General features: G+C 42.8%; 1 long non-coding RNA gene across 1 annotated transcript; it reads left to right on the top strand.

The window, feature by feature from the left end:
• Positions 1 to 76,067: 76,067 nt before the first annotated feature.
• LOC144761538 (uncharacterized) lies at positions 76,068 to 244,881 on the top strand. Its single transcript, XR_013595772.1, has 3 exons — positions 76,068 to 76,181; positions 76,793 to 76,879; positions 243,018 to 244,881. It is a non-coding gene; the product is annotated as an uncharacterized LOC144761538 (long non-coding RNA).
• The last annotated feature ends 43,477 nt before the right edge of the window (positions 244,882 to 288,358 follow it).

Genomic DNA, 288,358 nt, shown 5'->3' with positions numbered 1-288,358 from the left:
GTCCTTTTGGTATTTCTGTTCTCTGGAGGACTATATTAGCATTATATTGACATGGTAGGCTTTCATATCATTCTAGCATATTTCGATCTTACAGCATGTATGATTGTAATCAAAGTAGGATTACTTATAAGTGCATTCAAACATGCAACCTACTCGTTTCCTAGCAGGGGTTCTGGATTGCACCATATTTCAGTCACTTTTGCATCTGTTTATTATTTTTCCATTTTTTTATTGTTTTTCTGTATTGTGCAAGTTAACAGGAGTTTATCTGGAGTTCTACTCTCCGCATGGTTGCAGAGCTTGAGTAAGATATGCACTCTCAAAGTATCTTTGAGATCCCTTTATTAGATCACCAAAAAAGCCTTCTTCAGTCCACTGAATTGGTAAATCTTAAGGTTCAATTTGTTGGCAGCAATTAACTAGTGGAAGGACCTTGATGCATGTTTTCTAAAATGCATATGCAGAGATTGTGGGAGATGATCAGATCTCCCCTGTCTTGTCTGTGGAGTGATTAGATGTTTATTAAACCAACAGAGCTATATGTTTTCAGTTGGGCTTATAGCTTCCCTTATCCTGATGCTATCTATTTGCTAGCTGAACTTTCCTTATGTGAGGATGCTATTGACCATTGCTTTGAATGTGATCAACAGACTAATGAATTCCTCAAGGAAGAAAGAAGTGCAGTCTGGAATTGATTGCTCAATTGTTCAGAAGTACTTAGCTTATATAGCACGTTCTCTGCTTTCACAGCCTTACAAAATTTTTTTCAGGTTGATCAGTTGAAAGAAGGGATTCACCTACATTTCCAGGAAAACAATACTCAAACTAATTTGAGTAATTATAAAAGTTGATGGTACACTCTAGTTTGATGTGGGGTACTTCTAAAGTAAAGTGGCACCATTCTTCAGAAGTTACTTTTCTGACCAATAAATACCAGAATTTGTGTTTTCTTTAGTAATTTTTAGAGATGGATATTCTTGGAAATAACTGTCTTGTGGCATCATCGTGTTTTGTCAAGAAGTCTACTGTAGCAGTCAGAGATGCAGCAGCTTCCTAAACACAAGGTGAAATGTTAGATAAGAACTTTGGTGGCACAAGATCACTGCTTTACTGAAGTTTTGTTTAACCTCTTCGGTGCTCAGGATGGCCCCCGGCCGTCCGATGTCATGGTAGGCGTGTGCTAGGGACAGCCCCCGGCCGTCCGAATCCCGCCCATCTATTAATTCTCCTGCACAGTGGGAGAATTTGTGAAGCATCGAAGTGGCTAGGTCAGTGAAATTATTTTTCTGCTTCAGTGTCCCACAAAGCATTTAGCACTTTTGTAACAAATGAATGTTGGACTTATGGTTTGGGAAAAGCAGAATATTTGTGCATCCTTTTTCAAGTTTGGATATGACCAAAAGATCATTTTTTTTGCTTTTTAGTATAATTAGGATTTTTGAGTGAGTGAGGACAAACTCAGCAACTGGTGTCAAAAACATTATGTTCAAGTTTAGCTCAAGAGCTTTTTTCCTGAGATGTCCTAAAATGTAGTAGCATGGCTAGTGACTGACTGGACATTGGATTTGTGTTTATTCGAGACACCAGAAAAAGGTGCAGTAAACAGCACAAAATACCCAACATAGGCAGTCTTCTTGGGTATTTGAAAACATGGTTTCATTGCATTGTTTAAGTTGTATAATTAATACATCTTTGAAGGTACAACAGTCCTTGATACACTACTCATAAGACAAAACAATGATTTATTCAAGCAAGTCATTGTCAGGGCTGTGTTAATGAACCAAGGAGTTCCCAACATAATCATTTCCACATGGTTTCTGGCACAACTAATGTATAACTATATTTTGTGTTTGGATCAGCCCAGATATCAGCTTCTTAGCAACCATTGATTGCACAGCTTCAGATTGTTCCTTTTTCACAGTAGGTAACCCCAAATCCTAGTCATCCCTAATATAAAACAAATATCCGTAGTTTATTAATCTTTTATGGCAGGACAATCCACTTCTTTTTCTGCTATCATTCCTTTTCATATGCCTGTTTAAACAAGTGGTCATGATGGCTGAGGTTGCAGTAAACACAGCATTCATAACTTTTTCATGTTTCTACATCAGATGCTACATGAAAGTCAGGAAATGGACCATATGGAGAAAATAGAAAACAGGGCAGTAGAGACTACAATCATGGAGGACAATAGCTTCAAGGGATGGTTCTCATTTACTCAGCTACCTGAGGACCGGGACCTAACTTTGAAGACAGAGGGAGCAGAGCCCATATCAATTGTTAGTCGATTCTACCATTTGGTCCTGCATCTATATTTTTCTCACCTTCATTGTTTTTATTTGTTCTTCTGTTTACCTTCTCCCTACTTACTATATAGATCTTTGCTTTGTCTTGGGGTGAACTTGAGTTTCAGCTCAGCTAAAGCTTTTGCACTGACTTCTGACTTTTCCTGCGATCAAGATTTGACAACTTCACTGCTGCTTTGTGCCTGGCTACGAATTGCCCTTTTTTTATTTGGTGACTACTATGATCCTACCTCCTGGTTCGTGGGCAAGTTTCCTAGGTTGCCAGGAAGCTAGTTACAAGAACACCACCTCTCACACCAGGCAAGCTGCTTTTGATTTTGTACTTACCTAGTGTAGAATACAAACTCAATTTTTCACTATTACCTGTCTTCTGTTTTTCCTCTACAGTGTGCTGCAGTGTGTCTATGCCATGCTGTGACGTCCTGTACCTCACAGGCAGTCTACATTTCCTAATCATTGACCTGCTGGAGATGAGTGTCTTGCTATCTGTGCCTCTCATACCTCACCTCCTCTTCTTTTTGAACCAAATGCTTCCTACTCTAATGAAAACAGATACAGGGAGTAGGACAACTATAAAGGGAGAATGTGGGATTAAACTAATTATCCTTTGAGACACATTAAGGCCGTGACAGACAACAATAACTGTTAAATGCTGAAGTTTTCAGAAAGTTATCTTGAAACAATGGGTGTAGCACAAGTGAAATCTCACACATTTTGAAGTTAATGACATCACAGAAAGTGACATCATATGATCCTTAACCCTGAATCTTTACAGGAAGTCATGTCAAATGAGATTAAGCCTGGTAAAATCACAAAAATTAAGATTGCAGAAGTTCCATGAGAACTGTACGATTAATATAACAACACATACAAATGTCTGTTTTAAATACCACCTCTAGTAAGGAGCCGGCATGATCTTTAAAAGTGCTAGGGTAAAATACTTGCTCTTAACTGCAGCGAGTCTGTGAACCAAACATCTGCCCGCTTGACTCTCCCAAGAGACATAAATTGGAGTCAAATAGTGCATTTTAATGCACAATTGTCACATACATTTGGGGCTCCAGAGAACAGCTCTTGTCTGGCTGTCCTCGGTCTTCCAGGACTTCTCGGGCAGCACCTCCTCCAAGAGTAATGCATTGCTCTCTGCGGTTCCTCAAGGATCAGCTCGATGCCCGGCACGTTTTAACACCTATGTTCGTCTCCTGGCCGACTTGGTGGTACACTATGGTCTCATGTTATTCTCCTCTGTGGAAGATACTTGATTCACCTTCTCTCCATCATTCGCTCAGGACGACAATTCTGTGTCATTGAATTACTGTCTGGCTCAGGTAGCCTCATGGATAAATAACAATTTGTTTAAACTAAACAGATTAAAAACGGAGGTGCTGGTACTTGGAAAGAACCCATCCCTTTGGGGACTACAGCACTGGCCAGACGCTTGGACAATATTTTTGTGCCTGCCCTCAAAGTCAGGAATCTTGGCTTTTTATTGGAAACTCAGCTCTCGATAAAGCCTTGGGTGGCAGAGGTATCTGCGTTCTGTTTTGTGACTCTCAAATGGCTGCAAAATATTCTTTGGATGCTCCCCATACCTGCCCAAATAATTGTCATCCAGGCACTTAGATTGTCCTGACTAGATTATGGTAACACCATCTACTGGGGGTTGATAAAGCCTCCATGAGATGTATGCAGGTGGTGCAGAATGCGGCCGCCAGGCTTATTTACAGACTGCCAAAACACACATTGCCATGCCTTATCTGATCAGATGCCTGTTACAATCCTTCACTTTCCACCACCTTATTCAATCTTTACATGGAACCCCTAACCAAAATCCTCAAGCTCTCTCATCACCTACCACATGTAAGCTGATATGTAACTTTACATGGAGATTGCCTCTCTGGATGACATCAACACCCTCAATAACATCCTGACCAAAACTCAACCCTGTTGATCACATCGACAATTTGATGCCCGCCAAAAAATCCTACTACTCTCTCACCCCAATTCCACCTCTACCATCAAAGGTTGGCTCGCACTTCTCACTGCCTTAAACTGTACTCCATATATATCGTGGACTCAGCAAAATGCCCAGGAATAACACTGGACACTAACCTCTCCATGCTGAATCACATCAGCCAAACTCAGATCTCAAAATAGTGGTTCAAGCACTCATGTTCTCCAATCTTGATTATTGGAATGCTACCCTCACGGGCCTACCGTAAGTATAATTAGCACCTTTGAGGGCTATCCTCAACGAGGCTGCATGGCTCATCACAGGTACCAAAAAAATCATCATATCACCCGTGCCCTCTCTTTCCTGAATAGGCTCCCTTATGAATCGAGGAGCCTCAAAATAGCCTGCATGACGTACAAAGCCATCCACCACAAAACTCCTGCCTCCATGGCTCAGAAACTGGTTCTGTTGAGAGAGAACAGATCATCTCGTAGTGCCCGCTCCCTTCTACTGAAACCCCAAAAGTTTTACAAAAAGATAACTTACAAAAGAACTTTCCTCTGGAATTGCCCCAAAAATGTGGAACTCTCTTCCTCCAGAGACCAGGACCACCCCTCATGTAATCTTTTAGAAAAAGAAGTTAAAATGAGATTACTGAATAGTCTCCTTCCTATTTGATGCAATAATCTGCACCACTTTGATTCCACTAATTTGCTGCACTCCCTTACATTGTCTGTTATGGTTGTTATATATACTACTTGTGTTATTATCTGATGACTCTTTGTACTTGTTATTGTTATGCTGTACAGCACTCTTACACCAAGATTCGTTTTGGTAAAACCTCATAAATAAAAAATATATAAAATCTCTCTGAGGGTGGAGAAATGCACCCAATTTGAGTCTCTATACTATGCCTTCAAAGCAAGGACCAAGGCGGCCCTCACCATATCACTGGCCTGATAAAATTGTATAACCCGGCTTACTATCTGCTCTCCAGCAACCTCTTCCTGTGCAATATTGCCACGATCAAACTAAGGGGGTCACTTTTTTGCATTCCTCTGCCCTAAGCTCTAGAAATCCTCACCGTAACATCTGAGATTCTGTTCTTCGTTGACCACCTTCCACAGACAACTAAAGCCTTGACTGCTGTGAACTAGCCGGGCCTGAGGAATCTTAACTGTTGGTAAAAGAGCTGGGTAACCCTGAGTATTTCAATGGTGTCCCATGCCAATGACATCTAATGCTCCCTAGAAGTTGACCCCATTTTTTTCAAACTGGGCTATGGGTGCTCCAGATATGTCAAACATTACCTCCATTGTGCAATGGCCACCATGTTGTCACTGGTGCCCCCATGTGCCATAGTAGCTCGATTATGTCCAAAACCGTCCATGTAACAATAGGTGACCCTTATAATGAAAATTGTCAATGCATTTCAGGACAAGATTTTGATCTTGGTTGTCCCATTCTATATGGAAGAATTGTACTCCTTATAAAAAGATTTAGTTCCAATGTGCCAGCACCATATACTTTGGCATGGGTGCTCCTTTTACGAAGAATTTCCTGAAGTATAGTACATTTTTCTAAGGGTGCCTCACGTGCCAAGAATTATCTCCAGCATGCCAGTACCAGAGCTTTTCCATGGTTGTCCCATATGCTAAGAATTATCTCTAGAATGGCAGTACCAGACTTTTACTATGGGTGGCCATTATGCAATAATTACCTCTAGTATGCCAGTGCCAGTATTTTGTCACAGGGTCCTGTCATGCTACGAATACCCTTCAGAATGCCAGTGTCAATTTTTTTTTTTTGCCATTGGTGCTTCAGTAAGACAAAAATATCCTTCAGTATACCAGGGCCAAGGGCAGGCTTGCAAACATAACACCAAATTCTCACTCATGCTCACTTACATGAATTCACTCACACTCTAACTTACATTCTCTCGTATATACTCACCTATTTGCTATCATTCATTCTTACTCTGACTCACTAAAACGTTATCACTCGCAATAAATGCACTCACTGTTACAACCACTCACTCACTTTCATTTATTCTCAATCACTTGCTTTAGTAATACATTCAGTCATTCACACTCAATCATTCTCACACTCACTCTTACTTGTACTTCCTCAATCACTCTGATTTACTCATTATCATTCACAGTTGCTCACTCACTATCACTCACCCTCACTCATTCTCACTCATTCATGCCCACTTTTGCTCAGTCTCTTTACACTTCTTCACAGTCATTCTTACACATTCATTCTCACTCACTCAAAGTCATTCAGACTTTCACTTATGCATTCTCAATCGCCATGAGTCACTCATACTCACGTAATGACAATACCTGTATTCTCACCAGAGCCTGTTACTGACTCTCACTTACTTTCACTCACAAACACATGCTTGAACATACACACTCTCACACATACACTATCTCTGATATAAAAACACACTCACCCACAAGCACTCCCACAATGTAGATTTTACACCACCTATACCATTCCAGGTCACATATTCTGAAACTTTGTTCCTCACCCCAGAAGAGTGGGAAGAACTGGTAGCCTCGTACCCCACATCCCCCATGGGGAATTACCAGGAGGGATTAACATCACAACTAACACAAACTCCGGGAAGGAAACACTACAAGTAAAAGAAGATATTTGGTCATCACTTCTGCGCCCAATGCAACTGTCTGTAAATGCCATCCAGTATCAGTCGGACAAGATGGATCTCCAACTATCCGTCCTTAACTCCCAGTCAAATTTTGTTGCCAGTATTGACGACAAGTTAGCATATCTTAACAATTTGATTAGAAGGGCACAAGCACACTCATCTCATACAATCCAACTGCTCCTGCATAACAAATGTGGACATATGAGGGAGTCCGTAAAAAACAAGCCTTTAGACAGTCCTGCTCAGATGAGAAGCAAACTGATAGCAGGAACCCAGGTATCAACTCAGGAGAGCCCAAAGCAGACTCAAGAATCACAGCAGTATTGGGAAACCGTGGATATCATAAAGGCGGGTCCTAATATCAGCCAAAGAAACAAAGGAATCCAACCACCACCAATTATGAACACAATGTTACTGAACGAAACCTCGGAAAACGAAATTTCGCCGGATCACCTCCCATCTGGAAAACTGGGGAGTAAGCAGAAAAGGAAGGGGTGTAACCAAAAAAGAAACCCCCCGCAATAATTTGGGACAAGAATAACATTATTGGGAAAACGATACTGGACCCAACAGAAGATAGGCCTGTCCAGACGAGCAATGAAATAGATATGGAGTTGATCCAATAGAAACTGGAAACCAGGAAGGGAGGAAAAAACCCAAAAGAAAAACACGTCAAAATAGAAAGTTTGCCACTAGTGCCACCCAAAAAAAGGAAGACGGATGCCCTTGAGGTGACCCACAAGGGGCCATAATTGCAGCGAATCCCACCGACTCAGAATCAAAGTATGTGAATGAAATGAGCGCTAAGAGGCAGGGAGAATTAACTGCGGAATGCCAGGGTTCAGGGGATGACCTTAGTATTGCACAGAATAGCTAAACACGACAGAAGGGGCAAGCAGGCAGCCCGACAATAGTGTTTTACCCGGAGTACAAATCAAAGGCCGCAATAGACATTTTAAACAGGGGGAATATATTATGCCTACTGAAATCCATCGACAGCCTAAAAATTATATCCACCAGCGACCCAGAGTCAGTAGAATTTACAGAACTGCTGGAGTACTCAGGGGTAGAAGTAACAAAAACAGTATGGGCTACAGCAGAATTAGTTGAGAGACTGCTAAAAGAACAAGCAAAGTTTAACTCCTGGGGAATAAAGATTCAAACATTCTTAAAACCAAGATACCCAGATTCTCTGATTCTTGAGAGTCTGCAATGGAAAGAGAATGGACAGACAGACCTGAATCCTTGCTCTCTCTCACTACTACGAGGGGCTTGGAGCAATACCCCTGAGATCTTAGATTACAGAGAGCAGTGTAACAAGAGACCACTTGCCCCAAAAAGCCCAACCTTACAAAACTGGAGTTGGCTCTCCAGGACCATTATTGTTAAAACCAAAAATCAATGACAAAGCAAAGCCGATGCCGGGAACATGTTCAACATCTTTAACCTGTGCTCCTGGAACATCAATGGCTTAGGTGACAAGCTTATAGACTCGGAATTAAACACCTATCTGCAAAGATTTGACATCATCACACTGCAAGAAACATAGGCCCTTGGCTTACAAGCTAGCCCCTCCAAACATAATGCAAGCTCAGCAATTTTCTATTTGTGAGCGGGTAAAAAAGGAGGATATAGTCCTGATAAACCTCTACACCCCCGGGGAAAAACCTAGGGAGCCCAGCAGGAAGAACTTATAAAATTATTAAAGGCCGAGAAAACAAACAGCTTGATCATTTGCGGGGACTTTCATCTAAATATGCTCAGCAATTTAACCACAGATATTACTGACCAGGAGGACCCATTTGTATGGGAACCAAGTTATTAAGACAATACCTTGGGAGGTAATAGCTCGAAAACAGCTAGGAGATACCTGGCAACATTAGAAGAGTTGGGCTTCCGAGCACTCAATGACAGATTCTCAGGGGATCGGCCCCAAGCAGCTACATTTCATAGTACTATGGCTAGCTCCACAATCGACTTTACATTCCTCACACGCAGCTTGTACTAAAGGGCAAGAGATTTCCACACTGGTTCAATAGACCACAGTGACCACCTACCCCAGGAAGTCATGATTGAGGCTCCCATAATATTATGTCCTCCCAATGCTAACATACACGGCTCAGACTACTCTACCAATGAGAGGTGGATAAAGTGCAGAACGAACAACCCACAAAGTCTCCTATACCATGCTAAGCAGGCTAAGCAGGCTTTAGGATAACACAAATAGCAACATCAGACTTAATTGAGAGTTGGGAACTGTTTACAAAATCATTACAGGTCAACAAAAAGGGAGGTAGGGAGAATGTGGAAACACTATTAGTCCCCGGTTATATTTATTTCAACAAAGTAAGAGTGTCCAAGGTCAGTCAAAAGTAACAAAAGCAGCAACTGTATAGAGTAAATACACGACCCCACTCAGGTGTGTATGAAAAGCCCTCACTCACCTACCTGGTAGGTGACATGCTTCATCATTGGGCCCCACTGGAGAGGCCGAGTGCCTCCCCAGTGTGCTACAACACCAGAACTACTGCGGAGCAGGTTTTTAGTGAGTAGACGTGAAAGTGAGTGATTTAAGGTGATAGTGATGTTAAAAATGTCTATAGTGTATCAAAAAAGAAGATTAAATGAAATGTTTGATCACTTGGACATATTAAAAGTTAAGGTGTGGAAAATTCGACCAAATAAATTGATTGGTTATTTCCACTATAAATAGTCAGTCAACATGTTTCTGCCTTGAAACGGTGTCAATTTACCAGGCATTCATCAGGACAAAATTGGACTAAACCCCGGTGGTGTGGACGCGCTAAGGACCACCGTACCGAAGGGACGTGAAAGTAAAAAGATGTAAAAAAGTGCAAGTGGAAGGAGGACCAGCCTCCTAAAGTACTCCCCGTTTGGGAGACTCAAATATAATGCACCTGTAGAAGAAAAAAGACAAAGACATACATGTACGAGACAAAACAGACAATTAAGATCTTATTATGCGCAGGAGTATGTCCACAGTGCTCCAGTTGTTGTGAAAGGACGATGAGTGGCGAAACTAGCAATATTGTTAACACCACACTAGGTCCAGGAGAATGTATCATATCGCCAATAGATGGTGGGCTATAGGTGGAAATGCAGTGAAAACTACATACTAAATCGCCCTTATATGAATATCGGTGCCTGTGGTACGAAGGATCAATGGACCAGACTGGTCAGTGACCCCGCCTAAAGATAATACAGACATCATGAATAAAATATTTCACTTGTATGGTGAGGAGTAAGCACATCATGGATCACGAGAGGGGGTGGTGGCGTAATTGGCACGCCCTTAAGGGAGAAAAAACATATTCAGACACAATTATTATGCTGTACTTAGCTTTTTAGTGGTCGGTCTGCGTAGCGTGGTTGGAGCTGGTAGTGAACTTACGCCCTCGACGCCAAGCACCCACTTGGAACCTGCCTCTACCCTCGTAAACCGGATCCCGTAGATGGAGACGGTATCAGGAACTGCCGGTTAAGAGGGCGACTGATTTGCGCCTTCCTTCCGGGTTGGGCGTGGTCAGTGGGCGTGGTTCAATCGGCCGAGGTCAGGAGGGCTGAGGGGGCCAATCGTGTGGTTCCAACAGCGGGAGCGTAGAGAATGAGAAACTAGACCGTGAAAATGCGAGCTGCGGGAGCGCGGGTCTGCGCATGTCTACCGCGTCTTGAGAAATGTTCGAAAAGCTTTATTAACAAGATGCAAGTTGTTGCATAAAAAAGGGAGAAACTACACCCTGGGCCACCAGATTGTGGGTTATAGCAGAAATAGTTAGTTGAGATCGGGACATTTGGCAGAAGTTTGCAGACAATATTGTTCAATGTTTTACAGAATGTCACAAACTACATGATGTCATATAGCTGGGTGACATGGTTAAAAAGCACCGGGCAAAAGGTAGCGCACTCTAAATTGCTTGATCTGTGATTTAGCATAAAAAGTATCCTGTAAGGTAGTTAAAAAAAAGGTAGGCCTACAGATTCGTTTCTTTTAATTGCTTATATCAAGAAATTGGATCCTCTTGTTACTTAGATAAGCGGACTAGTTGAGGTAGATCTCACAGAGAACACAGATAGACGGTGGGTCAGGAAATATTAACATTACGTTTAAAGAGAGGTTACATATATTTAACGCTTTTGGAATCAATGTCGGTGATCAGTTCCCCGTTTGCTACAAAGAAGAGGCTGCGTGATGGGAGTAGGAATACTGGGCAAACAAGCTATTTTAGAGTTCATTGTGATAACACTGAGCCCCAGGGGATATCATCATTTAAACCGCCAACATGAGTACCTAGACGGTATACCCATCTCTGTTCTTTTTCGAAAAGTCTCTTGGTGATATTACTACCATTAACCTGTTCAACTATGGTCCATCGCAAATCATTGGTGGTGTGATTTGACTGGGACTCCGCGCTGGAGGTGGAGAGAGGCCGCGTATGAGCGGAGGCGCCCAGATTTCGCTTCCCTGCTGCTCCGGTTCACCAAAGGAAGGGTCAGCACCAATTTGGAGGCTTGTCCAGGCAGCAGGTTCAAGTGGTTCTCCGAGGACGGTGTCCAGGTAGGGTGGCTTCAGTCTTTGCGACTAGCTCCTGCTGAAGATCTTAAGGACACCAGTCCTTCTGTAAATGACTTGCTGGCTGGGAAGTTGGTTTTGGGGACCTTGACCGGCAGAGATAGGACTCTGAGTGATAATTTTTTCGGCACTTTCTCAGAGGGGTGTGCCTTTGGTGGAATTATGGAAGTCTCTTTTTTGTATGGCGAGTGGTGTTGGGACTCAAGAGGGTACTTCCCCCCCAAAACTAAATAGCAGAACATTGAACTTTGGCGTTTCTCTCTCTCCACGGCGCTGTTCTAAACCCTCTGCTGTTTCCCTGTCACGGTCGCTGGGAGCCTGTGAGCTTGTGGACTTTCCTGAAAACGAGGAGTTCCCTGACTATGAGGATCCAGAGCGGGAGCCCGGGACTGCGAGGACCAGCATTCCTCCTACCATCCACAGCTGGTGCCTCTTCCCGGGCGTGCCCCGCCTTCTCTCACCACCTCCGCGGGTGCCGCTCGCAGCAGAACATTGAACTTTGGCGTTTCTCTCCCTCCCCGGCGCTGGTCTAAACCCTCTGCTGTTTCCCTGTCACGGTCGCTGGGAGCCTGTGAGCTTGTGGACTTTCCTGAAAACGAGGAGTTCCCTGACTATGAGGATCCAGAGCGGGAGCACGGGACTGCGAGGACCAGCATTCCTCCATTCCTCCTACCATCCACAGCTGGTGCCTCTTACCGGGCGTGCCCCGCCTTCTCTCACCGCCTCATTACTGCTCGCGGCCCCCGCTCTGCGGGCGCCACTCGCAGCAGAACATTCAATTTTGGCGTTTCTCTCCCTCCCCGGCGCTGGTCTAAACCCTCTGCTGTTTCCCTGTCACGGTCGCTGGGAGCCTGTGAGCTTGTGGACTTTCCTGAAAACGAGGAGTTCCCTGACTACGAGGATCCAGAGCGGGAGCCCGGGACTGCGAGGACCAGCATTCCTCCTACCATCCACAGCTGGTGCCTCTTCCCGGGCGTGCCCCGCCTTCTCTCACCGCCTCCGCGGGTGCTGCTCGCAGCAGAACATTGAACTTTGGCGTTTCTCTCCCTCCCCTGTGCTGTTCTAAACCCTCTGCTATTTCCCTGTCACGGTCGCTGGGAGCCTGTGAGCTTGTGGACTTTCCTGAAAACGAGGAGTTCCCTGACTACGAGGATCCAGAGCGGGAGCCCGGGACGGCGAGGACCAGCATTCCTCCTACCATCCACAGCTGGTGCCTCTTCCCGGGCGTGCCCGCCTGCTTTTTTGTACTTAAACGAGTTCCCATCGCGCATCGCGGGACTCAGCCCGGGGCTAAGCCCGGGCAAAGGGCGGGCCATTTGAGGCCGTTCGAGAACGGTCTAGACCAGGACCGGGCCACCCCCTTTGCTCCTGTTATTAACTCTAATTTTTACGATCGCGCTTTAAAACACGAAATATGTCGACCAGAGAAACCAGGAGCAAGAGCACGCTGACTGCTGGGGCAACAAAAGGTACTTTGGATACTTATTTTGCCAAAGCTGGGTCTCTCCTGATTGATGAGATAACGATACTGGAAAGGCGCATATCCCAAGAAATAGATTGGGTTAGAAGATCTTCTATAGGGCCTATAGCGCACGCAAAGACTCCGGAAAGTAGACTGAATTGTATTGTTTCAGATAACGGGGAAAATGCGGCTGGTGGGGCGCTAGTCTTATCTAACTCAACTAATTCTATCTTGTATAATATTGATAATGATATAAGTGTCGCTGACGAGTTAAGTCTTCTACCCCTACCCCAGATTCAAGTGCAACAGACCCTCTCCTCTCCCATCGCCACCATGGCTAACTCGGATGATAACATGGATAGTGCAGGCTGCCTCACGCAGGGGGAAATGGAAGGTGCCATACCAAAAAGGAAAAGAGGGGCGCAAAACACTAGTGGGCGAAAAGCAAATATTCCTAAGCACAACGGCATAGTGGAGGGTAGCAGACAAGGACCAAGCAAAAAAGGACCCACTTTACCAGATATAACCACGCCTCCAGCCACTGTCTTACCGCCATCACAGACACCAAGTTTGATAATTTCACCTCCTTGTGTAAATACAGATGCCAATGACCTCACTTTACCCAGGATTGAAGCACTTTTTAAAACATTAAGAAATCCTTTAGAAAGACGCCTATCAAAGATTGAAGCCAGGCTATTGATGATAGAAAACACAACTGTTCAGCTTGCTGATATGCTTAAAATAAATAATAGTGTAGTGAAAGGTGGGGTAGAGCATAGGAGCAAGAAGGCCACATCCAAGCCTTCACATAAAGATGGTGGGCTAGTTCCTGGGACACTACAAACACAACCTCCTACAGCACACACCGCTACCCCTCTGGTGACTGATTGTATCTTACAAACACAACCCCTGTCAGCACCTACTGCTACCCCACAGGTGACGGATCGTGATTTAAGATCTAACCGCTCAGAAAAGGAAGTTGCAGGCACGTCAGGAGTACATGCAATCACCAAAAAACCTGGGCCAATGAACCTGCCGCCAGAGGCGAGCCTGTACACAGTCATCTTGGCCGGTGTACCAGAGCTGAAGCCTGATTCTAAAGAATCCGTCTTCGCTTTGAAAAACAAGGTCGCCAATTGGCTTACCATAAATAGACCCTTACGTCATGGAATCACGAGCGGGGTTCTTATGGTCAGGAGAGTCCCATGGCTGGGCAACACAGAGAAATCAATTAATGGAGATTGCGTTATAATTAATTTTAGGGATCCTAGGACTGTTTCCCATATCTGCAGTTGGTCGTACTCCGAACAGGGGACATCCATCCAGTCATTACCCTTATCCTTTTTTTACCCACCATTGTATAACTCATGCGAGGAGGAGGGTTGGCATACAATTCCCAGGAGGGGGAGAGGCTGGATTGATAGAGCTAGAGGTGACTTCCACTACCCCAGATCACAGCACCCAGTCTTTTTTCCAACATTTAATAGATATAGTTGTCTGGACATGGTGGACTGACATACCGGGGTAGGAGGCCGGGGATGGGTGACTCTTACAGGGCCTGCGACGAAGGAAACATTAGCTCCCACACTGTAAGCCTTCCTATCATCTTGGAGAAGATCACTGTCAGGAAGATAACAATAATAACAAGGTGGTTCATTTAAACAATATAGGTCCCCTAACTGACTATGTGGTACCCATAGCTGAAACATGGGAACGAGCCCCCCGTGTTATACCACAGTCGAGTATAATGGATATAGTTACTTCTATTGCTCCTGCCGCGAATCGAGGGAAAAGATATATGCCTGTTCCAGGAAACCTGGGCCAGAGAGGCTGTCCCTTGCACAGGCTTCGCGGCATTCTCGATTCCAGCGAAGTGGGGAGGTAAGGGGCGTCCCTTAGGAGGCCTCGCAACCTGGGTGGCTGTTGACCTGGGCTGTAAGGCTACACTCCTCCCTTCAGCTTCAAATGATATCCTTGGGGTCTTGCTGGAGTGGCCGAACTCGAACAGGCTGGCAGTGGTAAACGTTTACTCCAGACCAGCAAACATTACACAAGAGTCAGATACCATTGAGGAACTCTCGGTTTTCCTTAGTGATATCCCCCAGGGTATACCACTCGTGGTGGAAGGTGATCTTAACTGTCATTTTGAGCCCCTTCCAGGCTTACTGGATGGACTATCCCAGGAGGAGGACTCTGTGTGGCTGGTGCCTCCTTCGGTAGCTCCTCCCCCCAGAGCCTGGACTCCTCTAGCTCTTCAAATTACTGCCCTAACTCTGAAGTGTGGTATGCAGGCTTGTAATGGACGTATAAGCTCAGACATTCCGCCCAAATGCACATTCCATAGAGAGGGCAGGGAGTCCAGACTGGACTATATTCTGGTTCAACTCTACTTGTGGTCGCACATTACTGACTTCCAGGTGATACCCAGGGAAGACAGCGACCACAATGCACTGGAATTGGAATACGCCATCCCCGATCTAGAAGACAGAAGGGCTGTGCCAGATGATGCCGTCCCAGGGTTGGCGCTCACAAATAACAGACGGCGAGTGAGGTGGGAGAAGCTGGCCTCTAACCCAGAGAAGGTCTGTGGACTTTACTCCCGGCTTATACCGACCTTTGAAAAGATCTGTACAATAATGGAGCTCCCCACCTCTCAGGACATACAAAAGGAACTATGGATGGCACATGAGAATCTCATTGAGTCCGTGGCAGAAGTCCTTTTCACCATAGGAAAGAGGCGGCGTTTCGACCGCCCCAGCTGGTATAATCAGGCTTGCCGTAAGGCTAAATCAGATCTTCTGACATCGATTAAGGATGGTGCAGATAGGTCCGTAATCCAGACAAGGAGAAGGGATTATAAGCGCCTGATCACCCATGCCAAAAGTGAATGGGAACACGAAAAATTGGAAAATCCCACTATACTACTGGCCATCAGGGACTCCCGCAAGTTCTGGCGCATTGTTAACACGGGGTCCGAGGAGCTAGCCTCGGCAATTGAACCTAACATCTCAGCAAAGACCTGGCAGGATCACTTCCAGTCCCTTTATAAGGTCCCTGATGACGTCACCTATGACATTTCTCCTAATACTAACGTAACAGTGGAGGGAGATCTCTTCACAGAGATGGAAGTGCGAGCAGCCATCGCAGGGCTGGCACCAGGCAAAGTGCCAGGATTGGATGGCCTGCCAGGTGACATTCAAGCAGGAGCCTGATGTATGGGCTCCCTACTTGGTCTTGATATTTAATGCTGTTTTAAGGGGTATGGAGGTCCCCTGTACTTGGCTGGGCGCAGAGATTGTTCCCATATTTAAGAAGGGATCACCTCTGCTCCCAGCCAACTACAGGCCCATTAGCCTCATAGATGTACCCCAGAAGTTATTTGGCAGGTTGATATTAGACCGCCTCCAAAACTGGTTAGAGGAATTTACCATTCTTAGCCCCTATAAGGCGGGATTTAGAAGAGGGGTCTCCACAACGGACCAGATCTTCCGCCTGAATCTCCTGTTCTGGAAGACTGCGGTAATCGAGGGCGGTAGCTTGTACATGGTATTCGTGGACTTGCGAGCCGCCTTCGACTTAGTACCCAGAGATAGACTCTGGATTGTACTGTCGGAGTTGAGTATTCCGGCTGACATCCTGACCATTCTGATAAGATTACACCAGGGAAATTTTGCATGTGTTAGGTGCGGAAGAAATGGGGCACTTACAGGTAGGTTCCCCGTTGACAGGGGGTGAGATAGAGTTGTGTGCTCTCGCCGACCCTGTTCTGCCTCTTTGTCAACGGGGTAATAGCCCACCTGACCAGGATGGGTGACATTGATGCTCCTAAGTTAAACGGCAGCAGGGTGCCCGCTATAATTTTTGCGGACGACACCCTGCTGCTGTCCAAGTCCCCCATGGGAATACAAAGGGTTCTGGACGGGTTTTCAGCTTTTTGTGTGTAGCGGGGGCTTGAGATCAATGCTTTAAAAACCAAATTCATGATTCTCAACCCCCCGCCCTCAACATGCACCAACCCCACTATAGGTCCACTAAGACTCGAGAGGGTTCTTACTTTTGAATACCTGGGCGTAACTATTAATCAGGATATGTCGTGGGACACGCACAGGACCAAGGCTAATATGAAATTGGTCCAGTTAACGGGTGGCATTTGTAGGGTGGCAAGTAGGTCGAGCTATAAACCTTTCGGTGCCGCCCTCGAACTTTACAAAATGCAGGCTAGAGGGGCAGTTTTATACGGAGGGGAATTGTGGGGCCATACTCCTGCTCAAAATCTGCAGTCTACTGAAAATAAATTTATCAGGCAGTTGGCGGCATTACCGGCAAGCACCCCGCTTCTCCCACTGAGACTTGATTTAGGTCTTAGACCTATTTCGGAGGAGCTGGGACTAAGACAAATAACCTTCTGGCGCCGCATTTGGAGTACACCTGAACTTATGAACTTCAGGAACGAGCTCCAAGAGATTCTTCGTCTACCTAAATAAAGACAAATCCCATGGCTAAGGTACATCAAACAAACATGTGAGATATTAGGTAGACCAGAATTATGGCTAGACCCATGCAATGCATGCAGTAAAACCCCACGTAAACTCCTTTTGAGGGATTTCCACGAGCAGAAGCTATCAGCAACAAAGGGGAATATACGGGAGGGGTCTCTGACAGACCTGTTTATTAACTCCAAAGACTCGTACCATCTTGAGTGTGTGCTAGACGGTATTACTCCTGTCCTTACTAGAAAATTATTTATGCAATGGCGTTATGGCACACTTCCTATTAGGGCATTCACAAATCGCTGGGCCCAGCCAGCATCTAGAGAACAGTGCCCGTCATGCTTACACCGTCTGAAAGATGAACTGCACATTATATTTTTCCGTAAGGCTTATCAAAGACCTAGGAAATACTGGCTTGTTCCCCTTCTCAAAAACTTAGGCTTTAACCGATACCTCCCTGCTTACAGGATTTTAAAGACGGATCTCTCATCCACGACTGTGTTTGCAGTAGCAACATTTAACTGCGATGTGGCACATTCGCTCCCGCCTTATGAAACATGAGGTAGATTCGGGATAAATGAATTTAATTGATGAATTGTAATTGTAATATATAGCAATTGATTTTAACACGCTCATTTTAATGCTTTTTAATGATGTTTGTTGGATGTCATCTGTATCTTGGCTGAAATTTGTTTGTATTTCTTTTATGATCTAAATCGGTCAAAATAAAGATTGAAAAGTAAAAGATTTGACTGTATATAGTGACTGCTCATTTTGGTGGTCATTTTGCGGCATCTGATGTTGCTCCTATGCTCACATATTCTCTGCTTAATCTTCCGGGTGGTCATTCCGATATAGCGCAATCTACAGGGACAAGTTATCAGATATATAACATTAGTCGAGTTGCAATTGGTATGGACTCTTTGGGTCCAAGTTTTTTCTTCCTCTAGAGATAACTGTTTGGATGCGGTTGTCTGGTGACAGACACTGCAATCTGAGAAGGGAAAATGACCTACAATTTTAGGCAAGCCCCAAGTGTCGGTGACTGAGTGTGGTCCTTGAGGTCTGGTTTCTTTTGGACGTGTGTGGACTAGAGAGTCCTTCAAGCTTCGTCCCTTCTTAAAGGAGAAGAGTGGTTTCTCCCATGTCTTGTTGATGCTGGATATGATGTTCCAATTTTTATTGATTGATTTTTTCAACAGATTCGAAAGACTGCTATAGGTGGTGACACAAGTTAAAGGGACCACTTGAGATTGATTCGGCTTGTCTTCCAGAAGAACTTCACGGGGTTGATTTTGTGCCCGTTTGTATCCCTTATCCAGAGTTGTTGTGGGGTAACCTCTTGCTTGTAGCATTTTAGTGAGACCAGCTGATTGTTCCTTAAAGTCCCTTACGTCGCTACAATTTCTTCTGATTCTTAGGTACTGACCATACGGTAAGTTCTCTTTAAGGGGACGTGGATGGAAGGTGGTAAATTCTAATAAGTTGTTTTTCGCCGTCGGTTTATAATGGGTTATTTTGGCCAGACGTGTGCCTACGATGGAGATGGTCACATCGAGGAATACAACCTCAGTTTTGCTCATGGTGTGGGTGAATTTCAAATTCAGATCCAAGGTATTGTTCCATTTGAAAAAATCTTCAAGGAGATGGTCATTACCGCTCCAGATTAAGAGAACATCATCGATGTATCTCCTCCATAGGTGGATAGAGGAGGAGAAAGGCCCGTTTGATGGTAGGATGTATTTGGCCTCGAAATCTGAGACGTACAAACCCGCCACAGTAGGGGCAAAAGTACTGCCCATAGAAGTCCCAGTACTTCATTACGACATAACACCGGAATAAAAAAAGGAAACATCCGGCCTGAAGGAATGGTCATAGTCTCGAAACTTAAAAACCATCATAATTTTAGAAATAACTCTCAGCTAAAAATGTAAAGACCGTGATTAACCAAACTCTTCAAAGACTGAGGACAGACACCGCCGCGTATCAAGAGTTGAGACAGTTAAAAGACATTTGCAGGAAGCTGATCTGGCGACTTAAAAAAGAAGCCAATGAGGCCTTTTGGGTAAAACTTTTACAATACGCTAAAACAAATAATAGTGCCACTGAAGAGGCTTGGACAACTTTCCTTGGCATACATTTTAATGAAGCTCAAGAATTCAGGAAAGGGCAACATATTCTCACAAACGCTCTCATAGCCCGGCCATCTCAATTAAAAGAAGCTCTAGTACAAAGCCAGGAATTCCCTATCACGAACGCACAGATCTGTAAAAAAATCAAAAAGGGGAGACGCGAGGGCGCACCAGGTCCAAACGATATCCCCCCAATATTGTTCAAACAAGAGTCGGAATATTGGGCTGTCATTTTCAGACTAATTCTGTAATATCAACAATCCCATAATCTTGGAGGGGAGCAATTCTCACCTCAATCTGCAAAAAAGGAGCAAGGAACGACCCAAGAAATTATCGGCTTATAGCCCTATTTGATAACGAGGCCTCTTACTCCAGGAGCTAACATTGTGGGTGGCAGATATCACAGCAATTCCATGCAATCAAACTGGCTTCTGCAAAAACATGGGGATGACCACTAATATACTAGCCCTTTCTCTTTTGATTGACACCGCACTTGCAGCCAAACAACCTCTATATCTGTGCTATATTGATTATAGCTCCACTTTTGAACACATCAATAGAAATCTCCTGTGGCAAAAATTAGAAAAGTTGAACATCCCTCCGCTGCTGTTAAACCAATTAATTATCTTGCATAGTGACACCTGGGTCCAGGTCAAACGAGGTGCAGGAGAATTTCTGTCCAGGAAGCACAAGGGTAACACAAGGATGCGTGCTTGCACCAACAATTTTTACTCTTTTCATGGCTGAGCTGTCACCCTTGCTGAACGAAAGCAATTCACACGCACCCAAGTGTGGGGGCACCCAGCTGTCCAATTTATTCTATGTGGATGATCTGGTGCTCATCAGCCAGACCCCGATAGGCCAGCAGCGGCTGCTGGATATCACATCACGATAATCTATAACAAACAAGCTTAGTATCAACCAAGAAAAATCCAAAAATATGTGTATCAGCACTCGTAAAACAAGAATAACAAATAATTGGTTCTTGGAATCAAGCAAGCTGGATGTTGTAAGCGAATATAGATACTTGGGGGGCATTTTAGACTCCAAGGGCAATTTCAAGCAACAATGTGAGGCCATACAAAATAGAGTAATAATGACCCCGGTATCTCTAAGAAACCAAAAAAACAAGATCACTGGTTTAAGCCTCCTCCCCGTAATAAAGGTGATTCAGGCAAAATTGATTCCATCTATCACTTATGGCAGTGAAGCGATGATAGGGAGGGATGCTGACATGGTAGATGGTAAGATAGCAAGAGCATTGTGCATGATCTTTGGCTTGCCGGGATACACATCACTTGCACAGATGAGGCTTGAACTTGGGCTCCCAAAGAAAGAGCTGGCACGCAAAGGAGTATATCTAAAAAGCTGGCATAAATTAAGCAGGGGAGAAGCGAAAACACTCGATGCTCTCCTGCTGAAGAAATTGCAAGCTAAAGAAACTTGCCCCACAAGGCTTTACCTGCAGGACACAATCAAACGGTTGGGGCTGCATCAACTATGGGATCGCCCAGGGACTTTGGTGGGCTTTAAAAAAGCAGTAAATACCATTGTCAGGAAAGAATCACTCTTGCAGGATAAAGCCTCTCTGGCTGAGCATGCACATGGCTGGTTTACTATACAATGTTACACCAAACTCGGGCCTCAAACATATCTTCAGACCAGCTTCTCAAAAAAGACAAAGGAGAAGTTTTTTAAATTTCGCCTAGGGCCGTTGCCCTCTTCAAATCATCTGCCCCCTTGGTTGCATTCTCTAACACCAGCAATGTGCCGCCTCTGTGGCAACAAAACACACAAGATGATGGACGGAATGTTGCACAATGGCAAAACATTCACCCCCAGTCACAGATCTGGGTTTAATTCATCGTTATTTTGCTCACCAAGCCACCCTAGTTCAGACATGGCCATATGCAAATCAGTCTTCACCCTGTACCTCATGGGAACAGTTCAGACCGAACTACCAAGCCATGTCTTCCCTGGACCGGAATCAAGCATCCTAGGACCGGTTACTGGCTATCAGCCTTCATCAGCCAGGATAGCTTGATTCTAGTGGTGTAGTGAACACGGGACCCACATCTGACCATACCCTTGCCACATAAGGTGAACAGCAAAATACATAAGATGATGGACGGAATGTTGCACAATGGCAAAACATTCACCCCCAGTCACAGATCTGGGTTTAATCTATTGTTATTTTGCTCACCAAGCCACCCCAGTTCAGACATGGCCATATGCAAATCAGTCTTGACCCTGTACCTCATGGGAACAGTTCAGACCGAACTACCAAGCCATGTCTTCCCTGGACCGGAATCAAGCATCCTAGGACCGGTTTCTGGCTATCAGCCTTCATCAGCCTCTGTGGCAACGGCAAAGAAAATATTTTACACCTTATCACCATATGTAGGGAACTATTACAAGAACGCCAGAAACTTCTGAGAACGCTTTCTAATAAAAACGGGATAAGGTCATGCAGGCAAGCCGTCGTGGCATGCTTCTCCGGCGATTAAGTCCAACTGAGTTGCCGGTTGGTAAAATACCTTGAAGTTGCAGAAGCTCTCCTTAATAATAAAGTGAAAGAATGAACAAAAAGTCAAATTGTTCTGGTTGTAGAGTGGAATCTAGCACTATAATCCTCATTGAGTAGGCTTCACCTTACACAAGCGGAGAAGCAGGAGGGACAGTGTCGGTATCCAGCGCAATCTTTGTACTCTAGGAGCCAAATTAACCTGGGGGTGACAAGGAACTACTTGGAAACTTGGTCCTCATTGAGCTTTACTGTTATAAACTTTAAACTTGAAGAGTTAACCATATGGAGTTTAAGAACTAAACCATTGTGGCTTAGATGACTCCCTGAAACTCTTGTTCTTTAAGCAACTAATTCTATGTACTGTTTCAAGGGTAATAATGGTAATTTTTTTCTACTCCATTGTTTGCTTTCTTTGTAGCACACATGGTAATCTTCTCTTGGGCTGAATAAAGTAGTATACGTTTATGCGGTGGATCATCTCTTGTGGTCCCGGTACACTATGGGCTTCAATAAATAATTGGATTGAATGGGAGTGTAAGCTAGCCCAATCTATGCAGAGGGGCAACCACGCAAAGCTTTTATTGGCAGAAGAGAATTGAGCCCGTTTTTAGGCCAATCTTATACTCTATCCACATTTTAATCATTTTAGCTTTAATATTTTAATAGCAGTTTGTACTTTTTGTTTACAACAGCATTATCGCAATTTGTTATGTCTGTTTTTAAATAAGAAACTGTTTATATTGATGATGGTTTGTAACGGTTTTAATTAACTGTACAATAAAGTATTACCTTACCATACCAATGTAGTATTTTTTTATTTATCTCAGAAGGAGTATCATTAACTATATGTGTAATAAGAAATGGGCAGAAAAGAAAGCGGTCTGAATCCTGATAGCCATAAGGGTAAGCCACCTATATATTATTGGCATGTGTTTACCACCTCACCAAGGTTGATAAAGGCAGTGCCCGGGGTCACAAGAGGTAACCCATGGGTAATAGCTGTGACTCCTGGCCATCTCTAAATGAAGTCTACGATAGAGGATACTTTTACCATAATAAAGAGTCTTTTGTGTGCACTTCAACTTTCTTTTCCTATGTTAAAAGGGACCCACATAGGTCTGTGACACGCTTTGTTGGGAGTATTTCCAGGCTTTGGGAAGCGGTATCACACTCTGAATCATTGTGATATTGGAAAGTGCCTTCCACCCAGGACTATAGGCAGCCTGGGATCAAGTTTGATCACTAAATCTATCAACTCGAAGCACCTTTCATTTGGATCAACGACCAGAGCCAAATAGTCTGCCAAGTCATACATTAGACAATGACAGAAAAGGGTATCTCTCTTTTCGTCTGATCTATATCCCTTTATCACTAAATGATTAAAGGGTCAAAAATGCATCAATAAATTCTGATTTCGTAGCTTCACACCTAATAAATCCTTGTTAAAAGTATGTTCGGGGAATCATTTTGCTTGATTGATTTCTGGATGCAGGTCCCATGGCACCGACCATCTTTCCATGTCATACCATCCTCTGAGGAGAGGAAAGATACAGAGGACTATAATGGAAGACAGACTAGCAAATGGAAAAGGAAGAGAAAGGATGAAAGGTCTAATGCTCCCCTACCCTGCACACCTTCAAGAAAAGCCTTAAGACCTGACTCTTCTGCTAACTTGGAGCTACACCTCCCCCCCCACCCAGGGCCTTGAGACCCTCACAGGTGAGCAGCGCACTTTAAAATTCTCTGATTGATTGCTCGATTGATAGGAACAGACAGAGAAGACAGTTTAAAAAAACCTTACAGAGCAACTCTCTTGGCGCACACAAGAAGAGAGCCTAGGAGATGACAAGGACAATGCTCTAGGACACCAAAAGCCTTTGAACAAGAGCAACCAACGGGGGATGCTGACCAACTCTGATGACCAAGGCATGCCAGAGAAAGGAAACCCAAAAATATAGAAGTGCAAAACTGAGAAAAGGAAGGAGCTGCGGGCCCACATCTCCATTTCCCAGTCCCGATGCAAATGGTTCTATACAGGCTTTCTTTTTTCATTTATTGTAAGAACCTGTTGTGAATTTTTGTCAGAGTGAGGAGGTATTCTCAAATTTATATAGATTTTACAAATTAGTTGTTTTTATTACCCGACAGAACCAATTTTTCTTTAATCATAATTTACCCAGGTTCTGAGGGACACAGGGTCAACCCCAGTTTCTCAAGGAGGTTCACAGCTAGCCATGTTTGTACCAGCTTTGGGCTCACAAATAAGAGGGGGTAGGAAACAAACCTGGGGTAACAAATTCACTTAACTGAAGGGCTGGTAGAAAGCCCTACTATAGACCTGGATTCACTAGGAGATAAGGGGAAAGACAGCAGATAACTAACCTATACACTTCTCATGTAAATGAAAATGTCCATTATTTGTAAAGCGCGAACAATTACCCGCTGGGGGCCCTCGGGAAGAAACGTAGTTAAGAGAGAAAAAGGGGACAACTTACAAGAGACAAGAAAACACTGGCAAAACTTCATGCCTAAACAAGAGAAACAAAGTGCAAAAAGTGGAAATCGAGGAGCCAAATGTAAAAATACAGAATGAACGTTATCCTATTATTTCATTCCAGTTTTTATTTTATTTTATTTTGTTACTTACACTTATTTTATCCTTTTTGCGAGGGCCTTGTAAGTGAACTTTGACACCCATAGGGAAGAGGCAACATGCACCCACAGAAACCTTAGAAGAAGAAAAAGAGGGAACCTAACAAAGACATTAGAAACTTTTTTGTTGCTATTTTGGTCTAAGCAGCGGAAATGAAAAAAAAAAAATATTTGTTTCAAAAGGTTCCTAGAGCCACCCTGCTAATTTCCTAAATCCCTGCCCGTAATATATATATTTTTTTAAAATCTGAATTTAGAGCATCACTAAAGAAATGCTGATGTATTGCTAAGGGGACTGGCATACACATCACCATCTTTACCATTTGAAAGGCTGCCTGCAAGGGCTGTGACGTTGGATGTCTGGGGTGCAGCACTATGGACTGGTGAACCAGAATGTTGTAGATTTTAGACAAGGGTTTTTTAAAAAGGCCTACACGTTTGGGAAGAGCCTATCTACGAGCTGGTCCTCATTGCATAAACCAAAACTTGTTTTGCAGAGAATCAACATAGAAGTGAGACTCTCATGACCCCAGTTGTGCCTCTTGCTTCCTAATGCCAATTTGAGTTTGAAGGCTCTAAGGGTCCTATTTATACATAACTAGGTATTTACTAAAATATTCACTTAAGCAAGAATTGTTTCCTACCCAAACTAGAAAGAAATTTAGCAATTTAAGGGAGTTACCTGCACAAAACCATATGATTGTGACGTGGACTCCCTCTTCCTCCTTCTAGCTCTCTCCAATAATCAGCCTCACCACAACTAATCAGTTGCAAGCTAGAAGACCAAAAGGGCAATGTGACTGCTATACTCTCTTTCTTGCCTAGAGGCACTATGGGGCATATTTACAAGCCCTCATTGCCAGAGGAACATGTTTTCATTGACTTTCCTGTGGCAATAGGGGCTTTGCCTTTTTTACAAGGCAGCGTAAAGCCACTTAGCGCGGCAAATGCAGCCTTGTGAATTAGGCACCCTTTCATGCTATACTTAGCACGAAAGGGGTGGCCAATAGGTGTTGCGGTGGGTGTTCCTCCACAACACCCATTGATTTTTACGCTGCCCCCTATTTACAGGGGTGGCGCAAATAGGAAACGGGGCCAAAAATAAGACCAGGGAAAACCTGCTCTTAACATGACGAAATAGGGAGAAATGCTTTGTTGCTCCTCATTTTTGCTGTTTCTATGAAAGCTGCATTGTGCCACACACATTCATAAAGCAAAGCACCATGAATGGTTGTTTATGCACAGGAAGGTCACGTCAACAATCATTCCTTTAACGCAAGCACTCTGCTCTATGGTGCAAGGGTGCCTGCATTGACGCTAGGCAGCTGAGTTCAGCACCAGAGCTAGGGAAAATGCAGGGATGCACCGTGTTGTTGTAAATACAGTGCATCCCTGCATTTTCAGGATGACAGAGCACGGCTTTAGCTGTTTTAGCTTAAGGCCGTGCTCCACCATTCTTTTGCAAATATGCCCCTTTGTGATTTGGAAAGTGAAGCAATCTCAAATCTAAATGAGCGAGAGAGTGACAGTGACAATACCATTAACCCACTTTCATGGAACAATGCATGTTTTATAGTTCCTTATATAAGCATGTTCTACAAAATACATTAGTGTTATGCATTGTACCTGAACCATCGAACCGGTGTAAAGACAAATGTACAGCAGGGCATCAATATTCTATAAAATAAACAACAACTCTGTACTCAAAAACTATTCAATGCATTATTTGTATCTGAATTTTAAACTGTGAAGCACAGTATTATAATGAAATAGTAAATTGTCGTTAATAGGTAGTGTTGTCAGAATACAGGATTTCATTTAGAGTTTAGCAGTGGGAGAGCTGATGGTTATGCGTTGGTGAAGCCATTACCCTAGATTGGGTCAACAGGCGAAAGTAGTGATCACTGTGGAGTGACAACTATCACTGATTTTCTCTTATGGGACTGCCATTCAAGCATGGTCCCGGAAAGGAAATTCTCAAATACCACTGACATAGAGGGGAAAGCCTCCAAACACATCCGGGACATTTTCCTTGCTTTTACAAGTCTGGGTTTTGTTGCTGTAATTCAAAAAGGAATGCCAAGCGAGCTGCTTCAACATGGACGCTCACCAAGCACTCAGTGCCAATGAAAGTGTATTCACTAAAGCACTGGATGCACTTTGAATACAGATAACGCCACCAAGTAGAATACAATCACTAAATATTGCAGGCTGCCCTTAAAAAGGGGAGCATAGGTCACTGCAGCCACGAATATGGTTGGCTGAGCAAAGGCGCCATATAACCTAAATGCTCTCCCTCCCAAGATTCTTCTTCTCTTGGAAATAGTAGCTATTCAGTGTCAGTGTTTGTTGATGGGTATATTTTCATAGCATGCACATTGTCCTATACGCTCTGAAAACTCAACAGCGACTGCAAATGAAAATATACTTGCACGCGACAATAAGGTGACTGTTAGTGAAAATAAGTGTACACCATTAGTTTAACAGCTACAACATGTGCACCAGATTGGCCTTTTGGAAGCGTTTGCAATAGTGTCTGGGAACCCATCCAGTCACAAAGTAGGTTATTCATCTGAGCAGACCCTCCCAACTGCACAACACGGCCTGGTTAGGTCTCAATGCAAGTCTCAGTGAAACTCCGGTCAACCGTGTTAACAGTGCCACTAGCATCAGTCAATTTCCCAGATAAATAAATGTTAAGTTCAGGCAGTACCACCAATTTTAAAGTCAACAAAGCAACACAATAAAATTCTCCATCTCATGTAGAAAAGAAGAAAAATATTAATCAGCAAAAAGACACCAAAACAATGAAAATTTGATAAGGTCCACTGGCTTGACTGGCGACAACAGACTGATTATAGTCTGACCTTGATGGAGCACAAAGCTGGTTGTCTCAGTCAAGGTTTTACCATCAGGCTTAGTATTTATTTTGGAGGGTAAAGTCTTCTAATGTGGGAAGGTCAAAAACCGAAGCAAACAGGGGTCCTTGAGTCAGTCAGATATTTTGTCATCGGGTTTCCACTGAAGCCTTATGTTTTAGTGTGAAAAACTAAAAACTGGACGAAGCTGAATTTTGTAGCTGCAGAGATCGATTCACCAATGGGATGAATTTGGCATTTTCATCTCACTTCAAAGTTTTATGGCCAGACTCAGTTACTTTTATGGATGTCAAAACCCCCCTAGGGCAGGCAAGGCTGGAATTTGTAGCTGGTCAGAGCTCCACAAAGCTGGATACCTTTTCTGCAAAGTTCCACTGGACCAATTTTATTTGTGCCACAAAACAGGAGCAATCCTTGTTTTCTTGCCTGCTAAAGTGGCATCAAGTAAAGGCGTCCTACTTTATGAGCCCTTGTAGGAAATAGAGCATATGTGCATGCATGATGTCTCTTAGCATGATCGTTTTTCCACAGTGATATCCTTGATACGACTTATTCTATTATGAAGTACCGAGTTAGCAACTATTCACATTTGATATATTTTCAACATGTCTAATTAGTTGCCTTGAAGAAGTCCCCAGATTCTGGGATTAAACGTGTTGGCTGTAGTTTCTGATGTCTTATATGTGGGGAAAAAAATAAGCAATAAACAAGAAAATACAGAAAGAACATACAGGGCACATTGTTGTTTTATCATTATCTAAATGTTCGGCATTCATAACATGGTTATTTGAATCTTAAGTTTCCTCATTTACAGAGGTGGGACTAGAGGGACATAAGTGACTGGTGTCTTTTGAAACAACTAGGCAAGTTAACAGTCCTCCTCCACTTTGAATTATCAGTTCTTTCTTACCAGCAGGACTTTCTTCACAAGCAATTTTCCTAGTTCCAGGATATTGTGAGGAGAAGGTGGCGAGCTAACAATCTACCCAATCTTTTTTATTTTCTCACCCTAACTGACCTTCCTTTGCAGCACTTAATCTTTGCATTACTGTAAAACATTCTAGAAGCCCTATATCCACATTGGCTAACCTCTTCTTCAACCAGTAGATCCCACGCTCTATCTAAATCACTCTTCTATTTAGAATAGGTAACCTAAAATATGTTAGAATCTAATCTGGTTCTGCCACCTGCTGGGGTTGAAGCCTGAATTTGTTTGATAGCCTTGGGACTGAATGCAAGCAGACCCCGTCAGTCCAACATTGCATCTTGAAATCAAATAAGTAATTTCAAGGCCGTCCTTTGACAACTGTCCTTTTCCCCTCCTAGATGCCTGATCCTTGCTAAGTGGCCAGTTGTTGACAACACTCCTGCCTTCCTGGGTATAGAAGCAATGCCTTTTATAGATCAAAGTTTTTAAGTCCAGGTAGAAATGTGAATTGCGCCTTTGGTGGTGGGTTGAGTAGTAAGGCTGGTTCTCAGCCAGTTTTGGCTCTGACAGCGCAAATATATTTAAATAAAGTTAATTTTCCATAATGTTACTAAAATCTAGGACTAAGGATTGAACGCAAACAGTGAAAACAGATTTTGCTCATTCAGTCAGTGTGAGGCACCAAATTGCAAATATGCAGTGTGCCCCCTTTTACAAGTTGGGCCCCCTGCTTTGTGAGCTTACATGGCACACTTTAGGAGTAATTTTGAATTATATATAAAAATATGATTTTCTGCATGTTAAAGGTACTTTAGCTTTCCATGTGTGGCTACAGTGCTTTGAATTGCAGGCCAACCATAGGATGGTGGTGCTCCTGAGGCCTGGCAACCTTCTATTGTTTTTATATATATGTGGGTGAAGGATATGGACAATGCAGCCAACATATGACATTGGACTCCAATGCCATTGGTGCATTTTGTGTACTATCTATAATGACCTTATGCAAAAGTCAAATACACTAATTGTCTGAAACATATTTTACTAAAATGATTTACGGCCAAATAACACTCTCTGTGGTACTGAATAGCAGAGTCAAAGGAGGTGGAGTTTTAATCTCAGCTAAAATTGGATCCAGAAAAGGGGAAAAATCTAGGGTGACTAGGTAGAAAAGGTAAATTTGCTGCAAGCCTCATTGAAGAACAGCCAGAAGAGGTTGCTATTAGGTTGAAAAATAACATTTGTCTGTTTTATAATATAACAATTTCCAAATTACTCTCTACCAACACTGAATCGTGATATAATTAGGAAACCAGACAAGTATCAGGATACTGATATATGTTCCTTTCATTCCTTTCAGAGTTCATCAAAAAGCTCGGAGAGGCAAGGACGGTCAAAACAAAAAACTGAAGATCGACCAAAGATTTAATTATCAAACAGGAAGAGCAACCTAAAGCAAAGAATCAATTCAAAAAGAAGAAAGTAGCTTGCTTAAAAATGAAAAATGCCCAGGTTACTGAGGACTCAGCATCTGAATGGGGAATGTGTTCTGATGATGCTAGACAGCACGGCAGAAGTAACAATAGCTTGCCAGAAAATGAAGGAATTTCTGGAGGCAGCAGTATTGAATGAATACAGCAAAATGGAAACACCTGATACAAGAGTGAGTGTCCCCCACCATCTACACGAAATTGATCTCCAAATAGAGGGGGACATCTCAAGAAAAATTAAAGTCTCTTTTGGCAAAAGTTGACATTTGGATATGACATCCTGTTAGCAGAAAAAGATTGGCTGTCTGAATTTATAATGGATTGCCCAAAAGTTGAAAGCATCATTTTGCTTGCTTTTTCCGACCTCGTACCTGTTTCCTTAAAACTCTCATACACGCAGGTGTGGGCGGAAGCACTAGCTCCGGCATTATACCGCAACCATGTAGGATGGGACACTGAGTCCACACTCCACCTAATCCCATTAAAAACTACTCCAACTCCACAGAGCCAGTACACTATTAAAAATGAAGCAACGCAACAGGTCAAAGAAGTCCTAGATCAACTAGAATACCAAGGTGTGATTGAAACTTGCACCTCACCAATGAATAACCCTTTGTTTCCAGTAATGAAACCCGACAACACATATCGTTTGGTTTTAGATTATAGGCATTTGAAGACATGCACAAACACATTTGCAGTTCAGAACTCACATAGTGCCACATTAATGAATAATATTGTGCTTAAGAAATACAAAACAACACTAGATATTTTGAATGGATTCTTCTGCCAAAATATAGCTCCTGAAGGCGATATTTGACTGGATTTTCTGCCCTCTGCACTCAGCATCAGTGTTGTTGCCTTCCCCAAGGCTACAAGAACAACCCCGAGTTATACTCGGCAAGAGTGTCAAGGCTATTACAAACTTGCAATGAAGAAGCAGTGTTCTACGTGAGGGATATTTATCTGACGGATGATGAATTACTTGAACACTTGTGCAGTGTGAACAACATAATTGTTGGTTTTGCCAATTTGGGCTACAAACTTTACTTAAAAAATCAACAATAGCCCATCTAAGCGTCCTATTTTTGGGATATGAGCTGACAAGTGAAGGAAAAAGCCTTGCCGCACATTTTCTAGAAAAGTGCACGCTGATCCAGCTTCCTAAAACTCTGAAAAGTTTGCAATCCATATTAGGATTTCTAAATTTTGGCAGAACATACTTTAAAGACTATGCAGAAAAAGTAAAACCTTTCAATGATCTAATCAGACCAGACTTCACAGCAAACAAGTGGACTCAAAAACATACAGACACTCTACGTTCAGTTCAAGCTGACATGATAGCTTCAAAACACTTGCAGACATGCGTAAACGTCCGCAACCTGGTAATACTGGTCGTCCCCGGGTTAGCAGGGTATACCTACATCATGTTCAAAGAAGGTGAGACAGTTCCAATCGCATGCAAATCTCATTTGTACATTAGTGCTGAGAATAGATTTGCAGCAATACTGACGGCAGTACAGACTGCTGTAGGAAGAGAAAGAGCATTAGCACAGAGGAAACACATTGTTGTGGTAACCCTGATGCTGACTTTAGAGGCGATAATGAAAGCCAGCATTCCGAAAAGCAAAGGCCCTGCATCCACGATGGATGCAATGGGCTAATTCTCTCACTGCAACAGATGTAGAATACAGATACGATCTAAGACTTAGAACACAAGCATTCCGGCAATACAAACATGAATACCCTCTAATTAATTAAATCTTGCCTCTAGATCATTACGAAGCGGTACAAAAGGGGATGGTGAGTGTTTGATTGGTTCAGATGCTTCGTCCATCACCACCCCCCTTTTGTACCGCTTTGTTCGCCATAAGTTGGCAGGGTATGCTCAGACGTGAGTCCCTTGCTCACTTTGCCACTAAATTCAAGCAAGCCTGGCTGAAGACGACTATAATGCCAGAAACCGGTCCTAGGAAGCTTGTTTCCGGTCCAGGTAAGGCATGGCTTGACATTTCGGGCTGGACTGTTCCCATGTTCCCACTGATTTGCATATGGCCATGTCTGAACTGGGGTGGCAGAGTGGGCTAAAGAACGGTGATGGATTAAACCCAGATCTGTTGACTGGGTGTGAGTGTTTGATTGGTTCAGATGCTCCGTCCATCACCACCCCCTTTTGTACCGTCTAGATCATTACGAACACATAATTTATACTGATTGTTCTGCACAACCTGCCATAGAAAGTAAACAGTAGTGTAGCACGGCATGTGCAATAGTGAAAGGTTGGATGCGGGAAGGTAAGTTCCCCCCAGCAATGCGACTACAAAATGTCTAGAAGATTGTACCGCACAGCAGGTAGGACTATAAGCCCTGATACTAGCACTACAGTTTGCAGATCGGAAAATCCCCACACTGATTGTGTTCAATCCGTTTTACTGTGTGCAATCTTACAATGAATATCTTCACTACTGGGGCCAGAATGTGTTTAAAGACGCCAAAGTTGGAACGATAAAACATCAATTGATATGGGAAGACGTGTCAAAACTAAAAGCATGCCTGCCACGGGCTCAAGTTATTCACACCTTGAGTCATCAGCGTTTTGGCATACACGTTGAAGGGAATTCCCTGGCTGATGAAGCCGCCAAGGCGACAGTGTGAACAGCTGCCGTTGACACAATGACTCGTTCACACACGAGAATAGTCGGAGATATACTAGTAGCTATCAATGCCTCAAAGAAAGGCTCACCCGTCCTGCCAAAAAGCTTTCCACTTAAGTACTTCTACAAGTTAGGTGCGCGTAACACACTGTATGCTCAAAAGAGTGGGGGATACAGTAATACCAACCAAAGATCACAGATTAGGTTTAATACTAGCTGTACACGAGGGTCTAAGCTCAGCATACGCAGGAGTCACTGCAACAATTTTGTTACTGGTGGCTAATATAACAAACAAAGGACTATGTCCTGAAGTGCGATATTTGCCAGCAGATGAAGGGTTCCACCATTAACAGGCCTCCACAGACATCATTACTGATTTCAGACAGACCACTCGCATCGGTCTATTTGGACCACTGCGGCCCCTTAAATTCAGACGGGGCTTACAAGTAGGGGTGGGCGGAATTTGTGAAATTCACTTTCGCAAACTATCGCGAAAATGTTAAAAATCTCCGAGAACACGCGGAAATATCGAGAAGACGCAGAAGTTTTTTTCCCGCCCGTTCGCGATATTTTCTGCGTGATCGTGTTGAAAATGTCTCGCCAACTTACCCATGTGGTCGCTCATGTGCTCGGCCATCTTGTTTTCACTTTTCCTGCCCGCTCGCGATGCTTAATTCCTGTTCCGGGTCGCGCAATGCATGCTCGCACCGGTGCGCGGTACGTATTTCCTGTTCGGGAACACTTTTACGTGTTCGCAACGCTTTTTGCGTGCTCGGGGAGAAAATATCGCGCGAACTTGCGTACGTGGTCGCAATGGGCGCGGACATCTTATTTTCACTCTATTGATATGGTTCTGGGGCCTGCTTTAAATCCTCCCTCTATCTTTATAAACCTTTGTTTCAAGACACCTTTTCAAAATCTTTTTTATTTATTATCTCTCTGACTATTTTCCTGCTTCTTTATTTTTGTTTTTTGTCTACGTTTTGTGTGTGTTCTTAGCTACTTTTTCACTCTTTTTCTATTGCCTGCTCTTTTCATATCTTCTACTTACTTTTTTAATTTTATTATCTGTTCTTTCCCGCCCGTCTCATTCTCTACCCCAGAACCATGTCCAAGGGTAGGGCTCGCCGCAGGAGCCAGAGCCGCGACCGCCTTCCTTGCGGAAGGCGGCGCCCACAAGGGGTGCAGGCATGGACCTTATTTGGGGAGGTAGATTTGACTGCATTAGTTTTCTTTGTGCAGCGCCACCTCCCCTTAACCCTGGCAGCAGGTGGCAGTCCTGGGTCCTGGTCCGGGCTCCGGGAGCGTCGGCAGTGGTGGGGGAACGTGCGCCGGGCAGTGTTTCGCTGCTCTGGAGTCCGGCGCACCCAGAACCAGTTGACACACCAGTGGTCCAATATCCTGGACCGGGAGCAGGACCTCCTGGACCTGCTAGAGGTGGAGGTCCCGGGTCTTGGTGAGTAACTATTTAATTATCACTACTTTGTGTCTGTTATTCTGCTCTGTGTTATATATTGTGAATATCTTTTTTTCCAACCAGCTAGAATGCTGCTGCTTACATTACAGGTAAATTCCGTTTAAAAGTCTTCTGTGATTGTTATGACACAGGTGCTCTTCTGCGCTACTAATCTTACTTGTTTGCAACTTTGCATTTGCGCTCGCTTAGCGTGATTACGTAAGAGTTTATTTTAGAGAAATTAAGTTACGTAATGCTATAATGACTCTAGTCCTTACTTTGTCCTGTCACTAAGAGATAGGGGTGGATTGATACTTAGGCTTAGTTACTTTGTATGAGTTTGTAAATTTTTTAGTGGTATGCGTGATGCCCCCTCTGTTACGTCATGTGCTGCTAGTACCCCAGTCTTTATTAGAAACATTTCTAGTTTGTTCAATGAGTGGTAATGGGCTTAGCATTTGCAGAACATCAGCATCAATCAATCAACCACAAAGTTGGTGTATACAAATAATGTAGTCATGTGTCCTCCATTTGACCATATGCATTGTTGAGGACTAAAAGAAGTGGAAATGCATACTTAATGTACAATTGGCACGCCTGGAATAGGTTGGCTAAGTCAGGTGGTACGTCGTACTTAGGCTTAGTTAGTATTCTGGAGTCAGAATGGAAGACTGGATTAGTGTTGATAAATAGTAAGTAGTCGATCCGCTAATCCCCCGATACTACTTGTTGACCAGATGAGATCGGTCAATTTAGTTATTGCAATTGTTGTTAACATAAGTATTTTTTGACCGTTCTTTAAAAATATTTTATTTGTTTGACACCATTCATCAATGTTTCTCTCTTTCTTATATCTTTCCTGTTCAGCACCCAGGGGCAGGCAGACAGGGGCGCAGTCGGCGGGAGAACACCAGCAACAGGAGGACACCAACGCGGGCTCTTCTGCTGGCCCTAGTAAGTCTTCTTGTTTTTAATAATAATTCTTATTCCATAACTTTTACTGCACCATATTTTTCCGGAATTATTGTTTCTGTTTCCTAATGCTATATTCTACCAACAATTATCCTTCGATCTGTACTTTTTCGAACATCTTGTTATCCCTGCCTCTGCTATGATGACTCTCTGTACTACTACTTTTAGTCTGTCTGTACTGTAGTAGCTAAGTTTGCCCAGTTGGCCACTCTTTATTTAACCAGTAGCTCTAGCCATTGAGTCCAGTCATTTGGGTCGTCCTCTTGTACTACTTCTAGTCTTATTGATCTTGAGTCTTTGTTAATCTTGAGGCTTTTCGACAATTCCCACCAACAAATGCCCAACCATATTTATTACTATCTTGATAGGATAGGACATACTACTACTGTTGTAGGGATTTTGAACATACAGAACTTTGCACAAGAAAATAGGATGTTGGTAATGGGAGGTTGGACCTTCCTCACACACCTCAATCAGAAGTTCACAACCCACTACAATCCCCTGCCCGACTAGTTATAGTAGTGTCTTGTCATAACTATTAGCTCTCCGAACCCTCCCCCCTAGATACCCAACAAGTAGACAACCCAGAACATAACACACCCAACCTCTCAGTCGTGGAAGCAATGCACATGCACACCAAATCCTTTCTCTCGCTCACTCATGTAAGTCCCCACCAAATACCACCAAGTCTATGTAAGTTCAAAATTTTTATTTTGAATTGACAAGCTCTGTACGTTGTTCTATAATGCAGCACCAACAGGAAAATCAATAACATTAAAACAATAAACATTGTTAGACTTACTTACAGTTGGGAAATAAATCATGATAAGTGAACAGTGGTGGAAGCACCACCATCCCCTAGGTAGGAATATAGTTTATATACATTTATAAATGAAGATCTCTGAGTGAATTCTGGGGACCTCTCACCTTAGAAGAACCTAGTACTGGTAGTTGTTGCATCATAAGCGCTGCAAAGCTCTGGGTCTTAGATGGGAATCTTCCATCTGTAATGAGAAAAATGGTGCGCGTTAGTATATTGCAAGAATTTCTCAGCTGTGCCAAAAAGTGTAGCATTTATGGATAAGAAATATGGACTAACAGTACACCAGAACTTCATAAAAAAGTGGCTTGTTAATGTTTTGGTTGACCTTGTACGCAGCGCATAGACAGTAGCAGTATGAGGTCATGTGGGCTCAAAGGTGTCTTATACAACAAGCTGCAAGGTAACGTCACATGTGGAAAAATAAAAGACACAAAGGTAAAATGGTTGCATGGCTCGGACTAACTAAGCAAAGGCTAGAATGACCCTAGGGACCAAATATAACTACAAGTGTCTACTACTACCTGATTTGTACTAGTGATGTATGTTGTATACTATTAACTAATTTTTCAATCTTTCTACTGACCAATAGGGGGAGGTGTATATGACGCCTAAAAAGTGTGTAATGTTTTCTAGGCGCACTACCGACCACCATTGCCAGGGCCAGCGGTGAAGGCGACGTGGATGGAGAGGATGCAGCAGTTGCCGATGGAGCGGTAGGGGGCGAGCCAGCACCAGTGGCGGGCGGTGGTAAGTTAGATTCATAGTCCTTAACTATTGACATTACACTCACTGCAAAGGTGTACTGTATGTATACTGTACTGTTGGGAGTTGGGGCCCCATTAGAATGGCGGGTGGATTGCCCCCGCCGGGCCGGCGGTAGTCAACGCCGGCCCAGTAGGGGCAAACCTCCCACCATCCCTGTAGAAAAGACCCCCGCCATATTACAATGACTGGGGGGTCTGCGGCGGATGGAAAGGCTGTCCGCCGATTTTCCACACGGTCGACATGTCGCCCGGGAGGAAAAGGGTTCAATATGGTGGTGGTGTCTGAAACACACCGCCAGCCGTAGGCACAACGTGACAGGGACTGGGCGGTGCCTGTCACGTTGTGCTTGGAAAAGCACAACATGTATTTTTAGCATTGCGGCGGGCAGTGCTTTTAGCACCGCCCACCACAATGTTAAAAATACGGGATGCGCCCGCCACTGTGGTGGGCGCATCATAATTGCCCCCACGGGACCCCCGCCCTTATGGCGGGCAGTCCCTTTTATCGGCCATCTTAATGATGCGCTAAGTAAGTAAGAGTTGTTGTGAACGTTTGAAGAGTGAAGACACCCTTTAATTGGCATTAGTAAAGGCATTACGGGTGGAAGTATTGAGTAACTAATGGCCTCATCTATCTGTGATTTCAACTCCGCTTTGAAAGTTTTATGGAGAAGACTAAAAGTCAGATCAGATCACCTTGTGTTGAACTAAAAAGTGAAAGACGAGTGGAAGGAAGAAGGACGGGCCAGATTTAATATTTATGACTGACAGAGAGAAGGATACTTGTGATGCAAGTGTGCAAATTGCAAAGGTGGCTGATAGTAAAGAATCTGATGCATGGTTAGTTGAATGCCTGAAAAAATCCTGCAAATGTTAAAGCCCAAGCAAGTGGGAGGATAGAAACATACCACAAATGTTATGTACTGTGCTTTATAGTGCTACCATGCCACTATGTGTAAAATTAACTTCTCTTACTGTTTTTATAAGAGTATATTTTACAATTGTCTTGTTTTTTCTTTTTGATATACAGCTACTCCTTCCAAACCAGATCGGAAGTAGGTGGCCGCCAAGGCATTGCGCCACAAGCCGAAGGCAATACTAGTAGAATATCATTGGCTGGTGGTCTTAGAAGAGGAGGAGGAGGAGGCGGCAGCAGCTGAAGCCTCCTCCAGTGCCCCGGGCCCCAACCACTGCCCTCCAGCGGTACTGCGCCAACGTCTGGTGGCTGGCCTAAGCCGTAATTCCATCTCTAGTGCCCGCCCACTGTGGCTGCAACTGCCGTGCTCTAAAGTGCCGCGTCGCCCTACTAGAGGAGGCAGTAGACAATCCAGCCAGACATAGGAGACCCTGTCTATTGCCCCTTTTTTAATTCTTGTTTTGGTGGGCATGAAATGGGCGTTGGGGTTTTGTACATTAGTTTGGACTTTCTCGTTACAGACATTGGTTGGGGTTAGGGAGAGGGGTGGTCAGTTTTTGTGTTTTTTTTTACATAGTTTATTTTTGTTAGGGTTATATTAAATCTATATTTCTACTTTACATACAATGTTGCTAATGTTTTGTATGTGGGGTTACTGTTTTACATCACACTGTTTCCTAGCTGGTGCAGGTCCGCCCATAGCCATTGTTTGCTTTAAATAATTGGCTGACTGTGTATGACACAAACAGATAGATGCGAAAACCGTCACTGATTGAGTTGTCCTACTAGTACTGTCAGTCTCTCCCTTCTAGTCTATGCATTCTTTAGCATGTCCATTATTAATTATGCCTCCCCCAAACTTCTATTACCTTTGCTTGATGTTTAACTTAGGCACAGTGATGGATGCATGGTGATGATGGTTTCCTTTCATAACATGCCATGAATGTGGTTTTGGTGGTAATAGTAGTAGTAGTAGACACTGGCAGGGCAGCAGCATTTGCAAAACAAAGAAAATGAGACAGTCAGTCGCCTTTGAGAGACTGTTCGAGGAGTAGTAGAATGAAGTACAGTACAGGACGTACCGGGGCAATATTAAAATGTAAAAATATTTTACAACAAAATATAATGGTGGTGGGGATAGCCTAGTAGACAGAGTTACAAACTATAGTTGTGTCGAGTCACTTGACTAGGCCTACAGCGTAACAGTTAGTGCTGTGTACGAGGATGACAACAAATCCAATCAATGCCGGCAATTAATGCGGAGGTATATGTTCCTTTGTTAAATAAAAATCACCTCTAAAATATACTGCTCATGGGTGGGCAAGCAGAAGAAGATAATCGTTCTGCCTTGAAATTGACGTACTGTTGCTTTCACCACATCCGCCCGAGAAAGCGTGTGATTAATTATTGGTGTACATTTAATTTAGTCACACCTCAATAAGTCACACAGCCCGGGGGCAGAGGGTTAGGGTTTGTTAAATGGATGGGAAGGGGGGCTTGGGGAAAGGTTTCAAAATGAAAAACAGACAGTACGCATGGACAAACACCAAACAACAAACTCTGTAGACTACCATATCATATCAATATGTAAAGGGAGAAAAAGGAAATACATGCATGATGATGATGGATAAGGAGACCCGGATTACAAACAGATCTTGTTCAGTTGTTCCTGGCTTAATACCTTCACAGATAGCAAATACATTTTTAAAATATTGGTAGGGATGAATCATAAACAGAGAGCAAACCTAATGATAATAACAACAACAAGAAGAACACACTGTTGTAAAGATTTTTGACAAAAAAATTAATCAAATTATTTAAAAAATGATGAAAGTTGATACTGTTACTGTGTTATCCTGGTCAAAAATGTGGCCTGGATTTGCATCTCGGCATTCCTCTTGGTCGTCTCGTCCATCAATCTTGGGTGTCGCCAGTCGCCACTACCTGCCTGGAAAATAAAGATTTATTGGTAAGGTAAGTGTTCATTGTAATGTTTTCCCAAGTATAGGGCAAGGCCCAGCCTGTAATTGTAGATGGAAAAACAAAAGGGATATTGAGAAACAAAGTTGAACGAAATGCACAAGTTATGGTGCAGTGGAACAAGAACACTTTCCGAGGCGGCATGTATGCATCATCTCTACTCTAGTCTGTTTCCAGCATTAACCTTCAACAACAACTGGACAGAGCAGGCCCACAGTGATGGCACGCCGCTTAGCACATCCTCTGTTTTACAGTACTTTTTTTAAAGAGTTGGACAAAGCACATATCCAGCAACATAGCATTTTACAATTTAAGTGAGTAAATCAATGCACCGCCTTCATCCCACCGCTACACTCGACTCTACTTCTACACAGATATTTAGGTCTGCTGTGGTTGTTGTTGACATGTTTACCTTTTATGCAACTCATGAAACGTCCTCCTGACTTGTTAATATTCCATCAATCATCTCTGATGCTTGAACTGACTGACTGTGAAGATTGGCCTGCAGTAGAAGTACAATTTTGTTATTACACAACAAGAGTAGAAATATTGTTGACTTCAGTCACTCTTTAATGTGTACAGTAAGACTACTAGTACACTTTGACTTCACTTCATGCACAACAAACAAACAACAAAAACACAAACACCAATCGCTCAGAGTCATGGGTCCAATGCATGATATTCATTTTTATTACCTGTTCCTTCTCATCTTAAGTTAACAGGCCGTCTTTTTCGCCATCATCAGCATGGACAGTGCTGCTGTCATACTCAGTGTGCAGATTGAGTCCCCTTCCTGTATTCAATCAAAAGCAATGTATCAATCTGCAGTAGAAGTACACATTTCTTATTAAAAATAGTTGCAAGAAGAGGAAAATTGTCTTGAGTTATGTTTTGTGTGTTCTGTAGAAAGATGATTAGTGCACAATGAAATAACTTCATGCACAACAAACAATAACAAAATCACTCAGTCTGCGTCCAATGCATGACATCAATCATTCAATACCTGTTCCATCTCATTTTCAGTTAATGGGCAGTCTCTCTCGGCTCTGAAAGGAGGATAGCTATAGTAGTCATCATGTTCCACTTCTTTTGGCGGGACTAGGAAAGATTTTATTTTTTTCTTCTATTTTGCATCATCCGATCATCATCTGTCTTGAGGGCAATGGATTTAGGGGGATTCAGGAGGATAGAGTGGGGGAGATGAATTCGAAGAACTGTACTGTGAAATGCAGACACCTGAAACTTGTATATTGAATAAGAAGAGTAGAAGACGGTGGTGATGGATTTGCTGTGATTCAAAGTTTGTAACCGGAAAGACAGACACACAAATAAAGGAAAATAAGGGTGGAAGGCAGTAAGTGCAAGCCTAATTGTCAGGGAAGTATACCTCGTCCTCAAATTCTGGGGGTTCAGCCAGTAGTAGGTAATCATGTGACACACTACTTCCGTCACCTGAGCCGCTGTCCTCAACTCTCTCCCTTGCTTCATGTATTGTGTAATTCGGTGGTATGAAGTGCTGATTAATTCCGATCATTGTTAACCTTTCCACGTTTTTGGGGAGAGAGACTGGTCCTTCTCACTGTTACAATGGAACCAGCAGCACTGAAAACATGTTCGGAAGAGACACTTGCGAGAGGGCAAGCCAGATAGCTTATCGCCAGCCTGCTGAGCAGTGGCCATTCAGCCCTTTTCCTATACCAATACTGCAATGGGTTTTAATCAATGTACACCTCTATTGGGTCTTACAGATAGGCCTGGACCATCCGCTTAAAGTTCAGGGGTGCTGCTGTTAACCTTTGTTCGGGCTCTTTTCTCTGTGAATCAGCACTGTGCTTAATACCAATGCCTAACTGTAAATACCAATCGTGTAACGATTCTACTGGGCCTAATGATCCAGTTGTTGTTGCTGTTGTCGATAGTGATGGTGAGTGTTGTGAGCCAAACGCACTGCCCTTAGCCTCCGAAGTTGCACTTGGTGCTGCATGCCCTGCTGCAGTACTCCTTGTGGGTTGATCTAGCGGACTTTTTATTAGCAACCGTTCATATTCCAACGTACTCGCTGCCTCAGCTATCCAAGTTTTGTAGCGGGCAACATCCATCTCTGAAAAAGGAATTAATGTCTTTAGTGCCAATTATGCCCATGGATCCAGATTTGTGGCAGAAATGTAATGTTCTTGTGACAAAATCTTATTTTGCACCCTTGTATTTTCAGCTAAATGACGGGCTAAGCTCTCCACCAAGTCATAGGCCTCTTTTTTTCCTCTACACCTTTGTATGATTCAGACACCTTCTTCAGCTGATGATCTAGCATTTGCAATAATGGGATAGCTTGGCCCATTGTACAGTCCTCCTTGCTGACTTCACGTGTGAAGACCTCAAAAGGACGAAGCATGTCAGTCAGGCATTTAACTAGGCACCATTGGTCCATCTGAAGGGTCATGCCTTTCACAGTAGCATCCAGTCTTTGCATGACATATTGATTGAGTGGCCTGTACTGCTCAAACAGATGATCAAGCATGTAATACGTTGACTTCCAACGTGTTGCCACCTCCTGGATGACTGTTTGACTGGCATGTTATATTCACGTTGAATGATCCTCAGCTGCTTCCGAGCTTTAAAAGAATGGCTGAAATTAGTGCATATTCTTCGGCAGATGGTCAGTAAGTTGCTGACTATGGGTTGTTTTTTCATAATGTCTTGAACTATGATATTTATGCAGTGCGCCAAACACGAAACCCTGAAATAGGAACCAAGCTCCATGGCCTTAAGTACATTACTGCCATTATCTGTGGCAACAAAACCAATACTAAGCCCTCTTGTGCTCAGCCATTCAAAAACCTTGCTGCGAAAGTCTTCCAAAATTTTAACAGCAGTATGAGATTTTTCCATGGCGAACATGGATACAGTTGCATGTTTCTGAGTAGCTTTAGAAATCTCAGATGTGTCAACAGCATCTCGTTCAGATAGCTTATCTCTAACCCCCACAAAAGAGACCCAGTGTGCAGTGATGCACATGTAATCTGTGGCTTGGCAACTGGTCCACATGTCTGTTGTCAGGTGGATATTGTGAACAGCACTCTGCTGCAAAGCTTGTCCAACCAATTACAGCACATCATGATGTAGTGCCGGAACAGCAATTCTTGCGAAATAGGACCGGCTGGGAAGCTTCCATTTAGGGCAGATGGATGACACAAATTCAAGGAAACCCACCCCTTCCACAAATGAACAAGGGAGAAGGTCCAGTGCTAACATTTTAGCCAACGTTGGAACTGCCCCTCCAACCTAAGCATGCTCTCAATGGTAGGCTGCATTACTTTCCTTAGGCTCAACAACGCAGTTTGTCTCATTACAGTACTCGGTCGCCTTGGTGTCTCAGCCTGACTCTGAGTATGGCTCTTACTGCGGTACCACTCAGATGTTACTGAGGAGGATGTGGGCTGTATGACTACACTACTGGGGACAGGGCTAGAAATGCCTCCCTCTTCTTCACCTTCCACCACAATAATATCGTCCCCTGATTCTTCATGCCCAACTTCAATGGGTTGAGTTTTTTTACTTTGTTTTAAGTGAAGTAGGTGATTCTCCCACAAGATTGTGTGGTGTATTCTGAGATGACTAGCTTGGCCTCCGGTACCATAGATTGTACCAAGCTTACCGTGGAAACACCTGCGCGACAAATTGAGCATAGAGCAACGTTCTCCTCCTTGGTGCTAACAGAAAAGAAGTCCCAAACTGGGGAGGAGAACTTTCTGGCACTGCTGGGTGTGCCACTTTCAATACCAGATGAACTGGAGGGTGTGCTTGGAATGTGACTCCGTGCAGCTACAGTGTGACTTTTACTACCACTAACTACTAAGATGGTTGAGCTGGATGTAGGTCCCTGCCGGGCCTTTGAAAATATGGCAGGTGGAGGTTGTGGTGGTATAACCTGTGTTGGTGGTATCCGTGCTACATCCCGCTCAGTAGCAGCATTTCTGGATAGGGTGAGAATGTTGTTCTCCATCCCCTTTGGGGCGGGAGTGATGTGCGTGATGACTGGCTCGTCTTCATCAACATCATCCCCCTCTTCTACATCTACCTTCATAACTCTAAGTTTTTCTGGAACCTTCCTTTTCAGAAGCATTGTCTTGTGGCGTGCATCACTCTCAGACTGAGCTGGTGGCTGCCAAGTGGCATCACGATCATCAGAAGCGGGTCTTGAAGAAGAAGCTAATGGACTAAGCCTCCTTTCATAGCTGGTGGTCTGGAAGACAATAGATCTTCCGAAGCAGTGGTTTGCTCCACTTTGTCTGCAGGAAGCTCCTTTTCCTGAAATGCCCCTACTACATGAGCAACAACTACTATTGTGGGCTGTTCTTGCGGCTGCTGCTGTTGTTGCGGCTGCTGCTGTTGTTGCGGCTGCTACTGTTGTTATTGCAGCTGCTGCTGTTGTTGCTGAGTTTCCGCCTGCGTTGATTGTGTACTACTTTGCAATAATTAAATTTCAACCTCGCTGCTCATTAGTAGACTAGCTACCTCTGCGACACTGAAGGGCTTGGGGCTAGGTTGGTGGGGTTGGACCACTGGTGCGGAGGTGCTGCTCCCAGCTTGGTTCCTGGACAACGCTGCTGCAGGCGTAACTTTTTTTTGACCCAAAAAAAACATTGGCCGGCAGACCAGTCGTGGTTAATGGCACTTCCTTTTTCTGTTCCTTCTTCTCACCGGCAACTTTCTTGGTACTGGACCTGGTACCTTTCTTTGGGGCCATCTTCTTCAGATGTCAGGCAGGACGCAGATGCACAACAAGTTGTGGTCACACGTGAATGTGATGCGCAGCAGGACTTCTGTCTGGCTGGCCGTACAACGGGTGATGATGAGGACACCTCCTCCTCTGGCTTTTTCTGCACCTAAAAGCAAATAAGCCAGGAGAAGAACATCAGTGAAATGTTGCATTTGTTGTTGTGGTTCAGCTACTACTGATCTAGTGCAAACAAAAGATATAGTCTAGACATTTCTGAGACTTTGTCAACAAGGGCTATGTTATACTACTTTGTACACACACTACACTCTCAGGAAGGATAAGAAAGAGAAGAAAAACCACCAAAATAAAAATGTAATGTAAGTGGGGTGGACCCTATTTGCCGTTAAATTATTTGAGCATCACATCATTCATGGAGCTGCTGCTGGCAAAGCGGGTGGATGGATTGAAGCAGTAAGCCAATAGGAAAACCATGCAGGCATATATGGCAAAAGCAGGACACTAATAACTCCCACCACAAAAAAGGCCACCAGACACATGGACACTCACAAATCACAGGCAACAAGCAGGGGGCCTGGGAAACACTAGGAGCTGACAAAAGGCCTATAAAAGCCAGGCAAAGGATGCAAGCTAAAGCACACTGCTCTGCCTTTTTAATGCAACAAAATGCTAATACGAAAATTCACAGGCCCCAAAAAGGTCTGCAGGGTGCATGCATCGCACACCAACACACACCAGATGCACACAACAAAGGCATGTCTTTAAGAGGCCCAACATCAGAAAGCCCACCCAATAAAAACACATTTCCCAACTCAATCCAATGCCATCCATGCCCTAAATGATGCCTAAATTCAACAGACCACACAGAAACACTTGAATAATAAAGCTGTGGCTACCTGCTCTGAGCCTACTGGATGAAAGCAGGCCTGTTGGCAGACAACGCCAGACAAGCTTGCAGGCCTAGGCTTCTAAATGGCTACCAGTCACAAGGCCAGGCCCAACAAAAGAAAGCCCACCCTGAAAAAACACATTTCCCAACTCAATCCAATGCCATCCAGGCCCTAAATGATGCTTGAAAATTAAATACATTCAAAAAACACCAAAGGAACAGTTGCTTCATCATGCACACACTCATGAGGCCATGACTAGCTCTGGGCCTACTACTGACTACTACTACCCACAACATTTAAAAAAAAAAGGAATGATAGTTACCAAAATTAAATTGTAGTTGCAACTACTGCAATGTCCCCAATCAAACAGACACACCAACCACTTACTTGTAAAATATCCAATTAAAAAATCTTCAAATCCAATTGCAATGATGCAGCAGATAAAAAGAGTGATCTTTCCAGCTCAAAATCCAAAGGCAGAATGAGCAGGAGATGGACAAAGCACTGGGAGGAGCATGCTGGACAGGAACAGGAAGTTGGAGATTCTGGGGCACCTACTCCCTCTCCCCCATTTTAAAAAAGGACTCGTTGCACAGAAAAGGACAGCCAAATGTCAATCTGAGGAGTTTTTATCATCCAAATCATCATTTGCAGAAAGTTTTATGCTGCAAGAGCTGATATTCTTCTCAAAATTGAAAATTGTACATATTCAGGTTCTCGAGCTTCACATTACTTCCGCTGGATGTTGTTGGAGCGTCCAAAATGACTTGTTTGCGCTCTCTCGTTCCCTGTCGCGTTGGATATGACGTGTTCGTGTCCTCACGGTCGCAGTGGAGAATGACGTGTTCGGGTTCTCTCACTCCTTGTCGCATTCGATTTGACGTGCTCGCGTCCTCACGTTCTCGCTCATGGAGGAGAATGACGTGTTCGAGATCTCATTCTCTCGCGGTGCATGATCGCGAGATGAATGACATGATCGCGGGCGCGAACTCTTGCGAGTTAGCACAAACGGCTACCGACATCTCGTGGAGCACGCGACCGGATCGGGAAAACTTGTCGGCGGGGATCCAGGCGATCGCGGGGATCCAGGCGATCGCGCACGAGAAAGTATTTTTGCAGCGCGAGCATGACAAAAATTTCTGGTACGCTGCGGATCGCGGAAATTTGAGAATTTTCGCGCTCTCTGCGGAACGCTGGAATTTCAAATGATCACATTTTCCGCGAGCGGAATGGATTTAACGCCCATCCCTACTTACAAGTACATATTGGTGGCAGTGAATTCATGCTCTAGATTCCTATGGGTTTGGCCACAGTGCTCGGCTGATGCTCAAACTGTTATAAAGGATTTGCGAGTCTGCAACGGGCCATGCACAATTGGCACGTTACATTCTGACCGTGGCCCTGCATTTAGCTCAAGGGCCTACAAGGAAACCATGGGAGGTATGGGCGTGGCCTTGTGGTTCTCTTCCCCCGACCATCTAGAGGGAAATTTGGTGGTGTAAGGAAAAACCGGGACCTAAAGCAATCCTTAGCAGCAAGGGTATTAGGCGCGGGTGGTACATGGGTCAATCACGTATATGGGGTCCAAAGGGCACTCAAAAACATGCCAAGAAAATCCTTGGGAGGCCGTACCCCTTATGAAATGCTGTTTGGGACAAGAATGTGGGTACCTGATCTCAATTGTGCCAGCAAAGTGGTGGATGAACCATTTGAATTAAATGACCGTTTAGTTGTTTTACAGGAACTCAATTAATTCTGAGCATTACAAAGCAATGTGTAAGTCAAACGCACTGCCACTGGGGAAGTGAAACCAGTTCCGGCAAGACCTGCCTGGGTCCTGCAGATTGGGGACCTGCCGAGGGAAAAGACCATGGACAGAAGACAGTTTAGGCCATCTTACAGAACAGCTGTACCTGTCCTGGCGGAAGTGGGAACAAAAATAGTACTACTTGTGCCTCTTGCCGGCCCAAAAAAAAAGGATTTGTCTCCATTGATCTGATCAAACCGCATCATGTGGAAGATTCTCAACAGTGGGCCACATAGATTTGTCTCCATTGATCTGATCAAACCGCATCATGTGGAAGATTCTCAACAGTGGTCCACGTAGGGTCCTGAGTAGTCGCAGATCTCGCTACTATACAGGAGGTTCAGATGGAAAGACTGATAACCTTTCAAGAGTCCACAACACAGAGTGTTGGAGCAACGAATAATGGAATACAAATCACACCAGTAGAAATTGAAAAACATCAACAAAAAACAACACTGCAAGTTGCAATTCGACCCAACAATGATGTCCACATTAATCTGCCTTCAAACAACACATCTGCCAGTTCCACAAAACCTGCTGAGCTACCAAAGATAGATCGAACTGCGTCTGGCTACTTCGTCAACTTTGATAATTTCTCTTCAGATCCCAGTGAACCTGATCAAACGCCACCCATTTCAAAGAAAGCTAAATTTCACCAATTCTATCTTTTGCTCGAAAAGACTTACTTAGTGCCTCCCTGGCTGTATATTTGGTTCGTAATAGGAGTAGTGTATCTGTTAATTTGGACTGGGTCAGTGACTGTCTTTTTTCTGCTTCTGAACGGACATTATTTTCCCAGAACACTCTGCAGTACAATATGTGAACTTATTGCTGGTAAACATTACAGCAACATTATCTGATGCTATTGTTTGGGATAAAATGTCATATGATATATGATGTATATGGCCCCACTGTACATTTGAAAATTCACAATTTATTTAAAATTTCTTTAAATGGTTTTATTACCCCGTTACACTCTCTGATGATTGGGACATTGAGACTGTAAATACTATGCTTACAGATTTAGAACAGTCTGCTGCATTTTCTTACAGAGAATTGTATGAGGATAAAACCGACTACAATACCATGATTTGTTACCAGCACTATGGTCATCATTTTTTGCATAGAGCAAGTGTACCATGCGCTGCTAATGTGTACCATCAATGGGAACATTGCCCGACACCACCAAAGGGTAATTCTGCCACATTCACACAGAAATGTGCATACTTTTAGGGTTCAATACATCAGACCCAGATAGTTTTTCTACAAACTTGAACAGACAAATGCAACTGTGAAGATGATTATGCAGACTAATACTAAACTGATATACTCAGCACCTTTTATCTCCCAACTGTCTATACAAGTTTCGACTACTGGAGAGACATTATAGACACAAAATCAATCTGGGGACAAGAGAGTGACAGGTTCAGGAAACTGAGGCATAATTTGGAGCTTGCCAAATACCATTAGAAATGATTTTCCTGAACAGAATAGTGCAACAGACCATTTGCTGCAGGTTTGCAAAAATCAAAGACCTGAAAACACAGAGCATCCTCTCACTTGCACCAATTAAGGGTATGGCAAATAACACACTAACAAGTAAAGAGACACATGGTACAAGTACATACAATTCTTCATCTCCCGATTGGAAGGGTTGGTTGGTTTAGCTTATAGACCCAAATATATGTAACTCAAGTTTCAAGGGTACCACTGAACGGTTCAGTATACATAGGTCCGACCCACGCTATGTACACATAGACAACCTAGGTGTATTTATTTATTTATTTATTTTGATTTATATAGCGCGTAATCACCCCGGGGTCTCTAAGCGCTTTATCAGGTACATACCAAACAAATTCTACAGCCGATCATCAAGTTACAGCACACCCCATGCTTGCTGAAAAAGCACTGTTTTTAATTTTTTCCGAAAAGGCAGCAAGTTGGATTCTTTGCGCAGTTCGGTTGGTAAGCTATTCCAGACAGCTGGAAAGACGTTAGAGAATGCACGACCACCTAAGGTGGATAACCTGATTCGTGGTTGGGTTAGGAGGGTGGCATCTGAGGAGCGCAGCAGTCTACCAGGCGTGTATGGAGTCAAGCGGGCTTTAATATAGCTTGGCGCCTTTCCATACAGGACTTTATGCGTAATGCAAAGCCCTTTGACCAAAACCCTCTGTTTAACAGGCAACCAGTGGAGTTCACGCAGTAGAGGGGAGGCATGTGTTCTCCTCGGTTTTTTTAAAATCAATCTTGCAGCGTCATTCATGACAATTTGCAGTCGGTTCAGATGTTTTTGAGGGAGCCCTGCATATAGTGAGTTGCCATAGTCCATCCTCGCTAGGATCATGGCAGATACAGCGCGCCTCAGGGTGGCAAAGGACAAGAGTGAGGAGATTTTCCTTAGTTGTCGAAGGAGGCCAACACAAGTGCCCACCACCCCCGAGACTTGCTTTTGCATCGTCAAACTCCCATCCAAGGAGATGCCCAGGCTTTTCACTACTGCTGCAGGTTCTGGGGGCGCCCCTAGTTCTATTGGCCAGAACCGATCATTCCAGGGGTTGCCCATGATGGTAATTGGCAACACCTTGGTCTTATCTGGATTGATTTTCAGGGAGTTCACAGACATCCAATTAGCTGTATATCTTAGGATATTCTGCATTCTTGGATGTGCACCCGGACAATCTTCCATTTGGATGATAATTTGGGTGTCGTCGGCTAGTTGTAAATTTGACAGTCCATCTGGTTAAGGGCCGAAATCAAGGGTTGTAAATAAATATTAAATAAAAGAGGGGAGAGGGCAGAGCCCTGTGGCACACCACAAGTAATTGGCACTGTGGTTGAGACTAAGTCTGCCAGTTGAACTCTCTGAGTTCTCCCTTGGAGAAAGGAGGAGAGCCAGACATATGCTGTGCCCTGGATGCCTAAGTCCCTCAACCGCAACAACAATTGACTATGACAAGCGGTGTCAAATGCCGCGGAGAGGTCTAAAAGCATCAGGGCCCCAGGGAGTTTCTTGTCAGCTCTACGCCTTAACTCATCCAAGATGGATAGCATCACTAGCTCCGTGGTAGTGTAGTGACTTCCTATAGTGTCGGGAAGTTGTGCCTAGATTGGCTAAAGACCTTGAGACTATCACAGGTGAAACAACACTTGTCCCTTTTATCAGACAACTTAGATCTTAGGGATTTCTTGTTGGGTCCCAAGAAATCACATAGGAAACACTTCTTGTATACCATCTACAATGAACTGTGGAAAATCTCCCAACAGGAAGCTGCTGAGAGACTTCGTGAAATCTATAGATTAAACATAGAAAAGTTCTTAACTGTGGTAGACAATGGCATGCCCACACTCTTGTCTCGTATTTATTCCTTGAGCAACATTCTGTCATCATCTATTGATATAATGGAACAAGATTTGTCTATTTTACAACATGGACAATCACTGCTACGCACTGTTATGCTTCTAAGCTTGATGCTTCAATCATTGCATTCTGGCCACGTTCCATGGCGATACATTAAAGAGACAAAACCGTTTTCGGCTTCCGATCTGACGACAGACAATTGACCATGGCTCACAGAGATGCGAAATACACCATGCTGCTCATTGAAAAACTAGAGAGGTTACCTTGTACTGTAGCAGAGTCAACATCTATGGAATGGTTAATCCATGGCTATATCACACTGCCAATGACGACATTCTAGTTCCAATACTGCCTGCACTATTACCAGTAGGCAGTTATGAAGCGTTGGGTGAAGGGTACATACAAGAAACCTGGGGGTTACTGTACAAATATAGGTGCAGGAAGTAGGAGAAGGAGGTTTTCTTGAGTGGTTCAAACTGCAAAAAGGCCTTAAGCGGGTCTTTAGTGTGCAAAGAAATATCGCTGCAAGGCGCATTTAATGCATCAATAGTGAACTTGTTCTGCTACCTGAAGGGTTCTCCAGCTGCCGTAATTCATCCAGTTTTCAAGTTACTTTCTAATGGGAGTTACTTGATGCTGAATGACCAAGGCTGCTGTGGTATGACACCCAGCATTGCTTATCTAGTGACCGCTGGAGCAATGTTGTCATGAGCGATTGGTGTTCTTAATGGGGTTACCTCGGCTTCAAGAACTGAGTGAGCATTGGTTCCTGTCTTTCAGACAGGCCTGACCTGGCTTGACTGTATCCTGCCAGTGTTACGCTGTCTCTTTTGCAGATTCAGACGCGTGTTGGACCTTTGTCTAACACTTCCATCGGTTTCTCCACCAGACATATATATGCTCCTGGTGCCTTTACGGGCCCATGTGCACAGTTGTCCACAGCGTATTCCCATGTTGTTGATGGTGTTTCTAGAGGCTTCTTGGAATGGAATGGAATAGAGAACGTGTGTTTCTAGAGCCTCCATGGAATGGAATGGAATAGAGAACGGCTCTGCAACGGATGTGCAAATATCAGTCTCAGGTACACAGGCATCTACTTTTTTCCCAATGGCTGCTGTGGGAATAAGCGATGACCACCTCTGCTCACTTGATATCATACTGAAGGAACTGGAGGGACTGCAGATGCCATGTACCTTGATGTGGAGTCTTCAGCGCAGGATTTTTAGACAATCTGGCCTTTCCTGTGCTGTGCTTGGAACCGTGCAATTTTTACACTCTATCTGAACAATAGTGGCTTTCAAGGTACTCAGAAAAATAATGACAATATTTTCAAATATATAGAGAACCTTTTATGAATGCTTGGGAAGAATGCTTTCGATATTGACCTTGCTGTTATGGGCAGTTTTGAAGAGTTTTTAGGATCTTTTTCGTATATTTTTGTTTACACGCTTATTAGGCCTTTTTTGGCTTCACTATCTTTTTCAAAGCTGACCTTGTTGACCTTTTGATGAGGAGTTGGTGTCATGTTCTTTAGGGTAGTCCTGTCATGTACATACCGATTACATACATTGTGTCCCATCCAAACGACATAATGGTCTTACACATGTGACCTTTTACTTAGGAGCTTACTTCTGTCTCTCCAACATCAGGCTCTTAGTACCATATCTTAATCCCTGTACCTGACGTACATAAACATGTCCCCAGCACAGTAGATTTATTCTGTATTAGGTCACCACTTTTTTCATCAATGGCCAGCAGCCAGCTGTGCATGATCATTTCTGTTTAGAAAATGACTAGCACGGGATTAGCAAATGTTTTCACATGTCTCCTCGTGAGCAACATGCCCCACACCACTTCCTGCCTGCCACACTCTCCACGCAGGTTAGCGTGCTAGTTATTCCCTCCCTAGGTGTATTTAAGATGGGGACATGGCGGAAGCCCAGCGGGCGCGCCGAAGTTGTGCCTAAGTTAAGCCCGTCTGCGCCCGTCCGCGGCCCGTTGTGGCCAGTGGCCAGTCATAATGCCCAGCTGATTACCTACTCTCCCGCGGATCTCCATGCGCTCCAACACTCTGGGCCTCTACATTCACGTGCTGTAAGCGCTGCTCAGGATTGTGGTATTTTGATCTCCCAGGGTTTCCCGTTAGGTACACCTGCACCGAGTATCCTGACACATTGCAGTGAACCCTCTACATCTTTACCCGGCGCAGGGTCCCCTGGACTACATCCCCTGGTGGTAGCCTACCTTAACACTCGCTCGTTGGTGAAACACCAGCTTGAGATATTTCAGCTGCTGTATGATAATAAAGTGGACATTTGTCTTCTCTCTGAGACCTGATTGACAGAAGACTCTGTCCCGGATATCCTTGCTGCTATCCCCCCGGCTATTACATTTTACAGTCTAATAGGGCCGCTGGGAAAGCAGGTGGGGGGTTGCAGCTATCATTCGCTCCCAGCATAAGTTTATTACTCTTGAAACTTCCACTCTCCCTAAAACTGATAGTCTTATTCTTAAATTTTCCTCTCTTAGGTTTTCCTTTATTTGTGTCCTTGTTTACAGACCCCCTGATTATATGCCTATTTTTCCCCAACAGTTCGGTGACTTAGTCTCCCAGCTAATTATTAATCATGCCAAAATTCTCATTATTGGTGATTTTAATTATTGGCCATCAGATCCTCGGGAAAGTCACCTCTCTGAGGAATTTACTGATCTCCTGCTTGGCCTGAATTGCAGTCAGCATATAAAAGTAGCTACCCACAGTAAAGGCCATGTTCTAGACCAGGTCTGGACGACCAATCATGACATTTCCCCTCCTTTAGTTTATCCTTGCTCTTGGTCTGATCATTGCTTTATTTCTTTTTCCCTCAACTTCATTCCGTTTATTCCCCCCCACTCCTATTACCAATTTCACCGCCCGTAACTGGAAAAGAGCCAATCTTGCAAAATTTCATTCCATTCTAGCTACCACAGCCCCTAGGGGCCAGGCTTCGGTGGCTGGCCAGGCCTCTCATCTCGAGCAGTGGCTGGTGTCTGCCAGCAATAAAGTGGCCCCGCTAAAAATCATAAAAACTAAACGTCCTCATGACACTCAGCGGTGGTTCACAGACCAACTGAAACCGGATAAATTGGCCCTCCGACAAGCTGAGCACCGTTGGAGGCGCAATTACGACCTAGAATCCAAAATCGTGTATGTAGACCTGCTGAAACGGTATAAAAAATCCATTCTATTGGCCAAAACCACTTATTTTTCCCAGAAAATAATGGACTCGGCCTCTAAGGCTAAGGACATTTTTTCTATCGTCGAGGAGCTTGCCTCGCCGGACCGTGTCACTGTCCAACCACAACCTACACAAGCTCTTTGTGATTCCCTTAACTCATATTTCATTGATAAAATTGTCACCATAAAGAATAATATTCCCCCTCCCTTTTCCTCTACTCCTCCATCTTTACCCCCTATGAACCCCTGTCGCCTGGATGTTTTTCCTCCTATTTCCCCGATTGAGTTTATTTCTTTGTTACATAAGGTGAGCTCGGGCTCTCCTAACGACTGTTGCCCCCCTCAAATTCTCAAAGAAGCTTTCTTGGCCTGCCCTGATCCCCTGTTGGCACTGCTTAACAACTCTCTTGCTACAGGCACGGTACCGGATTCTTTTAAACAGGCGGTTGTAGTTCCCATATTAAAGAAGCCTGGTGCCGACCCTTCGGTCCGGAGTAATTTTCGGCCGATCTCCCTTCTCCCTATCTTGGGAAAATTTTGGAGACCTACGTCACTCGCTGTCTCAGTGCGTTCATTGAGGGTTCCTCCTTTCTGGATAACCAGCAAGCTGGCTTCAGGCCAGTTCATTCTACTGAAGCTGTTATTGTGGCCGTGATGGACATACTGAGGAAAGGCGCCGACAAGAATATCGCCCAGGCACTTGTACTGCTGGACTTGTCGGCCGCCTTTGACACGGTCGATCATGCCATCTTGATCGACCGTGTCAATAACGCGGGCATTCAGGGCATGGCCTTAACGTGGATTGGATCTTTTCTGCACCAGCGGTCTCAGGCAGTACATCTGTCTACTTACTCCGCCTCTTATTCTCCCCTTTCCTGTGGAGTCCCACAGGGCTCTGCCCTGTCGCCACTCTTATTTAACCTTTATATGCAACCTCTCATAGCTTCCCTCCGTCACATCCCGGTCACTATCTTCAATTACGCTGATGATTTACAGTTGATTTTACCTGTTGATTCTACCCCTTCCTCCTGCGCCAACTTCCAATCCACCATGCTTGCCATCTCTGAGTGGATGTACTACAGCCAGTTGAAACTCAATCCCAACAAGACGGAGTTAGTGTTGATGGGTGGGTTGGCTAACCCTTGGAACCCTAGCTGTTGGCCCTCTTCCCTTGGGTGTTCGCCCAGCCCTGTCAATTCGGTTAAGAGCCTAGGCGTAATCCTATGTAGTGACCTGTCTATGAGGCCTCAAATTAATGCAGTTACATCATCCTGTTTCTTTCATCTGCGCAGGATTCGCATAATTTGTAGATTCCTTACTACCGAGGCACTCATTCTCGTCATTATGGCTCTCGTCACCTTCCGTATTGACTACGCTAACACCCTCTATGTTGGGATACCTCTTTACCATCTTCACCGGCTGCAGCTGGTGCAAAACCAGGCAGCGAGACTGGTCTTTCATCAGCCTAAACACCAACATGTCTCGCCCCTGATGAGGAGACTGCATTGGCTCCCAGTGGCTTATCGCTGTATGTTTAAACTTGGCTGTACTGTCTTTAAGGCCCTATCCGATCAAGCTCCTGCATTTATTACGTCTAGCCTCCAGCGTTATGTTCCCTCGAGAGATCTTCGGTCCACTTCACACAACTTGCTGATTGTCCCTAGGTATAAACGGAAAAAGCATGGTGGCCTGTGTTTTTCCCTCCTGGCTCCCACACTGTGGAACTCCCTCCCGATCTCCCTTAGACTTTGCCCCAGCTATGCTTGCTTTCGTAAATCACTCAAAACTCACTTCTTGCAATAGCCTATGAGTAACTTCGGTGCACCGTCCTCCCGCATTTGTTTTGAGCGCCATGAAACCGTTTGGTGATTGAGCGCGGTATAAATGTTTTTAACATAACATAACATAACATTGATTCTAGAAAAACCCCGGAGTTACCACTTTATTATAAAATACCCTCACTCCCTCTTACAGAGGCAGAGAAGAATTCCTTCCAGGCTGGACTGAGGTTTTGCAGGCTGATCCTTCGACAGGCAGAAATCTGATATTCCTTACGGGGTGCCATCCTTGGCACAGAGGTGGGGGTTGGGTACTTCATTCAGAACCATCAGGTGAGTGGTTAGCACTTCCCTGGTGAATTATTGGCTCCATTAAGTTCCATTAGGACATATCCCAAGTCTTACACATACATACTTCATCTACACCTCTAGGCTAGGCACAGTTAGGTAGGCTATGCATCGTAGGACCACGTCAATGCTATTGTTTTAAATAATATGGTTTTATTAATCTTACTAGCAGTATGGTAGAAATGTATATACTTTTCTTGATATTGGTACTAGCGATTACATTTGTCTGCTCCTGTCTTTTGATTGTCGCAGCTAACATGTTTCATGCTAGACTGACGCTTGACCAATAAATAATTATTGAAACTGTTCCAATCATCATTCTATGTATTCTGGGAAAAGCAAGCACGAGTGACTGAGTGAAAGGTACCATATTGTTTCCATGATACCGCGGTTGCCGGAAACTACATACACCACTGTAGAATACAGGGGGGTGGTAGTGGCACCGTATAGCTAGTTAGACTAACGGCTGACTCATCCTGTGGGGGGTGTCCAGAGTCTGTCTGCGCACCAAGACCTCAGTTTAGGTCATCCAAAACGCACAGGTCCTGGGAGGTCCTAGGAACTACACGACACCTTAGTTGAGGATTACATATCAGACAGTAAATTGCAATTTGAATAAAAAAAACCTAACAGCATTGTGCTTTGTTCCACCGACAGTGTTGATGAATACTACATGTCAATTACTGAATCAGAGTATTTTACTACAAATGAAGGCACCCTACTAAATTACTTTGAGGACACATGGATTGGCCATCTAAGCAGGTCGGTCGCAGAAGGAATACGAGGATTCCCATCAAGTGGTTGAACTGTTACACAACCTGCTTAGAGCGAGGAGCAAAGACCAATAATGCCATAGAGGGATGGCACAACTCCTTCAATAAATCAATTGGCAAACCTCACCCTAACCTTTATCATTTTTGGGAAATGTTTTAGAAGAAGTAAAGTTTCCAAGAAATGACAATAGCGCAATCATTGACAAGTAGTCTGCAAAAAGAACTAAAGAAATGTCAGAGAGACGATTGTAGAAATTCAACCGTTTTCTATGATGGTGGCTTCAGACTACCTAGACAAAATTGCACACATACTACATTTCTAACTATGACTAACACCTATTTTATCTTACTTGCCTGTTCTGCATTTGTTTAATTCACTGTATTTGGATTTCTTTTTTAACCCGTTTCATGCGCCGCCGATTTTGCGGAAGTGCGGCACTTCCACAAAACAGGCGGGCCGCGTCATCCATTGGCCGACGGCGGCACTGGGCAGGTAGTGCTGCCGTCGGCCAATGGCAGCATGGAAGGGGTTAAAAACTGTTTTTTTAAAAGTTGGACAACAGGATCCTACCTTTAGTCGTCTTTCTTCTTTGACTCATGTCCCTCTCTAAATATCCACTTTTCTGCAAGAGTCTGCAGCTCCCCAAATGTCGAAAGTGTGTAACAACAATCCACAATTCGATTCAAATCCCGCGTTTAAGTTAAAAAAACGACACAGATTGGCATAGCCATTTTTATTTGCAAATCAAATGCTGCAGATTAATTTGTGTTCGGAAAAAAAAAATGCATCAAAAAAAAACCCCGAAAATCTAAAACTGACAAAAAACGCAACAAAAAATCCAGGGTTGCAATCCTCTTCCCATCATTTTTCATTCCAAGGTGTCTCCGAAATCAAAAAACAAACAATAAGATGATTCAAATTCAAGTGTTTATCCAAAAAAGAGCTTAAAAAATACTCCAAAATGCCTAAAAGTTTTGTAATGGCGAATAATCCCATCAGCGTAGTCCAAAAATCCACATGGTTAATAAAAGGTTGGAATGCCGAAAAAAAGTTTTGAAAAAACATTACTTCTATTACACTGTGGTTTAAAAAATATAGAAATTCTTCCCAATAGAGTTTCCTTTTTTTAAACCAACAGTATGACATTTACAAACAAAAACACTGTTGTGAGCGTACAACTGCTACCTGTATAGGAATTATATTGGTGTTAAAAACTACATACATACATCTATCTAACTACCTCCTTCAACTCTCCTTTCAATAAAGTAATGCTACCACAATGTCTAATAAAACAGTAAAGTTTCACTTACCTGACCTCAGCTCTTCCTTGAATCAGATCTAGACCGTGATGCTCCACCAACTGTAGAAACATACGCTCAACCACGTACTTCATCTGAAAAAGTAAAAACAAAAAAAGGTCAATTTCAGACATTGAATAAAATTGGAAACCATGGGAAAAGGGTTTTTTTCATAAATTATTTTACAAATATATGTATGTGTAGTAAAAAAATTAGAGTGTTAATTTTCCATTTTGTTTAAAAAAAGATTATTAAAAATAAATACTTTAATGTGTCCTATTTATTGTCAAGTCAAGAATAACTTTATTCAGTTAAAGAAATTGACCATAAAAGGATAACGTACAGAAAAAAAGAAAGGAATAACTTTTGCATATTAAATTTGTTCATCAATACATCATATGACTCAAATACTACGTAGTGAGTTTTTTCCCTATTTTAAAAAATTCAAGGTTAAATTATTAAAAAAGGCAAACAGTCATTTCATTTACATTTCATACCGTTTCCTTATTAAAATGCAATTCTAATAAAATGTAATACTGTAGCGCAGATAACTTCAGAGGACAGGGATCGTAGGAGATTGAAACCATCCTGATAATTGCGGGGGCAACTTTTTCTTAAAAAAGGCATAAGGAAACTTTGTAAAGTATGCCAAAAAGAATTAAGTGCAGGATGCTTTGTTGTGCTACACCGTCAAAGGGGCAAGGAGTAAGGTTTTTGCACCAGCCAGCCGGTTTAGGAAAGGCAACTAAAAAGTGCAATGTGCAAAGCCGAAACCTAGTCAATAAAAATCTATGCTGCGAGTTCGTAGTAAAGGTCAAGTAAAATTGTTGTTGAAAAAGGTGCCGAGGGGGTGCAGCACTAGTTGCTGCCGGGGGTTGTCATCCTCAGCAAAATATGCATTTTTTATGATGAGTTTCATATTAGTGTTGATGCTCAATGGGTTATCGTAGTAATGCCCTAGGCCTATTTCTTTAAATTTTTATTTTACGTAGCAAAGCCATGAAATGGCCTTGGCATTATCCAGCGTCCTACAATCCTTAATGATCGCTCTTGTGAGATTTAAATCTTCTGACAACCAGACTTTGGCCCAAAGCATTAATGGGGCGATGTTAATGACATCTGAAATGAAGCCCATCCCTACCTCAAGATGACAAAATACTGATGGTGCACTTTTTGATACCTACAACAATCTTTTTAACCCCTTGGCTGTGGCGGTAATTCCACCGCAGAGCTAGGGGGAGGGGGCCGCGCGGCGCCGCCATGCTCGTGACGGAACCACTCTGTCACGAGCCTCGGGCGCGCTGTGCTTGTGACGGAGTGGTTCCGTCATGGCCCGCCCGCTCAGTAGAACGCTCAGCGCAGGCGCAAAATCGCTGACGCACAGGCGTGGTGGCGGGGCCGTGACGGAACCACTCCGTCCTTAGCACAGTCCATCAGTGGCTGGTGACGGAGTGGTTCCGTCACCAGCACCCAAAGGGTTAAAAAGTTATTTTCTAGTGTTTGCAGTTGAGTACTTTTGTAGTCTCCCCATACTCCTGCCCCATAGGTAGCAATAGACATTTTGCTTTATATAAGGTGATCAGTTCCATTATTGGTTTGTGGTCTAATTTACATGCAAAGCGAAAAGGTCCTCCATGGCACGGTTCGTATTCAGCACCCGTGATGTGATAAGAGTGTCCCAGTTCAGTTTAGTATTAAAAAATTCCCCAAATAGGTAACATTAGAGACTTATCAATTGACTTGCCCTTTACATAAAATGTTCTAGATTTGGTGTGTTTTGGACCGCAGACCATAACATAAGATATAGTGAAGTTTACTTTTAGGTCAGGGCTGACATAAAATCAGTAAAAGCATTCAAGGAACTCTGTAAGCTATTTGCAGTTAAAGCCATTAAAACAGCGTCGTACGCATATGACAACAACGGGACTGGGTTGCCACCAATTTTTGGAAAGTCTAATTTCTGGTCTATCAGGGCTGTTTCTAGACCATTTGTATACACGAGAAAAAGAAAGGGGTCCAATATGCTCCCCTGTTGGATTCCCTCAGTGGAAACAATAGGTCTAGTCCTCTCTCCCCCTGGACCATATCGAATGGCTACCGTAGTGAATGCATGCAGCCTACGCAGGAGGGTGAAGAGAGATTCCTCGAAGCCCATTTCACCCATCATGGACCACAGTTTCCCCCTGTTAACTGTATCAAAGGCGCTGGACAAGTCCATGAAGGCAAGGTGGATAGATCCCTTCCTAGCCTTTATGTACTTGCCCATAATCAAGGAGAAGTTGAGACACTGTTCATTTGTCCTCATGCCTCTCCTAAATCCGTATTGGGTTTGCAATATTAGCCCAGTTGAATCTGCACAGGATTCCCGTCGTGCTAAAATGACCCTCCCCATCACCTTGACTGTAGCATTGATCAAGGAGATGGGCCTATAGCAGGCCGGGTCTTCCTTATTACCCTTTTTGTATACAGGTACCACTATAGCCTCCTTCCTTGAGGTTGGGATGGGGCAATGATTGCCGCTCTAAAGACATTTGTTAGGAAGGGTGATCACAATTGCATATCGCTCTTAAAAAAATCAAGAGGTACCCCATCCGGCCCTGGAGCTTTGAGTTGTATACCTTTCATAAGGGCATCCTCAACCCCACACAGTTAGGGAAGAGCTCAAGTGGTGGGAAGTTACTGGATTTAATATGACATCTAGATTTAAGTCCTGGCCAGTGTTGCCCCTGGGGTTAAATATGTTTATAAAGTGTGATTCCCATACATGTCCTGGTATCAGTGAATCCATCCCCCTATTTATTGTCTTTTAATACAGAAAGTATTATAAATATAATTTTTATAAGTTAATCAAATTTATTTTAAAATGTCATTGAGTACATAACTACTTTTTTTATAAAATTATGTTTAAATTGTTTAAATTGTCATATACTTTGAATGTAATATTTTAATAAAACTACTGTCCCTTGTATTAAAAAAAGTCATAAACTATTTTTAAAAATACTACATTTTTAGGTTTTATTAAAATGTTTAAACTAATCTCACATTTAAATTTAAGTGTTACATATCATAGCATTTTTTTTAAAGTAGTACATGTTAAAAATAATGAACACCTGGGTATTAAAATAAATACTCAAGTATTAATAGACTTCCCCACCCACAACTCCTCTTTCCCTGGCATCCCGTGCCAGAGAAAATGTGTCAAAACCTTAAAAATATTAATAATTATAATGGGAGTGTAAATCAAATGGTAATAAATGTTACAAAGTAATACCTGGGTATTACAAAAAAATACCCAAGTATAAATACAATTATCCACACATAACCCATATGTTCCTGGCATTCCACATCCCATAAAAAATGTAATTATATAATAATTTTTTAATAACTAACATATTAATTTAAAAAAAAATACACAAATATTAAAATAATACCCGAGTATTAATACACACCCCAACCCTCAACCCCAAATACCCTAGCAACCTGTGCCAGTGGATGGGTGTAACTCCCAATTATATTTAATTTTTTATTTTTAAATATTTTGATAACTTATAAAATTATTGAAAACACTACACTACACTACACAATATTAATAAAAATAATTACATAATGAATACATTCCGACCCAAAAGATGGGTGCCGATCCCTCATAAAAATAAAATAAAATATTTTAAATTGAACAAATATATTTTTTAACTCTACTTTAAAATTAAAACACTTACACACAAAATTAAAGACTTAAAAAAATAGTACATAGAAAAATAAAAAACGTACCTTAAAAATAGCATGTAAAGGCATGCAATTCAAATGCACATGACGTTGTAATGGCATACGTTGTAATGGCTTGCGTTGTAGTGGCACTAACGATGTAATATATAGATCAAAGTAGGGGGTTACTAGGAGCTAGTTGTGGTCTAGTGCCTGTGCTCCATGTAGTAACATAGAACCAAACAATGGGTCACTGTTCCTATATGGACACTTGTGTTGTCCACAAACAGAGAGAAAGGAGACTAGGAGATCTATTAGGATGGCGGTCGGACTACAAGATGGCCTAAGCTCAAATAGCAACCGCTCCTGTTGTGACCTATGTAAAGAAAGGAATAAAACACAAACGATACACAGACATAGACATGAAAACTAAATTATTATATGTCTCTTAGTGGCGAGATAATTGATAGCATCTCCACCCAGTTATGTGCTCTCTTGCCAGGCATGAGTGAGTTGCTGTAGGCCTTAGTAGGGTGGGAAAAAAGGGTGCCAAAACACACGCACATATATATAGAGTGCACGTAAAGGACTCAGGATTGGAGTTCACATTTGATTACATTGTCATAAGTAATGGCATTTCAACTCAAAATCTGTTCTCTCATGCCAAGGAGGAGAGAGGTACTCTCTGCACATCAGTAGGTTGTGGCATAGGGCGCCAACACATTAGCATTAAACGCACGATTAAGGCTCGCATTCGTTCAGATCAGGCAAAAAACATGACCCCTGTAGCATTAGATTCAAAACATACATTTCATGCGCTCTTACCTAATTATTGATTTTTGATCACTCCATAGGCTATAGCATGTTCGTCCGCACTGTAACAGACTGTGGTTTACAGTGGGGGGAGAAAAAACAAGCGGTATAGGAGCGGGTGGGTGGGAGGCGGGTTTTGTGATAGCCGTGAGAGCAAGCCTGATAACAATTGTAGGAAAACTAGAGATATAGCACTTACTGTTGCCGTTGGGTGCAGTGTGCTCTGACACTTACCCCTGACATGCGTTCCTGCATGTTAGATTGTGCATGTAGCAGTCTCCCTGATATAGCGGGGTGCCTAATCTCCGGTTGCCTGTTTTTCGGTGGGTGTGTTCATACGTTGTGGTGCACGGGCTCCATCTTAGAGTGGTGAAACGTCCTTGTTGTGAGCGAATATTAAAAAAGTCTTGTTTCTCCAAAGGAGATATGTGAATGAAGAAACATAGCAATTAAGTAGTGTAACAGCTCACAGTGGTATCTGGGGTCAGAGTATTTATGTGTTTGAAGATCATATTAGGGTATGCGAAGTAGGGAGGCGGAGGGTAACTGCTAAGTCCCGCCGTTACTAGATGGACAGTAGAGTGGAAAGAATGTCTAGATGTTAAGATATTAAGACATCTGGAGGAGCTCTGGCTAGTATGTGACTACTACTAAGAGTCTAAATGGAGCCAGAAAGGTAGGTGACTAGTGTTATTCAAGGGGATTGTCGCAGGGGCACAATCAATGTGGTCATAATTCTGTCCACAGAATGTCATCGTTGAGTCACCTCTTGTGTGTCTGGAGGTGGAGCACCCACCTCTGTTCACGTCTCAGTAGAGCAATGTTGCTCCAAGTCATCGGAAGAGTGCTTTTTTCGATGAAGTGGTTACACTAAAGATGTAATGCCTGAGTTGTGAAGGCATTACGATGTAATGCCCGCGTTGTTATGGATGTTTCCCGAAAAGCAGCTTTAAAACACTAACTTATACTTCTGCACTCTAGACAAAACCTATTAGAAAATTACAACACAATATGCCCCCCGGCCCTGACCCTGTTTTCAGCAAAGGCGCTTCACTATATTAAATAATCCTCCAAATCGATCATACATATAAGTATGACCTTCCGTACCACTGGTACAGGGGAACAGAATGTCTACATAACTGTGGGCTTAACCATCTGCGTTTGAGAAAAGGACTGGAAGCCTAGTTGCTCGGTTAGACCTTCATGACAATTCCATGTAGCTGGGGGGGGTAAAAATGAAAAATGTAAGTTCACAGTAAGTTTTCATTGATTGAACTTTAGTCTCTCATATCATAATGTCAGTCAGTGATGTAAATTAGCCAAATGTTGATGTGTAGATCATTATAAAACTATTAAAAAAGTCTGAACATATATATGACTTTTCTGTGCAAAGACTTGAAGCACTGCAAAGTTAGCGAGTTTGGTAGTTTATAAACATGAAGTCAGATGGATGTGATATCTAGCAGTGCCAACAGCATGGTTATAATCAGGTATCGGCCATGATGACAACATAATTGTATTACTGAACCGCTCATGCCTAAACCATGCGTGGCTTAACAACGCAGTTGCAACTCTGACTGTTTCATCATTACACAGCATGCAAGTCATTGTGCAACAGGAATGTGTGGTAACATCGCAGTCATGGCAGTGATGAATTGTAAAGGCACGGCATGGTTTTCACTTCTTGGTACAGGATGTTTCCCTGACAATAGCGCACATTAAATAGCCTATAAAATTGGTTCTGAGCTCAAAACTCATTGTGGAATGACCCCTGACAGATCGATGTCAGGAGTCCGACTGGCCAACTTTTCAGTTTATGTCCATCTGGTGAGTGTGAAACATAGTCAAGATGGTGGTCAACTTATAGCTTACACTATGTATTATTAGTTCCGAAGAGTATTGCTTGCTCCATCAGTATCTCACACTCTCTCAAACCCCAATTAAGTGGCAGTGACTTTTGTGGTCTATAATGAAGCTATATACAAGGTTTTCCCAGGAGTTCCTGGATAGTTTTCACATGCTCATCGTAGAGTGAGATGTCAAAAGTCCATTGATAGTTCTGTAAAAACTAAATCTTTGGCCTCAAGTGGGCTGAATTGGAGTGCAATATTTACATTATCCAACAAAGCCTGATGCTCATTGGGAGTAACATTTACTGGGCACAATAAAAATCATTGATTTTGAGTGTTCCTCCTTAAACAGGTTAATTACATGATGAATTGGTACTCACTGTATCAAATATTGCATCTCTTAAAATGTATCATGCATTTTTTGCCTCTGAAATTTACCTCAGAAAAAGTCAAGGGGTTAATTATCTCAGGGGTCAGAATGTGGAGAAGCGTGGCTCAATGGTTAGAGCGGCAGACCCTGATGCAGAGGTCTGGCCCAGGACCAGGGTTCAATTCCTGCCTCGGCGGCTCTTGGACTCAATTTCCCCGGTCCTGATATTTCTCGCCTCAGCGCCTAGTCTAATCATGGGTCCCACTCAATAGCTTGCTTAATCTCCACAATGGCCCCAGCAGTGCTTGGATGCCTGGCTTCACCTTGGGGGTCCCCAGGAGTGGACATTTCACAGGAAAGCCAGGATGGGTTCCACAGCGGTATGAATACAGCGCTACAAGGCCTCTGGGTAGAAGTGCGCTATATAAATACAATACATTTACAATGTAGCCCTGAACTCGGAAGCAGGGTCCAAAGCCTCAGTTCTGAAGAATGAGAAACACATTTGATATGGTGGGGTGAAATCCAGACAATTGTGAGATTTCAACTTAACCTGCAGAACTGGAATCTATTGAGAGATGAAAACAACTTAAGGAAAACCATGAACCTGTTACAAATTGCCTGGTCTATTTATATTGTGTGCTGTTTTTGCCTAATGCAGTATATATATCACATCCAGTATATGTGTACCTGGAAATCTGCATTCCTTGGGCAAAAATTGTTCAAAGAGCAGGGTAAGCCGGCTGTGGTTTCGGAGCTGGCCTAAGATGGCGTGACGGCGTGGAGCTTTGACGGGTCGCCGATCCTTTAGGAGATTTGAGACCACTTCCAGCACTCGCCGAGGGATGAGATTTGAGGTATCTCTCCCTCATGATATGGTGAGTCGCTGGAACTGTTTTTATTTTCATGCTGCAGCGTTTTTGAGGATATAATGACTTCAAGAGATTTTTCAGTATTCTGAGGAGGCGGCCGCCATTTTGAATACCTAGAACATTATTCCCTCACAGTTACAACAGCCCTTCTTGAATTATTTTGCACCTTTATAATTAAAGGGAATAACAGTTCTCCCTGTTTATTAGTATCCCCCCTAATCGGTGGGCAGTCGTGCGAAGTAGATTTGTGTATGTGTGGAAGATACCAGCTTGATGTGGTGTGATTTTGTGGGACAAGTGGACAAATGTTGAATCATCATATGTGGGACCAAAATTGTAATATAAATAAATCTATTGTTGTTATAAATGAACTTTGTATATATGTTTATATCAATAAGAATTCAACAAATGATGAAAAGAGATAGATGGAAACATATTATGTTAGCCTTTGAATATGTGTAATTGTAATTTTTATATATTATTGTTTTTAGACTGCATGGAGAGACACTGATTTGTCACGATAAGCCTGAGGAAGGTGGCAAATCTACATTGGGCCACTGAAACGCGTCGCTTTGTGTTCTTTTAGCATCCAAGCAGCCCCAGGGGTCACTAAGTAAAAAAGATAATATGAAAACGTGTTGACCTTGGTTCATCTAGTTGTAAGACTTGGGGTGCCAATTTGGTGCCAATGTGATGAAATTAGGTTTTTTGTCTCCAAGATTTGTTACTGTCTTTTTGATTGTGTCATTTTAAAATTGTTTTCTTCTTCATTGATCATTTGATGTACATGTATGTTTTTAATAAATCTGTTTTTATTTGTATATTTTGAATCCAAAGAGGAGCGTATAGAATAAAACACAATAGTAAAAAATCTCTCTTTTATATTACATTTTGGTTTCGCATAAATGTTGATGATTTGGATGGTACATGTATGATAACTGAAGGTGCTTGTATGATTTAAAAGGAGTCCAAGGGGATCCTGTTTTTGACAGAAGTGCCTTTATATTTAAAGGCATCTTTTTTCAGAAGTTTCTGTAGCCTTTTTTCAACGCTTAATTTTCTTTTTGCCTATATGCAGCTGGCACACCTATTTTAGGGAAACAAACATATTTAACTCGTATTTTGTGACCTTACTTCACAGATTATGCCATTTTTTGAGGATAATTTTTTTCATTATAAATTGGAAGGCCTAAATAGCCTCATTATGTGAACTTTATTCTTTATTATCTACATGTACAGTGTCTGAATAAATTGAGGAGGTGGACCCAGCGATTTCCTGACATACTTCAGTGCACTCTACTCTTTTAGAGTTGAAACCTTCCTTTTCTCACTGTGTGCCTGACGTTGCTATTTCTGCTTTTGAAGGTTCAACTACGCACTACTCCTTAAACCCCCTTTTTCTTTTGTATGGGTAGGCGAAAGAACCTTAAACTATCTACTTCCACCAAACATACTGAGCACGCACGACTCAGACTCTACTCATAATGAAATGAAAGACATTTCTCCTCAGAAGTCTGACCATACACCAGGCACCATTCCAACACAACTTCTAAGCAAAATATCTGTGATTTCCACTAAGAGACCGAAAAAGACCCCCTGTCTCCAGTGACCTCTTTCTCAGCCTCCATGGATTTAATTCTTGAGGAAATTTGTGCCTTGAAACCCTTCATGGAAGAAACCAATAAAATGTTCCAACATCTGGATGACAAGTAGTCTTCTCTAGAATCACGTGTACTTGTTGTGGAACAAAAAACAGATTTTCTTCAATCCTCATGCTTGGGCATCTCATTTTTAGAGTCTGAGATATCTCTCCTCAAAAAGCACACAGATTATTTAGAAAATCAAAAGCGCAGGAATGACCTCCGAATTTACAGTCTGTCTGAAAATATTGAGGGTTTCAATCCAACTGCCTTTTTTCAGACATTTCTGCTAAGCTCCTGGACATATATGCTACTTCTCCATTTAATATTCAAAGGGCTCATAGACTTGGTCCCAAGATATCTGCAAAACCATGCGGAGTCATCATGTTTTTTTTTGCAATATACTGACCTCCTGCAAGTTCTGTCTGCTGTCAAATCCCCAAAACAAATTTTTTGGGAAGGTCATCGACTATTTTCCTCTCAGGATGTGGCTAAATTTACTGCAGATCGTCGAAAACAATTCTGGATCTCTGCCCTCAGTTACGATCTATTAATGCCAGATTTGGACTACTCCATCCTTGCATGTTCAAAGTCACTTATAAGGAAAAGACTACTATGTTTGAAATGCCAGCTGCTTTGCAGAAATATTTTCATCAACATGGAGCTGATGTTATGGATACCTCAAAATCTATTTGATTTATTACTTTGCTGTGCCCTGTTGACTGTTTTCTTGTCTATGTAATTCCCTAATTGTTGTTTTACTTGTATTTTTGTAATGTTTAAGTATCAAGTCGTTTTTATCTATTTTCTTTCTTATTCCTCTTATCTAGGATAACATCTTATTCATAACATTTTCTTTCCTCTTATACAGGTGTATTTTTCCACTATCCGTTTCCCATATGGTCTCCCATGTATGTTGACATTTGTATCTGTGGTTCCCCTGAGGTTAGGTAGAGTTCCAGTGCTGTCATCGTCGTCTTTTGCTGTTGCCATCCCCATCTCATCTTGTGTTTATAGGTATGTCCTTCAGTCATCATTTGTATGACTTGTACTGTCTTTTTGTTTTCTGTCTTATCTTGCCTCCATTGGTGTTCTTTTCTATAGTTTCTTCTTATCATCTTCTTCTTTATTTTTTCCACTTTATTCCTTCCTTCCTTTTGCTTCCTTACATACTGCAAATGTTTCATTTCTTTCACTTTTCTTCCTCATATTTATCATATTCTAACTTTACTCTTGCTCTCGTAAGCACACTGTTTATTCATGCAATCATCAGTGAGTTGCATTTCGGGTTACTATCTGGAACATTAAAGGACTAAGCAATACCATTAAAAAGCAACAGGTGCTATCTCATCTTGCAAAATTAAAGACTGATATTGCTTTACTTCAAGAATCTCGGGGCATATTACCAACAACTAGCAATAATTATCGCTATGTTGGTTTAGCGGTGATATTTTTATCGCCGAGCTGCGGCGATTTGTATCGCTTAGGAACCTTGCTATTATCAAGGTTTATCTCCTAAGCGATGAAAATCGGCCGAAATGCATGAATATCGCTGAAAAGTCAGCGATATTCAGGCATTACCAAGCTAATGCTCTTAGCCATGTTATCCACCTCCCTTTGGATAACATGGCTAAGAACTGCTCAGGGGCAGGTGTCAGCTTTTGGAGATATTCGCGCTTAGCGCGAATATCTCCAAAAGTTGGTAACAGGAGATAGCGATGTTAGCGACTGTTTCCAGTCGCTAACATCTTGGCACGCCCACTTTGCATGTCATTAGTGATAAATATCACTGACATGCAAAGCGGGGCCCAAGATGGTCGCTATCTCCTACTAGCTGTCGCTAACTGGTGTTAGCGACAGCTAGGTAATAGGGAGATAATTTTATCTCCGCTTTCTTGGCTTTTAAAGCCAAAAAAGCGGAGATAAACCCCCTTGATAATATGCCCCCTCATATTTCTGATGATGAAGCTTCCAAGTTCAAGAAATGTTTTATTATAAATTTAGTATCAAAAAAAGAAAAAATTCTAAAACCCAATCCACTCAATTACTTAATAAAAATAAACAGTTGGAATATACTTATTATCAATCTAATAATGAGTCTGCCCTGAAAATTCTTATTGATACTAAACACAGTTGCAATAGATTATCCAGAGAAGCTGCCTCCCATTATTTATTGAAAAGTAGTTCTGGCTATAATGGGGGTCAAAACAAAATGGGGAAATTACTATTTATAAGTAAGAAAGGAAAGAACTAGAATAGAATCTTTCCAGGGCTCTGGTGGTACTACTATTTTTAAAGATAATTATATTTTAAATGAATTTATTTAATTCTGTAAGGATTTATATATGCCTGAAATCCATCTGGAACAATCTAATAGTTCTACTTATTTTCAATCTATGGCCTCTCCTCCTTCTCGACACATTGATGTTTATCCCTTGGGAATAGATATTTATTTAGCGGAAACTTTCCATACTATCTTGGTGATACAACGCAGCAAAGCACCCGGTCCAGATAGTTATACTATTGAGTTTTACGATCATTTTGCTAATATTCTTTTACCTAATCCCTTACTTTTATTTACATTTTTCCCGATAATGGATCATCTAAGGGCACATTTCAAGAAGTCTTGATATGCTTAATCCCAAAGGAAGATAAGGATCACTCTCTATGTAAGAATTATCGACCCATCTCCCTAGTTAATACTGACTACAAGATCTTCGCAAAGATTTTTGCACTTCGTATTGATCCTGTTTTACCTGATCTGATTGGCCCTGAACAATCCAGCTTCTTTAAAGGAAGACTAGCCTCTGACAATTCTCGGGTCTTCTTCAATGTCTTAAGCAAAGCCTAATCCTTAGATTATCTTAATGCTGCTATTGCTTTGGCTGCAGAAAAGGCCTTTGATAGGATTGGTTTGGATTTTATGTTCCATACATTAAAATGGGTGGGCTTTCCTCCTAAGTTGATTGCTTTCAATAATTTTTAAACTCTGGCCCTAAAGCTTCAAAATGTGTTAACGGTAAAACTTCTGATTACTTCCCTTTGCTTAGAGGGGTTTGGCAACGGTGTCCCTCATCACCATTGTTATTTGTCATAGCGTTAGAACCCTTTTTAACTAAGATTAAACAAGGTGATCTGATTTCAGGATTTCATTTTGTTATGCATCAAGTCAAAATGTCGGTATACGCTGATGACATTCTTTTATGCTGTTCTAACCCTGCTACTTCTCTCTCCCATTTTCCTTAACAAGCAGCCTCCTTTCCTCAACTCTCAGGCTACCTTCTTAATACTGACAAATTTGAAGTCTTGCCTTTAAATATTCTATGTCAAAAATATTTCTTTGTTCATTCTGGTTTTTCATGGCAATCATCTAAAATACCATATTTGGGCTTGTGGTTTGCCCTGTTAATACCTGTAACACTAAAATTAAATCTTGATTATATCAACCAAAACATTGAATGATGCCATTACACGTTGGCACCCCCTTTTTCTCTCCTGGTGGTGTTGATTGGATTCAATTGAAATGATGCTCTCTTCCAATACATATTCCCGGATATTACTTCAAGAAAATTGATGCTAATTTACCAAAATTTTTATGGAAAGGTAAGCCCCCACGTATAGCTCTATATTCTTTAAAAAAGGATAGACCGAATGGAGGTCTTAGCTTTCCTGATTTTAAAACTTATCCCTCTGCTTTCTCTCTAAAACAAGCTGCTCATTGGCTCTCTATGGAACTCCTTACACATCCGCCATTATGGTTAGAAATAGAGAAAAATGTTATTGCCCCTTTCAATACCAGTAAAGAAGGGGGGTAACCCAATAAACCCTTGCAAGCTTGGGCAGATAATATATCAAAAACAGATTGCCAACAAGGGATTTGTTTCACACTCTAATAGGCAGCACTCAGGATTTCTACTGAAAAGAGTTATTCAATCCTAGTTGTAAACATCAGTTGCTGTATCGTATTTAAAAAGTCCAATTATTTAGGACAGCGCAAAAGTCACAATGTCAGACTACCACACTAGCCAAACAATAATGGGAAGCAACACCAAAAGATTATGTATCAAAATTATTATTATTTTGAAACAATTGTAAGGGTTATACATCAGTTATAAGAATGAAACATGAAAGATTCTAATGTACAAGGAAAACATTCATTGATCCAAAAGTACAGTAGAATACGTCCCAGCTGTTACATATAGTGCAATGACTACTACTAAATGCGCAGTAAGGCACTGAACATAAAACTAAACAATAGCAGGAGTGGACGTGAAGGTCGACGTTTTGGTTCACAAGACCATCATCAGGACAATTCGTTGGGTGTTAGCCGATGACCCTTGTAAAAGCACGATGTGAAGCCCACTATAACCAACAGTCATTGTCCTGATGATGGTCTTGTGAACAATTTTGATAAGATCGAAACATCGACCTTCACGTCCACTCCTGCTATTGTTTAGTTTTATGTTCGGTGCCTTACTGCGAATTTAGTAGTAGTCATTGCACTATAAGTAACAGCTGGGACGTATTCTACTGTACTTTTGGATCAATGAATGTTTTCCTTGTATGTTAGAATCTTTCATGTTTCATTCTTATAACTGATGTATAACCTTTACAATTGTTTCAATATAATAATAATTTTGATACATAATCTTTTGGTGTTGCTTCCCATAATTATTTGGCTAGTGTGGTAGTCTGACATTGTGACTTTTGCGTTGTCCTAATTAATTGGACTTTTTAAATACGATACAGCAACTGATGATTACAACTAGGATTGAATAATTCTTTTCAGTAGAGATCCTGAGTGCTGCCTATTAGAGTGTGAAACAAATCCCTTGTTGGCAATCTGTTTTTGATATACCTTTCGATACCAGGAAATCCTCACATTTAATACTAATATTTGATCTTTACGTTCTCCCGTCATTTCCCACTCTCGTAAACTCTTGATTCCTCTCTTACCATCATCATATCCTTTAACTAACTCCTATCAACAAGAAACCATTTGGCATAAAAAATCATTACAAATTCATAATTCCTCTATATACTGGAAAAATGTGCGTTCTAAAGGCTTACGTTGGCTATCTCAGCTTCTATTTGATGGTCAACCCCTCTCTTTTTCTGATCTCCAAACTAAATTTTCTTTACCAGCATCTCCCAGATTGCAATATAATCTTCTATGTTCCTCCCTCAATCAATATCTCCTTACTTTACAAAGATCTTCTAATTTTCCTGCAAACTACAAAAGTCTATCTTCAATATTGTACATTTCCCCCTCTGCGTCCACTATATACAAATCTTCACAAATGCCTCCAGACAGACTCAAACCTAAAATTGAATTGGCTTGGGAAAAGGATCTATCACAAAGTTGGCCAATCACTACATGGGACAAATTATGGTCTAAGCTTCACAAAACATCCCGTGCTGCGAATACTACACAAACATTTACTTCATTTATCAACAGGTACTATTGTCTCTAGTGATTCTAGCATCCTTTTTCACAAGATATGCTCTCTACTTATTGGTCCTGCCCCCGTCCATCTGCCAACTTGCAAAGGCATTATTGGTTTCCATTGATAAAACGATCTTAGATTTTAAAACACACACACAGTGAATTTGAAAACAACCATAGTTACAAGAGATATAAAAAACTTTAAAATTGAGACTGTGTACCCTTATTTGAAGGAAGATTTCTTTAAGAACAATAATCCTAGCACATTGAACTTGCAATACAGGGGCAGAACACAAAGAAATGTTATCACTTATTTGGATTCTTCTTCAGATTCCGACCCGGGATCTATGTGATATTACCAACAATACCAGCCTTATCCAACGTACTTTCAATACCCTAGAACCCTTCCTTTTTTAGACAGAGGACGCAGGGGGAGTGGGTTCAGAAGAGAATGGAGTGTACCACCACCACCAGCCCCAGATCAGGGAATATTCAGGACACAACGCAGAATGTACAACAGATAACTTCTGAGTGCAATCAGGGATTGAATAGTGGTAATGAACTAATCCCTATTTATAATCTTTCGAAACATTCATTGACTGAGATTGAGGAAAGTCCTTCATAAAGGTCTCTCTTTTGTTCCACTGACTTTGCAGGACCCTGTGAATACTAAAACCGAGGTCTTGCAATTTCTGCGTAAAATTAGACTCAAAATATTTTTTTCTGGACAAGATGAAAGAACTGAATTAAATATGAGTGGATTGTATAATAAGTCCACCTTTTGCCCAGACAGCACAGCAATGCCGGACGAAATTCTCCTGTTTGAGGACCAAATACTGAAGGAAATTGACGAATTTAGTTGTAAAAAAACCTTCTTCAAACCTAACTTTACTAAACAAGAGATGGCAGCATTAAAAGACCTGTCCAATAACCCCCTTACTGTAATTAAACCTACAGATAAGGAGGGTGGGATCGTTCTATGGGATACAGAGGAGTATGATAATGTCATTATTAATCAGCTACAAAATAGAGACCATTATCGCCCTATTAGTGAAAATCCGACGCCGTGGTTAAAGGCCCAAATCTTGCATTTAACAACACAAGCATTGAATGAAGGGTATATATGTAAGAAGGACTATGACTACCTGAATATGACCACACAAGAAATTCCCAATATTTATGTTTTGCTGAAAGTCCATAAAGACACAAGCCACCCCCCGGGACGACCTATTATTGCAGCATGTGGATCCTTACGGAACCACTAGCCAAATATATAGATGTTTTTTAAAACCATTTGTACCATTGACAAAGGCTTATATTAGGGACTCCATGGACTTTATTGCTAAAATTGAAGACTCAATATTCGAAAGTGACCATCACTTTCATATTGAAAGTCTATACACGAACATACCACAAGATGAGGCTTTACTAGTATTGGACACAGTGTTGGAAAGGAGACCCAGGCCACACGCAGTACCCACACATTTCATCTCAGCCTTGGTTAAGATTTGCATTAGAAACAACTTTTTTGCATTTAAAAATGAATTGTTCATCCAAGTAAAAGGCGTAGCCATGGGCTCCTGCTTTGCTCCTGAGATTGAGAACTTAGTTATGGCTACATTTGAAAGGAACTTCATTTTTCATGAGACAACACCTTTTAAGACCCAGATCGTTTGATGGAGTTGATTTATCGACAACATCTTTTTGATATGGTCAGGGACCAAAGAACAACTTTTAGCCTTTCATAATTGGCTCAACGCCCGTTCAGTTGACTTAAAATTTTCATTACATATAGTAATTTGAAAATCAACTTTTTTGATCTTTGTGTTATTCACAAGGAGGGGAGACTAGAGGTATGTCTCTACGCTAAGCCTACAGACCGCAACACCTTATTACATTTCACCAGTGGACACCCGAGCACCCTCAAAGAGAACTTACCATATGGGCAGCTCTTGAGGATCCGGCGCAATTGTACCAACAAAACGGATCATTTTGAATATGCTGAGGAATTGCAAATTACGTTATGCAATAGAGGGTACCCAGGAAGATTAGTCGGAACAGCTCTTAAGAGAGCGTGGTGTACACCGCGTGAAACTCTACTCTCCCCAAAGGAAAAACAGGATACGAACAGGATGACTTGTGTCTTGACATATAATCCCAAGGCGAATATAATCAAGCAAATTATCCTGAGGAATTGGAGATTGATTCAACAGTTTGACATCCCCAAGCCCCTATTTGCATTCCGCAATGGTAAAAACATCCAACAACACTTGGTGAAAGCAACTATGCCCACACCAGAGAAAGGTAATCTGAGAAGTATGTTAAGTCTCCCACCTGTTGTAGGACATTTTAAATGCAATGGCTGTGCAGTCTGTACACACACTGCAAATTCCAAATTTGTGATGTTGAATGAGAAGAGACATATTCAAATGAGTTTTTGGAACTGTAATACCACAAATGTGGTGTATTGCATCACATGTCCTTGTGATAAAACATATATAGGACAAACAACCCAAAATGTTAAGATGATAATTATGCAACATCAGTCAAAAATTAGGTGTAAAACGCAGGGAGCCCCGTTGGGGCAACACTATTGTGAATGTAACCACAATGAAAATGATATCAGGTGGTCTGTATTTTTGGTGGTGAAAACCCAGAGTAAAGTGAGTCTACAAATTACCTTGAACAAATTGGAGGCACAAATGATTGAAAAATATCATACTGCAAGAATAGGGTTGAATGATCGTGATGAAATATGGGCGCTAATAGGGTCGTAAATATGTGAACTGTTGTATTGATTATGATCTTTCTGATTGCCTGATTCTGCATGTAAATATGTATAAACAGTGCAATTTCAGCTGGACTATTTTACTTCACTGAAGTATTGTCTTCAAGAATTGTGTTTAGTTGAGATTTTGTATAATTAGATGTTCATTTTTTGTGGTCTCAGTCCTCATACATGTTTTTTTGAGGCTGAGCTCCTTGTACACTGTGATGTATTGTCTCTAGATTGTATGTCGACCCCTGTGCTCACCTAAATCTTTAGGTTCCGTTTTGTCACCAGCTTCAGTACTTCGTAATTTATTTGAGCGGTTTATTTTTATTTTTATTAGTTCCATTATTATTATTATTTTTATTGTTGATAGGCAATCGTGCCCTTTGTGAGTGGGGCACAGAGGTACTTGAGTTTTATCTCCCGATGTTCCCCATAGTTTATTTGTTCCCCCTTTTTTTCACCATATGGGCTGATCATTTAAATCTCTGAATTTGTATTTATTATTCTGATTGTTAATGTTTTGTTCAAGACACCTCAACACGATTGCATATTGAGGAATTTGGTACATGTCCGTGTAGTTGGCTATGGAAGGTGTTTATTGTGGCACTGCTTTGACATCATGGAATGACCTGCCTTTTCTATACCGTTTCTTAACTGAGAAAAGAGAGACTGCATTGAGGGCAGTAAGTCCGCTCTCTAGCTTCAGAGTTGGACGCACGTACGTCCAGGTCACGTGGTATGCGGTCCGTTGAACTTAATGGATGCTGTCACAGTGCTTGGACGCTGGTGAACCGCCGTGGTGTAGGGAGACTTTGCGGAGTGATGAAGTAATCTATGGAGAATTGGTACTGAAGGTGAGAACTGTAGGCTTGAGGTGATTCACTTCGGTGATTTGGGCAAATGGGAGTTGCTCAGCCGTGACGCTGTTTGCATGTTGGACCTGATGCCTATCTATCTGGCTGTTGTTTCATTTTCAGTTGGGTTATCGTGGTATTTGTTACGTTTGGAAGCTGTTCAAGATTATGTATTTCAGAGGTGTTTTTTATGATTGTCGTTGGTTTTGATAGTGCACTTATAGAGCTTGTGCTTTTTCAGATCCCTTACATACGAGATGTTTGTAGCATTCTTGTTTTCCCTCTTTAAAATCTGTTTGACCCCAGGAGGTCATACGAAGGGTTCAGCCGGACTTTATTTTCATAAGTAAGTGGCCTTGCGGTTACCTGCTTCAATGATACCACAGGCTTGCACGCACATTTATGGCTGGGTGTGATTCTGTCCTTATTTCACTTCTGTGTGGACACAGGCACCCGTGTAGTCGCTACACTATTGGTTTTCGTTTAGAGCACAGTTTTGATTGTTTTTTCAGATGTAAGATTTGTTCACTTCCTTGATCTGAGTGGGAGAGACTTGGTTGTGGATGAGGGTCTGTTTATCATTGTTTTCTTTTTTCTTTTTTGATTCATAGTTAAGATTCCTTTTTTATTGGTGACTTGAGTTGTCGGTTTACACCGTTCTATATGCTGGTGACAATTTCGGGGACATTGGTGGCACAGTGAGTATGACAGGATGTTGAATGAATATACATGTTTTGTTGATATATATGCATTTTTGTAGGTTCTATATTCACCCTGTCCTGAGGAGGCCAAGATTGGTTGGAAGGCCGAAACGCGACCGCGTCGGCACTTTCCATACCGAGGAGTCCGATCTAATTTTTTAAATCAAAGTGAATTTTATGCATTGACACAGTCTGTATATTTGGGTTCTATATCTTTTTGGAACCGATTGTGTCAGACTACCTCCATGTGTACTTCCTAGAATATATAGGAGTGCACTTAGCTTTAATAATTTTTTCTGGGTGCTAAAAGAATTCTTATGATTTTGTGTTTTTTATATGAACCCTATTCATTTGTCTCTCGTTGTTGTATATACTTGTGTACATATGTATGTATATATATTTGTGTATATTTGAAATCTATGCAAATCTAGCAGATAATAATTTTTTGTGATTACGATAAATAAAATAGGTAATCACGTCTTCATGTTCTTGTGATGGTATTTATAGTCACAGTGTAGTAAATGATTGGACAGTGTTCCTAATAGAGGAGAATTAATAGTCTCCTATTATTTAATTCTTTAGATATCTTTTCCTCCTTTTCCATTTCCTTATTTTGTATGCATCTGCCAACTTAAAGCACATGTTGTTTGAGTGTTCCCCAATCCACTAATTTTGGCAGTTGGTCTTGTCACAATTTTCAAAGTTCAAGTCCCTTTTTCCTTAACAAATATATTCCTAGGTATTCTATCTCCCCAATGGCCCCGGAATGTTAAAAGTTTAGATTTATTGTTAGCTATTGCTTTTCATTTAATAACCTCAAATTGGAAGCAGGTAGATAAAGTCACTTTTAGATCCTGGTGGAACGCTGTCTGTTTTCATCATCGACTAGATACTAATTATGTCGCCCCTATATCTCTAACAATTAAAAGAGATTTTCTATGGCTCCCATTAACAACCTGTTTATCTTTGTCTGCCTCTTCTAATGTTAAAATTATGAACGTATCAGATGAAGTACGGAAACCACCTTAATTTCTCCCTTTGCCTTTATACTCCTCGATTATTAATAGGTGTTTACACCCCTATGTTTGTTATCATGTTACTCAAACTCAATTATTGTATGCTTACAATGTTAAAGTATTTATCTCTCATATCTTTTACTCTTAAAGGTTATATATTAATTATTTAATGTTTCCCTTCCCTTGCCTTTCCCCTTATTGTCTATATTGTGTATTTTCTCTCTTTTTATACAGCATGATAGTCCTATCCTTACACATTATTGCTTTCTTTACAAAATGTTTATGTTGAATAGGATTTGTTCTATTCATTTTATTGCTGTTCTTTTTCTTGTTATTCTTTAATAAACTCAAACTTTTATAAAAAAAGCAGTGTACACCCTAGTTGCTCATTAAAATAAGTCCCTAGTGGTCATAATATTGTATCTGGCAGAGCAGCAGCTGCAGAATCACCACTAACACCACTGGACATTAACAGAAACAAGGAGGTATTCATCTTGTGTGCATGGTACACCACAACACTCTGCAGACATCCAGTGCTGCCTTTTAACATCATCCTTCCCGTGCTGCCGGAAACCAGTCCCAAATCCAGTATTAAGTACCCGCTCAGGCACCACAAGTAAAAGTTCTCGGACCAGAACCGGCGGTATCCGCCAATGGTATTGTGAAGCATCATGCCTTACTTTTGGAAACCTTGATGTACAATACATTGCCTAAGTCTCATCCCAGTTCACAGTGCAAGTGAGAACAGTCTTCTCCAATCCACATGAAGTTATGTTATGTTATGTTATAACAATTTGTTATGCGCACAGCGACTCCAGCAAAGGAGCATCCCGGCGCAGAGACACGGAGCAGTCATAACACAACAAGGCAGAATGCTACAAAAAAGTGCTAAAACAGAAGGGCTAAAATAGGAAGGTTTTTATGGCTCTACGAAACGACAGCAAGTCCTCTATCAGCCGAATTTCAACCGGGAGGGTGTTCCAAAGTGACGCAGCTCTCACCCTAAAGGAACGGCCTCCCATCCGGCTGAGCCTAAATCTGGGAACAACAGCAAGGGCCTGACCTTGTGATCGAAGGTTGCGGGTAGGGACATAGAAGGAGATCGAGTTGGCCAAGATCTCGGGACCTATGCCTCTAAGGATTTTAAAGGTCAGACACAGGACCTTAAAGAGGATACGCTTCCTAACCGGGAGCCAGTGCAGGGAGCGGATGACATGAGACACCGGGGAGAACTTAGGAAGTCCAACAATGGCTCTCGCCACGGCGTTCTGCACCCGCTGCAGGCGTGTTAACTCAGCCTGGTTAGCCCCCGCCAGCAGAGAGCTGGCGTAGTCCAGACGAGAGATGACGGTTGCCTGGACCACAAGCTGTCTAGTCGGGGCATCAAAAAACTTAGTGGAGTGAAATAAAGAAATGTTAAAATATCATCAGTGGGGTAGGGTGCATGATGTCCTGCCACATGCGCAAGCCCTTGGCCACACATGAAGTCCACAAGCAGAGTTGCATCTAAGGCAATGGAAAGAGAAAGTCCTCTCAACCATGGACATTCCTGGAATCCAGGGTATCAGTGGGGGTGCTGAGAGTGGAAGTACCCTTGAATCCAAAGGTAACAGTGTGTACACACATGCTCCCAGTGACGTTGCATCTTCAATGTAAGCAAACAAAGGCTAATTTTGAATTAGTAGTGAGAGTTGAACTTTGCTGTGGGCCATGTGTTCCAGCCTGATGGACGTGTACTGCATGAGACATGCTAGCCACAGAGAGAAATGTGAGGTTGACTGTACCTAGTTAATTTACTCTCAGCAGCAAATATAATATGTACATGTTCATCTTTTTATGCATATTCCTTCTGAACTACACATGTTTATTTTTATGCATTTACTCCTCATATGAAAGCGTCAGGTTCTGGAAATTGAGGGAGGGCAATTGTAAAATGCTTGGAGATCATAATAACAGAGAATGTATTAACTCTTTTAGAATGATGTCATTAGTAATTTGGAGTCCCAGACACCAAACAATGTAGGTATCAGTAACTCTTACAGTTGGCCATGCAACTAACATATAATATATAAGGCATATGAGATGTGACGAACTTTGGAAAGTAGTCGCACATTGTCAAATATATATCTATCATGCCCTATTACACTGGTGAGATGAAACTGTCCATAGAGATTGGAATCAGTGCTAGGCAGGTCACTCTCCAAATGTGAGTGGGATGCCTTGTTCAAAGACACCACCTCTCATCCATATCCATCCACTGCTCATACCACCTATCACACTTCCAGGTAGCTCCATTTAATTGGGTTCACGCAGGAAAGTACCCTAAACTGTTTTGGCAGATGTCATTGAATAAAGTAAAAGTTTGTGTTGGAAAACGAGGCTGTATCTGTGAGGCCAGCACAAATAACATGACTACATTTGTCATTCACTGGGAACCAAACACCCAATTGTAGTGCCTGACTCTCAGATGGTAGCATTGCAGAGCACTCTGAGGCCTACTCAAGGGAGGTGGTATGGCCTAGTAATCGCCATTTGCAGGTGTGCAAAAATAACACTCAATAATTGATTGTCCAGTCTGCACTTTGCTTTATAAAACTTATTAAACACACACACTACTCAATAAAAAGCACCATTCTACAAATATACACAACCTGTTGGAATTACTTTGTGAAATTGCATAACAGCTCCACCCCCCCATAGGGGGGTGGGGTCTAGTACCACCACTCCCATGTATGCACATCATCTCGCCCCCAATGCAGTTAGTTGAACGTAACCTGGAGCGATGAGGTACTGGGTTTTTCAGAACCGGTACCGAACCGGTAACCCAGCGGTGTCAGGGTACACCCTAAGACCTCTAGTACTTTCCTGATTCAGACACAGAAACTCAGAGTCTTCTAGGTGAAGTCAAAGATCGAATTTATTTGCGGCAACCAAGTAACAGGCGTCCTAGAAGTACAACAACACCGTGTGTATATTCTCAGGAGACTGCTCAATCTTACAAAGCCAGTCTTCTCTTTTTATACAAAATATTATGCTTCAGGCAAACATTCTTAGATTTACAGTAGACCATTCACATGTTTTCACTACAAAGAAAAAGCAGGGTCATGATGACAAGCCCACATTTCAGTTTGTCCAGCCCACAATAAATTACCCGGCAAGGCCCAACATTTTCATCAGATATCGTTGTACCCCCAATAAAAACGGGCACCGCCTCCTCATAAAACAAGACATATGTAAAGAATCAGGGACAGGTGTGAGCAAGGTTAGGCAGGGTGTGTGTGCGATGAAAAGGTTTATGGCATGTTGTGCCTTGATGCTATCTCGCTCGGCCACTGGGAAAGAAACGGGCCGGGCAGGTTCGGCCTGGGGCAATGGTTTCAGCTTGCCCAGGTCAGAGAGAAGTCAATTAAGGTGTACGTGTCCTTTGGAATCGAATTTAGCTGTATTATAAGCCTATGTGAGGGCAACTCACAAAATGGCTGCTGTACACAAAATGGAAGCCAAGGGTTCAGGACGAAAATTATGATTTCAAGGTGAAATCGCCACTCGAATATGACGAAAATGCTTGTGCATAGTGTACTAGCCATTTTCGGTCTTTTGATACCAAAATCGTCATACTACGACAAAGTTTATTACACGAGTCCAGAATTTTCAGAACCACAAACCCTCCTTTTGCCCTTACATAGGCAATTAACCTATCCTCATGCTAATCTGAGTCCAGGTCTATATTCCTAAAGTCATTGAGATGTTGCTGTAACATCATCCTAGTACTTAGCTCGTCTCTTGATACAGGTTTCCTTACACATAATGTAGCACAGAGGCCACACAGCGCAGGAGCACACTGTACGCACAGACAGAACAGGAAAAGAATGGCTAAGACCATCCCAATGACCATCAGAATTTTCCATCCCCAGGCGGATATCAGTTCCCAGAACCATCCCATTAACGACCAATCTCCTTTATCCACATGAATAGATTCGGAAATCTTATGCAGTTTGGAGATGGCCTGGTATACTGTTGGAGCGTTATCTGGAATGAAAACACAGCAACTGGATTGGATCAATTTACATACCCCACCTCGGTCTGCAAGTATGACATCTAATGCGACCCTGTTCTGAAGGGTCATAAGACGGTCCGACTGGAGCTCAGCAGTCAAGTTACTAAGGGCACCGGCAGTTTCAACCACGGTGGATTCAACCACCCTTGTCAATTCCCTTATGTTCCTGCTGTTAACCATTGGTCCCAAGAACGGCAGAAAACCCTTTACGAGGTCCCCAAATTCTTGTCCTGCAGTGTCTTCTTTACTCAAGACACCTCTAACTATCCTTGTCTTGTTTTAGTCTGCCACAGCTGTGTAGGTGGGAGGCAACAGGAACGTAACAAAACATGTGCCCGAAAAGTCAGGGGGCAACCATGTATAGGCTCTGTCATGGCAGATGAAATAGGTACCCTTAGCTGCTAAGAACGAAGGGGAAGTCTGAGATGCAAAAACATATGTTTCAGTACAGATACTCTTCCCTAACTGAGCTCTGGGATTCTTGCAAGTACCTTGCAGACACAGGTGACCCTGATGGGGTACAATCCAAATCGGGGAAGATCTCTTAGCTTGCTGTTTCTCACTCAGAGTAGCTCCATATCCGGTCACGTTCCATCCTATGTATACTAGTGTCTCATCTCTAGGGATAGTCTCGTAGGAAATATCTTCCTTAATCATGTCTACTATACCCTTAACTAGAGCACTATTCTTAGGATTGTCTGTTACAGAACGTAGGGGGTAGACTTCATGTGCATGGATAAACATTGTTCTGTATGCCCACACAGAACCATTGTGGCTGAATGGCAGGACCAGATAGGGAATACCTTTATCCGTTGTGTGAGGCATAAGACCACACACCCAACAGTTAGTCGTGTTCATTACTTGTTGGTGTTGGTGCAAAAGCTGAACAAAGGAGTTATTAATAAACTTTAATCTCCTAGCTGATTCGTGTTCAGGAAGGGGTTGAAAAGAGTGTGGGGAAACAGTAGAAGGAGGAGGTATGGGCGATATAGTGGGTGCAAATGTCACTCGAAAGGAGAATAAAACATATCCTATTAAAAATATCATTACACTAAATAACATGAAAATGCATATTATCAAAAAGCTTTTCTTGGTCGTAATTTTACATATTCTGCTTTTAAAGTTCGTTTCCTTGGCAGGTCTCTCCATCTCGAAAAACTCCATCCTCTCTAAATATGCTGCTCGCGATGGTTGAGTGTTCTATGCTAAGGAATGCTTCTGTCAATCCAGGGCAACTCCCTTAGACCAACCAGAACTGTCGACCTAACGTCTTCAGCTGCACCCCAAAGACTTTGGGCAACCGCGACCCTACAGCGGAACCCAGATGGTGGTTCGAAAAACAAAAATAAAAAAGTTTCTCAGATGGGAGAGCTGCACTTTCAAAAATAGCAAAAAGGAAAATGTATTAATTTGTCAATAGGTCTCGGCCTCAAATTATAACGTTTTCTCCCAGGTACTGTTTGGTCTTGGAAAAGGAGTTCAGGTTCTGTAGTGTCCAATCGAATTGACGGTGATACAGCTGGTTGCAAAATATTCTCACTTTCTTTCTCAGTAATTGTTCCTTTTATACGTGCATCACTGAAAGGTAGAAAACGAGGCACAGTTTCAGTCTCTGAGTCGGCAGAGGCAAAGGCACCCTCTTGCAATGTACACCGTGGATCCAGTGCTTCTTTCCTTTCACTCGAACAGCTGATCTTGTTGAAAGAAGGACGAGGTGTGGGCCGGTCCACCTGGGCTGGTCGTTCTTTGTTCGTTGAAAGTTCTTTACCAGCACCCAGGATCCAGGATCGATTTGGTGACCTGGAGCTTCAGAGGCTTGAGGCAGAGTGTTGTGGACCTGTTGGTGTAAAACATGCAATTTAGCTGTCAATTCGTACAAATAGTCAAGCAAAACAGGGTGTTCAATTTCACTGAATTTGGTGGGCCTTGGCACTCCCCATATGTTGGCCGGGTGGCCAAAAACTATCTCGTAAGGACTAAGTCCCACTCGCGAATGCACAGTCATTCTGGTTGATAGGAGTGCTAAAGGGAGAGCGTCAGGCCATTTAAGACCAGAGCTCGCTTGAATTTTGGCCAATTTAAGTTTCAACGTGCCATTGTAGCATTCTACTAGTCCAGCTGATTGGGGGTGATTTGCAGCGTGGAATTTCTGCTGGATGCCTAGCCCTTCACATACTTTCTTCATCACACGACCCACAAATTCACTCCCATTGTCACTCCAGACCATTCTCGGCATTCCAAATCTAGGGAAGAACTCTTTCACAAGGGCTTTAGCTGTGGATAAGGCAGTGTTGTCCTTTAGGGGGTTGGCTTCCACCCATCTTGAAAAGGCACAAACAACAACGAGTACGTATTTTAAATTGTTGCACCTCTCCATGTGGATGAAATCTAGCTGCAAAACCTCGAACGGAAAATGACCAGCTGGAGTTGGGGTTCCCCTACCAGGATTGTATTTCAGACACACCATGCGATTTTTGACAACATTCTCTGCACACTTAGGAATTCCAGCATTTTGCCATACTGGAGCCAACAACTTGCAAATCCCTTTCACACTGATATGAGCCATTCCATGAGCCATTGTAACCACTGCAAGCACATACGCATCGGGTAGCAACCATCTCTGATGCTCTGATAATTCAATCCAACAACCATTTGCATCCATTTTACCCGTACTTTCTCTCCACACACTCAATTCTTTCTCTGTAGCTTCAGCTTGAATAGACTTCACACTCTCTATCGTGTCTTCACACATTCCAACGTCACCAATCCATCTTGCAGGGCCTGCAACATACATTCGACTCATCACATTCCTTGCAGTTTCTTTTGCGACTTCGTCAGCAAATGCATTTCCACGACCAACATCATCAGTCACCTTCTTGTGTGCGCTACATTTCACAATCGCAACTTGCAACGGCAAAGTCAGTGACTCAAGAAGCTCATTCACCAACTGACCATGCTGAATCTTAGCTCCATGCGAAGTCAGGAACCCATGTTCTTTCCACAATCGTCTAAAACTGTGAGCCACACCAAATGCATACTGGCTGTCGGTATAGATGGTCACTTTCATTCCTTTCGACAACACACATGCTCTTGTAAGTGCAATCAACTCTGCTGCTTGAGCTGAATTATGTGGGATACGTGCAGCTTCAACAATCGTATGCAAAGTTGTGACGGCATATGCTGCAGTCGTATCACCATTCGGAAGCTTGAAGCATGAACCATCCACCCATAATGTACCATCACACTTTGCAAGGGGAGTATCCTGGAGGTCTATTCTCCCTTTCGTTTCTTCTTCTGATCTAAGAAAACAATCATGCTGTTCTTAATCATCTAATTCCTCCACAATCGGCAACATCTTTTTATATGCACATGGCTCGCTAACAATGTCAACTCGTAACCTGACAATCGAGCACTAGTTAAGTGCTGTGTTTTGGTTCTGTTTAACAACGTGTCCACTGCATGTGGAACCATCACAATCAATGTGTTATTCATCACTAACCCAGCAGACTGTCGAATAGAAACAGCTGCTGCTGCTGTGGCTCTTAAACAACTCGGCAATGCTTTAGCTACCGGGTCCAAAGTCGACGAAAAATACGCGCATGGACGCTGCTTGTCTCCAAACAACTGTGTCAATACTGATAATGCACAACCTTCTTTCTCATGGACATACAATGTAAAGGGCTTACTGTAGTTGGGGGTACCCAACACAGGAGCCGAACATAAAGCATTGCGCAATTCAGAAAAACTTTTCTGACACTCTTCAGACCATGGGACGGGATTCGGTGTATCTTTACAAGTTAATGCCACCAAAGGTTTGGCCAGCAAGGAAAAATTTGGTATCCATTGTCTACAGTACGATGTAATACCCAAGAAAGCACGCACTTCTCTCTGTGTTCTTGGCACACTCAATTTCGCTATTGCCTGAATTCTTTCTGGGGTCAGTTTCTTTCCCTCCTTCGATAAGAGATGACCTAAGTAGGTCACTTCTTGTCGACACTATTGCAATTTCGAAAGGGACACTTTGTGATGCAAATCACACAAATGACGCAATAAAGACAACGTGGCTTCTTTACAGATTTCCTCAGTATCTGCAGCAATAAGCAAATCATCAACATACTGAATGAGGGTAGCGCCATCAGGTAAAACAATCGTATCAAGCTGTGTTTTTAAAGCTTGACTATATATTGATGGACTTTCACAGTAGCCCTGGGGAGCGCATTTAAAGCGGAAGCTTCGACCTCCTAAACTGACGCCAAAAATATCCCTACTCTCCTCAGCAATCGGGATGCTGAAGAAAGCATTCTTCAAGTCAATTACCGAGAACCAGGTGGCAGAAGCTGGAATCATAGTCAATAGGGCAGTAATGTCAGGAACAACTGGAAATTGTGGCACAACTATTTTATTCACCTCTCTAAGATCAATCACAAATCTGTAAACAGGTGGCTGGGAAGGATCAGTTCGTTTCAAAACAGGCAGAACAGGACTATTGCAAACGTTGCCTCTTGTCTCTTCAATCACATCTTTTTCAATCAGATCATAAATGATCGCTAGCAAAGCTTTCTCACCTTCACTAGAAATTTTGTATTGGGGAATGCGTGGCATTTTAACATTGGCTTTCAATGTTACAACATATGGCGGTATTTCCAAAAGACCTACATCATTAGGACCAGTAGCCCAAAGAATATTAGGGAGAGATGACAATTCTGTTGGAAGTTTGTCCTTTGACAAATACATTGAAGAAATCACTTTCTTACCCAGTGTAAGTTGTACTCCTGAAGGAGAACAATATATCGTCGCATACAATCTTTTTAACAGATCTAATCCCAACAAGTTTTCACCACAACCTGTTGTCAGAATAAGGGGTGCTTCGAATTCACAAGGACCAACAGAAAGAGACATAGGACTAGAAACTGGGTTTCTAACCGGAGCGCCAGAAAAACCTATTGATACATTCGTTTCGCCAGACAAAGATGCGCCAGGGAGTTTAGAGTGCATAATAGAACTCTTTGTAGCACCAGTATCCAACAGAAAAGGCTCTGACACACCTGATGTAATCACCTCAACATAAGGTCCACTCTGATCTACTGGAACTGAAACAACTCCCTCTCTTTGTCTATGTTTGTCCTAGCAATCATTACCTCCCATATGCTCATCCTCTGCATAGTAATCATCAGCATAGTACTGAGCTGTCCTACCAGACGCATTATTCTGTTGATCAAAACTATTCATTGAATTCTGAGGCGGAAAGGAACGCGCGTTCTGGGGCAAATTTCCACGTCCTCTACCTCTAGGTGCTTGTGAAATACCTCGACCTCTTGCACTGGAAACACCATTCACGCGCTGTAATAAAGCAGGACAACTACTTTTAAAATGACCCTCCTCTTTACAATATGCACACTGATTAGGACCTACAGGGACACGTGGTTGAGTATACTCGCCTCTTTGCGAGTTCCTCTGAAACTGTTGAGGTTGCTGATAGTTATTCTGATAGTTACTCTGAGCACCACTATTTTGACCACCACGTGGCGGATACGCTTGCTGTAACAGAACTTTCGTTTTCAACTCTTTAGTTTTCTTTTCTGCTCTATATTTCTCATCTTTGTCTCTATTTTCGTAGTACTGTGCAGTAGCCAATATTTGTGCTGAAGAGCAAACGGCCCAAGAACTCTCTGAATCCTTTAACTTCTTACACAACTCGGGAAGCAGATTGTGCACAAATTTATCGACAAACAATCGGTGGTCACCTTCTGTACTCATATCTTGACCACTGTAGTCGACAAACGTCTCTTCAAACCTGGTGAAGAAATCTGAGACCGTTTCATCTTTCTTCTGCTTGCACGCAGACAACTTATCCCAATTCACACGCATCGCAGGCATTAAAGTCTTCATGTAATTAATGATCCTACCAGGGAGATCTGCTACTAAAAGCTCAGGTTTAGCACCACCAACTTGTCGGGCATCTGCAGCAGTAATATTAGCCCATGTGTCACCTAACTCTTGATCATGATCTGCATGACAAATCTTTCCCCATAGAGGCTGTAGAACAACATTCCCAAATAACATGTCTATATCCGCCAAATTCATGATGCATAAACCTGCAGTTTGGGACAATTCCTTGTAATACCCTGCAGGATTTTTACGAGGATCAGGCAATGTCTGCTTAAGGGCCAATACTTCAGCTCGCTTCCATGGAACATGTACCCACACACGCTGAAAGTGTGGTGGAATGATTGGATTAGCATTCGCGTCCCCATCTCTCCAAACTGGGGGAACTTCCCTCATGGGATACTGTCTCACCTTCTTTTTAACAGAGGAATCAGACTCAAACAGTGACCGAGAAACACTTTCAGTCCTCAATGACAACAATGTTGCAACTGCTTTCTTAACATCTGAACCCACAATTGCGCCTTTTCCAAACTCGAACCGTATATGACACAACTCAGGCGGATTGGGCTTCAAATCATTTTCCTCTCTATCCTCACTCAGGAAAGTACACATTTTCTCAAAAACGTATCTCTGTTTCGGTTCTTCCCACTGATGGAAGACGTTCATGACAGATTTTAGGTCATATTTTGTCGGGTGGTCACCCATCTATGTGCCAAATAATTCAACGTTTCCTTCTCCCTAGAATCAGGCAGTTGGCTATGCAACTGCTTACGCTTTGTGTCAGGAGTTACACTTGTTGCACCAAAGAGAGGATATAGGAGGTTAGTAACAGTACTAGCCACTCTCTGTCGGACAGAAGGAGAAGTCGATGAAAAGACAAGCGGAAAGGCAGGGTGAGGCAAAGCAGATGCAGAGGCAGTGTCAGAAGGAATACCAGAAGTGGGAGTCGATATAGTAGTTAAAGTTGTAGGAAGTAAAGGCAGAGCAGATATCAAAGACGGTGGCCCTTGAGGAGGCTGCACCGGAGGAACAGGTGCCAACTGGAGAACAGCTGGTGGCTGCGGAGGAGGAGCAGGAGGCAATACAACCAAAGGTTGCGCAGCTAAAGGTTGCGGAGGTGCCGTAGCATTCTGCGCATAAGGGGGTGACAAACTCAATAAATGCGACATTAGGGGGTCTTTTTCAAGATCTTTTGCTGCATCTTGCTGAAGAGGCGGCAAAACCGGATAACATTTATCGGTTACCATTTTGCGTTGCCTGTGCAACTGCTCACTCATCTGTTCTTCTTCATTATCTTTAAACTGCATAGCACCTTGCATTATCGAAATACCCCTTTCTCTCTTATTTTTCTTCGCTAATTTAATTTCCTTTTGTTTGGCTTCCTTACGCCATAGGAGGAAAGAGTCAAACATCGCCTGCCGGGCTTTCTTCTTAAAAAGTTTAACTTCGAGGTTATCTAAGATTTCCGTGTCAAAGCTACCATATTGGGGCCATTTTAAAACACCATCTTTTCTGGTGTATCGGATCCATACTTCATTATATGTGATGGGGCCTACTCCATGTTTCACATACAATTCATAGGTTGGAGTTCCAATCGGGGGAACCGGACACGAGTCCTCCAATCGGGAATCCCTATTATTACAACCAAGACAAAACAAATTTCCAAGTCTGCTAAGACCAGGCATCTTCACTCTCTAGTCTAGCTTCAAACTTCAAAGGATTATCGATTACGATATTCTCGTGAATACACGAGTCCTTCGGATTTGGTACTTGCAAGTTCCAAATCAAAGATCCCGAAGGGATACAAACTAAGAACCAACTAAGGACTGGGAGACGCTCCACTTATACTTAACTGAGATATCGATGACGTCACCAGAAGACTCGTCTATCGTTTCGCTCTACCAAACATCAAGGGTCCAAATCAGGGCGATAGCCAGGGCAGCAGTCCTTCGTAGCCGTCGGGAAGCGGGGAACCTCGCAGCAAAGACTTTCGGACCACGTCGACATGCAGGGGTCGATGAAGTGGCGGCCTTCCTCCAGAATTTTCACACGAAGCTCCTCACGAACCTCTGGCTTGGACCGGTACCGTTGGTATCGCCCCACATTGGGCGCCAGCTGAGGTACTGGGTTTTTCAGAACCGGTACCGAACCGGTAACCCAGCGGTGTCAGGGTACACCCTAAGACCTCGAGTACTTTCCTGATTCAGACACAGAAACTCAGAGTCTTCTAGGTGAAGTCAAAGATCGAATTTATTGGCTGAAACCAAGTAACAGGCAACAACAACAACATGGTGTGTATATTCTCAGGAGACTGCTCAATCTTACAAAGCCAGTCTTCTATTTTTATACAAAATATTATGCTTCAAGCAAACATTCTTAGATTTACAGTAGACCATTCACATATTTTCACTACAAAGAAAAAGCAGAGTGATGATGACAAGCCCACATTTCAGTTCGTCCAGCCCACAATTACCCGGCAAGGCCCAACATTTTCATCAGATATCGGTGTACCCCCCAATAAAAACGGGCACCTCCTCCTCATAAAACAAGACATATGTAAAGAATCAGGGACAGGTGTGAGCAAGGTTAGGCAGGGTGTGTGTGCGATGAAAAGGTTTATGGCATGTTGTGCCTTGATGCTATCTCGCTCGGCCACTGGGAAAGAAACTGGCCGGGCAGGTTCGGCCTGGGGCAATGGTTTCAGCTTGCCCAGGTCAGAGAGAAGTCAATTAAGGTGTACGAGTCCTTTGGAATCGAATTTAGCTGTATTATAAGCCTATGTGAGGGCAACTCACAAAATGGCTGCTGTACACAAAATGGAAGCCAAGGGTTCAGGACGAAAATGATGATTTCAAGGTGAAATCGTCACTCGAATATGACGAAAATGCTTGTGCATAGTGTACTAGCCATTTTCAGTCTTTTGATACCAAAATCGTCATACTACGACAAAGTTTATTACACGAGCCCAGAATTTTCAGAACCACAGCGAGGGCCCTGCACACTGGCACCATCCCAGTGGCGACCTACCCCGTTACCTCAACACGCATTTAAAATAGGTAACCCTGCCTTGGTGACCCATTGCCCTGACTAAGCATTTCCAATTGACCATAAAGTATACACCTCAACATCTTAAGTGCTAGCAGTCTGGGTTCTTCCCCTAAGCGCAGCAGCAAGAATACATGTTAAAGCATCACGTTAGAATGCCAGTACTCATCACATTTGTGGATCTTTAGAATGCATTGCAATTACAGCCCTTTAGCTCTTTAGCCCACTCTGCCACCCCAGTTCAGACATGGCCATATGCAAATCAGTCTGACCCTGTGCCTCATGGGAACAGTTCAGCCCGAACGGCCAAGCCATGCCTTCCCTGGACCGGAAACAAGCTTCAGACGTGAGTCCCTTGCTCACTTTGCCACTGGATTCAAGCAAGCTGAGCTGAAGATGGCTTAAATGCCAGAAACCGGTCCTCGGAAGCTTGTTTCTGGTCCAGGGAAGGCATGGCTTGGCAGTTCGGGTTGGACTGTTCCCATGAGGCACAGTGTCAGACTGATTTGCATATGGCCATGTCTGAACTGGGGTAACAGAGTGGGCTAAATAACGGTGATGGATTAAACCCAGATCTGTTGACTGGGTGTTAGTGTTTGATTGGTTCAGATGCTCCGTCCATCACCACCCCCTTTTGTACCACTTTGTTCGCCATAAGTTGGCAGGGTATGCTCAGACGTGAGTCCCTTGCTCACTTTGCCACTGGATTCAAGCAAGCCGGGCTGAAGACGGCTGAAATGCCAGAAACCGGTCCTCGGAAGCTTGTTTCCGGTCCAGGGAAGGCATGGCTTGGCAGTTCGGGCTGGACTGTTCCCATGAGGCACAGGGTCAGACTGATTTGCATATGGCCATGTCTGAACTGGGGTGGCAGAGTGGGCTAAAGAACGGTGATGGATTAAACCCAGATCTGTTGACTGGGTGTGAGTGTTTGATTGGTTCAGATGCTCCGTCCATCACCACCCTCTTTTGTACCACTTTGTTCTCTCCTCCTGGGCCTCTCTTCTCCCTGCGCAGAGGCCCCTGCTTCTGCGCTCTGGCCCTGGACTCTTCTCCTGGCACTGTTCAGGATCCTGGGGGCAGTCAGGGTTTTCCTCCTTCCAACTTCCCATTGCGCCAGGATCCAGCACCTTCTGCCTCCGCAGGACACTCCCCAGAGAGAGCTTCTCTTCCTGCGCAAGCACTCTTTAAAAGTTGAGTAGGGGGCTGGCAGGAAGTCTCTGTTTGTCCTATCAAACAGCGACACATCAGTTCGCTGCCCCTGCTCCCTCCTTCCTGCCCAGCATCTGGGTTTGTTCAAAATGGTGTTGTCCAGGGTCTCTTACCACATAGTCTCTGAAAAAGCCCCTCCCCCCTCGCTGCCTTCCCTCCTTGGTGCAGCCTGGTGCCTGGGACCCCGTGATAGCTCCTGATGGATGAGCCTGTAGTCCCATCCATCTTTTCTTTGTGGCGAGGAGGTCTTCACTCTGGGAAGAAAGGTCATCAATCCAGGCTACTGAGGTCTGCCTCCAGCCAGGGCCTGGTTATGGCTGGCTCAGAGAAATATGACAGTTCTGGATGACCCAAAAGCAGTACAAATATGACTTTAGACTCTGCAGAATACTTCTTCTCACACTCGTTAAAGGGGACTTTAGTGCGTGTCTGGAATTTCTAGGCCTTAGGAAAGTAAAACTAGCACATGTGCTCCCTATCCCCATAAGAGAATGATGGAATACACACTGTAAAGCACACTGACTTACCCTGACATGTTTATTCCCACTGTTTAAAGCCTATTCCATGTCACTATCCCATTCTGCAGAAGTCCTGCCACACCAGTCTATCTGCACCTGGTCCTTGGCTGCGCATGGTAGGAATCTCCCCTGCACAGCCCCAACATGTGTACACAAGCATATACACATGTGTCTGCATGTAACCAGCCCGGTGTCCCTTACTCCAGCTGCTGTGCAGTGGCCTGGTCAAGCCAGGGGGACATCAATAAAATCCCCATGCAGTCTGTTTCATTATCAGTTCACTGTTGGTGAGTCCCAACTTATGAGGCTCCCCTACAGTAAAAGCTCAACAATTAGGTGCTCAAAAGCGAAAAATCCGGGCGGCCCATAGTCTCAGAACCACCTTCTAACAGTTTGCCTTCCAGGATTCGCCTCAACAGCAAGTAAAAAACCCTATTTTGTTTCTCTACATTTTTTCAAGAAGTTAAATGGACTGGAAATTGGTTGTTAGAGTGTAAAGCTTGCCTTAGTCACTAGCCATTTCCCCCAGATCACACTCCCACTTTTCTACTGCTGTGATTAGTTGGGGATTACTGTAAAGGTAATACAAATAATCACTCTTCTGCCTAAAAAGAAAATACTCTTCTTGCAACCATGTAAAACCCTTTCCACCGCAAAAGCATTTCTGTGACATCACAAGCAGAGCTTCCTTTGGAGATTGGAGATAGTCTATCTGTAAAAACCTACGAGCTGAATAGGCTAGATGGTATGTGTGATTTACATTTTCCTGAGAAGCTGTGTTCAGCGCAGTAAAATGTCCTCCTCTTACTGTATCATAATCGGTTAATCTGAGAGTAGTGGTAAATGTAAGAAAGGGCTATTTGTGTGTGGAAATTGGTGTTTGCTTGAGCAGAAGAGGTGCTATGACGTCATTAATGGAATTTGTCTGGAAAAGGCAGCGAATAGTCCATCTCTCATAATTTAAACATTAGAAGTGATAAATTAATTTTGTCCTCAAACATTCTCTGTTCAAGTCAAAACTCCTGTGCAATATCCACTGTTGGTAATAAAAAAAAAACTTTTGGAGGTATGATGCTGGCACACTTGACTAATAGACCTTTGTTTAAACCATGCAGGCTACATGAGACACTTTTGAAGATGGGCAAACACTATCCTAATGCGAACACCAACATAACCAAGAGATGATAAACCGATATGGAGTGGTCCACTGCAGTTAATTCGCATTATGGGGCAGGTGTACAAACCTACCAATATGCAACTCACAAATTGCATCGCTTTATAACTGGCCATTTGCTACTCGCAAATTGGCATGTACAACAGTGTCTTAGACGCTGTTTGCAATTCCTAATGGGGTCGCAAATTGCATGCCTCATTAATATTCATGAGGCAGATGCAATTTGCGACCCCATTAGGAATCACTAGCACTCCCAGGGATGGTGGCCTGCTGGGGTCAGCAGACCATCAGGTCTGTGACTGCTTTTCTAAATAAAGCTTTTTTTTTTTAAACAGAATGCATTTAAAAAAGAAAAACTAAACTTTTCTGTTTCATTTTTTAAGGGCAGTTAGTAGTGCCCGGGACCACTGCCTGCTCTTAAGAAATATTTTCGCATCCATTCACCCATTGCGAGTGGCTTACCACCTACTTGAAGTAGGTGGTAAACTGCGAGTGTTTTGCAGCCACAAATGCATTTCCATTGTAACTCACTATTAGGATTAGGAAGGGATGCCCCTTCCTAATATGCGAGAATCGCAAATTCTATTTTGCGAGTCACTGACTCGCAAAATAGTGTTAGTGCATGCCAGGACCCTTTTTTGCGGTTGCATACAGCCAGATTTCCTGTTTGAGACCGCAAAAAACAATCGTACATCTGGCCCTAAATCACTATTTTATTTAAGAGCCTGCACTCTTGAAACAGTGAAAGACTAACAGCCTGATTCATCATTCTCCCGTTTTGCGAGCCCCTAATAGCGATTCATAAGGAATCGCTATTAGGGACTTGCAAAACGGGATTCATGTAGAATTTGCATAAAGAAATGCGATTCCTATACATTCCTTATTTGCGATTAGCAAATTGCTAATCCCAAATAAGGAATAACTCCCCATTCATTCCTATGGGCCTAAAGGCTCATAGGAATGAATGGGGAGTTATTCCTTCTTTGCGAATAGCAATTTGCTAATCGCAAATAAGATAGCGATTTCAAGGGTGCCAGGGGTGTCCAAAGGACACCCTGTAGCACCCCTGAAATGTAATCTACATTGGTGTTGCGCACACACATGTTCAAAGGACATGTGTTTGTGTAACATGCAACTTAGAAAAATGCATTTAAAAGTTTTCGCTATTTACCACGAGGTTTGACCTCGCGGTAAATAGCGGCTCAAAATAGCGATTTCGGTATTTTAAAATGGTTCATGAATTGCATTTAAGGAATCTCAAATAGAGATTCCTTAAATGCAATTCCTCGCAAATATGCGAATTCTTCAATAGCGATTTTTGCATTTGGGATGATGAATCCCAAATGCAAAAATTGCACTCGCAAAGGGCCAGATTCTCAGAATCTGGCCCTTTGCGAGCCCAATTAAGCTTGATGAATCAGGCTGAAAGTCCCCGTATCAAGGCCTGCGCTCACCGAGGGAACATCATTTTAACAGAACGTATATGGGTGGGACGTAGTGCCCTTGCAGAGCAGATATCAAAATTCCAGGGGTCCAAGTGAATAAAACAGGAGGAGCTCCCCATATAAATATAATTCTTCACAGGCAGTGTTTAATGTCAGTCATTTATTGAAATAGACCCTGAGAAAAAATGGCACTTCATTAAAGCTTGTCGTGTATTTGAATAACTGTGATCAAAATATTTCAAAACATTTTCATAAAAGCAAAATAAAACTGAAGTGATTTTTCTCCAGCCAGGAAATAAATTATGAATGCCAAAAGCATTTTTGAAAACCTGATTAACATTTATTGAGCTTGAGCTACGGTAATACTGGGTTTTAATAGAAGTGACATTCAAACTGTAACTTTGCCAGTGTTACTGCCACAACATTTCAAAATATTTAGCACTGCAAAGGACAGCGCCACTGGCGTTTGTTTCCTTATCTTTCAACCATTTACGAGGCGTCCCATATGGTGGGTGATCATGATTAGATGTGTAATTAACATTTTCCTATTCCTCAGAATTCGCATAGGGCTATGTTGGTAGTGATTTGTGTGCCCGTGTTGCAGCTGCTGTTCTGTTATTGTCTGTGGACTGTTGGCATATGGAAAAGCCACAACAAACAGCTGTGCACAGAAAACGCAGCCAAAACGCTGCGTGACATGCAAATGTGAACCTCTGTGTGGATATTGAACATATTGTGCTGCAAGTGTAAAACTTTTATTGAGAAGGTACACTTTAAATCTGGGGTCGTATTGCTGCAGCGAAGATGTTCAAAGCGTAATTGAGGAACACAATAGTTTAAAACTAGTAAATATTTAATTTGGCCAAAATCTCAGGAGACACATTTTTCTCGTGTTGTAATGGTAGCAAAGTAGAGTAGGCATGCGGAACAACTGACAAGGGAGTTTAGCATTACCATTTAAGAACGAGAAGCCCTTTCTTGACTTTCACCAGGGAACAAAATGAAATCAGTGCTTTCGATAAGGAAAAGATAGAGTTTGACTGTGATAGAGGAAATACATATACGTCCTGAAAGTTGATAAATGTACTATAAAAGAACCAATTTGACAATGCCAGCCTGATGTTAAGGATTAAGCAAGATTTTGCACTGTTACTTTTCTTGTATGTTATGATACAATGGCTTTGGAATGACCACCAGTTTCACCTCTTTAGCCAATGCATCAACAGATTTTTGTTCAGATGAGTCATTTTCACGTTTCCAATTATCCTTTTTTAAAGAGCGCCTGTGATTCCTCTCATTTACAGCAAATGTTGTCCACTTCACAAGAAAGCCTGCCATGACAGTGCCCCCCATGTGTCAAAGTAGCGTAGTCGAACAATCTTTCCAGAGAGGAGGCAACACAGCCTGGCTGACTAATGGATCCATTCTTTTATCATCAATTTGCGCTTCTCCTTATTTGCGCTTCTCCTTATTTCGAGTGTATTTTAAACATTTTGAATAGGGTATTTATATAAAGTTAAGTTTTCAAAATACATTTCCACCACATTTAGGTAATGATGGGATTTTATGCTAAAGGACATTTTTGGTCTGGATGTATGCAGTGAGAGCGTGTCTCACAACTATGGACCTGTCAGATTGATGGACTATGTATTAGCAACTGATGGTGCTCTAGACACTTATTATATGGTTTTATATGGGCATGAGTTGTATTTTAGTGTCCCAGCCAGTACAAAAATGTGAGAAATCTGATTAGTATTTTTCCCCTTATTAGTTCATACTTTAAACAGTTAATGTAAGAAGAAAACACTTTAAGTGTGCTCTACAGCTGCCTGGTGACCCCTGACTGAGAACGACAGAATGCCCACATTCAAATGAATAACATTGATTTCTTATAAAGTTCAATTTCAGAACCATGTTGGGGCCTTTGCAGAATGTTAAATTGTGAACAGATGGCTATATTTGTCTGTTGAAATTAAGGGTATCTGCAACCTTACCTCTGGCCCAATAGGTTCACTTCCCCTCTCAAACAAGCAGTGCTCTATGTAGGAGGCTTGCTGTGAGGGTGTGTTGGGGGGGGGGGGGGTATCTGCTCTTGTAAGGGGTCTGGCAGGCTCAGAGTTAAAAAAAACAAAAGTTTTGTTTCTCTTCACTTCTGGGACAGCCTATGGCAGCTTAGATCAGCTCACAGCAGGCTTCAAACTGCATCTGCTTCACAAGAGACATACACCCTGGAGAAACAAGCTGAGGGTGCCTCCCTTCATATATATAGAAGAGTGGGGCCCCTGCTGCGGGGGTGTCTGTTACGTGACTGTTTTTAATGTTAAGGACATCTTGTAATTGTCTTGTACTCCTGTTCGGGAGAACAAGAGTACTATGCGGTTTTGATATGTAACTAGCATTCTATTTTGCTTCTATATAATTATATTTCTTTTTAAATCTTTTCTATTGTCATGGTTTTAAGTAATCTACACAATAAACTTTGCATTGATTGATTGAGAATTTCTATAAATGTATGTCTCGCGTTCTACTTCCTCTGCCCTTGTTGGTCTGCTCTCACAGTTACTATTGGAGCAGTAGCACCGAGGATGCTGGAGGAGCGGTCATTGGCTCTTTATGTCTATTCTCAACTTAAGAAATAAACATGCAGTTGCATCATCTACCTACGACTGGAGCAGCTTTATTTGTCATGCAACAGGTTGCTTATTGACTAGTCCATAATCTGCGAAGTATCGGAATATGGCAATTTTCACTAATTCCCACATACAGAGCAGCATTCTGTGTACGTGTTGGTAGTCAGCGCTGATACTTGACTTGGCAGAGGCCAATGAAGTGATTCAAGAAAGAATTTACACCTGATTTAAGCACTCACATCCTATATCCTCAGTCCTCCATATCAAAATCTGGTCCATTGCCAAGGTCCTTTTCAACATAGTGCATGTTTTTGCACACTTAACATGCTCTCTCATGTGGCAAAGTTCAGCATAAATAATAATGGTGATATGAAGTTTGAACTGCACCCAACCCTGGTCGCCAAAAATCCCAATCCTAAAATACAGATATAGGTAATCCGGAGAATTTATGTAAATAGCTGAGTCAGAGGTTAAAATGAATGTTTGGTTCTAAGGGTTAAGTGACAAAATACCGACACCACAAATATCGTGGGACATAAACATTGTGTGACAAATATATTGTTATCCTATACTTATAATGTAAATAACAAAAATTTCGAAAAAAATATTTTTATACACTAATATCGAACTGAAAAATATTGTGTTTATTATAAATATAGTTAAATATATAAACATTAAATATTTTAACATTAAACAGTAATATAATGCATATTAAATTTAATGAAAAAAATAAAATGATATATCACTTTTATACTTGTTTGAAAAAACTCATAAATATGTGTGTATGTTTATCTAAACATATTTAATTTAAAAATATTATTAAAATAATTATAATTTTGGTTACAATGTTTTGTAAACTTTAGAAACCAAATATATATATATATATTACCTACTGGCGATAGCCAGTAGGTATATATAGTTAGGATTTTTTTCCTATGGGATTTTTGAAAATTCTATGTCGAATAACTTTGGCGTTTGAGGACAGAATTGGCTGCAATTTTCAGGAAAATGGAACATTTTGTTTCTGAGCAGCCCCTGAAAATTTGGGGGGGTTTCGTCAAGGGGGGGCCGAGAAAAAAGGGGGGTCCCAAAACGTGTTTTTCCCATGCAATTTTCCATAGGGCGGTTGGCCTCACTTTTAGCCTGAACGGCTGAATGGATTTACACCAAACTTGGCAAAATTGTAGGGACTGGTAGCCCGATGTGCCTTTGCTATGTCTCAAGATATAGGCTCCAGTGGTTTTTACGAAAATTAACTTTGAAAAATATATATTGGGCTACATTGGGCTATATATATGTTGGAGCCCAAATGTAGCCCAATGTAGCCCAATGTAGCCCAAAGATGGCCACCAGAGACAAAAAAAAACAAATGTAGCCCAAATATCAGCCAGATGTAGCCCAACTATAGCCCAATGACAGAATGTCCCAGAGTGTTCTAAAGAACAACTAGAGTGCTAACAGTCCTACTTATTACAAAGGTATGGCACACCTGAAGCCATCTTGATTGGAATTAAGTGGTAACTCTTAAAACATTTAATTTAAAAAGGAACAAAATGAGGGGGTTCCTTTTGCCATAGAAAGTATGATTAGCGAATATATGACGAAATCCCGCATACCATCAGTCCGCAAAAAAAATCCCGCATGTACTATTAGGCCGCAAATTAAAATAACGAAAACTTTTAGAACGAATATGCCTTTAGCATACACTAAACAACTAAACTACCCTAAACCCTAAAACACTACCCCCAGCATGACCCTACACTACACAAACACTACAACACTACCCTAAACCCTAAAACACTACCCCCAGCATGACCCTACACTACGCAAACACTACAACACTACCCAAAACCCTAAAACACTACACCCCAGCATGACCCTACACTACGCAAACACTACAACACTACCCTAAACCCTAAAACACTACCCCCAGCATGACCCTACACTACACAAACACTACAACACAACCCTAAACCCTAAAACACTACCCCCAGCATGACCCTACACTACGCAAACACTACAACACAACCCTAAACCCTAAAACACTACCCCCAGCATGACCCTACACTACGCAAACACTACAACACTACCCTAAACCCTAAAACACTACCCCCAGCATGACCCTACACTACGCAAACACTACAACACTACCCAAAACCCTAAAACACTACACCCCAGCATGACCCTACACTACGCAAACACTACAACACTACCCTAAACCCTAAAACACTACCCCCAGCATGACCCTACACTACGCAAACACTACAACACTACCCAAAACCCTAAAACACTACACCCCAGCATGACCCTACACTACGCAAACACTACAACACTACCCTAAACCCTAAAACACTACCCCCAGCATGACCCTACACTACGCAAACACTACAACACTACCCTAAACCCTAAAACACTACCCCCAGCATGATCCTACACTACGCAAACACTACAACACTACCCTAAGCCCTAAAACACTACCCCCAGCATGACCCTACACTACGCAAACACTACAACACTACCCTAAACCCTAAAACACTACCCCCAGCATGACCCTACACTACGCAAACACTACAACACTACCCTAAACCCTAAAACACTACCCCCAGCATGACCCTACACTACGCAAACACTACAACACTACCCAAAACCCTAAAACACTACCCCCAGCATGACCCTACACTACGCAAACACTACAACACTACCCAAAACCCTAAAACACTACCCCCCAGCATGACCCTACACTACGCAAACACTACAACACTACCCAAAACCCTAAAACACTACCCCCAGCATGACCCTACACTACGCAAACACTACAACACTACCCAAAACCCTAAAACACTACCCCCAGCATGACCCTACACTACGCAAACACTACAACACTACCCAAAACCCTAAAACACTACACCCCAGCATGACCCTACACTACGCAAACACTACAACACTACCCAAAACCCTAAAACACTACACCCCAGCATGACCCTACACTACGCAAACACTACAACACTACCCAAAACCCTAAAACACTACCCCCAGCATGACCCTACACTACGCAAACACTACAACACTACCCAAAACCCTAAAACACTACCCCCAGCATGACCCTACACTACGCAAACACTACAACACTACCCTAAACCCTAAAATACTACACCCCAGCATGACCCTACACTACGCAAACACTACAACACTACCCAAAACCCTAAAACACTACCCCCAGCATGACCCTACACTAAACAACCACCACAACTCTACACTACACTAACACAACACTACACTACACAACACTACACTACACTACACAATCACTAACCCACGAAAAAATTAACACAAACCCACTTACCTCTCTCGTCATCGTGGTTTTCACAACGCAAATGCATTTACCATACATGCCTTTAAAACGTAATTCTTTGTAAAGGCATGCGCGATAAATGCACATGCGTTTTGAAAAAATGCGGGATAATGGTATGCGAGGTCAATGACCTTGCGGGATAATGGTATGTGGACTGAAAGTCTGCGGGATAAAAAATGCGGGAAAATGGCTGCAAACCATGATTAGCAGCAGACTTCCCTGGTGAGCACTAGCTTTACTACAGTGATCTAATGAGCAACTAGAGTGCTAACATTCAGAATTTATGGCAAATGTGTGACACATCTGAATGCCTTCTTGATAGAACCAAAGTAAACAAGCATTGAAAATGCAATAGATCTCGCCCTCGTTTAAGTTAAAGCCATTCTGTTTGTAATGAGGTGGCCGGGGGGGTTTCGTCAAGGGGGGGCCGAGAAAAAAGGGGGGTCCCAAAACGGGTTTTTCCCATTAATTTTTCCATAGGGCGGTTGGACTCACTTTTAGCTCGAACGGCTGAATACATTTACATGAAACTTGGCAAAATTGTAGATATGGTTTGCCCGACGTGCCTTTGCTATGTCTCAATATATGTGCTCCAGTGGATTTTGAGAAATTAACGTTTAAAAAAAAATATATATATATCTGTGACAGCGCTCCGGTTAGCGCCCCGGTTCGCGTACCTGACGCGTAACGGAACTTCGCGAAGCGAAGCTGATTGGCTCTCCGGTGTCTGTCAACATTCTAAACAGTCCGGAGCGGCCGCCATCTTGTCTCTCGGTACGATCGAGAGACAAGATGTGGTGAAAAACGAAGGGGGAAATGAAGGAAAGGGGACAACGTAGACCACTCCTGACCCCCTAGGATTGATGAGGGGGATATTAAAGTGCCCCGCGGGGCAAAAAATAAAAAAAAATATGTTTTTGCGATTTTACGCCGTAGAGGCGCGTCCCGGTACGCGAACCGGGCAGCTCACCGGGCAGCTCACCGGGCAGCTAACCGGGCAGCTAACCGGCAGCGTAGCTGTCAACATTGTAAACAGTCCGGAGCGGCTGCCATCTTGTCTCTCGGTAGGTTCGAGAGACAAGATGTGGTGAAAAAAGAAGGGGGAAATGAAGGAAAGGGGGCAAGGTAAACCCCTCCTGACCCCCTAGGATTGATGAGGGGGATATTAAAGTCCCCCGCGATTTTTCGCGGTAGAGGCGCTTCCCGGTACGCGAACCGGGCAGCTAACCGGCAGCGTAACGGGAGTCCGCCATCTTGTGTTTTTGGAGCGTCCGGTTCGCGTACCGGGTAGCGTCCCGGTAAGCGTAACAAGGGGAAAACCAAGAGAAACAGTAAAAAAAAAATTAAGGGAATAGATTTCCAGCAAACTTGGCAAAATTGTAGGGACTGTTTCTTTGATGTGCCTTTGCAAGGCCTCAAGATATGTGCACGTGTGGATTTTGTCTAATTAAGGTTAAAAAAAATATATATATCTGTAAGTGTGCTCCGGCACGCTTACGTTACGGGTTTTGTTTGCGCTGCAGAGCCGATACGTCACAGTTATGCGACGCGTCATGAGGCGTCTCACGTGGCTACGTGATACGTCACGTAATAAAGAATATATTTTACAGCTATAGATATTAGCTTTTAAAAAACCAATGAAATTCACTGAAAAAACCATAGGTTATAGACCATATATAGTTAGGAATTTGCATTTACAAAACCTTGAAAATTCACTGAAAAAACCATAGGTTAGAGACCATATATAGTTAGCTGGACATTTTATTGACAAAAAACCAATGAAATTCCATATATAGTTAGTTGCACTAACTATATATCGCGCACCCGCAATCCACTGCTGATGATGTCACATATTACATCATTCATGACATGGTCAGTGACATCACTGATGACATCACTGATGACATCTCAAATGACATCACTGATGACATCACTGATGACATCTCAAATGACATCACTGATGACATCATGACACACCAATACCAGTTACTACATACGCACTCACTGATTCCTACGTCTACACACACATTCACTCATTCACCCATACAATCACTCATACATACAGTCACTCATTATTACAACACTATCATATGCACTCATACACCTATGCAGACACTCACACACTGCCACTCATCCATGGAGTTACTCACACACCTAGTCAGTCCTGTAAAGAATCAATCACACTTCCATTTCCTCATCTATACAGTTAAACACAGAACACCATACTTCAGTGACATCACTGATGACATCACTGATGACATTTCAGATGACATCACTGATGACATCTCAAATGACATCACTGATGACATCATGACACACCAATACCAGTTACTACATACGCACTCACTGATTCCTACGTCTACACACACATTCACTCATACAATCACTCATACATATAGTCACTCATTATTACAACACTATCATATGCACTCATACACCTAGTCAGTCCTGTGAAGAATCAATCACACTTCGATTTCCTCATCTATACAGTTAAACACAGAACACCATACTTTTCACACATATACTAACACATACTTACTCTCTTATACAATCACTGATACAAGTACACATTGATATGCACAGAGTCACACACCTCCCAGCCAGCCACACACACACTCAGTCTTCCATACATCCACTCATTCTTCAATATGTAAAACATATTTAAACTTTACAAAAACACACAGACACTAGATGATGTCATCAGTGATGTCATTTGAGATGTCATCAGTGATGTCATCAGTGATGTCATTTGAGATGTCATCAGTGATGTCATCAGTGATGTCACTGACCATGTCATGAATGATGTAATATGTGACATCATCAGCAGTGGATTGCGGGTGCGCGATATATAGTTAGTGCAACTAACTATATATGGAATTTCATTGGTTTTTTGTCAATAAAATGTCCAGCTAACTATATATGGTCTCTAACCTATGGTTTTTTCAGTGAATTTTCAAGGTTTTGTAAATGCAAATTCCTAACTATATATGGTCTGTAACCTATGGTTTTTTCAGTGAATATATATATATATATATTACTGAACATCCTTTTCACGAAAAAGATCAGAGGCCACAAAGGGGATTTTCGAGCAGAACACCACTTTATTTCATTGACACCCCAGCGGCGGCGAATGCATTTCGGCGTGTTTGCCTTCTTCAGCGCCCTTCGCTGTTAAGAACGCCCAAATTGACTCCTCCTGTTTAAATCCCATGTAAGCACCAAAGTCTCCTCCCCCTCAAGCAATCAGCATACCAGCTGAAGTTCATGGTAAGGTGAGATGAACTTCAATTCCCAGCAAGCACCATGTTGGCAAAGTCAGGTTGGTGGCGTGGGGGAGTGAGTAACGTCATGGGACGGGTGCGAACAGCAGGTGAGTCTGGAGGATAACGGGTCCGTTGAAAACAAGGGTGTCAGCCCTGGGTCCCCTTTGTTTAACTGCAGCAGCCTGTTGCCCCAAGGTACACAAAGAGAGTCGGGCCGTCAAATGCGAGACTGTGTGCCCTCAAGAGATCAAATACCTCTGTTCAGTCCAAGCTTCCTTGAAGTTTCAGGCGGACACCGGAATTACCGATCCCTCGGTCTCGAAAAACGCTGCTCACAGCGTGGCGCCAGTTGTATCCCGGGTCTCTTGTCACTGCAGGGCCATCTGTGCTGTGCTTCTGGCTAGCACAGTAAGTATTACTGAACAACCTTTTCACGAAAAAGATCAGAGGCCACAAAGGGGATTTTCGAGCAGAACACCACTTTATATATATATATATCTCACTCCACAGCATCTTTTCTCAAGGAAAATACTCGCGCTCAGAATGTGCCACAGTTTATTTAAGCAAAGGTTACGCATTTCGACAGCAAAAGCTGTATTGATCACACGATTTGCTCTTGTTACAGGAAGTGAATACATAGGCTTTAGACACCAAAAAGGGAATGTTTGTTTGATAAATGGTGTCTAAGTCAACCTGGCGGCCATCTTAAAACGGTGTATAAACGTACATAGTAAAGGGCGCACGTTCCTATATTTATATATATACATCAACAATGCCTGAAAAAACACCCTGGATGTAAAACATAATAGTGAACAGCTATTTTCATATTCACAAAATAGTACATGTTTATAAATTACATTGTGTCACTGTAAAGCCTGTCGTAACAGCAGCATGGTCAAACGTATCTCTATCCCAGGTCATAGTACACCAAAAATAATTGCTCAATTTTCGACTTGTAGTTCTACCTATTGTGTATATGTACTAATGTGTCCATGCAAGATGAAGTACGTTGGAAGTACCACCTTAACAACTAAGAAGAGAGCACTTGAGCATATGCGGGCCATAAATAGTAATGATCCGCATTATCCCATAGCCAGACATTTTGAGCTTTTCCATCAATCCAATAGCAATCTGTTAAGTTTCTTTGCATTGGAACAAGTCCATATTGGTCCCAGGGGTGGAAATAGAACTTTGGCATTGCGTAAACGAGAACCAAAGTGGATAATTAATCTCGAGACCAAATACCCTAAAGGCCATAATCTTGATGAGGAATTGGACTTTCATTTAAGGGATTAAGAACTGGTCTGACTATGATGCTGTTTGTAATAATTTCTTCAGTATTTTTTCTGGAGCCTGTTTTTCCGTAATTAAGATTTTTATCTGTAATTAAGATTTTCTTCTGCAAACCTGAGGTTTTCTGCAACCTTGTTTTCCGCTTTTGGTGAAATGCATTTGATATGTTTTTACTATTATGATTACTATTTACTATACAGTATTGGTATATGATATGAATATTTTATATTCACTTAGGTGTTAATACCCATTTTTTTGTACACAGGAGGAAAGGACAGGTTACCTGAGTTGCGGACTGTCTCATCCGTTCCGGATAACCTACCCCTTTCTTCCGAGGGTCCTTCTTCAGATAAGATTTTTTACTTATTTACTTAGTGCACTTTATATTTTTTTCTTCTTTTTTCACTGTTACATGGACTAACACTTAGGCTATCAACGTATACAGTTTGGTCTATCTTATAAGTATATGCATGACTATACAGGAAGCTGTTATCCAAATATCTATGGGCACTATGCCTTATAGTATATCATCGTCAATGAGATATTTCTCCCGTTTTGGTTGTTACTTGTATGATCTTGACACTATGTCGAAAGAAGAATTACAATGAAGTATGACACAATGTAATTTATAAACATGTACTTTTTTGTGAATATGTAAATAGCTGTTCACAATTATGTTTTACATCCAGGGTGTTTTTTCAGGCATTGTTGATATATATATATATATATATATATATATATATATATATATATATATATATATATATATATATATATATATATATATATATAGGAACATGCGCCCTTTACTATGTACATTTATACACCATTTTAAGATGGCCGCCAGGTTGACTTAGACACCATTTATAAAACAAACAGTCCCTTTTTGGTGTCTAAAGCCTATGTGTTCACTTCCTGTAACAACAGCAAATCGTGTGATCAAGACAGCTTTTGCTGTCGATGCGCGTAACCTTTGCTTAAATAAACTGTGGCACATTCTGAGCGCGAGTATTTTCTTTGAGAAAAGCTGCTGTGGAGTGATTAATTGCCGAGAGACCTGCTCGGCGTTGACTCGCCATCTGTCTATGGGCTACAGACTTTGTGCAAACGGGTCGCTCTGGAGAAAAAAAAAAATTATATATATATATATGTATATGTATATATATATATATATATATATATATATATATATATATATATATATATATGAATGAAGCAAGATTTCTTCCCTTCTGTGAAAAGATAAATCGTTTGTTGCAGATATTGATTATTTTATTGGCAGCACTGGCTGTCCTGACGAGTTTCGGTCAAACCTTGACCTTTTTCGAAGGTACGCCTGGCAACCAGCAGTCTCGGGTGAGTAACACACAGTCTCTTGCATTTAAGGTGTATTCTGGCCCCCTGGTGGACACCGTAGTGGGATGGGAGATACAGATGCATGCTGGTGCTTGTAGTTATTCAGTTCGTCACTGTGCGAGCCCTCCATTGGGTTTTTGCCGGTGTTGTTGTCTTGCTGCCATCAATTAGGTCTGTTCACAACCTTGTGACTTCAGCACCTTTTCCCTGCAACCTCACTCCTCTTGCAGTCCTATTCTCGAGGCTGCTCGGACCCTTTACCGGCCTTCAGTTTCCGGTGGCAGCCTGTTACCTTTTGATGTTTTCACGAGCAAACAAATTGGTCCTTCTTGAGGTAACAGTGCGCACTCTTGATCGGTGGTGCGTGGCTTTTCCGGCATATATATATGTGTGTATAATTATACATATGCATAATAAATTACAGACTGTAACAAAGGAGCTGGAAAACATTCTAAAAATCATACCAATTTAATTACGGACAAAAAAGTAAACAAAATAAAAATTTACATTTTAGCAAAAAATATTTTACATATTACAAAACTTAATAAATAAAAATAATGTAATGTTAAATGAACAGAACCATCTTAACCCCTTCACTGCTAGGCCTCCCCCCTGCCCCGCGCTAAGCCTTTTTTGGCTATTTGCGGTAGTTTGCTCTTAGGTCCCTGTAACTTTTTGACCAAATAAGGTATCCAAAACAAATTTGCGTCCTTTTCTTCCAACATCATGGAATTTTAAAGGTACCAAGGGTATTTTGAGTCCCCAGGAGGGGACCCAGAAATGAGCCAAAATACAGCAATATTTTGTTTTTTGGTGAGGGGTGAGAAAACAGTGCTGCAGATGCAAGCATCTGTTTTGTTCCCTGCAAATGGTACCCTCAAAGTGTTTGTAGTGCTGAATTCATTACCATCTTCCCAGCTTTCAGGGACTGACGTACATTTGTCAGAAAATTACATTTTTTTACATAGTTTGGGCATTTTACTGGGACATAGTCTATTTTTGGTATTTTTTGTGCTTTTACCCTCCCCTTCCAATTAATGGTAGAAATGGGTATGAAAGCAATATTGGATTCTAGAAAGCTATACACTTCCCAAAAGTAGATAAAGTTCTGAATTTAGCAAGGGGTCATTTGTGTAGATCCATCAAGGTTTTTTTTAATAGAAACATAAACAAATCGTTTTTTTTTAGTTGAAAATAGGAAAAATGGAAAATGTTGTTGAAAAAAAACTGCCATTTGTGCCAACGTTTTCACCTGTAACTTCTTCTAAATATGACATGTTTTTTAAAGCAATATACCGTTACATCTGCTGGACCCTTTTGTTTGTGGGGATCTAGAGGACTTGTGGGTTTGCCAAGAACCCGACGAACTGAGAGCCAATGAGTGATCAGGGTCTTGCAATGGTTTTCTATTGTGTGTATATCTATATCTATCTATATATATATATATATATATATATATATATATATAGATATATATATTTATATATATCTATATATATATATTCACTGAAAAAACCATAGGTTTCACATCAGTTATAGTTAGCTGAACAATTTACTCATACAAAACCATTGAAATTCCCACGTTATAGTTAGTTGTACTCACTATAACTCGCTCGCCAGCAATGCACTGCTGATGACGTCATATATTACATCACTCATGACATGGTCAGTGACATCACTCATGACATCACTGATGACATCTCAAATGACATCACTGATGAGATCACTGATTCAATGAGTGAATGAAGGGGAGAAAGTGATAGAGGGATCAAGTGACAGAAGACGAGTGAGAGAAGGTGAGTTGTAAACAAGAGTGAGTTGAAATGGAGAGTATGAAGGAGAGTGACAGGGAGTGATGGAAAGAAAGGAGTCAAGGTGAAAAAAGGGGATTGATATTGAGAGAAAGAGGGTGACGGACGATAAAGTAATGGGACTGGGAGTATTGCAAGGGGAGTGAGGGAGAAGGAAGGTTGACTGATTGAGAGTGAGTGATGACAGTCAGTGTTTGAAGATGAGTGAGGGTAATTGAAGGGAAGTGACAGTGAGGGGACACAGGGAGTGAGGCTAAGAGAGAGGGAGTGAGGAAAGGGGAGTGAGGATGTGTGAGGACCGAGGGAGTGAGAGAAGGAGTGAGTGAAGTGGAGTAAGGTGAGTGAGGGAAGGGCAATGAGTGAGGGAGCGAAGGAAGGGAACAGAAGGGAACAGGACTGAAGCAGAGGTACTAAGAGAAGGTGACTGGGGGATAAAAGTAAGGGGAAGGGGAATGAAGGATGGAGAATGAGGGGTAGTGAGGGAACTGGAGTAAGGGAACAGGAGCGAGGGAGGGTGAGAGAACAGCAGTGAGGATGAGTAAAGAGGGGTGATAGAGGGTGGATAAAGGCAAGTGAGAGTGAGACTAGGTGAGTGATAGAGTGAGGAAACAGAGGGAGTGAAGGAAAGAGTGAGAGAAGGGGACTGAGAGAGGAACCAAAGAAAGGTAAGTAAGGGAGTGTGGGAGAGTTAAAGGGAGTGAGCATGAGGAAAGGGGCCCTAGAGAGGGAGGGGACGGAGGGAGTGAGGCTAAGAGACAGAGAGTGAGGGAAGGGGAGTGAGGATGTGAAAGGACAGACAGAGTGAGAGAAGGAGTGAGTGAAGTGGAGTAAGGTGAGTGAGGGAAGGGCAATGAGTGAGGGAGCGAAGAAAGGGAACAGAGGGGAACAGGACTGAAGCAGAGGTACTAGGAGAAGGTAACTGGGGAATGAAAGTAAGGGGAAGGGGAATGAAGGATAGGGAATGAGGGGTAGTGAGGGAACCGGAATAAGGGAACAGGAGTGAGGGAGGGTGAGAGAATGGCAGTGAGGATGAGTAAAGAGGGGTGATAGAGGGTGGATAAGGGCAAGTGAGAGTGAGACTAGGGGACTGAGAGAGTGAGGAGACAGAGGGAATAAAGGAAAGAGTGAGAGAAGGGGACTGAGTGAGGGAGCAAAGAAACGTAAGTAAGGGAGTGTGGAAGAGCTAAAGGGAGTGAGCATGAGGAAAGGGGACTGAGAGAGTGAGGGGACAGAGGGAGTGAGGCTAAGACAGAGGGAGTGAGGGAAGGAGAATGAGGATGTGACAGGACAGAGGGAGTGACAGAAGGAGTGAGTGAAGTGGAGTAAGGTGAGTGAGGGAAGGGCAATGAGTGAGGGAGCAAAGAAAGGGAACAGAGGGGAACAGGACTGAAGCAGAGGTGCTAAGAGAAGGTGACTGGGGGATGAAAGTAAGGGGAAGGGGAATGAAGGATAGGGAATGAAGGGTAGTGAGGGAACCGGAGTAAGGGAACAGCACTCTAAGCACTCTAAATTATTTTTTTTACACTGTTTTTCCCCGTGGTGCGCTCAGGGTTCGCGTACCGGTAAGCGCCCATGTGCGCGCACCCTGAGCTTACTCCGCGAAATTTTCAACAAAAAACTAAAACTTTTTTTGCCCTTCGGAGTTCTCCTAGGCCCCCCTGATAAAACATAAGGGGGCAGGGTGTCTCTACCCTGCCCCCTATCAACGTTTTCCACTTTTATTTTCCACCTCTTGTGTCTCTGTTCTTCAGAGTCACAAGATGGCGGACTATGCAGACCATTTAGAATGTTTACAGACACCCAAGAGCCAATTAGCTTTTGAAATTTAGAACCAATTAAAATGTTTATTTGGTTTTGAATTTGTGTGTGATGAAGTTTCATTGGTTTTCTACATGAATATACATGAAAAATGAGAGGGAAACACAGCCATTTTGTGATAGTACTCTTTGAGGTAAATTTGTGAGGAATTTTTGGTGTTCTATTTCTGGTGTGAAATTTACACAGTACTAACTCTTTTACTGCTTTCTAAAAGGTGAGTTGTTAATTTGTAAGGGGAATTTAATACTTGATAAAGCTAGTTTTATATTATCTATTACTAAAAACGATAAATTAAAGTGATTTTTTTTCTGCAATTTACAACAAGAAATTTGAAAAGAAAATGGATCTGAATGAGGACACGGTTGATATTATTTTTGAAATTTCTGCGACTTTTGTTGAGGCGAGTTTTATTGAGGTCTTGAATGATCCTGTTGATAACACTATCGATGAAGGAGACCTTTTTTTGAGAGGAGATGGAATGGGGGATTTTAATGATGAGACTTTGGATGCTGAATTAATCGAATGTTTGGACTATATTGAGTTCCAGGACTCATGTACGGAGACTTCTGATGAGGAGATTCCTGATCAGTTAATGTTAGAAGTTCTTTTAAATTATGAAAATTCTGAAGAATACATTTATATTTAGAAATTATAAATTGTTTGAGACATTTTTTATTATTCTATTTGTAATTTATGAGATAGTAGCGAAATGATTGTGGTATAAAGTGAGACTTATAGTATAGAGTGCAACATTTCTGTGTTACATAGTAAGTTTACTCACAGTTACTTCCCTTCTCCCACTATATTTTCTCCAATGTGCATTTCACATCTCTTCTTCATCTCATGCCTTCTTTCTCTCACTGTCTCTCTCTAATGTACACTATCGCCGCCATTTTGTGTACTTTCAGAAGACAGTGAAATGTAATGCTCCAAAGGTGGAGTGCAAGATCTGCCATACTGTACTTTCCAGAGGAGACCCCAGAAGGAAGTACAGTTTTGGTAATTCTACTATGATTCGGCACGTCCAGAGGAGGCACCCCCAGAACTATGCCCGGGAGAGTTTCAGGGCTCTGGCACGGGAGGCTCCAGGAGATGGTGCCTCTACTTCAACTGGAGGAGCAACTGCATCGGTGAGGGGGCGACCAGAGCAGCTGATCCCAAATATTCAGCCTGTTTTAAATGAGGCCTCCATCAAATGCAAAAATTGTGATGCCCTACTTTGTTACGGGGAACAAAGTATTATGATCATTGTTCGAGCATTAGAGAACCACCGCTGCCGTCCCCAGCCCTAATTTTAGTGAGAGAGGAAAGGAAAATGAGTGAGGGAGCAAAAAAAGGGACGAGAGGGGAAGGGAAGTGAAGTAGGGGGATTGAAAGAAGGTGAGTGTGTGAGTATAACTAAGTTATAGGGAGTGAGCGTGACAGAAGGGGAGTGAGAGACTAAAGAGACGGAGAGAATGAGGATAACAGAGAGAGAATGAGGTAAGGGGAGTGTAGAAGTAAGAGGATAGAGGGAGTAAGACAAGGAATTAGTGAAGTGGATTAAGGAGAGTAAGGGAAGGGAAAACAGTGAAAGAGCGAAGGATGGGAAGAGAGAAGAAGGAAAGTAAAGGAGAAGGTCTGAAAGAAGATGAGTGTGAGAGTATGGCTCAGTAATAGGGAGTGAGCATGATAGAAGAGGAGTGAGAGACTAAGAGGACGGAGAGAATGAGGATAACAGAGAGAGAATGAGGGAAGGGGAGTGTACAAGCAAGAGGACAGAAGGAGTAAGAGAAGGAGTTAGTACAGTGGAATAAGAAAGTAAGGGAAGAGAAAAGAGTGAAGGAGCAAAGGAAGGAAAGAGAGAGGAAGCAAACTAAAGAAGAAGGTCTGAAAGAAGGTGAGTGTGGGAGTATAGCTGAGTTATAGGCAGTGAGCGTGACAGAAGAAAAGTGAGAAACTAGGGGGATGGAGAGAATGAGGCTAACAGAAAGAGATTGAGGGAAGAGGAGTGTAGAAGTAAGAGGACAGAGAAAGAAAGAGAAGGAGTAAGTGAAGTGGAGTAAGGAGAGTAGAGGAAGGGAAAAAAATAAAACAATGAAGTAAGAGAAGAGAGAGGAAAGAAAATAAAGGAGAAGGCCTGAAAGAAGGTGAGTGTAGGAGAAAAATTTGAAAAAACAGAGTAAACGTGGGGATTCATAATAAGTGAGGCAAGCGCAATAAGGGAACAGAGGTGTGGGAGTATCAAAGAAGAGTAGTGAGGTTATGAAAAACAGTATAGTGAAAATAAATATTGTACGTGAAACTTACCTTATAAGTAATGTAAATTTAATATCATATTTCCATTAAAATTTATATCTGTGAAAGACAAAAAAAATAGATTATTTATAATATATATTTTAGAATACAAGAGACAAAGTAAGATAAGTAAGGGAGTGTGGGTGATGGAAGAGGAGTGAGAGAGTAACAGGATCGAAAGACTGAAGCTAAGAGACAGGGAGTGAGGGAAAGGGAGTGAGGATGTGAGAGGACAGAGGAAGTGAGAGAAGGAGTGAGTGAAGTGTAATAAGGTGAGTGAGAGAAGGGGAATTATTGAGGAAACAAAGAAAGAAAACACCGGGAAGGGGAGTGAAGTAGAGTGACTGACAGCTGGAAAGTAGTGAATGGGAGAGAGGGAAAGGGCAGTGAAGGAGTGGTTAATAAGAATAAGTGAGGAAAGTGGAATATGGGAAGGGAGGTGAGGGAGAGTGAAAAAAGGCCAGTGAGGGTGAGTTAAGAGGAGTGATAGAGGGTGGAAATAGGTGAGTGAGCATATGAGAATGGGAAAGTAATATATATTTAATAATAATTTCAACATCATGTTAAATGGCTTATTTTTGCTGTTCTCAGAATATATTGAATTTCACTTAAAACAGTGACTTCAATAGTACTCATCATATAACAGCGAGCAAAAAAAACACAATCAAATTGATTGTGTTTAAAAAACCCGTTGTATAATTTCTTAAATAATGTAAAATTTTAAAAACCATATCTAAACTCACTTTTGATCCATCCACTTTTCCACGAGGCCAAATAGTATATGGAAAGTCCTTTTCTATGGAAATTAGTCCAGATTATTCTTAATGTCTCATTTACCCGACTTTCTGAAAGAAAAGTTCCAACATCTTTTACATTATGAAAGAAGAGTTTTACTTCCACCTCTAGCTTACTTTTTATAAATAATTTCTATAATACTCACAGCACACACTATTTGATAAACATATACTATCTTTATGAGAACTACATGTTTTTTATTATCTTCATCACTCTCATTCAGAAAGTAATTTTGAAGAGCAAACTAAGTTATATTAACTGCTGCAATCTTCATAGGCCAATTACCTTCCCTAAAATTTTGGTTGTAAGAACACTAGGTAAGAATTTAGTACGTCAGAAGGCAAACGTTGTTTGAAAGTCAATTGAGTATCATTACAGAGCTTCCAACCTTTTTGACACTTTAAATAACATGTGTAATGTCCTGATGTTGTTGAAGGACCATCATGGTAAATAATTGCTGCAGTTGTAAAGGTTCTTCCTGAAATTGATAATTGAGAAGCCACACATTTTTTAATTAATGTTGTCAATTTAGTTCCATCAGGTCTACATCGTGGGAACATTAAAATAACATACTGTCCATATCTTCTTAAAAATAAAGTTGATAGCATTTCAGATTTACATTGACTACAGACCATGTGTTGATTTGCTGCTCTAACTACATTATTAAAAGACACTGATTTGCAGTCTGGTAAAGTCAAATATATAAATCTTTCAGTGTCTACTGTAGTACTACTTGAAAAGGAGCAATTGTCACAGTCATGTTGCCATTTATAAGAAAGGCCTAAAAGATTTTCTAAATCTACACCTTCATCTTGCAAAACAACAAGCATATACATTAGAAATTCCTGACAATCTTGCTGAATATTCTGTGAAAATTGATTTAGACCAGAACATATGTCTAAAACCTTTTGAATTTCAGAAACACTTTGTATTTTTGTTCTATCACTGCTACATTTCTCTAATACAGAATTTAATAAACAACAAAGTGTTTGATCACGATTTTCAGCAATCTGTTCTTTTACAGTTTGGAGAAAAAAAAACAACATTAACCACTACATTAGCATAGCAGTTGACACCAGAACTATTTTCAAATTGAAATCCAACAACATCTTTAACTGAATCCATTTCTTTTCTGCTTACAATTACTGTTTCATCTACTTTTTTTCTTTTTGCTACAACTTCACAACAATTTTTCTCATTTCTTTTTTTTCGGCCTAGCACACGCTTTTCAAACTACTCGAGATAAAGCAACATATGCCATACCCTCCTTGAACACAGAATTTCCAATATTCACCAAAGCACTATCAACACTTAAACCTTGAGATTTATGAATAGTTACTGCATATGCCAAAGAAACAGGAAACTGTTTTCTGCGCACATATAAATCTTTCACTAGCAAAAAACGAGCAGAGCAACAACTGATTTGTTGTACTTCTTCAATACCATCAAATTTAATTTTTATCATTTCAATTCCATCTCTATTTCGGTAATTCACAAAATCCACAACATGACCCATTGCTCCATTTACTAAACCTCTTTCCACATGTAAATTACGTCGTAAAATTATACGACAATTTAAAGATGCATACAGAGTCTTTTCCATACCAGCAGTTTTAGATATTGTCTTCTCTAAAGAATCTAAATTTGATTTCAACTTTTCTGACAAAATAATAGTTTCTCCTTCATGTTCTATTTTATCAATAGCTTCCAGTTTCACAATTTCTTGATTTTCCAACTTTAACATTTTGGTGTTGAAGATTGAACATTCTTGCAGAGTTGGCATCAAGCATATGACAGATTTGTTTTCAGGAATTTTCTTAAAAATATTCTCTGGGAGAATATTTTCCTTTGGAAACAAATTTGAAATTATTCGTCCATGTAAAGCTTCTTTGCCATGCTCAGTTAGTTTCCCAATTCTTACATCTTGTAGAATATTTTTATAATCTTCATCCTTTGACTGTCGCATATTTTGAAGTAGTTCTGCATCTTTGAAATTTAGCCATATGTTAACATTTCCAATGCTTCCTAAGCACTTCCTGGTATCTTCATGCGTAAGCATTTTAAACAGTGGCTGTCCTTTCACTGGAGTTAGTTGCAGTAGATCTCCAAAAACAATGATGTGCTTGCCTCCAAATAACACATCATAGTCTGTTTTAAGAGTTTCTTGCATTCTTAAATGCACAAAAGCAAGCATTACATTTGATACCATGCTTACTTCACCAATGATAAGAAGTTTCATTTTCTTTAGGACTCTTGAAACTTCACAACAAGCTTCTCCAGATAGCTTGTGGTATTGTAATTTGTTATCATGCTCCACTGGCAGCATCAATAAGCGATGCAAAGTAATCCCTTTAATGTTGTGTGCTGCCAACCCAGTTGGAGCAGTAACAACACAAGAGAGCGATGACTCCGTTGTTTTCTGCAAATATGTTGCAATCGCTTTAATCAGGAAACTTTTCCCAGTTCCTGCTTCTCCACTCACATACAGTCGGATAGGTACAATTGGTACAATTGATGTACATGAGCACTCTTTTTTCTCATGAGATAAACCATGCTCAATTTGTTGTGTGACTTGATCATATATTTGTCTCTGCTCAATGTTTAGTTCTTTTTCCATATCTTCTAAGTCAACTCCATCCTCCTGAGCTTGTTCCATGGCTCTTTCAACTTCATCCATGGCAGTGGCAGCTTCATTTTGTATAATTGGTCCTTCTAGTGGATCCTGACTCAATGAAGTAGAACTCTGACTATCTTGAGAACTGTCTCTAGCAATCTCTGCTGCAATTGTAGCTTCTTGCTGTACTTCCTCGTTCAACATTTGCAGATAATTAGAAAAAACAGGACATTCTATCGTATCCTTGGTTGCATTGAACGAATCTTCATAAGTAAGAAAATCTCCAAGTAGTTCCTCTTCTCTACGCCAAGGCTTAAAGAGTTGCAAAAGAGCTAAGTAATAAAATTCCTTTTTGCCTGGAGAATCACAACTCAATTTTCGATGTTTAATCAAATGGCCTTTTCTTTGTTTTACTAGACAGCCTTCACACCCAATTACAGCAAATACACCTTTATTGATGTCTTCTGTGACGTTCTTTTTAAAAATGTAGCTTTGCAGAACTTCATAGAGACAAGCGTTCTCAAGGTGAGTACTTCTATTTGGATAGTATGTATCCAACGTGTTTGTCTTCAAAATATCTGTACTGTCTGGTTCTTTCTCCGCCAAATACTCTATTTCTTGTACAGATTTCAAAACTCGGTTTCGTGTTGCAGCAAGACCTAGATTCACCCAAATGATGGTTCTAGATTTGGCATATAGACTTGCTGATGACAACCGATCAGAACATTCATACGCTCCAATTTCTCGATGCGACAACATCTTTAGACTGTAACTATATAATTTCTTGCTTAGACTCTTTTCATGTGAAATTTCCTCCCACATTTCCTTCAGTTCCGTTTTTTCTGATTTTGTGATGTAAGACGTCACATATCGAGCCACAGCAATAGAGTTGTCAGCCACATATTGAATATCCATGTTAGCATTCCACATGGACAAAATGACTGGGTTGTAGTCATTTATGAATTTGGATTCCTCATTTCTTCTGAGGTTGTATGTATTTTTGGGTGATTTCCTTGTCACAGTATGTCACAGAGAAGACATAAAATTGTTCACTCTTCCTTTCAATGTTACTGGACGTGGAAATGCAAAATAACATTTCGTATAGAATTTGTCCTTGGATTTGTATTTTCGACGACAGTATTTCCCACAACGATGACTTTGAAAGCGTAAAACTTGGTGTCTTAAATTGTTTTCTTCTGTACTTTTCGGAACAGCACATGTAGAATACTGCTTAATGAAACTCATCACTTTCTCATCTGAATCTGTTCCAAATTTAGGTGCATCTTTAATCCATAGCAGCATATGTATATGAGGAGCACCTCTTGCTTTATACTCCTTTCTCCAAAAGAAATTCAACACCTCTCCAAGCGGAGGATTTTTTTTGTTTGTAATAAAAGACATCATAGCTTCAAACCTATGATTGAAATACCTGCATACATTAACTGGATCCAAAAAGCACAGTTCTCCAGGTGTCTTGTATTCAATATTTTTAATGTTTTTATTTGCCTCTCGTAGAAATTCAAGTAAGTCTTCCCAAGCATTCCCAGCACAGCTAAGAGTGAGGAACCATATAGGAGTTCCTAAGTTTCTTAGCATACATTTCAATTCCCCATGACGACGGTACCAATACTCGTTAGTACCACGCTGACATGCCATGAGATTAATTAGCTGAGATTCCAAAACACTGTCTTGCAGTTTAACTTTATCCATAAAATCCCTTGCCGAAACATTTTGTAGATGTGCTCCACTTTTCAGTATATGCTTTACTGCATAGGAAAGTCCAGACAAGTCACTCTCAAACAGTAGATGGAACAAATATGGAATGCATTGACGAAACCTTTGATCTTCTGCATATAATCTTGAAGTCCGGTATTCAGATGCAGGAATTTGAACAGGTCGGCCGTCATATCGTCCACCTTCACCTGTTGGAAATAACTGTGGAAAACAACGAGCTTCTAAACTTTCTTCCCATACACTAATGGGACTTCCTTCGGCTTTTTTCATCTGAAACAAGTCAATAGCATTCCCCATTACTTCTTTGGAATGCAATGGATGAACACTATAATGTTCGTAAATTTCTTCACTTCTAGAGACATCAACTTTTTCTATTTGTCCAGCAGAGACATCAGTGTCGTCTTGTACAGTTGTTTCCTCTTCTCCCATATACACATTTTTATAGTACTGATTATTTTTTACCAGATACAACGTTGCCTTTTTGACTTTCCTAACATCCCCTAATTCTTGCCAGATTTTCTTACTTTTTGTCGGAACACCATTAACTAGAATAACCAGAGGTTCCTCTTCTACTTTTTCAACACCAATTGTATCAATATTTTTCTTAAAATCTAGAGGCAAATAAACAACTCTTCCCTTTAATCCTCTCTGTAAATCTGAAGGAGGCAATTTCCCTGTCTTAGGCTCCATGCGAACAATAGCCTGAAAAGGATGCACACATTGAATCAGAATAGACTCATAGGTATTTAAATCCATCAATTCAGAAGGAATGTCTACCAACTCCAGATTATTATGAACAGCTCTAGCAGGCATTTTGTTTTCATTTAATTTATTATAGCAATATGTACAAATACGTTGATCAGAGCCCAAATCAAAACAATTTTCAACCAACAAATAAGTTGCAAAATCCTTCCACTCATTATTATTTATCTTTTCGCTTTTTACATATAAATCAACTAATCTAGTCTGATGCTTATAATGAGTCCGTCGACAACAAACAGAAGAAAAATTAGGCCTTTCACTTGAATTCACTTTAAACTTTATAATTTCATTTTCAAATTTTTCTGTACTTAAAATCTCTACATTCTCTTCTACATTACCTTCTATTACTGTATCAATTTCTGCACTAACCTCTTTTTCACCAAAGTAACAAAACTCAATTCCATCACAAATGTTTTTGACATCTAATTCAGTTACAGGCAAAAGAGCATTGTTTAACTGTTTTAGTTTAAGTGCTGGACTTTTTGCATAGTACAACCTTCTCACTAATTTCCTCACTTTATTATGATGCACTGCTAACATCCTAAAATGGTGAAAAACGCTCTGACATACTTTTCTTGAAAGACAAGCCAGTGAATGCCCTTGCAAACCTGTTTTGTCTCTCACTCTACAAGGATCTAACTCTTGTAAAATTTTCATTTTTTGTTTCACACTTTTCTTAGTATATGTCCGTAAGAAAGTGCGAAACAAATCAATTGATTCCTGTCGGACACTACAAATACTACTACAATTCCATGTATACACTGGAGCCTTAGGACATCTCCCTAAAACTTCATCAGCTAACACCTCTTTTGTATTTCTAGGCACAATCTCTTCTTTTTCAACCGGACAACCGTCCTTCACCTCATATGCTCGACCACTGGTGTCAACTGCATGCACCAAATCATTATCCTGAAAGTAACTTTCTTCATTAAAAAATGGCTCAGAACTATGCTTCCATTCTCCAGAAAAAACATGACAGAGATTAGTTCGATTAATTACTCTCCTCCACTTACATTTTGATTTGAACACATTGATTACTTTATCAAGTGTACGAATTCTATTAATTACTAAACTAAACAACTTATTTTTCACTTTAAATGCTTCATCCACAATCTTAACTATGTTTTTTTTTCTTGTAAAAAGCTGTCTTTTTTTTATACCTTTTTACATTTTTTAATAAATTTGATACTATTCTGTTGTAAAACATTCGTCTACGTATTTCAGAAAATTGCTTGCTTCTTCTTTTGGTATGCAAAATATCATCTCCTTGTACAGATCTAACATTTTTAGAAGGACATCCTGTTTTCTTTGAAATTACAGGTGTTTCATTGTTCTTTCTAAAAAAACTTTTTTTTTCTTGGCATTTCAATAACTTCCTGAGAAATTTTTTAGTTTGCTTACCAGGAGCATTTTTCTTTTTCTCTGAAGATTTTATTTTGGTTGGTTGTTGATTTTCTTTTTCCTTAGTCCTTAATTTTCTTTTATGAATTTTTTCTCTTCGTTCTTTAGAAGGCATCTTTAATTTGTTTGTATAGATGATTATAATCTGTAGTAAATAAAAAATAACATATTATAGACCACTACAAACATATTTCACATCAATTACAATAAGTAAACAATATAAACACTAGTATACAACAAAAGGCTCATTTACATTACATGTGCTTTGCTTTCTGTCAAAAACAATTAACTAATTCATTTTTATGTCTTGTTTATATATAGGTGGTCTCTGTTTGGCCTGTACATACTTTGAAATAATATGAGCAGAGACACACATACTGCTTGCAGAGAAAGAGATGGTAGATTACATGTAATATGGTGGACATGTGCCTAACATCACACCAAATCGATTGCATTTTCAATGCTTGTTTACTTTGGCTCCATCAAGAAGGCATTCAGATGTGTCACACATTTGCCATAAATTCTAAATGTTAGCACTCTAGTTGCTCATTATATCAAGCTTCAGTCACAGTGTGATCTTAGGCAGATTAATAGGATTTTAAATATAATGTACCATGTGTGTCTCTGCCAACAGTATGTGTGACTCTGCCTAAGATTACAATGATGGGTGAATCAAGCTTCACTTACAGTATGATCTTAGCCAGATTAGTAGGATTTTAGATATAATGTACCATGTCTGTCTCTGCCAACAGTATGTATGAAACCGAGGGCGAGATCTATTGCATTTTCAATGCTTGTTTACTTTGGTTCCATCAAGAAGGCATTCAGATATGTCACACATTTGCCATGAATTCTGAATGTTAGCATTCTAGTTGCTCATTATATCAAGCTTCACTCACATTGTGATCTTAGGCAGATTAATGGGATTTTAGAAATATGTGTGACACATCTGAATGCCTTCTTGATGCAATGTTTCACATGGGTGCAAGCAGAAAATGCATGCAGAATAATAAAATTGGCACCCAGACAAGAATATGAAATGCTGTGAGAGATGTTTAAAGGTTTTTTTTAATGGAATAAATTGAGTTAGAATATACAAAAAAAGAGGCATATTTACAAGCTGTGTGCGCAAGCTTTGACATTAATGCTGGTTCAGAGATAGTGTAATGGTTTCATTGGCATATTTACAAGCCGCGTGCACAATGTTTAACAATAATCTTGGTCCAGAGATAGTGCAATGCTTTCATTGGCATATTTACAAGCCGCGTGCACAATGTTTGACATTAATGCTGGTTCAGAGATATTGTAATGGTTTCATTGGCATATTTACAAGCCGTGTGCGCAATATTATATATAATGTACCATGTCTGTCTCTGCCAACAGTATGTGTGACTCTGCCTAAGATCACAGTGATGGGTGAATCAAGCTTCACTCACAGTGTGATCTTAGGCACATGATCAGAATATTAGATATCATGTACAATGTGTGTCTCTGCCAACAGTATGTGTGACTCTGCCTAACATTACAATGATGGGTGGATCAAGCTTCACTTACAGTGTGATCTTAGGCAGATTAATAGGATTTTAGATATAATGTACCATGTCTGTCTCTGCCAACAGTATGTGTGACACCGAGGGCGAGATCTATTGCATTTTCAATGCTTGTTTACTTTAGTTGCATCAAGAAGGCATTCAGATGTGTCACACATTTGCCATAAATTCTGAATGTTAGCACTCTAGTTGCTCATTATATCAAGCTGCACTCACAGTGTGATCTTTGGCAGATTAATAAGATTTTAGATATAATGTACCATGTCTGTCCCTGCCGACAGTATGTGTGACTCCCTCCTAAGATCACAGTGATGGGTGAATCAAGCTTCAGTCACAGTGTGATCTTAGGCACATGATTAGAATGTTAGATATAATGTACCATGTGTGTCTCTGCCAACAGTATGTGTGACTCTGCCTAAGATTACAATGATGGGTGAATCAAGCTTAACTCACAGTGTGATCTTAGGCAGATTAATAGGATTTTAGGTATAATGTACCATGTCTGTCTCTGCCAACAGTATGTGTGACACCGAGGGTGAGATCTATTGCATTTTTTATCTTTTTTAATTTTTTAATTTATAAATTTGCCATTAAAAGAAACCTTTAAACATATCTCTGGACCAGCATTACAAGCTGCGTGTGCAATCTTTGACATAGCTGTGTGTTTATAAGGTAGACTTCTTTATAAATTGCACAAGAGTCGTGTAAATATGCCCCTCTTTATCTTATATTCCATCTCAATTGATACCAATACTGAAATACTTTATGCATCTCCCACACCATTTCATATGGTTTTCTATCTGCTATTCCTATCCCTCTCCATACATTCACTGCTTCCACCCATACTAAAGGTTGCACAAGGCCCTTCAAAAAAAGGAGCATATTTACAAGTCCAATGAAACCATTACACAATTTCTAAACCAACATTGAATCCAAACATAAAAAACAATTTATAAAGAAGTCTAACTTATAAACACACAACTATGTCAAAGATTGCACACACAGCTTGTAAATATGCCTCTCTTTTTTTGTATATTCTATCTCAATTTATGCCATTAAAAGAAACCTTTAAACATCTCTCACTGCATTTCATATTCTTGTCTGGGTGCCAATTTTATTATTCTGCATGCATTTTCTGCTTGCACCCATGTCAAACATTGCGCAAGAGTCTTATAAATATGCCCCTATTTATCTTAAATTCCATCTCAATTGATACCATTACTGAAATACTTTATGCATCTCCCACACCATTTCATATGGTTTTCTATCTGCTATTCCTATCCCTCTCCAGACATTCACTGCTTCCACCCATACTAAAGGTTGCACAAGGCGCTTCAAAAAAAGGAGCATATATACAAGTCCAATGAAACCATTACACAATTTCTAAACCAGCATTGAATCCAAGCATAAAAAACTATTTATAAAGAAGTCTACCTTATCAACACACAGCTAACATTATGGAAAAAGGTACAAATATAATTCCTTAATTCACACAGACATTCACTGTGATACTTGTCAAAAATCTTTAAGCTCTCTATCTTTTTTAAAAGAATCACTACTCACCTTTAAAAATGCTTTGAAAGATGTAGAACAGTGTCAGTCACACTCAACAGATTTTCTTAAGCAGAATCTCTGAACAATGCTTCCTTCACTGGAGCCTTTCAATAATGGCACAGATTATTACTCATTTCAGACCCATATTCTTGTACATAGCCAATAAATATTGTTCCCACACAAATTCAAAACAAAACTGCTCATTTTAATTGGTTGTACATTTCAAGACTTTGAAACTCACATAACATTCACCCATCCCCCCAGTGCTCATTCACCAAGTAACCATGGTAACTCCTTCCTAAACCAGCACACAGTTCACACGTTCATCATACTATGTTGCAAAACAATCCATCAAGGCTGTTTGACCTCTCAATCTACTAGCTAATGAAATGCAATGTTTCTTTAAATGACTTTTTCTCAACCATTGAAATGACTTCTTACAAAAAAAAAGCATGCACCCTACTTTTCAGTGGAGATTTTTAACAAATCTCCAATCATTTATGGTTATTCAACTGCACTGATTCACAACCACTTTTTTTCATAATCCAACTGCCATTTCATTTCCACAACTCATCTGACTAGTAGCACATCAACCTTCAAAATGACAAAAGTCTGGTTTGTGGGTCATAGCTATGTCCACTGGAGTCAAAAATACGCAGCTAACAGAGGTATTTACAATCTTGATTTAACAAATGTGGATATTATATGGATTGGACAGAGAGGATTGAGGAGTCACCAATTGATACCATTGGTAAAATCCTTTATGCATTTACCACACCCTGATCTTATTATTGTGCACTGTGGTGGAAATGACTTAGGCACTTTGACTGGGGTAGGTCTGGAAATGCTTTTAAAGGACATCTTTGGGCAATTGATGTCACTTTTTCCCAAAACTGCCTTGGTATTTTCTAATATATGCCAAAGGCAAAATTGGAACTGGTCCAACCAATTTTGTCCACAGATTGAGAAAGCAAGGAAACATGTAAATAAATATGTTTCTGCTTTCCTCCGAGACTATGGTATGGGTTCCATTTACCACAACAACTTGCGTTACAACATGCAAGACATCTATAGGAGAGATGGTGTGCATTTTACAAATGAGGGGAATAGAGTTTTCCTCTTGAATATAAGACTCTGCATTGGTACCTACTTGCAGGTACAAAAAACACCCACTTAACACAACAGCTCTTTTCAGAGCTAACTTACCTCTAAACACTCTACATTATTTTTTTACTCTATTATTTTACACTGTTTTTCCCCGTGGTGCGCTCAGGGTGCGCGTACCGGAGAGCACACCTGGGAGCGCACCCAGCGCTTACCCCGCGAAAATAAAAAATAAAAAAAGGTTTTTTGCCCTTCAAGGTCCTTCTAGGCCCCCTCAGAAAACCTAGGGGCTCAGGGGTGTCTACTCTTCCCCCTTTTAATTATTTCCCCCTTTCTTTTTCACCTCTTGTGTCTTGATTCTACAGAGACACAAGATGGCGGACTCTCCGGACTGTTTAGAATGTTGACAGACACCCGACAGCCAATCAGCTTTCCGCTCGCGCACTCCCGTAGCGCGCCGGGTGCGCTCCCCGGTACGCGTACCTGTATGAGCTCGAAGCGCGCATATAGATATATATGTTTTTGAAGTTAATTTTCAAAAAAACCACTGGAGCAATTTTCTGCAAATATAGCAAAGGCACATCTGCGTACCAGTCCCTACAATTTTGCCAAGTTTGGCGTAATTCCGTTCAGCGGTTCGGGCTGTAGACTTGTCAGACCGTCCTATGGAAATTAACATGGGGAAAACACATTTTGGGACCCCCCTTTTTTCTCAGCCCCCACTTCACGAATCCCCCCAAAACTTTCCGGGAAGGAGCGCAGCGGAGCTGGCCAAAATTTTGGAAAATTACACACAAATTCCTCAACCGGCGCCAGAGTTATTCCCAATAGAATGTTGCGGATTTCCTATGGTAGCCAATACTAACTATAACTACCTACTGGCGACCGCCAGTAGGTAATATATATATAGATAGATAGAGTATATAGCAATTAATTTGGAAAAATATAAACAGTGAAAAATTGGTATGAAAGACACCTATGTATTTCTGAAATGGGAACACATTGCAGAGTTTAGAAACAGTAGCTATTTGCACATCTCCGAAATTGTGGGTACCCATACTAGCATGTGAAATATAGGAAATGTTTCAAAGTGACTTTTTTTTTTTACACATTTTCTTACATTTGGAAGGCAAAAAAGCATCAAAAGTCAATAGATAATAACAGTTGTTCAACAAATCTAAGTTTCGGGAATTCTCCAGATAAAAATGGAACCTTACTTGTGTGGGTAGGATTAGTGCCCGCGACAGGAAATGGCCCAAAACGTAACGTGGACACTCCACATTTGTACAGTGAAAACAGACCCTTTTATTTGAAAAATGCATAGCTGTGGATTTGACCCCTAGCTCAGCCGGCACCTAGGGAAACCTAGCAAACCTATACATTTTTGAAAACTAGATACCCAGAAAAATCTAGGATGGGGTGACCTGGGTGGCTCTCACCAGGTTCTGTTACCCAGAATCCCTTGCAAACCTCAAACTTTGTAATAATACACATTTTCCTCACATTTCTGTGATGGAAAGTTCTGGAATCTCTGTGGATCCACAAAATTCCACCCACCCCGCATTTCTGAAACAGATGCAGATACAAATGGTACCTCACTTGTGTGGGTAGGCCTAGTGCCCGCAACAGGAAATGGCCCAAAACGCAATGAGGACACATAACATTTTTACAGTGAACACTGACCCTTTTTTTTGCAAAGTGCCTCTCTGTGGATTTTGCACCTTAACTCTGCCGGGGCCTTGAGAAGCCTAGTAAATATATCTATTTTTGAAAACTAGACACCCAGGGGAATCCAGGATGGGGTGACTTGTATGGCTCTCCCCAGGTTAAGTTACACAGAATCCCTTGCAAACCATAAACTTTCTGAAAAGATACACATTTTCCTCACATTTCTGTGATGGAAAGTTCTGGAATCTGAGGGGAAGCACAAAATCCCACCCACCACACATTCCCCAAAGTCTTCCAAGAAAAACGGTACCTCACTTGTGTGGGTAGGCCTAGTGCCCGTGACAGGAAATGGCCCAAAACACAACGTGGACACACCACATTTTTACTGTGAAAATTGATCCTTTTTTTAGCAAAGTGCCTAGCTGTAGATTTTTTACCCTCACTCTGCCAGCACCTAGGGAAACCCAGCGAACCTATACACTTTTTTAAACTAGACACCCAGGTAAATCCAGGATGGGGTGACTTGTATGGCTCTCACCAGGTTCTGTTACCCAGAATCCCTTGCAAACCTCAAAGTTTGTTGAAAAAAACACATTTTCCTCACATTTCTGTGATGGAAAGATCTGGAATCTGCAGGGATCCACAAAATTCCACCCACCCTGCATTCCTCAAATCTTACAAAACAAATGGTTCCTCACTTGTGTGGGTAGGCCTAGTGCCTGCAACAGGAAAGGGCCCAAAACGCAATGTGGACACACCACATTATTACTGTGAAAACTGACGCTTTTTTCCCAAAATGCCTAGCTGTAGATTCCGAACCCTAGCTCTACCGGCACCTTGGGTAACCTAGCAAATCTATACATTTTTAAAACTATAAACCCAAGGAAATCCAGAATGGGGTGACCTGTCTGACTCCCACCAGGTTCTGTTACCCAGAATCCCTTGCAAACCTCAAACTTTGTCAATAAAAAACACATTGTCCTTGTGAGAAGTTGGCCTGATATATGATGTTGCCAATTCTGGAACCACCTTGTATCAGTCCAAGCTTTCCCTTATGGTGTCTGGTTGTAGATCAACCTTGTAGACAAGCTATCTTAATGGTAGCATAGACTAAGCAGCCTTAAAGGCTTAACTCAAGAGGTCGTGTTAAGCGAGCTGTTTTACCAATCACAGTCCTGTAATATCAAATGAAAGGACACCACACAAGTATATATTATAAAAATATATGTAATTATTACTCAAAATAATCCCCAGTATTCTTTATGAACAAAGGGACACAAGCGTTAAATCAAAAGCACAGTATAACATACAAAGTTGCACAATTATGGATGAGGGCGAGGGGCCACTCAGACCATATACTAAGAAAGTGGTATAGGAGATACCAATCGAACAGTGGTTAGGCCTAGGGCCTAGGGAATCGCTGGGAGCAGTCGGGACAAGCAATGCTGTAGTCGGGAAAAGCCCGCAGGATTCGGGTGCAGTGCTGAAAGCACACGCATGCACCAATGCAAGTCAATGGTGCGTAAAAGTTAAGCAAATAGAGTTTTAGGACACTTCCGCTGAACCTAGAAAGACAAACCCTAGAGGTGTGTACCAGTGTGGGAACACCGGCATTGCAATGTTACCTTACCCACAGGAAGCGCGTGCACAGGGTCGAAGTAGTGTCGGGTTTCGTCACGCTGGTTCTTGGTGCTTGGAGCTGAAGAGGCTGCAGGCGCTGTGAAGGAGAAGTGTCCGGTGGGATCCAAGGGTGGATCGAAGTCGAAAAGTACCTGAAAGCAGAGGGGACAGAGTCTGGGTCACTCAGCAGTGACCAGGGTGGAACCAGGATGGAACCAGGCAATGTCGGGCGCAATCAGGTGGTTGTTGAGGAGCTTCTCTCCGCTGTCACGTGGGCTCTGGGGCATCTACGAAGTATAGGAGCAAGTCACGATCTGTCCCACAAAGGCTCTCGCTGTCAGCGCTGTCGGTTTCAAGATTGGAGCAAACAACACTTGGCAAAAGCAATCCACGCGGAACTGGAAGATTGCTTCTCATTCGGACCAGGAGGGTCAGAGTGGGTACTCCTTTTCAGGGGAGTGGGTGCAAACCTGGAGCAACCAGAATCACAAGTTGTATTTCGTTTTTCGTCGGCACAGGGGACACAAGCCAGCTGGCAAGGGACTGGCTAATGCATTGAGCCAAAAGAAGCAGAAGGGCCCCACGCAGCACTCGTCGAGTGTGGAGGGCTGAACTTCGGTGCAAGAATGGCTCAGGGTTGGGGCTTCTCAAACCCCGGTGTACAGCTTCAAGGATCACTCGTGGGCTGCACGGTCAGCGTCTCGTGGTCTTTCCAAGATGGCGTGCCCCACGCTTCTGGTCACCTCCACGGGTCTCAGCTCTGCAGGGACTGTGGATCGGGCTGTTAGAAGGCAGGCAAGCTTGATCTCGTTGATCTCTGTTGCTCGAGTTCCGGCGGGAACTGCAACAAAGCAGACATCGAGGTGCTGGATGGTGCCTGTTTGCACAGGGTGGTCACTCCTTGACCACAAGGGAGATTCTTCAGTCTTCTACGTTGAGTAGGATGTCGAAGGGTCCAGAGTTTCGTTTCTTATGTTTCATCAGGATAATCTGAAGTGCATTGGCACTGCTCCCCCTCTTATTCGAATCTGGGGGGCTGGATTACCTGCTAGGTCCCCTCCTATGGGTGGGACCCAGGAAGGGGGTGGATACACCCATTTCCTTTGATCCAGGCCGTGCTGGGACTGGGGCTGGTGTGCCCCAGAACCGGTTTGACCGGATTATGCAAGGGGCAGCCTTGTGCTCCCCATGCAGTGTCTGGTTTCTTTCAAACCTCCCTGCTACAATCCACTATCTCCTGTCTGGGGGGGTGTGACACCTCCCTGCGACAGGAAACCCTTTGTCCAGGCCCCTTTGGCTGAGTTTCGGTCAGCTTCAGGGGGTCAGACTTGTGTCTGTGGCAGAAGCATCCATTTTGTGGATCTGAGGCCCTTTTAGAAATTAACCACATTTCAGTAAAGTAACATGTCTTCTCCCTCTAGAGGGGTGGAATGCTATCCCCGTCGCCAGAACTGGCGAGGGGATAGTATTCCAACTCGTATGACACCTTACACGACATGTTTTGATAAAGCCAAACCAAAGTTGCTATATAACCGCGAGGATTATAATGCACTTAATAGTATATGGTATGGCATTATCCTGAAACAGCTTAGGGATTGGTTCCCGACGGCTGCAGACAGGCTCAGCTCATGCTAGAGCTCCATCTCACATTAAACCACGCACTCTGCCTCCAGGATTGCTGAGGCCTTCCATAGGAGTGGCTCACAGGTTTATATGTGTCCAGATATAGGTTTAGATATAGATATACTATACCTTAGCAAGGGGTGATTACACCACCTTGCCCCAGCTGAGTGATCAGCCAGTTGTGTCAATTTAAGAACCAGCCAGGGGTGGCAAAAGATATGCTGCAGCCCCTGGTAGGCCTTGGTGGCACCTATGCCCTGAGCACCTATAGTGCATGGTACAGGGGCTGACAAGGAGTCCATTTCCAATTGTGGTATGCACCTAGGGTACATGGAATCCATTTTACAGAGAGAGCAGATAGCCTGGGGCCCTGATTAGCAGGGAACCAGGCCAACTAAGTCAAAAACCAGCTAAACACAAGACAAAAAATCTGGGGTAACCATAGTCAGGTAGCCACCTTCCTACAGTCCTCACATTTCTGTGATGAAAAGTTCTGGGATCTGAGTGGATCTACAAAATTCCACCCACCAGCATTTGCCAAAGTCTTCAGATAAAAATGATACCTCAGTTGTGTGGGTGGCAGGCAAGGGCCCTAAACATGGTGTGCAGACTTCAAAATTACCATCATAAAATGACCTGGTTTGGCAGGGGGCACCTATGTTTTTGGCCCCGGTCTCAGCGGCCATCTAAGGAAACTTACCAAACCAGTTGCTCTTTTATATTAAGTCTCCCACAACAACACACATTTCAAAATAAAGGAAATGGATATGATTGTGACCCAATAAAGATACAACCCTGTAATGGGTTGGCTATTAATTTCTCATACCTCATCAATATTGCCACACTGAGTACATTTTGAGATTATAAGTGCCAAAAAACAAACAGACCACTCAGCCCCAGGATTCATACAAAAGATAAAATGTGTGAAATCACTTCCATTGAAATAGCCACTTTTCGCAGAATATCAAGGTACTCCTCACAGAGGGGGCGGAGATGGAAGCCAAAAACATGTCTGCAAATACCCCATCTTAGAAGATCCATCCCCCCATGAAGTTTTAACCCCACAGGCCAAGATAATCGGCCAAGCACCCCAACGAAAATCACAAGGGAAAGGCACCAAGGGGCTGGACATTCAAGTTTATCAAGGGGTACTGATTGTCAGGAATGGTAAATGGTGTCTCTAAGGCAATTTTACCTTTAGCTGCTGCAAGGGACCTAATAAAGGATCTCCGTTTGTCTATTTCTACCACGCTGGAGACACTGGCTGTAAAAGAACGGACTCAATTTTCAGATTGTTGCACTAGCATAGCAGGGGGAGGTGGTAAACATACTCTGCATTTGACAATAAAGCCATTAAGAATGTACTACCCCCATTCAAAGCAAGGAGTTCTGTCCACAGGAATATTAGGAGGGCAAACCAAAGATTTGTGGAGGTACCAAAAAGGAAAGAGTCACAATCTTCTCCAACAGAGGTTATAGAGGGCTAGCCGGAATTCAAATTCTTCCAGGGCTTAAGGGATACTTGGCAATTATAAGGGCACATCGGTTTACTTTCAATGATTCCCATCCCATATAATACTAATGGATTTCAAAATTCAAGAGAATTTTCTCTGCCAAGCAATGAACCAGAGGAATTCTAAACCTTCAGATGACTTTAATTATCAGGTTTTTCATGACATGAACATTCAAGACTTTAAAGCACCAGAATTAGCTCTGGCTTTTGAAACCATTGTTCAAAGCTGAAGAGGTTAAAGACATTTTTGTGCAGCCCGCTAGACTTAAAATAATGGAAAATGTGGAATTTAGGATATTCTACGAGGCAGGGGCAGCTACCACATTTCTCTGAGATCCCCAGCAAATAGGGTGCACAAAGAGCACATTTAATGAAGTTCCAAGTTTAAGAATCATCAGACCAAAACCAGGATAATGAGAATGATGAGGGCAGAGTTCAACAGACCTCAAGGTCCCCTATAGAATCTAAGGGGCATATGCACAAGGGTATTCCACCACCGTAATGTTACTTTTTTCTTGGTGTTCCAGTGACGCAATGCCCGGCTTAATATTTACAAAGCGATGCTCAGCCACTTTGCATGGCAGAACACCACTTTGTAAATATGGCACCTTTACTTGCTGATATCTGCGTAAAAAAGGTGTGCAATAAGTGTTAATGTGGGCGCTCCATTACAAAACCCAATGCTTTTCGATGCTGCCCCAGATATACAAGGAACTGTAAATCAGAGGTGGCGCTAAACATCAACACCATTCAAAGCAGGTGTTAGATTGGGGCAACGAGGAGAAACACTTTTATTTGTCCTCGTTTTGCTTTCTCAATGTGTGTGCAGCACACATAGAAAGAGCAAAACACCATTATTGATTGTTTATGTGCAGGAAAGATCACCTTGCTACACATACACAATCATCCCTGCAAAGCAGGCACCCTTGCACTATGGCAAACGGTTATCTTTATTGGAAGTAGGCAGCTATTTTTAGTGCCAGCGCTAGGGAAAACACAGAGGTGCACACTTGTTAATGTGGTGCATCCCTGCATTTTAGAAATGGCGCAGGGCGGTGCTGAAAAAATTAGCTTGTACACAAGCCCCTAAATGTGATATTGGCTTAAATATTAGCAAACATTCCTTCTTTACATTTTTTGCACCATCCTTTATTTTTGATGAGTTATGGGCTATGAGGTACAAGCAATAAAATAAGTACATTTATTTTGGGGAACCAGCTAGCGTGTGTCTTTCTAGATAAATCAAATTGTTTTGGTCACCATTTTAGTTGTCATTGTTAGTTTTTAAATGTAGTATTTCCCACTGGAAATGCTTATCAATCATGTTAGATAAAACATGTGATTTAAATTTTGGAACAATGTATACTAAACAAATACAGCCATCCTCTAGGACCATACTGTCCCACATTTTCAATTTGTACAAATAAAACATTGCAATGGAGGTGGACAGTGACTGGGAATCATTTAATACGATCTATACTTTTGGGGATGCATGCCCATATACTTGGGAGTGCCTCCTAAGTAATGGTACTTAATTTGGGTACTCTAAGCAAAACACAATGGAGCACCTGATGAGAAGAGGGAAGAGTAAACACTTGTACCTATGGCAAAATTGCATCTGAAAATACTTTACCGAAGTAAAAAAAAAAGAGACTGGATGGAGCATCACTATCCTTACACTACCAATGCTCAGTTGAGGCAAATGTCCCATTAGATCAAGCTTCAACAGGATTCAAGGACTCAGACCGCTATACCAGACCTGGGAAAGACAAGAGCAACAAGACACACAAGCCCTACTGTCCTGCTCTTTAAGCTGCAGGATGTAACAGAAGATGCTTTCTGACAGGGGAGGCACACCAGTGTGGATTCAACACTGGCACTATAACAATTCGATGTTACATTTTAAACTCATAAAACCTCTGACGTTCACCAGCTATAGTTAACTGTAGTAACTATAACATGCAACGCTGCCATGCACAGTGTTGCACTCAATGAAGTCTTTTTTGATGTTGCATTGGTTTTATCGATTATGTCATAGAACATGCCATGAATAATGTTATATGGGAGGTAATAAGCAGTGCATGGCGAGGGTGCAAGTTGTAGTTACTTCAGTTTACTGCAACCTGCAAATTTCTGTGTTTTTTTTAAGTTTAAAATGTGACATTCTAAGTGACATTTTCACCTAATTGTATTGCCAATTTACCCTTTGTTTTCTTTAGTGAATTTTTTTATGTAAAGTAAGATATAGTGACCATACCTAATTATAATTTCATTTTTGTTTTTTCAGTGAATTTCTAGGGTTTTTTCAATGTAAAACCATATTTTATTAACATACCTTATGAGGCCTAAATTGCGCCACACCGGCCGCAGAGCCAGTCCAGTGGCCAGGCCCTGCGCCCAAATCCGAACAGGCAGCCAATCCCCCTTTTGACATTGCCTTTGGCTTTGTGCTGCCTGTGAATGGCTGCAGGGCCTGACTTGTGTTCAGACCCTACACCTATACTCCCACAGGTGCCCCGTCACACAGAGCCTTTGCCATGCACAGCATAGGGTCGACCGTACAACTAGTCTGTGGCCAGGCCCTGCACCCAGCACCCATCAGACGGCTAACACTCCTCTGCTGGCTAACTCCCATGGCCTTTTCCTTGTGGTACTATGGTACTGTTTTACTATAGCAAAATTACACAGTGTTCCCCACGTTAGAACTTCTGTACCATGGCACAGCAAAAAAACTTCTTAACTGTAAGCTGTGGACGCATCCGGTGGATTTATTCCCGATTCCAGCCCCTTGCGGTAATCTATGCCTGTACTCCTAATGAGCCCCGGTCACCTTCGACTGATTTTTCTTTTTGCAAGCGGACCGCGTTACTCTTCGACCGCCCTTTGACAGCCCGAATGTTTATGTAACAGCAATGTTGAGACAAGCAGAACTTGCCCAACACCCCCCCCCCTTTCTCATCCGTCCTGATGAAGACCCGCATGTTACGGAAAAATCACCCTACACCGCCCAGGGTCGAAATGTAGAATACTACTCCCCGTACCAGCTTCTACCCCCAGCACGAATTTAACTGCTGATTCCAGATGCCTGGTTTTTCCAAACTGTATGAACATTTTTGATACCAATGCCTGGCTCCCTTGGGAAGCCAATATAAACTCTGTCTGTCTGTGAATAAGTATGTTTTATATGTACCACGTTCCCTACCCGACTACACTTCCGACCACTTCTCGTTTCCCTTCCCATCCCTTTACTTTTTGGGCACCAATTTTTACCAATTTATGATTTCATACAAATGTGTGGTTGAGTACATTGTGAATAAATAACATTCTTTCTTTAATTTGTGAATCTATCTGTCCTCCCGTTCTGGGACCCCTCTTACTGTAATACTGCATACCCAGGTCACAGTGACTCCTTTTGGGTTGACCCTATTCTGTAACGAACTGTAAAACATGTCAGTGTGAACAGCACCAAGTCCCGCGCAAGAGGGCGCTGCTTCTTTCTGCTGCTCAAGTAGAAGTTATACTCGAGCAACGAATCTATGACAAAATAGCGACTATAAAAATATCTACCTACCAAAATATCGCAACAAAAAGTATCGATGACAATAATATCGAGATCCTATCTCTAACAAGGTAAGTACAAAAATATCGAAAAAATATATCGATGTCAAAAATATAGTTTTTTTAGAAAATATCGTTTTATTTTAATAAAAAACAATGTAATATTAACAAAATAATACTTATAAATGTAATAAACATAGTTAAAAATATATTATAATAATTAAAATTAATAAATAATGTAATAAAAACTAATAATAATAAAGACATAATACATAGTATATACTTCATTAATAATAACTAAAATAATTATTTTAATAACTTATAAATAAATGAAAATATAATAAATTACAAATAAATTTATATATGTAAAATAATAATATAAATAACAATAAATAACAATGTAAAACTAATTTAAAAAAATTTAAAACATTTTGAATAGCGTACGAGTAAAAATTACTATTCCCACTCCAGAGAGTGCAACAGTAGGGAAAGTGTTGGACAGCGTAGGGGTAACAATTACTATTCACACTCCAGAGAGTGCAACAGTAGGGAAAGTGTTGGATAGTGTAGGGGTAAAAATTACTATTCCCACTCCAGAGAGTGCAACAGTAGGGAAAGTGTTGGATAGCGTAGGGGTAACAATTACTATTCCGACTCCAGAGAGTGCAACAGTAGGGAAAGTGTTGGATAGCGTAGGGGTAAAAATTACTATTCCCACTCCAGAGAGTGCAACAGTAGGGAAAGTGTTGGATAGCGTAGGGGTAAAAATTACTATTCCCACTCCAGAGAGTGCAACAGTAGAGAAATTGTTCGATAGCGTAGAGGTAAAAATTACTATTCCCACTCCAAAGAGTGCAACAGTAGAAAAAGTGTTGGATAGCGTAGGGGTAAAAATAAAAAACGTATTAATAAATGTATTTTTTTAAATAATAAAAATATTAACTACTAAATAAATAATAAACCATTTACAAATACCAATACATAATTATTAAAAACATGATTAGCAAAATATTTTTAACCCACAAAATTAATTACAAAAACATATAATAATATTTAATTACCAATTAATAATTAATTAACAATTATATAATTAACAAAACAATTAATTAAATAACATTATTACTTAATTACATTTAAATTACTTCCCACCCTATTCCCCCATAAACCCACAACCTGCTACAGAACATAATTACCAATTAATCAATTAATTAAAATTAATTACCAATTAATTAAAAATAATTATCAATTAATTAAAATTGTTTTATAATTCTTACTAATTAATAATTAATTTAACATAATTAAATTACTTCCCACCCTATTCCCCTATAAACCCACAACCCGCTACAGAACATATTTATCAATTAATCAATTAATTAAAATTATTACCAATTAATTAAAATATTTACCAATTAATTAAAATATTTACCAATTAATTAAAATAATTTATAATACCTAATAATTAATAATTAATTTAACATAATTAAATTACTTCCCACACTATTCCCCTATAAACCCACAACCCGCTACAGTACTAAAATAAAAAATGTAATTAAATTACATAAAAATAAATTAAAAACATAATAAATACATAATAATATACACAAAAATAATTTAAAAATCGATATTAGTAACATCGAAATTATTAACATCGATATTACTGACATTGATATTTCAAACTTCGATATTATTAATATGGATATTAAATCTATCAATATTACTTTCCATCTATATTATGTCCCTTCCATATTTAAACTTCGAAACAATTGTATATCGATATTTAAATATCGATATTTTGTCTGCATACTTCGAGCAACAGCTCCCTCAATGCGAACGGAAGGTTTCTCAGCGTGAGCAGTTGCAACCATTCGCGACCGCCCGCGTTGAGAAATCTCACCAGGAGGTGGTCTGTAGTAAGATTCTCTTCGTCATACCTTTGTCTCTGCAATTAAGGCTCTCTATAAAAATCCATCTGCTCGTGTATTAGTAAATGGCAACTTATCTGAACAATTTAAAACAGGTAGGGGCACCAGACAAGGTGTCCCCTTTCCCCTTGTTATTTAATTTGCATATTGAACCACTCTCTATCAAACTAAGGTTACGTAGGAATATTATACCATTCTCCTGCAACGGGTGGGAAAAGAAAATTGGGTTTTACGCAAATGACCTGATGATTTTTACTGGCCAGCTACATTTGGCAATTGCAGCCATATGGGATATGTTAGAGAGCTTTGGCAAATTATCTGGTCATGCCTGTAAATCCAGTGAAGACAGAGATTATGCAATGGAATACAAACTACAGGAGTGACTAAGTTAGACAAAATATCAGATATTTAGGGATTGAAGTGGTCCAGAAACTGGAGTTGTTAGCAAAAGCGCATTTTGATTAGGTTACCTCTAAAGTCAAAAAACAACTACAGCAGTGGGAATCTATACCTTTATCTTTTTTAGGCAAGTCTAACCTTTTTAAAAATGGCAATCCTACCTAAGTATACCTTCGTATTTAACTCAATCCCCTTAGATTATAAGAAGGAGTGGATAAAGAAAGTGCAAGGATGCTTTTCCAGTTTTATTTGGGGGAATAAACGACCTAGAATAGCCTGGCAGAAGCTTAGGGAGAAAAAGGAAAATGGGGGTATAGCAAGCCCACATCTTCTCCAATATCAGAGAGCTTTCCATCTAAAAAATTTCAGGCAATTGTTAAAAGACACCCCCGATCTTTGACCACTTTTCCAAGCACTCACGTTTGGCCCTCCAGATCTATCCAGCTTTTTTCTTTTTAAATTCGGAGACTCAAATTTTTTTTTAAAGTTGAGACTAAAAATACTTCAGGCGGCATGCAAAGTATGGTCTCAAATTAGGGTTATACTTAAGCCTGGGCAGTAAATTCTGTTCTGCTCGCGGCATTCGCAGAAATTGGGTAATTTTGCTTTCCACAGAGAACGCGGAACTGCCCAAATTCTGCAATACGCAGCTTTCCGGAATTTTGTGCTTTTTTAACACTTTCAAAATGCGTGTTCGCAAGATATTTCTCCCCGATCATGCAAACAGCGTTCGCGATCGGGAAAAAAGCATCGCGAACTGGCGGAACAAGCAATTCCGCGTGTTCGTGAAACTTTTGCGTGCTCGCAGAGATTTTTTACTGTTTCGCTGAGCTTTGCGTAGCACGACTACGCAAATTCCACCCACCCCTAGTTATACTACAGATCTTGTGTTACAGCTACCATGCCCCCATTTGGAGATCACCTGGATTCACAGATGGGGTCAACTGTTACAGGGTGTGGACCTAGTTTCTTGGCAGAAAATGCAGTAGATCTTAGAAGGCTTGTCTCCAAATTTAAGTATTACCAACTGTTAAACTGGGTTAAAACTTTAAGAAAAGGGAGAAGGGGAAATAAGTTTTGCGAATCCAAAATAGTCTTGTGCCTATCGGGTCAAATGGAAGTTTGGTACTGGATGTAGATACAGCCTCATGAAGACCCGCAAGCCTGGTTTAAGGTGACTAGGAGAAAGGAACTGCTGGAATACGATCTGGATACATTATGGCAAGTATCTTTATCTTTCTTATGGTATAGTTTGAAGTCTGCACCTCTAAGAAAAAAACACTTATTCACCATTCACAAGGACTATTGGACCCCCCGAAGACTCTAAAAAATGGGCTTACAAGCTGTAGGAACGAGTCCAAAGTGCAGTGAAATAAATGCAGATGAAGCACACATGTTTTGGCTGTGTCCTTCCATCCAAGTCTTTTGGCAGAGAGTGGGTGCAACACTGTCAGGTATTGTGGGCCATGAAATCAAGGTGAGTCTTACATTGGTTATTTTGGGGGTAATTCCGGATGAAGACTCCACAAACATTTTATCTAAACAATAAAAAACACTTATTTTCATTTGAGTTCTTCTGGCGCACAGAGAGCTGTGCATTAAATGGATTCAGCCTTTTTCCCCTCTTTAATGCGGGTGGCTCAATTCGATACATAGAATAGCTAAAATGGATAGGGCAACCTATAATACGAAAATAACAACATTTTGGAGTTTGTGGGATAAATGGGGTAAGACAACAACTCCCTGAACATGATATATTTTTATGTTCTAATTCTACTTTTTTTTTGTCTTTTCTTTTTTTCCCTTTTTTCTTTTTTCATTATTTCCTTAGAGGCATAATATGTCGGTATATAACCAGTCCTATGATTAATAATCAGCATTACAGGTTGTTTGGGAATGCCTAGGAGTGTCCATGATGGATTGGCAGTTCTGGGGAGGTAAACCCGTAAGAACCTGTAGATCTGGAGTAAAAGGAAAGCTAGGCTGGAGGGAGCCAGATATTTAATACATCTCCTCCTTATAGGAGTGATCGGACACCTCACACATCGCATGCCTGAGAAACAGCAGGAATTCCACTTTATCTCCAACCTTAAACTGTTGTGATAAATGAGGACAAAAAAAAATCTCTTTTCTTGATCACCAACCTAATGTTGGCTACCGCTAGGAAGAAACTCCAATCCGCTGAGTTTTTCAGAACTCTACACACTATGCGGAATGGGAAAAACTCCATGAGCAGAGTGCAATTTCATGCCCAGACCTACTCTAGACATCTAATGCTTGGATGTTCAGAGTCTATCTGAAGCTCATCCTAACCAACACAGAATTTCTTTAATTTGCTAAATAGAACAAAGAAGAAACAATGCAAACCTGGCTCTATGACATGAAGCTTGACGACTTCAACCCCAACTTTTACTGAAACACAATACTACATAAAGTGCACAGTAAAAAGCATCACACATCTTACACTATATACTAAATGGCATTTTACATTCCCTTTTTGGCTCCAATTCAGATAATATTAATTTAGTCTGAGCACCTCCAGCCAAGTCAAAGCGCTCAATGTGTGCAGAATTGAATAAGATAAGAAACGTTCTTGCTTCTCCTAATCACTGTGAACACACGTGTGCATATATTTAGGTGCAGGCTGCACAGGACCTCTTATCCAACTATACTGCAGGTGATCTTATTTAACAAGGTGGACACTGGAGGTTCGGATCACAACTATTTTATCATAGACCTTCCAGTGGGTGGTCCCAAAGCCAAAACGGAGGCCCAAAGATTACAAGTCTGAAAGTGGAAAATCTCGGGGCTTTCATGGGTTACATTATGCTTCCTTACATTCAGCCACTAAAAAACGTGTTCTAAATGGTATCTAGGGTATTGCTTTTCCAGTTATATATTCCTTGCCCATTAGTGGACACCTGTCGAGTAAATTGCACAACAAAACACACCACTATAACAGGAAACAAAGTAAAATATCATCGTAATAAATAAATAAATAATTGAGAGTACAAGGTAACAAAAAACTCAAAATAGAAAGCAATGGCATGGCACAGGAAAATGCAGCAAAACAAGATGCCCAAATATTCTCAGACCACATTACCACCTCTACAAATCTGCATTTATAATATGCTGGTAGAAGGTGTTTGCACTAAGCACTGCGTTGCATTGCCACCAAGGACATGTAATAGTGCCAGCCAAAAATGATTTGTGATCTGGTCCAAAGTGCTTTAAACAAAAGACAAGTTCTTATGTAAGTTTAAATCTTGTGTGGATGTTGAATCCCATATGTTGTAGTTGTCTTCAAGCGTTCAAATTCGAATGCCTAACGATGGAGGCTTTGGCACAGATTTACCAAGATTTTGCTTTGGGATTACTCCATGCTATGGACCCGCCCAGACAGAAAATAATTTTTGATATATACAAACCACGCAAATGTTGATTTGCATGGCATTGTAAGAAAAAGTAACGTGAATTGCGCTGCCTTGCATCAGGGAGGCATTCGATTGGTGGTGCTTTGGTGTGCCAGTGCAACCATCCATGGATTTTGACACAGACCCATATTTACAAAGGAATGTAGGCATGGGTTAATGCCAAAACCATGCCCCTCTCTGAGGCTGGTGTAACGACGAAGAATATATATACATTTCTCCTTATAATTTCCATTTTGCATGTGTGCTGCATTCTTCAGCACACATACACAGAGTCAAAAGCGTGCAAGGATAGTATTTGGGCAGGAATTTGCCCCTTCCCGAAAAAAAACCATCCTGACCATACCGCCACCACCCTTACCCTATGGCAAAAAGATCCCTGTGTTGGCTCTAGGCATCCCAAAGAGCACGAACGCAGATCGAGAGCGAAACTGCCCCATTTCTTTGAAAATATGGGGCAGCTCTGTTCTTTCCCTTTCACACAGTAAAGTGTACCCACTTTCTTGCTGAGTTGCATTGTATTAAATGTTTGTAAATATGTCCAGACATCCCAAACCACAAACATGGACATTCCATGCAATAATGGTATTCAAACTTTACTGTGCTACATTCTGTGGCAAATGTTGATTTTTACAAAGTCGTAGTTGCGATGATGGTATTCATTGCTCTTCGTACCTATACAATGTTAGTCACATTACCATCCAGCAGCTTTCTTGTTTCTATGCCCTACCGTAAAAGTCCGAATGTCATTTAACGCTGCTTGAAAACTGGAACACAGCACTTTGATAAGAGGGCCTTTGGGACTCCCAGGAATTTGCATCTGACAGAACAGCCTGCTGTTTAAAAACGGTAATTAAAAATTGTTTTGATTGATTGGAAAGCATGATAACACGTTTGAGCAGCTTACAGAATCTACAAGCTTCACAGCACCGTGCATATTTCAAATGATTAATGCTGAGAGGGCAACTACTGCGAAAATGATTTTGGTCGTGATTAGTTTTTAAAAGTCATAACATGCTCGGAAACCAAAACAAGATGCATGACAAGAAAAGAAAATTCAATACAAATTGACTGCATGTAAATTGCACCTTAAATTGTACCAATTTGATTACGAGGTGGTTGTTAGATTAAACAAGGGTTAGGAAAGACTACCTTCGTTAAAACGTTGTCCCCTCTTGAAATCATACGGCTTAAGAATGGTGGAGGCATGGAATTGTTGTGTAGAATTTACCTTAATACTCTTTTTTTCTAGCACTCTTCTTGGGAGGATACTGGGTCACAAGCAACGCTGCTCCATGTTGCCTGCTCATCTGTTGCCCTCCACATATGGAATATTCCAAAATACTACAAGGATGGCACTTGACTGCATTGCGAGTTGCATACCATAATGACTGATAACGTTTCTCGGGGCACTGTGACATAAAGGCCCCTGCACCCATATATGGTTCACTGAAAACACCTATAGTTAACGTGATGTTTTAGCTAGGTGTTGAAATTGTATAGCCTATCATAAGTATTTACTTCACTACCCATCACCTAGCCCTACAGCATCTTTAAAGAGATGTCTATAAAGCCGAACCAAGATTGTTGTAAATGCAGAACTTCTTACAATACTCCTCAGGAGTGAGAGCAAACGTATGCACTAGTTTATCCATCATGTGGGTGTATGAATCGGCTACCCTGTCCTCTCAAGTTTGGAGTGTCACCTTTCTCTGTGTAGACACCAACACACACAACAATGCTTCCCATTGCTGTTTGTCTACACTGAGCATCTTCGATGCCCTCTCATAGGAATTGAACCACAAAGCTAGGCACCACATCTTTAAGCAAGTGAGGGGTGTGTGACCCCTCAGTAGACACTTCACTTCTGCTGCCACCATCTACGTGGACTGTACAAGATCCAATGTTACCTTCTTTTTCTCTAAGCCCAACCTCTTTTTATCCATGGCCAGCTTCTTCTTCTCCAGGGCAAGGACAGCCAGCTTGGCCTGTAGCTTGATCTTCAATGTCTTATTGCTTTACTCCAGAGAGCTAGCTGCCAGGTCTGAGGGGCTCATCACTGCCAGCCCTGGAAGGTGCACCAGAGAGTCCATTTTGAGACAGGCTGCCCCTACTTCTTCATGGGTTCACTCATTCTCCTTATTCTCCTTGAAGTAGGATGTAGTGGGTGGCAGGGGCGCCCCCCTGCAATGGCGGAGAGCATCATCCCACTGGCTCAGAGCCAGCAGCAAAAAAACAAACAATATTTCGATATAATTTTATTTTAATCCGCTGGCTCTGTCAGTGTGCACAGGGAGGGACGAGGCTGAGGCATGGGAGAGGGAGGAGGAGTGCTAGGTGTACTCCTGAACTGCTCATGTGCCTTCGGCAGTACCAATATCAAAGCACTGAGGGACAAACTCACTTCCCTGAAGAACCCCATCAGGCTCCTCAAAGGGAGGGCAGCAAAAGGATACTGTACCAGGGGCAGAACCAGCACTTTAGTAATCGCAAATCTGCCCATTGGAGACAAGGCTAGTCTTATCCAGAAAGCCTCCTAAGTCTTATCCAGAAAGCCTCCTATTATCACAATAAATTCGACCACCTGAATATATTTAACTAAATATTAGACAATTCAGACTACCATTGAAGAGCAACATACAACTGGACCCACCCATCTGGCATGCGAGGAGGATCATGTTGAATAGGGAAGATATAGAAATGTGTGCAAAATTCACCGAGCCTGCATAACTGCTAACAGGTGCTCTGCAGGGTCTTTCAAAAATACTAAAGCGATACAGACCTACATTAATGGTAATGTATATAGGGGAAAGTTCCATCTCATCATACCTTCTCGCAATCCCATCTGTGCAAGGACCACAATTAAATAAGAAACAGTGTTGAATGCCTTTTCAATGACAAATGAGACTACTACCGGCAGGGAGTCCAACTGCGATATCAATTCCATCACCCAAAAAATGTGATGAAGATTTAAATTGGTATTGCATCCAACGATAAACTAATTCTGGTCTGGATGCAGTAATGTCCTTACCACCTACAGTAATAATCTTGCCAGTATTTTCCCTATAATCTAATTCTCCGCCTTCAATAGAGAAAGTGACCAATAAGGTTACATATCTGGTATACAGCAGGTATATCGACGTGGAAATATCGACAAGCAGAAATATCGAGGTAAGAATATCGACTTTGTTAAATATCGACGAATTAAATATCGATGTTGTAAATATTGTTTTTTTAGAATAGCAGAAATATCGGCATATTTAAACATCGTTGTAGTTAATAGAGTTGTAATAAATATCGATGTAAATAATATCGATATTATGTTTTTAGTGGTATATTTTGTATATTTTTTAATAGTTCTGTTAATTATTTTTTGAATTTTAATGTTTTTAAGTGAGTAATAAATGTAAATTTGTAATATTTTCAAATACTTTTCAGTAAATATTTTAGGAGCGGGTTATTGGTTTTATAGGGGATAAGGGTGGGTAGTAATTTAAAAATTGTGTGTTAAAATTATTTTTTAAATTTACAAATTTAATGAAAATAAATTTAAATTTCGAAATTTGAAATTTGAAAATCGAAATTAATTAATATATTTAAAAATGTTATATTAAATAAAATGTGTGAATGTTTTAGGAGCGGGTTGTTGGTTATATAGGGGATAAGGGTGGGTAATAATTAAAAATTTGTGTTTTTACATTTTATTTGTAAATTTACAATTTTAATGAAAACATTTTTAAAAATCGAAATTAGATAATTGAAAGTCGAAATTAATTAATATATTATTATTTTTTGTATTAAATACTATTAGGTTGATTCCGAATCGGGAAAAAAAAGTCCATACGATTTGTATCCGGAACCCTCTCCGTACGAATCATACCCGTCCGTCCGAGTCGCGAAGTACGATCCGTATTCCGTGAATCCGTCCGAATCGCCGCGATCTGTACGTATTGCAAGGCTGAAACCGTGAACCGTCCGACTCGTACACATACTGTACGACTCGTACACATGCCGTACGACCCGACGAGTACGATCGGGACCGGGGTATGAGGACGCGATTCATACGGTGCACGTCAGGTAAGGGCGAGTCGAACGGAAAAGCACACAAACACATACACACCGTACGGTCCGTACCCCCATAATCGCAGGGGTATGCACCGTACCCCTGCGATCATGGGGTGTACGAGCCGTACCCCCATTGTACGATCGGTGTACGAGCCGTACCCCCATTGTACGATCGGTGTACGAGCCGTACCCCCATTGTACGACTCGTACCCCCATTGTACGATCGGTGTACAAGCCGTACCCCATGTACGATCGGTGTACGAGCCGTACCCCATGTACGATCGGTGTACGAGCCGTACCCCATGTACGATCGGTTTACGAGCCGTACACCCATCGTACAATGGGGGTATGGCTCGTACACCGATCGTACATGGGGTACGGCTGTTTCGGCACGAACTCTGCTTTTACGGCTGTTTTCAGCTCCCGTAGAAAAAGGGTCGTACGGTGCGTACCTGACACGTATCGTACTTGCTGGGTCATAAGAACCAGCCGCGAACCGTACAGATGTCGCATACAGAGGGTTCTGAGGGACAATCGTACGGAGATTAGAGTTGTACGGTGTCTTGTACGACTCGTACGGAGTACGGCTCCTGGTACGAATCGTACTTCGTCGTACGTACCGGACGTTTACAGGTACGATTCGTACGGGGAAAAAACGCTCCGTACGACGATTCGGAGCGCTTTTTACTGGATTGGAATCGCCCCCTTTGTGTGAATATTTTATGAGTGGGTGAAAAATAATTTACATTTTGAAAATTGAAATTTTAAAATCGAAATGAATAAAAATTTAAAATGTTTATATTAAATAAAATGTGTGAATGTTTTAGGAGCGGGTCGTTGGTTATATAGGGGATAAGGGTGGGTAGTAATTTAAAAATTGAGTATTGAAAATGTATTTATAAATTTACAATTTTAATTAAAATCATTTTAAAAATCGAATTTTGAAAATTGAAAGTCGAAATTAATTCACATATTTAAATTTTTTTATATTAAATACTATGTGTGAATATTTTATGAGTGGGTTGTTTGTTATATAGGGGATAAGGGTGGGTAGTAAAAAAAAAATTGGGTTAAAATTTTGAATTTTTTTTACAATTAATTTTAAAAAAAGGAAAAAATCGAAATGTTACATTTGAAAGTAGAAATAAATAAATATATTAGTATTTTTTAAGTATTATAAAATGTGTACATATTTTAGGAGTGTCTTGTTTGTTTTATAGGGGATAAGGGTGGGTAGTCATTTTTAAATGGGTGTGAATATTTTATAAATTTACCATTTTGTAAGGCAAATATTGTTTAAATTCGAATTTTTACATTTGAAATTAGAAATTATTTAATATATTTTTAAATTTATTTATGATAAAATTTGTAAATATTGTAGGAGTTGGTTGTTGGGATTATAGGGGATAAGGCTGTGTATTAATTTATTAAATGTGTTGGAAAATGTATTAAAAAAATAAAGAACAATTGAAAAATATTATGTAATTTAAAATTTAAAATGTGCATGTTTTTTTTAAACAAATTTAAATTATTGAATATTTCAAAATGTGTAAATATTTTAGGTGAGGATTTTTGGTATTGTAGGGCATAAGAGTTGTTAGTAATAGCCCAAATGTGTGTTGAAATTTTTAAATTTATTAAAAATTGAAGGAAATAAATTATTTTCTTTCGAAATTTTAAACATTCAATTTTAAATGTAAAAACTTAAGAAAGTAATATTTGTACTGTCCAGCATTTTTTTTATTTATGTTGGTCTTGGAGTTACAATAGTAATTTTTTATGCTTTACTGTGTAGCACTTTCCCTGAGTTATGTTAAATTTGGAGTTAGAATACTAAATTATTATGGTTTACTGTCCAGCACCTTACTGAGTTATGTTAGATTTGGAGTTAGAATAGTAAATTATTATTGTTTACTGTCCAGCACTTTCCCTGAGTTATGTTAGATTTGGAGTTATAATAGTAAATTATCATGGTTTACTGTCCAGCACTTTCAATGAGCTTTGTTAGATTTGGAGTTAGAATAGTAAATTATTATGGTTTACTGTCCAGCACTTTCAATGAGTTATGTTGGATTTGTAGTTTGAATAGTAAATTATTATGGTTTACTGTCCAGCACTTTCCCGAAGTTATGTTGGATTTGGAGTTAGAATAGTAAATTATTATGCTTTACTGTCCAGCACTTTCCCTGAGTTATGTTGGATTTAGATTTAGAATAGTAAACTATTATGGTTTACTTTCCAGCAATTTCCCTGAGTTATGTTGGATTTGGAGTCAGAATAGTAAATTATTATGGTTTAATGTCCAGCAATTTCCCTGAGTTATGTTAGATTTGGAGTTAGAATAGTAAATTATTATGGTTATTGCCCAGCACTTTCTCTGAGTTATGTTAGATTTGCAGTCAGAATAGTAAATTATTATGGTTTACTGTCTAGCACTTTCCCTGAGTTGTGTTGGATTTGGAGTTAGAATAGTAAATTAATATGGTTTACTGCTCAGCACTTTCCCTGAGTTATGTTAGATTTGGAGTTAGAATAGTAAATTATTATGGTTCACTGTCCAGCACTTTCCTTGAGTTATGTTGGATTTGGAGTTAGAATAGTAAATTATTATGGTTTACTGTCCAGCACTTTCCCTGAGTTATGTTGGATTTGCAGTCAGAATAGTAAATTATTATGGTTTAATGTCCAGCACTTTCCCTGAGTTATGTTAGATTTGGAGTTAGAATAGTAAATTATTATGGTTATTGTCTAGCACTTTCCCTAAGTTATGTTGGATTTGGAGTCAGAATAGTAAATTAGTATGGTTTAATGTGCAGCAGTTTCCCTGAGTTATGTTAGATTTGGAATTAGAATAGTAAATTATTATGGTTATTGTCCAGCACTTTCTCTGAGTAATGTTGGATTTGGAGTTAGAATAGTAAATTATTATGGTTTAATGTCCAGTACTTTCCCTGAGTTATGATATATTTGGAGTTAGAATAGTAAATTATTATGGTATACTCTCCAGCACTTTCCCTGAGGTATGTTGGATTTGGAGTTAGAATAGTAAATTATTATGGTTTACTGTCCAGCACTTTCCCTGAGTTATGTTAGATTTGGAGTTAGAATAGTAAATTATTATGGTTTACTGTCCAGCGCTTCTCCTGAGTTAATTTGGTTTTTGGAGTTGGAATAGTAAATTATTATGGTTTACTGTCCAGCTCTTTCCTTGAGTTTTGTTGGATTTGGAGTTAGAATAGTAAATTATTATGGTTTACTGTCCAGCACTTTCCCTGAGTTATGTTATATTTGGAGTTAGAATAGTAAATTATTATGGTTTACTGTCCAGCACTTTCCCGGAGTTATGTTGGATTTGGAGTTAGACTAGTAAATTATTATGCTTTACTGTCCAGCACTTTCCCTGAGTTATGTTGGATTTGGATTTAGAATAGTAAATTATTATGGTTTACTGTCCAGCAATTTCCCTGAGTTATGTTGGATTTGGAGTCAGAATAGTAAATTATTATGGTTTAATGTCCAGCAATTTCCCTGAGTTATGTTAGATTTGGAGTTAGAATAGTAAATTATTATGGTTATTGCCCAGCACTTTCTCTGAGTTATGTTAGATTTGCAGTCAGAATAGTAAATTATTATGGTTTACTGTCTAGCACTTTCCCTGAGTTATGTTGGATTTGGAGTTAGAATAGTAAATTAATATGGTTTACTGCCCAGCACTTTCCCTGAGTTATGTTAGTTTTGGAGTTAGAATAGTAAATTATTATGGTTTACTGTCCAGCACTTTCCTTGAGTTATGTTGGATTTGAAGTTAGAATAGTAAATTATTATGGTTTACTGTCCAGCACTTTCCCTGAGTTATGTTGGATTTGGAGTCAGAATAGTAAATTATTATGGTTTAATGTCCAGCACTTTCCCTGAGTTATGTTAGATTTGGAGTTAGAATAGTAAATTATTATGGTTATTGTCTAGCACTTTCCCTAAGTTATGTTGGATTTGGAGTCAGAATAGTAAATTATTATGGTTTAATGTCCAGCAGTTTCCCTGAGTTATGTTAGATTTGGAATTAGAATAGTACATTTTTATGGTTATTGTCCAGCACTTTCTCTGAGTTATGTTGGATTTGGAGTTAGAATAGTAAATTATTATGGTTTAATGTACAGCACTTTCCCTGAGTTATGTTATATTTGGAGTTAGAATAGTAAATTATTATGGTATACTTTCCAGCACTTTCCCTGAGGTATGTTGGATTTGGAGTTAGAATAGTAAATTATTATGGTTTACTGTCCAGCACTTTCCCTGAGTTATGTTAGATTTGGAGTTAGAATAGTAAATTATTATGGTTTACTGTCCAGCACTTTCCCTGAGTTATGTTGGATTTTGAGTTAGAATAGTAAATTATTATGGTTTACTGTCCAGCACTTTCCCTGAGTTATGTTAGATTTGGAGTTAGAATAGTAAATTAGTATGGTTTACTGTCCAGAACTTTCCCTGAGTTATGTTAGATTTGGAGTTAGAATAGTAAATTATTATGGTTTACTGTCCAGCAATTTCCTTGAGTTTTGTTGGATTTGGAGTTAGAATAGTAAATTATTATGGTTTGCTTTGCAGCACTTTCTCTGAGTTATGTTGGATTTGGAGTTAGAATAGTAAATTATTATGGTTTACTGTCCAGCGCTTCTCCTGAGTTAATTTGGTTTTTGGAGTTGGAATAGTAAATTATTATGGTTTACTGTCCAGCACTTTCCTTGAGTTTTGTTGGATTTGGAGTTAGAATAGTAAATTATTATGGTTTACTGTCCAGCACTTTCCCTGAGTTATGTTGGATTTGGAGTTAGAATAGTAAAATATTATGGTTTACTGTCCAGCACTTTCCCTGAGTTATGTTGGATTTGGAGTCAGAATAGTAAATTGTTATGGTTTAATGTCCAACCTTTTCCCTGAGTTATGTTGGATTTGGATTTAGAATAGTAAATTATTATGGTTTATTGTCCAGCATTTTGGTTTATTTATTTTATACAATATAAAAAATAAATATTAATTTTTTATTATTATTTATATTTTTTAAATATTCTGTAATGTATTTTGAAGTATTTGCGATTATATTTAATAACGTATGTATAAAAATGATTTACATATGTTTTTTAACATTTTATTATTTATATCACATGCTTGTAAAATTATAAAGTACCATAGTAATAATTTCTTGTACAATAAACAGTCTTTATTGTGTTAGTTCTGTTTGTAGTTGGAAACATTTATACATTAAAAAAAATTACATTTGTATTTACTGATGTATAACATTGCAGTAATTCTAATATATACAATGTACATTTTTTAAAAATGTTTTATTAATTAGCAGCTTACATTTTATGTTATTTTAATAAAAATTAATATGTTAATTAATTTACAAATATTGTGAATAAGCATGGGCGGATTTTGCGGATTCGCAATCCGCGAATTTGCGGATTTGCGTATTTGCGGATTGCGAAAATCCGCAAAATCCGCAAACTCTCGCGGATTTGCGTATTTTTTTTGGGGTGTGTGTTCGCACGGGTTTCTGCAAGTTCGCAAGGGTTTTGTACAATTTCGCAAATTGCGAACTTACTTGTCGGGTCGCCAGTTTTGCGAACTTGTTGTTTCTACGTGCCCAGCCTGTTTGCAAGGCTTTCTTCATCACTGCCACCCTCTGTCACCACTGGCACTCTCTTTGGTCACCCATGCCACCCTCTGGCTCACCCATGTCACCCTCTGTGTCATCACAGCACCCTCTGGTTCACCAGTGTACATTATTGGGGCAAAACAAAGCACTGCCATCCTCTGTCAACACTGGCACTCTGGTTCACCCATGCCACCCTCTGGCTGGCACACCCATGCCACCCTCGGTGTCATCACAGCACCCTCTGATTGACTAGTGAGTGTACATTATTGTGGCAAAGCCAAGCACACCTGCACTAAGTTTTGCAAACAACAACACCTGCCCTGCCCCAACTGACATTAATGAAGGCTGGCACCTGCTTGTCTGCTCCCTTTCCTTTTTGTTGCAATAACAGGATGCAATGGCATACTTGTAACTATTCTGTGACTGTCAGAGCAGGGTCACACAATAGTTGCAAGTAGGCAACCGGATTCTGGAGGGCCCCTTCAGGAAGCACTACAGGTAAATGGTTACAAATGATGAGCTCGAACTTTTGCACCTGCTTGTTGGTTTTGCTTTTGCAAAACTCGTTTTTCGGTAATTTTGCCCTATTCGCGAGGCGCGGCGTCGTGCGAACTCGACCGTGGAAGCCGCGAACTCGTGCGAGTTACCCCAAGGTTGAGTATGGGCGCCGCCATTTTGTTTGCGTGACGTATTTCCGTTTCCGCCCGCTATGTGTAATCTCGCGCAATGAGCGCATTGCGAATGCAAGTTCGCACGAGTTCGCGAGAGAAATCGCGTGCGAACTTACTTACGCGCACGTGATCGGGCCGCCATCTTGTTTTTCATTCATTCCTATGTGTCTGGGTATGGTGTTTCTATCCTCTGTATATCTCTGCCATCCTTTGCTTGTTTTAATATTTTTTTGATCTATTTAACTCATTTTCTATCCCTCTATTTTTCTAGGTCTATATTTTTGTGTTTTAGGCTACTTTTGTTTACTTTTCAACTACTTTTTTAAACTTTTATTTCCTTCTTCCCTACTCTTATTCTTTTTCATTTTGTCTCCTTACTGCTAACACCTGCCCAGAACATGGTGAAGACAGCTGTCAAGCTGCCCAAGACGGGCACCGCAGCCCGTGCCCGGCTCCCGTGTGGCCGCTTGAGGGCGGAAATGGTGGTGCCCCGGGAGATCTTCAGCCCTGAGGAGGTGGGCGCACTCGTTTTTTATGTGCAGCGCCATCTCCCCAGGACTATCGCGGCAGGCGGCAGGATCGCTGCTGGTTATACCAACAGCCAGGAGCGACGGAAGCGGTGGGGGCAGGTGTGCCGGGCCCTTTTTAACATCACGGGGGTCCAGCGCACCTACAATCAAGTGACCCACCGCTGGACCGATATCCTGGACCGAGAGCGTGACCTGCTAGACGTGCTGGGAGTGGAGGTCCCCGGGCTTGGTGAGTAGTAGTAGCAATTTTTTCATAACTCACTACTCTGTTTTTTCTTCTGCTCTGTGTGACTGTGTTATATTGCAAATGTTTGCTTTAATTTTTTTACAAAGAGCAATAATGCTGCTGATTACATTGATAAGGGAGGTAAATTAATATTTCAAAATCTTCTGTGCATTTCAGGTGCACTGTTCTCCTTCTCTGTGGCGGTGCCACTGCTTATTTGTTTTCTATTTTGTGTTCATTTAATTGGGCTGAGTAATGTATGAGTGTATTTTACAGAACTGCGTAATGCTAGACACAAAGGGGCAGATTTACAAGCCCCTTGTGCCACGTTTACGCTGCCTTACCTGACGCACAGCGACGTAAACGTGGCGCATCCCTGCGAGTCATGTACAACGTGATGCATCTAAGGAGATGCGCCACGTTAAGGTCTGGGCCTGCGCCACAATGGGTGCGTTCCCACGCAGGGGGGGGGGTGGGGGGTGGGTTGGTGGCGGTCAGGCAGCTGTGCGCCTCGCAAAAGTGCCTGCGTGAAATCTACAAGATTTAACGCAGGCACTTCCGCGACGCTGCTATGTCAATTCTTTATGCCTGCTTGCTTGAAGCAGGCGTAAGGACTGATGCGGTATGTTGAGTATTGGGCAGCCCTGAGCATTGCTATAGTTGCATCGCGCCCGCGACGCGACTCTAGAGATGCGCCCCTCTTTCGTCACGAGATGCGTCACGCATCTGCCTACCCTTGCGCCAGGGTTTTCCGCATTGTAATAGCGGCGCATCTGCCGTGACGCAAGGTTAGTTTTGCGTTACGCATTTGTTCTGGTGCACATCAGGAGGTGTCCAGCTCAGAACTCGTAAGTATGCCCCTAAGTGTCAGATTAGCAATTACCTGCGCATCCCTGCAAAGTGTGCGGCATGCCAGCACCACCCATGGTGCGCCGTATTTACAATGCGGCACACCATGGTCCCAAAACGTCACCGAAGCGTTACGCATCGGTGCCGTAAAGGTGGCTCATTGATGGAGTTGCGTTGCAACGATGGCGCAGCTCCAGCAATGCTGCGTCAAGCCGTAAGTCTGCTTCATGCAGGCGCATGGTTTCAGTGACGCATCATTGTCCTAAATGACTGATTGAAATTTTATATATTCCCCATAGCCACTTTTAGCATGCATTCCTGCGCAGGAACGCCCTCCCTTGTGCTGGAACGTTCCCTTATGGCGCAGGGCTTTAGAATGGGATGCATCTCCCATATGCGTCACGTTGTTAATATACACCACACCATGGCGCCTCTCTTGTTGTGGCGCTGCGTCACAAAATTGACGCAAGAATGGAGCAAAAGAGCTGCAAGGGGCTTGTAAATCTGCCCCTAGAGTAGAGGCTCAGGTGCAGTCCTTCCTTTGTAGCCCTAATTTTGGCTGAAATAGTTGGTTCTTGTTCTTTCTAAATGTTTGATTTGGTTGACAAGGACATCTGCAAGCAGCAATCATCAATGTTTTCTGTTCATTCTTTCATGTTGTACGTCAGGTCCGCCCAGGGGCAAGCGGACAGAAAAAGCGGATGCAGTGGCTCCAAAGGAGGAGGATGCAGGCCAGGGCGGCGAGTGCTCCTTTGCTGGCCCCAGTAAGTTTTCATTTAAATATAGAGGACCTATTGTTGTCCAAGCGTTCCTAATTTAATTTTTTCGAAATAGTGTTTAGATAGGAGCAAAATCAATAATACTACTGTTGCAGGGACAATTCTCCACAAACCGAACTATGGACACCAAAGACCAGAGTAATAATATTTCAGAGTGGCGTGTTTGGCACACTGTATAAACCTGGTAGTGTCAGCGGCACGGACTCCTCCTTGCAAAAATTGCAAAACCTTTCGCTCAGTCACTCTAGTCTGGAGGACCAAAAACCACAGAGTCTATTCAAGTTTAAAAGCTTTATTAAAAGTTTAAGTAAACACATATATTAAAATAAAGTTAGTTGGAAATGGAAAAGTGCTCGGTGCTGAGTTGATGAGTAATGGAACACATTTCTTGTGGTCGAGCCGAGCTTTCACCTGGTTTGAAGTTGATGTTGCTCTTGTCCTTAGAAGTCCAGTTTCTGTCTGTTCAGAGAAAAATGATGTGTGTTAAAATTAATCAAGCATTCATCAATTATGACAAAAAAATGCAGCAAGACAACAACCTTCCCTGGAAGGAGGGACATTTTTACTTTAGACTAGAGTAGACAGTCAATTAATTTTTCTGTTGTTTTTACATTTCTTCATTCATAGACCAAATACTAGTGAGTGGTGTAATCTAACATTCTTAAATCTACTTTGTAGGTGGAACATCTGGTGGCGGGGCCAGCTCGGATGTGGTGGTGATCATTGACTCTGAGTCCGAGGATCACTCTGGGGAGGAGGCGGCGCAAGAGGAGTCGGACCAAGAAGTACAGACTGTGAGGAAGGAGACAGTGGCGGTGGCGAGTACAGGTAAGCTGGATCATGGTACTATCTGACTCTTAGATAGGATATGATGTGTATCCAGTGGTGGCCCAGTGACAAATTACAATATGGTAATTACAGCAGGCTGGGACCGACAGACAGATAGAGGCAGAGACAGAGAGAGAGGAAGACAGAAGGAGAGAGAGAGAGGGAGGGAGCCAGAGGGAGGGTGAGGGAGGGAGACAGAGAGAGAGAGACAGCGAGGTAGAGGGAGACACAGGGAGACATAAAGAGGGAGACAGAGAGAGAGAGAGAGAGGGAAACAGACATATCGCCTGGGCTTCTGCCAGATCTCTTTCATATGAAAGAGCATCAAACCAAGGATACAAGTGAGTTGTGGGAAGGGAAATGGTGATTCAAGCGCCCCCCCTTGCCCCTCCCTGCGGACGCCCATGATACTGGCCTGAATAGTTTTGTACTGCGCTGGCTAGTTGCTAGTTGTACTGTGACACAACTTCCTGCTGAATTATTTTGTGTTAATCATATTCTTAAAGAGCATTGGTTACATATTATGTCTTTCTTTCTTCATATAGTTGGTAATACTAAAACCTCAAAACCGACGAGGAGTATGCTGGCTGTACTGGCCCGGCAACGGAGGCTGGAAGCAACTGTTGCCCAATATCGGCGGCTGGTGGAACTGGAGGGGGAGGACACGCAGTCCAGTGCATCAAATGTAACATCTGCATCCTCCTCCGTGACCCCACGTTCTGCCGGTAAGCGCAGTGCTCCAGCCAAACGGAGCCGTGCTGGCAGACGCCACCGCCAAGCAGCAAAGGCTGCACCTCACAGCAGTGTAAAGGCTCGCTTGCGCCGAGCACTCCGCAGAGTGTCCGACCTAGAGGCGGAGGTCCAGAAATGGAAAGAGTATCAGAATGTGGTGGAGGGCCTCCGCTTAGATCACGCCACCCTCCAGGAGAAGTACGATGCCCTGGCCCTAAGGCATGATGCCCTGGAGGCCAAACTCAACACTGTGCATCCCTAGAGTGTCCCTTGCCCCTTTTTTAGAGACTTTTGGGGGGTGGGAATTGGGAGTTGGGTTTTTTGGGGACTTTTGAATGACTATTTATTTGTTGGGGTTAGGGAGGGTCTTGCGGGAGATAATTTTGTTAGGGATATAAAAATATACTTTTTCAAACTTTATCTGAGCATACCTGTTTTTTTACTACTTTTGAGCTTGGTGGGTGGTTGTTTTGCAGTAAGTTCATTTAACTGAACACTGTCATCGTGTTGGTTGACGTGTAATAGGCCAAATGTTTTCCAAAGTAAATGCCTGTCACAGAGTTTGTTAATTCAAGAGCCCTAGGACTTTACTACTAGTACCACTGTCACTCTCTCGCCTCTCCAAATACTCCATTATACTACCTCCCATCCAAACGCTTATCTTACCTGTTATTTGTGTTTGAGGGCTGGCTCCACCTGGAATTCACAGTGTCCTAAAGCGTTCTGCAGCAGGGCCCCAACTGGAGTTTCCCGGCGTGGATTTTCTGCAAAACAAAAGCAATCAACATTAGAAATATGGCAGCGGTGCTCACAGACCCCAAAATCCTAGAAGCCCCACAGACAGCACCCCTAAGACAGGCAAGCGAGCAATAATAACGCCTAAACGTTCACGTGTAATTGGCCAAATGTTTTCCAAAGTAAATGCCTAACCAATTTCATCCCTTAATAGACCTTGCCAGCAATGGCCCAGCCAAGACCCGTAAACCCAAGCGCAAACAAGTTTGACACCCCCCAAACAGCCAAAAAGCAAAATCGGGGAAAAAAAGTCACACTTAGCAAGATGTATTTAAATGAGAACTCACTACTTCCAGTCCCTCTTTAGGGGACTCGTCAACGTAAGTTTCTTCATTGTGCAGATTCCAGGCATCAGCATTACGGGAAATGGATAGGGTGAGTCTGGAGGAGGAGGATAGACGACCAGGACTGAGTTCTTGTCAACTAACTGTTGTGAACCCGAGGAATGCTGCGGCATCAAAATCAAGACAGTTCTGCTGATGGGCTTGTTGTTGCTTGTGATGGGGTGATTACAGTTTTGTTGTGAATTTGATCAAGCACTTGCTAAAAAAAGAAAGACAGACACACAGGAATAAAAGTGAATAAGGACTAATGTTAAAGTTAATTAATTATTGACTCATTTTCAGAACTCGCTGTCAGGGAAGCAGAACTCGTCCTCATACTCTGCAAATTCAGTCGGTAGTACTTCTGGTAACTGAGGAGAACTTTCCTCAGGTAGGTCGGTGTCCTGTTCTTCCTGCGTGCATTCTCGTACTTTGTAATCTGGTGGTATGAAGTGCTGGTTCATCTTTATCATGGTGAGCCGCTCCACATTTGCGGGCAAGAGGCGGGACCTTTTGCAAGTCACAATGCCACCAGCAGAACTAAAAACACGTTCTGAAGACACGCTTGCGAGTGGGCAAGACAAGTAATTGATAGCCAGGTTGATGAGCTCTCGCCATATGTTTCTTTTCCCATGCCAATACGCCAATGGGTCCTCCGTAATATTGACCGCTGTGGAGTCATCCAGATAGGCCTGCACCATAGAAACAATGTTCTCCCGGATTCCTGTACTTTGCACTTCTGTGTCCTTTCTGGGACAAGGAAACCCTAGCTCACTTAGCCAATCTGCTTCAGACATATCGCCTGGGCCTGGTGCAGATGATACGGTTGCTGATGTGGTTAACGGCTCAGAGGAAAAGTCTCTCACTTCAGCCACAGGCACAGATGCAGAAGTGTTTTTTTGGGACGCCTGATGGCCCGCTGATTCACTAGTAGTACTGTCTTCAAGTTCTCCTACAGTTTCCTTCCGCTCTCTTTCAAAACGAATGGCTGACTGAGCTAGCCAACCTTTGTACTCTGTAGCATTTGATGTTTCAAAAGGAATTATTACTTTGCCAAACAATGGCTTTTTGTAACGTGGATCCAGAATAGTAGCACAAATGTAGTGCTGTTGTTTCTTGATATTTACAAGCCGTTTATTGCTAACTAGGCGATGTAATAATCTCTGCGCCAAATCATATGCTTCATTCTTTCCAGCATCTTTTAATTCTGAAGACACCACCTTGACTTGGTGCTCGAGCTTCAGCAACAATGGGATAGCTTTGCTCAAAGAACAGTCCTCCCTGCTGACGTCACGCGTGAAGACCTCAAAAGGACGAAGCATGTCTGTCAGGCTTTTAACTAGCTGCCATTGCTCCACCGCTAACATCATTTCTGTCGTATCACCACCCAGGTTGTAGAAATACTCATTGACTACTGGAAACAGCTCATGCAGACGCTCAAGCATGTAGAAGGTTGAGTTCCAACGTGTTGCCACCTCCTGGATAAGTGCTTTCACTGGCATTCTACGTACATTTTGCTGGTGCCTCAGCTCCTTCCGGGCCTTAAAAGAATGGTTGAAGTGTGTGCATATTCTTCTGCAGATGGTCAGTATTTGGTCGACTGCAAGTTCTTTTTTCAAGAACTTTTGCACGACAAGGTTCATACAGTGCGCCAAACACGGCACTCTGAAATAGTAACCGTTCTCCATGGCCTTAACTACATTGCTGCCATTATCAGTAGAAACATAACCAACCTTGCAATTTCTTGGGGGCAGCCATTGCGAGACCTTTTTGTTAAAGTCATCCAAAATGTTGACTGCAGTATGACTTTTCTCCATGCCAAACATGGCTAATGTTGCATGTTTACGAGCACCCTTAAAAATCTCGGCCAAGTCACCACCTGCATTTATCTGTTTTGCAACCCCTGAAAAAGAGACCCAGTGTGCAGTGATGCACATGTAATCAAGGGCTTGGCAACTGGTCCACATGTCTGTTGTCAGGTGTATAGTGTGAACAGCACTCTTCTGCAAAGCTGCCCCAACCAACTCAAGCACCTCTTTATGTAGTGCTGGAACAGCAACCCTGGTAAAATAGAACCGGCTAGGAACCTTCCATTTAGGGGCCAGCGTTGCCACGAGTTCAAGAAAACCCACATTTTCGACAAACGAAAAAGGGAGAAGGTCCACCGCTAGCATTTTAGCCAGCTTAGTGTTATACAGGCGTACAATTGGGTGGTTGCGTTGAAATTGCACATCTGAGGAGAACATGGCTGAAATGGTGCGCTGGACAAATTTACTGGATGATGCTGATGCCTTCTTCGACCCACTTGTGCTCAGTGTTGACATTTTCCGCATTGGTGTGTCTCCCAGACTCTCAGTGTGCCTCCTATGTGTTCCGGAGGGTGTGGTGCTGCCAGGGGTACTGGGTGCAACCGGACAAATGTCTGACGCTTCTTCTACCTCCCCGTCATCTTCAGATGAAACACCTAGTATGGGTATATTTTGGCCACTTGCCCTTTGGGATTGCTTTCCCTTGATGTTTGCTAGGTGCCCAAACCATTCGATAGCGTGCCTTCTTTAAAGATGACCTATCTGGCCTCCGGTTCCATAGTTGGTACCAGTCTTACCACGGCTAACTCCAGTCTTACAAATGCAACAAACGGCTATGTTATCATACTTTGCATGGACACTAAAAAAGTTCCAAACTGGGGACTGGAAACTTCTGGTTTTGCCGCACGAGATGATACTGCCAATGCCAGATGAAGCAGTGGTGGATGAGCCTTGCAGACATCTACTGGGTTGTGCAATTATTGCAGCAACCCTACTTGAGGTAGTCGAGCTGGATGGAGTCCCCCTCTGGGGAGAAAATATGGGAGCTGTAGGTTTTGTTGAACTTGTTGTACTACTTGACTGCGTTGGTGGTGCTACCAGTGCCACGTCGCCAGGGTCACGCTCAGCATGACGTCGGGATAGGGTATAAATGTCTGTCTTCTGCATGGCCGGTGTGGCTGGAATGACGTGTGTGATGACTAGGTCATTGCTGTCATCCTGTTCAACAACATCAGAATGCACCACTTCATCAAGTCCGACGTTCGGATCCATAAGTATGAGCTTTCCGGGGCCCTTCCTTTTAACATTTGATACCTTTCGCTGCTCATGGTGTGTCTCCCTCTCAGACGTCAGAGATGGTTGCCAATCTAGATCCAGATCATCATCTGATGGAGCGGGGCTTGAAGAGGAACTTCTACACACACTCCTTGATCTTTTCCTTGGTGGGGAGCTGGGAGAAAATGAATCATCAGGAGGAATGCCTTCGTCTTCCTGACATGATATCCCAGCTCCAAAGTCAATTTCCTCCTGTGCCCCTACTTCTGGAAGAACAACCATTGTGGGCACTTGCACCGCTCCATGCGCCGCTACATGGGCCTCTTCACTGACCTCTACGTGCAACTCTCCATGGACCTCTCCTTCTCGGCCTTCTCCTTCTCGGCCTTCTCCTTCTCGGCCTTCTCCTTCTCGGCCTTCTCCTTCTCGGCCTTCTCCTTCTCGGCCTTCTCCTTCTCGGCCAGCTCCTTCTCGGACAGCTCCTTCTCGGACAGCTCCTTCTCGGACAGCTCCTTGCGCATGTACTTGTGCTTGTACTAGTAGCCCATGCAGTTGTTGTTGCGGCTTTGGTTGTTGAATAGTACTTGTGAGATGAGTTACAACCTGTGTTGATGGTGTGCTGCTACTTTCTTGCGATGAGCCAACATCACTGGTCGTTGGTGATTGAACTACTAAACAGGCTACCTGTGCAGCACTCATGGTGGGCCTTTTTTTTTTCCCCAAAATGTAGTGGTCGAGCCACCAGTCTCCTTGGTAAGTGGTGCCACTTGCTTCTTCTTCTCCTTAGTAGAGACATTTTTCTTGCAAGAGGAGCTACGGGCACCTCTTTTTGGAGCCATCTTCTTCAGATGTCGGAACAACAGGCCGCAGCAGGACTTCTTCCTGGCACTGATGCTCAACGATGATGCGGAGTTATTGACTTTGTGCACCTAAAAGCAAACGAAGACAGAGGAACATCAGTAAATATATGTTGCATATGTAGCGCTTCAATAAATAGTTTGCAAGTAGGCATTTATGAATACACACATGCACACCACACAATATGGAAATTTCAAAATTAGGATTTGCTAAATTTTTGGGAAACAGGAATTTAACATTGCTCCAAGAGAGCACACACAGAGAGGGTTATAGTTTCATGTACCACTGACTCCCCCTGGGCTAAATGGGTGAAAGCAAGGCAAAATGGGTGCAGGCCTATGGCACAAAGCTCACTGCCTGCCTTCAAAATGGCCACTTAACCCCCATCCACATGGCCAGGACCATGCCTCAAAATGGCCCCCACTAACATAGCCAGCCCCCAACCCCTACTCCAAAAAGTCAAAAAACACAACACCAATCAAATCACCACAATCCAATGCCATCCATCAAGTTTCAGAAGGTTTATGCTGCCTGCTAGTGGTTTTCTGGTGCGAAATTGCAATTTTTGCAATTTCGCGAGGGCGAGATTGTTGCTTCACGACGCGAACGTGGCGAATAACCAGAACAGACGGATTCTGGGCCCCCTGGGCATGATAAAATCACAGCACACTGGGTGCAGGCCTATGGCACAAAGCACACAAACTGGCTTAAAAATGGCCCCTAAACCCCCACCCACACGGGACCAGGCAATAAACTGGCCCCCACCCACATAGCAAGCCCCCAACACCACCCCAAAAAGTCGTAAAACACACAAAAATCACAACAATCCAATGCCATCCATGCCCTGGCCAGAATAATGTTAAAATTAAAGAAAACAGTTGTATCATGCATGCACCCATAACTAAGCCTGGTAGTTTTCAATTCATGTGCAGAATTGTCATTTTTACAATTTCGCGAGTGCGAGATTGTTGCTGCGCGGGGCGCGAGCAGTGCGAACACAGGCAAACTTTTTTTAAAAATCCGATTTTCGGGTAAGTTAGAAGCCCCTGGGCATAATGAAAGGAATCATAGCAGACTGGGTGGGCATAGGGCACAAAACACACTGCCTGACTTCAAAAAGGCCGATTGACCCCATCCACATGGCCAGGACCTGCAGGACCATGCCTCAAAATGGCCTCCCACACATAGCCAGCCCCCAAACCCACCCCAAAAAGTCAAAAAACACACACAAAAATCACCACAAACAAACAACATCAACTTATCAACTTACTTGTAAATCAAATTTCTAATCAAAAAGTAATCCAAAAGGCCTCAAAGCCAAATCTCCAGCAGCATCCACAAAAAGTAATCCTTCCCAGTCAAGATCGAATTCAAAGTGGCCAGGAAATGGACTAAGCAATGGGAGGAGCTTGCTGGACAGGAAGAGGAAGTTGGAGACTGGGTCACTTCCTTCACCCCTCCCCAATTGTAATTTTTGTAATTTCGCGAGTGCGAGATTGTTGCTGCCCGCGCCGCGGCCAGTGAGCAGTGCGAACACAAGCAAAAAATCCGCCGCGCACGGATTTGCGTATTTTCGCCACATCCGCGAGAGTTCGCGGATTGCGGATTTACCGAAAATCCGAAAAATCCGCGAGCGGAACGGATTTTGCGCCCATGCTTAATTGTGAATAAAAAAAACGCTTGTATTTGCTGATGTATAACATTGCAGTAATTATAATATATACATTGTACATTTTTTAAATAATGTTTTATTAATTAACATTTTAATTTTTATTTTATTTTAATAAAATTTAATATGTTAATCAATTTACAAATATTTTGAATAAAAAAAATAACATTTGTATTTACTGATGTATAACATTGCAGTAATTCTAATATATACATTGTACATTTAAAAAAAATGTTTTATTAATTAGCATCTTAAATTTTATTTTATTTTAATAAAATTGAATATGTTAATTAATTTACAAATATTTTGCATTTACAAAAGTATATACATTAAATTGCTAACATTTGTCTATTATAACTAAATAAAGAGTTAATTTTATAAACATATTTTTAATATACATTATTATTTTTGTTATATATATTTTAACATAAAATAAGTAATGTATATTTTACAATATTCATATGTTTATTTTAAAAAATTTAAAAATCATAACTATTTTTCATCAAAAATTTGAATATTTTTTGTTTTGTTTTTATTCATTTTTATGGGGATTAAGTCCTATTTTTGTTTTAATTATGCTGCCATTTTGTTTTCTTTAGTTCACTTTTTAGACTATCTACATCGTTGTTTGGGTCAATTGTGAAGACGGAACCTCGCGGTTGGGAGCTGCTTCGTGTTTGTTAATGTAAGTTTAATTTTTATTACTTTTAAGTTACTTTTAAGGAATTTTTTCGTTAGTAGTAGTGTATATGTGTTGTTATGTGTGTTATTTAACTGTTTATGTAAAATGTACGTGTTATTTAGGCACGTTAGTGATAGCGTACTTTGTTTATTATCTAATATGAATGTAATGTTAATGTTTTGCATTTAAGTATTACTGTATGTATTTTAATACGTTTTATATGTTGTTTATTCGCTTTGTGGGTTTATTATTTGTTTTGGGTGGGTTCTGTATGTACTTTATTTACAGGTGCCGGTTTTGGTGAACGGATGGAATTGCTCTCGCTTTTTTTTTTTTTTTAAATAAAGGAAAACGTTATTACTAGTGTATTTTACTAGTTTATATACATTTCCTTTTTTTCAGAATTTTGGTGCGTTTTTTATCGTGAATTATTTTTGGGTTTTTATGGTTCCGTTTTTGAGAGGATTGCTACGTTGGAATCTTTTTATACAGTTGTATTTTTTCATTTTTTGGGGTTTGTTTTCACTATGTGGATTGTTTTTTGCTTGGATTGTTTTTTAAAGCATCTATTTGGGAAAGATTCTACAGCTACAGAACCGTAAGTAATTATTTATTAATTTTTTGGGGTGGGTTATGTTTATTGGTGAGTTTGTATTTTAATTAGTTATATTATGTCTTGTGATATTAATTTCAAATTTATATTACATGACATAATTTAAGTAATATTAAAAAAAGGTATGTGTTATATATATTTTTTTGGTTTGCTATTTGTATTTTATTAAAGGATGGATTTTGCTATTAGATCTATGTATTCTAGACCTTGGATACTTGGGTACATTCTTGTTTTTTGTTGGAGGTATTCGTACATATTTATTGTTTGTTTGCATAGTTTTGGTCCTATTTTTGTTAGAGATTGTTCAATTCTTAGTTCTTGGTAGCTTTGTTCTTTTTTGATGCATTGGATTAGGTTGTGAAGTGTTGGTTGTGCTCTTCCTATTGTGGCTTAGAAGGCATTATGCCATCCTTCTACCGCGTTGTTTGTTTTGGCTTTTTGTGCTATAGTGCTAGCGTAGACATTCCACCAGGGAATTTGGAATTTAGGATGTCTGCAGTGACCTGAATGATGTAATCTTCCTACACAGGTGTCTTCGAAATAGTCTAAGAAGGGAGTTAATTTTGTTTCATTACTGCGGTAGAAAGGACTGTCAATTAATAAATTGTAGTAATTAGCGACTTCTGTTGTTGGGAAGTATGCTAGTGCTATTAATTTTTTGATCTGGTATGCAAAGTTGCTGTTTGTAGAGTATTCTATACTTAAGGTAGATTTTTGTAAGTGTCTCCATATACTTTGATTGTAGTGATAATAACACCCTTGTATTGCAGTGTGTTGGTATATTTTTAGTATAGCTTGTATCATAGCTATTTCAAAGTCTACTATGATTCTTTGTGGATAGTAATTATCTGTTAAATCTTTGATTGTTGTTAAGATTTCTATGTAGGTTGCATTTGTTTTATTTGGCAGCAATGTATAAATTAAGGGGATATTAGTTTCCTGGTATTCATCGTGGATGGTATAAAGTTGATAAAAAGGTTTTGGACACACTTTAAAAGTTCCGTCCATCATCCATGTTTCACAATTTTTAAGTTTTTGCAAGTTGTTATTTGTTGCAAAAAGTAGAATTCTTTTATCATGGCTTTGGTTATCATACATCAAGAATTTGTCTTCTTTATGGGTAATAGTATATTCAGGATATATTTTAATTTCTTCAAAAGTTTGAGGTGGAGTTGGATCAGATGCTCTTTTAGTTTTAGCTATTAATCGTTTCAAGTTGGGGATTGAGGGTAACTGTCCTGTTACGTGTTCTGGGACTTTGGTCAATACATTTTTCAAAATTGTAGTGCTTGTTTGTTGGGAGCCTGTACTTGCTTCTCAAAGTGTTTCTAATGCTTCCCTTACTTCTACTTCGGTCACATTGGGTGGGTGGTTATGCTCTCGTACATTTATAACATTGTTATCTACAGTTGTTGCTCTACCATAGCATGCAGTTGAATAGTATTTGCTCCATTTCCAATGTATTTTGTTATCTTTGACTTTTTCTTGGGTGTAGGTATAACCCATGTAGCTGAGCATTATTTTTCCCTTTTGAGATGTTATAAAAGTAGCTCCTTCTGCCATTTCTAGGGTAGATCTGTGAAAACATATATATGTGTTTTTACTAAATATGTAATACATTTATTGCAACGTCTAGGTTTTATTAGTAAATTTAAAATTATACTTACAATGTTGATGTTTTCATTTTTTCTGATGTCTTTATTTCCTTTTATGTTATGTGGTTTTTATGTTATGTTATGTTATGTGGTTTTTATTAGGCGCACAGATGCTCCAGCTAAGGAGCGTCCTGGCGCCCGACAAGGCAGCTATTGGAGTTATTGGAGTTTCACTGTTGTAATTTCTGTAGTTGTGGTAGAGAACAGTTGTAAATAATAATATTGTTTGATACGTAGTTGTTTCTCTTTTGTTATCATTTATTTAAACTGTGAGTATACTTACTTAATTTTGTAGAAGCTGTTGTTTGCGTAGATGTAGTTTGGTAGATGAAGTTTGTTGAAGCTGAAAAAATAAGTATTTGTATTAGTTGTGTATTATATTTGTATTTATTTATAGCTCAGACAATGTAATTTCATTTAAAAGTTTAGTTTGCTATAACTTTATTTATTGGTTACATTTCTATGTAGGCATTGATAAGGCTGCTAATTTTTTAGTACATTTATTTATTGTGGCTGTTGTTGGTATGTATGTTTTGTTTAAATAAAAAAAGAGAGCATTTATTTAGTTTAGGGAGTTTAGCTAAGTTTCTTGAGGCTTTAATAGTATATAAAATCTGAGTTTACTTACTTGTGTTGTAGTATAATCTATTGTAGTAGTTGTTCTAGGTGAGTATTCTTTTCTCTTCAGCAAAGTAACCGTTTTTCTTCGAGTTTCTTCCAAAAATGGTAATTTTTGTTAATTATGTAATTGTTTTTATAGTAGTTAGTTCAGTATTTCTGCATTTTGATTGGTTTGACAACATTATTTTAAATCCATTGGTTGAGAAGTTTAATTTGAATTTGGTATCCGTTATTTTTTAATGAGGCAGTTTAATTTGTGATTTAGTAGTAGTATATAATTAAAGATGTTTTGAATGTGTTTTTTATTTATTATTTATATTTGTAAAAATGTTTATATATGTAATGTATTTTTAGAAAATGTATAAATTGAGTATATTTGAATTATTAAGTATGTTTATATTATTTAGTGTATTAATAAATAATGTATACATATTTCAAGTATATAGTATATTTATATATGTTTATTAAGTATTTATTTAAAAGGTAATAATAATTAAAATTTTATTTTTTTGAGAGGATTGTGTATTTAATGTTAAAGATATATGTCAATATTTTTTGTATTCGTAAAGAGGCTGTATGTAAGTTGATAATAGTGGTGTTGATATTTTTGTAGTGTCTCATAATATTTTAATTATTTTCGATAATTTTGTAGTCGATATTTTAGTAGTCGATATAATTAAAAACTATATATTTTTTGTCGATAATAAAATATCGATATTTGTGTAAATCCTTGTATAAGTATATGGTGACGATATTTTTGTTAACGATAATATTGCGCCGATATTTTTGTAGGTCGGTGTTTTTGTTATCGATATTTGGTCAGGGATCCTACATATCTAGCGGGGCTTTATCAGGCTTCAATAAGACTACCATCCTTGGGTTAATAAGATAACAAATCAGTCTCCAAACCTTTAATAGACTTTTTAACAATTTTGGTACCAACTTCACCTGATATGTAGTGTAAAAATCGAAGCCCGTCCAGCCCAGGTATACAAGTCACCAACTGAAGAAGAGATTGGCTAGTCTAAAGCAGCCGTCTGCTCAGGGAATAGTCTCCGCAGTATGACAGAGTCTAAATACTCATTTAACTTGTTTATGTCTGCTGCCATGGGAGAGGAGTATAAATTATGATAATACTGTGTCAAGACTGAGTATTTTTCAGACTGTGAACTCCAAATCTCCCCTGTTTCTGATGTTTGGTACATAATGACTTTTGATTATGCTTTGCCTTTCCAGCCAAGCCAACAGCCTTCCCAACCTATCTCGCTCCTGGTGACACCTGGCCATGTAGTCTTTATGATTAACACTCCTCAATCAGTCATCCAAATCTGAGTATTCCAATCCAGCTTTAGTTATTTCCTCTGCACAATCTAGGTCACTGACCGCTCAGTGCTCCCTCTCATGTATCTTCCTCTCTTCTCCCTTATACTTCCCTCCACAGGCTGTTGTGATACATGCCTCATCAATATCCCATTCAATCACCACATTGGAAGTGGGGCCCTCATCTTTTTCAAAGGATAAATCTATTTGTTGTACTGTTGTCATGCGAAATACTGCATCATGCAGTGCCTCAGGTTGTAAACGCCACATAGGCAGCCTTTGGGTGACCTTCTCCCTACTGCAGTGTCAGCCTCATATGATTATGATTCCACTCAGACAGAGCCAGGTATTCAACATCAGACACCAACCCCTCAGACCCTTCAATTCCTAGGATCATATCCAGTCTTGTATAGGGATCATACAATGCAGAGTAATAGGAATACTTACGCACCCCCATGTGCATCTCTCAACAAACATCAACCAGTTGCAACTGCTGCATCATAAAGCAAAATTTTTGTGACACAAGTTCCATTTGCGCTCCATAAAGAAGGGTGAAGGATCTGTCCAACCCACAATTTCACACAATTTTATAGTCACTGGCTGGTATACCCCTATATTCGATGGTCTTAAATAGAGGGGTCAGGGTTTCCAAAAACCAGACCTGTCCCACATTAGGGGCATGCACACCAACTATGTTTAGGGGGATGATTTCCAGTTTCTCATATATTGACACACACCAACATTCAGAATTTATATGCATCTGTAGGCTATCAAAGGGAAACCCTGGATCCACCCATACCAAGGCCCTTCTAGCTAAAGGGGTGTCAGCTATTTGACCCACTCCCCGTTTGTGGCACAATTCATTCAGATCCAGCTTCAGAAGAAGGGTCGCCTGGAGACGTACTGTGAGAAATTGGGTTACTGGTTGAGGAGAGTGAAACTCTTCCCAAGTGGCAACAACTGTCCTTGCCAGGTTGAGGTAGAATCAAACCTCAAACTAACCTGTGCTCAACCCTCTGGTAGCTTGGCACAGAGCAGTCAGGCTTAACGTATAGGCCAGTGGTTCCCAAACTTTTTTGCCCCGTGGCTCCCTTGACCTAATTGGCAGTTGGTCGTGGCTCCCCACCATTTTTTTACCCGCCCACCGGGGTGCCGCGGCGCACCCTTTGGGAACCACTGGTCTACATGAAGAATCAAGCCTAGACGTGATGAAGGATTCAGAGAGTAGCCATCACTGTCATAAAACTTTATTTGCAATCACAAAGATCTTATAAAGTATATCTTAATGCATACATAGTGTAGTATAAAGCACTCCCACTAAAAGTAACCAGGCTAGAGAAAGGCTCAAGGAGCTCTGTGGCGTTACAAGAAGTTAACGTGAGGTGGGCTCTGATTATGGGTATCCGCAGAAATGTTTTCGGGGGGGGGCAAATTATTAACTTCATCACCATCCCCCTTGCACTTTTTCCCCCTCCACCATGCACCCTTCTCCCCCTTGTACCCTACTTCACCTCAGCCTTGCACCCTTCTCCTCTCTGCCTTGCACCCTTCTCCTCTCTCCTTGCACCCTTCTCCCCTCTGCCTTGCACCCTTCTCCCCTCTGCCTTGCACCCTTCTCCCCTCTGCCTTGCACCCTTCTCCCCTCTGCCTTGCACCCTCCTCCCCTTTGCCTTGCACCCTTCTCCCCTCACACTCTCCAACATGCAGCAGTCAGGAGTGACGACCCCTCAACGAGGAGTGAGGCAAAGACAGAAGCTGGCAGAGTGTGGCTGCATCAAGGCATAAGGCGCCCACCCAACGCTCTCCACCAGGCCTCTCACCCTGCACTCACCCAATGCTCTCCACCAGGCCCCTGAACCTGCACCCATCCAACTCTCTCTACCAGGCCCCCCACCCTGCACCCACCCACCCAATGCTCTCCACCAGGCCCCTGACCCCGCACCCACTCACCCAACGCTATCCATCAGGCCCCAGACCCCACACCCACCCACCCAACGCTCTCCACCAGGCCCCTGACCCCGCACCCACCCACCCAACACTCTCCACCAGGCCCCTGACCCTGCACCCACCCTACGCTCTCCACCAGGCCCTCCACCCTGCACCCACCCACCCAACGCTCTCCACCAGGCCCCTGACCCCGCACCCACCCACCCAACGCTCTCCACCAGGCCCCTGACCCTGCACCCACCCAACGCTCTCCACCAGGCCCCTGATCCTGCACCCACCCACCCAACGCTCTCCACCAGGCACCCCACCATGCACTCACCCACCCAACGCTCTCCACCAGGCCCCTAACTCCACACCCACCCACCCAACGCTCTCCACCAGGACCCCCGACCTGCACCCACCCACCCAACGTTCTCCACCAGGACCCCCAACCTGCACCCACCCACCCAACGCTCTCCACCAGGCCCCTGACCCTGCACCCACCCAACGCTCTCTACCAGGCCCCCCACCCTGCACCCACCCACCCAACGCTCCCCACCAGGCCCCCCACCCTGCACCCACCCACCCAATGCTCTCCACCAGGCCCTCCACCCTGCATCCACACACCCAACGCTCTCCACCAGGCCCCTGACCCCGCACCCACCCACCCAATGCTCTCCATAAGGACCTGACCCTGCACCCACCCACCCAACGCTCTCCACCAGGCCCCTGACCCTGCACTCACCCACCCAATGCTCTCCACCAGGACCCTGACTCTGCACCCACCCACCCAATGGAGGTTAAAGATAGTCATTTTATGCGTATCTGTGCTCCCAGAGAGAACACTGGGATACCGCCACAGGTTTATTAAGCAGCACACGAACACCCTCTCTCTCTCCCAATCATTAAATTATTCCACCACTTAAAGAATCCAAAATATATGTCATCAATAATGTGATTTTTCTGCCTGATGATGGACTTGGTACAATGTTGCACATGAATTTGAAAAAGTCGTCATAATAGGAACGTTCGTGAATGTCATTTGACAGTTGAAAAGTTTTTACCTTTTTTCCGTGTTTTGGTCGGCTGGATTTTTTTTTTTTTTTGCTGCAGATTTATATGGGCAAACTCGACCCGAAGAGCACCAGCCACGTTACACAAGGATACATTCATGTATTCTGTTTTTGTAGGCGCTGGGAGATTAAGTGATTTGCCCAGAATGACACAGGATTCTGAGCTGACGTCGAGGGTCGAACCCGGTTCCCCAGCTCCTAAATTGGCAGTTCGCAGTTTCACTGCATTTTGAGGATAATTATATATTATTTTCAGATCCACATCCTGCACAGCGGCGCGGCGCCCCTGGCTTCCCTTCACGGCGCACCAGGTTGCCGCGGCGCACACTTTGGGAACCACAGATGTATAACAGATATTAAGAGTGTACTCCCTGGACAGGTCCTGAGCATGGGTAGAGGAGGGGAGAAGATGGAGCTTGAGGTCAGAGCTACCCACTTTGGAACTGAGGAATCAGGTTTGATTCTTGTTTTGGCTCAACATCCTGTGATCCTGGGCAAATCACTTAATCTCTCCGTATCTAAAAAAGGAACATGTCCTTATGAAATGTCATTAGTGCTCGTGTAAAGCACTCCAATATGTATGGGTTGAGTTTGCTCTATATAAAAATTGAGGGGAAAAAAATGAAAAAATTAGCTTCATTTACTCAATGGTATTTGCATCTAAATAACCAAAGGTGCTCGTGACTCCACAAGGAGCATGACACCCTCCTGTGCTGCAACACCTTCCTTTCTGCCACTGACCGCATCTCTTTCACAGCTCATCAGCAGCTGAACGAGTTGATTGCCTTTTTAAATGGTTAGAACTGCCAGGCGCCAAAATGCGGGATTATGGGCATCATCTTTTGCATTTGATGCTCTGCTTCAGAAAGGCAGAGACATGGGGCAGAGCAACCTATTCATCACAGAGGCGAGGGGGGGCGAAAGTGACACATTCTTAGTGTGACTTTCACACTTAGTGACAAAAATCCAATCAGTAGAAGAGGAGATATAAGTTTTAAAGCTGTACGTGAAAATAGCACTAAAAAGCACAATGCACTACTCATGGCAAAACCGGTCATGCGAGACCAGGAAAAAGTCACAAGTTCAGCCTGACAGCGATGAAGTGTGGGACGGATACAGGAACACATTTAGTCCTGCAAAAAAGTTGCTATCTCAGTCCAGCACAGAGTTGATGCTGTAGTGCAAAGAGTTGGGTTGATGGAGCTTTGCGCTGGGTAGCAGTGCACCTGACAAGGCTTTGGCACCAATGGGTCAATTCACAGTCTCAAAGAGCCCAGAAACTTCAATTCAGCTCCACTGATGCCAAACCTAGGGTCCAGGAACTGAGGGGTACCACTTAGGAGTCAGGGGCCTGCTCCAGCTGGATCTTGGTGCTGGTTCATGTTATGTTCCTATGGCTCTGAACAGGAGGCCAGCAGACTAGCCATTGACGTTTGTCTGAGAGTCCTGGTTTCATACATCTAACTCAGGCAGGAAGACAACAGAACAGCAGGGCAGCTGGGCAGCAACTCAACAAGGCAGCAGTCCATCAAGGCAGTAGTCTAGAAGGACAACAATCCAGCAGAATGGCAGTCAGATTCGAATTCAGATATTTTTATTGTATGCTTAGTTGCTAAAAAAAAAGGGCAGGGGCAGTCCTTTCAGCAACACAGTAGTCCTTACTGAAAGAGTCTTCACAGATCCAGAAGTGTACTGAAGAGTTGGTGTCTGAAACCAATATTTATACTAGGTGCCTCTTCGAAGTGAGATAATCTTCTATAGGTTTCCCTTTGAAGTGCACAGGCTACTTGTCTCCCCTGCACTGGCTCCAGACAAAGTACAGAGGTTATGCAGCCTTTTGTGTGGAGGCAGGATGCAGCCTATTCACATGTAAGTAGGACTGTGCCCAGCTCAGCACTCCTATCCTACCAGTGATGGCCCATCTAGGCACACTGGAGCTCTCTGTTGTGTTTGGCTGTGTAGGAGGAGTAAACAAAGCCCAACTGTCAGAGACACTCAGTCATGAAACCCAGAGAAAGCTTGTAGACACTAAATGGCTAAGGGAGAAAAATGCCAACTTTCTAAAAGTAATTGCAAACACAACAGTGATGGACAGAATGTGGATCAATGTCACACATTCACCCCAGTCCAAAGATCTGGGCCCAAATCCATCGTTTTTCCACTCCACACCACCCTGGGTTAGACAATGGTGATATGCAAATCAGCGCTGACCCTGTGCCCCATGGGAACAGTCCAGTCCGAACTACAAAAGCCATGTCCTTCCCAGAACGGAAACAAGCATCCGAGGACCGGCCCGGTTTCGAGGTAACACCTCTCATCAGCCCGGCTAGCTGGATTCCAGTGGTGTGGAGTGCCTGGGACTCACGTCTGAGCATCCCCAGTACACTTAGAGCGGTAATTGCAAACACAACAGTGATGGACAGAATGTGGATCAATGTCACACATTCACCCCAGTCCAAAGATCTGGGCCCAAATCCATCGTTTTTCCACTCCACACCACCCTGGGTTAGACAATGGCGATATGCAAATCAGCGCTGACCCTGTGCCCCATGGGAGCAATCCAGTCCGAACTACAAAAGCCATGTCCTTCCCAGAACGGAAACAAGCATCCGAGGACCGGCCCGGTTTCGAGGTAACACCTCTCATCAGCCCGGCTAGCTTGATTCCAGTGGTGTGGAGTGCCTGGGACTCACGTCTGAGCATCCCCAGTACACTTAGAGCGGTAATTGCAAACACAACAGTGATGGACAGAATGTGGATCAATGTCACACATTCACCCCAGTCCAAAGATCTAGGCCCAAATCCATCGTTTTTCCACTCCACACCACCCTGGGTTAGACAATGGCGATATGCAAATCAGCGCTGACCCTGTGCCCCATGGGAACAGTCCAGTCCGAACTACAAAAGCCATGTCCTTCCCAGAACGGAAACAAGCATCCGAGGACCGGCCCGGTTTCGAGGTAACACCTCTCATCAGCCCGGCTAGCTTGATTCCAGTGGTGTGGAGTGCCTGGGACTCACGTCTGAGCATCCCCAGTACACTTAGAGCGGTAATTGCAAACACAACAGTGATGGACAGAATGTGGATCAATGTCACACATTCACCCCAGTCCAAAGATCTGGGCCCAAATCCATAGTTTTTCCACTCCACACCACCCTGGGTTAGACAATGGCGATATGCAAATCAGCACTGACCCTGTGCCCCATGGGAACAGTCCAGTCCGAACTACAAAAGCCATGTCCTTCCCAGAACGGAAACAAGCATCCGAGGACCGGCCTGGTTTCGAGGTAACACCTCTCATCAGCCCGGCTAGCTTGATTCCAGTGGTGTGGAGTGCCTGGGACTCACGTCTGAGCATCCCCAGTACACTTAGAGCGGTAATTGCAAACACAACAGTGATGGACAGAATGTGGATCAATGTCACACATTCACCCCAGTCCAAAGATCTGGGCCCAAATCCATCGTTTTTCCACTCCACACCACCCTGGGTTAGACAATGGGGATATGCAAATCAGCGCTGACCCTGTGCCCCATGGGAATAGTCCAGTCCGAACTACAAAAGCCATGTCCTTCCCAGAACGGAAACAAGCATCCGAGGACCGGCCCGGTTTCGAGGTAACACCTCTCATCAGCCCGGCTAGCTTGATTCCAGTGGTGTGGAGTGCCTGGGACTCACGTCTGAGCATCCCCAGTACACTTAGAGCGGTAATTGCAAACACAACAGTGATGGACAGAATGTGGATCAATGTCACACATTCACCCCAGTCCAAAGATCTGGGCCCAAATCCATCGTTTTTCCACTCCACACCACTGGAATCAAGCTAGCCGGGCTGATGAGAGGTGTTACCTCGAAACCGGGCCGGTCCTCGGATGCTTGTTTCCGTTCTGGGAAGGACATGGCTTTTGTAGTTCGGACTGGACTGTTCCCATGGGGCACAGGGTCAGCGCTGATTTGCATATCGCCATTGTCTAACCCAGGGTGGTGTGGAGTGGAAAAACGATGGATTTGGGCCCAGATCTTTGGACTGGGGTGAATGTGTGACATTGATCCACATTCTGTCCATCATTGTTGTGTTTGCAGGTACCGCTCTAAGTGTACTGGGGATGCTCAGACGTGAGTCCCAGGCACTCCACACCACTGGAATCAAGCTAGCCGGGCTGATGAGAGGTGTTACCTCGAAACCGGGCCGGTCCTCGAATGCTTGTTTCCGTTCTGGGAAGGACATGGCTTTTGTAGTTCGGACTGGACTGTTCCCATGGGGCACAGGGTCAGCGCTGATTTGCATATCGCCATTGTCTAACCCAGGGTGGTGTGGAGTGGAAAAACGATGGATTTGGGCCCAGATCTTTGGACTGGGGTGAATGTGTGACATTGATCCACATTCTGTCCATCATTGTTGTGTTTGCAACTTTCTAAAAGTGGCATATGCAACATTGTATTTTAAAATCCAACTTTACCAGAAGAGAGGATTTTTCAATACAATTCGGAAAACACCACACATGAACTTGTTTCCTGTTCCCATTTGAAAGTTACAGCTTATTAAATGTAATAAGGCAACTCCAATATTTTCCTATGGGAGAGATAGACCTTGCCGATGTGAAAAACAAATGTAAGAATTTTTTGCCACCATGACATGTTAAACTTAAAACTACATGTCCTTTTTTATAAATACATTGCACCATTCCCTCTGTACTGTCCAGGACCTACCCTAAGGATGATGTTTGCATTAAAAGGATTGTTTGGGCCTGGCAAATGGAATATTTTGCTAGGTCGAAATGATTGTTAAGAACTGCCTACACAGGCTGCAATGGCAGGCTTGAGACATGTTTAAAGGGCCACTTAAGTCAATCAACCAATTAATCAGGGATTTATAGAGGACACTACTCACCCGTTAGGGTCTCAAGGTGCTGGGGGAGGGGGTCTTGGGCAGCTCCAAGGTCATCCGAAGAGCCAGGTCTTGAGGTCTTTTCTGAAAGCTTGGAGTGTAGGGCTTTGTCTGATGCTAAAGGGGAGTTCGTTCCAGGTCTTGGCCACAATGTAGGAGAAGAATCGCCCCCTGTTCTGGCTCTTTGGATGCAGGGGATCTCGGCGAGGTCTAAGTCAGCAGAGCGAAGGTTACTCTTGGGGATGTGAAAGGAGATTATTTTGTTGCGGTATTGGGGTCCTGTGTTGCGGAGGGTTCTGTAGACGTGACTGAGCAGCTTGAAGGTGAGTCTCTTTTTGTGGGGTAGCCAGTGGAGGTTGCAGAGATGCTGGGTGATGTGCTTATGTCGTAGGATGCTGAGGACAAGGCTGGCTTCGGCATTCTGGATGGTCTGGAGTTTGCAAAGGAGTGATTTTTTGATTACTGTGTAGGGGGCATTTCCATAACCCAGCCTACTGGTGATGAGTGTGTGGGTGATGTTCTTCTTGGAGTCGGGGGATCCATTTAAAGGCCTTGTGGAGTATGCAGAGGGTGTTGAAGCATGTGGAGGACACAGTGTTGATCTGTCGGCTCATGGTGAGTGAGGAGTTGGATATGATGCAGAGGTTGGATCCAAGGATGAGGGCTTCCATTTTCTCTGACTTGAGCTTCAGGTAGCTGATCCAGGATGCAACATCCTTCATTCCTTTGTGGAAACCGTACCTGATGATGTCAGGTTCTATGGTGAGGGAGAGGATGAGCTGGGTGCCGTTGGCGTAGGATTCTATGCTGAGTATGTGTTTTCTGACGATGGTTGTAAGGGAGGACATATAGATGTTGACGAGTGTGGGTCTGAGGGGGGATCCATGGGGTAGTCCGCATCTGATCTCTGTGGGTTCCAAGAGGAAGGGCAGGAGTCTTATTCTTTATATTCTGCTCTAGAGGAAAGAGAGAGGAAAGAGCGGATCCAGTCAAAAGCAGTATGCCAACATTGTGGAGTCTTGCGGCTAGTGTGGGGTGGGAGATGGTGTCGAGATGTTGTCGAAGGCTGCTGAGAGGTCTAGGAGAATGAGGGCTGCAGTGTGGCCTTGATTGAGGAGGGTGTAGATGTCGTCAGTGGCAGCTAGGAGTGCGGTCTTGGGTTACTGTTGTTGCTGTGGAATCCAGATTGAGATGAGTCTAGGATGCTGTTTGTTTCTATAAAGTGTGTTAGCTGGGTGTTGATGATTTTATCAATTACTTTGGCAGTGAAGGGGAGGAGAGAGAAGGGTGGGTGGCACAATCAGCGCAACAGGCCCACTAGTAGCATTTAACTTACAGGCCTTGGGCACAGGTAACGCCACATTACTAGGAACCTCCAAAATAATTAAATATGCCAATTAGGTATAAGACAATGTTACCAGGAAAAGATTAAGCACTTTAGCACTGTTTAGCAGTGGTATAGTGTGCAGAGTCCTAAGACCAGCAAAAACAAAGTCAGCAAAACAGGACGGTTGAAGGCAAAATGTTAAGGGAAAAACCACGTCAATGATGCCAGGCATAAAACATACTATATGTGCCCTCACATGCTTTAGACAGCAGTACATTCTATGCCTTTTCAACATCAAAGCCATGCCCCTGACATTCAACCTAACACATCTATAATTAAGTAAAATATCAGTGGGTTAGATACTCATCCGCCCGTGGAACAGTCATTACACAGTTCATTCCCTTTCGCATTTAATTAGAGCAGTCCACAACAGAGTCCCACTGATTTAGTAAGTGGGCCTGGGTGGAGCTCATGGAGTTCCACAGATTCACCATTAAGCTCAGAGTGATTCGGTGGAGTTCTGCAGGCGGGCAGAGTATACTTTTGTCATAAATGTCTTTGTGCTAAATTACTCTAATAAACTTTAAATACCGCAGAAAACAAAGTGGACTATTTATGGCACGTATAAGCACACCTTTCCCAGTAAAGGTAACTGGGTGTTTTTTGTGTGTTTTTTGTATTATTCTTTATTGATCATGAATCAGTTAATTAAACCATTACATGATAAAAACAGCAAGATATTTGATTCCTATGTGTTATAGTAAAGGAGATGAGACCAATTGTCAAATTAGTAAAGCACAGTAAAGAAATATACAAGTTATGGGCATTTAAACATATGCTAATCTCTGCAAGCCATAGTTCCATTTGACTGTGAGGGAATGAGTTGAGCAGTTACGATTAATTTTGAAAGGCCTGATTGTGGTTTAGGTCTCGCAGTATAGACTGCTGGTGCATGATATGATTAATAATTTTTAAAACAGCTTTAAGATTATTTGATTATTTTCACTTAAAAAATAGTTTTGATTGAAAATTGGGAAGAGCTTACTGGCGTTGCCTTGTTGAGCTATACTTCGTGTGATGTGTGGCCCAGCTGTCATTTGAGATGTCATCAGTGATGTCATGAGTGATGTCACTGACCATGTCATGAGTGATGTAATGTGTGATGTCATCAGCAGTGCATTGCGGGTGCGCGAGTTATAGTTAGCTGAACTAACTATAACGGGGGAATTTCAAAGGTTTTGTATGAGTGAAATGTCCAGCTAACTATAACGTGTGTGAAACCTATGGTTTTTTCAGTGAATTTCTAAGGTTTTTTAAATGCTAATTCCTAAATATAACGTAGCTGAAGCCTATGGTTTTTTCAGTGAATTCCAAAGGTTTGGCAAATGATAATTTTAAATGTATTTATTATAACATTTCTTTCTTTTTATACTAATTTCTTACATTTTTATTATAAATATTTACATTTATGTTATTTGTTAAATTATATTTCACATTCTTAATGTAAAATAATAACAAAACTAAATCCCAAAATATTTTTATGTATTAATTACATTTTTTAATAGAATATAAAAATTTTATTTTGTTATAATTCCTTTTTCAATTTTTTTCGTAATTGTAACGTACGCGTATGGTAACGCAATTACTACACATTCATTCTGAGAAACTTTAATACACTAACATAGAAATATAGTTCTTTCTTTGACCAGTGAAGGTAGTTCTAAAAAGAACTGGGGGGCATATTATCAAGGGGGTTTATCTCCGCTTTTTTGGCTTTAAAAGCCAAGAAAGCAGAGATAAAATTATCTCCCTATTACCTAGCTGTCGCTAACACCAGTTAGCGACAGCTAGTAGGAGATAGCGACCATCTTGGGCCCCACTTTGTATGTCAGTGATATTTATCACTAATGACATGCAAGGGAGCATTACCCTTTTTTTGCCCTTCTGGAAAAGTAAAAAACTTCCAAATTAGAGCTTCTTTCCTTTTTTTGGAGGTTCTTCAGGAATGAAATATCCCTCTGAAGAATGACTGGAAGATGAGTCCATAGCTGTTATTATGGTGGTCTTCCTTCTATTTGACAAGATTATCAGAAGAGATGCTCTTTCTTAGAAAGTCAATGTCAAATGATTAAAATGGGACGGAACCTTCACAGTTGCAATAGGAAGTGTTAGGAACCAATCAAATCTCTTCTTTTAAAGTCACATGGGTTTCCGCACGCTTATGGTGTGCTTACGGTACTCTTACGATACGACTACGCATGACGTTCTACCGTGATTCGTGTAATTGTTTTTAAAAGTAATATACTATTGTTAAAAGTTTAAAAAAATTATTTTCTTAATTATCCCAGATAATGTCTTCCCTTAGTATGTACATTAAGTACATAAATATATGTTTTTAACCCCTTCTATGCTCATGACGAGCTGAGGTCGTCATGAGTTGCGCCGCTCGCATGCTCATGACGGGCTCAGCTCGTCATGTAACGCGGCTTTTTGTAAATTGCCGCACAGCGCGAAAATCGCGGCCGCGCGCATGCGGTTAAAGAACTAGAAACATTGGCGCCTTTCACGTACAGTACGCCGTACGTGACGTTACAAAAAAGCTTTGATGCGACTGGGAAGTCAAACTATATTCGTACCATATTCGCGCGTACGCTGAATATGATTAGCAGTACAAAGTTTGGTGCGATCACCCTCTCAGTGACAAATCAGAGCACAGGGCGCGCTAACGAGAATGATTAGAAGTGGTTACTCATTGGAGATCCGATTCTGGGCCTGCCTCTGCGCACATGATAACCTCACCCCGTCTCTCTCTGTTGTTAATTGTTGGTGCACACACTCACACTTGCACATGCCCGATGCACACCCGTCCACACTCCCCAGATGCCACCACCTAGGGTGCTTGCTGTCACTAAGCCTGGAAAGCAATACATTAACCAATAGGAGGTCCCCCAGGGACTTCATTGTTGTAGAGCGCAAAAACACTACCAATGATGGCCCACAGCTTGGTTTTGTCAGCCCCCGCAATACCCATATAATGTGGGCACTGACGTGACCACATTCTCTTTTGCCTGCCTTTGCTGCCATGACAGACACTCTGTAGTCGTCGATTTTACTACGAACTGTTTGGTCAAGAGGAGGAGGACTCGTCACACTCGACGTGGTGTCACTGCTGCTGCCGCGTAGCCAGAACACCATAGGCGCGGAGACGGCGGCGCCCACGCGCAGCCCACCCCAGGCCCAGCCAAAGCCCCAGCCTTTAAAGACAAGACAAGAGATGACAGAAGCAAAGGTAGGAGAAGCCGTCAAAACATCAGCATCCGCTATAAATTGTATCTGCATGATAGTATTTTTTTTACTGTGTCACGTGGCCCTCCCAGCTCTGATTTGGTTTAGTTGTGCTTCATCCTATTTGCTCCCTCCTAATCCTCCCGTGACTTTTATTATTTATTGTTACCTCTCGTGGCCTTCCCAGCCTTCTATTCTTATTCATCGTACTTGGATGATTCTTTTATTTAATTCCCTATGCGTCACGGGGCCCTCCCAGGACTTTCTTTAATAATTTGTGCTTGCATGAATTTCTGAGTTGTATTTTTTAAATGTCACGTGCTTTTGTGACTGTTCTTAGAAATTTTGCGTGCTTCCTGATATTTTTTTCTACGTCACGGGGCCCTCCCAGCTCTGTTTTGCTTTATTTATGTGGGGTACGTGCTTTGTGGTTCATCGTATTACCTCCCTCCTAATTCTCACATGACTTTTAACATTTATTACTGCCTCACATGGCCTTTCCAGGCCACTATTCTTATTGATCGTACTTGCATGATCCTAATATTTAATTCCTTCTGCATCAGGAGGCCCTCCTAGGCCTTTCTGTAATAAATTGTGCTTGCATGCATTTCTGGGTTGTATTTTTTAAATGTCACGTGCTTTTTTGTCTGTTCTTAGAAATTGTACATGCTTGATGATATTTTTTTCTGCATGATGTGGCCCTCTTAGCTCTGTTTTGCTTTATTGTTGTGGGGTACATGCTTTGTGGTTCATCGTATTTGCTCCCTCCTAATTCTCCCATGACTTTTAGTATTTATTACTGCCTCACGTGGCCTTTCCAGGCCTCTATTCTTATTGATCGTACTTGCATGTTCCTATTATTTAATTCCTTCTGCGTCATGGGGCCCTCCTAGGCTATTCTTTAATAAATTGTGCTTGCATGAATTTCCGGATTGTATTTTTTAAATGTCACATGCTTTTGTGTCTGTTCTTAGAAATTGTACGTGCTTCATCATATTTTTATCTGCGTCATGTGGCCCTCCTAGCTCTGTTTTGCTTTATTTTTGTGGGGTACATGCTTTGTGGTTAATCATATTTGCTCCCTCCTAATTCTCCCATAACTTTTAATATTTATTACTGCCTCACGTGCCCTTCCCAGCCCTGTATTCTCATTGATCGTATTTGCATGATCCTATTAATTCCTTCTGCGTCACAGGGCCCTCCTATGCCTTTCTTTAATAAATTGTGCGTGCATACATTTCTGGGTCGTATTTTTGAAGTGTGTCATGTGCTTTCGTGTCTGTTCTTAAAAATTTTACATGCTTGATGGTATTTTTTTCTAATTCACTTGGCCCTCCCAGCTCTACTTTGCTTTATTTTTGTGGGGTACATGCTTTGTGGATCATCGTATTTTCTCCCTCCTAATTCTCCCATGACTTTTAATATTTATTACTGCCTCACGTGGCCTTCCCAGCCCTGTATTCTTATTGATCGTACTTGCATGATCCTATTATTTAATTCCTTCTGTGTCATGGGGCCCTCCTAGGCCTTTCTTTAATAATTTATGCGTGCATGAATTTCTATGTTGCATTTTTGAAGTGTGTCACGTGCTTTCGTGTCTGTTTTTAAAATATGACGTGCTTGATGGTATTTTTTTCTGCGTCACGTGGCCCTCTTATCTCTGTTTTGCTTTATTTTTGTGGGGTACGTGCTTTGTGGTTCATCGTATTAGCTCCCTCCTAATTCTTCCATGACTTTTAATATTTATTACTGCCTCACGTGGCCTTCCCAGGCTCTATTCTTAATAATCGTGATATTTTTTTCTTTCTACGTCACGGGGCGCTCCTAGGCCTTTCTTTAATAAATTATGCGTGCATGAATTTCTGCGTCCTATTTTTGAATTGTCACGTGCTTTTGTGTCTGTTCTTAAAAATTTTACATGCTTGATGGTATTTTTTTCTGCGTCACGTGGCCCTCCGAGCTCTCTTTTGCTTTATTTTTGTGCGGTAGGTGCTTTGTGGTTCATCGTATTTACTCCCTCCTTATTCTCCATGGCTTTTAATATTTGTTACTGCCTCACTTGCCCTTCCCAGTCTTGTATTCTAATTGATCGTACTTGCATGATCCTATTATTTAATTCCTTCTGCGTCATGGGGCCCTCCTAGGCCTTTCTTTAATAATTTATGCGTGCATGAATTTCTATGTTGTATTTTTGAAGTGTGTCACGTGCTTTTGTGTCTGTTTTTAAAATATGACGTGCTTGATGGTATTTTTTTCTGCGTCACGTGGCCTTCCCAGCCCTGTATTCTTATTGAACGTACTTACATGATCCTATTAATTCCTTCTGCGTCACAGGGCGCTCCTAGGCCTTTCTTTAATAAATTATGCATGCATGAATTTCTGCGTCCTATTTTTGAATTGTCACGTGCTTTCGTGTCTGTTCTTAAAAATTTTACATGCTTGATGGTATTTTTTTCTGCGTCACGTGGCCTTCCCAGCCCTGTATTCTTATTGAACGTACTTACATGATCCTATTAATTCCTTCTGCGTCACAGGGCCCTCCTAGGCCTTTCTTTAATAAATTGTGTGTGCATGAATTTCTAGGTCCTATTTTTGAAGTGTCACGTGCTTTCGTGTCTGTTCTTAAAATTTTTACGTACTTGATGGTATTTTTTTCTGCGTCACGTGGCCCTCCGAGCTCTCTTCTGCTTTATTTTTATGCGGTACGCGCTTTGTGGTTCATCGTATTTCCTCCCTCCTTATTCTCCATGACTTTTAATATTTATTACTGCCTCACGTGCCCTTCCCAGCCCTCTATTCTTATTGATCGTACTTGCATGATCCTATTCCTTCTGCGTCATGGGGCCCTTCTATGCCTTTCTTATACATTTTACATACTTGATGGTATTTGTTGTGCGTCACGTGACCCTCCCAGCTCTGTTTTGCTTTTTTTTTCTCCTATGAATTTCAGGGGCAGATTTACAATTACTGGTGCATCCCTGCATATCGGCAGGGATGCGCCAGTAATTGTGCGCCGCAGCTCCACCACCCTTGATGTGCCGCATTTACAATGTGGCGCACCATGGGGCGAAAACGGCACAGATGCATGACACTTCTGTGCCGTAAAAGTGGCGCATTGCTGGAGTTGCGTCGCAAGCGCGACGCAGCTCCAGCAATGATCAGGGGGGCCCTATGTTCACAATGCTGCATCAATCTTTACGCCTGCTTTTATCAGGCGCAGGGTTTTGACGCAACACAGGCTCAAAAGTGACTGAGTGAAATCTTGTAGATTTCACTCAGCCACTTTTGGGAGGCGTTCCTACGCCGGAATGCCTCCCCCTGCGTTGGTACGCCTCTTCTGGCGCAGGGCTTCACAACGTGACGCATCTTGAAAATGCGTCATGTTGTAAATACCCTGCACCATGGCGCATCGTTTGCGCCGCCGCTGCGTCACAAAACGCAACGGCGGCGTTAAAGCGGTGCAAGGGGCTTGTAAATCTGCCCCTCTATATTTATTACTGCCTCACATGGCCTTCCCAGGCCTGTTTTCTTATATATTGTGCTTTCATAAATATATATGTTGAATTTTTGTGCTACGCCACGCGTTTTGTGTTTCAACATACGTACTCTCTCCTAATCATCATATTTTCTTTCTTTTAATCATCCGCTGACTTTTAACATTTCTTGCTTCCTCACGTGACCTATAGTTGTTTTTTTTATGTGTTCTAGTTGGCCTACGAAAGTTTTGCCTCCTCAGACTAGCATAGTGTTAATTGATATTAATTGTTGGATTTGTAACCTTGGCACTACGGTGTTGTATTAGCCTTTTATTTGGCTTAGGTTCCCTAACCATTTTTCCCTCTATCGTACATCTTTTTATGACATGCTTTCGCCAAAATACATGTTTTGGACACTTCCCCACTTCATGATCACTCTTAAAGTGTAATTGCTTCCTTTTGAAAGTGTAATAGTAATTGTTTGTCCATGATTAAAATGTTAGTCTTGATAGTTATGTATACTATGTATACCAAGGCTGCTCATGTAAATGCTACTACTCCGCCTACAGCAGTAATTGTGCCACCCACACAAGAAACTCTAAATATAAAAATCAAGCCTATCACTGCAGGGCCTCAACGCCCTTTGTTTAACTGTCATGTTTTCAAGCTGCATCCATTTGACAGGCCTTAGCTCTGTATTTGTATAGACTGTACTCTATATCCCTCGCTTAAACTTTCTGCACACAACATATTTTTCAAAGTAGATTAATATAAGAAAGATATTTGTCATTAACTTTTTCTATATTGTGATGTATTCCTATAGGTACTGTATCGATTCCCCTATTCCTGACCCTGGTTTGGTTAATAATTAACTAGCAGCCATCCAACGGTGCAAAAACCGTTATCTGATTAAGCCACACCACGGCACAGAAGCGCGTTATCTGATTAGGTCATAACGCATGCCATCTAATTAGACAAGCGATATTCCTCCAGCCCCTGATAAGGCATACGGAGTTCTCAAAACAAATCAAACCTACAGCGACCTGGGAAATTCCCATAGCCATTGTTTTGATTTCACCGAGAACTTCAGTAAAAGAATGTGCGAACGAACCCGTTCATATGACATCCTTATTGACGTATATATGTCCATCCTTACGTCAATCTCGGCACCTTTCAGGTATAAATATTACCGACATTGCCTTAAGCAAACACATGCGGTGGTGACGAGATTGGAGCAGCGAGACGTGCCGAGGAGCCCAGCAGAGAGCGAAGCCCACAGGCGCTGCCCCTCCTTCCTGACGCGCTGAGAACGAGACGCTGCCTTTCTCCTGCTGAGAAATCCAGCTCCGGCGCTTCCAAGCAGCCCTCGCAGGCAGCTGGAATATCAAGACCTGGGATAAGAGATACCAGCCCTCCACCATTCTAGATCTCAGGTACAGAACTGAATAACCCCTTGCAGAGAATTCTCGAGTCAGTCCCTTGGCAAAACAAACTTAACTTAAACTGATACTTATCTACTCCCGCCCACGTATTAGGCTTAGGTCAAGTACACTGGGGTAGGCATGGTTAGAAGCACCAGTTGAGTACGATTAGTCAAATGTATATATGTATGTATCTATATTATCCATTTTAAGTATCATATGGCTAAGAAACCATATAAATGCTTTTACAGTATTATTTCATAATTCTGTCTTTACTGTATGCACTTTACTTAACTACAAGTATTGCAATAATAGCGATTCATTTCTCTTGTATGAGAAAAGAGACTGATCAATAAATAACATCTTATTGAACACGCCGTCTCTTCCTTTTCTCTACAATCTGGTGAAACTAAGAATGCACTGAACTGACTGAGTAAAATAAGTTGTCTTTTGTTTTCACACGACTCTAGAGATACACTCTTGATTAGTGGAGAGCAAAGTTGTCATGTTCTATGGTTGTCAGAAACTAAATCCCTTCTTGTCTATCCAGGGAGGTTAAAATCCTCCTTGCCTATTCGAGAAAGTTTCTAGTGAACTCTGAGCTAACTGGCAAACACAAAACTTTAAGTCTAATATCGTCGGTAGAAGACCTAGTTAACCTCTGCCCTAGGTCTATACTATTGAAGATATTATTCCAATGCGCAGAGCCTATTGGGATAATAGGAACTACACTACATGGCTCCCAACGATTGGATAGGCGATAAAACTAACGCAAGACATTAGAGAAACTCAGTCGTGCTTTTTCACACAGACCCTTTTTCTCATAATACCCCAAAGACGTCTGGAGTGGGTGAAAGGTCATATCCGCCAAACCTCGCAGGAGGAAACTCCTATGTATGGTTCTTGGTTTACTCAACGTTGAAGGATACACTGTTCCAAAATATTGTGCATCTAATCTTTGTTTCCATAGAAACCTGATCTGCAAATAAATAAAATAATCTTCTTGACAATAGTATGTCAGAAACTGAAGAAGAAAGGGAGACAGCTAGATTAGCAACTGAACTCCTAGCAGCTGACAATACTCTGCTGCAAAATGACCCGGATATAATACTCATCCCGGTCAACATAAGAAAATCTATAACCTTAAAACTTATAGAAAATGGACTGACACCAAGAGGTGGTACAGTCATATTCGTAATTGAGGCACACGAATATCGGCAGACAGAGGTATTCTATTCATGGATAAACTTTCCAGCAGCAAACGTTGTAACAAAGGACTTCCACTATTACAAAATAGAGGAACCTCCTAATGAGTACACTCCTTTCGAGGAGGTGGAAATACCACTCAAATTCCAAGAGCACCTGCTCTTGTTTAATGGCGCCCTAAAACATAATAATCACATCACCAGGCTCGGTCCACTAGGCAGACCAGGAGCAACGTGGCCGGTCCTAGCCGGATACACACCACATCCAGACATTGAAGAAATGCCTGCACCAGATCTTTTAGCACAGCTAAAACAATTAATAAAAATACATAGACAATTAGTCCAATATGTAATGCGGACTTCAACAATCCAACCAGCAATTAAAATTCCACAGCTGACCACTCATCAGGGGAACACAAATAAAATTACACCACAGAACATACAGTCCTGTCTAGGTAAAGTACCCGCAAAACGGGAACAAATTCCTTTCTGGCTAGCACAAAAAATCACTCAAATAGAGGCGGTGTTTCCAGATACCACCCCTGTTGAGAAACATAGGATTCTGACTATCTGTCTTCCAATGGGAATCGCACCACATGTGGAGGACTGTGACACTTGGGGAACAGTCTTTGCTTCCATTTACACAAAAACACATGGTGTACCATCCATGTCAGTAATACCAGATGTGCTAAAACAGATTCAAGATGAATACGGTCCAGAACCCGCCTTAACTCTCGGTATGAAACTACTGAAAGATTTCAAGCAGGTCTCTGCAATATTATTAGCCAACATAAAGGGAGAAGCAGCAAATGTGGCGATTCGCCAGAGGTTAAAAGAGACAAATATAGCAGACCAACCATCTGAAATTGCCAGAAATAGAAAAATCCTATGAAGAACTAGGAAGAGATAGTTTGGGTGGAATACCAGTGAAACCTCAACTAGTTGAAAGTCCTGAAAAGGTATTTATAAAAAATAATTTAAACACTCAAAAAAAGAGCTGGGATGGAAATAAGCAATCCAATCCTAAAGAAAAAAGATTCCAGTCCAGAGGAAGGTCTCCTCGGCGGAGAGAAAGATCTCCTGATCAAGGATGTAAGTCTCCCCAAAGGGAGCCCTCTGTGAAAAAATACAACCTTAGAAATAGGGATAATATAAAAAAACCTGATAGATATCAAGATATTGATACACGTCTCTTTCAATCTTTTCAGACTTCCTCGCAGAAATCGGAAAGAAGAGGACGATCAGAACACAGGGAAGAGCACGTCAAGTCCAAAGACAAAGAACCTGCTCATCTGAATAAAAAATTACAATTCCCAAAAAAGAAGGTAGCCAGTATTAAAGTAATCAACAATGCCGAGAATACTGAGGACACAGCTGAAAAACGGAGAATGGGCTCAGACAATGCTAGACAGCGCAGCAGAAGTGAGCATAGCTCGCAAAGTCCTTATGAATCATCTGGAGACAGTGGACACGAATGAATACATTCAGGTGGAAACAGCAGATACCAGAGTTAGCAAACCTCATAAAATATATGAAATAACATTGCGTATAGAGGGGAATAAGACTAGAAAATAAGGGGTCTATTTTGGGATAATCTCTCCAAGGGCTATGACATCCTTCTAGCTGAACGAGACTGGCCTCCAGAGTTTGTCAGGGAGTGCCCACATGGCGAAGAAATAATTATGCCTGCCTTCTCAAACCATATTCCAATTCATAAAAAATATACACTTGCAAGAAAGTGGGCAGTAGCTCAAGCCCCTGCCTTATATAAAAATCATGTGGGATGGGATGAGGACTCTCCTCCTCACAAAATCCAGTTGAAATCACAACCTACTGCACGGAGGCAGTACCCGATTAAGCAAGAAGCTAAAAAACAGGTAAAAGAGATCCTAGATCAACTTGAATACCAGGGGGTGATTGAAACTTGCACCTCACAAATGAACAACCCTTTGTTTCCTGTCTCCAAACCAGACAATTCATATCGTCTAGTTTTGGACTACAGACACCTTAACTCATGTTGCAAAACATTTGCAGTACAAAACTCGCATAGTGCTGCACTAATGAATAACATAGTGCGCAAAAAATACAAAACCACATTAGACATTTCTAATGGATTCTTTTGTCAAAATATAGCACCAGAGAGCAGATATTTGACGGCGTTCTCAATAAATGGCACTCAAAAAAATTTCTGTCGTTTGCCTCAGGGGTTCAAAAACAGCCCAGGATTATTCTCAGCGAGAGTAACAGAATTACTACAAACATATGATGACGAGGCATTGTCTTATGTCGACAACATCTATCTAACAGATGATGACTTGGATACTCACTTGAAGAGAGTGAACACCATAATACTTGGGTTCGCAGCAGAGGGTTACAAATTCAACTTTAAAAAGTCAAGAATTGCCCATCTAACAGTCCTGTTTTTAGGATATGAACTATCAAGTGAAGGCAAAAGCCTGGCCGACAATTTCCTAGAGAAATGTGTTGTAATCCAAGCACCTAGAACACTGAAAAACTTACAATCAATTCTAGGCTTCCTAAATTTCGGAAGAACTTACATTATAAATTATGCAGAGAGAATTAAACCTCTCTATGATCTAATAAAACCAGATTTTAAAAGAATCAATTGGACTCAAAAACACACAGAAATTTTGAAATCTTTACAAACAGACATGTTAGTTAAAACAAAACTACAAACACGTGACAACACACGCAACCTTGTGATTCGAGTCATCCCAGGAAGATGCGGATTCACATACCTGACCTCTAATGAGGGAGAGAAGGTACCAATAACGTACAAATCACATTTGTACACAGAAGCTGAAAAAAGGTTCAGCATTAAGGAAAAGATTGTTCATGCGGTTCAAACAGCTGTAGCAAAAGAAAAATACCAAGCAGACGGTAGACAGGTTACAGTCAGAACAGCAGAATCAGCCTTTGAGGCATTAACAACACCATGTAATTTACCGACAACTGCACTAAATCCAGAATGCATACAATGGGTAAATTCTGTTGCTACAGACAAAGTAAAATACTATTTTGACCCAGAAATGAAAGCATTAAAACATCTAGAATATGAGAGAGAATACCCTCTGCCAATCGACATTCTGCCTTTACGACAGTACGCCTGTGTAATATATACAGACGGTCATGCTCAACCCTCAGTTTGGGGAGAGCTGGCTTACAACGCCACATGCGAAATTGTAAAAGAAGTGTGGCGCGGAGGCAAATTAAGACCTCTACTTACAAAAACACACTCAGTGGAAAATAATTCAGAACAACAAACTGAAATAATGGCATTAAAAATGGCGCTAGATAATGCCGATCGCGAATTCCCGACACTTATTGTGTGCGATTCGTATTACTGCGTCAAATCATACAATAACGATTTGCAGAGATTCAAAACGGTTACAAAAATGACACAGGTGCCACAATAAAGCAGAAAGCGCTTTGGGAACAATTAGTTCTTTTAAAGAAAGAACTACCAAAAACTCACGTGATACATTCACTGAGTCATCAGCGTGATGGTGTTCACGTTGCAGGGAATTCATTGGCTGAGACAGCCACAGCGGTAGCAACTAAACCGGCCTCCGTAGCTACAAAAAAGCGTACAGTAAAACACATTGACGGTGAAACTGTGCTGGCGGTGAAAACGTCATCAAAAGGCGACTGCTCAGTGCTACCGATCAATTATCCACTCAATTATACATACATAATCGATGCAAACTCAGTCCCTTTTGCTCGAATCCCTGGAGTGGGGGATAGAGTAATTCCAAACACGGACAGGAGAGGCTTGTTAATAGCAGACGCACATATGGGTGAGGGTCTCAGACACCTTAAGCAAAAAGATTCTCTGGAAGAATTACAATCAGTGTACTGGTGGCCAGGCATGAGCCTGCATCATCACATTTTTGTAAAAAACTGCCCAGACTGCAATAGAGATCGCAGTGGCGAGCGAGGAGGACTATTGCCATGGCACTTCGCTCCAGAAAAACAACAACAATAAGAAAGTACCCATCACGAAAAAACGTTATATTAACATAAAAAGACTAATTTTCACTTATAATGTAGACCCCAGTGCTCGGCTGACGTCTGGACTGTTATAAAAGGATTTGCGAGTCTATAATGGCATATACGCTAGGAGCATGCTACGTTTTGACTAATGTATTCCCTTTAGCCCTCAAGCTTATGGGGAAGCATGGCCAAATGAGCATTGCATAGCGGGACTCTTCTCACTTCCTTCCTGAGGGATACGGGATGGTGTAAAGAAAAAAACAAGACATAGAGCAATCAATAACGGAAAAGGTATTAGGTTCGGGAGCTGGGTGGGTCAAACATTTAATAAGTGTCCAACGTAGTCTAAATAACCTGCCAAGGAATTCTCTGAAAGGGTTCAGTCCGTACGAACTATTGTTCGGGACTAGAATGATGATCCAAGATCTTGATAGTCAGACTTCAGTGGTTAAAAATAAAAACTTTGATAGCAAAGATCGTTTGGCTATTTTGCAGGACTTAAATGAAACAAGAAAAGACCTGAGCAACATAAAATTGAAACAACAGCCAACAGCCACTGAAGAAAAACCACCTGTCCCAGCAAGGCCTGTCTGGATTCCAAAAGTCGGGGATCTGGTCAGAGAAAAGATCGCGGTAAAGAAGGAATTTGGGCCTTCTTACAGAAAAGCAGTTCCTGTCTTGTCTATCAACGGGACAAGATCAGTAGTACTACCGCCCCTTGCTGGTAAAAAGGAGAACCTAGTCATATCCATCGACCTGGTAAAACCACAATCATGTGGCCGATAACAAACAGTAGGCCAAGTGGACTCCCAAGAAGTAGCAGAACACCAATGTTTGCTACGAATACAGAGGTTCAAACTGAAAGACTGATCACATTTGGAAAATCTACTGTGAAACAACAAGGACTATGCAGCAAAGCAATGGAACTTGAACCTCTTAAAACCCAAATCAAAGCTTTTCATCAAGAAACAACATCCTATGATGATGTAACTACAGACTTTGCTAATGAAACAAAGCAAAATCCAAAAGCAATTGGAACAATTGACAGAACAGCATCCGGCTACTTCATCAACTTCGATGATTCATCTGAAGATCTGAGTGAACCTAAGAAACAGCCATCAACAAAAACTTTTAAAGATAAAGCTAAGGAACTTTTTCAACAGCTGAAATCTCCATGGATTGAATTTTGGGTGACCTTGGGTGCATTTATCCTCATTCTTTGGCTCATCATGGTACTATGCTTGGGACATTTCATTGAAGGAAAATATGCTAAAATGGACACAGCAAGCCAGAAAATCAACTTGGTCCTTAAACCACACACATCCTCACACATCGAGAAAAGAGAACTTTCTTCAGTGAACTTCACAGCCAATCCTATACCTGGCGGTGTAGCATGGGACAAAACTGATTATGAAATCTATGGTCCGGTTGAAATCCTGAAGTATCCACACCAATTCAAGATCTCATTGAGTGACTTTGTAAAACCAACCACATTTGCTGATGATTGGAACTTTGAAAGTATTAATGATATGATGTCTGATCTTGTGATGTCTGCTAAATTCACAGAACATGATTATTTGCAGGGTTCGTCTAATTATGATCAGATGTTCTGCTACAACCACTATGGTAACCATTATCTACATAAATCTGCACAACCTAGAAATGTTTTAAATTATAACCAATGGGAACATTGTGCTACTCCTCCAAAAGATAGCTCGAAAACATTTTATGATAAATATTCATACTTTTCAGGGTTTAACACAAGTAATGCAGAAACATTTTATTTCAAATTGTCAAATAAGACAGGTATGAAGACCATGCTTACAAACACAAAATTGATATATTCCGATTAATTTTTTGAGCAAATGAATACATTTGGGTTTGATTTCTGGAACAATAATATTGAAACAAAAACTGTTTGGGGTACAAGAGATTGGCAAGTACAAGGTATAGAATCATTGTTTAGAGCCTGCATGATCCCAGAACAAATTATATTTTTGAACGACACTATTCAACAAACTACCTGTCTTGGCTTAGCCAAAATCAAAGATTTGAACAAACCGTCTATTCCAAAGCCAACAGTGAACAGTAATAGCTCTATAGATGTTGAGATAGACGTAAACCATATATTAAACCAAAACAGAACACATCCTGAATGGAAAAAATGGTTGATCTGGCCCACAGATACAAATAACTGTCAAGACAGATTCCTGAACAAAATACAGGGGTTCACATTGACTAGGCCAGACCCTAGATATTCCCAAAGACAACATCCAGGGATAGTAACCACCTACAGCGTGGGCAAGCTCTGCCTTCATTGGCTACAAACGTCCACACTGGCTGAAATTAAGCAACACCTAACTTTACTTACAGAAGGTGCTGACTTGCGTGATTTTATTATGGGACCACGCAAACAGCGTCAAAAACGTTTCATAGCGGCCTCTATCTGTCCCAGCAAGGCCTGTCTGGATTCCAAAAGTCGGGGATCTGGTCAGAGAAAAGATCGCGGTAAAGAGGAATTTGGGCCTTCTTACAGAAAAGCAGTTCCTGTCTTGTCTATCAACGGGACAAGATCAGTAGTACTACCGCCCCTTGCTGGTAAAAAGGAGAACCTAGTCATATCCATCGACCTGGTAAAACCACAATCATGTGGCCGATAACAAACTTGCGTGATTTTATTATGGGACCACGCAAACAGCGTCAAAAACGTTTCATAGCGGCCTCTATATATGCAGCTTATAACGAAGTCTGGAAAGTAACTCAAATTGAGACAGCAGAAAAAATACGGGAGATTGACCGTATTAATTTGGAAAAATCACTTTCTGTGGTGGACAATGGGTTAATGACTCTGTCCTCCAGAATATATTCTCTGGACAGCATTGTGTCTTCAGCAATCGATATAATATCGCAAGACTTACTGATGTTACAACACGGTCAGTCCCAATTGCGTTCTATTGTACAGCTTGGCTGGACGTTACAAAATCTGCGTTCTGGCTATGTGCCTTGGCGTTTAATCAACACAGCGTCATTATTTAATATCTTTAACCTTACTGATAAACAAATCAGTTTGGCACAGAAGGGTGCTGACTATACAATTCTGAGCATTGAAAAACTAGAGAGATTATCATTGACAATGTCAGAACGACCTGTCATTGAATGGATAATACATGGAATAATAAATATTCCGATAACTACTTTCCAGTTTCAATTCTGCCAAAAATATATACAGGCAGGCCAGTATGAAAGGTTGGGTAAAGGGTACATCAAGTCAATATGGAACTTGCCCTATACACACGAATGTGTCAGTAATAAAGGCCAGAAAGTGTTTCTCAGTGGCGATAATTGTGCAAGATCACTAAGCGGTACACTTCTGTGTCAGGGTATTAGTTTGCATGGAGCCTGTGAAGGGACTTCAAATAACCTTTCATGTTACCAGCTAGGCACGCCTGCAACATGAATAGAACCATTCTTTAGGAGACTCTCGAACGGGAGTTACATTCTAATAGTAGATCGCAGATGTTGTAGTTTGCTGCCCGGAAAACCTTATCTCATAACCGTGACTAGGAAGGTCATGTGCTGTGAACGAGTATTGTTCCCTAACGATTCTCCAGACAGGGAGGCATGGTTATGGCCAGATTTGAAAATTGCTTCTATTCGAATTGATACTTTAAGCAGAATGAAGACTGTGCTCCTACAGACGCCGACCAGGCTAACGTCATCAAAAGAAACGTATGATCTCCAAGTTGCAAGGACAACGGCAGAGATTCATTCATTGTTATCAACTAATTCCCCCATACATTTCGCAGAAATACTGAACGAAATCTTAAATATTTCTGATACCAGTGGTGTCTTATGTGTATTTAAGACAGTGTTTTCGGGAGCTTTAACACCATTCAAAGCCATCCTGGGTATTTTTCCAGATTTTGCCCATTCAATTTTTGGCGTACTTCCTCTCCTTTTGGGACTAGTGGCAGACTTCCTATTTTTGATCCTGGTATTTCGCTATGGCAAACCATGTCACAGACAAAACACCTGCGACAAGGTAAGAAATGATCCTAGCCATTGGCTACCGGGACCGCATAACTAAAGTCCTTGGACTAGCACGGCTTCGGGACCTGAACATGACTTGGTCTCTTTCATTTAGACCAATGTGGCAAAGTTGTGTTATGCCTGTATTAAGGTGCTTGCTATGCGGCGAAGAATGCGTGTTGGACACCTGTCTGGCACTACAATCGGATGTGCCAATGGACGCAGATACCTTGTTGGGTCCGGTAACGGCTCATGCATTGTGCTGTCCCCAGCGGCTACCAATCCTGATGACGGCATTCGTGGAGACTTCACCACTACGATTGAGGAGTAGTGAAGTACAAGATGAAAGCAGCATCGATCAGGTACGACCTTCAGTCAGCTATGCTGATCAAAACATCAATGGAGGCAATCATGCTCAGGCTCATGAATGCATGGTAACAACTTTTTCCGAGTTAGTGGAACTTACGCAAGAAGCTGTTGACAGTTTTTTCAACAGTCTAAATGATATGATGTTTTCACCAGAGCAGCAGGAATAACTTTGAGCAAATTGGCACTCGGAGTTCCCTACATCCTGATTTTGGCCTTCAACTTTAAAAAAAAAAGCGATATGAAAAATGTTCTCATCAGTTTGTTCAGACTGCAAGAACCTTTTTTCCCCAATTCCTAAATATTTACGATTTTTTGGGACACTTATCTTCTGCTTAAAGTAGACATTATTCTTAGAGAACTGAATTTCTATTTTAGGTAGTCACGAGACATTAGCTATCCTCTAGCACTCTCATACAAAACTTTATGATTGTGATGAAATGGTTTCGCACTTTTTTTCTGTATTAAGAGCCATTTCATGTGTGGTTTTCGCATTTTATTCATGCTGAATTTTAAAATATGTGTTATATGTTTAGCATTATTACACTGCTTGTGCATATAGTACACGTGATAGTACATGTGCTTGTGTTTCGTATATTTCATAATTCCAATTTTCAGAATACATATGACTGTATTTTGGGGTGGTACGGTATACACAAACGCTACTGGGTTCACTATGCCTAGATTTGTAAATATGGACATAGTCTACGTGGAGTGAGTGTGATGTATTCCTATAGGTACTGTATCGATTCCCCTATTCCTGACCCTGGTTTGGTTAATAATTAACTAGCAGCCATCCAACGGTGCAAAAACCGTTATCTGATTAAGCCACACCACGGCACAGAAGCGCGTTATCTGATTAGGTCATAACGCATGCCATCTAATTAGACAAGCGATATTCCTCCAGCCACTGATAAGGCATACGGAGTTCTCAAAACAAATCAAACCTACAGCGACCTGGGAAATTCCCATAGCCATTGTTTTGATTTCACCGAGAACTTCAGTAAAAGAATGTGCGAACGAACCCGTTCATATGACTTCCTTATTGACGTATATATGTCCATCCTTACGTCAATCTCGGCACCTTTCAGGTATAAATATTACCGACATTGCCTTAAGCAAACACATGCGGTGATGACGAGATTGGAGCAGCGAGACGTGCCGAGGAGCCCAGCAGAGAGCGAAGCCCACAGGCGCTGCCCCTCCTTCCTGACGCGCTGAGAACGAGACGCTGCCTTTCTCCTGCTGAGAAATCCAGCTCCGGCGCTTCCAAGCAGCCCTCGCAGGCAGCTGGAATATCAAGACCTGGGATAAGAGATACCAGCCCTCCACCATTCTAGATCTCAGGTACAGAACTGAATAACCCCTTGCAGAGAATTCTCGAGTCAGTCCCTTGGCAAAACAAACTTAACTTAAACTGCTACTTATCTACTCCCGCCCACGTATTAGGCTTAGGTCAAGTACACTGGGGTAGGCGTGGTTAGAAGCACCAGTTGAGTACGATTAGTCAAATGTATATATGTATGTATCTATTGTTTCCATTTTAAGTATCATATGGCTAAGAAACCATATAAATGCTTTTACAGTATTATTTCATAATTCTGTCTTTACTGTATGCACTTTACTTAACTACAAGTATTGCAATATTAGCGATTCATTTCCCTAGTATGAGAAAAGAGACTGATCAATAAATAACATCTTATTGAACACGCCCGTCTCTTCCTTTTCTCTACAATCTGGTGAAACTAAGAATGCACTGAACTGACTGAGTAAAATAAGTTGTCTTTTGTTTTCACACGACTCTAGAGATACACTCTTGATTAGGGGAGAGCAAAGTTGTCATGTTCTATGGTTGTCAGAAACTAAATCCCTTCTTGTCTATCCAGGGAGGTTAAAATCCTCCTTGCCTATTCGAGAAAGTTTCTAGTGAACTCTGAGCTAGCTGGCAAACACAAAACTTTAAGTCTAATATCGTCGGTAGAAGACCTAGTTAACCTCTGCCCTAGGTCTATAATATTGAAGATATTATTCCAATGCGCAGAGCCTATTGGGATAATAGGAACTACACTACATGGCGCCCAACGTTTGGATAGGCGATAAAACTAACGCAAGACATTAGAGTAACTCAGTCGTGCTTTTTCACACAAACCCTTTTTCTCATAATACTCCAAAGACGTCTGAGTGGGTGAAAGGTCATATCCGCCAAACCTCGCAGGAGATAACTCCTATGTATGGTTCTTGGTTTACTCAACGTTGAAGGATACACTGTTCCAAAATATTGTGCATCTAATCTTTGTTTCCATAGAAACCTGATCTGCAAATAAATAAAATAATCTTCTTGACAATAGTATGTCAGAAACTGAAGAAGAAAGGGAGACAGCTAGATTAGCAACTGAACTCCTAGCAGCTGACAATACTCTGCTGCAAAATGACCCGGATATAATACTCATCCCGGTCAACATAAGAAAATCTATAACCTTAAAACTTATAGAAAATGGACTGACACCAAGAGGTGGTACAGTCATATTCGTAATTGAGGCACACGAATATCGGCAGACAGAGGTATTCTATTCATGGATAAACTTTCCAGCAGCAAACGCTGTAACAAAGGACTTCCACTATTACAAAATAGAGGAACCTCCTAATGAGTACACTCCTTTCGAGGAGGTGGAAATACCACTCAAATTCCAAGAGCACCTGCTCTTGTTTAATGGCGCCCTAAAACATAATAATCACATCACCAGGCTCGGTCCACTAGGCAGACCAGGAGCAACGTGGCCGGTCCTAGCCGGATACACACCACATCCAGACATTGAAGAAATGCCTTCACCAGATCTTTTAGCACAGCTAAAACAATTAATAAAAATACATAGACAATTAGTCCAATATGTAATGCGGACTTCAACAATCCAACCAGCAATTAAAATTCCACAGCTGACCACTCATCGGGGGAACACAAATAAAATTACACCACAGAACATACAGTCCTGTCTAGGTAAAGTACCCGCAAAACGGGAACAAATTCCTTTCTGGCTAGCACAAAAAATCACTCAAATAGAGGCGGTGTTTCCAGATACCACCCCTGTTGAGAAACATAGGTTTCTGACTATCTGTCTTCCAATGGGAATCGCACCACATGTGGAGGACTGTGACACTTGGGGAACAGTCTTTGCTTCCATTTACACAAAAACACATGGTGTACCATCCATGTCAGTAATACCAGATGTGCTAAAACAGATTCAAGATGAATACTGTCCAGAACCCGCCTTAACTCTCGGTATGAAACTACTGAAAGATTTCAAGCAGGTCTCTGCAATATTATTAGCCAACATAAAGGGAGAAGCAGCAAATGTGGCGATTCGCCAGAGGTTAAAAGAGACAAATATAGCAGACCAACCATCTGAAATTGCCAGAGAAATAGAAAAATCCTATGAAGAACTAGGAAGAGATAGTTTGGGTGGAATACCAGTGAAACCCCAACTAGTTGAAAGTCCTGAAAAGGTATTTATAAAAAATAATTTAAACACTCAAAAAAAGAGCTGGGATGGAAATAAGCAATCCAATCCTAAAGAAAAAAGATTCCAGTCCAGAGGAAGGTCTCCTCGGCAGAGAGAAAGATCTCCTGATCAAGGATGTAAGTCTCCCCAAAGGGAGCCCTCTGTGAAAAAATACAACCTTAGAAATAGGGATAATATAAAAAAACCTGATAGATATCAAGATATTGATACACGTCTCTTTCAATCTTTTCAGACTTCCTCGCAGAAATCGGAAAGAAGAGGACGATCAGAACACAGGGAAGAGCACGTCAAGTCCAAAGACAAAGAACCTGCTCATCTGAAGAAAAAATTACAATTCCCAAAAAAGAAGGTAGCCAGTATTAAAGTAATCAACAATGCCGAGAATACTGAGGACACAGCTGAAAAACGGAGAATGGGCTCAGACAATGCTAGACAGCGCAGCAGAAGTGAGCATAGCTCGCAAAGTCCTTATGAATCATCTGGAGACAGTGGACACGAATGAATACATTCAGGTGGAAACTGCAGATACCAGAGTTAGCAAACCTCATAAAATATATGAAATAACATTGCGTATAGAGGGGGATAAGACTAGAAAAATAAGGGGTCTATTTTGGGATAATCTCTCCAAGGGCTATGACATCCTTCTAGCTGAACGAGACTGGCCTCCAGAGTTTGTCAGGGAGTGCCCACATGGCGAAGAAATAATTATGCCTGCCTTCTCAAACCATATTCCAATTCATAAAAAATATACACTTGCAAGAAAGTGGGCAGTAGCTCAAGCCCCTGCCTTATATAAAAATCATGTGGGATGGGATGAGGACTCTCCTCCTCACAAAATCCAGTTAAAATCACAACCTACTGCACGGAGGCAGTACCCGATTAAGCAAGAAGCTAAAAAACAGGTAAAAGAGATCCTAGATCAACTTGAATACCAGGGGGTGATTGAAACTTGCACCTCACAAATGAACAACCCTTTGTTTCCTGTCTCCAAACCAGACAATTCATATCGTCTAGTTTTGGACTACAGACACCTTAACTCATGTTGCAAAACATTTGCAGTACAAAACTCGCATAGTGCTGCACTAATGAATAACATAGTGCGCAAAAAATACAAAACCACATTAGACATTTCTAATGGATTCTTTTGTCAAAATATAGCACCAGAGAGCAGATATTTGACGGCGTTCTCAATAAATGGCACTCAAAAAAATTTCTGTTGTTTGCCCCAGGGGTTCAAAAACAGCCCAGGATTATTCTCAGCGAGAGTAACAGAATTACTACAAACATATGATGACGAGGCATTGTCTTATGTCGACGACATCTATCTAACAGATGATGACTTGGATACTCACTTGAAGAGAGTGAACACCATAATACTTGGGTTCGCAGCAGAGGGTTACAAATTCAACTTTAAAAAGTCAAGAATTGCCCATCTAACAGTCCTGTTTTTAGGATATGAACTATCAAGTGAAGGCAAAAGCCTGGCCGACAATTTCCTAGAGAAATGTGTTGTAATCCAAGCACCTAGAACACTGAAAAACTTACAATCAATTCTAGGCTTCCTAAATTTCGGAAGAACTTACATTATAAATTATGCAGAGAGAATTAAACCTCTCTATGATCTAATAAAACCAGATTTTAAAAGAATCAATTGGACTCAAAAACACACAGAAATTTGAAATCTTTACAAACAGACATGTTAGTTAAAACAAAACTACAAACACGTGACAACACACGCAACCTTGTGATTCGAGTCATCCCAGGAAGATGCGGATTCACATACCTGACCTCTAATGAGGGAGAGAAGGTACCAATAACGTACAAATCACATTTGTACACAGAAGCTGAAAAAAGGTTCAGCATTAAGGAAAAGATTGTTCATGCGGTTCAAACAGCTGTAGCAAAAGAAAAATACCAAGCAGACGGTAGACAGGTTACAGTCAGAACAGCAGAATCAGCCTTTGAGGCATTAACAACACCATGTAATTTACCGACAACTGCACTAAATACAGAATGCATACAATGGGTAAATTCTGTTGCTACAGACAAAGTAAAATTCTATTTTGACCCAGAAATGAAAGCATTAAAACATCTAGAATATGAGGGAGAGAATACCCTCTGCCAATCGACATTCTGCCTTTACGACAGTACGCCTGTGTAATATATACAGACGGTCATGCTCAACCCTCAGTTTGGGGAGAGCTGGCTTACAACGCCACATGCGAAATTGTAAAAGAAGTGTGGCGCGGAGGCAAATTAAGACCTCTACTTACAAAAACACACTCAGTGGGAAATAATTCAGAACAACAAACTGAAATAATGGCATTAAAAATGGCGCTAGATAATGCCGATCGCGAATTCCCGACACTTATTGTGTGCGATTCGTATTACTGCGTCAAATCATACAATAACGATTTGCAGAAATGGATTCAAAACGGTTACAAAAATTACACAGGTGCCACAATAAAGCAGAAAGCGCTTTGGGAACAATTAGTTCTTTTAAAGAAAGAACTACCAAAAACTCACGTGATACATTCACTGAGTCATCAGCATGATGGCGTTCACGTTGCAGGGAATTCATTGGCTGAGACAGCCACAGCAATAGCAACTAAACCGGCCTCCGTAGCTACAAAAAAGCGTACAGTAAAACACATTGACGGTGAAACTGTGCTGGCGGTAAAAACGTCATCAAAAGGCGACTGCTCAGCGCTACCGATCAATTATCCACTCAATTATACATACATAATCTATGCAAACTCAGTCCCTTTTGCTCGAATCCCTGGAGTGGGGGATAGAGTAATTCCAAACACGGACAGGAGAGGCTTGTTAATAGCAGACACACATATGGGTGAGGGTCTCAGACACCTTAAGCAAAAAGATTCTCTGGAAGAATTACAATCAGTGTACTGGTGGCCAGGCATGAGCCTGCATCATCACATTTTTGTAAAAAACTGCCCAGACTGCAATAGAGATCGCAGTGGCGAGCGAGGAGGACTATTGCCATGGCACTTCGCTCCAGAAAAACAACAACAATAAGAAAGTACCCATCACGAAAAAACGTTATATTAACATAAAAAGACTAATTTTCACTTATAATGTAGACCCCAGCGCTCGGCTGACGTCTGGACTGTTATAAAAGGATTTGCGAGTCTATAATGGCATATACGCTAGGAGCATGCTACGTTTTGACTAATGTATTCCCTTTAGCCCTCAAGCTTATGGGGAAGCATGGCCAAATGAGCATTGCATAGCGGGACTCTTCTCACTTCCTTCCTGAGGGATACGGGATGGTGTAAAGAAAAAACCAAGACATAGAGCAATCTATAACGGAAAAGGTATTAGGTTCGGGAGCTGGGTGGGTCAAACATTTAATAAGTGTCCAAAGTAGTCTAAATAACCTGCCAAGGAATTCTCTGAAAGGGTTCAGTCCGTACGAACTATTGTTCGGGACTAGAATGATGATCCAAGATCTTGATAGTCAGACTTCAGTGGTTAAAAACAAAAACTTTGATATCAAAGATCGTTTGGCTATTTTGCAGGACTTTAATGAAACAAGAAAAGACCTGAGCAACATAAAATTGAAACAACAGCCAACAACCACTGAAGAAAAACCACCTGTCCCAGCAAGGCCTGTCTGGATTCCAAAAGTCGGGGATCTGGTCAGAGAAAAGATCGCGGTAAAGAAGGAATTTGGGCCTTCTTACAGAAAAGCAGTTCCTGTCTTGTCTATCAACGGGACAAGATCAGTAGTACTACCGCCCCTTGCTGGTAAAAAGGAGAACCTAGTCATATCCATCGACCTGGTAAAACCACAATCATGTGGCCGATAACAAACAGTAGGCCAAGTGGACTCCCAAGAAGTAGCAGAACACCAATGTTTGCTACGAATACAGAGGTTCAAACTGAAAGACTGATCACATTTGGAAAATCTACTGTGAAACAACATGGACTATGCAACAAAGCAATGGAACTTGAACCTCTTAAAAACCAAATCAAAGCTTTTCATCAAGAAACAACAACCTATGATGATGTAACTACAGACTTTGCTAATGAAACAAAGCAAAATCCAAAAGCAATTGGAACAATTGACAGAACAGCATCCGGCTACTTCATCAACTTCGATGATTCATCTGAAGATCTGAGTGAACCTAAGAAACAGCCATCAACAAAAACTTTTAAAGATAAAGCTAAGGAACTTTTTCAACAGCTGAAATCTCCATGGATTGAATTTTGGGTGACCTTCGGTGCATTTATCCTCATTCTTTGGCTCATCATGGTACTATGCTTGGGACATTTCATTGAAGGAAAATATGCTAAAATGGACACAGCAAGCCAGAAAATCAACTTGGTCCTTAAACCACACACATCCTCACACATCGAGAAAAGAGAACTTTCTTCAGTGAACTTCACAGCCAATCCTATACCTGGCGGTGTAGCATGGGACAAAACTGATTATGAAATCTATGGTCCGGTTGAAATCCTGAAGTATCCACACCAATTCAAGATCTCATTGAGTGACTTTGTAAAACCAAGCACATTTGCTGATGATTGGAACTTTGAAAGTATTAATGATATGATGTCTGATCGTGTGATGTCTGCTAAATTCACAGAACATGATTATTTGCAGGGTTCGTCTAATTATGATCAGATGTTCTGCTACAACCACTATGGTAACCATTATCTACATAAATCTGCACAACCTAGAAATGTTTTAAATTATAACCAATGGGAACATTGTGCTACTCCTCCAAAAGATAGCTCGAAAACATTTTATGATAAATATTCATACTTTTCAGGGTTTAACACAAGTAATGCAGAAACATTTTATTTCAAATTGTCAAATAAAACAGGTATGAAGACCATGCTTACAAACACAAAATTGATATATTCCGATTAATTTTTTGAGCAAATGAATACATTTGGGTTTGATTTCTGGAACAATAATATTGAAACAAAAACTGTTTGGGGTACAAGAGATTGGCAAGTACAAGGTATAGAATCATTGTTTAGAGCCTGCATGATCCCAGAACAAATTATATTTTTGAACGACACTATTCAACAAACTACCTGTCTTGGCTTAGCCAAAATCAAAGATTTGAACAAACCGTCTATTCCAAAGCCAACAGTGAACAGTAATAGCTCTATAGATGTTGAGATAGACGTAAACCATATATTAAACCAAAACAGAACACATCCTGAATGGAAAAAATGGTTGATCTGGCCCACAGATACAAATAACTGTCAAGACAGATTCCTGAACAAAATACAGGGGTTCACATTGACTAGGCCAGACCCTAGATATTCCCAAAGACAACATCCGGGGATAGTAACCACCTACAGCGTGGGCAAGCTCTGCCTTCATTGGCTACAAACGTCCACACTGGCTGAAATTAAGCAACACCTAACTTTACTTACAGAAGGTGCTGACTTGCGTGATTTTATTATGGGACCACGCAAACAGCGTCAAAAACGTTTCATAGCGGCCTCTATCTGTCCCAGCAAGGCCTGTCTGGATTCCAAAAGTCGGGGATCTGGTCAGAGAAAAGATCGCGGTAAAGAAGGAATTTGGGCCTTCTTACAGAAAAGCAGTTCCTGTCTTGTCTATCAACGGGACAAGATCAGTAGTACTACCGCCCCTTGCTGGTAAAAAGGAGAACCTAGTCATATCCATCGACCTGGTAAAACCACAATCATGTGGCCGATAACAAACTTGCGTGATTTTATTATGGGACCACGCAAACAGCGTCAAAAACGTTTCATAGCGGCCTCTATATATGCAGCTTATAACGAAGTCTGGAAAGTAACTCAAATTGAGACAGCAGAAAAAATACGGGAGATTGACCGTATTAATTTGGAAAAATCACTTTCTGTGGTGGACAATGGGTTAATGACTCTGTCCTCCAGAATATATTCTCTGGACAGCATTGTGTCTTCAGCAATCGATATAATATCGCAAGACTTACTGATGTTACAACACGGTCAGTCCCAATTGCGTTCTATTGTACAGCTTGGCTGGACGTTACAAAATCTGCGTTCTGGCTATGTGCCTTGGCGTTTAATCAACACAACGTCATTATTTAATATCTTTAACCTTACTGATAAACAAATCAGTTTGGCACAGAAGGGTGCTGACTATACAATTCTGAGCATTGAAAAACTAGAGAGATTATCATTGACAATGTCAGAACGACCTGTCATTGAATGAATAATACATGGAATAATAAATATTCCGATAACTACTTTCCAGTTTCAATTCTGCCAAAAATATATACAGGCAGGCCAGTATGAAAGGTTGGGTAAAGGGTACATCAAGTCAATATGGAACTTGCCCTATACACACGAATGTGTCAGTAATAAAGGCAAGAAAGTGTTTCTCAGTGGCGATAATTGTGCAAGATCACTAAGCGGTACACTTCTGTGTCAGGGTATTAGTTTGCATGGAGCCTGTGAAGGGACTTCAAATAACCTTTCATGTTACCAGCTAGGCACGCCTGCAACATGAATAGAACCATTCTTTAGGAGACTCTCGAACGGGAGTTACATTCTAATAGTAGATCGCAGATGTTGTAGTTTGCTGCCGGAAAACCTTATCTCATAACCGTGACTAGGAAGGTCATGTGCTGTGAACGAGTAATGTTCCCTAACGATTCTCCAGACAGGGAGGCAAGGTTATGGCCAGATTTGAAAATTGCTTCTATTCGAATTGATACTTTAAGCAGAATGAAGACTGTGCTCCTACAGACGCCGACCAGGCTAACGTCATCAAAAGAAACGTATGATCTCCAAGTTGCAAGGACAATGGCAGAGATTCATTCATTGTTATCAACTAATTCCCCCATACATTTCGCAGAAATACTGAACGAAATCTTAAATATTTCTGATACCAGTGGTGTCTTATGTGTATTTAAGACAGTGTTTTCGGGAGCTTTAACACCATTCAAAGCCATCCTGGGTATTTTTCCAGATTTTTCCCATTCAATTTTTGGCGGACTTCCTCTCCTTTTGGGACTAGTGGCAGGCTTCCAATTTTTGATCCTGGTATTTCGCTATGGCAAACCATATCACAGACAAAACACCTGCGACAAGGGAAGAAATGATCCTAGCCATTGGCTACCGGGACCGCATAACTAAAGTCCTTGGACTAGCACGGCTTCGGGACCTGAACATGACTTGGTCTCTTTCATTTAGACCAATGTGGCAAAGTTGTGTTATGCCTGTATTAAGGTGCTTGCTATGCGGCGAAGAATGCGTGTTGGACACCTGTCTGGCACTACAATCGGATGTGCCAATGGACGCAGATACCTTGTTGGGTCCGGTAACGGCTCATGCATTGTGCTGTCCCCAGCGGCTACCAATCCTGATGACGGCATTCGTGGAGACTTCACCACTACGATTGAGGAGTAGTGAAGTACAAGATGAAAGCAGCATCGATCAGGTACGACCTTCAGTCAGCTATGCTGATCAAAACATCAATGGAGGCAATCATGCTCAGGCTCATGAATGCATGGTAACAACTTTTTCCGAGTTAGTGGAACTTACGCAAGAAGCTGTTGACAGTTTTTTCAACAGTCTAAATGATATGATGTTTTCACCAGAGCAGCAGGAATAACTTTGAGCAAATTGGCACTCGGAGTTCCCTACATCCTGATTTTGGCCTTCAACTTTAAAAAAAAAGTGATATGAAAAATTTTCTCATCAGTTTGTTCAGACTGCAAGAACCTTTTTTCCCCAATTCCTAAATATTTACGATTTTTTGGGACACTTATCTTCTGCTTAAAGTAGACATTATTCTTAGAGAACTGAATTTCTATTTTAGGTAGTCACGAGACATTAGCTATCCTCTAGCACTCTCATACAAAACTTTATGATTGTGATGAAATGGTCTCGCACTTTTTTTCTGTATTAAGAGCCATTTCATGTGTGGTTTTCGCATTTTATTCATGCTGAATTTTAAAATATGCGTTATATGTTTAGCATTATTACACTGCTTGTGCATATAGTACACGTGATAGTACATGTGCTTGTGTTTCGTATATTTCATAATTCCAATTTTCAGAATACATATGACTGTATTTTGGGGTGGTACGGTATACACAAACGCTACTGGGTTCACTATGCCTAGATTTGTAAATATGGACATAGTCTACGTGGAGTGGGTGTGATGTATTCCTATAGGTACTGTATCGATTCCCCTATTCCTGACCCTGGTTTGGTTAATAATTAACTAGCAGCCATCCAACGGTGCAAAAACCGTTATCTGATTAACCCACACCACGGCACAGAAGCGCGTTATCTGATTAGGTCATAACGCATGCCATCTAATTAGACAAGCGATATTCCTTCAGCCCCTGATAAGGCATACGGAGTTCTCAAAACAAATCAAACCTACAGCGACCTGGGAAATTCCCATAGCCATTGTTTTGATTTCACCGAGAACTTCAGTAAAAGAATGTGCGAACGAACCCGTTCATATGACTTCCTTATTGACGTATATATGTCCATCCTTACGTCAATCTCGGCACCTTTCAGGTATAAATATTACCGACATTGCCTTAAGCAAACACATGCGGTGGTGACGAGATTGGAGCAGCGAGACGTGCCGAGGAGCCCAGCAGAGAGCGAAGCCCACAGGCGCTGCCCCTCCTTCCTGACGCGCTGAGAACGAGACGCTGCCTTTCTCCTGCTGAGAAATCCAGCTCCGGCGCTTCCAAGCAGCCCTCGCAGGCAGCTGGAATATCAAGACCTGGGATAAGAGATACCAGCCCTCCACCATTCTAGATCTCAGGTACAGAACTGAATAACCCCTTGCAGAGAATTCTCGAGTCAGTCCCTTGGCAAAACAAACTTAACTTAAACTGCTACTTATCTACTCCCGCCCACGTATTAGGCTTAGGTCAAGTACACTGGGGTAGGCGTGGTTAGAAGCACCAGTTGAGTACGATTAGTCAAATCTATATATGTATGTATCTATTTTATCCATTTTAAGTATCATATGGCTAAGAAACCATATAAATGCTTTTACAGTATTATTTCATAATTCTGTCTTTACTGTATGCACTTTACTTAACTACAAGTATTGCAATTATAGCGATTCATTTCTCTTGTATGAGAAAAGAGACTGATCAATAAATAACATCTTATTGAACACGCCCGTCTCTTCCTTTTCTCTACAATCTGGTGAAACTAAGAATGCACTGAACTGACTGAGTAAAATAAGTTGTCTTTTGTTTTCACACGACTCTAGAGATACACTCTTGATTAGGGGAGAGCAAAGTTGTCATGTTCTATGGTTGTCAGAAACTAAATCCCTTCTTGTCTATCCAGGGAGGTTAAAATCCTCCTTGCCTATTCGAGAAAGTTTCTAGTGAACTCTGAGCTAGCTGGCAAACACAAAACTTTAAGTCTAATATCGTCGGTAGAAGACCTAGTTAACCTCTGCCCTAGGTCTATACTATTGAAGATATTATTCCAATGCGCAGAGCCTATTGGGATAATAGGAACTACACTACAATATGAGAAAACGTTTGTGGTAGGTTGTTAAACTAATTTCTTCCTTAACAAATGTTACTTTTTCAAAATTAATTTGCAGGAATCATAACCAGTGATAATTCATCAGCACCTCTTCCATCTTCAGGACCTGTTCAATCTTGAGGACCTGTTCCATTTTCAGGACCTGTACCAGATACACCACGTTCTGCTACATGTAAATTATGTATACTATGGCTAATAGCGTATGATGTACATGTTGGTTCCACTTTAGAATCTCATGTGCTTTCATATATTTTTATAAGTAATCAATGCCTTCCTCTCAAAAATATGTCTCTCAACACCAAATATATGTATATTTTCATTCCTATTACAGTTACTTATCTTTAAGTAATTTCGCATCGATGTGTGTACAGAAATTCTCTATTCTGAAACCTATGATTGCTTTAACATTCAGGTTCGACTTTTGCTCAACATATACATTTGTTATTATGTTTTCATTTTGCAGAATGCTACCCAACTCAGCAGCCAGTTGTCCAAATTTTTACTAATGTAATATTTCTGTGCAATTATAGACTGAAAATTGCAATGAACCTAATGGAGTCATCACGTTTGACTTTAACATTTCAATGATAAATGAGGTCCCACACTCTAGTGTTGTCCTGAACATTGGATTCTTTATTTTGTTTTTTCATACAAGATCTTTCCTAGATAAAGACATATCATTACTTTTGAACATAGTATAGTAAGATATTGACATTATAGTTGTGAATTTTCAATTTTGTTTGTACTGAAGCCATTTGAATATGTTTGCAACAGTTGTAACTGTCTCTAATCCTGGATCTGAAAACACCTAGACTTATGCATAATATATTGCAAACTAAGTTTTTCATTGTTAGCATTGCTGTTATGATGTGCTAATGTACATCTCTTTTTACATTTAGAGTCTGTTCAAAAGTATTTTGGTGTCTGCAAGCAAGATACTTCAACAACATACATGCAAAAGTTAATTGTAAGTACCCTCAATGAGTGTAAATGCAGAATATCAAAATTAAATGGTATAAGTCCTTGGAGTCTTTAGAACGCATTAAGTCTCCAGTTCACATTTCTCTGATACAGGCTGTATATCACTATGACTCAGATAACTGACGCATTTGCAAGGCTCTTTTTAGAGTTACGTTCACCATGTTGGAAAGCTGGCTATGCACCCTTCCAACTTATGTAGTCATTACCACGTTTCCTCTAAGTGTTGAGAGATCACTATGTTTACCATGTAAACACATATAAAGTTTTCTTTTCAAAAAGCTATTCACTTTTAAACAATGCAACGTTAATAACAAGTTACTTTTCACTATCTTCCCACCAGGCCCAATCTTTCGAATGCAGCAGAGGAGTCCACCTTGAATTTATGAAAACAAATGTAAATCCTACTTACCTTTTACTGGTTATATGTGTATAAAATGTATGTTTTAAAGCAGCATGTGATCGCATGCAAGATATCTAATTAGATGGGTGTGCAGGTGGCTTTCCTCCAAGAAACTCATTTGACCTCTGCCTCGGTACGAAATGTTGGCGCCCGGTGGGCTGGTGTGCGAGCGTCCTCCTCATACTCCTCGTTTGCTAGAGGTGTACTCACATTGGTGAAGAAGGGGGTTCCCTTCATTGAAATACAGACTGAATCGGATGACTGTGGACGATGTGTGATAATTCATGGCAGGCTGGGAGGCGAGAGTGTGTTGTTAGTGAACATCTATGGGCCGAATGTGGATGACCCGGCTTTTTTTTCTGACGTGTGGCGTAGGATTTAGCGGTTTCCCCGAGCTGAAATTATATGGGGTTGCGACTTCAATGTGTATTTGGATGCGTTCAAGGATCGACAGGGATTGAGTGACGCCCGACAGAAAAATGCATCCGAATTGCTGTGGGGCTTGATAGATGCTGGACACATGCAAGATGTGTGGCGATTGCGTCATCCAGAGGCGCGTGAGAGTTTGTGTGTGTCTTCGGGGTGTGGGTCATGGTCTCGCATTGACTATTGGTTGATTTCAGAGGGGGTGTATCCTTGGGTTCAGAGTGTGTGTCATGTGGCCAGGACGCTGTCCGATCATTCTCCTGTGCTTATGGAATTGGCATTGCCGGACTGTGGTGCCCCGCCGTTTGCCTGGCGCCTTCAGCCATCTGAGTTGAAGGATCCGGTGTTCAAACACACTATAGAAGAAGCGATAGGGCATTACATCACGGAGAATGAAGACACAGTGGACAGTGCTGGCGTCTTGTGGGAGGCCTTTAAGGTCACTATAAGGGGGTCTTGCATAGGAGCTCAGGCGGGCGTGTTACGGGATATTAGACGCCGGATATGGAAGCTAGCTATGGAGATCAGAGAGTTGGAGCAAGCCTTTGACGCGGACCCGTCTGCGGATAAGCTTGCTCGGATTCGAGGACTTGTTTCGGAACATAAGGACACTGTAGACCAGGAATTGCCGCACTGCTCTCGGGGACAGGTGGCAAGATATTATGGGGAAGGTGGACGGCCGAGCCGTTCCCTTGCTCAGAAGCTGAGAGAGCCCCGAAGCCAGGAACCCATCCATGAGCTCATTGATGATGCGGGAGAGGCACGCCACTCAGCTGATGACCTGTGCGAGGTTGTCTTGCAGTTCTACACTGATCTCTATGCTGCTCGGGAGTCCCCTTCATATGAGGCAACACATGTTTACCATGACGATGTGGCATTGGGTTGGTTGTCTAATGCGCATCGTGAATATTTGGTGCAACCGTTCGGGGAGGATGATGTGCGAGACGCTATAATGGCCCTACCTACCTGCAAGGCTGCCGGACCGGATGGGCTGCCTAGTGAATTTTATAAAACGTTTGCAACACGTCCGGCTCCCCGGCTGCTGGAGGTATATGCGGAGGCATATGACAATGGGCTTCTTCCACCATCACTCTGCGAGGCCTTACTGGGCACGCTACTGAAACCAGACAAACCCCCTAATCACTGTGGTTCGTACAGACCACTGTCCATCATCAACATTGACACCAAAATTTTAGCAAAAATGATTGCCACTAGGCTACAGCCCCTGGTCCACCTTCTTGTCCTTCCGGACCAGTCTGGCTTCGTGATGGAGAGGTCCACTACACATAATTTATGTACACTATTCTCCACACTGCACTATTTTGAGCCTGACTTCCAGGCCGTGGCTGTGTTACTCGACGCAGCTAAGGCCTTTGATTCTGTGCATTGGTCCTACATGTTCACGGTCCTGACTCGAATGGGATTTCCCCCCTTCTTTCTCCAGTGGATTCGAGTTCTTTATAGTGGTCCTGTTGCCAGGGTTAGGGTTAATTGCAGGGTCTCGCCCTTATTTCCAATTGGAAGAGGCACCCGACAAGGCTGCTCCCTATCACCAATACTCTTTTCCTTGATAATAGAGCCCCTGGCGTGTAAGCTTAGTCAAAAGCATTCGGCTGCGGCCTTGCGATTCCGGCAGCGCCCCTTGATCATGTCACTGTATGCGGACGACATGCTTCTGTATGTCTGGGAGCCCTCCACCTATCTATCTCCGCTTCTGAGGGAATATGTCCAATTTGAAAGATTTAAGGAGGTTGACATGGAATTCCCCCTGACATGGGCTACAGAACCGGTAAAGTTTCTTGGGGTGCTGCTCCATAGAGACCCTGCAGTGGTGGTCGCAGAAAATCATGGCCGCGCCGTTATGCGCATAATGGAACAAACTGAGAGGTGGGCACGTCTTCCCTTGTCACTGGCAGATAGGATTGCGATCATTAAGATGGTGTTCCTGCCTAAATTACTGTATTTCTTCATCAATGTCCCCATCAGGCTGAATCTAGCTTTCTTTCAGACGCTGCAGTCAGCTCTACTTACATTTATATGGGGAGGCAAGCAAGCACGATGCCGCTGGGATCTCCTAGTGCAACCGTTCGATAGGGGAGGCTTTGCAGCCCCAGATATCCGTTTGTATTACCTTTGTGCACAGGCACATTTTGCGCATTACTGGCACTTCCCGCAGCGCTTCCAGCCACATGTGGCAATTGAAACGGACGCGGTTCGCCCTATCCCGGTGCAAGCTATGGTCCTGTCGGGCGGGTCGGGTGGGCCTCGCCAGGAAATTAGCCCTGCCTGGTGTACGTCCTGGGCGTGGAAGACTCTAGCTGCTAGCATTCCGCTCTCAAATCTTTATGCTCCCCTCCTGCCTTTGGCTTCGCACCTGGGGATCTCGGCTGTGAGAGAGCCCGCTGCCTTGAAGGAGCTCTCGGCTACCGGTATAGTTCGGATGGGTGATCTATACGCTGGAGGTCGTCAATTGACCCTTTATGTTTAGATTTATGTTTATCCGCGTTCGGCAGGCAGTACTGGAGGTCTACCCGGACTTTCCGGAGGAACCTGTAACCCTCAGAGCCTTGCAGGCGATGCTGACGGGTACGAGCCGTAAGGGGCTCATAACTCGCCTCTACCATGCTTCTCAAAGAGAAACGGAGTTTGATGACCATCCGTCGCGTCAACGATGGCAAACGGAGTTGGGCTCCCCACTCCCGATGGAAACATGGTCGGCTTGTTGCCAACTCACGGGGCGCTTGACTGCCAATTGTAATCTCGGGATTATCCACATTAAGTTTCTCCATCAAATATATTATACCCCATTACAACTCAATAGGTATGGTCTGCGTGAGTCTGCACGGTGTGTGAGATGTGGAGTTGACAATGCGGATTTTCTCCACGTAGCTTGGCTGTGTGGGAAAGTGTCGGAGTTCTGAACTGCGGTGGCTTGCATATTATCAGAGGTGATACTGGAGCGAGTTGAGTGTACTCCTGAATTGTGCCTGCTAGGCTATGTCAATGGTCTAAGGCCCGCTAACCGCCGCCTCGTGGCGATTGCCACTTTGCTGGCAAAACGTGCGGTGGCAAAGAGGTGGGGAGCACGCTCGGCTCCCATGGTCAAACTGTGGCTTACTGATCTGTCATACTGTAGGGACCAGTTGCTGGCTTACGGGGAGGAGAAACCTGAGGCTTCCCGCCCGAAGGACTTCTGGAGCCCCTTGAAGACATACATGCTTGCACACCCTGACCTGCTTGGGGGAGAGCGGCTCGACGCATAGGTCGCTGTACACACTATTCTGGCTGTATCACGGATTACAGGTATTCTACATTGTAAGCTCTGTGTGCTATACTGTGTTGGCATTAAGATTCTACTCACTGTACACTCTATCTAATGGAAAGTGCATGCATGGATGGACCTGCCTTGAGGAGAACACTTTGCAGTGTTGGTACAACCTGGTAGATGGGATGGGGGTGGGAGGGGTGGGGGGAGAGTTGAGTGTTTTCTCTGCAATTTAGCAAAGCCTTTATATGCTACGAATTGACTAACTGTGCCTCTACAATGTACGGATTTACAATGTATTGTGTGCATGATAGGCATACGTTTTTTTTGTAGCTGTATGATGTATGTTGTACTCTTGAGTTGCTAATAAAACTTAAAAAAAAAAAGATATCTAATTAGATATTTGCACACTCCTGCAATCTAGTGTTGTGTCCAGATATCACAAAAAGTAATGTTAAGACACATTTCTTTCAGCTGTCTCCTTTTGGAGTTGGACCAGACTTCCTCTAACATTCCTACTTAATTTTCTTTTTGAAATTGAGCAATTATTTTGTTTAGCTGTTGAAATATAAATGTAAATGTTCCTCCTCTTTGAAAGTCAACAAGTAATACCGCTGCTCTACAGATTAATGTTCAATGGTAGTCTAAAAAGTAGTGGTAATTCCACTGTCACTAAGGTAGACATCTGACAATAGAATCTATGATATAGTTACATCACTATTCCATGGTCATAATCCAAAAGGTCTGTTTAAAGTCAACAAAAAGAACAATTATGCACTTTTTATGCTGGACAGTATTGCTTCTAAACAACCCTTTTACTGCTTTCCTCCATACCTTCAAAAAAGATTTCATGGATTTACATGCATAGTCTTTCAGGTCTGTTTATCTCTAATGTAAAACAAGCGTACTTGTTTTTCTTTTCCTTTGTCACTGACATATATAAACTCATCAGTCACTCGTATGGTAAGCCTTTACAATCCTGAATGCTGAGTGCTGGGTTTTGTGTGAGAGAATGCCCATGCATAACCAAGCTAAGATTTGTTTAGCTACATGGAAACATGTACTGTAACCTGTCAAACACTTCGAAATGTTACCCTCTCATTAGTCCTAGAGGCGGATGTAGAATTCAACCGTTAAAATAGAATTGGATGCCACTAAGTACAAAGTGTTTCTGTATTATGCAAACCCTAATGAAATTAAAAACGGGAAACAAGAGCATTGCTATCCTCCACATTAGTCTTTAGACATTTATCTAGCCTTTTTGTTGTAACCACTTCCCCGGCTAAAGGCACTGGGTAATTTGCATACTTTTGCAGCCTTTCTTATTTTTTACATTATTCATCTTCCACTCAATCAACACATCATCTACACGTACACACACCTACTTACTGCCTTTCTTGCCTATAGTTATGAACTATTCTTCTATTTCATATTCCTATTCAAAGTGCAGGCCCTTTATCGAGCCTTTTTGTTGTAACAACTACCCCGGCCGAAGGCAGTGGGAAATTTGCACACTTGCTGCCTTTCTTGGCTGGGGTTATCAATTATTCTAAAATTAATTCAAATTCAAAATGCAGGCCCTTTATTGAGCCTTCTTGGCAACTACTACCTGTGAATGGCAGTGAGTAATTTGCACACGTGCGTCCTTTCTACCGCACAGTGTGTGTACTTTGTGCACTTGCATTGTTTGCTTAGATGTGATACCCATTACTCAGGCTCCCACTGCGAAATCCGACGCACAGTCTGTATAATGGACTGAAAACCAAACACTAACTTCCTTTACAAGGCAGTGGGTAGTTTGCACGTCTGCTGCCTTTCTTAATTTTCACCTTATTCTGCATCCACTAGCAGAAACACACCTACCTGCTAAATTTCTTGACTGTCTTTGCCAACTATTATTCTAATTCAAAGTAGAGGCCCTGAAAAGGACCTGGTGTTGTTATTTTTCAGCACTACCGCCAGAGTGTGAACTTACTGCACTTGCTTTGCTTCCTTAGATGTGGTAGTCATTTCTCAGCCTCCCACTGCGGAATCCGACACCCTGTCTGTATAATGAGAAGGATATCCAAAGATCCACATCCCTGACAAGGCAGTGGGTAGTTTTCGTATCTGCAGGCTTTCTTATTTTTCACCTTATTCATCTTCTACTCAATCAAGACATCACCCACACGTACACACACACTTACTTGCTGCATTTTTTTGGCTGGGGTTATCAATTACTCTTCATTTTCATATTGTGATTCAAACTAATGGCCCTTTATCCAGCCTTTTTGTTGTAACTACTTCCCCGGCTAAAGGCACTGGGTAACTTGCGCACTTTTACAGCCCTTCTTATTTTTTACATTGATCACCTTCTAATCAATCAACACATCATCTACTTGGTTCTCCGAGGAGCTGTTCCAACTTAAACTCCAATGTAAGCGGGCCGAGCGTATCTGAAGAAAGCACTACTCGGACCCCGACCGGGTTCTTTACAAACAGGCCATGTCCATCTACAAAGCACAGATTAAAAGGGCAAAGGCCAGGTTTCTGGAAGAGTCATTGCGGGTGGCAGTAAATAAATCACAGACTCTGTTCAAAATCGTGAAGGATCTGTCATGCCCTGCTACCACGGCCAATGTCATTCCCGCATCCCAGTCTCTGTGTAACTCATTGGCGCAGGCCTTTGAGGATAAAATCGCAGCCATTTTAAACAATCTCGGCGTTACATCTAGCGGTAGTCCTCTAGAAGGCAATGAACTGCACCTTGAGTGCAAAAATAACCCCTAGCTTTGCCAAGCTAGACTGTTTTCCATCTCCCACCTATGAGGAATTCATTCCCTTGGCTCACAGTGTGGCGTCGGGGTCTCCTTTGGACCCGCTCCCACATAAATACTGGAAGCTGTTCCAGGAAGAACTTTTTCCCCCGCTGCTTGCCATCTGTGATCAGTCCCTGGTTTCAGCACGGGTTCCAGACTGCTGGAAGCTGGCCGTGGTTTCCCCTCTTCTTAAAAAGGCTACCTTAGATCCGGTTTGCCCAGCCAACTATCGACCTATTTCCTTGCTCCCGTTTCCAATAAAAATCCTGGAAAAATGGGTTACAAAACATCTGTCGAACCATCTGGAGACCGGGTCCTGTTTGGATGAGGTTCAATTCGGTTTTAGACCGGCTCACGGGACCGAATCAGCGTTGGTGACTGTGTTAGACGATCTTAGGACGCGAGCCGACCATGGTAGAGCTGCCTTTTTAGTGCTGCTCGACATGTCGGCCACGTTCGACACAGTCAACCACGAAATTCTGATTAAAAGGTTAGAGGAAGTGGGGGTGACAGGCCTTGCTCTGCAGTGGCTGACATCATACCTTGGAAATCGTCATCAGGTAGTGTCACTGCCTCCTTTCAAATCTGACATCAGGAAAGTGGAGCAAGGGGTCCCACAAGGGTCGGCCATCAGCCCTATCCTCTTTAACCTATATCTGCAGCCTCTAGTTGCGCTAATTAGATCTTTTGGCATAGCGGTGACGAATTACGCGGATGACACTCAACTTGTCTTCTCGCTTGAGGGCAAGGAAGCAGTGACGCTAGACACCTTCCACCGTTGTATGCTCGCAACTGCTGATTGGCTAAATCAGAATTCGCTGCAGTTTAATAGCTCTAAGACAGAAGTCTTACACTGCACTACTGATCGTGTCCCTAGACCTCTTCCGCTGGACTTTTGACCGCCTTCCTTTCAGAGTACGTCCGTGTCAGCTATTTCGGTCTGTAATCTGGGAGTGATGTTTGGGTCTAATCTCCAATTGGACGCAGCTGTTAGTAAAACTGTGAGTAACTGCATGGGATTACTTCGAATGTTGAGGAAGGTCCTTCCGATGCTCCCCGTGGACAGCAGGCCAGAGGTGGTGAGAAGCATTATTGTAAGTCATTTGGACTACTGTAATGCCCTTTTTCTCGGAGCACCAGCAACCCTGATAGGAAAATTGCAACGGGTGCAAAATCTTGCAGCCAAATTAGCGCTAGACCGTCGCCGTTTTGACTCCTCATCCCTGGCACTAAGGGACCTCCACTGGTTACCGGTCCTTCAGCGGATTGATTTTAAATCGTTATGTATCGTATTCAGGGCTCTTCATGGACAAGGCCCAATGCCATTACAGAATATGTTTCATTGGTATACTCCGTCCAGATCCCTTCGTTCGGCTTCTGCCTACCTTGCTGTGGTGCCTAAAGTTCTGAGATCACGATTGGGTGGTCGATCTTTTAGCTTTACGGCAGCTAGGCTATGGAATGCTCTTCCACTGGGATTGAGAAGCACGAATGATCTCAATTCTTTTAAGAAAAACTTAAAAACCCATCTGTTTCCTAAGGATGGGATACATTAGTTTCTTTTAATCAGCACGATGCGAAGCAGGCTCCTTTTAGTCAAAGCGCCAGGATACCCGTTGGGTGACAGACACGCGCTATAAAAGTATACCAATACATACATACATACATACATACGTACACACACCTAGTTACTGCCTTTCTTGACTATGGTTATCAACTATTCTTCTATTTCAAGTCTTTTTGTTGTAACAACTACCCCAGCCGAAGGCAGTAAGAAATGTACACACTTGCTGCCTTTCTTGGCTGGGGTTATCAATTATTCTTTAATTTCATATTCTGATTCACAGTCAAGGCCCTTTATCGAGCCTTTTTGTTGTAGCTACTACCCCAGCCAAAGGCAGTGGGACATTTGCACACTTGCTGCCTTTATTGACTGGGGTTATCAATTCTTCTTCTTGTAATACAAATTAAAAGTGCAGGCCCTTTATTGACCCTTCCTTGTAACTACTACCCGTGAATGGCAGTGGGTAATTTGTGCACTTGCAGCCTTTCTTATTTATAACATTATTCATCTTCCACTCAATCAACACATCGTCTACACATACATATACCTACTTAATGCCTTTCTTGGCTATGATTATCAACTATTCTATGTTATATTCGTATTCAAAGCACAGGTCCTTTATCGAGCATTGTTGTTGTAACAACTACCTCAGCCGAAGGCAGTAAGAAATGTACACACTTGCTGCCTTTCTTCACTGGGGGTATCAATTATTCTAAAATTAATTCAACTTCAAAATGCAGGCCCTTTATTGAGCCTTCTTGGTAACTACTACCCGTGAATGGCAGTGAGTAATTTGCACACTTGCGTCCTTTGTTGCGTCCTTTCTACCACACAGTGTGGTGCACAGACATAATATCGACTCCACAATATCGAATGGACAAAATATCGAGTTTTAAATATCGTTTGGAGAAAATATCGACAGGACAGAATATCGACAGCCAAAATATCGTTTTTAAGGTAAGTGAAGTAATATCGACTGTAAATAATATCGAAAGTAAAAAATATCTTTTTTTATATAATATGTAATTATTTATAGTGTTTTTATGTTATAATATGGGTGAAAAGTGTCATTTTATGTTATAATTATTTTTAATTAATGACTTTTTTTTAAATGATTGTGTAATTTTATTCTGTAGCGGGTTGTGGGTTTATAGGGGAATAGGGTGGGAAGTAATTTAATTATAATTAATTAAATATGTAAATGTATTAATTGGTAGTAATATTTAATTAATTGGTAATTAAATAATATTTGTTAATTAATTAAAATGTAATTGGTAATTAATTTAATTTAATTGATTAATTGCTAATTATGTTAAATTAAAGGGGTATTTTTAGGGTTCAGGGTCAGTTTTTAGTTTTTGGGTAAAGGGGTATTTTTAGGGTTCAGGGTCAGTTTTTAGTTTTTGGGTACAGGGGTATTTTTAGGGTTCAGTGTCAGTTTTTAGTTTTTGGGTAACGGGGTATTTTTAGGGTTCAGGGTCAGTTTTTACTTTTTGGGTAAAGGGGTATTTTTAGGGTTCTGGGTCAGTTTTTAGATTTTTGGGTAAAGGGGTATTTTAAGGGTTCAGGGTCAGTTTTTAGTTTTTGGGTAAAGGGGTATTTTTAGGGTTCAGGGTCAGTTTTTAGTTTTTGGGTAAAGGGGTATTTTAAGGGTTCAGGGTCAGTTTTTTGTTTTTGGGTAAAGGGGTATTTGAAGGGTTCAGGGTCAGTTTTTAGTTTTTGGGTAAAGGGGTATTTTTAGGGTTCAGGGTCAGTTTTTAGTTTTTGGGTAAAGGGGTATTTTTAGGGTTTAGGGTCAGTTTTGGGTTTTTGGGTAAAGGGGTATTTTTAGGGTTCAGGGTCAGTTTTTAGTTTTTGGGTAAAGGGGTATTTTTAGGGTTCAGGGTCAGTTTTTAGTTTTTGGGTAAAGGGGTATTTTTAGGGTTTAGGGTCAGTTTTGGGTTTTTGGGTAAAGGGTTTTTTTAGGGTTCAGGGTCAGTTTTGGGGTACAGGGGTACAGTGTAAAAATAAAGTAAAATTAAATTTACATTAATTTTATTTAATGAAATTAAATTAAATTAAAATATATTTAAATAATTTTAAATAATTTAAATTAAAAAAATTATTATATACTTACCAATACTTACGTTGTAATGGTAGTGCGTTGTAAAAGTTGCGTTGTAACGTCATATATCCACTGTTGCACTCTTTGCAGTGGGAATAGTAATTTTTACTCTTTTGTATTTGTACATTAATAATATTGGCTATTATTTAATTAAATTTTGTTACTATATATATATATATGTTTTAAGAAATATGATTAAAAAAATATTACTTTTTTACTTTCATTAATTATTTAATTATTAAAAGTTATTTTAAGTATTGTTAATTATATTTTAGTAATTAATTTTTTATATTAATGTAATTAAACATTGTTTTTATTAAAGTCGATATTTTTTACAACTATATTTTTGTTAACGATATTTTGTACTCGATATTTTTGTACTTACCTGTTTGTACATACAAACTCGATATTTTGGTTGTAGATATTTTCTCGTCGATATTTTGGGTAGTCGATATTTTGGTAGTCGATATTATTTCAGTGATCCACACAGTGTATGTACTTTTTGCACTTGCATTGCTTGCTTGGATATTGTACCCGTTTCTCAGGCTCCCACTGTGTAATCCGACGCACAGTCTGTGTAATAAGCCAGAAATCCCAATAACCACTTCCCTGACAAAGTAGTGGATAGTTTGCGCATCTGCAGCCTTTCTTATTTTACACCTTTTTCATCTTCCACTCAATCAACTCATCATCCACACATATGCACACCTACTTGCTGCCTTTTTTGGCTGGGGTTTTCAAATATTCTTCAATTTCATATTCTGATTCAAAGCCAAGGCCATTTATCGAGCCTTTTTGATGTAGCTACTACCCCGGCCGAAGGCAGTGGGAAATTTGCACACTTGCTGCCTTTCTTGAGCGGGGTAATCAATTATTGTTCAATTTCATATTGTGATTTAAAGTCAAGGCCCTTTATGGAGCTCTTTAGTTGTATGTTCTTCCCTGGCTAAAGGCAGTGGGTAATTTCCACACTTGCAGCCTTTCCTATCATTATTCATCTTCCACTCAATCAACACATCGTCTACACATACACACACCTACTTGATGCCTTTCTTGGGCATGATCATCAACTATTCTATTTCATATTCGTATTCAAAGCACAGGCCCTTTATCGAGCCTTTTTGTTGTAACAACTACCTCAGCCGAAGGCAGCAAGAAATATGCACACTTGCTGCCTTTCTTGGCTGGGGTTATCAATTATTCTAAAATTAATTCAAATTCAAAATGCAGACCCTTTATTCAGCCTTCTTGGTAACTACTACCTATGAATGGCAGTCAATAATTTCCGGATGTATGACGTTACAACGCAGGCTATTACAACGCCTGCCTTTACAACGCGGTTTTTACATCGCAATCCATTACAGCGCATAGTGCTTTTGGGTGTTGGATAGTGAATAGTTTAATTTACTATTCCAACTCCAGTCCCCGTGGACACTAGGGAAGGTGTTGGATAGTAAATTAAACTTATTCCCTATCCTAGAGCGCCCCCCAGCGCAATGCGTTGTAATGGTTTGCGTTGTAATGACCGCGTTGTAATGGTAGTGCGTTGTAAAAGTTTCGTTGTAAAGGTTGTTTACCATAATTTCCACACTTGCGTTCTTTCTTGCGTCCTTTCTACCGCACAGTGTATGTACTTTCTGCACTTACATTGTTTGCTTAGATGTGATACCCAATTCTCAGGCTCCCACTGCGGAATCTGACACATTGTCTGTATAATGTACTGGAAAACCAAACACCCACTTCCTTTACAAAGCATTGGGTAGTTTGCACGTCTGCTGCTTTTCTTAATTTCCACCTTATTCTGCATCCACTAGTAGAAACACACCTACCAGCTGCCTTTCTTGACTGTCTTTGCCAACTATTATTCTAATTCAAAGTAGAGGCCCTGGAAAGAACCAAGTGCTATTTTTCAGCACTACCGCCCAGAGTGGGAACTTAGTGCACTTGATTTGCTTCCTTAGATGTGGTAGTCATTTCTTAGCCTCCCACTGCGGAATCCGACACCCTGCCTGCATAATGAGAAGGATATCCAAAGATCCACTTCCCTGACAAGGCAGAGGGTACTTTGCGTATCTGCAGCCTTTCCTATTTTTCACCTTATACATCTTCTACTCAATCAAGACATCATGCACACGTACACACACTTACCTGCTGCCTTTTTTGGCTGGGATTATCAATTATACTTCAATTTCATATTCTGATTCAAACACAAGGCCCTTTACCGAGCCTTTCAGTTGTAACTACTTCCATAACTAAACACACTAGGCAATTTGCACACTTTTGCAGCCAATAAAAAAATTGGGAACTTTGATAAAAAAATGTGTAGCTAGTCAAGTTTCAATATCAGGAAGAACTTTTGTAGCTGTTGCAATTTTCATGGTGGACCTTCTACAACATCTGAACATTACTACTATTTATTTAAAATGTTTCAAAGGTTGGATACATTGTAATGATAGTCAATTACTTTTTTGCCTAAAGAGTTACCTAATACTTACCTAATATTTTTAAAGCCAAAATTTTAAGATCAAAATTTGGCCTTTCAGGATCACTGCTCTTAAGGTAGATTGGTATGGTGTTGTAGAGTATTTTTTAAGTAAGGGTGAGGAGCTTGAAGGTGATCCTATTTTTGGTATTGAGGAAGTGTAGGTGTATCAGGTAGTGAGTGATGTGACTGCAGCAGGGAACATTCATAATCACCCAGGTGGAGGTCTTTTAGATTTGTTGTAATTGTTGTAGGTGTTTAGCTGGAATTCCTGTGTAGACTGTTTCCCCACAGTGTAGTCTGCTGCTGATGACTGTGTCACTGTTCTTCTTCTTTTAGTTAGCATCCACTTGTAAATGTTGCGGAGCATGTGGAGGGTAATATAGCAGTACGAGGAGACAGTGTAGACTTGCGCACACTTGGAGAGGGAGGAGTTGAGAATGAATCCTAGGTTATAGACATGGTTGGTAAGTGTTGTTACTGTCCACAGTGTAGTCACCTAGCAGGAGTCGTCCGAGGCTGAGGGGTTGGGTCTGAGGATGAGTACCTTAATTTTCAGCGAATTCATGTTTAGAGAGCTGCTCTTTACAGTGTATGAAAATTAATTATAATGTTTTGGTATTTTATGATTGTTTGAGATATGTCATACTTACGTAAGAAATTGCTCTTAGAAAAAAACATTTTAAGATATGTTTTATTTCTATTTTTTAGATTGTTATTGAAAATGTTGAATGTATTTTTTTAAGATAATCTTCATACCACGAGTCACATCAGTACTATAGATAACATTCAATCCAGCCTTGCTTTATTTAAGGTAGAGACTAATGGATTCTATGTCTTCTAATTTTGTAAAAGAATGTCACAAATGGCATTCATCTATAACTGTGCTCACTAGAGCCTTCAATCTACACTGTGGACAGTAGGGTTCACAACTTCAATTCAGCTTTCCTTCTACATTAAGGCAGCCTTGCTTTACTTAAGACAGAGAATATTTTACTCTGTCCTCAGATTCTGTTAACTGTACAAAATAGCATTCATCAATGTTTGTGTCGATTAGTACCTTCAATCTACATTACGGACAGCAGGGTTCACAACTTCAATTCTCTTTTGCATGTAAATTTGTCTTCAGTATGTGTGCTGAGAAGTGTCTTCAATCAATTCTGCACTCAGTAGACTTCACAACTAGATACCAAGAGCAACAACATTACAGAAAACATTCAATACAATCTTGATTTACTTAAAACGGAGACAATTGCTCAATATCCTCAGATTTTCTTAAGGTTTGTGCACTAGCAAATTCAGCCTTTATTTATTTAACGCAGACAAAATTCAACTACATGTCTTCACATTGTCTTTAAATACCGGACAAAAACCATTGTCTATGTCTGTTAGCAACTGCCTTCATTCTACACTGCAGAGGGAACGTACAAGCTCACCGCCAAAGATACTACTTACTCAGTGCACCATAAATCTTCGCAAAGAAGAGTGAACACTTTTATGTCACAGTGAGACATACTGTCTCTTTTAAGTGGAATTGAAGCAGAATTCAATCAACAAAAGACATTACTTAAATTACTATACCTCCCCCTGACCACGCATCGTCACAGGGTAGGTTCAAGCTCCGCACCAAAGCTATTTCTAACTCAGTACATCACAAATCATCACAACGTGACAGTATTGAATGAGAAAACGTATTTAGAAAAAAATATATCATACATTTTGAAGATGTACTTCAACTTCCGTGAATGGACAACCAATATTTATTAGAAAACGTAATTTTAAAGGCTTTGCTACCAATGCGTCATGCTTGCACCACGCATCATCGCACACTCCACAGAACTTTGTTGCTTTAGATGCACACGTGCTTCCTTTCTTGGCTGGGATTATCAATTATTCCTCAATTTCATATTCAGATTGAACGTCAAAGCCCTTTATCGAACCGTTTTATCATTTCTACTACCTCAGCCGAAGGGTAATATTCCCAAAATAATCTGTAAAATTCGCCAACCAACTCTTTCAAAGGGTGAGCCATACAAAAAATACTTCTTTAGCACAGAAAATATAGTGCGACACATGAAGTACTTGCACCCCAAAAACTTTGCTTGAGCTGCAACACAAAGATTGAATGGCAACCCACCTGCTGCTGCACCAAGCACATCAACTGCTGCAACAGCATCTTCGGCAACCAGTCCATACTCACATATTAATCTTGCTTGTGGTAAACTTACATTTCTATGCATTTATTGAGATGAACTTTTATGTTACGTGAAATAGTCTATCAACCTCATCAAAAAGTAAGAAACAGGAGCTTCGCTGTCCTCAACATCAGTCTTTAGACGTTTATCAAGCTTTTTTGTTCTAAGAACTACCCTGTCCAAAGGCAGTGGGAAATTTGCACACTAGCTACCTTTCTTGACTGGAGTTATCAATTATTGTTCAATTTGATATTCTCATTCAAACCCAAGGCCCTTTCCCAAGCCTTTTTTATTCTAACAACTACCCCGGCCGAATGCAGTAAGAAATTTGTACACTTCCTGCCTCTCTTGGCTAGAGTTATCAATTACTCTTGAATTTTATAATACAGTTGTGACAAATTTATTTAAGGAACTGCAAAAAAAATGTTTAAAACCGCATATTATAAGAAAAAGAAAACTATAGAAAATCTACTTGAGAAGGCTTTCGAATTGAATTTTTTTACATTTGTTTTAGTAATCAATACAATTCGATTACTAGGTGAACCAATCCCTTTAATGAAGGCCAAATGTAAGTGGAAAAGAGAAACTAACAAATGTAATTTGTCAGAGTTTTTTTTGGGTGAATGGAACCATAGTTAAAGTTCTGAGCCTTTTTTTAACGATAAGAGTTACCTTCAGAGTAATGATTTGTTGCATGCAGATGACAATAGTACTCGTGCTTATGAGGTTACAAATAGTTCGGCTATTGAGAAAGAGAAAATTATTCCTAGAAATGCACAAGAGGTGTTAGCTGAGGAACTTTTACGGAGACGTCCTAAAGCTCCAGTGAACAATTGTAGTAGTATTTATACTGTAAGTCAAGAATCTAATTATTTTTTACGCAATTTCTTACATAACTATATTATGAAAAGTGTTAAACAAAAGATTTAGGGGCCGATTATGATCGTGGATATTCCGCATCCTCTGGGCCGGCGGAGGCCACCGCCGGCCCGGAAGATGCGGATTAACCGCTGCGGACTGAAAAAATATCCCCGTCAGATTAAGATGGCTGGGGGATATGTTTTCCGTCCACAGCTTTTCCGCCGCGGTCGCCTTCCGACCGCAGTGGAAAAACTCTAACATGGCTGGCGGTGTCTATCAGACACCGCCAGGCAAATTAGGATGGAGGCGGTCCTATGCCTTTCCACGGCGGCATTTCCGCCGTGGAAAGGCATACGGTCTTTTCATTGGGGGCCCGTTGCGGGCCCCCAGGGGTGAAGGGGGGTGGGGGTTGCACATGGGGGGTTCCTATGGTACCCCCCTGCCTTTGCGTGCACGAAGCGGCAGGCACCACGCGGTGCCTGCCGCTTCGTGCATACAAAGGTCAACATGCACTTTTTAACCTTGCGGCGGGTGCTGCTTGGAGCAGCATCTGCCGCAATGTTAAATGTAGGGGATGTGACTGCCAGGGTGGCGGTCACATCCTAATTTCCATGGAGGGACCGCCGCTGCCCATGCGGATGGTCCCTCTTCCTCGGGGGTGGCGGACAGATGCAGGTCCGTCCGCCATCCTAATAGGACCCTAAGATATTTCAAGAATAAAACCCTTGCAGAGTGACAGAAAATACTGGTTTGCTAGGTCATTCTCTGGCTTGTCTTTCTAAAAAAGTTTGGCGAAGTGTTTTTCACCAATTCAGAATATTACCAGTTCATCATACTCAAATGAGGAAATTAGTAAGAACATTATATTACGAAAAAAGTCCAGCACTAATATTAAAAAAAGTTGAGTAGTACTCTTTTCCGTGCATCTTTATCAGATGTAACAAATGTTTCTGGTGAAATTCAGCTTAGTTAGTTTGGTCCCCAGGAAGACAGTGCAGAAACTGAGATATTAATAGAAGAAAATGTGGAAAAGAATGTAAAATGTTGTACTGTACAAAATTTTGAGCAAGATATTACAAAGTTTAAGGTGATTTCACGTGAAACGCCAAATTATTCTTCTATTTGTTTTCAACGAACTCATTATAAAAATCAAACCAGGACTGTTCATCTGTATTTACAAAGTAAACAGGAAAATAATAATGACTGGAAGCATTTTGCAACTTATTTGTTGGTAGAGAATTGTTTTGATTTGGATTCTGATCAGCGTATTTCTAAATATTTTATAACAAATTAGATAGGAACAAAATGCCTGCTAGAGCTGTGCATAATAATCTTGAGTTCGTAATTATTCCTTGTGAACTGAGGTATTTAAATACCTATGAGTCTATTCTTATTCAATGTGTGTATCCATTTCAGGCTATTGTTCCTATGGAGCCTAAGACAGGAAAATTGCCTCCTTCTGATTTACAAACAGCATTAAAGGAAAGAGTTCTATATTGCCTGCAGATTTTTTTTAAACAATTGAAACAATTGGTGTAGTAAATGTAGAAGATGAACCTTTAGTTATTCTTGTTATTAGCGTTCCTACTAGGAGTAAGAAAATCTGATTAGAATTAGTGAATGTTAGGAAAGTGAAAAAGGCAACGTATCTGGTAAAAAAAAAATTATCAATATTATAAAAATGTATGCGACCTGTGCTGAGTACGCTTGGGATGATTGACTTCAATTTCTTCGAGGCAATTAATCAATCAATCACAGAACTTATAAAGCACGCTACTTTCCCGTGAGGGTCTCACGGTGCTGCGGGGGGGGGGGCTGCTGCTACTGCTCGAAGAGCCAGGTCTTGAAAGCTTCCAGAAATCCAAAGATACTAAATATTGAAAACAAGACACCTGGAGAATTGTGCTCTTTGAATCCAGTTAATGTATGCACGTATTTCAATAATAGATTGGAAGCTATAATATCTTTTATCACCAATAAAAAAATTATCCTCTTGGAAAGGTTTTGTATTTCTTTTGGAGAAAAAAGTATCAACCAAAAGATGCTACTCACATACATATGCTAATATGGATCAAAGATGCTCCCAAATTTGCAACTGAGTCAAATGATACTGTGTTGTCTTTTACTGTTGTCGAAACTACAAATTTAAGGACAAGTTCTACACCAAATGTCATTTTGGACTTCCACATCATGTAATATTGAAAGGAAGAGTGAACAGTTTTATGTCATCTTTGCTACATACTATAACACGAAAGTCTCCTAAAAATACATACAACTTAAAAAAAATGAAGAGTGAAAATACATAAATGACTACAACCCAGTCATTTTGTCCATGTGGAATGCTAACATAGACATTCAATATATTGCAGACAATTCCGTTGCTGTTCCTCGATATCTAACACCCAACATAACAAAATCAGAAAAGACAGAACTGAAGGAGATGTGAGAAGAGATTTCCTACAACAGAAGTCTAACTAAAAAAATACATAGTTACAGTTTAAAGATATTATCTCATCGAGAAATTGGAGCTTATGAATGTTCAGATCGGTTATCATCTGCAAGTCTTTACTCCAAGTCTAGAAGAATCATTTGGCTGAGTCTAAGTCTTCACGCAACACGAAATCGAGTACTTAAATCTGAGCAAGAAGTTGAATATTTAACGGAAAAATAGCCAGAAAGTATACGTATTATAGTGTATTGGTTCATAACACTTCCTATTCCAACTGTTCAAAGATCCCTCCCTTTTTATTAAATCTACTTTGACTTCCTAAGAAGGACCATCTCTTCTGAGAACCCTGTCAAATAGAAGGAAGATCACCAATATAACAGCAATGGACTCATCTTCCAGCTTTTCTTCCAAAAGAGATTTCATTCCTGAAGAGCCTCCAAAGAAGAAGAAAAAAGCTCTAATTTGGAACTTATTGACTATCCCTGAAGGGCAAAAAAAGGTTAATGCTCCGTTAGTAACCTGTAAAATTTGCCAAACAACGCTTTAAAGGATTGATCCATCCCAAAAATACTCCTTTGGCACACCAAGTATGATGCGACATATCAAGAACATGCACCCCAATAACTTTGCTCGAGCTCCAACATGGAGGTTACAGGAAAACCCACCTGCTGCTACACCAAGCACATCGATTGCCGCAGCAGCATATTCAGCAAGAAATCCACACCCACAAATCGATCCTGATTTCGGTAAAATTAACATTCAATGCATTTATTTATTGTGATATCGACCTAAAAAAATGCAGGGAGCAAGAGCATTGCTATGCTCAACATTACTTTTTTTGACATTATGTTGTAATTGGTATCAACTACCCCAGCCAAAAGCAGTGCTAAATTTGCACACTTGCTGCCTTTCTTGGCTGGGATTATCAAGTATTCTTCAATTTCATATTCCGATTGAACGTCAAGGCCCTTTATCGAGCCTTTTTGTCGTAGCTCCTACTCCAGCCGAAGGTTAATGTCCAAAAGTAATCTGTAAAATTTACCAAACAACTCTTTCAAAGGGTAATCCATCAAAAAAAGACTTCTTTGGCACAGCAAATATAGAGCTACATGTGAAGAACTTGCACCCCAACAACTTTGCTTCAGCTGCAACACAAAAATTGCAGGACAACCAACCTGCTGCTGCACCAAGCACACAAACTGCTGCAACAGAATCTTCAGCAAGCAGTCCATACTCACATATTAATCTTGATTTTAGTAAACTTAAATTTCTATACATTTATTGCTATGAACTTCTCTGTTACATGAAACAGTCTATCAACTTCATAAAAAACAGGAAACAGGAACATATCTGTCCTCAACATTACTCATTAGACATTTATCAAGCTTTTTTGTTGTAACTACTCCGACCAAAGGCACTTGAAAATTTGCACACTTGCTGCCTTTCTTGACTGGGTTTATCAATTATTCTTCTTGTAATACAAATTCAAAGTGCAGGCCCTTTATTGAGCCTTCTTGGTAACTACTTCCCATACATTGCATTGGGTAATTTCCACACTTGCATCCTTTCTTCCGACGCACAGTCTGTGTACTGACCTGGGTATCCAAATATCTACTTCCATGATAACGCAATGGTTACTTTGCTCATCTTCAACCTATCTAACTTTTTACCTTATTCATCTTCCATTCAATGAACACATCATCCACATGTACACACACTCAATTTCTGCTTTTCTTACTCTTCAATTTCATATTCTCATTCAAACTCAAATCCCTTTATCGAGCCTTTTTGTTGTAACTACTTCCCCTCCTAAAAGCAGTGGGTAATTTGCACACTAGCAACCTTTTTTATGTTTTACATTATTCATCTTCCACTCAATCAACACATCATCTACACATACACACACCTACTTGCTGCCCTTTTTAACTGGAGTTATCAATTATTCTTGAGTTTCACATTCTGATTCAAAGTCAAGGCCTTATCAAGCCTTATGTTGAAGCTACTACCTCGGCCAAACACAACATGACATGCCTGCCTTTGCTGCCACCTGCCTGCACCTGCCTGCCTTTGCCGCCTCCTGCCTGCAGATTCCTTCGCTCGCTGCCCGCTGCTCCTGGGAATTTCCCGCTGCTCCTGGGAATTTCCCGCTGCCCGCTGCTAATTGGAATTTCCCGCCGCTGCCTCCCTGCGGCCCCGCCCCCCTGTGATTCCATTCGCCGCCCCGCTCCCGCCACCCAGCTGCTCCTCCCTCCCGGCTCCTTACTTATGGGTATTAACCGAATCGGTAAATACCGAATTACACAAGGGTGCAGGGGGTGTCACTTTGACACCCTCTGGCACCCCCAAAAGAGGCTCGGGTGCCATGTGGCAGGCATACCTGCCCTAAGGGCAGGTCTGCCTGTCATATGGCATAGGTGTGCATGCACACATGTGCATGCACACCGGAATCGGTATTTTACCATCAAATTGATTTGATGGTAAAATACCGATTCTGTAAGGCTTGTGGGACTCAGAAGAGTCCCACCTACATCTCAAATTTACCGATTCGGTAGAAATACCGATCGGTAAATTTACCGATCGGTAATTTTACCGAATCAGTTACACATGCCCCTACATCCCATTTCTGTAATACCGGTCGGTAACGGCCGAAAATACCGATTTTCGTCCGTTACCGACCAACCTACATCGGGCCCTTAGTATTTGTATGGGAGTGTGAAAGTGTGTGTGGTTCGGTGGAGGGTGTGTGACTGTCCAAAGATGTGTGAATAGTTTATTCAGTAGATATATGAAGTTAAAACTACATGTTCTAACAGTTTGGGTGAGGGAATCTCTTTATGGGTGTGGTGATGAGCAAATATATTTCTCAAAGGTACAGGTCCAACAAACTAGAAAAATAAAAGGCAGTGTATGTGTCAGTTGTTGTATATAAATAAGTATACATAAGACACAATGATTGTGTGAGTGACTGTATGGATAACTGTATACTTGTAATAATGATTTTATAATTCACTAAGTATGACTTACTATCTAAATGAATAGAAGAAGTGTTGTTTGTATAAGTGTTTTGCTAAGTAAATATGTAAGTATGATCCATTGTTTGCATAAGTGAGTAGGATGACTACATATGTGTATAGGATGCGTGCTGTTGTTTAATGTCGATATAGATGTATAAGTATTTTTGATACTGTTCTATTGTTCATTGACAGCATGTATGAGTGAATCCATAGGTAAGGGATTAGATGTGTGTATACATGTATTAATCACTGAGTGGATTTTTAGATACTTGTATTGCTGTGACAATGGATTTAAATATGATACTCTGTATTTTACAAAGAGTGATGAAAAATTGTAATAGTGTATGAAAAGGTGTATGTGATTGTCACGTGGATGATGTCATCAGTGATGTCATTTGAGATGTCATCAGTGATGTCACTGACCATGTCATGAATGATCTAATATGTGACATCATCAGCAGTGGATTGCGGGTGCGCGATATATACTTAGTACAACTAACTATAGGAGCAATTTCAATGGTTTTGTATGAGTAAAATGTCCAGCTAACTATAACACCACTAAAACTTATAGTTTTTAGAGTGAATTTCAAAGGTTTTGTAAAAGCTAATTCCTAACTATATAACTCCTGAAACCTATGGTTTTTTCAGTGAATTTCAAAGGTTTTTTTAAATGCTAATTCCTAACTATATAAGGCCTGAAACCTATGGTTTTTTCAGTGAATTTCAAAGGTTTTTTTAAATGCTAATTCCTAACTATATAAGGCCTGAAACCTATGGTTTTTTCAGTGAATTTCAAAGGTTTTTTAAATGCTAATTCCTAACTATATAAGGATTGAAACCTATGGTTTTTTCAGTGAATTTCAAAGGTTTTTTAAATGCTAATTTTATTAGCGGATAACGTTTAAATATATTAATATCCTAGTGGGACCACCTGAGCAGCCCTAGGGGGTCAGGGTGTTTCTACCCTGCCCCCTTTTTGTGTTCTACACGTTTGTTTTTCTGCTTTCTTGTGCCTAATTCCTAACTATATAAGGCCTGAAACCTATGTTTTTTTCAGTGAATTTGCATGGTTTTTAAATGCTAATTCCTAACTATATAAGGCCTGAAACCTATGGTTTTTTAATTGAATTTGCAAGGTTTTTTAAATGCTAATTCCTAACTATATAAGGCCTGAAACCTATGGTTTTTAAGTGAATTTGCAAGTTTTTTTTAATGCTAATTCCTAACTATATAAGACCTGAAAGCCCACCAGGAATCTACAGTATGCACCAGGGACTGCATTGCAGAGAGGTGTAATTAAGCCACGGTCCTTTTTACACCTCTCTGCAACGCAGCCCCCGTGCATGTTTGAAGAGGGGGAACTCATTCCCCCTGCATACTGGGGGCCCCTGGGGGCCAACTAGCCCACCTGGAACCTCCAGTATGCGCCAGGGGGCTGCATTGCAGAGGTGTAATGAGGCTATACCCTTGTTACACCTCTCTGCAACGCAGTCCCCGTGCATGTTTGAAGAGGGGGAACTAATTCCCCTTGCATACTGGGTGTCCCTGGCAGCCATCTTGTGCCTTGTTAGAACTAAGGCACAAGAAAGCAGTGAAACAAAGGTGTGAAACTCGCAAAGGGGCCAGAGTAGAGACACCCTGACCCCCTAGGCCTGCTCAGGGGGTCCCACAAGGACCCCAAGGCAAAAAAAAAAAATATATTTTTTTTTTAAGTCGCGGGGTACAAAAAAACAATAAAAAAATATAAAACAACAATAAGAATAAAAAAACAGTACTTTTCAGAACTACCTCAAATTTATATAAAAATGCTACATTTTTAAAAAACTCTGTCTTTCTTTTTTTCTCCAGGGTACGCGTACCGGTACGTGTACCGATACGTGTACCGGGGCGCTCACCCCCTCAAAAAAATAAAAAAAAATAATGAGTGTGTGTGTGTGTGGTGTGTGTGTGGGGGGTGGGTGTGGGGTGTGTGTGTGGGGGGGTATGTGTGTGGGGTGTGTGTGTGTAGGATATGTGGGTGTGTGTGTGGGATGAGTGTGTGTGTGTGTGTGGGGGGGGGGTGTGTGTGGGTGTGTGGGGGTGTGTGTGTGTGGGAGGTGTGTGTCAGAGGTGTGTGTGTGGGGAAGGGGTGAGGTGTGTGTGGGGGATGTGTGGGGTGTGTCTGTGAGGTGTGTGTGTGTGGGGTGGAGTGAGGTGTGTGTGGGTGGGGGTGTGTGGGGTGTGTGGGTGTAGGTGGGGGTGTGGGGGTGTAAGGTGTGTGTGTGGGTGTGGGTGTGGGGGGTGTTTGGGTGTGGGTGGTGGTGTGGGTGTGTGTATGTGGGGTATGTGTGTGGGGTGTGTGTGTGTATGAGTAAAATGTTCAGCCAACTATAACTGGTGTCAAACCTATGGTTTTCTCAGTGAATTTAATAGGTTTTTTAAATGCTAATTCCTAACTATAACTGGTGTGAAACCTATGTTTTTTTCAGAGAATTTCATAGGTTTTTTAAATGCTAATTCCTAACTATAACTGGTGTGAAACCTATGGTTTTTTTCAGTGAATTTCAAAGGTTTTTTAAATGCTAATTCCTACCTATATAAGGCCTGAAACCTTTGTTTTTTTCAGTGAACTCGCAAGGTTTTTTAAATGCTAATTCTATTAGCGGATAACATTTATATATGTTAATATCCGTATGGGACCACAAGGCCCCCAAATCTTTTTTTTTTGTTTCTTGTAAAAAATTGAGGTACGCGGTACGCGCACCGTAAGCGTACCCCGCGATTTTCCGAATTTCTTTTTTTTTTTTGGGCCTTGGGGGTCCTTGTAGGACCCCCTGAGCAGGCCTAGGGGGTCAGGATGCTTCTACCCTGCCCCCTTTTTGAGTTCTACATGTTTGTTTTTCTGCTTTCCTGTACCTCAGTCTACCGAGGCACAAGATGGCTGCCTACAGTTTCTGTTTTGGAGTGTTGACAGACATTGGCAGCCAATCAGAATGCAGCTCGCGCACTAGAGGTACGCGTACGGTACGCGTACGTGCGCGTACCGTAAGCGTACGGGTAAGCTCACGGGTAAGCTGCCATAGATATATAAAAAATGTTGAACCTAAATTACTCAAAATCCTCTGGAGCACATAGCAAAGGCACATCGGGCTACCAGTCCCTACAATTTTGCCAAGTTTGGTGAAAATCCATTCAGCCGTTCGGGCTAAAAGTGCGACCGACCGCCCTATGGAAATTAACATGGGGAAAACACGTTTTGGGACCCCCCGTTTATCTCGGCCCCCGCTTGACGGATTCCCCCCCCAAACTTTCAGGGAAGGACCGGAGCGCCGCGAGGCAAAGTTGCTGAAAAATTCAGGCAGATTCCTCAACCGGCGCCAAAGTTATTCCCAATAGAATGTTGCGATTTCCCTATGGAAAACAATCCTAACTATATATACATACTGGCGACCGCCAGTAGGTAATATATATATATATATATATTCACTGAAAAAACCATAGGTTATAGACCATATATAGTTAGGAATTAGCATTTAAAAAACCTTATTTTACTCACACAAAACCATTGAAATTCCATATATAGTTAGTTGCACTAACTATATATCGCGCACCCGCAATCCACTGCTGATCATGTCTCATAGTACATCATTCATGACATGGTCAGTGACATCACTGATGACATCTCAAATGACATCACTGATGACATCACTGATGACAACATCCAGTGACTGTATGTTTCTGTAAAGTTAAAATATGTCTTACATATTGAAGAATGAGTGGATGTATAAGTGTCTGGATGAAGGATTTAGTAGGTGCGTGACTGACTGTATGAGTGAGTGATTAAATGTGTCTCACTGAATGCATGGGTTAGTGACTAAACTGTCTTAATTTGTGCTTCATTATGTCTGTTGTGATGTAAACTGCTGCATGTGTTGATCATTAGCTATACGAGAGGCTATATGTGTTATTAATTGGTTGCCCAAGTATTTCTATGGGAGATTGAGTTTGTGTGGGGGTGGCTGGAAGGTGTGTGACTCTGTGCATAGATGTGTGAGCAGTTTATTCACTAGGTGTATGAGTTCAAGAGTGCATGTGGAAACAGCTACATGGGCAGTTGACTGTGTGCATGAGTGTATTGATGAGTGAATGGATATCTCAATGCTACATGTCATAGTAAGTACATATGTAAAACACAGTACATGTGAGAGTTGGCATATATAAATAACTGTGCATGAGAGCCACTGAATGAGTGAGTGGTTGTATCGATCATTGTGAACTTGTATCAGGGATTGTATAAGAGAGTAAATATGTGTTAGTATATGTTTCAATAAGTAAGGTGTGTATAACTGTATAGTTGAAGAAATGGAGGTGAGATTGTTTCTTTGCATGACTGACTGGGTGTGTGAGTAACTCCATGGATGAGTGGCAGTGTGTGAGTGTCTGTATACACTGAGTGTATCTAAGGTTATATTAGAGTCTGAAGAGGTTTATCGTATTAGCACAAGAATGATGTCAAATGAGATGTCATCAGTGATGTCATCAGTGATGTCATTTGAGATGTCATCAGTGATGTCATCAGTGATGTCACTGACCATGTCATGAATGATGTAATATGTGACATGATCAGCAGTGGATTGCGGGTGCGCGATATATAGTTAGTGCAACTAACTATATATGGAATTTCAATGGTTTTGTGTGAGTAAAATAAGGTTTTTTAAATGCTAATTCCTAACTATATATGGTCTATAACCTATGGTTTTTTCAGTGAATTTTCAAGGTTTTGTAAATGCTAATTCCTAACTATATATGGTCTATAACCTATGGTTTTTTCAGTGAATTTCAATGGTTTTTTAATAGCAAATATCATAAGCTGTCGAATGTCAAGTACGTGGTAAGTAAAAACATTTTCGTGTTTATGCACACTGATCTGCTTTGAATGCTGCCCCCCACCCCTCATTTCTATTAGGAGTACTCTCTCTTTGCAGATAGTGAAGGGTAGTTAACGCAGGCCTTTGCCCCCGTTGTAATCCGTCGTGCCTGCTTCTCTCTCCATTTGATTGATTGTTCTCTTTGGTTCATTCTCTATTTACAAACAAGCACAGAGTCGCAATACTCTGTTTAGTCTTTGCAGATAGCGAAAAATCGTGTAAAAAAACAAAAGGAATCGAGCAAAATCAGTAGGCCACTAATGGGATCTCTTTTTGACCTCCCTAAAATAGAAACATTAGGAACAACCTGTTGATAATACCAATGTGTATGCACATAAGCGGCGTTCATTTGTGTTCACAGTACCCCTTGTTGATTGTTTGAATCGAGCATTGAATTGTTCGAAGTTGGTTCTCTTAAGAATCTTCTCTGCCTGCAAACGAGGAAGAATAGGAATATTCTCTCTCCCTTTGCAGATAGTGAAGGGTAGGTAACGCAAACCTTTAACACGTCGTGCCTATTTCGTTCCTCATTGATTGATTGTTTCCCCAAACATTGACTGTTTGGGAATTGGTTCTTTTTGGAGGTATTCCCTGTTTGCAAATATACGTAGGAAAATCTTTGCAAATAGTGAAAGGGTACGTAATGCGGACCTTTCTCCCCCGTTGTAATCTGTCATGCCTATCTACTCCCCACTGATTGATGCACCTGTTTCACCCGGACCATTTACTAGAGATACGTCATCTGGCCCGACCAGAGAGCACCCCTAGTGAAAAGGACATATGCAATAATAACGAAGTGATCACTGTATCCTGTTAACAGAAACTTTAGCATGAAACAACCTGGAAAGAAAAGAATAGGAAAACGAAAATCAGTAGGCCACTGATGAACATGAACTTTTATTAAACAACGAACAAAGAAACGATAACATAACGTAATGATAAAACCTATTAATGTCCTAGAAACAAGAAAACGTTAGAAATATGCCAGTGGTGAGAGACCAGAAAAACAGTAAGAGAAACCAAATCACCCCTCGCTGTCCCACCGCCTGCCACGCCAAAAAAATCGATAGACTAGGGAAAATGCAAGTCAGTAGAACATCCGCCCCCACTCTGGAAACTTCCAAGGTGGGGCAGGGTTGCGGCTACGCCCAGCCGGGAGCAGCCCATATAAGGCGGGTCCTGCTGCCACGCCTCGGCCAGGAGATCCTAACGTAGGGTGTAGCCGGAGGAGAGGCCGAGGCCAGCGGGACCCGGCCAGGGGATTGCCTTTACAACGCTGAAGAGTTGCAGGGGGGGGAATGTCTCCTCGACCCTCCCCTCTCTCTCCCAGTCCGGCCGCGGTGGCCCTTGAGAGTTTCAGGTAGTCCCGCCACATGCTCTTCCGGTCCGGCCACCAACGGTCGGGGGGCCGAGGCCGACGGGATCCGGCTGCAGCCGATAAACCAAGGAACCCGTTCATGGGGCCAGAGCCAGGGGCGTCCGGCCGACATCCACCGGAAGCCCGGCCCAAAGAAGGACGGGACATTTTTTCTTTTCTCCTTCGTAATAGCAGCGGCAACACGCCAGGCACCACTTCTTTCTTCAAAAATGGCTTTGACAACACTGGGGGGGATGTCTTGCACATGCCTCCGACCCCCCCCCCCCGTCCTCATCGCCACCGGCCATAACAAATGTCAAGCGCGGCGCCGTGGGGTGCACTGGGAGGGAGAGACGGTGCGAACAGGCCTCTCCCGCCTCCTCAGGTGAAGGCTTCCCAGCTGCACCCTCAGCGCTCCAGGCGCCCCGAAAAGGGTTCGTCCACTGTGGCGATGCTGCAACGTCTCGCCCGGCAGGGTGGAGCCCGTCCGCTCATGTGACCCCGCGATCGCCGGTAGCTGCCGAACTCTCAAAATGGCGATCGACCTGGCAAGAGCGGGCCCAGCATGAAGAAATGGCCCGGTCACTGGTTGACTCCACCACCGTAGTCCTCCACGACCTTGAAGATTCTAGAGGAGCCGCAGGAGTCTCCGACCCCCGATGGGGAATGACTGCCATGATCGCCCGTGGAGTGACGAAACTGTATCCGCGGGACGTCGGCGCTCCCATGCTGGCGCCAGCCTCACTTTGAATTACTAGAATCCTGCAGACCTCAGTTCCGGTGAAAGCACAGTGTGACCCGGTAGGAAAAATTGTTGCACCCCCTCCCCTTTTTGAGTGATAGTTCAAACCACCGATCCTTTCCTTTGCCCTTTTAACGGAACTTTGGACTGCCTCCCCCTCTTTTACATTTTCTAGAGAAAACAAAACATTAACCACTACATTACCATAGCAGTTGACACCAGAACTGTTTTCAAATTGAAAACCAACAACATCTTCAACAGAATCCTTTTTGTTTCTGCTGTGACCCTGCTACAGCACAGGCATTGTCCCCAGCAGTAATTCTGCAATGCCGGTAAGAATAGCTGTGGTGCCTACTGGACTCACTCACCCCCGCGGCGCCCCACGCCGTTATTTGCTGGGCGGCAACTTACTAGACATCACTTTCGTGCCATCTAGATTTCAGCGCGTTCTGCTGCCTTGGAACTATTCGCACAACAGACTGCTACTGACGACCCACCCCCAGGCAACATCTTCTGAATTTTCATAATTTGAAAGAACTAGTAACATGTCCTCATCAGGAATTCAAAAGAAATTGCCACGGTCTCTTCGTTGTTTAAATGTTTTTACTGTTTTTGTTTTGTTGTATATATTTATATGTTATTAAAGTTTTATATTCCTACTACTTTGTTGGAGTGCTATATATTTTTAATGTGACACATAATTGTAAAAACTTTGATGTACAAAGAGTCATTCCTGGAATCTTCCGCTTCAGGCTCGGTCCCCTCCCCAATCACAATACAGGATGGTTTTCAGATAGTAGGAACACGTGTGGTGTGACGGATCTCATCGGGTGTGGGCCTTTATCTACTATAACTCCTTTGAAGAGGGGTGATTCTTTACAGCTGGAGCCATAAACTACATCTGCAGGGCTAGCTGATAGCCTGGACAATCGGACACAGAGGAAGAGGAGTGTCAGAGGGTGCGGTAGTGAATAGGGCGAAAGGGAGGTGTCGGGCGGGCACAGAGTGTGATTCTCAGGGAAGAGCAGCGCAGATGGGGGGAGGTTTATTGCCCATGCATAAGACAGAGAGCGGGGGTGACCAGTGCCTGGGGAAGATGCTTGCGAGGGTGGGGAGCCATGCTAAGGATCGACAGCGTGCAGAGAGTGGGTCTGGTCAAGGCATCTAAAATGACTGCCGTGCACGACAAAAGTGTGGCATTTGAAAAAAGGCAAGATGGCGCAGACAATGTTTTTCAACACTTCCTGATTTCCTTCGAATCGAACATTAACAGACGTTGGGGCATATTACCAAAGTTAAGCGATATTTACCTTCTTAGGTACATCAAACCTAAGAGGTCAGGGAGGATCTACTATGCCCCCTTATGGTCATTTGCCCCTTCGCTTTGGCCTCCTCTTGTCTCTCGATCCTACCGAGAGACAAGATGGCGGCCGCTACGGACTGTTTGGAATGTTTACAGACGCCGGAGAACCAATCAGCTTCGCAAACCTCCGTTACGCGAAGCGGAGCGCTGTTACAGATATATATCTTTTTTTGAACGTTAATTTCTCAAAATCCACTGGAGCACATATATTGAGACCTAGCAAAGGCACATCGGGCTACCAGTCCCTAATATTTTACCAAGTTTCGTGCAAATCCATTCAGCCGTTCGATTATTATTATTTTTTTTTTTTTTGCCCCGCGGGGCCCTTTTAAAACCTCCACATCAAACCTAGGGGGTCAGCGAGGATCTACTATGCCCCCTTATGGTCATTTGCCCCTTCGCTTTGGCCTCCTCTTGTCTCTCGATCCTACCGAGAGACAAGATGGCGGCCGCTATGGACTGTTTGGAATGTTCACAGACGCCGGAGAACCAATCAGCTTCGCTTCACAAAGTTCCGTACCGCGAAAAGTCCGCGAACCGGAGCGCTGCCCGGTCCGCTGTTACAGATATATATCTTTTTTTGAACGTTAATTTCTCAAAATCCACTGGAGCACATATATTGAGACCTAGCAAAGGCACATCGGGCTACCAGTCCCTACAATTTTGCCAAGTTTCGTGCAAATCCATTCAGCCGTTCGGGCTAAAAGTGAGGCCAACCGCCCTATGGAAAACTCAATGTTAAAAACACGTTTTGGGACCCCCCTTTTTTCTCGGCCCCCCCTTGACGAACCCCCCCCCCAAATTTTCAAGGGCTGCTCAGAAACAAAATGTGCCATTTTCCTGAAAATTTCAGCCAATTCCGTCCACAAACGCCAAAGTTATTAGACATAGAATTTTCAAAAATCCCATAGAGAAAAAATCCTAACTATATATACCTACTGGCGACCGCCAGTAGGTAATATATATATATATATATACATATATATATATATATATATATATATATATATATATATATATACATACATACATATATATATTTATGCTAGCAGCTCGTCCCGACGTTGTCCGGGTATGAAATAGAATGTGTGTAATGTGTGTATTTGGCAAGGGCAATTTATTTTAAAATCTCGTGGTAGACAACATTTTTTTGTTTCATTAGAATAGGGACGGAGAAGGCCCAGCTGCAGCCCTCGTTGATGTTAGCAGGCGCGTCTAATTGGTGTAGTGATCCGCCGCCTGAGCCCGGCTACAGCCCTGTTTGATGTTAGCAAGCACGTGTAATGTCATTGAATGAGAGAGTTATCAGCCGCCGGTAAATCCGTTTAATGAGAGAGTTGAGTGACAGCGAGTAGGAGAGGCTGCAGTAATTGTCCCCGCAGACATGCTCATTTGCGTGTTCCCCCGCTTGAGGCCCAGATGCAGGCCTGTTTGATGTTAGCAGGTACGTGTTCCCCCGCTTGAGGCCCAGCTGCAGCCCTGGTTGATGTTATCAGGCGCGTGTAATTAGTGTACTGATCCGCCGCCTGAGCCCGGCTAGAGCCCTGGTTGATGGTAGCAGGCACGTGTAATTTCGTTGAATGAGAGAGTTCAGTAGCAGCGCGCAGGAGAGGCTGCAGTAACGTTACTTACCAGGCCTTCAGGTGAACACGTTTGTCAAGCCCCCAGCACACGGCCACAGCAGACGATCTTCTGATTAATGTACGACCCACATGGCATGAAGGGCTGAATGTAGCACACACCCCCAGCGTGCCTCTTGATGCGGGGCAATTGCGTTCACATGGCACATTCACACCCCCCCAGCGTTTCTCATGCCCCCAGCGTGTCAAGCCCCCCAGCGTGCCCCTTGATGCTGCGCAGCAACGTAATTGGCGCTTGTATGTACGACTCACATGGCATGAAGGGCGGACACACTCCCCCAGTGTTTGTCATGCCCCCAGCATTTTTCACGCCCCCAGCACACGCCCACAGCCCACGATGTGATGGCCGTACCACACGCCCCCAGCGTTAGTCACACCCCCAGCCCACGCCCACACCACAACGCAGACACGCCCACAAGAGACTACTTTGCTGGCATGGTTCTTTTACCTTTTAAATGTATAGAGGAGTTGGCCTAACGGCTAAGGCTCTCGACCTCGGACCTGGGGATCTGGGTTCGAGTCTTGGTAACTACACCAAACATCCTGTGATTCTGGGCAAACCACTTAATCTCGCTGTCCCTAACAAAAATGAATGTGTGTCCTCATGTAACGTAACTGGTGCTATGTATAGCGCTCTGATACCTGATTCAGTTTAGGTCAGATTCGCGCTATATAAAACTCTGCAAAAAAAGAATATATACGGTGGCCGTCTGCATAGCCTATGTCCTTCTGCTGCAACTGCCCTTTCCAACGCTGTATTGGGTGTTGTGATTGGTGCTGTGGTTACTGAGATTACCCGCCTCAAAGGTTTGGGCTCTCTCTTTATAATATTAGTATGGATATGGATATATATATATATATATATATATATATGTTTTTTTTTTTGTTTGCGAGGGTCAAAACCGGATGACCAGAGTGCTTTCCATGTTTCAGATTGGAACGAATGCTGACACGTACAAATATATATATATATATATTTTTTTTTTAGCTCAGAACTCCACCAGGTAATCGTACCCAAATGACATATTCAGCTCCAAACTCCACCGGGTAATCATACCCAAATGGAAGACAGCACTCACGGGGGCGAGTTCCATACATTTATTCAGAATGGACTCAGGGCTCACAGACGCATTTTGACAAGCGCCTTTCAAGTGACACATGTACTATTCAGATGGAGATGAGGGGGAGGGCGTCTTGCGAGGAGGGGCTAAAGTGTTGTTTAAAGATAGGAGGGTGAAAGGGAGAGGAGAAACTTTATTCGGGATGGAGTGACGAGGATGATTGCTTCCTAGCAGGTTAGAGACGAGTGCGGAGGGAAACATGAGAGATGTTGTTTTAGATATGGAAAGGAGGTTTATATTGGAAGGTTGGGTGAAAGGGGAAGCATGACGTGGGAAGGAGAGAAGAGAGACTCGGGAGGGTCATGTTTAAATGAGAAATATGGGAAGGGGCAGATGGGGGTCGTAAGTAGTCGGGGGTTAAAGTATGGTAATTAGCTACTGAGTGACAGGCAGCCACTAATGTTAACTTCTAAAAGCAGGGTTCGGATATGACAGAGACACTAGGGAGAACGTAAAGAATGCATTTTAGCTGAATTAATTTCTGAGACAAAGAAAAGAGGACAACTTCAATCATGGAATGTTGTTGCATTTGTTTGCTCATATTGTCTGATGGAAAATTAATGCATGTGTAATTGTTATTTTAAGTTTTCCCTGCCGAAGGGCCCTAGAGGCCCGAAATGCATTGGATTTTAATAAACTGCTATGTACAAATTTGGCTTTAGTCATGTTCTTGAAGTGAGGTTCGGATGGCCCGGCAGGAGCATTTGAAACTTGCATGAAGACTAAAATTATTTCAAAAGGAAAATATGGATCATCAATGGAATGATATAATGTTTTGAACAATGGAAAATAGGAATATGAGAAGAAAAATACATTGCAAATTCAATTTTGGCTGTGCCAGTGGGTTCAGGCAGAAAGTGGCCCCAAATATGTTGTTGTTTAGGAGAATGTGCTTGCCATACTGCATCCAGAGAGTCTCACAGGAATAGCTGGGGGAGTGGAGGCTGGTAAGTACAAACACATGTATACCATCACACTGCTATGTACTGTCTTGCACAACTACAAAGCTACACCTCCTAGTCCCAAGCACCCATGTGCACCACACACTCCCCAACACATGGCTCACACATCCAACATTCACTCCCTCTCATTCACCCCAAAGGTAGCTAGCAACATTCCCTGGGTTGCATGTGTACAGGCAGACAGCACTACAACTACCACCAGGCCCCCTGTCCCACAGCTCAGCAGGATGGAACACCCCCACCGAAGAGCCATGTGTAACCATTCACTTCCTCTGATCCACAAGGAGCCAGCCATCTTAACAGGGAGGGGTGTCGTTGGATAGGCAGCCAGCACTCCAACTCCCACCAGGTCCTCTTGTCCCACAGCTCAGCAAGAGGTAGCACTTCTACCCCAGCCAGCATGTGTCAGCCATGTATCTCACCAACCAATCTAACAGGTAGGTAGCCATCTAACCAGGGAGGTGTGTTGGTGGATGGAAGGCCAGCACTACTACTCCCATCAGACTCCCTGTCCCACAGCTCAGCAAGATGGAACACTCCACCCCACCCAGAAGTATGTGGCAGCCTTTGTATCCCACCAACCAAACTTACATGTAGGTAGTCGTCTTAACAGGGAGGGGTGTTTGTGGGTGGGAAGCCAGCACTACAACTCCCAACTCCCAACTGGCCCACATATCCCACAGTTCAGCAAGGTGGAGCACCCACCCCACCCTACCCCACCCAGAAGCATGTGGCTGCCATTACAATACCCTCAACAAACTAACAGGTGTGTAGCCATCTTAACAGGGAGGGGTGTCTGTGGGTGGGAGGCCAGCACTACAACTCCCAACAGGCCCCCATGTCACACAGTTAAGCAACATGGAACACTCCCCCAGCCAGAAGCATGTGGCAGCTATTGCATTGCTCCCCTTCACCTAAAAGGTAGGTAACCATCTTATGCTCTCTTGCCTCACCCCTGAGCAGGTTGGAGCACTCCTCCACCCAGAACCATGTGGCAGCCACTGTATTAATCTCCTTCACCTAACAGGTAGGTAGCCATCTTAACAGGGAGGAGTGTCTGTGGGTGGGAGGCCAGCACTACAACTCCCAACAGGCCCCCATGTCACACACTTCAGCAAAATGGAACACTCTCCCCCAGCCAGAAGCATGTGGCAACTATTGCATTGCTCCCCTTCACCTAACAAATAGGTAGCCATCTTATGATCTCCTGTCCCACCCCTGAGCCGGATGTAACACTCCCCCACCCAAGAGCCATGTCTAACCTATTCCCTCACTCTGCCAACTACAAAGGTAGGTAGCCATCTTCATAGGGAGGGGTGTTTGTGGGTGGGATGCCAGCACTGCAACTCCCAACAGGCCCCCTTGTCCCACAGCTGAGCAGGATAGAGCACTCCACCACACACCCAAGATGAGTCAGAAATTCCACCCAAATGTGCCACAGAACAGGTAAGTAGACAATGCATGCACGCTGTTATTTCTCTCAAACAGCATGGAGCCGTATGACCACACAAGTCATCACATCCCACCAAAATTGGCACATATCCAATTGCCACTTACAGTGTGCAGACAGCTAAGCGTATGTAACTGTCACAGAAACCAAAGTGTGACTCACCAAATGACATGTTGGAGAAATTCAGTGCACAATCATATACAGCACTGAATTCTATCTGTAAGTGCCATGGGGCAGAGCATCAAGCCCCATTTGAAAACAAAACAAGCATGGTCTGTAATCCAAAGAAAGCAAAGCACATGACATGTCAAAGGTATGCATGAGATTACAATGTCTAGTTCATGCTCAGATGTAACGTCTTACATGCAGAGAACTCAACAAGGATGCTTCACAAAAAGTTGTTGTGCTGCTAGTCATCAGATGACAACATGTACTTGTAATCACAAAATCTGCATCTGTGGCGCATGGTATCTATTGACAAGTAATGTATGTACCTGCACATCACGTCATGATGCACAGTACTGTGCAGACATAAAATGTGATATCAATGTAAACTGTTTGGTGTATAACTTGTAAATAAGGAAACATCTAACAACAAGCCTGAGGGGTGCACTTCAATGACCATTTCCCCTCTGTTCCTCAGGTGACCAAGAACTGACAGCAGAAGATGATCACACCAACCTGCATAGCCAGTCTCCACCCCCGGTACATGGACATTCTGATGCTGATTCCCTAGATTTCTTGGATGCGGAGCCAGAAGCCCGTCCATCAGGAATGCCAGGGCGCAACAAGTCCCAGAACCCCACTGCCCCCGCCACCACCTCAGCAACAACAACTACACTGAACCCTGCTGTAATGACCTGTGCTGCCTCCACCACCACCTGCCTGCAACTCTCTCCCTGCCTCAGAGGATCAACACACCACCCCACAATCTGAGGAGGGCAGGGAAAGTACGTGGGTGTGTAGAGTGGTGACGCCAAAGGTTTGGAACAGCAGGGCAGGTGGGAGGGCATCTGGGCATCAAACCCAATTAGACACCGGGACTGAAGCCCTGGCCAATATCGTCAGAGTCCTTGGGGCCTATGAACGAGCCCAGGGCCACACAGGCCAGGCTCTTGAAGATTCCCATGAGTTCCGCCTGCTGCTGAGATCCATGGACACCCGTATGGGCTAAATCATGGACCTCTTGGGCCAGCTTGTGGTGGTTCTGAGAGACAGGCCTGTGGCCCAAACAACAGCTCCACCTCCCTGCAGTGGCCCCCTGCGGCCACAGAGAGGGGTGAGTCCTCAGACCCCGCTGAGCCCACAGTAGAGACCCCCCTGCCAAACGTTTAACTTGCCGTCCAAAGAATGCCCAGGGAGGATCCCATGCCAAAGCACCAGCCAAACGCCAGTCAAGGAGCCAGCCATGATGGCACCCCTCTTCACCTTGCTACTGACTTTGTTGACTGTCCGTCCCCACACTGCCAGGTTAATTGCATGCATCTGTTGGACTGGGTCACCAAATCAATGTGGTGACTACTTGATTGTCTCATCTTCCATCACTGACAACTCATTGATTCACTTTTCACCTTTTTGTCAATATTCACTTCCCTGACACATATGTCCATTGTAAAAAATAGTCTTTACATACCTATGTTTTGGTGTCAGCTCCATGTTTATCACAGGATGTGCAATGTTGACTCTGTGTACAATGTACCAGGAGCACTGATTGTTTTGAGGCATTAAGAGGATGAAGGGATCTAGGAAAACACAAAAGAACACTATTCACTTGTCATCAAGGAACTCAATTCTGCACACATTAAAATGAGCAACAGTACCAACATACACATCCTGTAGCTGTGCATGACTACCCTGTCCCAGAAACATTAGCAACCAGCACAGAGCTAATAACAGGCAGCAGTCACAAAGCTTACCTAGGCCTTTTCACCAACAACAAAATCTGCAGACAATGGCACCGTTGTACGTTTTCACTCACCTTCAAGAGAAGTAGCGGTTGATGAGCTGTTGAGGCAGGTTGACACCTTCCTCCTCTCCACTATCCTCACCACTGGACATGTGTGGGTTTGCAGGTGGGGGCCTCGGCTGCTCATCATCGTCCAGGAGCAGGGGGATCTCCTTGCGCAAGGCCCGGTTGTGGAGCATGCAGCATGCAACTACGATCTGACACACCTTTTGGGGAGAGTACATCAGTGCACCTCCGGTCTTGTCCAGGCAGCAAAATTGTGACTTAAGTAGACCAAAAGTACGCTCCACCAAACGACATGTCCCCCCATGGCCATCATCGTAGCGGACTTCACCCGGGGTCTGGGAATTCCTCAGTGGGCTCAGCAACCAAAGCCGGTTGGGATATGCAGAGTCACCTGGGTGTGAGAGACACAGCCCAATATTGTAATATAAACAGTAGCTGAGAACAGCATGTCACACATACAGCACACTACTTGACTCTGCGTACTCACCCACGATCCACGCATGGCTGGATGCAGATTTGCCAATCAGCTGTGGTATGATGCTATTACATATAGATTGTTGTATAGCTCCTATATATCCTTGTATCGTGTTAAGTTAGCATAGGTACATTTCGGATTTAAACGCCATTTTTCCTTTCTTGCAACTTCTGCACACGACCCTTATTTGTTGACTTAGCTTTCAACCTAGTGGTTTGCCGTGGTGTATGTGAGAATAATATGTTATTGCTCTGATATCAGTTTTGTTTAATAAACCATGTCTGCACGGAGAGTGCTGAAGTTTCAGGAGCAACACGATATGGAATTGTTATGAGGTCTGATCTCCACGCCTTCATAGTCATAACACAAGTGCAGCCTTTGCCAACTTGGGCTTGAGGCGGGATTGATATTGCTTTGCACGAGAATTGTTAACACACTTGATGCGGTGCACATGCAGAGAGAGCTGGTGTATGCTGATGTGATTCCTTCATGCTAGGACACTAAGGTATGGGCCCGCCCTAAAACAACCCAAAGAGACCTTCTTAGATAATAATATAATATATGTGTTAGGGAGGGTGAGATATAAGTGTTGTTAACTCTTATTCATTACAGCATGTTAACATGCTGTCACCATTCGCTTTATATGTCTTAGTAACTATGCTGATAATTTTGCTACTGATAATAAGTGTACTTGTATTATCTAAGATACTGCGCCTGAGAAGACGGCATTAGTAAATAAACATTTCAAATGCACATGTGTCTTCTTTACTCCATGTTCTGGTTTGTAATGATAATATAACGAAAGAGTGTTCATGAGTCCCACGTACCCTGAGGTACTGTAAGTTCATGTTCTGGTTTGTCTAAACATTGGGTGTTTGATATGTCCAATGAGACACTGTAGCTAGCTCGGTAAGGGGTGAGTTGGTTGCTAAGGTAAGTTTTGGGACACCCTAATTTGCCGAGGTTCCACTCCTCTGTGCACAGTTCTGTGTGAGTACAGAAACCCTGCAACATGGCGCCCAACGGTTTCGGTGGTCTTATTTCATGACACTCGAGTAGTTTATCGTTCATGCCTTAACCCCTTCACTTCCGTTTCCGGAAAACGGGGTGTTGGTGAAACCTACCTATTTCTTGGAATAGGTCTTTATTCAAGCTTGATTCTTACCTAAACGGTTTCTTTGGATTACTACCCAGTTGTGCTACAAAGTATTCTTTGTTTTTTCTTGTTTCCAGTTCTGTAATGGCGGCAGCGGTGGCTATTGCGCAGCATAGTCGCGTAGCGGTACGCAACCATCTTCAGACGTACCAGGTCCCAGTAGATGGGATGGCTGTGATTTTCGTGGTATGTGCAGATCCGGCGTTTCCTTACGAGTTGTTTTACTCTTGGGTTACGTTTCCGGCTGTGGACGCTAATTCTGGTTTGTTCCACTCCTACACCGCCTCAGATGTCCCAGCTGGATATACGCCGTACAGGGCATTGGAAATACCTATTGATCATTGGCAGCATCGAGTTTGGTTTGATGGCGCCCTCCCCCTCTCTATGTCCCCTGCGAGGTTAGGTCCACTCTCAATTCCAGGTACTAATTGGCCTGCGTTGGGTGGCTTTACCCCGCACCCGAATCACGGGGCTTGCACCCTGGCTGAAATTCGCAGGCTGCATGTAGTTTCCATTTCCGTGATTCGTGCTTTAGTGCAATACATCGGTCGACATCTTCCTGGTGGTCCCCAGGGGGGTGCGGCCGCTCCCATGGAACGAGGCGGTATGCGTCTCAATCCAGTGATGGTAAATTCGGTTTTTGGTGCGCGTCCTGTTGACAACGATGGCTTCCCATTCTGGCTAGCAGAGAAGTTTGATCAACTGGAGGCGGTTTTTCCGAATTCTACTCCTGCTGATAAACATAGAATGTTAACGATTACTCTACCGAAGGATTTTACTCCTGAACTTGCTGACTGTGACAGCTGGGGAAAAACATTTGCGGCAGTTTATACAAGGTGTTTCGGCACCCCGTCTATGACTGCCCTGCCTGAAATCGTTAGACGTGTTCAGAATGATCACGGTCCAGAGGCAGCGGTTGAATTGGGTATGCGCCTGTGTGGTTCTTTTGAGATTGTAAGTGATCTCATTCTCTCCAATGTTAAAGGAGATGCAGTTAACTTTCAGGTGTCGAATGCTTTGGCTGCTCTGCCCGATGCCGACACAGCGGATACGAGACTTGCTCCCCCTGAAAGACTATATGACATTGTCCTGTTAATTGAAGGTGACATACAGCGTACCGTTAAAGGTGTATTTTGGGAGAATCTGTCTTCTACATATGATATTTTACTTTCGGAGGCTGACTGGCCCCCACCTTTTGTGCTCGCGGCGCCGCGAGGGGAGGAGGTAATCCTACCCAGTTTCGCGAACACTGTCTCGAAAGAGCATGCGCAGCATTTTGCAGAAGAGTGGGCTCGGGCTCTCGCGCCGGCTCTGTACCGTAACCAATGTGGTTGTCATCCTCGGATGTCATGTTTATTTTTGACGCTTCCTTACGGTCGCAGGAGTACTTGCAGTATGAATTCGTTCATCCTGCTCCTCTGGCGATGCGACCTTTGGAGGACTTCCATTGCATCATTTACACTGATGGGTCGGCGCAGGTTGCGCATGGCTCTAAACATGCCTACGTTTCCGCATGCGCCATTGTGGTCGGTGCTATGTTGAATGATGAGTTCATTTCCAGGGAGGTACACACGTTGCCCCTGGGCGATTGCACCGCACAATTAGCAGAGCTTCGTGCTCTCTTACTAGCTTTGGAGTACGCAGATCCAAGTGTTACTACTCTAATTGTAAGTGATTCTTACTACTGTGTCCAGTCTTACAATGAAAACTTGTTCTTTTGGATTCGAAATGATTTTCATGATTCCAAGGGTAGCACAATAAAACATAAAAAGATCTGGGTTCGAGTGGCAGAGCTTAAGGCTATGTTGCCACTCGTTTATGTGATTCATACTCTCGGTCATCAGCGCGTGGGAGTTCACGCTGTTGGCAACTCGCTTGCTGATGAAGCAGCGAAATCAGCAGTATCTACATACTTAGTTGCAGCAGTTACTAGGTCGAAAACCAAGATTGATAGCGACATCTTGGCAGCGATTGCTGCCTCTGAGAAGGGAAGTGAACATCCTTCGGGATTCCCTTCGAAGTATAAATACCACTTAAGTCCCGAAAAGGTTCCTTTTGTGACAATACCTGATGTTGGGGAACGGCTGATTCCCAACTCTGATCGCAGAACAGACTTGATTACAGCGGCTCATGAAGGTGTGGCGTCTGCGCATGCGGGCGTCTCGGCCACTGTAACGCAACTACAACAACGTTTCTGGTGGCGGGGACTGTACAAACAGACGCGTGATTATGTCCTTCTTTGTGACATATGCCAGCAGATTAAACCTTCAACTGCTACGCGTCCGCCTCAGACTCAGTTGTACATTTCTAATAAACCACTAGGCTGTGTTTATTTAGATCACTGCGGTCCATTTTCATCTGATACTGCGTATAAATACATCTTAGTAGCAGTTGACTCATGCACACGCTTTGTGTGGTTATGGCCACATCGCAGCGCTGATTCCCGGACTGTCATCAGAGATTTGCGTATCTTTATAGGGATTTTTGCCTGTGGTACCTTCCATTCGGATCAGGGTCCGGCTTTCGCCTCTGAGGCGTATAAGGATGCCATGACTTCGATGGGGGTCCAAGTCAAGTTTTCGTCACCCTACAGACCCGAGGGTAATAGTGTAGTTGAACGAATGAACCGTGATTTAAAGCAATCTTTGACAGCCCGAGTTATAGGCACTGGCAGAAATTGGCTGGCTCACCTCTATGGCGTGCAGCGTGCTCTTAATGATCTCCCTAGAAGGTCTCTGGGTGGGCGGACCCCATACGAAATGCTCTTTGGCATCAAGATGTTCGTCCCTGACCTTGACGGTCTAGACTCGGTGGTTCGCGCCACTTCCTTTGACGCAGATGAACATTGCAATGTTTTACAGAATCTACAAAAGACGAGAGACACTCTTGCAAAGGAACATTTGCCCTCCACATCGGATGATGCGTTGCAGATCCCGGTAGTTGGCTGGCTACCCCAAGTTGGTGAACTGGTTCGAGAGAAGATCGACAACAAGAAAGAGTTTGGTCCCTCCTATCGAGCTCCGGTCCCAGTGCTTGGAGTGAAGGGCACAAGAACAGTCATTTTACCACCACTTCCAGGTCGTAAGGAAAACAGGTTTATTTCTATTGACAATGTCAAGATACACAGAGTGGCCGATTCTTCTTAGCATGACACCGGCTGTTTCCTGTCCTTCCATTGTGAGAAATTCAATTATGCCCACTGCTTCTAATAATGAACCTGAGGTGGCCATCGATTTACCTGCTGTTTCCACTCCATTATTGACTACTTTACCAGGAACTAACCTTGATGAGACAGACTATACATACCCCACTGATTTGTCCATGCCTGACCTGCAAGCTCGTTTAGCCACGGAATCCAGATTTTCATTTGACTCTGCTTCCCTTGCCTCGAAAAAACCCTCTAAAATTGCATTATATGCTAGCCTGTTTAAAAAACATTTTTTGATACCTCCTTGGATATACATTTGGCTGGTCCTTTTTTCAGTTTACCTTTTTATGTCAATTGGTTTTGTGTTTTATTTTTTTCGGATTATGAATGGACACTATGTCGAGGAGAGAACTTGCATTACTCATTTGAATGGAACTTTGGCCCCACTTTCCTCTTCACATTCTACACACAGATTAAAAAGAGACTTGACTTTGGTTAACATCACAGCGTGGCCTGTTCTGGATGGAATCGCGTGGGATGCAGTTCGTTTTCAGATTCATGGTCCAACGGAAGTCGTTAATGTCCCTAATGTACTAAGAGTTAATATGGGGGATGTGGTGAAACAAAACATTCGTTCTGATGATTGGGATGTTAATGCTGTGGAAAGTTTGTTTTCTGATTTGAAATATTATGCTGCTTTTGATGCTGAGGATTTATATTTAGAATCTGCTAATTATGGTGAATTGTTCTGTTACCAACATTATGGCAATCACTTCTTACACAAGACATCTTCCCGAAGGGATGCGGTTAATTTTACTCAGTGGGAACATTGCCCAGCACCAACACAAGGGAGTTCAGAAACGTTTCTTAAAAAGTATACTTATTTCACTGACTTTAATCAGTCCAATCCGGAGTCCTTTTATTTTAAATTTCACAAACAGCCACTGTCCAAGGTTCGACTTACAAATACAAAATTGTTATATTCAAAGGCCTTCCTGGATCAATTAGTTACTGGAGGGTATGAGTTATGGAAGGATACCATAGACCTTAAATCAGTTTGGGGCTCAAGGGCCTGGCAGGTACAAGGCACTGAGGCTTTGCACCGTGCATGTCTCATCCCAAATCATATGTGGTTTTTAAATGAAACCATTTCCCAGACCACGTGCTTTGGATTGGCTACATCTAAAAGGTTAAACACCCCGTCTTTCCCGGAGTTGGAGGAATATGAGAATTGGAGTAATTTTACTAAATTGTCCATTAGAGATATACAGGCTCTGCTTCTGAATTCCTCCTTTAACATTTCCAGTATGACTCCCAAGGGTTGGCTGCTTTGGCGCCGTAGTGCTGATTCTTGTCAAAAAAGATTTTTAAATATAACTGACGGGTTTAAGACTGTTAGATCTGATCCCCGTTTTGATTTGAGTCATACTGTCACCTCTTACTCTGTTGGCAAGTTGTGTCAAGCTTGGCTGAAACATTCAACTTTACCTACGGTTAAGTATCACCTTTCCAAACTGAATGCAGACGTGGATTTGAATGATTTCATTAAGGGCCCAGCTAGTGGCAGGTCGAAAAGGTGGTTATATGGTGTTTACAATGAAATTTGGAAACTCTCACAGATTGAGGCTGCTTCACGCCTTAGGGCTATTGATCAGGCAAATCTTGAGAAAGTGCTTGCAGTGGTTGACAATAGCATTAACGTGCTTTCCTCTAGAATTTACACATTAGATAATATTGTGTCGTCTGTTGTTGATATTGTGCATGATGAAGTGTCTGTATTATACCATGGTCAAAATCAATTACGTTCAATCATGCAGTTTGCATGGACACTACAGACTCTAAAAATGGGTAAAGTTCCCTGGGGATACATGAACGTTTCCTCTTTATTTGCACCGTTTAATTTGACAGACAAACAACGCTTGCTTTCAATGCGTGATGCTTCCTTTTCTATGCTCCATATTGAAAGATTGGAATCTTTACCTTTTTCTGTGGCAGAGACCACTGCTGCTACGTGGCTTATCCACGGTTTAATAACACTGCCTTTTGCTTTATATAAGTTTTCAAATTGTATGAAATATGTGCCAATAGGTCGTTTTGAACCCTTAGGTAGCGGTTTTCTTCATGAGGTCTGGTCACTCCCATACACATACAGATGTTTCAAGGATGAACAAGAGGTTTATCTAACAGGGGATGAGTGTACTGAGACGCCAGATCATTCTTTAATGTGCAGACACATACAGTTACACGGTTCATGTAACAAGGACCGACCGAATATGGCTTGCGTTTTACAGGGCACGCCAGTTCCTGCTATCATCCCCACGTTTAAATTGTTAGAGAATGGTAGTTATTTAATGCTCAATAATGAAGACTGTTGTGGTTTAATTAAAGGTATAGCTTTCATAGTAACGGTTAGTGAGCGAGTTATTTGCTGCAGAAATGTTCTTTATCCTCCCACACGTGAACATAGGGAGTCTTCCATTTGGCCACAGATACCGACCTTGGGAGCAGAATTCAGCGGCATGGCTAGAATAAGAGCTCTATTGTCCCAGAAAGAGGTGGCCTTGAGCTCGGCCCGTGAAACTTTCGTGCTTCACATTGCTAACACCCGTACGGAGGTTCAGGCTCTTTTAAACACTGATTTGCCTTTGCATTTCGGAGCCATGGTCCGTTCTATCTTTATCGCATCTTCCACAACGGGCCTAGCACATTTTTTTAAAGTTGTTAGCGGTGGTCTCGTGACTTCCTTTGAGAAGATTTTTGGAGTCATCCCTGCTTTCTTCCATTCTATTTTTTCATCCTTGTTTGGAGGGTTCCCGTTTTTGCTTGCATTAGCGGCTGGCGCATTGGTGGTTTTCTGCCTTTTTAAATATGGATGCCCTTCCTGTGCAAGACCACGCACAGTTACTACTGACGCGGTTTCGCAACCGCATGCTTGATTATTATGGCACACTGCCGTTGGCGACTCTAAGCACGGCGTTTGGATTATCTTTTCGGTTCTCCTGTTTCACCTGTGTCCAGCCTGTATTTCACTGCCTGACCTGTGATTTCCTTTGGGCCATTGATTTGTGTCTCTGCGGACCAATATCTTCTGACGTCGATTTTGATCAACTGATGAGTCCTATCATTGCTCACGAGTTGGTTTGTTCTGACGAAAGGATTATGGCCTTGGCGGTGGCACATGGACTAATGGGTCCCTGGGATGTGTTGTCGGCAGCGCAAAATTTCTTGGAACGGAGTTTTCTTGACAACCCACCGAGCTGTCCTCTGATGGTTATAGAGGATGCGGTGCTGGAAGATCACGTATGTTCCTTTCATCTTTTAAATTGGATGGCTGAACTGTTTTCGGATGAGGACAATGACTTCCTCCTGGAGGCTGTTGCAGCTTACTTTTCATATACAGTCTTATCATAGACACTGCCTCAAATTGACATGCTGATTGATAGCATTTCCTTGATTTTATTGACTTTTGGTCAAGACATTTTATTTTTTGCTTGCCTATTGGCTTGAGCCACATTATATTTGTGGGCTATTTTTTGGCATTAATTTTTATAATTGAATTTTTTTTCATGCTCGTTTATACATGGATTCTGCTCTCATGTGATGGCACTTCTGTTACCTTATTTAGTCCGTTCTCGGATCATGGGGGGGTGTTGTATAGCTCCTATATATCCTTGTATCGTGTTAAGTTAGCATAGGTACATTTCGGATTTAAACGCCATTTTTCCTTTCTTGCAACTTCTGCACACGACCCTTATTTGTTGACTTAGCTTTCAACCTAGTGGTTTGCCGTGGTGTATGTGAGAATAATATGTTATTGCTCTGATATCAGTTTTGTTTAATAAACCATGTCTGCACGGAGAGTGCTGAAGTTTCAGGAGCAACACGATATGGAATTGTTATGAGGTCTGATCTCCACGCCTTCATAGTCATAACACAAGTGCAGCCTTTGCCAACTTGGGCTTGAGGCGGGATTGATATTGCTTTGCACGAGAATTGTTAACACACTTGATGCGGTGCACATGCAGAGAGAGCTGGTGTATGCTGATGTGATTCCTTCATGCTAGGACACTAAGGTATGGGCCCGCCCTAAAACAACCCAAAGAGACCTTCTTAGATAATAATATAATATATGTGTTAGGGAGGGTGAGATATAAGTGTTGTTAACTCTTATTCATTACAGCATGTTAACATGCTGTCACCATTCGCTTTATATGTCTTAGTAACTATGCTGATAATTTTGCTACTGATAATAAGTGTACTTGTATTATCTAAGATACTGCGCCTGAGAAGACGGCATTAGTAAATAAACATTTCAAATGCACATGTGTCTTCTTTACTCCATGTTCTGGTTTGTAATGATAATATAACGAAAGAGTGTTCATGAGTCCCACGTACCCTGAGGTACTGTAAGTTCATGTTCTGGTTTGTCTAAACATTGGGTGTTTGATATGTCCAATGAGACACTGTAGCTAGCTCGGTAAGGGGTGAGTTGGTTGCTAAGGTAAGTTTTGGGACACCCTAATTTGCCGAGGTTCCACTCCTCTGTGCACAGTTCTGTGTGAGTACAGAAACCCTGCAACAAGATATAGATATAGGAGTCATGGGCTGATCCTGGAAATTTGGCACAGACATGTGAGATTATCATATTCGCCTGGCATACCACTTGCACATCGGTGGACACAGTGTACTGGAATGAACCAGTAGCAAAGAAATGCAGGGCCTCCATCACCTTACACGTTGGTGTCAAAGCAGTCGGATGGGTTGGGCTCCAACTTACCGCATAGGTCTTGAAGGGTAGGTTGATCCAGATGGGATTTCCATATGATGTCCTCATCCTCCATGTCCGCCAGCACTTTGAATGGACGATGCACATTTGGTCATATCCTAGGTGAGATGAAAAGGCACACGTGTCAATTGAATCTCCCTATGTGATGTGTCCAACAACTTACTTGTCCACTGAGACAGTGCCATCAATGACTGGCAAAAACACTTCAGCTTACAGCACAACTCACATCCACCTTGATCTAAACTATTGGCACAATTGTCCAGTATTCACACAGTGAGTAATCCCAAAACAGAATCAGACTATGTGAATTCCAAAAGGTACATTTCAACATCTGGTGTCACCAGCCCTGAGAGTAGTTGCCACAACACATGTGAGACAGCAACACTGCTAGCCTCTACATAGCTGCTGTATGTGCCACATCTTCTTGCGCAAGTCAGACAAGGCACCCAGTCACAACACAATGTGCACAGTGTGTGCATAAAGAGCAAGTATTATCATGAGTTCAGCAATCTACACAGTGAAAAAAGCACATTATGTGGTCATACATTCATTACTGTGTGTCGCTTAGCCATCACACACATTGAAATGTGAATACATGTGAGAGTCCATCACACCACAGATGTGTGTACATGCACAACAATTTCATAAGTGACATGTGAGTTAGTACATGCCCATGTATGTAATACTGTGCAGTGATAAGGCATGTGTAATCATCAGTGGGCTAAATGTCACACTAGCATTGCTTAGCACTATCTGGTGGCATGATTCATGTGTCTACTGTATAATGTTTTGAACTGGCCATTGACACTGCCACTGCATGATGTGTCCATAGGTACCATAAGCATAGCCCCGTCACCACAAACATGGCCATGGGCACCAATATAATTTGGCCAGATCACGGTAACGATCACCTGGCCCCTGCGGTGACCCACCGCCACTGCAATCGCAGTAGTGATATACACATTGTAAAATGTCGGTTGTTGCCCTCTGCCACCATAAGCACGGCCATGGGCACCAATATAAGGCGGCCAAATCATAGTAGCAACCGGCTGGCCCCTGCAGTGTGCCACCGCCAATGCCCACCGCAATCGCGGTAGTGATATACACATTGTAAAATGGCCACCACCACCACTATCACGCACATGGACACCAATATCAGGCTGCCAAATCACGGTAGCGACCGCCCAGCACCTGCGGTGTGCCACCGACAATGCCCATGCCCTTACAGCCAATGGGAACTGTAATTGCGGTAGCCAAATGTAGGGGCTGGTCATTGGATGCAATTGTAAGATGCATGATCGCAGTAGCAACTGCCTGGACTCTGTGGTGTGTCACCGCCAATGCCCATGCTCTTACAGCCAATGTGAACTGCAATCGTCGTAGCCAAATTCAATTTTAAAAATCCTGGTAGGCGTGCTCCGCTACCACGAGCCGGTCATTGGATACAATTGTAAGATGCACAATCACGGTAGCAACCGCCTGGCCCCTGCGGTGTGTCACCGCCAATGCCCATGCCCTTACAGCCAATGGGAACCGCTATTGCGGTAGCCAAATGCAATTTTGAAAATCGCAGTAGGCGGCCGGTCATTGGATGCATTTGAAAAAAGCTGACCTGGAACACCAATTGCAGAAGCTTAGTACCACTGAAACAACGGCAGGGGGCTATATATGTGTGGGAGAGAGCCACACATTTCCTCTGCTTCCAGACACTGCTGACTGACACCCTTCACCACCAACTGCTGCTGCTCCTGGCTCATGGACCCACAGATGGCGAGGACTGAGAACATCAGGGCCCGTCCCTTAACCACAGAGGAGCTGGAGGTCCTGGTGGACGAGGTGCTCACACAGTATGGGAGGCTATATGGTGCTCCTGATGTCATGGTAAGTGTTTCAGAGTGAAAGTGGGGGAGTGCAGGTAGTGCCCGAATGAAGTTAATCTGCTGCAGTATGTGCCTGAGAGTGAGGGTTTGTGTGATACACTGCCTAGAATGCTGACTTCAGGGGAAAGGGGTCTTTAGCCTATTTTACACATTTCCCTGGCTGCATATCAGGATGGGAAGAACATGCAGTGTTTTTGCAGCCATACAGTGACACTGCAAGTTTGGTAAGTGGGAGTCAGGACAGAAATTACCTGTGCTAATGGATGTGTGGGTCCATGAGGTTCTTCACAGGCTCATCTGTGACATTACAAAGAGTTTCCGTCCGGAGGATTCTGATGGAAGTGTTTTTGACTTCATATTGCCACCATGGATACGTCAGCATTATGCACAAGAGTGAAATGCGTGAGAGTGACACTCTTGATGGGAAATCACTTAAGACACAGTAGATTGTTGTACTTTTTAAACATCCCCCTTCCATTTACTTCATGTTGTGTACTGACTCGCAAGTGGAGGCACATTTTCCCCCCACATATTGTACATGCATGTGACAGTTCTGATGGCCCACGTTAGACAGTTCAGTGAGACATATGGGTTGTCTGCTACCCTATTCCTCAATGAGCTATCTTACACCTGTGTATTGCACAAGAAAGACCTTGTGATGAGGGTGTATGATTGTAAGATCTGGTCCTGATATGTGACCTCCATGACACAGGTAGCCATTCACAGGCCAAGGACATTGAGGGGTGTGCAGTGTTGGATACAGTGAGTCTGTTCCAAAACATAACTTCCAATGTAATGTATGTCTTTCTCCCTCACATACTGCATTGCAGATGTGGGCAATCTTCACCTTGCTTTCTGTGCTGGCATTCTGCATGGGTGTCCATACTCATACCTGCATGCATCTAGGTATGATTATCTCATGGTGATGTACTACGTGTCCTGCTGTATTGTCTCTGCTAAACATATCTGAATAGCTGTGCCGAGTCTGTGCATGCTCCTCTACTGAGACACAGTGGTACATAACCCAGTGTCACATGTACTCTCCTTGTCTCCCATGCCTGCAGCTCAAAGTCCACCAGCTTAAGGCTGTATGGAGGGCCGGAAGCACAGCCAAGCTACAGAAAAGACTCCAACGCATCCAGAACGCCTCCGCCCGACTCCTCCTGGACATACCCCGATGCAGCCACGTCTCCGGCCACGTGAGGGACCTGCACTGGTCCCCGACAGCAAGAGGATCACGTTCAGGCTCCTCACCCACGCACACAAGTCTCTCCACGACCTGGGCCCCAAGGATCTCAACAACCGACTGACCTTCTACGTGCCCACCCGTCAGCTATGTTCTACAAGCCTCGCCCTCGCCGCCGTACCACGCATCTGAAGAGCCAACGCCGGAGGCAGATCCTTCTCCTACCTGGCGGCCAAGACATGGAACTCCCTCCCCATCCACCTTCGGCTGACCCAGGACCATCTCGCCTTCAGGAGACAACTCAAGACCTGGCTGTTCGAGCAATAGCGGACCCCTTCCCCCAAGCGCCTTGAGACCCTTCCGGGTGAGTAGTGCGCTATACAAATGTTATGATTGATTGATTGATTGATTGCACGCAAGGTGCGGGCTCTGGGTGTCTCCAACCGACGGCACACACACTGTCACAAGAGGTGGGATGACATCTACTGGATGAGCAAAAACATGGCAGAGATGACGCTGGGGCTGCTCCCTCAGACTGGAATGTTGGCGCACAGGAGCATGACACCACTAATGTCCAGCATCTTGGCTGTGACCCAGCCAGAGCTGGATGAACATTTGAGTGCCCATCAGTGGCAAGCTGGTGGTGAGTGTTCAGGGAAGGGTCACTTTTGTTGTGAGTGACTGCATGTATTCCAACCCTGAGCTAGTGCTGACCTCTGTGATGTTGCTAGTGTGATGCAATGGCTTGTAAGTAGCCTCTCCGTTGGGTGCAGCTGTCATGCATTTTTGCTACATGTACTTTCTCATGTCATTGATGTAATGGCCCTTGACATTGCATTCTGAGTTGTGGCGTTATGGCATCGGCTGCATTAGGGGCGTCAAGGACATTGCATGGTAGTGAACGGCAGTTTCCCTCATCTGAGTGTTCTATCATCAATGTGTGCCGTGCCTGAGCTCGAAATTGTGAGAACTACACATCTGACACCAATGTGAAACTGTAGTTGTGCACCAAAGCATGACATGGTGGATGGCAGGAGCTCATTGCCATTGCTAAATGACATTTTGGAGTCTGTATCTGTGTTGTTCCCTTATGTTGACTCCATATGTGACTGTGACCACACGTTGGGATGTACATCTTTTTCACCCAAAGGGACCTAGGTATGCTCACAGGGATCTGCATGTCAAGTTACACGGAGGCACGGGCTAGTGCTGCACGTACTCGCACCAGCAAGAAGTGAAGAGTGTCCTTCCCCCCAGGAACCGCTGCCCCTGCCCCAGTCTCCCCTGATGCCCTTAGAGTCAGACAACTCTACTGAATGCGTTCCAAGACCATGACAAGAAGTTGGCACAGGTAGTTGCCTTCATGGAGGGCATTCATTCAGACATGGGTGGGCAACACAGGATTGTCCATTCTTTGTCCTCCACAGTGAGGGCAGCCATTCAGCTGTCACAGGCTCAGAGTCCAACTCCAGTCCCTTTGGCAACCCTTCTGCCAGTGTCTACATCTGATGTGAGTGACCACACACCACAGCCCACAGGATCCAGGTACACCACATGCAGCACACAACAGCAGCACCCCAAGCGGACCAGAGCACAGACACCATCCCCCAAACAAACTAAAGTGACACAGGAGTGCAAAGGCAAAAGACCTGCAGGTGACACTCAGGGCCATCAAGCCGAAATGCAGGCCTCAGGCTCACATGCATCAAAATCAGCCCCATCCAAGGACACTCCTGTCCCAAAATCGTCTTCCAAAGACAGGCAGACAGTTGCTGTGCCTGCTGTGAAGCTGGTGCCTGCTAAGAGTCTACAGAAAAAAACCATCTAAGGAAGATTCACCCACAACATAAACTCTGACCCACACCCCTGTGAACCTGGGAAAGTAGGGCACTGTAGGGGGTTCACCTCATCAACAGGGGAGGGAGGGGAAAAGGCAAGGCCAGGCCAAGTGTACCACCCAAACCAGCAGATCCACAGACGGAGGGCTACCACCTACACCTGATGCACCAGTGGTGGAGAGTGAGTCTGTTGTGCCCGGCCCATTTACCACTCCCACTTGGGGATTCGATAGGGAATAATTGTCAATTATTCCCTATCAAATCCCCAAGAATTGCAAAGGCAGCCCTCCACATTCCCCCTCCAAGCTTGTGTCTCGGGGCAGCATGTCTCCGCTTCCATGTGCCATTACACCACCCGGAGCGAGCAGCCCTCTGGCTCCCAAAGCCACTGATGCCTCTGCCTCAGCTGTCGCTCTCTATCCCAGGTCCTGTCCTCCAACTGGCCCGACAATCAGCCACCTCCCAGTCTGACTGAGAGCCAAATCTGAGGCTAAGTCTCCCTCCCACACCTATCTCTCCCACACTGGTGCCTGTACTTCCCATTGTTATCCCCTGGCTGTGTTGCTTCCCTTGACAGCGTACGGTGTCACCCATTCACTGTACAGGTTCTCATACACACATGTGCCTACTTTGAACTATGGACTGGCCACTGACCTTGCTGTTTAACCCTTTAGATGCCCATTCGCTGCACAGTTTCTTAAGCACACATGTACTTTATTCTACTTTGTGCTGGCCAATGGCCCTGCTGTTTAACACTTTGGATGCCCATTCCCTGTGCAGGTTCTCATGCACACATGTGCCTACTTTGAACTATGCACTGGCCACTGGCCTTGCTGTTGTCTACTTTTGATGACTATCTGTGTAATTTGTATTAAAGACAGCTACTCCTGTTGTCTGCTTTGTCAGTGTCCTTGCTTAGTAAATACTTTTCTGTATGGGTATGTTTTCATGTGACACATGCTCTGTATGCCACTTTGACATTGCCAGTTGCTTGTTTCACTTTTTCAGAGTTTGCAAGAGGTGACAAGCACTTCAGTTTTTCTTGACTCTGAGGCTTGTGGGTGCAAAGATGGTTGTTTGTGATGATCTACTGTTATCCTAATCATTCTATGGTCAGGTTTGCTAAATTGTACACATGTCATGTTAGGATGGACTACCAGCACACAGGAGAATTCTATCCACAGGATTACAGGAAGGCTGGCCAGGGTCCATCATGTCTGTGTGATCTTTCTAGATGTGGGAAAGCAGTGTTGATGTATGGACATCTTGTGATGGCCTGTCTTCCTAGTCACATGGGTACATATGAATGTGTGCACTTGAGTGGTCTTGAAGGGTGAAGGGGTTGATTTTGTCAGTAGTGTTGATGTGTGTGTGCCTCTGCAATGCCAACTGCACACATGTATGACCCAGGAGCTGGGTGCCTGTTTGTTTCAAATGTCTGTCATGTGCTTTTGATTGTGTGCACATGTAGGAGTTGTAGGTTGCACAATGTGCAGTATATTGGTGTGCCCTTGATCTCCTGGGGGACACCTACTTGTTGTTGCTGCCAGTTCTGAATATGCTGAGTGTGTGACTGCCAAGTCTGTGTTGTGTTACGTTGATCAGCCATGTGTCTTGTTACTGTTTGTGCTCACTGTGCTGACTTGCTAAGCCACACTGACATTGTTGGCGGGTTTTTTCATGCAATGCTGAAAAGTGAGCCATTTTTGGCTCCAGTTTGGTATATGGGGATGTGGAGTCATACCGCCCCTATCTGTGCTTCTTTGCCTACCCATTGTGAGTGACTCCTCCATGTATTTGTGTACAGCACACTCCTGACCTGTCCACTACTGATGTATAGACCACTTCAAAATCATGTCACCTACCTATTGGGTTGCCAGTGTGTTAGCCACCCCACAACTTCATTTGTTACACTATGCTTTGTGGTGCTGATCTGTACACATGGCCAATGTGCCACTCATGACAGTTTCCCAATTAGTTATGTGTGATTTTCTTGTACTGGTTAGCAGTAATGGTTGCTAATGTGCAGTGCAACTTTTTGGGCATAACTCTCCTATGGTCATGTTGTTTGCATCTGGGTGTCCCATCATGATTTGTGCATCTGTGGGTTTTGGGTTAGCTGTATGTGTGTTTGCTGAGGTACTGCGACCCTTCCTGAGTGTGATGTTGTCTGTATGCAGTGCTGATTTGTGTTGTGGGGGTACATGTTGTAGCACTGGGATGTAAGTGCCACTGATTTGGTTGGTGTGAACACACTGCTTGTTGTGCATGCAGTGCTGTGGGTGTATGTTGCCTTGTACTTGCCTGGTGTGCATCCTTCACCTGCTGTCCAGCTGAGTTTGCAATGTGATGGATTGACATGTGTATCTGTTGGGTTTTTGTTGTGAATGTATACAGTGGTTGGCCTGTGTTGACTCTTTCTGTTGACAGATGATCTGTGAGTGATGTTCTATTTGCATGGCATTGTGTGTGAGTAGTTCGTGCATTGTGATACAATCTGATGTGTGTTGCAAGTGTAGTGCGCATTACTTTTGTGTTTGTCACATGCAGCAAGGTGTATTCTTGTTACTGGGCTTGTTTTGAGTGCAGACTAGTTCTATGTCCTCCTATCCTTGACCTGTCTCTTGTCAGGATTGTGCATGTGTCTGCTTGTGGTACACTATGACACCATGTTGACTTGATGGGTGGTGTGGTGTTTCTTTCTGTGTTAACTTATTGTCCCATTGATCCCAGTTTGTGTTCATGATTGTTTTGAGATGCTGTGATTCTTGTTTGTGTTGGGGTATGGTGCCTGTGCATTGATCCTGAGTGACAATGTTGTGTACTCCTGTTCTGTCTGGGGTCCTATTGCCTTTCCACCGTTTGGATGGCCATATGTGGGCTTGTTGTACTTCTGTGTATGTTGTTTGTGAGTTTTGTGTTTAGCTATAGTTTTTGTCAGCAATGGTTCAGGCATCCCTGAGTGTGTGTGTGATGTTTGTGGATGCACCCTAGGGAATGTGATTGGTTGTCAGTGTACTGGCAGGACATCATTTATACCATTCTGTGTGTTTAACACTGGTGTTGAGTGCTGCAGGTGTGAGTTGGGTAGAGGAGAGGTATGTGTGAAGGATCCAACTTGTGCTTGACAGTCAGTGAGTGTGACAATGAGCCATGTGTGTTGTGCTGATGACATACACTATCAAGTAAGTTGAGACAGATGTGTGGCTGATCACTGTTTGACTACAGACACTTCCTATCATTTCTATGCCTATTCATGGCTTGCCTTGATGCCTCCCTGAGTTGTTGCACAGAGGTCACTTTGGTTTGATTCCACTCACTGTGCCACCCATGTCTGATTTGTTGGCCTAAGGGTGGTGTGATATTTTCCTTCTCTTGCATGTGATATACACATGCTTTGGGGCTTGCTCCATGGCTTTCTAGCACTGTCCACTTCACTTTTGGCTAGCCCATTTATTGACCTCCATTGCTGCTGCCCTATGGTATGAGTGTGTGTCTGGGTGTCAGTGTTGGGTTTTTGTTTGGGACTTGACAGTGAATGTGGAGAGTTCAGTGGCTGTTCACATACAGTGTGAGTCTTCATTATGTGATTAGGCTCAGTTTGCTTGACATGAGTGGAGAGTAGGTGGGAGGTGGAGGAATGCCCTGCCCCTGAGCTTCTCTGCAGGGTGTTTCTCTTCACCCCCACCATCTAAGACAGGCTCCCTGGTTGTTTGGTGTGTGTGGTGATGGGTCTGGGTACACCTGGCTGGTTAGTTGTGCAGGGGGGGGCACGGGGGAGCATACAGCATGTCTCCAAATGGCTCTGGGGTGCGTAGTGTGTGAAGGGTAGAGGTGGGGCCCTGTGAATCTTTGTGGACTGCCCATGCCTGTCCCTGGACCGGCCTCTACATTGTACGCAGGTATTCCCGCGTCTGCACCACTGCAGTGACGTGACTGGGACATTGCTGTGATTTTGCAGTTGATGGGTGACCCGGATGCGGACGAGTGATTTTATGACAGGTATGACGTGTGGGTACACTTGGGGATGTGTTCCTGTCCCCACCAGAGTGTCTGATGTGGACAGGAATCGTATATCAGCCCAAGAGTTGTGTGTTGTGTTTGTGTGCGGAGTTGTGTGATTGCGTACCTGTGGCGTTGTCCGCGACGGTCCAATATTTTGTTGGTAGTGGATCAGGTACAGCACCAGAAAGGCTTGTAGAGCTGGATCATTGTGGTCTGGACCGGGTGGAGGGGACCGGGAGTCTGGATTCGCGTTCTGCTGTCGTGCTTCCGCCGTCTCCGGTTGGGTGGTTTCTCCGCTGCGGTGTGATGGGCTGTTTGGGGCATCTTGATTTGTATGGCAGACGGGACATCATTCCACACGGCGGTGGGTCTCTAGTGGCTCCCACCGCTGTGGTGGCTGGCACATTTTTATGGTGGTTCATGTCGCAGATGGGAAATGGGCTATGTTTGCCAATTGTAATATGGCGGCTGCGAGGACCGTTGCTGGAGGGCGAAAAATTATATTTTCCGCCACCGCCATCACCACAGAGGTGCCTCTGGCCACCATCCTAATGAGCCCCAAAGTCCGAACATATACATCTTCAATACATTTTTGCCCAGAGGCTCCCTGATCATAACGTATCCTCCTCGGGCACTGCTAACTGCTTGCACCACTAAACCTTACTTTCTCTGAATTAGCTTTTTCAAAATTCGTTTAAAGGTAAGCAGGAACTGGGCCTAATCCATTTCCTGTTTCTGTGCTCTGTTGAGTCAACTATAACTTTTGACTTTGCCCCTGTCTTGCATGACTAGATGCCCATGGTTGGCATTTTCATCTTTCACTATAAACTTTACAACTCCTAACTCCAGTTCTACTGAGTTGTGTTGTTTTCGTGTCAAATAATGTATTAAAAGGATGTTTATTTTTCTAAATAGGTGTGGTATTTTTCTTGTGTCGTATTGTTACGTTATTGCTGTTTGAGTGCTGCATAGATAACTTACATATAGGGGTCAATTACGATGTCGTTCGGAAGGGCTCCAAATCGGATTCGAGTTTGACTAATCCGATCCGGAACCCTTGTTTCAGAACAAATCGTACACACTTCCCAGAGACCGATTTTGATGCCTGGAAACCATTAGGGCTGTCTGAATCAGTTCGACAGGTATTCAGATAGGTTGCGGCTTTCGGAGGCAATTGGTACAGCTCTATGGACTCGGTTTCAGAGCGTGCGAGTACGATGACCGATTCAGACAGCTGTTCCGACTCAGTTTCTCTGGAATAAATCGGCTGCCAGAATACTTTTTGGGGGGCCTGTACCAGGCCCTCCCTCACCTGGGGCCCTCATAATCGGGCCTGTGTTGGTACCCATGGGTCCCCTCTCCTCCATCATGCACAGTGTGGCAGACACCTTGGAGTGCCCACCACAGGGTGCACAATTTTCCCCAACCACCCCTTTGTTCAATGGGAGCCTGTGTTTGCGTTCGGAACATAGGCTCCCTTAGATGTCAATGGGAGTCCAACTGACTCGTAACCAGAAGCATCCGGATGCATCCGAATCGTTCGGTAGAACTACCCCGATCCGCGTCGTTCAGAAAGCATTCTGGAACCGATTTGGTCGGAATCAGCCCCATTGTCGTTAAGTTAAGCCTGACTGCTATTGTGCCAAGCTGCCAGAGGGTGAAGCACAGGTTAATTTAGTAACTTTTTGTGGTTCATCCTGACAAGGATTGTGGGTGTTGCTCAAGTAGGAATTTACCCAACTAACAACCCAATTTCTTACACTTGTACCCAGTGCTGGGATTCAGCACTTGCGTTTGTGAAATGCCATTCAGTGATTTGAGTAACACTAAAACCTATTAGAAATAATTTGATACCAATTTATTTATTCAAAATACTCCTTAAATGCCATTTTTGCTTTTTCCCAAATCACTCCCATTCTACCTGACTGTCTGTGCTTGTGGCTCTAGCTGCAAGCATGAAGTATGAGCTAAGCAACTTGGAGAGCTACACTGCATTAGAGCTCAGAAGAGTTATCAAGGAGTGGGAACTTCCAGCAAATAAGAGCTCCATGAAGCTGGAGCACCAGAAGGCCGTCAGGGCTTGGGAGGAGGCCCACTAGTGGCAAGCCACTCCAGAGGAGGAGGAGGCAGCTATGGAGAGTGCGATGAAGGAGGCATTTGATGAGCAGGAGGAGGTCCTTGCCAAACCTCCTGAGTTGCAGCACCCAGTGGAGGAGGACAAGTCTCACCCAGGAGTGGCACCCTGTAGTAATTGTGTTCAGAACAGATAATGTTGTGCATTTAATGTTTATTCTCTGACAGCTTATCAAAGAGTGGTGCTCCTCTCAACAGCCAGCGGCAACTCACAAAGCTGCTGAGCTGCAAGGACAGCACCATGACAGCAGATCACCCATATGTAAAAGTTCTACATGCCAATATACACTGAACAATTCAAGCAAGATCACAACACACCCCTTGCCAGGGTTGGGAGCAATCTGTCTCCCACCATCTGTCTCAAGAGGAGCTGGAGGACTGAAGCACTGGGAGGGAGCTCAGGCTGCAGCTGGCCAAACTAAAGTTGGAGGCCAAGAAGGAGGCTGGTGACAAGCGGGTGGTAAAGGAGGCCACCCTGGTCTTTGAGTAAAAGAAGGTGGGCATGAATGAAAGTACAATGCATCATGAGATGAATCTTGAAGAGCTAGACATCAGCAAAGCAAGCAGAGTCCAGCAGCAATGGCATCAGGGTATATTTCATGGTCTATTGAGAGGTGAGAGCCCACATGCCATAGTACCTGGTGCCTAGCTATGTGATGGGGATGACATAGACAAGTGCTTTACTGCCTGTGAGGTATCTCTGAGGATGCACAGGGCCCAGAGGAAGATTGAGGGACTAGTATTTGGAAACACATGCCCACAGTGGGAAGGGACAGTCTTTGTACACTAGAAGTGGGGGATAAATTGAAGTATTCCCCTATGTAAGCCAATCTTGTCTCCATATTTGAGCTCCAACCAAAAAGGCACCAAAGGAGATTTAGTGATTTCATGGATTACTTCAGCAAGGCACTTAGTGGTTGGGTGAGGGGCAGTAATATGAATAATATTACTGGGCTGTACAATCTGATTTTGAGGGATCACATGCTCTGTACTTGTTTTATAGATTTGTGCCAGAACCTGATTAATTGTAAGCTCACTGACCCCGTGGAGCTTAATAAGGAGGTAGACTTCTGGATTAGTACGGGAGTTTCTAAGAAGGTACCTGGGTGTGACCCCAAGAACAATGGTTCAGGCTCTCCCAGGAGAGTGAGGGGAGGTCCAGGGGACCACAGACAAGTCCCAGAATAACCTCGGAGGAAAGAGGTTTATTTTTTGTTAAATCTTTTTATTGATTTTCTTCATACAGTACAAAAGTAATAGAAGGTACAAATAAAAACATACATTAAGACCAGTGCAATCCGAAACTGATATCAATGATACATGCATGACCTCCAGAATTCCTGCGCATACAGCACTATACTGCTACCGAATACAATATAGTAATCTAATACATTACAGTTCTTCCCGTAGCTCATATTCCTGCATCATCTTCCAGTGATCTCATATATTCTGTAAAGTAAGTCCAGTAGTCTTTTGGCCTGGACATCATTGGTAGTTCTTCCTCATACGTTAGAAGTTTATCTCTGCAGCTTGCCATATCTAGCAACCATCGAAGGGTTGTGGGCACTTTTTTGCTGTTCCAGCATTGTGCAATTTGTCTCTTTGCCAGTAATAATGATACAGCCCAAAATTTGCATTTAGTAGCCTTGACTTGTGGTATGATACCTAGCACGCAGGTCCGTAGCTCGCATTCCAACTCCACGCCAATCATGACAGACAGTTTAGCCACAATCTCCCTTCAAAAATCTTGAATTTTCGGGCAGTACCAAGCTAGAAGTGCAAAATCTGCTCCTTCCCCACCACACCTTTTGCATCTATCTTCATCTTGCAAATCATATTTATACATTTTGGCAGGTGTATAATATGCCTGATGGAGGAACTTGTAGTGAATGATACGCAGATTTCCATTAGGTGTAAGTATCTGTACTAAGGCACAAGTCTGTCGCCATTCGCGCTCTGTCAACGGGTCCGTTAGTGCCGTGTCCCATAGTGTCTTAGCCTTGTCTGTGGTGTATGGTATTTCTGCTTGCGCCGTAGCATACAGCCTCGACACTAAATGTAATAAGTCTTGGGTTTTGATTATGAGTTGCAGCGTATTTAGACAGTCTGGTTCGTTGGGGAATGTGGGAAAGAGTTCCTTCAAGGCCCGCTTTAGTCTGTAATGAGTAAAGCAAAACAGTTGTGTCTTGTTTTGTATGTATTCTAAATCCTCGATGCCCCTAAATTTCCCATCGTTAAATAGGTCCCCCATCTTTTCTATGCCTACGCTGCGCAGTAGCGACATTCCGACACTTTCGCTTGTGACCGACAGCGCCTGGTGGTGGTGCAGCGGCATTTCTGGTGCGTATAGCGGGACTTTCTTTGCCAACTGTCCTAATTTATGCCATGCTTTCACTGTCGTGTCGATAGTATTTATGTTGTGCACATGTAGGGGCTGTCTCACATGTGTTAAAATGGCCGATAATGGTATAGGTCTCACATCCCCTTCTTCTACGGCAGCGTGGGTGAGGTACGGTATCTTATGGTACCAATAAGCTGTGTAGTGCGCCTGTGCACACAGATAATACAATAGGAAGTCTGGCACCGCGTAACCTCCTCTGTCATATGGGAGAGTTAGCGTTCTGAGGTCTATGCGAGCCTGCTTACCCGCCCATATGAGCTGCAACACCAGTGATTTTATGTGCCCGAAGACTACTCCGGGAGGAGGAATAGGTATGTTATTAAAGAGATAAAGGAATTTGAGTAAGATAGTCATTTTTACTATCGCGATGCGATCCGCCAATGATAATGGTAGTTGCGTCCAGCGATTCACTTTGTCCTCTAATTTGGAGATTGTGCACCCATAATTTGAACGGATTACTACCTCTGGGTCCCTGTGATACCATACTCCTAGATAGCGTATAGGGTCCGTTTGCCACTCTAAGGGGTAGTCAGAGTCATGCGGAGCAGTCGTGTCAGTCAGAGGGATGATTGATGCTTTAGACCAGTTAATGGTTAGGCCGGAGTGCCCCCCAAATTTAATATATTCTCTCAACAATGGGTTCAGATGCTCCGCAGGGTTCCGAACATACATTAACATATCATCTGCATATGAGGAGATATGGAGAGGTCTAGATGGGAACTGCAGTGCGGATGATTTGTACTTCTGTCGGATGCGGGAAGCTAACGGTTCCAAGGCAAGAGCGAATAGCAGAGGCGATAGTTCAATGTCAAAAGCGTCCGAAACGTACCCATTGATTCTGACTCTGGCACGCGGTTTTGTGCATATCAGGGACATCCATTGTACGAAGCCTTTGGGAAAGCCCATTCTATGTAGTATAGTAATTAGGTAGCGCCATTCTATAGAATCGAACGCTTTGGCGGCGTCCAACATCACCGCCACGGCCTTCGTAGTAGGCGTGAGATAGTGGGAAAGGGCAAATAGTGTCCTAGTGTTATGTGATGTGGATCGTGTCGGGATAAAGCCTGCCTGATCGGGGAGTACCAGATTTGTCATCAATGGGTTCAACCTTATCGCCAGTACTTTTGCTAGGATTTTGGAATCTACATTGATAAGCGATAGCGGCCTGTATGAGTCTCATGCCTCCGGGTCCTTGGAGGGTTTTAAGAGGGCTAATATTACTGCTTCCCTAAGCGTTGGGGGTAGTTCTGCCTGGTCGAAAGCTGCACCGTACATTGCAACTAGATAAGGGGCTAGAATGTCCACATATTGTTTATAAAATTCGTTGGTGTACCCGTCTGGGCCAGGTGCTTTTCCGTTTGGCAAGGTTTTTATCACATCAGTGACTTCCTCTACCGTTATAGGGGACGCTAGGTATTCCCTCTGTCCATCCGACAACCATGCAATTGCCACGTCATCTAGATAGGCAAAAGTCTCTTCCCCCGACGCCGTCTGCTGTGATCTATATAAGGCGCTGTAGGCATCAGCGAAGCAGTTTAAAATACCAGTCGCTCGCGTGTGTAATGTGCCATCCTCGGATTTAACACGCAAGATTGCTGTGTGACCCTTACCCTCGTATATTTTGGCTGCAAGCACTCTACCAGGTCTGCCACCCTCCCCAAAAGATCTGGCTACGTGTGTCTTATTAAGGTATTTTATCTCATCTTCGACAAAGGTTTGATGTTCTGTATGCGCTTGTCGTAAGTCACTAAGTAGGGAAAGGTCATGAGTGTTTACAAATGCTGACTCCAAATCCTTCATGCGCTCCTCCAATTTTTTTATTTGCTGTCTTATATCCCTCAATACACCTACTGTGGTGCTCATGCACACCCCCCGTATCGTGGCTTTGAACGCTTCCCATAGAATGCACGGGTCGTCTATCTCCGGTTCATTGATCTGAAAGTATTCCTTGATCGCTTTAAGAATGGTGTCAGCATAGGCTGTATCTGTCAGTGCGCCCGAATTGAATCTCCAATGAAAGGGGGGTGGTGCGTAATTCGGAATTGTGAGCCTCAATAGAACCGGGTTGTGGTCTGGGAGTGTCCTGGGAAGAACAGTTATATCAGATAGCCATAGTGCAATGCTATTTGTGCCCAACCAGTAATCAATACGTGACCAGCTGTTATGTATGACGTTAATATGTGTCGCACCCGGTGCATTTGGATATGTGTGTCTCCACAGATCTGTCAGTGATATATCGTTCAATATATGTATAAGTTTAATCCTAGCCCTTCTGTGTGGTTCGGTGGAGTTAGAGTATCGATCTGTCTTATCCCCCAGTGTTACGTTCCAGTCTCCTCCCCATATGATCTGCGTGTCCAGTAATGTATGCATGAGTTCCCACATCCCCTGGAAAAATTCGGGGGCGTCCACATTTTGTCCGTAAATATTAGCCAGTGTCAACCTTTGGCCACGTAGTATGCCTGTCACTATAACGTATCTTCCATTAGGATCTTGTATCACTTGTTGTGATGTAAAATTTGTGCCCTTCTGAATCAGCGTCATCACTCCTCTTGAGTAAGACGAGTAATTGGCTGCGTAGGTTGATTCCGCCCAGCGTTTGCCTATAGTCTGATGTGTGCCAGGAGCAATGTGCGTTTCTTGTAGAAATGCTATGTCTATGTCCCACCTGTTCAGGTAGGAAAACACCTGTCTGATTTTATTGGGTTGTGTGAAACCTCTAACATTCCACGTGAGGAGGTTTATATGAGATCTACCGGTTCTGCGTGTCACTTGTGTCATGGAAAGGGAAAATATCCATAAATACTAGTGTGGTACATTCAAGAACAGAACTACAGGACATGTTATAGTACGTTGTCACATGTGGCACCAGTACAATCTTTTGCACAATTGGAAGTTGGATCACATATTTCAATTGACTTGGTCTTTGAACTCTAACATTCCCTTGCCCCCACACGTTCCCACCCACTTCAGCAACCCAATCTTGCCGAAGCCTAGCACCCTTCAGAACAATTCCCAATAACAGAACTAGGTTGGGGATCACCCTTGTGGAGGTCCGCTTGGGGCACATCTCGCCATCCAACTTAATGGATGTAGACAGCTCTAAATATCAACATCAATAATCGTGCGTTGCAGGGATACCCAAAATGCCACATAATATCTTAATACTCGTTTTTAACAGACTATGAAACATGTTTCCCAAAAATTATTTAGCATTACCAATCGCTGATGAAAATATAAGCACTGCAAGCAAACAGAGTCGATCATGTCATGGAATCAACCAGAAACTTTAGGGCAAAAGCTTATGCATCGCAACTAATGGCGCTGTAATATGCTGTGCCCTGAGAACATGACAGACATGTACTATTCCAACAAACATAGTAACAGTCGTAACTGTGTAGTTCATGATGGAGAAAAACATCGACCACTGGCTTATAAGACATAGTCTGTGGCCATACAGCACAGGCGCGTCAGATCCACTCATAAAGTTCGGGATTGGATCGCAGCTGCGTCATATCGCACTCTTGTCCATAACTGGCATGCTATTACGTAATAAAGTTAGGTACGCTGCATTCAGATAAGAACGTTCCTCTGCCAGTATTGCATGGTGCGGGTAGTCAGAATGGCGCCAAACCAGGAGGGTACCATGCCTCATCACCTCATCCAAGCAAAAAAAAGAAAACCTTACTGCTGCATGGACAATAACCTTGCCAAACCGATATCACTTGTTCAGTCAGAGTCTTGCTGTTGCTCTCTACGCGCCGTTTCTTTATTCTGCTTCGTCACTTTTTTAACAAACTCTTGCGCAGATTTCGGATTTGACAGTATGACAGCCTTTCCATCCCACATCACCCTCAGCCTGGCTGGGTACAACATGGAATAAGTTATGTACAGATCTCGAAGCTTCGCCTTCACAGCCGAGAATTCCTTCCGCGCTTGTTGGACGGCTACGGTGTGGTCCGGGTAGAACTCAAGGTTGTTTCCTTGATGAGTGATCGTGCCTTTTTCACGTGCTAGTCGCAGGAGAGTATCCCGGTCACGATAGTTCAAAATTCTGGCAACTATGGGTCGTGGCGGGGTTCCTATTGGCGGTCGGTGCGCAAGTGATCGATGCGCGCTTTCCACGACGAATATAGGCGACAGTGTCTCTGCTCCAAATATTTCTTTACACAATTTTTCCACATACAGTTGCATACGACCAGTGTTTGTCATTTCTGGCAAACCCGCGAGGCGTACGTTGTTGCGCCTGGAGCACGCTTCCAACTCCTCTGCTTTCGCTTTGATTACGTCCAGCACGCGTAACCTCGGAGGAAAGAGTTTGAATTCATGAGGACTCTGTCCATAGAAAACACCCAATGCTTGAAACTCTACAGGGGTAGTTAATGAGGTCTATGGGGTGAGTAGCCCCTATGGACAGGTGGTAGAACATGCCCTAGTCTCCTTTAGTTTGGAAAAAAATCTGTGAATGAGAATGTGGTTCCTGAAGGTGGGAGTCATCATTTCCACCCAGTCACATTATATATGATCCCTGTCACTGCTCTGAGGGAAACTGGTGCCAGCTAAACCAGGTGTCTCAGACCAAAGGTCGATACCACTTACACCCTTGAATAAGATAGGGAGGTGACCTAGAGGAGGATCATAGTTAGTCACCAGATGGCAATTGACTGCATTCTGGGGCATGAGTTCACACCAATATTGGTAGAAATGGGAGAGGTGGACATCCAGGGTGCCCAGAAAGAAAAGGTTTCTGATGTACCACACCCAAACGGAGGATACAGAGGCAGAGATTGAGGGCCAGGTAGGGAAAGGCTCAGGGTACAGTCTCAGGCTTCCGTCCCTGGATTGATGGGAAATAGAGTGGAAGAAGCGTGCCTATCAACAGGGACTATTGAAACCTCAGAGGTGAGAGAATCATGGTCCGTGGCCTCTGTTGTTTGATGTCCTTATTATAAGCAGAGTTTTCCTTGGGTTGGGAATAGAAGTTTTATCCAAGGGGTAAAATGGGCCACATAACTTTGTTGGCCAAGGTGGTACTATCTGCCTACTGGGATGCATCTGTAAGCAAGTTAAGGTTAGGTGCTTCACAGAAGTGGTCTACAGGTGAGAAAAAGGTATCCCATGGGTCCATTTAGTGACTCAGGAGAGTGTGTACAGTGGTAATCAGATGAGTTCAAAGGGGAATAGGCCTGGCAAGTGCCTCTGCAGTAGAGGGCCAATGTCCATGTTCTATCACCTAAACAGGAAAATCTTCGAGGTCTTGATCATTCTCCCATATTTTGACTGAAGAAGGGGTTGTGTTGGAGTTGGCCCACTCTACAAACAAAATAGATTCCGCCTACCCACAATAGTTCAAATTTGCTCATACTTCTATAATAAACTCTATCAAAAATATAACAATGTTGAGTCACAAATTCGATATACTAAGATACCTTTATTAGATTTATATAAAATAAAGTTTTTTAATATATTACAATATTTTATCTATCAAATTAATTCTTACACATACACAACAAAACCCTGAAACTGCTCTACTTCACCAATGAATCCCAAACTAATTGCCCCTCCATCATCCACTCAAGCCCACATTCACAAAATTCATTAAAACCTCAGTCTACTATTCAATCTCACTCCTTCACACCCAACTCATGCTACAACTACTCAATATCTCTCACCAAACAAAAACCCTGTTGTGGTGATTTTTGTCAGAAATCTATTACAGGCCAAAATTCAGTGAGTTGCAATCATAAATGTGGACACTGCCATGCCTGTGTCAGAGCCACAGTATCCTCCTAGACTGATTATAAAGGAATACAGGCCATCATAATGGAAACGACAAACTGCTGTACATCCAATGTGATCTACTTAATACTTTGTCCTTGTGGCTTAGGATATATAGGCGAGATGGGCATGAATTTCGTGACAGATTGTTGGAAAACGAGGCAGTATCTGTGAGGCCTGCACAAATAGCATGACTACAATTGTCCTTCACAGGGAACCAAACACCCAATTGTAGCACCTGACTCTCAGAGGGTAGCATTGCCGAACAGTCTAAGGCTTACTCAAGGGAGGTGGTGTGCGCTAGTCAGCACCCGATCGGCTCCATCTTGGCCTCTTCCTGTGCCTGGTGGCGCTCCCCAGCCCCTGGGAGCAATTTTCTTTGCCCTCCTGGTCTCAAGGAGGGTGCATTCAGCAGGGAGCTCTCTTCACTGGCTCCCAGCACCAGCCATTTGCCTGGCTCTCCTCCTGGGCCTCCCTTCTCCCTGTGCAGAGGCCCCTGCTTCTGCGCACTGGTCCTGGTCTCTTCTCCTGGTGCTGTTCAGGATCTTGGGACTGTCAGGGGGTTCCTCCTTCCAACTGCTCATTGCGCCAGGCTCCAGAACCCTCTGCCTCAGCAGACCACGCCCCAGAGAGAGCTCCTCTTCCTGGCAAGTTATTTTTAAAGATTTGGGGAGGGGGCTGGCAGGAAGTCTCTGTTTGCCCTATCATACAGCGACACATCACTTCTCTGCCCCTGCTCCCTCCTTCCTACCCAGGCCTCTGGGTTTGTTCAAAATGGCGTCGTCCAGGGTCGGCTTCCACATGGTCTCTGAGAGCCCCTTCCCCCCAGGCTGCCTTCCCTCCAGAGCGGCCTAGTGCCTGGCACAGGTGTCAGCTACTGATGGATGAACGTGTAGCTCCACCCATCTTCTCTTCTTGGAGTAGAGGCACTCACCCTTGAAATGCTTGTTGTGCTGGGTTGGGCCTCTGAGGCCACGGCTTGGAGAGGAAGGTTAATAAATCAGCCTGGCAGTGTTAGCCCCAGCCAGGCCCTGGTTATGAGCTGACTCAGAGAAACATAATATTTCTGAATGACCCAAAAGCAGTACAAATATGACTTTGGACTCTGCAGAATACTTCTTCTCACACATGTTACAGTGGAATTTAATGCGTGTCTGGAATTTGTAGGCCTTAGGAAAGTGTCCCTACCCCATGTGCTCCACATCTCCATAGGAGAATATTGAAGTGAAAACAGTAAAATACACTGACTTTCACTGGCATGTTTCTTCCAAGTGTATAAAGCCTTTTCCATGTCACCACCCAATTTTGCATAAGTCCTGCCACACCATTCACTTTGTAACTACTCCTGGGCTGCACCCGCCAGGAATATCCCCTGTGCAGTCAGTACACGTGTGCACATGGATGTACACATGTGTCTGTCTGTAACCAGCCCAGTGCCCTTTACTTTCACTGCTGCGCAGCAGCCTAGTCAAGCTAGAGGGACACCAGTAAAATCCATATGCAGCCTCTTTCATCATGATTTCACTGTGGGTGAGTCCCAACTGATGAGGCTCTCCCACAGTAAAAGCTCAACAAATAGGTGCTTAAGAAGTGAAACATCTGGCCAGCCCAGAGTGTCAGAACCACCTTCTAACACAGATGTAAAGGCAACAGATCATGCTTTTGTAGAAATAAAACTTCAGCCCCCTTAGTACAACATTGGACACAATTTGGACTTTCTGAAAGCAGCCCTAAATGAATTATCTTGTAGAGGATCCATTCACTCAGAGGGAAAGATGATAGCTGCTACTATAGGAAAAGGGAAGAGCTTTGGGTGTTTACCTGGGGAACATATCAAGAAGGCCTTAATGAAGCAATTCCTTGGGAAAATGTCATCCATAAGTACAGGAATACAAAAAATGTGCCCTTAAGAGTTTTACTCTGGGGGAAGTTTTTTCTCTGGATAGCATTTTGCCATTCACTGTAATAATTATGATTGTTATTTAGCTCCAGTGTAAATGGCAATAGGGGCCCTTTGATGTTGCAAAATACGCCTCCATTGTTCTTATAGGGGGAGAGGCTATTATGTCATGTTGGGAGTCTATCCCGTTGAGATTCTTGTGAGCAACATGATATGAGTTAACCCCTTCCTGATGTATGCCACTGTGGGGAATATATATTGAAGAGATTCCTTTTGTGTGTCGCCCCAAGTCAAAAGGTAGATTGATATCATTTTGGGGCTTTGTCTGGAGCTAGTGTAAAACAACATAGCCTTATCCACATTTTGTGACTGTGGTCAATCAAAACTAGGAAGCCATAGTAAGAAGGCAATCTAGATGTACAGGTGGTTTGCAATACTAGTGTCATTCACAGGTTTAGACAGAGAGTATCACATGACCAGCATCACGTTAAATACATTGGAGAATGTTGGTACCTCCCAAGCCTATAGTTGGGGTTACACATATTGAAGAATGTCAGTGCCTCCTCCTGTTTCTTCAGTTGGACATTATAGAGCTAATGGATAGATTATGGTATGCGACTGTGGGGAATTCACACTAGGCAGCTATTCCAAGATGGCGGTTTGGGTTAATAGGTTATTTAGGAGACCAGAGTAGGGTATTTGCGATGACCCCAGCATCATGTGATTGGAACTGATACAGATAAAATGGAGAGCGATGACATATGCTATTCTTTCCCATGGATTGCACTGAAATGCAAGCATATTGAAATTCTAGGAATTGCAGAGGTAATGGCTTTCTTTGATCTCTGGAAGGTCCCGGTATTTGGTGTTTATTGGTGGGGCTTGTATTTGATACCCAAGGGTGGCATTCTGTGTATTTTTACTTCGGTGTTTTTTTTCCAGAATCAACAGATTGAAAGGATATTGGTCAGCCTATATTGGAAATGTGGTACAAAAGGGGGTGGTGATGGATGGAGCATCCAAACCAATCAAACACTCACACCCAGTCAAAAGATCTGGGTTGAATCCATCACCGTTCTTTAGCCCACTCTGCCACCCCAGTTCAGACATGGCTATATGCAAATCAGTCTGACCCTGTGCCTCATGGGACCAGTCCAGCTCGAACTGCCAAGCCATGCCTTCCCTGGACCGGAAACAAGCTTCCGAGGACCGGTTTCTGGCATTACGCCGTCTTCAGCCCGGCTTGCTTGAATCCAGTGGCAAAGTGAGCAAGGGACTCACGTCAGAGCATACCCTGCCACACTTATGGCGGCCAAAAGCGGTACAAAAGGGGGTGGTGATGGATGGAGCATCCGAACCAATCAAACACTCACACCCAGTCAAAAGATCTGGGTTGAATCCATCACCGTTCTTTAGCCCACTCTGCCACCCCAGTTCAGACATGGCTATATGAAAATCAGTCTGACCCTGTGCCTCATGGGACGAGTCCAGCCCGAACTGCCAAGCCATGCCTTCCCTGGACCGGAAACAAGCTTCCGAGGACACCAAGCAAAACGTATTCTCCCTCTGTGTAGGAAGGCATGGATACCCCCACTTTTTGCCTGGTGCTAAGCTGTTAGTGACTAGTCTGACTAGGACCCTGCTAATCAGGACCCAGGTCTATCTGCTTTCTTCATAAGTTGTTATGTTCAGTACTTAGGTACATCCCATATTGGATACTGGGGTACCCTTATAAGTCTCTAGTATATGGTAGTAAGGTACCCAGGTTATAGGTACTCCAGATGTCCAACATGGGCAGAAGCATGCATTATGCCACCCATGGGAGACCATTCGTATTGGAACTACAGGCCTGTCATTGCTGCCTGTGTTCGCTGGTGCTAGCACCACTTACTAAAGGTATAGAATTCCTACATCTAGGGTCCCTGCACTTAAAACCTATAAGTCAACCCTATATCAGGTCTTTGCAATCCAGAACGCAGGGTGTTTGATTCTAAGTGAGAGGGTGCCTCTGCATGAGTAGGACACGCCTACAGCCTACAGCCTACGGTGTCCATTCTCCCGGGTTGTCAGTGAAGAAGCCATATAGTCATATACCATAGAGAGGGGCATAGCATAATTATGCTATGACCCTCTCGAAACTGGCTGCAACAAATCCTATCATGTTTGGTATCAAACATGTTAGGATCATACAGCCACACTATAAATGGTATGGAAGGTATTATTCCAAGCACTGGAAGAGCCCTCTGTTAGGCTCTCCCTGTCCCTGGTACCAGTCTTCCAGACCTGGACAGCCCAAAATGGTTGCTGTCAACCAGAGACACGATTCTGCCCTCCTGCTGCTGAGCCAAGCTTGAGCAGGGGAAGGCAGAACAATGGGAATTCTATCACAGGGAGGTATGACCACCTCCCAGACAGGATTAAGTGTATTGGGGCAGGGTGGGTGCGCTTGCCAGTGCCACTCAGTCTGCATGAGGGGCATATTTGATGTCCCCATGCATTGTCCCGTTCTGACCAGTCCTGGGAGCTGTTGGCTCCTGCTCGGGAGCAAATCTGGACAAAGGACATGGGAGTAACCTCCCCCCCTGTCCAGACTCTCCCCTGGGAGGGTCCCCTGAATTGTCTCAACCTTTTCTTAATGTAAACCTTTTCAACATGTAAGGAACGTGGCAGGAAGCTGCTTTGGTGTCATAAAATCTCTAAAGAAGTTCTTTGACTTCCTGCCCACTGATTCAAGAAAGGCAGTAACAGTGGCCTTAATCCTCGCCCGCCTTGACTATTGTAATGGCCTGATGGCAGGTGTGAAAAAATCCACGCTGAAAAAACTTCAAAGTGTACAACATTCAGCAGCCAGATTAGTATTAAAACTACCAAGGAAATCTTCAGCGTCGGCGGCTTTGAAAACCCTTCACTGGTTACCTCTGCATAAAAGGATACTATTCAAAATCTTGACCATCGCCTTTCGTGCATTTAATAACATAGGCCCAAGGTATCTTACTAGGTGTTACCCCCCACTACAACCCTTCTAGGACGCTACGATCCTCCGGTGAAAATCTGATAAAATTAGCCAAATTTAACTACAAAACCAAGGGCGGTAAGACCCTAACTTTCCTGTCTTCTAAAGCCTGGAATGCAATGCCCAAGAATCTCAGGTTTCTGACCCAGGAAAACCAGTTTAGAAAGCAACTAAAAACCTGGATTTTCAACATTCCAGGCGACTATGTCATGGCCGCTATCTAATTCTGTATTAGTAATTGTTTGCACACCATTCTAGCTAGCGCCAGGATGCTCCTTTCGGAGCGAAAGTCGCGCTTTATAAATATACAATACAATACAATACAATACAATACAATACAATACTTAAGGGCTTACCTGTGGGTGGGTCCCTAGATTCGTCGTGGGATAAGATTCAGATCAGACACCCCTTCTTTGACCGTCTGGGGACTCTGGACTTCGTGGACTTCGTTTGGGCTCAACTTCATCTCCCTTCCAGTCTGCTGTGCCTGTGCATCATACAGGAACCTTCCAAGGTCTGGTGGCATCAAAGACACTTGAAGGAATCTCCATTTGAGTGAAAGAGTCACTCCCCTGCATTCGCAGGCACCTCAACTAAGTCAACTGCTCTGCTGATCCTGAGCTCCTCCAGACTCCGAAAGTTTCTAAAACACAGGTGGTTGTTTTCTACAGCTCCTGAGGCCTGCCCTGCCCTCTCACCAATTTTGGGCCCTGAATCCCTCGTGGGGGCTTTGATTACTGAACCCCTGTGCACCGCGTCAACTTGCAGTTGCAAAAGCTCGTTGGCTTTCTTCCTTGAAGATCTTCAAGTTCCAATTTGCCCCACCCATGAGCATCTCCTGTGACCAGAATCTTCAGCCACACAGCATTGTGTGCATTGTGGCCTGCATCTTTTGGTGAGCTGCTTGAGGTCCTCTCGCAACTTCAGTGCCTCTGGCCTGTGGGGCCATTTGGGGGTCACCTTTGCTTCTCTTGGTCTCCCCATATTGCTCGGGGCCTGTCCTGACTCCCCTGCTTCTGGTGAGTCCCCTGTACCTTGCTGGTTCCGACGTTACTCCTTCTTCAGCTTCTGCGATGGTTGCATTTGCCAAGGCTAGTTGGTGCACCTGCCGGACACCAACCCCTCAGCACTCGACATCCTTCGTGGTATAGTTCGTGCATGACTCCTGGTCTTACTCAACATCACCTGGTCGTGCGTCGCCTGGTCCTCACAGAGTCAAGGTCCTCGTGAACTCTCCTCCAACTCCCGACATCAGTTGGCATTCGTCTTCCAGATCTTCTGCTCATTCCTGGGTGACATAGACTCTGTCCCCCTGCTTGAAGGTACCGCTTATCAAGAATCCACCTTCGGATTCTAACAGACACTTTCTCCGCCTTCAGCAGCTGCGCTTTCCTGAAGTCCCCAATTGGGTTCAACAGCAGTTTCCAACATCATTTCCCACTCATGCCCAAGGCTTCCTTGTGTAGGTAACGTGGGTACTAAGGTATCCACGGGTGAGGTGGCTCTCCAAACTTTTATCTTCCACAGGGTTTCTTCAAGGTCCACTGGGAATGGTCCTTAATCTTTAAAAATCAAACCCCGACTTACATGTAGACGCATAAGGAGCACGCAGTCGTGTTCCCACACTCACACTCTCTCCATGGGCTTCCTTGTCACTCACATACGGTGGTTCATTGGGTCCCCAGCACTTCTACATCCTCTCGACCTTGTCTTGACCTAAATCGTGTTCTTGTACCACTTTCTAAGTATATGGTTTGGTCCCCCCCCGGGGTCCACTATGTTTTATGTGCGATTTACTGTGTTTCTTTGCAAAGTATTATGTGCATTGTGCATATCTCCGGGTAGGAGATATGTGTATGTATTATAGAGTATTATATAATAAATACATATTTTTATAAATACCATGTGTGGTTCTTTTTCACTTAATCTATACTATAAGATAGCATTTTGGTAAAGCAAGCTGTTTTACACTCCTTCTGGACTAACCCTGAAAGCTGCTACCCACAGCTACCACTGAGAGAGCTTTCGAAGGTTGCCTAAGACGTCTTAAATCACCATAAGGGTTGTCTGGACTAGTGCAAGGTGTCCACTTACATAATTATGTATATCATATACAAGGCCAGCTTCTCACAATTTCTATTAATGGAAATTAACATAAGAATTGAATTCAAAATAATTGAAAAGAAGACAATTTGTAGTGAATGTAAATGTTGAAGAAAATGTCTGGACAAACAATTTAAGGTTGAACATATGTCTAGGGCCAGATGTACGACCCTACAAATGTGCGAGTCACAAATTGCTTCGTTTTGCAACTCTCAATTTGCGACTAGCATATAGGAATGTACAACAGTGTCTCAGACACTGTTTGCGATTACTAATGGGGTCGCAAATTGCCTGCCTCACTACTATTCATGAGGCAGGTGCTATTTGCGACCCCATTAGCAATGACTAGCACTCCTAGGGATGGTGGCCTGCTATGCGCAGGAACTTTATCCTCTATAGTAGGTTTGTAGTTTTGTGAGAGATATTGAGTAATTGTAGCATGGCTGTGGTATCAATGAGAGAGACTGATGAGTAGATTGAGGTTTTAATTAATTTTGTGCATGTTGGCTTGAGGGGTTGAGGGTAGGGTATTTGGTTTGGGAATCATTGGTGAAGTAGGGAAATTTCAGGTTTATGATGTGCATGTGTAATAATTAATTTGATAGATAAAAGATTATCATATAATGAAAGTACTCAATATAAATCAAAAAAAGGTAGATTAGTATATACAATTTTGTATTGCAGACTTATGAGCAAATTTAAAGAATTGTGGGGTAGGCGGAATCTATTTTGTTTGCAGTGTACTGTTCTCCTGATTGCCCCCCCGTCCAATGTTTTAACAGGGCCCCATCTTTTTTTTAGTATTTGACCCTCTCTGCAAGGTCATCCTCAAACTTTTTGCCTTCACACCTCCTCTTTTCTGAACCTGATTTTGCTGGTTTTTAGGACTCTGTGCACTTTAGCACTCCTAACCAGTGTCAAATTGTTTGTGCTCACTTTCTAAGACATGATCAATCTGGCTTACACTAAATTGGTACATTTAATTCACTTATAAGTCTCTAGTAAAGTGGTACTACATGTACCTAGGGCCTACAAATGAGATGCTACCAGTAGGCATGCAGCGCTTCTTGTGCCACCCATTTATGTAGCTTTTTTAAACGTGTACTAGGCCAGTCATTGCAGACCGTGTGCAGTTTTAAACTACACAATTGGCTTGGAAAGTTGGAATTTTCTGGTCCTAAACCTTTGCTGCTTACAGCCCTCTATAATGGGTCACATGACTCAGTGTGATTGGCAGTTGGCCTTTGTGTATTCATCCCAGATAGCCACAGAAAAAGGGAACTAGGCAGGATGGGCCATCTTATCAGGATGGAGGGGCTGTGCTGTGCTGTGAAACTCCTTTTCACTCCTCAACATTTTTCCAGTTTATTATTTGAAGTAATGCAAAGAGGAAAGTTGTTCCTTTTAAAGTCCTCTTGGCTCAGAAGCAACTGATCTCAGGTATAATGTTGTGTGTTGGCTATTCTGCACGATCCCTCAGAGACAGCCAAGTCAATCAATCAATCAATCAATCAATCATTACATTTCTAGAGCGCGCTACATACCCGTGAGGGTCTCAAGGTGCTGGGGTGGGGGGGTGGGGGGGGTGCTACTGGTCAAAGAGCCAGGTCTTGAGTAGTCTTCTGAAGGTCAGTAGGTCCTGAGTCTGTCGTAGATTGGTTGGGAGAGTGTTCCAGTTCTTGGTGGCGAGGTAGGAGAAGGATCTTCCTCTGGCTGTGGTTTTCCGGATCCGAGGGTCTGTGGCGAGGGCGAGGTTGGCAGAGCGGAGGCTTCGGGTGGGGGTGTGGAAGCTGAGTCGGTTGTTGACGTAGGTGGGTCCGGTGTTGTGTAGTGCTTTGTGTGCGTGGATGAGGAGTTTGAAGGTGATCCTCTTGTTGATGGGGAGCCAGTGCAGGCCTCTCGGGGAGGGTTTGATGTGGCTGCGGCGGGGGACGTCGAGGATCATTCGAGCCGAGGCGTTCTGGATTCGTTGTAGTCATCTCAGGAACTTGTTTGTAGTTCCTGAGTAGAGGGCGTTCCCGTAGTCTAGTCTGCTGGTGATGAGGGCCTGGGTGACGGTTTTTCTAGTGTCGGTGGGGATCCATTTGAAGATTCTGCGGAGCATTCGGAGGGTGTTGAAGCAGGACGCGGAGACGGCGTTGACTTGACTGGTCATGGAGAGGGTGGAGTCGAGGATGACCCCCAGGTTGCGTGCGTGGTCTGTGGGTTCTGGGGCTGTGCCTAGCGATGTGGGCAACCAGGAGTTGTCCCAGGCTGAAGGGATGGGTCCGAGGATGAGGACCTCCATTTTGTCTGAGTTCAGCTTCGGTCTGCTGTCCTTCATCCAGTTGGCTACGGCCTTCATTCCTCTGTGGAGGTTGGCTTTTGGCGGTGTGGGGGTCTTCGGTGAGGGATTTGATTAGCTGGTGTCGTCGGCGTAGGAGATGATGTTGAGGTTATGTTGTCGTGCGACGCGGGCGAGTGGTTCCATGTAGATATTGAACAGCGTCGGGCTGAGGGGGGATCCCTGTGGGATGCCGCAGATGATCTCGGTGGATTTCAAGCGGAAGGGTGGGAGGCGGACGCTCTGGGTTCTGCCGGAGAGGAAGGAGGTGGTCCAGGCCAGGGCCTTCTCTTGAATTCCGGCATCATGGAGGTGTGCTGATAGGGTGTGGTGGCAGACTGTGTCAAAGGCTGCGGATAGGTCCAGGAGGATGAGGGTGGCTGTTTCTCCTTTGTCCATCAGGATCCTCGTCAGTGGCGGCGATAAGGGCGGTCTCGTGCTGTGGTTGCTGCGAAAACTGGATTGGGAGGGGTCCAGGATGTTGTTGTCTTTGAGGTAGCGGGTTAGCTGTTTGTTGACGATCTTCTCTGTCACTTTTGCCGGGAACGGGAGCAGAGAGATGGGCCGGACGTTCTTGAGGTCCTTGGGGTCCGCCTTGGGCTTCTTCAGAAGGGCGTTGATCTCAGCGTGCTTCCAGCTTTCCGTGAAGGTTGCTGTCTGGAAGGAACTGTTGATTGTTTTCCGGAGGTGGGGCGCAATGGTTATGCTGGCTTTGTTGAAGACGTGGTGAGGGCAGGGGTCAGATGGGGATCCGGAGTGGATGGAGTTCATTGTTTTGAGGATGTCTTCGTCGCTGACATTGGACCAGGCGGTCAGGCGGCTCGTACGGGTGGTGGTCGCAGGAGTGGTGGACTCGGTGGTGGGTGCAGGGATGTCGGGGTTGAGGCTGTCATGGATGTCGGTGATCTTGCGATGAAAGAAGGCAGCCAGGGAGTCGCACTGATCTTGTGATGGTGGGATGTCGTTGGTGTTGGAGCTAGGGTTGGAGAGTACTTTCATGATTTTGAAGAGCTCTTTGGTGTTGTGCACATTGTTGTCTAGGCGGTCCTTGATGGCGGTCCTCTTGGTGGTCCTGATGAGTTGGTGGTGTCTGCGGGTGGCGCTTTTGAGGGCTGTTTTGCTGTCTGGTGATAGGTCGTGGAGCCATTTCTTCTCTAGCTTCCGACAGGTGTGCTTGGAGATCCGGAGGCTTTCGGTGAACCAGGTGGCTTTCTTGTTGGTGTGGCTGGTTGTGGCGGTCTTGAGAGGGGCGAGGGTGTTGGCCCAGTCGTTGATCCACTGTGTGAGGTTGGTTGCGGAGGTGTGTGGGTTGGTGGGGTCGGTGGGTGGTCTCTGGGCGAGGGTGGTCGTTAGTTGGTCCTCGGTGACCTTGCCCCAGCAGCGGCGCAGCAGCTGTTGGGTGCGGTGGTGTGTGGTGGGTTTCCTGAAAGTGAAGTGGACACATCTGTCGTCGGTCCAGTACGGGTCAGAGGTGTAGTTGAAGAAGACGTGGGGACTTGCGGAGAAGATGGGGTCAAGTGTGTGTCCAGCAGCTTAGGTGGGTGTGGTCACGAGCTGTTTGAGTCCGAGGTTGACTAGGTTGTCGATCAGGGTGGTGGAGTTGGCATTGTTGTTGTTCTCGAGGTGGAAGTTCAGGTCCCCGACGAGGATGTAGTCCATGGAGGCAAGGGCGTGGGTGCTGATGAGGTCGGTGATGGTGTCGCTGAACTGTGGTTGTGGTCCGGGAGGTCTGGGGAGGAGGGTTCCTCTGAGGGTCGTGTTGGGGTCGGTGTGAATCTGGAAGTGCATGTGCTCGCCGGTGGTGATGATGTCGTCGGTGTTAGTTGAGATTCTGATGGAGTCTTTGTGAACGATGGCGAGTCCGCTTCCCACTCCGTTGGTGCGGTCTCTGCGGGAGATCTTGTAGCCCTGTGGGATGGCTATGACGATGTTTGGTGCTGAGGTGGTGTTCAGCCATGTCTCCGTCAGGAAGGCGACGTCGGGGTCGGTGAAGTCTAGGAGGTCCCAGAGTTCGATGGCGTGTTTGTGAGCCGAGCGGGTGTTGAGGAGGATGCAGCGAAGGTGGTTGGGTTCTTTGGCTGGTGTTTTGGTGGGCTGGATGCTGGTGTAGCTGCAGTTCCGGCAGGCGAAGGGCCCTTTGGTGTGCTTAGGGGTGGCTCGGTAGCAGGGGTGGTCTCGTTCGGTGTTGAGTGCGTGGAGGGTGCTGGATTCGTAGCGTAGTCTGGTATTGCGGGTGGTGCGAGGTCCAGGGGTTTTGGCGCTGGGCGTGGTCTGGGCTCAGACGGGCTTGCCTTTAGCGCGCCTTCGACGCGCCAGCGGCGCGCCCGCTGCGCGCTTCCGCAGGACGCCCTTAATAAGTGGCCAAGTGGGAGGGAGGAGCAGCTGGGAGGTGGGAGCGGGGCTGCCAATGGGTGAGGGCAGTGGGCACAGAAGGCAAAAAGGGTCGGGACGCAGGGGAGTGGCGGCAGGAAGCGGGGAGCGACACAGAGGGCAAGGGTGAAAAACGAGCGGCAAACAGAGGGAAGAAAAAACACAAATTATGCAGCCAGGAATGGGGGAGAATAGAGCAACAAACCAAAAACAACAGCACATGTGCCAGGGGCTCACCAGCGGTGAACCCTTGGCAGCAGCAGCAGAGGGGCAGTCATGGGCCACCAGAAGGAGCCGTGCAGCGTGGGGAGCGACCAGAGGTCAGGTCGCACTCACTGCCGCGCGGCGCCCTCCATAAGAGGCCAAGTGGGAGGGAGGAGCAGCAGGGAGGCGGGAGCGAGGTGGCCAATGGGCGAGGGCAGTGGGCACTGAAGGCAAAAAGGGGGCGGGCCGCAGGGGAGCAGTGGAGGGAAGCGGGGTGCGGGGGGCACAAAGGGCAAGAGCGAAATTATGCAGCCAGGAATGGGGGAGAACAGAGCAACAAACCAAAACACAACAGCACAGGTGCCAGGGGCTCACCAGCGGCGAACCCTTGGCAGCAGCAGCAGAGGGGCAGTCACGGGCCACCAGGAGGAGCACAAGTAAACACCAGTGTTTACTTGTGCTAATTCAAATTAAGCTGAACATTATATCTCCTTCCCCAGCAATGTTTTAATCTTGAGAATTATGACTATGAGAGCAGCTCCAAAACACTATCCACAAATATCATAATCAGAGCATTCTCACAAGACATGTCCACTAAGTATTCTGTGTTAAACATAGCTAATAACTTGCCTATGGGTCTGGGGATAATGGCAGGAGCACCCTACAGGTACCATTATATTCCCTTCAATATCCCCTCATGACGACAAATGTGGTTAGATATCACTTTTCCCAAATACGAATCAACCAACGGATGTGCAGGCAGAACTTAAATATTATTCCTATCAATGCCTATTAAGCATGGGCGGATTTTGCGGATTGGCAATCTGCGAACTTGCGTATTTACGGATTCGCAATCCGCGAAGATCCGCGAACTCTAGCGGATTTGCGGATTTTTCCGTTTTTTGTGTTGGCGCGTGTTCGCGCCGATTTTGGGACAAGTTCGCAATTGCGAACTTACTTTTCGGCTTGCAACGGCCGCGACTATGTTGTTTCTACGTCTGGTTTATCATCACAGGTTCACAGCACCCTCTGTTTCACCACTGCCACCCTCTGGGACACCCATGCCACCCTCTAGTACATCCTCACTGGCACCTATTAGGTTTATTTATCACTGTAGATTATGGTGGTTGAAAAAAGCAAGCACACCTGCCCTTCTTCAACTGCCATCAATTAATTTGTGTTTCATTAATGTGTCAGTAATTTTGAAAGTTCCAGTCTGGCTGGCACCTGCTTCCTTCCTTATCTGTAATTTGCTTTTTGTTGCAGTGAAATTTTTTTTTCACAGGACCTTTATGGTGCTATTCTATGAGCCTGCTGTTTGGGTCATAGCAGGGTCATAGAATAGTTGCAAACTCTGGAGGGGCCCATCAGGAAGCACTACCTTGAATGTTACTAATGTTAAGTTTGAACTTTTGCACCTGCTCATTGCTTTCAGTTTAGCTAAAATCGTTTTTTCTGCAATTTCGCGCGTTTTTTGGGGCGCGAATCCGTGCGAGATCGATTTCGGAAGCCGCGAATACGTGCGAATACAAAATTGTTTTTGTTGCGACGTGTATGTTCGCGTGATCTTGCGCGTGTTCGCGAGGCGCTTCTAGCTATACGTTTGCCAAGTTACCCTAACGGTCGTACACGGGCGCGGCCATCTTGTTGGCGTGACGTAATTCCGTTTCCGCCCGCTATGTGTAATCTCGCAAAGTGTGCTGCTCGCTAGTACAATTTCGCGCGTACTCGCAAGGAAAATCTCGCGCGAACTTACCCACGCGGTCGTGAACGGGCGCGGCCATCTTGTTTCTCATTCATTGCTATGGTTCTGGGCATGCTTTCTCTATCCTCTCTCAATCTCTGCCATCCTTTGCTTGTTTGAAGTTTTTTTGATCTAATTTTACTTATTATCTAACCCTCTATTTTTCTAGCTCTATATTTTTGTGTTTTCTGCAGCTTTTAGTTACTTTTAAACTACTTTTTTAAACTCTTTTCTTTTCTTCTTCACTATTCTATTTCTTCTTTATCATTTAAGTTTATTTCTGCCCAGACCATGGTAAAGGGAGCCGGGAAGCACCCTGAGAAGGGGAAGGATCCCGCACCCCGTGCCCGGCTCCCGTGTGGGCGTTTAAGGGGGGAGCAAGTGGTCCCGAGGGAGATCTTCAGCGCGGAGGAAGTGGCGGCACTGATCTTCCACGTCCAGCGCCGCCTCCCCAAGACGATCCTGGGAGGCGGCAAGATCGCGACCGGCTATGGCATCCGGGAGCGTCGCAAGCGGTGGGAGAAGGTGTGCCGGGCCATGTACAAGATCTCTGGGGTCCGGCGCACATATAACCAGGCCACCCACCGCTGGACCGATGTCATGGACCGGGAGCGGGACTTGCTGGACGCGCTCGGCGTAGAGGTCCCCGGGCTTGGTGAGTAGTACTAGTAGTACATTTACTACTCTGTTTTATCCTGCTCTGTTATTTGCAAATCTTTGTTCTTTACCAAGAGCAATAATGCTGCCGATTACATTGAGGTAAATTATATTTCAAAATCTTCTATGCATTTCAGGTGCACTGCTCTCCTTCTCAGTAGCCTTGCTTGCTACTATGCTTCTTTGTTTTGTATGTTGTGTTCAGAAGCATTTCATTGGCCTGAGAAATTATGTATGAGTGTACTGTAAAGAAAAGAACTGCGTAATGCTAGACAGTAAGGGTCATATTTTCAATTTCCGGCGCATCCCTGCAAAGTAGCAGGGATGCGGCAGTAATTGTGTGCCATGCCACCACCACCCATTGGCCCAAAACGTCACAGAAGCCTTACGCATCTGTGCCGTAAAGGCAGCGCATTGCTGGAGTTGCGTGCCAACGATGGCGCAGCTCCAGCAATGCTCTGGGGTACCCTATCTCCCCAATGCTGCATCAAGCCGTACGTCGGCTTCAAGCGCGCAGGGTTTGAGTCATGCATCATTGTCCTAAAAGTGACTGATTGACATCTTGTAGATTTCCCTCAGCCACTTTTAGGATTCGTTCCTGCGCAGGTACGCCCTCCCTTGCGCCGGAACGCCCCCTGATGGCGCAGGGCTTTACAACGTGATGCATCGCCCATATGCCCATATGTGTTTTTTTTTTTAATATATACGCCGCACCAACACCATGGCGAGTCTTTTGTTCTGCCGCTGCGTCAGAAAAGGCACGCAACAATGGAGGAAAATCAGCCGCAACTTCCGCAAGGGACTTATAAATCAGCCCCAACAGACTGAAGTCCAGTCCTTCCTTTAGACAGTCACATGGCTATCAGAAGAAATAGTGGCGGTGGTGGCGGGTGGATTGATAGTTTGAGTATT

Source organism: Lissotriton helveticus, chromosome 6 (assembly GCF_964261635.1).
Source record: "Lissotriton helveticus chromosome 6, aLisHel1.1, whole genome shotgun sequence".
Lineage (NCBI taxonomy): Eukaryota > Metazoa > Chordata > Amphibia > Caudata > Salamandridae > Lissotriton > Lissotriton helveticus.
This window is presented reverse-complemented; position numbering and strand designations above follow the sequence as displayed.